The sequence below is a fragment of the Rosa chinensis genome, chromosome 4, assembly GCF_002994745.2.
Source record: "Rosa chinensis cultivar Old Blush chromosome 4, RchiOBHm-V2, whole genome shotgun sequence".
In the NCBI taxonomy this organism is placed as follows: Eukaryota; Viridiplantae; Streptophyta; class Magnoliopsida; order Rosales; family Rosaceae; genus Rosa; species Rosa chinensis.
Window position 1 is genome coordinate 3,267,144 of NC_037091.1, and position 288,358 is coordinate 3,555,501.

At 38.2% G+C, this 288,358-nt stretch overlaps 16 protein-coding genes, 4 long non-coding RNA genes and 2 pseudogenes across 37 annotated transcripts in view; 12 read left to right on the forward strand and 10 right to left on the reverse strand.

The window, feature by feature from the left end:
* Positions 1-13,708: 13,708 nt before the first annotated feature.
* LOC112198630 (F-box protein At5g07610-like) lies at positions 13,709-14,380 on the reverse strand. The gene has a single exon (XM_024339773.1). The coding sequence runs from the start codon at positions 14,378-14,380 to the stop codon at positions 13,709-13,711; it is 672 nt and encodes a 223-aa protein (XP_024195541.1).
* A 244-nt stretch (positions 14,381-14,624) lies between these two features.
* LOC112198167 (transmembrane emp24 domain-containing protein p24beta3) lies at positions 14,625-17,244 on the forward strand. The gene is made up of 4 exons (XM_024339239.2): positions 14,625-14,903; positions 16,122-16,308; positions 16,563-16,670; positions 16,965-17,244. Exons 1-4 carry the CDS (start codon positions 14,688-14,690, stop codon positions 17,096-17,098), a joined length of 645 nt encoding a protein of 214 aa, XP_024195007.1. The 5' UTR covers positions 14,625-14,687; the 3' UTR covers positions 17,099-17,244.
* Positions 17,245-19,224: 1,980 nt separating this feature from the next.
* LOC112198165 (perakine reductase) lies at positions 19,225-21,609 on the forward strand. Its single transcript, XM_024339238.2, has 7 exons — positions 19,225-19,384; positions 19,829-20,002; positions 20,101-20,304; positions 20,504-20,676; positions 20,787-20,883; positions 20,987-21,140; positions 21,244-21,609. The coding sequence occupies exons 1-7, from the start codon at positions 19,325-19,327 to the stop codon at positions 21,417-21,419; spliced, it is 1,038 nt and encodes a 345-aa protein (XP_024195006.1). The 5' UTR covers positions 19,225-19,324; the 3' UTR covers positions 21,420-21,609.
* Positions 21,610-23,901: 2,292 nt separating this feature from the next.
* On the reverse strand, positions 23,902-24,489 carry LOC112198631 (E3 ubiquitin-protein ligase MPSR1). The gene has a single exon (XM_024339774.1). The coding sequence runs from the start codon at positions 24,487-24,489 to the stop codon at positions 23,902-23,904; it is 588 nt and encodes a 195-aa protein (XP_024195542.1).
* A 2,474-nt stretch (positions 24,490-26,963) lies between these two features.
* LOC112196418 lies at positions 26,964-32,241 on the forward strand. 15 transcript variants are annotated; one of them, XR_002935183.2, is made up of 16 exons: positions 26,967-27,294; positions 27,400-27,471; positions 27,696-27,816; positions 27,914-28,021; positions 28,096-28,150; positions 28,258-28,320; positions 28,546-28,621; positions 28,702-28,768; positions 28,873-29,005; positions 29,111-29,190; positions 29,577-29,652; positions 29,746-29,829; positions 29,917-30,021; positions 30,958-31,069; positions 31,685-31,734; positions 31,868-32,241. It is a non-coding gene; the product is annotated as an uncharacterized LOC112196418 (long non-coding RNA). The 15 variants fall into 15 exon arrangements; XR_002935184.2 differs by having other exon boundaries at positions 26,970-27,294; positions 28,546-28,589; XR_002935180.2 differs by having other exon boundaries at positions 26,968-27,294; positions 28,258-28,621.
* A 3,079-nt stretch (positions 32,242-35,320) lies between these two features.
* LOC112198632 (uncharacterized mitochondrial protein AtMg00810-like) lies at positions 35,321-37,454 on the reverse strand. Its single transcript, XM_024339775.1, has 5 exons — positions 37,197-37,454; positions 36,993-37,112; positions 36,594-36,728; positions 35,810-36,512; positions 35,321-35,373 (listed from the first exon to the last, which is right to left on the reverse strand). Exons 1-5 carry the CDS (start codon positions 37,452-37,454, stop codon positions 35,321-35,323), a joined length of 1,269 nt encoding a protein of 422 aa, XP_024195543.1.
* A 7,562-nt stretch (positions 37,455-45,016) lies between these two features.
* Positions 45,017-47,223, forward strand: LOC112199964 (stem-specific protein TSJT1). The gene is made up of 4 exons (XM_024340960.2): positions 45,017-45,296; positions 45,917-46,157; positions 46,301-46,421; positions 46,812-47,223. Exons 1-4 carry the CDS (start codon positions 45,097-45,099, stop codon positions 47,000-47,002), a joined length of 753 nt encoding a protein of 250 aa, XP_024196728.1. The 5' UTR covers positions 45,017-45,096; the 3' UTR covers positions 47,003-47,223.
* Positions 47,224-47,384: 161 nt separating this feature from the next.
* On the forward strand, positions 47,385-48,413 carry LOC121052951 (F-box/kelch-repeat protein At1g57790-like). Of its 2 annotated transcripts, none has more exons than XM_040519134.1 (2): positions 47,385-47,523; positions 47,646-48,413. In XM_040519134.1, exon 2 carries the CDS (start codon positions 47,742-47,744, stop codon positions 48,396-48,398), a length of 657 nt encoding a protein of 218 aa, XP_040375068.1. In that variant the 5' UTR covers positions 47,385-47,523; positions 47,646-47,741; the 3' UTR covers positions 48,399-48,413. The 2 variants fall into 2 exon arrangements, with proteins under 2 accessions (XP_040375068.1, XP_040375067.1); XM_040519133.1 differs by having other exon boundaries at positions 47,390-47,529.
* A 9,476-nt stretch (positions 48,414-57,889) lies between these two features.
* LOC112200733 lies at positions 57,890-60,839 on the forward strand. Of its 2 annotated transcripts, XR_002936440.2 has the most exons (5): positions 57,890-58,358; positions 58,449-58,684; positions 59,726-59,891; positions 60,311-60,406; positions 60,520-60,839. It is a non-coding gene; the product is annotated as an uncharacterized LOC112200733 (long non-coding RNA). The 2 variants fall into 2 exon arrangements; XR_005810194.1 differs by having other exon boundaries at positions 60,311-60,839.
* A 13,576-nt stretch (positions 60,840-74,415) lies between these two features.
* Positions 74,416-77,759, reverse strand: LOC112200807. The gene is made up of 8 exons (XM_040518609.1): positions 77,645-77,759; positions 76,558-76,610; positions 76,211-76,328; positions 75,803-75,875; positions 75,424-75,504; positions 74,936-74,989; positions 74,747-74,782; positions 74,416-74,534 (listed from the first exon to the last, which is right to left on the reverse strand). The coding sequence occupies exons 1-6, from the start codon at positions 77,757-77,759 to the stop codon at positions 74,965-74,967; spliced, it is 465 nt and encodes a 154-aa protein (XP_040374543.1). The 3' UTR covers positions 74,416-74,534; positions 74,747-74,782; positions 74,936-74,964.
* Positions 77,760-88,253: 10,494 nt separating this feature from the next.
* LOC112196842 lies at positions 88,254-96,749 on the forward strand. 2 transcript variants are annotated; one of them, XM_024337310.2, is made up of 11 exons: positions 88,404-89,148; positions 90,041-90,305; positions 91,072-91,234; positions 91,317-92,085; positions 92,210-92,633; positions 92,728-92,963; positions 93,687-93,843; positions 94,164-94,391; positions 94,493-94,843; positions 95,715-95,816; positions 96,164-96,749. In XM_024337310.2, the coding sequence occupies exons 1-11, from the start codon at positions 88,631-88,633 to the stop codon at positions 96,386-96,388; spliced, it is 3,438 nt and encodes a 1,145-aa protein (XP_024193078.1). In that variant the 5' UTR covers positions 88,404-88,630; the 3' UTR covers positions 96,389-96,749. The 2 variants fall into 2 exon arrangements, with proteins under 2 accessions (XP_040373903.1, XP_024193078.1); XM_040517969.1 differs by lacking the exons at positions 95,715-95,816; positions 96,164-96,749 and having other exon boundaries at positions 88,254-89,148; positions 94,493-94,520; positions 94,685-94,826.
* Positions 96,750-110,761: 14,012 nt separating this feature from the next.
* Positions 110,762-114,691, forward strand: LOC121053036. The gene is made up of 4 exons (XR_005810547.1): positions 110,762-111,352; positions 111,505-111,580; positions 111,731-111,797; positions 113,583-114,691. It is a non-coding gene; the product is annotated as an uncharacterized LOC121053036 (long non-coding RNA).
* Positions 114,692-116,469: 1,778 nt separating this feature from the next.
* On the reverse strand, positions 116,470-125,034 carry LOC112198346 (protein argonaute 10-like). The gene is given in 23 exon segments (XM_024339450.2): positions 116,470-116,975; positions 117,093-117,219; positions 117,296-117,369; positions 117,511-117,646; positions 117,747-117,810; positions 117,960-118,022; positions 118,254-118,396; positions 118,513-118,650; positions 119,011-119,132; positions 119,250-119,409; positions 119,490-119,612; positions 119,888-119,959; positions 120,044-120,051; positions 120,054-120,150; positions 120,563-120,679; positions 120,794-120,935; positions 121,093-121,199; positions 121,285-121,394; positions 121,493-121,626; positions 121,719-121,868; positions 122,106-122,314; positions 122,634-123,273; positions 124,785-125,034. Coding segments are annotated over 22 exon segments (2,979 nt in total). The 5' UTR covers positions 123,135-123,273; positions 124,785-125,034; the 3' UTR covers positions 116,470-116,793.
* A 15,601-nt stretch (positions 125,035-140,635) lies between these two features.
* On the forward strand, positions 140,636-144,265 carry LOC112196044 (annotated as a pseudogene).
* Positions 144,266-164,580: 20,315 nt separating this feature from the next.
* On the forward strand, positions 164,581-168,291 carry LOC112198469 (annotated as a pseudogene).
* Positions 168,292-179,608: 11,317 nt separating this feature from the next.
* On the forward strand, positions 179,609-183,267 carry LOC112200387 (ATP sulfurylase 1, chloroplastic). The gene is made up of 5 exons (XM_024341417.1): positions 179,609-180,358; positions 181,713-182,118; positions 182,260-182,520; positions 182,602-182,688; positions 182,821-183,267. The coding sequence occupies exons 1-5, from the start codon at positions 179,853-179,855 to the stop codon at positions 182,956-182,958; spliced, it is 1,398 nt and encodes a 465-aa protein (XP_024197185.1). The 5' UTR covers positions 179,609-179,852; the 3' UTR covers positions 182,959-183,267.
* A 28-nt stretch (positions 183,268-183,295) lies between these two features.
* LOC112200386 (putative calcium-transporting ATPase 13, plasma membrane-type) lies at positions 183,296-186,414 on the reverse strand. Its single transcript, XM_024341416.2, has one exon. It carries the CDS (start codon positions 186,323-186,325, stop codon positions 183,425-183,427), a length of 2,901 nt encoding a protein of 966 aa, XP_024197184.1. The 5' UTR covers positions 186,326-186,414; the 3' UTR covers positions 183,296-183,424.
* A 2,671-nt stretch (positions 186,415-189,085) lies between these two features.
* On the forward strand, positions 189,086-190,552 carry LOC121052885. The gene is made up of 3 exons (XR_005810151.1): positions 189,086-189,378; positions 189,493-189,589; positions 190,363-190,552. It is a non-coding gene; the product is annotated as an uncharacterized LOC121052885 (long non-coding RNA).
* Positions 190,553-190,989: 437 nt separating this feature from the next.
* LOC112197701 (putative calcium-transporting ATPase 13, plasma membrane-type) lies at positions 190,990-195,416 on the reverse strand. The gene has a single exon (XM_024338488.2). The coding sequence runs from the start codon at positions 194,230-194,232 to the stop codon at positions 191,128-191,130; it is 3,105 nt and encodes a 1,034-aa protein (XP_024194256.1). The 5' UTR covers positions 194,233-195,416; the 3' UTR covers positions 190,990-191,127.
* Positions 195,417-209,151: 13,735 nt separating this feature from the next.
* On the reverse strand, positions 209,152-214,869 carry LOC112196031 (putative calcium-transporting ATPase 13, plasma membrane-type). The gene is made up of 2 exons (XM_024336296.2): positions 211,371-214,869; positions 209,152-210,889 (listed from the first exon to the last, which is right to left on the reverse strand). The coding sequence occupies exon 1, from the start codon at positions 214,534-214,536 to the stop codon at positions 211,414-211,416; it is 3,123 nt and encodes a 1,040-aa protein (XP_024192064.1). The 5' UTR covers positions 214,537-214,869; the 3' UTR covers positions 209,152-210,889; positions 211,371-211,413.
* Positions 214,870-217,113: 2,244 nt separating this feature from the next.
* Positions 217,114-227,411, reverse strand: LOC112198634 (putative calcium-transporting ATPase 13, plasma membrane-type). Its single transcript, XM_040518610.1, is given in 2 exon segments — positions 217,114-217,780; positions 224,989-227,411. Coding segments are annotated over 2 exon segments (3,090 nt in total).
* Positions 227,412-286,657: 59,246 nt separating this feature from the next.
* Positions 286,658-288,358, reverse strand: part of LOC112196161 (putative calcium-transporting ATPase 13, plasma membrane-type) — a 3,108-nt gene continuing 1,407 nt past the window's right edge. The window contains exon 1 of the mRNA XM_024336465.2: positions 286,658-288,358. This exon is cut by the window's right edge and continues 1,407 nt beyond it. Within this exon, the coding sequence (XP_024192233.1) occupies positions 286,658-288,358 (1,701 nt within the window).

Consider the following 288,358-nt stretch of genomic DNA (forward strand, 5'->3'; position numbering starts at 1 on the left):
ATGAGGACTTCATGAGGGCTTTAAAATCAACGGTTTGGAATACCCACATTTAGATTGTATTACTGCAAATCAACCGTTAGATGTTTATGTATGCATGAGTGGATCAATTCTGAAAATTTTCTTCAAAGTTTTTATTCGTTAAGGTACCGAACTAGATCAAATCAATGGATGAACCAAATTTGTTAAACCTGAACCGTTCATTTTCATAAATGATAAATCACGATTGTAAATGCCTAAATTAATGATTTCAATTTGAATGAAAAATTGCATAAATGATCTACACATGAATATTCAAACATGTAATGATTGACTTGCGGAAAAGTGATTGAAAAATGGCTCTCACAAGAAAGTTCTCACGAAGTCTTGATTTTAGTGGTTCTTATTATAAACTCTTCCACAAATTTAATATACGTTTCATAACCAAAAGTGAAAAAAAAAAACTTATGTTGCTTTGATGCACCATGAGGAACCAAAGGTAGCCAAATGACTATCCCACACTTTGCCATGAACAAATCTAGAATCCCGCATCAGCCTAAGGAATTTGGAACTCACCCATCTTCTTCTCCCTTTTACTTATCTTCCTAAACAACCAACCCTTTTGCCAAACCACGCCTGCAGTGAGAACAAAAGCCAAGGCCAAGCAGAGCTGAAGGGAGAGATGTATGAGCTCCTCGTCTGCAACCGTTGGCAGTGAACGAGAATGATAACTGTTTCGGTTTCTTGAAATTTCTTCATGTTCTTCAAACCGTTTCTGGAAGTAGACCATTATTGAATCGTGCTTATCATTAGAGGATGAGTGAGAAAGCGAAGTCTTGCTGTGCTAGACAGCCGTCTCCACCGTCATCGCCACCACCCTCTCTCGACGACATGCCTCAAGCTGCTCTCGTTGGAAATCGTCAAGTGGCTCCGGTTAACAATGCTGAAGCAGCTCCCCCGGCCCTCCCAGTCCAACCGAAGCTGCCACAGACGAGGATGAGCCTCCTGATGACGACGTCTCAGCTTTTCTGTAAATGTTTGAGATTGATTTCAATTTCTGTATGGATAGACTAGGTTAAGATTTGAGAATTGTGTTGAAATTCATATCTGAGTGCATTTAGAGTTGCATTGCTCTGATCCTGTGAGATGATTTACATTTACTGTTTAAATTGTTGCAATCATTCAATGAGATGTAATTATTGAGAAAAATGATGGCTGTGTATAGGATGAGTTTGAGTCCAGGTGCACAGTGACACGCTCAAAATGAGTGTTTAAAATTAACCATGTAGACAATTGTTAATATAAAGCAAGTAGGGATCGTTTAGGCTGGAGATTGAGGGTACATCTGTTAAATTAATGTCACAAGTATTAGTGCCATTCACAAAATTTATGAGAATTATGAAATATAAAACAATACTTACAAAATTACAAGGTAAAAGTGGTTTTTGAAAAAGTTTGTATCTAAATCTAAGTAAACTAATCTAAGTGATCGATCAAACCATGAATCAAGATAGGATAAGATGAATGAGATAGTAGAGATGAAGTTAACAACCATTAACACGAGAATAAGCAGATATCAAAACATAAATCACGAATCAAAATATAATGAAAAGAGAAATCAATCAAGAACAGAGATGAACGCATACAAAGTTTTTATCACTTTGAATTAAACATGCTTGCTATTAACTAGATGAACTCACCATAGTTCATCCTATTAAACATGCTTGCTAGTGATTGAACGCTACACACATAACAAAACATAGATAACGCAAGAAGCTTTGAAAAAGTTTGATTGATTTAAGAAGAACACACAAGTTGAAACGCCATACAAGCATGCAATAATCTCATTGTTGATTTACCTAAGTTCATAAGTTTCTATTTAGTAATTAAGACCTAAAACGCTAGCATCTTAATATATAAACAATTATATGCAAATCCTATATGTTTCGAACCAAATAAGATAAACACATAAAAAGGTGTGGTTGAAGCACAAAATCAACAAACAATCATCATCACATGGTGAAGTCACAAATTACATCATGAAAATCCTAAAATGTTTATCATGCTTCATGGTATATAGACATAATTTCGGCCAACTTGCAATATTTATGCAATCAGGAAAAGTATTTGATAATTATTCTCTTTTTTTTTTCTTTTTTTTTGATTGCATACGAAGTAGATTCTCCTCAAAACTTTCCCTTTTTGATGTCAAAGGCTTCTAGAATAGTTCAAGGACGGCAACAATCTTTCAATGTTGAATTAGGATTCTTCATATGACGTTTCAATGTCCTACGTGAATCAGGACTCTCAATTGTAACGTCATCTTTAGTCTTCTAGAACATTTCTGAACATTCTTGAGTCATCTTGAATCCATGTGATCTCCTAGCCTTCCCAGGTATCCTAATGTCAACAAGTTTTCTAGTCAATAATCACTCTTCACTTAAAACAATGCACAACTCGAACTTCAGTTTAGATTTACCTAAAAAAATAACAGCAGATGTCATCCACAGACCTTTAGATGCAAGGATGCTTCCGAAATTGGTCATGAAAATGAAAAGATAGAAGTCAAGATTTCCAACAAATACTGAAGTATGGATAATTAATTGCAGAGAAAATTCTAAATCTCTAATGCATCAAAGGATGAGACAGAAAATCCATAACTAAAGCTCAGAATACGGGACGGACAACATAGAGTTAGAGAGAGAGAGACCTCAGGAATGTTGACTACTAGGAAACCCATTGGAAATCATCAAGCGGCTCCGGTTAACAATGCACAAGCTGCTCCCCCTCCCGTTCCATCTGAAGCTGCCATAGACGAGGACGAGCCTCTTGACTGCATCGTCTCAGCTTTTCTGTAAGTGTCCGCGATTGATTTCAATTTTTGTATGGTTAGACTAGGTTAGGATTTGGGAATTGTGTTGAAATTCATATCTGAGTGCATTTAGAGTTGCATTGCTATGATCCTGTGAGAAGATTTACATTTATCGTTTAAATTGTTGCAATCATTCAATGAGATGTAATTATTGAGAAAAATGATGGTTGTGTATAGGATGAGTTTGAATCCAGGTGCACAGTGACACGCTCAAAATGAGTGTTTAAAATTAACCATGTAGACAATTGTTAATATAAAGCAAGTAGGGATCGTTTAGGCCGGGGATTGAGGGTACTCCTGTCAAATTAACATCACAAGCATAGTATCATTCACAAAATTTACGAGAATTATAAAATATAAAACAATACTTACAAAATTACAAGGTAAAAGGGGTTTTTGAAAAAGTTTGTATCTAAATCTAATTAAACTAATCTAAATGATCGATCAGACCATGAATCAAGATAGGATAAGATGAATGAGATAGTAGAGATGAAGCTAGCAACCATTAACACAAGAATAAGATATCAAAACATAAATCACGAATCAAAATATATAATGAAAAGAGAAATCAATCAAGAACAGAGATGAACGCATACAAAATTTTTATGACTTTCCTTAGTTAATTAACTAGATGAACGCACCATAGTTTATTCTATTAAATATGCTTGCTAGTCATTGAACGCTACACACATAACAAAACATAAATAACGCAAGAAGCTTTGAAAAAGTTTGATTGATTTAAGAAGAACACACAAGTTGGAACGCCATACAAGCATGCAAATCTCATTGTTGATTTACCTAAGTTCATAAGTTTCTACTTAGTAATTAAGACCTAAAATGCCAGCATCTTAATCTAGAAATAATTATAAGCAAATCCTATATGTTTCGAACCAAATAAGATAAACACATAAAAAGGTGGGGTTGAAGCACAAAATCAACAAACAACCATCATCACATGGTGAAGTCGCAAATTACATCGAAAGGACTTTGTCTCGTCATCTTTTGTCATTTTTCATTATCCATCCAAGACTGATCTTTGTCTCTTTCGAGATCGATCTTTGTCTCTTCACAGATCAATTTAGACCAAACCCACTGCGTCAAATCTCAATTCCTCCGCATGTAATTGTTCCTCAGCCAAGACCGACAGCCTTCTCAACCCAGAGTCCTTCGTCTTATTTCAGATTGCATGTGTGCTTCATTCCAGACTCAAGTTGGCGTCGTCTGGCCAAACCGCTCTAGTTCCAGCATCGCTGCCATCATTCCTCGGTCCTCCCTGCAATTGTTCGGCCTTTCCCGGCCAGACCAGACCAATCTGGCAAGATAAGTTCTCGGCCCGCGTCAACTCCTCCTTCGTCCCAGACTAGTTTTGGTTGCCGGCAACATCACCACCGTCGGTCCTTCTTCCATCTCTTGTCCATATCAATTTGGTGCATCAACCATTTGGGCACAAGTTGACCCAAGATCCATATCGATATTTAATTACCCAACATAATACCCAGACTTGGTATTTCTCTTATTTAATTACTTTATCCTTAATTCCAATGAGTGTTATCAATGGTTGATGAAAGAGAAAGTCAGGGTTCCAAGACCAATGAAGTCCTGAAGTTTGAAGTCTCTGTCAAGAGCTCAGAAGGTGGTCCTTTCGGCGGTACCAAACTCAATGGTACCAATTTCCGAACATGGAAGAGGGTTATGTCTGTTTATCTCTGTGGGATCGATGCACAAGATGGGGAGTGTGACCGGAACAATCAAGGCTCCTAGTGAAGATGACGTGGAGGCTTATGCTAAGTGGGAAGATGATGATGGATTTGTAATGTCAATTTTATTCAGAGCCATGATTGATGATGTGCTACAGATGGTGGAGGAGTGTGAAACTGTTGAGGCAATATGGAAGACGTTGGGAGATCTCTATACAAATGAGTCTGATTTTGTACAGGTTCATGAATTGATGTGCAAAGCTGCAGGAATGCAACAGAATGGGCAACCAGTGTCAGTATTTTTTTTACCAAACTGAAGAATGTATGGGCTGAAATTGATCAAAAGCATCCTTGCAAGATCAAGAATCAGGAAGATATTGCATGGTACCAAACAGAGAAGGAGCTTAAGCGAGTTCATGCATTCTTGAGAGGACTTGATGCGAAACATAACAATGCCAAAGGAGAATTGCTCAGAATGCCAGACCATCCTAGCTTAACCATAGCTTTTACATACATTCGTAAGGATGAGTCTCAGCTGGAAAGTCTTAAACAAGCACAAGTTGAAGTATCTAGCCTAGCCATTCAAGCAAAGTCACCAGCACCGTTCCTCTAGCAGCAAAGTTTAGTTCCACTTCATCAGCAAGGACCACCACCAGGCTTTGCCAATTGCCCTCGTCCTCAATGTTCTTATTGCAATGATATTGGACATATTCGAGAGACTTGTTTGAAACTGAACCCGCACGTTAAACCTAAAAAGCAAGGTTATCGTCCTAAGGCAAAAGCAGCTGCTGTTCAATTGGTCCAAGAACCAGATTTCTATGGAGTGGCTGGACAGGATCATCATACAACAAGTGGCGCTACTCCTACAGCCTCTATAGCTGCTCGTGGTAAGATTGGTATGGCTTTAAAGGTTTCTAGCTTTGTTGGTTCTGATACTTGGATTATTGATTTTGGTGCATATATATGATCATTTAACTTATGATAAATCTTATTTTACTGAATTGTCTTCCCCACCAATGTCTTATGTTACAAATGCCAATGGTGAGGCTTTTCCTGTGTTAGGGACAGGGTCAGTCCGTATTACCCCAACCTTACAACTCCATAATGTATTATATGTGCCTGACTTATCTCATCACTTGATATCTGTCCCACAGTTGAATACTGAATCTCAATGCTCTGTAACTTTTTATCCCATGTATGTGATTTTTCAGGATCTTCTCACCAGGAAGATAATTGGACGGTAGTATGACTGAGCGGAAGATTGTTCCATCTGGATCAGACATACGTTGGGGAGAAACTTGGAGCACAGTCCCGCACTGCTTTGACTTCAAATTCCGACAAGCTAAGTGAGATTTGTTTGTGGCTCACCGGTTAGGACATCCATCTTTTAGTCTTATGAAACAATCCATGCCTACTTTATTTATTGGTGTAAATGAGCCTGTTTTGCATTGTGAAACATGTGTCTTGGCCAAAAGTCATCGTGCTACTTATTCTCCTAGTCTTTTCAATAAAAGTGTTATTCCTCTTGAGTTAATTCAATCGGATGTTTGGGGACCTTCTAGAGAGCCTACTGTATTGGGTATAAGGTATTTTGTGTTGTTTATTGATGATTGTACGAGATTGTCATGGGTTGCTCTTCTTAGAACCAAAGATGAAGTCTTTCCAGCTTTTCAAACTTTTTGTACTCTTGTTCAAACACAATGCAATAGCACCATTAGAGTCTTACGTTCTGACAATGGGGCAGAATATATTAATCATGTTTTCCAAGATTTTTTTCCAAAGACATGAGATTGTTCACCAAACTACATGCCAAACTCTGAGTATCTCAACTCTGCGACTCCAGCATTGTCTTGATTACGTACATTGAGAATTATCTCAGTTGCATGAAGAAAATTTCTGATCCATATATGTCTGCTACTAATTGAATTGCAACCATTGTTTTACCCTGCGTAATGCCTAGTCTGCTTTTAGAGCAAACGCCAAATCTATCTTGTTTGTTACTGCATTAATTAGAATTTGATAATTTTTTACCATGTACATCATGTACAATTAACTGTGGCTATTTTCAGATGCATTAAGGGCAAGTTTCCCTTTTTCAGCCTAGCAACTGTTACAGAAACAATGAACGAATTTTTGTGAATACTAAGAATGCAGTGATACTAGCAAATGGTATGAGAAAATGCAAATGCATATGCATATGATCATGAATATTCTTTCAAGCTAAATATGGCTGTTACTAACTAACCTTACCTGTGTACTGTCTACAAACTTCTCTGATAAAAACATTTCGATATATGACATAATAGTTAGCAAAACCTAAAGGCCTTCCATCAGTTGCTTTGTATTTATTGCGGACAGATGGAATCAATGAAGGCATGGTGCTTTGGATCTGGTAGGTGCTTGATATTGGCTACCTGATGATGGGGAATTAATAATGGTATCAAAACTGTTTGTAATTGTCCTCATTGTTGATCCTCAATTGATTCCATTGTTGTAGGAGAACATCGGTGGAATCAGCTAGCTAGGAAATACAAATTAAGGTAGTCCATACAAATTGGTTGATATGATCCATTATTAATATTTGGTTTCTGGTTCATTTTCTTTGCTTTCACTTTCTTACTATGTTGCTAGTTGATTGATATCATGCATTTTGGTTGCTTTCCCATTTTCTCTGGGGACTACAGACTTCCCACTCCGAAAGCTAGGTTACATATACTGACAAAGTGGGGCACATGCTGATCTAGCCGAATTCGAAATGACTGCAAATAAGCTAGAAGCAAACGTGCATGCTATGTCCCTTTAGTTGTGCTCATGCTATGAAAGAACTTGGTTCTTAATATTTCATTAATTGATGGCAATTTTGATTTCTAATGCGTTGTTCTTGAAAAGCTATGATTGCCTGTATTGCATTGAAGTGATCATATGTGGTGGTTGATTAGAGTTCTAATTCATTAGAAACTGGCATGAGTCTCTTTAGAGGTTGCTGCAGGATCAAGCTCTTTCCAAAAAGCATTTCTATTCATCAAAACTGATCAATGAGTTTAAAGTGTATATATGTAATCCTCTTAGAATAAATAGTTAAATAGGCACTGCAATTAAGGTAGTGCAAACAAATGATCCAGTATTAATATTTGGTTTCTAGTTCATTTCGTTGGTTTCACTTTGTTACTTACTACTATGTTTATGGTGATTAATGTTATAGTTTGATTGATGCTTCCATTTGAGTGGGAACTATAAACTTTCACTTGGAATGGTCGCAGATTCAGGCAAAATGGGTCCATGCTGATCTAACTGAATAAGTAGAGGTATGTGCTATTGTTTGCCTTGGTTATACCTGTGCCCTATACTTTTCCTAATACTTCTATGCTCAAGTGCCTATATCTCATTATTTGCAATTTATTGAAACATATCACGTTTGAGAGACACGATGTTGCATTGTCCACATGTTCATTTTGTAAAGCAAATGGAATGTGAAACTATCACTTTAAGTAAAATCTTCCTGGCACATTTACATGCCAGAGGCAGTTTAAGTTGTCATCTATAGATTACAACTTCCAAATTCATAAACAAGTTTGGCGAATGAGCTGATTGGATCAAATAAATCAATTTTTGGTATCAGCTAAGAGTTCTAGTCTGGCGTTGGCTAAATTCCGCCACAAGGGGATGTGGCAGGCATGTGCTGATCTTCTTGAGGAAGTACAAGTTGGTTTTCTTTGTTTCTAAAGATGGAATTGATGCTGTGAGTACTGCTTCTTGGAGTTTGCCATTGTAATTAACCCCTTGGGCTTAAAATCTTCTTGCATACAAACTCCAATAACAAAAGCACTTCAAGTTGAGATAACATAGATTGTGTTTTCAGTCTATTTCACTTGAAAAAATGGGGGATTAAAGAGCAACTATGACTCTACTTTGCATATCATTAGAAACCTTATACCAAACTGCTTACAATGAAAAGGAAATTAAGACATTACAGTACTGTTTTCCTTTAGTAGCATAAGATGGCCTAGCACTAACTTTGCTTTGTATCTGCTATCACACACTATCTGAAAATGTACATTTCTGTCATGACGAACAACATATGTAGGCGCACCCTAACCCAAAAAAAAACTATATTGCCACAATCTCACAAATGTGCTGGACTGCAGGAGCCAATGGAAAAATGAGAAAGATGGAGATGTAGGGCATAAAATCTGTTTTCTTCTGATTTGTTAAGTATGTTCTAGGACGGAGGAGAAAACTTATGTAAACGATAAATTTCACAATTTATATAAAAGATAAATTTCACCGTTCGAGTACTGCAGCTGATCTCAAATAAAAGGAAATGGATTAGCCAAAAAGGCTTCTAGTGGATTATTCAATGAAAGGTAACATGATTAACTTCCTTTATTTAAAAAAAAAAAAATTATTCACACATTGCTAAATACTAGATACACATCTTCTACTTAATACACCACATATTAACTTTTTTAATTTAACATTGTACTAGAAACACAATCTCATACTTCCTAAATTATCCCCATTCACAATACACCATACCTATTCACTAAATACACATCCCTTTTTTTATATATATGCCATCTTAACTTGATAGAAAAAATAAAAAAATAATTAAAAAAACTCGATAAGAACAAACAGACTATATATATGACTTATGAACAGAGGATTAATTGAAGTAATTGATAGGAAGGCTCAATCCCATGCATACTGAATTAATTGAGAATCATTCCACATTGCATGACATTGGAAGATAATACTGCTCTCTTCTACGATGAAGAGCGCAACAAGATCTATACTGGTAACATTTGGAATTAGCAAAATGGTAGTTGCATAAACTAATCAGCATATATGGATAGCATAGATTGTGCAGGTATATTGTTTCTGTAAGGCTATGGTTGAGATTTGTTGGTTTTTCGAAGCTTTTAGTTCATGGTTAGTTACATTTGGAATTAGCACAATAATAGATTAGTTTATGCAACAGCATATATGTAGGCCTGTAAATGGACCGGGTTCGGATCGGATCAACCTAAATCCAAATCCGTTTACTAAAAAAAAATTCGATCCAAACCCGCTCCGTTAACCCGGCGGATCATTGATACCTCGATCCAAATCCGTATCCGTCGGATTAACGGATACCCGATCCGCTAATCCGATCCGTTTATAATTTCAAATATTTTTAAATTTTAAATAGTAATATTAAATTTATATCATAATATCTCATAAGATATTAATAAAATATTAAAATAACATGATTTACATGAAGAATATCACCAAAAATAAAATTACGAAGACTGCCTCTTAGATTTTTGCAAAAAAGTAATATTAGAAATCTTTAATATTTTTAAAAAATAATAATATATTAATAAAAAATAATATTTTTTTATTACTAAAACGGGTCGGATCATTAACGGATCGGATCGACCTAAATCCAAATCCGATCCGTTTATTAAACGGGTTAACGGATTCGGATCATTAACGGATCAACGGATCAAAATGTTCGATCCAAACCCGTTTAATGGCTACGGATCTGGAGCGGGTCCGGATCAAAATCCGGTCCATTTACAGGTCTACATATATGGATGGCATCTGGGGTTACCATATATACACCTTAAGAAAAAGGAGCAGGTACCTCTAGTTATGATAGGAAAGAACGGGAGGTTGATGGACTGATGGAGTTAAAAATATATGTAATTTCTATGGTGTATCAATGCAGGTCCAGCTAATGAAGACTAGACAATGTGTCGGTCAATCTTACCGGCCAGCGAGGAGTGGTTATTCCTTTTGAACCCCTCTCAGTTACATTTGATAAAATCAGATATGCAGTTGACATGCCACAGGTACCTTCAATTCAATTTTTGGCCATTTCTTTTGAAAGAAACTTGAACTTTTTATCTGAAGATCACATTAAACTATAGATGGTTTATTTTACTATACACTAACGAATTAACACACAGTACATGTACATGTAATCTTTTATAAATCAAGTCCTGGTGCTGAATGCATTTTACACCCAACCCATGTCTGCTTCAATTGAATCCCCAATGTTCTTTCCCCCATGTCTGCATTCGGAGCAGAGAACGGCATGATCTATCTTGATTTTTACTGCATTAGAACTGCTATTTTGTTACTCCCATTACCATGTATATCACCTACAACTAACTCTGGTCTATTTTGATGAGTTGAATGAAGAAAAATTCAAAACTTAGCCTAGCAAGTGTAACTTCATAATATTGAACATATGGCTGCCTTTACATGATAAGAACTACATAGGTTAATTGAAATTGATGTAAACAGTAGCAGTCCTAAATATGTCTAGTTTGCTAGTTAGTATATGCACTATTTTGAGACAGGTTAGCCGGTGGCTACACATAAGGTATTGACATTGATATTAATCCCCTAACACTAGTAAGGAAAATGAGAAGAACATGACATTAATCCCTAAATTTTTAAAGGAACAAAATGGCTCTCTCTATCTTTATCTCTCTTTTTTATTTCTTTCTAGAATAAGTTCCCAAACCTCTATATACAGTCCTCTCCAAACCACAATTCAGTTATGTGATTAAACCTTGCTGTCTCCTAGCTAGAATCCAAACAATGAAACAATGAACAAGAGTTGGACGATGCTAATTCCAGTTGAGAGGTAGAAATCAGCAATGAAATTTGGCCTCCTTGAGCAACTTCGTTGTCTGGGTTTTTGTTTCCATTCAATGTGCATTTGGCCATTTGCTTTTGGTTTTTGACTTACTTCGTAACTGTAGACACCAGGATTCAACAAATGCAGAGGATCTAATAGTCAGAGGTTGGCTACATGATGATGAGATCAGGTATGAGTCCTCACTGAATTGGTCCCACCATTTTCAGAGAATATTGATGACCATGGGTGGTCCAATTGCATTTCTTGTCCATTAAAGTGATTAATAGGGGTGGTTGCTGAATAGTTTTCAGCAGCAGCGATCAAGTGACATGATACCGGGGCTTCCCTTAAGACGCTGTTGCAGGATTTAACTGAGTTCCAAACCGATCGGTATGCAAGTATTTGTAATCATCTTAGAATAAACTATATGTATTATTCTCTTTGCCTTGTTTTTGTAACTTAAGGAAGTAGTAAAACTATTACCATGATGCTGGTGTTGTTGTATCCTGAACTTTCAGAATAGCGGTGCTTATTAAGGTTCATTACTTTATTCAATCCAAAACCCGTTTAGTGAAGAATAGAAATTGAAAAGAATAGCAGTGCTCACTTAGTTCTGATTCTGATCCTGTGAAAATTTAAAATTAGCCGGAAGGATTAAATACCCGGTCTAAACTTAAATACAAATTAACTAATGTCTAGTATCCCAATTATGCATGTATAATTCCTGGTTCATGTCTGCTTCACTCAAATCCCGACTGGTTTTTCACTGTAATGCTTGTCTGACAGTGATACCATGGATATTATGTACAGTAAGACTCTACGTAAAAAATTATCAACCAAAGCAACTGATTAAACAAAACAAATGGCAATGGAGATGTACGACACAATTGAGAACTGCATTGTTTTCTTCTGATTTGCTGAGCATGTTCTAGAATGGAAGAGAAAATTTATGTAAACCATAAATTTTCACAATCTATGTAAAAGATAAATTTCATAGTTCTAGTACTGCAGCTAATCTCAAATAAATGGAAATGGATTAGCCAGAAAGGCTTCTAGTGGATTATTCAATAAAGTGTAACATGGTTAATTTCCTTTATTTTTAACCTTTTACAGTGTTGAACCTTTATTTTTTTATTTTTTTTTATTTTTTGGGACATTGTATCTGTTGATCAATATTATATTCGAGTTTGAATGCTAATTTTGATGTTTAAGACAACAAGGGAATTAAAAATGCTTATTTGTGAAGTTTACAAGATGAGTAATTAAATTGATCGAAGATCACAAGTGTGCCAAAAGTTCTTGTCAAAATCGGCCACTGATAACCATTGGGGAATACTAATGACTATTACGGGCAGAACCAACTTTCCGGTAAGTCAGAAATAGGTAGCATTAAGGACATGTACATTCCCTATGGTTAGTTTTACTAATTTACATTTTTCATATGCTGTTTTCAATTACAGTAAAGATTGTCTAAATTTTGCTAGATTCTCAGTAGTAATGAACACCTGGGAAAACAAGTTCCACGGATCAAGTCTAGGGAATGTACACAATCCCAAATGCCAAGTTTATCTAGCTAAATCTTTTGTAAATTTCTTGTGCTAATTTGATTATGACAAACCACAAGTAGCTGATAATTTAGGAAAAAACCACTGCAATCAGTAAATAGAAGTACTTTATAATACAACGCATTGATTTGATTACAACAAACTATGAATGACTGATAATCCAGAAAGAACCATTGTACGTAATAAATAGATAGGTATTTCTAATAGAAAGCATAAATTACATGGCAATAGCAGCATAATATGTATGGGATACGTATAGATTCCATCCTCACAAACAAGCTAGAGTCTCCGTGTAAGGAAAAATAACATCCTCTCGAATACGACGATTATCACGTAAAACTAGAAAAAGTTCATTATTGGCCAACTCAACAGATGTCTTGAAGCTCTTATTCCAAATATTATAAGATATGACCTTACCAGGCATGTGCAATAAAAGATCAGCGGAAGAATCCTCAACCCCATTATCTGTTTCCTCCTCTTGAGAAAGGCACAAGACAACAAAAGCATTCCAATCCTGTCCAGGAACAGCTGCGACTACCGGATTAAGATCAACATCAAGTATCCAGCCAGAGTAGCCCCTCTCCATCTGCATGACGTCAAATTGAGTGTTGCAATGCTTATAAGTCTCAATCAAGTACAAACAGCCACCGCACTCCCCAAAATATCTCTTAGTCAATGACGGCCACTCAGTGGGAGTCTTGCAGCCATTACCACTAACCTTCAGTGGAATGTTCTTGAGTCTTGACAACCAAGGGGACAGGAGGGGTAGCTGGAGCGACCAGCAAACGCTCTTGGCCTATGTCGAAGTAGTGCAGCACATCAGTTTCCTCTCTTGTGAATTCAACCCTATAATCTGGGAACCAGCAGAATGTCAAGCTTGCTACCCCTCTGTCTCTTATCCAATGAACTGCGCCGTTGCAGTATACGGCGCCTTCCCTACTCCTGGAGTCAAAGTGCATGGCCTGCTTTATGAAATCATGGTGTCTGACCACGTCAGAAGGGCTTGGGAAGAAAGGAACCGCTTCCACTCTCCGGTCTCAGATGAATATATGTCTATTTTGTGCTGCCTCCTTTTATAATAATGGGGAAAGTCATTCACGCAGACCACCTTGTAATGAGGCGATGTGGAAGGATCAAATGCCAAAGCATAGCGTACAAAAGTATATCTGTCCCTGTCTTCTTTGACAATTGGAAAAGAGAGGGCCCGGAATTGGTTGGTTGTGGGATTGACAACATATACGGGATGATGTTTTGTTTGTTCTCCATATATAGTAATAGGAATATGGCAGAGAAAGAGGCCATTGCAGGACTGAAGAATCCTCAACTTTGACGCATCAGCGACGGAATTGTTTAGGGTTTTGAAGGGATTGCACCTAGGTGGGATTTCATGGTTACCAAGACGGATGGACTTGAAGGTTTCTTCATTGGTTTGGGGAGAGAAGAAAGCTGAGATTTTGGAGTTAGGGTTTCGGAGGGTGTGGCGGCGACGGAACTCGGGGTCGGAGATGAGAGCGAGCCAGTGCTTGGAGACGCACTTGAAACGGATCAGAGATAGAGCAGGAACCCATACAAGAATCTGACTAAGAAGCTCTTCAATATTCGCTACGCTCTCTGCTGATGAAACGCTCAGCTGTGTCATCTTCAAAAGGGTTTAGGGTTTTTGCTAGTCGAAATGTATAGGCTGATCTTATAACTTAAACCTGTATGGAATAATGGAAGACAGTGACAGCCCAAAACAACAAGCCCACACGTACAGGCCCAGAAATTTCAAAGTTGACCCGGATGCTTACGTGGCCGGAGCAACGTGTCAGGGACCAATAGTAACACACCACGTCTCGATCCTCACTTTACTTTAAACTCAAAAAACCCAACTGCTGCTGCTTCTTCTTCAAAGGCTCCATTTTTCTCTGAAACTCTCAAAAACCCAGAAAACCCCAAAAAAAAAAATGGAGTCTTGGCAGAGCAGAAAAGGCGTGATCTTGATGGGGATTCTATTATTGATGAGCTTTGTGGGGCGAATCGCGTCGCTATCGGTGACGGTGAACGACATGGAATGCGTGTACGAGTATGTGCTCTACGAAGACGACGTCGTTTCGGGGAACTTCGTGGTGGTCGACCATGATATCTTCTGGGCCAGCGATCATCCGGGTATCGATTTAATTGTGAGTCCCCCTCTTGTTGTTTTTGATACTGCAATTGCGTCTGGATTGGGTCTCAAATTTGAATTTTAGGGTTTTTATGGATGGCCCAATTTGGGGGGTTTTGTGTAATGTGGAGTATGGAGTAGATCTATTTTATTGGTTGCTTTGGGTTTTGGATTTTTGAATTGTTTGATCTCAATTTTGAGGGTTCTGCTAGTTGGAGTATTGATGCTATTAGGTAATCAAAGTCAAATTTGGGACATTTTGTATGAAGATTTGGTATTTCGAGCTTATTGAAATACTACTCGTACTCATTAATAGGACTAAAAAGAGCTTAAGGAACTACGAATGTTCAAGCATGTAGGGAATGTTAGAAAAGCCTTGATAAGGGCTAGATGCAATTCAGTTCAAATAGGCTATATCTGCTGTCGGTCTTGTCTCGCCATTCTTCTATCTTGGAATGGTATTCTTTAGAGATACGTCTGTGACTTTAGTAAAAATTACCACTCAAGATATCCCTTCTCCTAGATAAGAAGTAGTGATATAGATTCGACCTTTATGTGCATAGTATGAGGAGCCATTATGATCGTAAAAGTCATATCCCTTTCAAAGACAGTACTTATCAACGCTCACAGTCCTTGGCCGTCATTTTACTATGTTTGGTTCCTATCAGCCCATTTTTCCTTGGAAGCAAATCTGATGTGTTTTCCCCTAAAAACTGATCCGTAAAAGATTTTTTCGGTGGATGGGGTCAGTTTCTTGTTTGTAAGGACTCAGAATAATTGGTTGTACGCTTGCTGATTGATACTGAAGTTACTAATACAGACTTTGCTTGTTTCTCAGAAGAATTGTTTTGATGTTTAGTCGTCGTTTCCTAAGAGCATAAAAAATGTTTTATTAGTAGAAATATGTCTGACATTTGAACGGCAGTTCCACTGTCCTCTCAGAGTTTTGTGATTTGAGTGGATTCGCAAAACTATTAAAGGAACGGAACTATGATTTTAAGTGGGTCAAGATTGAGAAGCTATCTTTTATATCTCTTATAGGGACGTGTGTGTGTGTGTGTGTGTGTGTGTGTGTGTGTGTGTGTATGTACATTTATTCTTCGGTCCATGAGTTTCCTTACAATACTTCTTTACGTTTCTTTGGCTGGTTTCTTCTGGTCTACACGGTTGTCCGTTAGGTGCATTTTCATACTCTTTTGACAAATGATATGTATAATGCTGGTATTTTGTGCAGGTGACATCTCCTGGGGGTAATACAGTGCACACTTCAAAGGGAACATCTGGAGATAAGTTTGAGTTTAAGGCTCCAAGGAGTGGAATGTACAAGTTCTGTTTTCACAATCCCTACTCAACTCCAGAAACGGTTTCATTCAATATACATGTCGGCCATATTCCTACTGAGCACAACATTGCCAAGGATGGTTTGTAAAATCTGTTCTGATAATTCTATATGTTCACATTTATCTTTCCAATTTGGATGTGCTATTTGATGGATGAGATTTTGGCCTTAACTGTCAGAAAAATAGTTTTCAGCTTTGGCTGTTACCCAATTAAGTGATTAACTGTCTTGGTCCAATTGACATGTTTGAGGCCTTTTTTTTTTTTTTTTTTTTGAATAATTAATCTCTATACTGTTTTGTTTACATCTAACCTTTGAATGTTGGTTTTATTGCAGAACATCTAGACCCTATTAATGTGAAGATAGCTGAGCTTAGAGAGGCATTGGAGTCAGTTACATTGGAACAAAAGTACTTGAAAGCACGTGATGCTCGCCATCGTCATAGTACGTTTTTCTTTCCCTTTTTCAATGAAAACTGATAATGATGAAGCAATGCATATCCTTGCAGTTAGACTATGCCATATATTTTGATAATACCTTGGGGTCCCTGTTTTTGGAATTATAAGTCTGAATAAATAAGTAGCCGGAAGTATTGCTCAATGTGATAAAAACCCATCTGTTAACACAAAAGATTTGGAAGTCTTAAATACATTACTGTGACAGGAATTTTTTAGGTGAAAAGTTATAGAATTATATTAATTATCTTCACATTCTTTTGTTTTTTTGTTTCTACTACAGCAAATGAGAGCACAAGAAAGCGTGTTGTGCTCTACACAGTGGGAGAGTACTTCATGCTAGTTGCTGCAAGTGCTTTACAAGTTGTATACATCCGCCGCCTCTTTAGCAAATCAATTGGATATAATCGGGTTTGAGTTGCTAGGTTCATGTTTCTGTATTCTAACAGGAATCCCCTTATACATCATTATCTCAGATCCGTCTTTTGTGTAACCTTTGTATAACATTATGATAGTTTTATATTATTTTTCTTCTCAACTTTCTTGTACATTGAGATTTTTCACTTTTGAGTGTGTTGTTTAGTTTTTACTGCGGGGTGAGACAAGCTTATACACCTCCATGGCACAATCCAGTAGCGGCCTTCTGGCATTTCGTTGTACTAATAGACAATATGAAGATAAACAAAATGGCGCATCTTATAAAAATGATTGTGTTATGGATAGATCAAAACAAATATGTAAATGATGGAGATGTAATGCATCTCATTTGATCAAATTAGCAGCTGGATGGTATTATGATTGATCATTTTCGGACTTTGTTGAAGGATTCTTATGCTTCTGATGCTCCTCGTGCAGATTTGGAGGAAGATACTTCCATCTTAAAAGGGATACCTTCATTTTTCACATATGTACAAACAGCACCTTATAGCTTTGAACTATTAGTTTTCCGTTGGAGTGCAAAGAGAGAGCTTCTCGATATCTTTAATATCTCAAATTCGCATGTAGGTCGAAATTTCGACCACTTTCCACCTCAAATCTCACAGTAAATAGTAGGTTTCAGACTTGTTCCTCTCATTTCTAAACATGAAAGCCTGCAGATCGAGGAAGAATGTGAAATAGGATCTCTGTTTTGGTTCATCAGTCTAGATTTATAGTATTTCTGATGAGACAGCTGGTTATGTTTTCTTACTTTCTTAGAAAGCCCCATATTTAATAGTTAATTAGACAATTACGTTCACCTGAACCTCGAAACCCTCTGGTCAAACTGTCTCTGCCACTTCAAAATCTGCTGTTTTTTTTCTTCTCCAACTGTAACATTAGTGCTGAGGTATAAACTGTCTAATTGACGATTGTTTACAAGCTGTCTAATGTATTATCCTACTAGCTGCTTCTATGTTTTCGTTCATTGTGTTTTCGGGGCATTTTCATTTCTATCCTATTATATATAAGTCAGAAGTTGGTCAGAAGAATAAGGTAAATTTTGTCCTCCAAAGTTGGAATAATGTTCTTGCAATTATCATCTTCCCCTAAAACTTGTGACAGGGAATTCAGATCAGAAACTGTTCACTGATGCTCATGCAATTAGCAGCTCCTATCAGCATCACTGATCAGACATTCAAAGCATGCCATTTTAGTGGCTTATTGGTGAATCTCAGTGTTGTGCAGTTATACCTGACCCCGGTAGTGCAGCGCTCATATCGGATCCCAAGAAACCAGCCAGAGGACATGAGCTTTCCCACGCAGCAACAAAAAGGTTCATGTTCAGGAAAGGCCAAGGCAAACAGCATGTCTGTAAGGTGTTTGAACTTTGATGCCCCAAACGTGCTTGAGGCCGAAGCAATATCAATTTATTACTTTCTAATCATTGTTCAAACTTCTCCATGTTTGATTTTTTGAGTGCATGCATCTTTCAAAATTATTTCACTGTATTTCAGTGTTGTATTCTTGACAGAAACGTTTAGGAGTTGAACACACAGCAGTCAGAAAACTGCAGGTGGCATTGCAGATGCAAAGGAAAGTTAGCGCAACTCCTTTAATGATACTAGCTAGAAGCAACAAAATACTGTAATGTTTTATTTCCTGCTTCAGTAATTGATTTATTCTATAAAATTGTAACGCAATGCAGAGTAGAGGCATAATTACTATGTAATCTAGATCCCCTATAGTGTTAATTAGAAATTGCTTGACCTTAATGTTGTATATCAACTTGAAGTTCTTTGGTCATTGATGCTGTATGCAGTTTATGGGCTCTTTGTTGAAAGTGATACAATATGTCATTAATATATAATGTCTACTTTCAGAGATAAGACACAATTTGGTGTTAGGAAACTAGGAACAATCAAGGAAATTAACAGGGTCATCAAAACTGAAGGAAAATGCAGATCACAACTGAATCAATGCCTACTTTGTTCGGTGCCACTGTGGGGTCTTGGAAATCCTAGGAAGCACATTCCATTGCATTTTCACACGTTCAAATGTTTCTAGATTAAAAAAATGGATCTCTCTAGACAATGTCACATGTTTCTTCTTGACTCCGGCCAATAATAAAATTGGTGAGAAATAGACATGTATATATCTACCTAAATATGTAAGCTAGACTTTCACAATAGAAAGAACCCAAGCTACAATCTGGTTTTGCTGAGAATGGAGGACAACTACCAGATTCAAATCCCAAAGGTTCAACTGGGTAGTCAGGGATTAGAGGTAAGTTATATCAATTTTCTCATACTGTTCTGTATATGTACGTTTGAAAGTCAACTACACTATGCTGATCAATCTTGAACAGTCTGAATGCTGATCATTCCCATCAAGCTGAGATTTCCATGTGTAAAATACCGTACAGTTATGATGTGATCAGTTCTCTGTAGTAATTTGAGTTTTATATGATGTTTGCGTCTTCAATCAGAAAGCTTTGCAAGTCAACGGATGCATATACAAAATTTTGTTTTTGGTTTCCTTAATGCCTATTACACTACTAATTTACCAGAGAGAGACCTTTATGATCACGATCTTCAACTTTGAAAGTTTTCTTGGTGTTTTTGAACAATTTGAGTCTTATAGTTATAGGTAATGATAGACATAATACTTCTGTTTATCTGGTCTGATGTATACTTAAATGGAAGTTGGCTTTTACTTTTCTATCTGCAGGTTTCTAGATTGGGTTTTGGATGTGGTGGACTATCTGGAATATACAAAGCTCCTCCTCTCTCTCATGAAGCTGGGTGTTCTGTGATAAAGGAAGCATTTGATAGGGGCATCACCTTCTTTGACACTTCAGATCTTTATGGTCATAATCATGATAATGAAATCATGGTTGGGAAGGTAAATGTTGAAACCTTCTTTTTTAGAGACATTCTGTTTATAAATAGTGGGAAGAATTTGGTAGAAAATTGAAAATCTCACTTGTCTTGTATTTTCAGGCTTTGAAACAGCTTCCTCGAGAAAAGGTTCAATTGGCTACAAAATTCGGCATTTTCAAGTTGGGTGACTTTCAACTCGGGATAAATGGGAGCCCGGAATATGTAAGAGCTTGCTGTGAAGCTAGTCTAAAGCGGCTAGATGTCGACTACATTGATCTGTACTACCAGCACCGTGTCGATGTTTCAGTGCCAATTGAGGATACTGTATGATTAATTTAAGACACTTTTCACTTTCCCTTTTTCTATCATCCTTGAAATCCATGGTTTCAATGTCATATTTGGACTATCTTTAGATTAAAGACACTTTTCGCTTTCCGCTTATCCTTGAAATCCATGATTTCAATGTCATATTAGGACTATCTTTAGATCTAAATGTTTGTTCTGTTTTGGTGGTATGAGGAAGATGGGGGAGCTTAAGAAGTTGGTAAATGAAGGAAAGATAATGTACATTGGTCTATCAGAAGCTAGTATAGACACAATAATGAGGGCTCATGCTGTTCATCCCATCACTGCTGTGCAAATGGAATATTCTCTTTGGACTCGTGATATTGAAGATGAGATTATTCCACTTTGCCGGTTTGTTATTTTCACCTCTGAATTTTACAATGTCCAGTTATTCAAGTTTGGTGAAGTTGTTACTTTTGAAAACTTGGATATATGCATTTACTCTTCCCCGTACTTAACAGAAAGCTTGGAATTGGGATAGTGTCATATAGTCCCCTCGGTCGTGGGTTCTTCGGTGGGAAGGCAGTTCTAGAGAGCTTGCCTGCAGAAAGTTGGTTGGTATAAAGCGACAGAAGTATATAAATGCCTTGTTCAATATTTAGTTAGAGCTACCAATCACCTTTGTAAAATGTAAACTTATATCATTGTTTGTTTATCCTAGACAACTCATCCAAGGTTCAATGGCGAGAATTTGGAAAAGAACAAACTTTTCTATAACAAACTTGTCAACCTTGCTGCCAAGCATTCGTGCACTGCTCCACAATTAGCTCTGGCATGGCTTCTCCACCAGGGCAATGACATAATCCCAATCCCCGGTACATTTGATTCTTTCTCTTGCACATAAAGCTCTTGTTACATTTTGTGTTGTGGTGTTTATATACTGATTGGTGAACGTGGTTTAATTTGTAAATCAAACAGGGACTACTAAAGTCAAGAACCTTGATATCAATGTTGGATCAGTAAATGTGAAGCTTACCGAAGAGGATTTGAGAGAAATTTCTGATGCTGTGCCCATTGACGAAGTCGGGGGCAACAGAGAATTTGAACTCTTCTCAAAATTTATGTGGAACAATGCAAATACTCCATCAAAGTAATTGGAAGTCAGCTGATATCGGTTCTTTCGTGTACTGAATAAGTTTGTGTACTAGTATCAATACTATAATAAATCTGGTTACTCTAGTTTCAGTTCATCAGCCATTAAAGAAAGTTTTGTATATATGTACGTACACATGCATGTATGTCGATTCAAGTTCCCATTAATAAGGCTTTGCAAGTTGATAGACATGAAGATGATGTAGGCACTTAATGTGTGGAGTATAATATCCTAACAGTTTCGAATGTTCTGGACAAGCTCCATGTTTTGAATAGATGACATGATCGATCGTACTTCCCTACAAGTCATCTTTAACAGGATACTGGACATGCAGCATGATTTCAAGACGAGGCCCGTGCACCATTTGAATCATATAAACTCCACGAAATAAAGCAAGCCAGGAATCCAAATTCCACAAGTGAAAAGTAGAATAACTCCCGATACACGAGAGTACAACAAATCCCCTTAACTCTTAATACACGAATTTCAACAAACCCCCTTAATTAACTCCTACCAGGTAGAAAGGCCATTTTACAATCATATCTATACTATTGTAAACCCTAAATTACCTAAAGCTTATAGTTTTATTGGTCATTACCCTATAGGGATTTTTTTTTTTGATTAAATTCAGTTTAGTCCCTTGAACTTTAGGGCTAAAATCACTTTGATCCCTGACTTTTTTTTTTTAATCACGATGGTCCCTGCACTTCTAAATTACATCAACCTAGTCCAAAATTTGACTTTAACTCGACGTCATGTGCTGAGTTGGAGCCAACATAGGGGGCCCACTTTTCTGATTTTAAACACCCAACGAAGGGTAAAATGGTCATTTCTAATTTAATCTAATTTCTATTTTTTTCTCTCTTTTCTTCTCTCTCTCTCTTGCGCTCTGTTTCACTCTCCCAATTCGCATAACCCAAAACCCGATCTGAGCCGTGATCTCCGCCCTCCTCCTCCTCCTCCTTTCCTCTACAGCCCCGCCTCTCCCACTCCCATTCCCACCACTTCAACTATCGCCACCAAACCCCCATCTCCCAAAACGACGACGTTTCCCTCTCCAACCCCCTCATCTCTGAGGTAATCACCACCGCCGTCACCACCATCCCCGCCGACGACATACCGATGGCCATAGCTTCCTCTCGACACCGCTGTCATCGCACTTTGGTTTTCACAGAAGAGCTTCAGTGAAAGAGAATCGAAGCCCTAAAGCTTCTCAAGTTCGCAGGCAAATTTTCTGATTCCGGCCAGTTCGTGAAGTCTCACCGATGGCCGAAGCTTCTTCTCGATATCGTGGATGTCCCTATGGTGTCGGATTGTCCCAAAAATGAAGCATGAGTGAGAATCGAAGGAGATGGTGTAGGGGTTTCACGGTGGGTTTTTATCCTTTTTCGGCTGCCTTTGGTTTCAACTCAGGTATGAAAGTTGGTCAATTCTTCGAGCTTTACCCCTATGTATACTTGAATTTGAGTTTGGATGAGATTTGAAGAAAGTTGGGTTTTGAGCAGTGGCTGACCACCGTGTAGTTACTGTGCATAGCGACGATGGTGGTTGTCGGAGTTGATTTCTGGCCTTAGTTACTGGCTTCGTCCCCAACCTGCTCAAGAACCTCCTTGGTGGAAATTTAATTGACCAGAACTGGGTCACTTGGTGGTCTTTGTGTCTGGAGGAGCAGCAGTAGAAGCAAAATGCATCTCCACCGCAGTCCAAGCAGGACATTTTCTTCTCAAAGCTCAAAATGCTACAGAAGTGGTTATCTGGAGAAATGTGATAGTGGTAATATTGGTGTACAACTATTGTTGGCACCCAATGGGAGTTCAAAATTCACATAAGGGAGTTGCTTTTGTTTCAGATGAAATTGCAGAGAGGAAGAGACAGTCAGAGAGAGAGAGAGAGAAGAAAAGAGAGAAAATGAAGAGAAAAATTTTTTTAAAAAAAAATTTAGATTAAATTAGAAATGATCATTTTGCCATTCTTTGGGTGTTTAAAATCAGAAAAGTGGGCCCTTATATATGTCGGCTCCAACTCAGCATATGACGTCATCTTTCTAGTCAAAGTCAAATTTTAGACTAGGTTGATGTAATTTGGAACTACAGGGACCATCTTGATTAAAAAAAAAGTCAGGGACCAAAGTGATTTTAGCCCTAAAGTTCAAGGGACTAAACTGACTTTAGTCCTTTTTTTTTTAGCCAATAAGATCATCTACCGGTCACTTTTATTATGTTTGTTCTTAACCTTGTATAGCTGAGTAAATTTTTTATAGTGAGATTTCTAACCAAAGATTTTTTTTGTTGATCAAATCTAACCAAAGATTTTAGAAAGAAATCGACCGACAAAAAAACATTAAAGAATCGATGCATTATGCATGTTAATATGTTATTATCTGGCTTAATACTTAATACAGTACTATTCCGTACGTCGATCAGTACATGTCACCCCGTTTGGCCGTCTCTTTATCAGTGTCTCCCAAGGGTATACGTATATCATTATTCAATACTAAAATTAAACCTGAAGGTGACATTATCTCCGACTGAAGCATCATCATCATCGACAGTGCTTGATTCCCATTCACCTCCGATATCTTCCTCACTTTCAGAGTCATCTTCAGTATCACTGCCATTGTTAACAACATCAAGAATAGACCTAAAAAGGCTAAAATGATCGTCACCATCATCACTATTTTCTTCCTCTTCTGACTCTGCCGGCAAAGAGAACCTGCAAAGCGGGCAGAGAGTGCTCATCCCCATCCACTTTTTGATACAGGCCCTGTGGAACCTGTGCTTGCAAGGCATTTCCTTGGCTTCGTCGCCGACCTTCAAGCCATCCAAGCAGATACTGCATTCATTACCTTCCTCAGATGCCACTGTCACAGTTGGCATGGCCTCTATGGAGACCTCGGATGCCCTCGGCCGCGACACAGAGGATGTCCGATCGATGACACCAGGTAGCCCTCCAGTAAATATTGGCCCACTGATAGTAAAACTGTGCAATATTGGCACGCGTTGGTCCGAGAAAGAGACTAATGATTCCGATAGGGACAATTGACCATCGTCGTTTGCTTCGGAATTAGACATATCCTTTGCTTGCTCTTCTTGATTACTAGATATGTTAAGAGAGAGTTATCTAATTGATGATTCATATCATTGACTGCATATAAATAGTGCAGCCCTAAATCCTAACTCGAGAAGGAGAAGGCAATCATTTCCCTGTAGTAATAGGATTATGCATCCTTGTAGACTGTAGTTTGAATTGAAATGAATATTTCTGTAGTTTGAGTTGAAAGAACGCTTGAAACTAAACTAAAACAAAAGCAAACCCAAGATTTCGCCAAAGAGAGAAGTATGTCATCGGCATGCAGCAGCAGAAGCCATAGCCAATATCGAAGAGCTCCTTACTCAGATCCTTGTGTCGGTGCCATTACGATCACTTGCTCGTTTCAAGTGCGTCTCCACGCATTGGCTATCTCTCTCTCTTATCTCCGACCCCCACACCCTTAAGCGAAATCCAAGACGAGTCCTTCAAGTCCATCCCTCTTAATTGGTAACAGTCAAATGCCATCTGGTTGGAATCCCTTCAAAACCCTTAACAATTCAATCCCTGATGGATCCCAAGTTGAGGATTCTTCAGTCCTGCAATGGCCAGCTCCTTCTCTGCCTTTGCGAGACAATGAAAGAAAGAAGACATGATTCGGTATACATTTTTAATCCCACAACCAACCAATTCCGGGCTGTTTCTGTTTGGCTCCAAAATAAGTATGGGTGCAAACTGTCTCTTTTGCTGATGTGATTGCGCAGGCGTGCCAGTACCGTGGGGTGCAGTCATCGGGAAGTCCCTTGACCTGACTTCTTGATCAAACGATGTGGACGAAAAGAGCACCAACCTCGTCACAGGGTTCTTTTCTTGCCTTTCGGAAAAGGACTTTTCGCCTTACTGGTAAGGACTTTGGTTGTGATCTCTTGCGTTCACCGAATCGATACTTAGTGTTGTAGACTGAGCAGAGCAATCAATGGGAAGTTGGAGAAAACACGGGTTTTGCTAAAGCGTGACTTTAGCTTCGCTGGGTTGCGAGGGCGTTACCCTTGCTTCGCTGGTCGAGATAGTCTCGGTGGCAGTGGTACTGGCAGTTGGCTCTTAGGGAGACTGAGGCTGGAAGTACGGTCGCCGGGTTGGTTTGGTGGCACTGACAGTCGGCTCTTGAAGAGACTGGGACTAGAGTGTGGTCACCAGTAAGAGAGGTTGCTCTGGGGAGACAATCGTAGAGATTAATTGGAGAGTTGGTTGTCTTTTGTTGTGTCGTCTTTAGCCTCTATATATAGGCTACTCGTAGATTCACCTTTCTAATAGGAATGAAATACTATATTTTATGCCACAGTTATTGGCCTTGAATCAAATCAAAACTCTTAATAGTTTTGATAACTATCGTAGGCAATTAATAATTATCCTCCTCTGTCGCCGCTAGAATATAGGCAAAGATTAATTGCCTCTTAGAGTCTTGTACATAATCTTCCTCTTTGATGCAGTAGGATATGCACGTATATATGTTCATATATATCTTCACGAGGTACCTTCGCGAGGACTCTCAGTTCAACAATCATGCATATATATAGCCCACTGAGCCATGCAGCTTGCATAATTAACTTGTATATATATCTTCCATGATATTCGCGAGCAAGCACGATTACTTGTTCAGCACCATAATTCCTTGCATATATATATTGGCAGCAAATAGTTGATGGTCCACCATGCTATGCCTTCCTTAATTGCAATATGTGAGTAGCCTTTATTCTTGCATGGCCCCTGTACGTCCATGATCCTTTCCTTGATTGAACCACCATGCATGGGCCATTATACATATATCTATATACATACACAATTAAGGTTGATAGCTTCCTTAATTGACCCATCTGCCATGCATATGTGTTGAAAATACTAGATGGAACAATAATTGTACAGAACTTTTCACATAAGAATTTATCTAACGAAAATATAATTCATAACACGGAGAATTGCTGACGCAGTGTAAACCTCTCCATTGAGGAAACTTCACTGCATGGCTTTTAACGTAGCCAACACGAAAAGATAATCCACTACTACACAAAAGGCTTCACACGACACCTCTCAGACGACGTAACACTGTTTTCCGTGGTGTGAATAATTTCTCATTATTGAGACGACGGTTGTAAAATTTCCGTCTTCTAATATGAATTCAACCAACGGGTGTTTTTCATGCTGAAATTATGTATTGCTTCAGAAGACGTTTATAAATGGAAGCGTGGTGTGAGGTTAAATTGTAATAGAGGCAGCAAGTTTCGCACCAATTGGCACCAGTTAAATTTACTCAACATGTAGTGTTTATACGACGGTTACTTTAAAACTGTGGTGTGAATCTATAGATTTGCAAATTAAAATATGTTCACCGACATTCCCTCCCATATTTCCCTCCATTTGTCTCCTCCCAAATTTAGTTCCCTCTCAGCAGGCAATATGAGGTGGCTGGGAAAATTGAAAATTTTGAAGTGGCATTCAGACAACAATGTGAAAAACCAGTCTAATGTCTTGTATATGCATGCATCGATCAACTAATTAATGGCTCATCTGCCCGGCCATGTGTCCTACCTAGAACACTTAATGAAAAAAAAAAGTCCTTCCCACAGCTAATGCTTAACCTAGCAGCCGCTCGACACAGCATTGCCCCAAACAGCCAAACTATACCTCGACATAGCCCCTCCAAACCCCGACTCTCTCCGAATCACTCTAACTCACTCCATAGCTACCCCGACTCACTCCACGGCCCTAAACCTTAAATCCACCGCCTCTGAAGGCCCGACTCTGGTGCGAAGCTTTCGAAGCCCTAAGTCGGAGATTTGTCTTCGAATCTGGTAAGCCCGGCCCTAAAATTTGGGGGTTTCTGGTTTCTCAAAATCTCATTCTTTTGATTTCATAAATCATGCTTTTGATTTCGGGTTCTTCACTTTTGATTTCAGGTGTTGAGTTCGGGTTCTTCACAAATCACTCTTTTGATTTGGGGTTTTGACTAACTGGAGATTCTGATAAAGGTATAATACCATCACTCTCATCTTTTGATTTGGGGTTTTGATTAACTGGACATTTTCCGGCCCTGACTTTGAACAAATTGAGAATGTTGTTTTGATTTTCTTCACTAGTTTAAGACGGATTTTTAATGGAAGATTTTATATCAATGTGTTGTTGTTTTTCTGGTTTTGATAACTTTAAATGTGAACCCACTAGTGATTTGCTTTGATTTCCTTCTCCCGATTAGGCTGACGGAAGATTTCAGTGGATTGTTGTTGGACGAGAACCTGGTGGCACAAGCTATCAAGCTACTGATAGAAACGAAACATGTTCTAATATCAAATTTATCAGCTATCGGAAATGGAACGGTATGTTTTATCAGTTCTTGAATGTGTGTAACATTGTTGATTCATGATGAAAATTTGTGTCATTCAATGTGCAACTTAACTACATTTCTGTGTGCAGCCTGAAGAATTAGCAGAACAGTTCTGGTTTTCGTTTGTTTTGTTCTCGGTGAAAACATTGAGTGAGAAGAGTTCTGATAATTCACAAATTGAGAGCTGCTAAGCTGAAGTATGTTGTTTGTCAATCTACTTTTTTTTCCCCTTGTAGCTTATGTTGGTTGCTCATGAGGATGTTGCTTATAGGATCACTGCTAAGGCTTCGGAAGTTGCGCATACTATGTATGCTGTTCTTAATTATGTGAGTTGAGTCTTTCAATTTTCGAATGGCTGGGTGTGTTATTTGTTATGTGGTTTTTTTTATTGTTTTTGTGAAAATGACAGACTGTTGTACCCAATGCTCTGCAGATATCAGTTATGGTGGTGAAGATAGTGGTCATCAGCAGTATTTTATCTGGGATATCAGCTGTGGTGAGCAAGTTTTGTTCGTGTAAAGTCCCTGGTTGTGTGCTTGGTTTAGGGCGTTTGTGATTGTGGTTTGGATTTTGGTTGATTGGTAGATTGTATCTTAATCTCTAATGAGCCAACGACCACAATCTGGTGCTCCTGCTCCCAGAAAGGCATGGTGCACTGCCCTTTGTTAAATGTGAACCTGTAGTTTATACAATATTACTGATTTGCTTTGTTTTGACTCAGAGGAGGTTCATACCAAAAGCTTGCCCAAAGGCTGAAGTTAAACCGTATAAACTCCTCACTTTTTGTTCAAACCAATGTACTTTATTATTGATTATCCTTTTCTTTTCTGGTTAATTTGAACATGACTCACTTGTGTTGTTCTTGATGTCTCTATAGCGACCTGGAGGAGGAAGAGCAAGCTAGTCATGCTGAAAAGGAGAGGGAGTTGCTCAGACATTTCCATGTATGTATTACGACACTGATTGATTAGTTTGCATTGATATGATCTCGAGTTTTGATCCCAATATCTGATCGTTTGTATGTTTTGTCTTGCTTTGTGTCTTAAAGGAACAATCTTTGAGGGCAAAGCTGAAAAACGAAAAGAAAGGTAGAGGCTTTTCTCAAGTGGGTTTTTGAGTGGGATGTTGAAGAAGGCTTATACCAGATCCTTCAATTCCTTGCAGAACAGCCTTGGTCTAAAGTGGGTTTTTGATTTTTTTTATTGTTTGTTTCAATTTTGATGTCATTTCTAAATATAGTGGATACTAATTATTGGAGTGGATTGGATTGTGTTGTGGTGGTGCAGGAACAAACTAGATGTTAGAGAACTTGCAATTCATTTTGGGTGTGTTCGAATCATTCCTGTTGTGCAAAAGGTTTATACCTGTAAGTTTTAATTTCCTTTCTGCAATGCAGTTTTCACGTTGACTGAAGTTTTAAATCTTGAGATTGCAATTTGGATTTTCAGTAGCGAGGGGGTTTATTGATTGGCATTGAGTATAGTTTTCCTCTCTTTTGTTACTCACAAAGAAGTAGAATTTGAAATTTTTATGATTTTGTTTTGCATCTGATTTTTCTGTTGATATGATCATAATGTTTTAGCTAGTTAGTTGATAAGAGTGACTTGATCTTCTATTTATCTATTTTCGGATAAGTTATTTAATTATTTCCATTCTTTTTTTGTTTCTAAGATTTTAGTATGAACCAGGGGAGTAATGAAATCGCTTCTCTATGTATCTGAATTTTCTAGTTTACTGATTATTTATAACCAGGTTTCCTCCAACTGCTGCTACTGTGAGCTCCGCCCTACTCTTGGGTATATGCAGTCTCCCTGATACCATATTTAGAGTAAGCATTTCTCTTCGAAAAATGAATTTTAGATTACAAAAACTGTGTTTGCTTTCTAATACGTAGTCATTGATGGTCTTTTCTTTGGTGTAGAATGCTGTGGATATGGCGCTGGCAGATTCGGAGTGTAACAAGCATGAGAATTCCGAATTGAGATTGTCATGTTTCTGTAACAAGGTTGGTTGTCTTGTATCATAATCATTCGTAATGTGAATTCCTTGTTAGCTAGATCATATGGTTCAGTATTATGTTCCGGTTGTGTAGGCTTTAGTCAATGTTGGTACTGATTTGGCAAAACTAGTTCCTGGCAGAGTGTCCACTGAGGTAGATGCACGTCTTGCTTATGACACGCATGGAATTATAAGGAAGGTACTGGCTTTTCTTTGTAACTCAACTTTTTTCCTTTTTCTTTTCAAAGATGATGCTAAAGCATTGGAATTCTATGAGCTTATAACTGATGTTCAAGAATGATATGTTGGTTGCTAGTCTATTTCAAACTATGAATGCATCCTGATTATACTCATTTAATTGTTCTTTCTTCTTTGTTGCAGTTACTTTCACAAATGATAATTTGAAAAGTTTTGTCATTTTGTTATTTTTATTGAGCCCTGTTTTTTATTGAGCCCTGTCATGGTTGATGCAGTAGTTCTGCGTTGAACTTTCTTATCCCCCATAATATCTGTAGATTCAATAGTTTCTAACTTAGGTGGCTTTGTCATTGCAGAACACTCTTTTCCTCTGCAACCCTTTTTTTTCTTTGGTCCAACATTTGCATGTTAGATTCAGACTTCTACGTCTACGTACTGTAATTAAGTCTTTTGTCATAGACAAGTGAAATAAGGGCGATTGATAAAAATGATTCTTTACTAGCTTGCTTTTTCTTTTTCAGTATTGGCATTGGTCTGGGTGTTATCTATTGGTCTGCTTTTGGTCTATGTATTATTGGTCTACAAGATACGAGGATTCCATTCTCACTAGTTCCACTTTACTTTTGTCAATAATAATCAGCTTACGCGACCAAGTGTATTTTCATGTGCTCTATGGGTGCCACTAAATATAGCGTCTAACAAAGATTCCTGAAAGAGTTTAGGGTATATATATGCATCCTCATATGCCATCATACGCCTTTGCATTTGTACAATAAAATATTAGACCTTTCTTTATTTACATGAGTTAATCATGGTTATGAAAGTTACTCTTTTTCCTTATTTTTCTTGTCCTTTGGTTATAAGAATATATTCTTGCAACTGTGGTACTGAGGTTTGTTATTTAACTTTCTCTGTAACCTTCTGTTGGACTTTACAGCATGGCTCTGTGTATAAGCTTGCGTTTGGACCGAAAGGATTTGTTGTGGTATATATCAGATCCTATTGTTGCAGGGCATATTTTTCAAGAAAATGCATTTGGTTATAATAAGGTACTATCTAATAATATGCTTCTGGAATCCCCTTTTATAGCAAGAATATATGTCCAGGTCGGTCATGTAACTTTCCATTAGCCTTGAGAGTAAACCAATTGTCACTCTAGTATATTTTCTTAGTCAGCTTGAAGCATGGGAGAACTTTTAGTCTTGATTTGTTCTCTTTACTCATCAGCTACTTTATCTCACGTCATTTATTTGGACCAAGAGGTTACATAGATAAAGTCTGCAAAACAAGCAGTGTTCTGCTCTTTTTTTTTTTTTCTTTTCTTTCTTTGGTCAACTCTGCTCCTTCCTAACTACAATTAACATAGATAGCTGTGTGTGTATGTGTGTGATTTCATAGCTTCTTTAATCAAGGCATTATAACTTATATTTTTGTTTTTTTTCAAACTGCCTCTGGTTTCACACTCAGGGAGTTTTGGCTATTTGAACAAATCAAGTGTTGCACTGTGTTGCTAGTACTTTTTCTGTTTGCAGTGTTTGAATGAAGAATTAGAGTAAAATGGCCTTTACTTCTATCCTAGTGATATCTGTTTGGAATTAGTTGCCGAGAATTGGTGTATTTGGCTTAAATATATCAATTTTAGTCGTGCTTTGTGTGCATGATAGGTTATTGTGAAGGAAGGGAGACCTTTAAGTTCTGCTTCTTGGTTGCTTCTGTAAGTCATTGATGCACTGAAAAATGTTGGTAAAGCTAATAGTTTTTTTAATTGTATACAAGACGTGCATATATACAGACTAAAACTTTATTCTTTGGATAGCTGCTAAGCTTATTTCTTGTCTGGTTAGCAGCAGTGAGGCAGCGGTGGATTCTAAGAATGTTGTAGCTGCCGTAAATGCAAGTACTTGGAGCACCAAATGAGAGTATTTGGCTGCTGCATAATTAGCACAACAACTTCCTGTATTTGGAGCACTGCAACATCCTAGAACTCTTTCAATGAGGAAGCCCCATTACTATTCTTTAGGCCATGGAGAGTGCCAATGTTATGAAGTGAAGCCTAATTTTGAAGACAAAAGCTAAGAAGAGCAGGAGATCAGTGAATACTTGACTTGGATTTTTTCTGTTCTCCTATTTTGTAGATACAATTAGCATTATCAGACCCATTTAGATTGTTATGGGATTATAACAACTAACTATTATGATTAATTTTCTGTTCTTTTGGTCATTTTTCATTCCAGAATCTAAATCTTGCCATTACAACAATATGTAGAAAAATATGTCGTATGATGAGGATTATAGGGTGGAATCAAACAAAATTTCTACAATTCACACGACGGTTCTTACTGATATCATTGTTGGATACACACACAGACAACAAGTAAGCAAAAACCATCGTCTCAAATGTCACAATACCACGGTTAGAGTTATATCTGTTGTGTGAAAGCGCGTGCACTGAATTTTTAAGTCATCACACCACATTTTATGCTGGAAGAACTGTCGTGTGTATACAATTTACACAACGTCTTAAAAATAAAAACTGACTTCTGAACAACAAAGAGACAAGGCTTGAATCCTAAAAACCGTGGTATGAGTAGAAGTCACACCACGCTGGAATCCTAAAAACCGTGGTATGAGTAGAAGTCACACCACGGCATATTTCTGTCGACAGCTTGTTGACAGCATGTCGGCAGATCTGCCGGTCCATCAGACGACGGAGTCAGCTGCAAACCGTCGACTCAATGATCGGTATACGACGGTTGAAAACCGTCGTCTGACAGCGTTTCATCAGACGACGCCTCGATAGACCACGGAAATGCAAAACGTGAGACGACAGTTTTAAACCGTCGTGTGAAGCCTTTTGTGTAGTAGTGATCCAATATGAAACACTCGAGTTTACAGAATACAAGTAGTGTTGTTCTCAACAAACACTTTCACTTAGCAACACATGCTAACTTGTTTTACAACCGTTCTAACTTCTAATCCACAATTCTAGATAATCTATCTTCAACTTTTCTTGCTCTCCAATTGAGTCACTGATCTTGAGAGTAAGAATGCATGAAACAAACACTGAGAGTTTTCAAAGACCGATTTGAACAACCTAGCTATAAGTTCAAGTAAAAACCAATTTTATGCAAAAACAAAAACTCTACAAATGAATTAGTTTGAAAACCCTTTTATAGGAGCAGGACTCCCCCTCAAACAAATCATATCTTAATCACAGAATAAGATAAACATGGAAGGGTTTTAAAATTGTTTTTAGCATGTAATCAGATATGCATATATAAACAGATTTTGAGATCAATTAAAATCAATGCATATCAATTTAGAATCATATAAATATGATATGTATTAAAGAGACCTTTATCTCAAGATCAGTGAGACAGTTTCCTTGAAATTCTCTTCATGCGATCTTCCTTTATTTCCTTTGTTTCTGCGAGCAATTTGGAGAGTATCTCTCCTAGTTCTTTGCATGTCTGTTGTCCTTGAGATCTTGGGAAGGTCATGTGTTGAAGGGAGTAGGCCAAGTACTTACAATCTCCCCCTTTGGGCAATCCCATTCAACACATGACAATCTTTCAACTTAGTATTCCTGCATGTTAGATTTCAACAGACATATACATATTGTGACAAAGAGTTGCTTGGATAACGGAATCAGTTTCCATCCTTTTCCTCATCCAAGTTACCAAAATAAGGTCAAATAATAATAAAAAGCATCCCAAAGGTACTTGTGCTTATGCACTTACAAAAAAAACTTTTGTCCATCAAAAATTAAAAAACATGCAGAAACAGAAAGAATAATAAAAACAAATTTACTCCTTCTCCCCCTTTGAATGGGAATGCCCTTCGACTTCCTCCATAAGCTTGACAACATGATCCTTAAACTCCTCGCTGTCCATTGAAGTGGAGCTCTCCTTAGGGGCGACGGCGACTGGAACAGCAGTGGAGGGACCAGGAGCGTCAAACCCTGGAGGGTGACGCTGCATGTTCCGGATCTCCTGTGTGAGAGTGGTCAGAGCATGACGAGTACGAACTAGGAGGGAATGCATGTCGTCCATGTCCGTAGTGAGGCAGGCAATCCTCCAGTCAGCCACCATGATCTGGTCACGAAGACTATCCAGAGAGACAGGAGGAGGAGCAGCAGAGGTAGCAGAGGAAGAGAAGCGAAGAGGAGGGCTCCGACTGCGCTGACGCTGCATGCCGGGATGGAGAATCCCAGCTCTTGCAGCGGCCTGACGACCTTCCTCTGGAGGAGGCAGGCGACGATGTCCACCAAGTCGAGTGGTTTGCTGTGTGCGAACCATGGTGAGAGAGACCAGTTAATGAACGAACCTGCACACAGGGACAACCAAGAGTAAAATCTGAGGGAGACAAGAGAGGCTATATAGGAAACAGTTAGGTTTAGGGAAAACCAAAGAACACACCGATTGGGATAGCGTCTCAATTGAGGAGAAGTTATGACAATTTATTTTCCTAGAAGTACGCATGCAGAGAACGTCTCCCCCTCAACTTAGGCATAATTATTATGGAAATTAAGTACAGTCAGATGGCCATTAAGGGATGAAACGAAAAGACAACAGACAATTGTAGAATCGGCAATTATAGCAGATGATCATTTCCTTTGCAAAGAATTAAGACACTGAATGCATAGGTCATATCGAAGAGAGAAAAAATAGCATAGTTGAATCACAAAGAGCACAAATCATGTAGTGAGGTGAACATAGTTCAAAGTATGAAGCATGATGTATTCTATCAACGAAAGAATTGGTACTCATATTCAGATCGTAGAGAAAAACTCGGTGATAAAAGTGAGTATAACCAGTGAGTGGGGCTTAGAACCACGTTTAGTGACAAAGAGAAAGAGTGAAATAAGAGAGCTAGACAGCTGAACTAGGCTCATGAGATCTCCTTAGAGGGGTAGGAAACATTGTTCCTAAGCACGTACATTATCGAAGTCAGAGACCGCTTTGATTTAGTGATAAGTAGTACTCATGTAACAAGACTCTTCTCAGCAACTCCCAGAATAGATATTCTTAGGGTACTAAACATAACAAGGATGCTCCATGGAGAGAGTCTCGAGTAGTTGTCCGTATATTTTGTTGTACGTGCAAATATCACTCACCGACTCGTTTCTTGCAAACCTTAGAAAGTTCACCACAACTAAGGCCTGATTACTTAGAGAGATGACTAGATGAGATGTAGTTATCCATTCTCGTTTCTTACAAATCCTAGAAAGTTCACCACAACTAGGACCTGATTACTTTGAGAAGAGGGAAGAGATCATTTGAGCAATTCAAGTAGGTCACCTATTTCACCGAATCTCTCTGGACATTAAACAATGAGGAGGCCACCACATAAGCTATAAGTGTAGGTGCATATGAGGATATTCCGAATAAGATATGAAACATGAGTACACAATGTCTTGTCCAGAATAAGGCATATCAACTAAGAATACATAGTGAACAGTATGTACATTTCACTAGTGACTGTGGTCAAGGGATACTAAGATCACAAATTTCTCACTCAACAGTGGACAGTCATTCGTGTGTCTTAGTGCTTAGAACATATCCCAAGTGCGTTTCTTAACATCTCAAACCTAGCAGTGTCAAGGGGCTTAGTGAACAAATCAGCAAGTTGATTTTCAGTGGGCACAAAGTTTAATTCAAGTATGTTTTGTTCAACTAAATCCCTAATAAAATGATATCGAAGATCAATGTGCTTTGTTCGAGAATGTTGAACAGGATTCTTAGTGATGTTGATGGCACTGGTGTTGTCACAAAAAATAGACAACTTACCTTGAGAGATGCCATAGTCATGGAGCATTTGCTTCATCCAAAGCATTTGCGTGCAACAACTCCCAGCTGCAACATACTCAGCTTCTGCAGTAGAAAGAGAGATGCAATTTTGTTTCTTGCTATGCCAAGCAACCAAATTGTTGCCTATGAAGAAACATCCCCCTGAAGTACTTTTTCTATTCTTTAAGTTTCCTCCCCAGTCAGCGTCAGAATATCCTGCAATTTCTACGTTAGTGTCAAAGGTATAGAAAATGCCACAGTCAATTGTACCTGAGATATATCTGATGATTCTTTTGACAGCCTCCAAGTGTGATTCTTTGGGATTTGCTTGAAATCGAGCACACACTCCCACACTGTAAGAAATATCAGGTCTACTGGCTGTTAGATACAGTAAGCTTCCAATCATGCTTCTATAGAGAGTGGAGTCAATTGATTTTCCATTTAGATCCTCGCTCAGCTTTGTAGTGGTGCTCATAGGATTTGTAACCACCTTCTTGGATTCAAGCCCAAATTTCTTGATAAGATTCTCCGCATATTTGGTTTGAGAGAGAAAGATACCTGTATCAAGTTGCTTTACTTGTATCCCAAGGAAAAAGGTTAGTTCCCCACACATGCTCATTTCAAATTCACTTTCCATGACTGATTGAAATTCATTTACAAGATATTTAGACGTAGAGCCAAAGACAATGTCATCAACATACACCTGAGCTATGATAAGATCATTTTTCACATGTTTAACAAAGAATGTTTTATCAATTGATCCTCTTGAGTACCCTTTTTCCACCAGATGGGTGGAGAGCCTTTCATACCAGGCTCGTGGAGCCTGCTTTAACCCATACAAGGCTTTCTTGAGTCTATAAACATGATTCAAATTATGTGGATCTTTGAAACCTTGAGGTTGTTCCACATAGACTTCTTCCTGCAAAACACCATTTAGAAAGGCAGTTTTGACATCCATTTGAAACAACTTAAATCTTAGGTGACAGGCAACGGACAAAAGCAACCTCACTTATTCTAACCTTGCAACAGGGGCAAAGGTTTCATCAAAGTCGAGACCTTCAATCTGTGAATAACCTTGGGCTACTAGTCTAGCTTTGTTTCTTATTATGTTCCCTTTTTCATCACATTTATTTCTGAAAATCCACTTAGTGCCTATTATATTGCAGTTTCTAGGTCTTGGTACCAGGTACCACACATCATTCCTAGTGAACTGATTTAATTCTTCCTGCATAGCACTAATCCATTCATCATCCAGTAGAGCTTCCTTGACATTCTTTGGTTCAATTAGGGAAACAAAACCACACTGAGATATAACATTCATCGTTATTTGATTTTCTGTGATAAAACAAAGTAAGGCATTACCTCGACTTACGTCATCCACACTTACCTGTGGAGTTGTTTGGCTTCTAGTTTTGAGACCATCAGAGATTTGTCCAAGAATGTCTTGATGAGAATGATCTTTTTGGACTTGCTTGAATCCTCTTTTCATTTGAAGAGCTGGCTCGAGGATATTGTCAGCATTCTCTTCCTGTTCATCAGTAGTTGGTGAGTCTTCTGATTCTGATCTGAAGGTAGGTGATGTTTCTGCAAAGATTTCCTCCTGTCTAGTGTAGTAATCATCAATAGATACGTTAATAGATTCCATAACAATCCTAGTTCGTTTGTTATAGACTCTATAAGCACGACTATTAATAGAATATCCAAGGAAGATACCATCATCACTTCGAGCATCAAATTTTCCTAGTTGCTCTCGATCTCTCAATATGTAACAAGGACTTCCGAACACACGAAGGTGGTGTATATTTGGTTTCTTACCTTTCCACAGTTCATACGCTGTTTGGTCAGTTCCAGGTCTCAAAAATACTCTATTTATGGTGTAACATGCAGTACTGATTGCCTCAGCCCAGAAGTTCGAGCTTAGGCCAGCTGAGTGCAATATTCCCTTGCCATGTCTAACAGCACTCTATTTTTACGCTCAACTATTCCATTTTGCTGTGGAGTGATCGGGGCTGAAAACTCATGGGAAACACCTAACTCATGAAAGTAGTTAGCAAAAGCAGCATTTTTAAACTCAGTTCCATTATCTGACCTTACTCTTACTAAGCCCATGTTGGTGGACTGTTTTTCAATTATCATTCTTTGGTTTAGACCCTTGAATGATTCAAATGTTTCAGCCTTGTCTTTTAGGAAGTTAACCCAAGTATACCTTGAAAAGTCATCAACTATCACAAGTATGTATTTCTTACCTCCAATGCTTTCTGTTTGAGCTGGTCCCATGAGGTCCATATGTAGCAGTTCCAATACTCTTGTGGTAGTGGCAGAGTTTATTGATTTATGAGGAGATCTGGTTTGCTTTCCGGTTTTGCATTCTCCACACATCTTGTCAGTCTTACCGTTTAGTGCTGGTAGTCCTCTAACACATTGCTTAGTGGATAATTTGAGTAGATCCTGATAGTTTACATGTCCCAGTCTTCTGTGCCATATTTCGAAGGTTTCTTCGGCAGATCTCACAGACAAGCAATCCTGTACATTTAGAAGTTCATTAGATTGAATGTGATAACAGTTATCTGAAGATCTCTTACCTCTCATAATATTTTCTCCCTTTTTATCAAGAATCACATATCTTTGCTTATTGAACCAAACATCCTCATAATCATCTGTCAAGTGACTGACACTTATTAGATTTGCAGTTAAACCCTCAACATACAAAACATTTTTTAGATTAGGAATTCCAAGAGTATTGACTGTTCCTCATGCAAGAATTTTGGCTTTTCTTCCATCACCAAAGGTAACTGATCTAGTAGTGCTTTCATCTTCGAACGAGGTGAACCAAGCTTTGTCTCCAGTCATGTGTCTAGAACACCCACTGTCCACATACCAGAAATCCTTTCGCTTGTCTGCCAATGCAGTGAGTGCTACCAGGCAGGTTGCTTCAATATATGTTGAAGGGTTATCTGTACTTACACTTGTCATGAGACAAACATCACTAATAGAGTTAGTTGAATCAGAGTGATTAGAATGAGTAGTATTCAAATCCTTTCTAATCCAGACAGATTTATTTCTATTTTTCATGTTTGCTTTAGTAATTAGGTTAGCCAATTTGTTGATAAGCTCCTTCTGCTCTTTAAGCTCACAATGTAAAGATTTTATAGATAGCTTTTCTTCACTAAAAGGATTTGACTTATGTCTCTCAATGCATCTTGGTCTGATATGTCCTAATTTACCACAGTAATGACATGTAGGAATAAAGGATTTAGAGGTTGAGTACCTGTTATGATCAGTCGAAAGCATTTGGTTCATTCTTACCTGAGAGATATTCTGAGAAGGTTTTGGTTCCTTGTCAGCCCGTGTGATATTGTCCATGATGACTTGGGTGACTGGATCACTTTTCTCCACTTTTGAACTTGAATCTCTCACAAAGTGTGTGCCTTTAGAGCTTTCTCTAGAATATCCAAGTCCGAATGTATCATGGTGAGCTTTTCCGGAGCTGAACAGTCTGGAAGCTGTTGCAGAGCTAATTTCAAATTTTGTGAACTTCTCTTGAGTGGACTTCAGCTCTTCCTGCAATGATTCATTTTCAGTTAGCAGTTTTAAGTTTAGAGAATGTTGTCCCTTTACCTCAAGTTCAAGAATCTTGATTTTGTTTTTCAATTCATCACATTTTGTGTTCCAGGTCTGGGAATTTTTGTCACTTTGTGAGTTCTGCAACTCATCCATGAATTTGTTCCTTTCTTTTTCCCAAGTGTTTTGAGAAGTCCTCCATTTAAGCTCCAACTTCTCATTCTTAGCCTTCAACATTACAATTTCATCTTCCAAACCTGCATTTTTGATTAGTGTGGCTTTTGACGCTTTATAGAGTTGTTTGCAGCGGACATTAGTCTCATCATCTGAGAATTCTTCATCACTTTCAGAATCCAGTGAAAGGGACGACACAAAGGCAACATTTTCAATCTCCTGATGTTCATCATCACTCCATGTCGAGAGGAGAGATTTATTATTGCTATTTCCATGCTTCCTGTTACCACAATCAGTAGAAATATGGCCATAGCCACCACATTCATAGCATTTTATTTTCCCAGATTTATTTGATCTAAAACTTCCTTTAATGTTGTTATCATTGTTAATAACATTTTTCTTGGCAGCATTGAAATTCTGAGAGGAGGATTTATTTCTAAGGAATTTTTTGAACTCTTTGGTCAGAAGAGCAAGATCAAATGATTCATCTTCCTCTTCTTTCCCTTTCACATCCTTGAAAGCCACACCTTTTGATTTCTTTTCAGGTTTTATTCTTAGTTCATAAGTTTTCAGATTTCCAATGAGTTCATCCAAAGGGCATTCACCAATGTCAAAAGAATCCTCTATACTAGTGACTTTGGAGTGAAATTTTTTTGGCAAGGCTCTAAGTATTTTCTTGACTACCTTATCTTCATCAAAGGGGGCACCTAGACTACGACATTGACCAGTAATCTTTAGTATTCTACCATGGAAGTCATCCACAGTTTCATCATCTCCCATGGTCATAGTTTCAAATTCATATATCAGACCTTGCAGTTTTTGTGCACGTACCTTTTTGTTTCCTTCATATGTAGTCTGCAGCAGATCCCAAGCTTGTTTTGCAGTGTCGCAGTGACTAATCCTCAGCTTTTCACGTTCAGAGAGAGCAGTGAAAATGCTATTTTTGGCTTTGAAGTCGGCTTGAAGATCACGTATTTCTACGTCAGTCCAGTCCTTTCGTGGCTTAGGAATAGAGACTGATGAGCCCTCACCTTTAGCTGGGATTATTGGTGTCTTCCAGCCATTTTCCACTATGTTCCATACATGTTCATCTTGCGCATACAAGTATGATTTCATATATATCTTCCATTGAGTATACTTTTCACATCCTCCATCAAATCATGGAGGACTGTTAACAGATCCACCAGCAGCCCTATCTCGATGTTGTTCCATCGTCCCTGCAATCTACTAGAATTGTCTAGAACCTGCTTTGATGCCAAATGAAAATACTAGATGGAACAATAATTGTACAGAACTTTTCACATAAGAATTTATCTAACGAAAATATAATTCATAACACGGAGAATTGCTGACGCAGTGTAAACCTCTCCACTGAGGAAACTTCACTGCGTGGCTTTTAACGTAGCCAACACGAAAAGATAATCCAATATGAAACACTCGAGTTTACAGAATACAAGTAGTGTTGTTCTCAACAAACACTTTCACTTAGCAACACATGCTAACTTGTTTTACAACCGTTCTAACTTCTAATCCACAATTCTAGATAATCTATCTTCAACTTTTCTTGCTCTCCAATTGAGTCACTGATCTTGAGAGTAAGAATGCATGAAACAAACATTGAGAGTTTTCAAAGACCGATTTGAACAACCTAGCTATAAGTTCAAGTAAAAACCAATTTTATGCAAAAACAAAAACTCTACAAATGAATTAGTTTGAAAACCCTTTTATAGGAGCAGGACTCCCCCTCAAACAAATCATATCTTAATCACAGAATAAGATAAACATGGAAGGGTTTTAAAACTGTTTTTAGCATGTAATCAGATATGCATATATAAACAGATTTTGAGATCAATTAAAATCAATGCATATCAATTTAGAATCATATTAATATGATATGTATTAAAGAGACCTTTATCTCAAGATCAGTGAGATAGTTTCCTTGAAATTCTCTTCATGCGATCTTCCTTTATGTCCTTTGTTTCTGCGAGCAATTTGGAGAGTATCTCTCCTAGTTCTTTGCATGTCTGTTGTCCTTGAGATCTTGGGAAGGTCATGTGTTGAAGGGAGTAGGCCAAGTACTTACATGTGTGTATGTGTTTGTATATATATATATATGTGTGTGTGTGTGTGTGTGTGAATATATATGTGAATATGTTAGCCACGTATTAGCCTTTTTCATGCAACAAAGGAGATTTACCTTCCTTAATTGTTCAACCTCTACCATAATAGCTTGATTACAATATATATGGGAAACCTTAATTCCTTGCATGGCTGGGCCATGTAACCTATTCCATACATGTAGCTGCCATCTTCCCTCTTGCACAATACTTGGTAATCAAACAAATAGACCACCATTAATTATCAAATATTTGATAATTAATAGTAAATAAAGGAATATCACGATTCGCTCCGAGATTGCTTGGTCTCCAAGTAGGCTTTATTTAGCCTCTAAACGATATATTCCGAACTTGTAGGAAATATATAGCTTGGGCCACCGATATTGGCCCGGTTTTCTTCGAATCCCCCTTGTGAGGAAAAAATGTTATTTTGGTCAAACAGTTTCTTAGATAGCTTTCTTTACTCCGCTATCCAGCAACGAACCTTTTCTTGCTTTAGATGATGAATTCTTATTGTTTAGGGATGAGGTTGTTATGTATCCTTACATGGAGAGTTTAGCTTGTATGGGACGATGGAATCTATGTATATTCCATATAAATTTTAGCTGTTTGGCATCTACTCTTCTTTGTACTAGAACTATCTATATAGTGTAACATTTCATTAAATTTTTGCGGTTATACGACAGTACAAGAAATTTAACAGTTGATTTAGATAAGTCAATTAGCCAATCTATTTACACCTCTTTAGTACCCCAGAAAATTTATTCTTGCTACTAATGCATTATACATTTCCCAAAGAGTTTTCAGAGGGCAATTCTTTAGAAGTCCCGATGTCGGAAATAGATAGCTAGCTTTCCCATCATTATGCAACTCAAGAAAAAGAAAAATGTGAAATGCTATACAACAATTAAGAAGGCAAAATGACATTAAGGAGCAATTTTGTCACTTGTACAACACAGTTCTAATAAAGTTATGTTATAGAGTTCCATATCGGCAGCAAAGTGCCTAGACTTTCACAGTTTCACTGGTCAAACTGTAATCATGAAAAAGGATGAGAATGCATGCTAACGATCCTTTCCCATTTTCTACCTCCCGTTTCAGATAGGTTTGCCCTTTGGAACAATTTGATCTTTGATCCACAAGTAAATGGGAACAAGCACATAGTAAGCTCCTTACATGCATGGAGAGTTTTTCTAACAATTTTCTAACTTTTTCTGGCTTTTGATAATGATGGATATTCTTACATGCATGGAGGTTGATAACCATCCTTAGTTACATGGAGAGTTTAATTAGCTTATTAGCTTGCTTGTGAGGATGGCATGGGATCGTAAATCTACCATATATATGTTATTGCTGATACAATTATATTCAAATTACTAACAGTGGTTTTGTTTAGGATATTGGTGCAATTAATTATTTGGTTAACTATCATCGATGCTAAGGTCATATATGACTCATGACCATGGTTTTAGAAACTGATAAAAGTTTCAGAAGCATTTCATATATAATGAAAACAATACAACGTCTAATATGCAAGATGCTTCCCAGCTTTGCAGGTTAATATACAGAGAACAATTTATACATGAAGAAGAAACTGTATAGGCGCTTAATGTGTACTAGTCTACTAGACAAGACATCTTTGACAAATGACAAGATACTGGACAGCTCGTTTAACCATCTTAATCCCGAGGGATCGATTCATCAAAGATATTTACTTTGAGTGCAAATGACTGTACGTGGGTGCATATACATTTGTATAGGCATGCGATCGAATCATTTGACATTCTAAATTTTAGAATAATATGTCATATTGTCATGTGTGACCTTGTTGTTGCGGATGTCATATACATTAATCAAAGACATCATGATTGAAATGTTCTTGATGAGACCGATGTTTTTTTTTTTTTTTTCTTTTTCCCCTCTCATGAAGTTTTTTCATTGCCTCACAAGTGAGCTTACCTAGACTAAATTCAAGTTACATATTTATAGCGGAGCGACTTTCATAAAATTTATAATTTAAAGTGATTGTTAAATTTTACTACTTCTTCGATGATTGCCGTAAAAATTAAAATAATAAAGGAAAAGATCTTTATAACAGCGTACATATTGGTACATCAATAATATTTCTAGTAGTAAAGCTAAATTACGATAGTCGTCGACTAGCTCAAATTGATCTATTTAATCAATACATCAAGCGAGTCTAATACCAGATCGACCCAATCTACTTCTTTTATGGAGTATATAATAACTTTTATATTCAAGACTTCAAGAGTTCAAGACTTAGCTGATTGAATATGGTTTAGTGTAGTGATTAAATTTTTAATTTTTCATAAAAGCCTATATTCCATCAAGATATCTGTTATTCTTTCCCGGACAACCACCAACTGCCACGTCAATATTAAGTGGATAATCTGATTAATCTATATCCTTTCTATCCTAATTATTTTTCCATATTGCTCTGTTAAATGAACTTACCAAAATAGCCCCTCGTGTTGACCATAAGGGGTCAAGAAAATGTTGCCAATTTTTAAATTCACGTGAAAATGCAAGTGGATTACTGTTGGCTCTCTCTCTCTCGTTTTTGGGGTTTAGGCCGGGATAAATTAAGATTACGTATATATACATATATACAATTTTCAAGTGAGATGTAATTATTTGTGCTCATACGTATGAAGTTTTTGCGAAGGCAAGATGTAAACCCCAAGCTTAGTTTAAGTGGAAATTGATTCAATGTGATTGCTAAAGATGTTTTAACCTTGTTTGTAACACAATATTCAGATATTATCTTAAGTAGAGAAGTAGATGCTGATTTATTTATTTATTTACTTATCTTTAAATGTGATTTCTTTACTTAGAATATATTTGTTTAACGCAACGTCGCAAGTGATATTTATTAAGATAGGGAGAATCTGCATGAGAAACTAAATAATTGATCTTTTTATCAAGTGTATTTTCAATTCATAACAATATTAACTTTTTTGTCAGAACATATGCTATTTTTATTCCAACCTTTAAAATATCTCCATCAAAAAAATGAGGACTAAATATGCAAAACTAATCGCAATGTCGGTATTCTTCTTGATGTTATAAGAAAGTTTGTACCACGATTCCTAGCGTTGGGCGTGAGTTGTGACTATAGGCTTACTTCTAATTCTATTTACCAATTACATACTTGATTGCTTAAATAGATTTTGGACATCCTCCCCTACCCTTCAATAAAATCAACAATAGTAGAGCTTATTACCCTCAACCACACGTAGAGATCAGTGTAATTATATGCAAAGTGGTAAGGGTATGATTGGAAAATAAAAACTCCCATCCCTCGAAGCCTCTAATAAAAAGTAGAGTAACTACCACAAAGAAATATCACTCTGTTTTCTCTCTGCTTTTTCATTTTCTCTTGGTGTGTGTTTGACTCTCATTTGATCTACGAAAATGCTGGCCGTGTTCGACAAATCGGTGGCGAAGAGCCCGGAGGCTCTGCAAAGCCCTGAATCGGGATCAGTCTCTGCTCTCAAAGATGGGTTCTTGGCCCAACACTTCGGCTCCGTCCACCCTTCTTCAGTCACCGTCAATCTTGGCTCTTCCGGCCTCTTTGCCTATTCCAACGACAAGCAAAACCCTCTGCTCCCCAGGTAAAAACGACGCGTGCCCGTTAAAGAATAGAAGGAAAAAAATGATTTACCCATTTCTTTGTTTTTGATCGTTTGTGTGGGTTTTGGTCGATCTGAGCTTTGTAGTTTGTGGGTTGTTTTTGTTGGCATCGTGTTTGGTTTTGGTGTTTGATTGTTTTATGATGGTAGAAAGTGATTTGGATTGTATCTTGTGTGGAGTATGTGTTTTGTCTTTTTGGGTAAGAAAGTTTAGAGCTTGGCGTTTTTTGACTGAGTTTTTGGTAGATGATGAGTTTGTGTTGTTTTTGTAAGAAAATTATGGCTTGATTTTGAAGGCTGTAGAGGGCAGTAGTGGCTGATCTGTGTTTATATTTGATAATGTAGTCTTTTACCGTGGCGTTTATTTGTTTTTTTTTGTTGATGGTGTTGATACAAGACAAATGGGACATATGCTTGATGGTTTTACATACGAGACAAGGAACAGATTTGGGTCTCTAGTTATTAAAATAATGGGATGCCGGCTTGTTAATTTATAAGGAGAAGTTTTGAAATCGCAATTTATGTATGCAGCTTTTTGTTTCTGCTTTTCCTGTTGGCACTTAAGTTCAGATGTTTGATATATTTTTATCTGATGTTGTTAGGCTGTTTGCGGTTGTGGATGACATTTTCTGCCTGTTCCAAGGCCATATTGAGAATGTCGCTCTTCTCAAGCAACAATATGGATTGAACAAGACAGCCAATGAGGTGATCATTGTTATTGAAGCGTACCGAACTTTGAGAGATCGTGGTCCTTATCCTGCTGATCAGGTTGTGAGAGATATCCAAGGGAAGTTTGCTTTTATTCTCTACGACACTACTTCAAAGGTCTCGTTTGTAGCTGCTGTAAGTAAATTCTTTCTTACAAGGATGTATCATTAATGTTCACCTGTTCATTCGTATTTGTTTTCAAATTCCAAGAATCTCTTTCTGAGTATTATACTGATCATTATCTTCTGTTGCTGAGCTTACTCTTTTGTCTTGTATAGGATGTTGATGGCAATGTTCCTTTCTTCTGGGGAACTGATTCTGAAGGCAATCTTGTTATTGCTGATGATGCAGAAGTTGTGAAGAAGGGCTGTGAGAAGTCATTTGCACCATTTCCTAAAGGTATAAGTTTTCAGTATAACACAATATATTAATACGTGATAGAAGAATTTGTGCATTATTTCCATAGTCATTTCTACCCTTTTAGTAATGGACAACTACAATGACATAAATGTATATGAGCTAACAGAGAGTAAGAAAGGTGGATATGTGGGTGCATTCAATTTTCCATGGTGTTGTGGAATTAAAAGAAATGTGCATTCAATTACCTCACATTATCTTGCTGATATCTCTCTCACACACTAGGATGATTTGGGTCTTGCATCCTGCTTCTGTTTCTTATATCATGAAATAGCTTCAGAATTTGGTTGCTGCAGTCACTGTGATTTTAAATTGATTCATTAGTATTTGAACTAGACTGCTAACATCTTTTTCTGGTGCCCGTCCTTACAGGATGTTTCTTCACATCCTCTGGAGGCCTGAGGAGTTTTGAGCACCCCCATAATGAGTTGAAGGCAGTGCCAAGGGTGGATAGTTCCGGTCAGGTGTGCGGTGCAACTTTCAAGGTTGATGCTGAGGCTAGGAAGGAGTCTAGTGGAATGCCCAGAGTTGGGAGTGCTGCTAATTGGTCTTCAGATTATTGAGTTCAAAACAAATTCCTCTGGCAAGGCTCTTGCTATTTAGTAGGCCTTGAAGTAGTTCTGATCGGACTTTTTCTGATGTATACTATGGCAGCTACCAAAGTTTATATTGTTCATGCAAGTGAGACGTGATTATTACATGTTTCTTTAAGTCTGAGCCAAAAGGCCATAATCATATGGCAAATAACTACAAATAATATTGCATACAGGAGGACTTGCTGATATTGAGTAAAGCTTTAATTGTGTTCGCCATGGAGTATAGCTTTTTGATGTGTTTTGAGTGATGACCTCTACTTTGAGACTGGAGCCATTTTATCAGTTGATTGGTAATATATTATAGTTCTTACTTCAAAACAAAACTAACAAAATTTCGTTGCGAAGGAGAATTCTTGCTTAGCACTTGGCACTTACAAATCCTTGGTTCCCCCCTCTTATACTGAAGGAGAAATTCCAATCAAACACGGGGTTGAAACTATACAGAATGGACCAACCTAGCGTAACAAGGATAGGAAGGAGCAATAAAGGTGCAGGTTCGTGTTGGAATTGGTTTCCTGATTGCAAAGTGTTATTCCTTTCTAGTAGTATTGGCCAAATGAAAACGCAAACTAATTGTATATGAATTGCTATTATTCTTATAAATACAAAGCCACAACGCCGAGGATCCATCACACACAGCTAGCTAGAAGAGGAGAACAGCAAAATATTTTCTTTGATTTCCTCATTGATTAGCAACTTTAGCCAGATGGAGGTGATTAATGCGACTTTAGTAGTTTGCGGTTGCTTAGTGTTTGGTGCTGTGGAGATCAAAAGACTACTCCGCAGTAAACCCGGGGAGAAACTACCTGATGATATCATGGACATTGTGCCCTGGAAGAAACTACCTGACGATGTCATAGAGATGATTGTGCCACACCTGAGTGTACGTGATCGTATACGATTAAGCAGTGTTTGCAAGCCTTGGAGCTCAGCTCCTATGCGCACCGACATCCCTAGTGCTCAACATCAGCTTCCCTGGTTAATATTCCCTCAATCTTGCCATAGCTACTTGAGCTTTTTCGACCTCTGTGAAGGTAAAGTTGGCAAGTTGGACCTGCCTGAACCAGTTCAAGGAGGGTGGTTTCAAGGATCGTCAAAAGGTTGGATGATTATGATCACGGAAAAGGATCTGGATTCTACAATGTTTCTTGTGAATCCAATTTCAGGAGCCCAGCACCAACTTCCACATTTGAGCACGACTCCATCTTTCCAGAGCTTTGTAGACACAACCACATGGAAACGCTATGGTGCTTCTGCTTTCTGCTATAGCGTTGTGTTATCTACCTCAGATATTAATTCAGATCAATTTATGGTTGCAGCGTATCAAGATGGGTCCACAATGATGAATGGGCATCTATGTTGACTGTGAATCTCCAACTATCGTCCGCTACTTTGAACCCTTGACAGGCTATCTCTTTACCGCTAGATTTGCAGATTGTCACTTTGATGAGACAGTCTTCCCGTCATTAGGGGGAGATAAGAACACAAATATTCAACAGGAACGACAGGAATTGTCGTGGTATGTCCCAACTACGTCTCATCTCGATCCCCGTACCTCACAGTCCGAACTTGAAGTGTGACAAATAATCGAGCTCCAGAACGTAGCAGATACTCTGCCTGATGCATTTTCCGATGTTGCCAAAGTGACGATATCACATATACCTGCTTCAAACGTGCCTGCAAGGATCGATGTCCCGAATACTGGATATCACGCTACTCCTGTGACATCGGAAGATGGCGCTATTTCCCAGTATGGCAATGATGTGGCGTCTATGGCCGCAGGTCCCGTAAGGAAGCGCGGTAGACCAATTGGTTCGAAGAATACTTGCCCTAGAAAGAGAGCGAATGAGGCACAAGCAAATCCTTTGATCATCGATACTCAAAATCCGTCCCATGAGAATGTTCCTATTATGGTTATGTCCAAGAGACATCATTGGGAGACGCCTCAATGTCAGAACCTATCCCTGAGAACGTAGAGATCTTTGTGAATTACACTAGTGTACATGGGACGTGGGAAAGAAGCTCCGTCGTCATTGATGATGTATTCGCGTGTTCAGTGGCGCGTGAGATTATTGAGACCAATGATATCGAACCACGCTCGGTTGATGAATGCCAACGTAGAGCTGATTAGCCAAAATGGAAAGATGCGATCCAGGAAGAACTTGATTCTCTAGTGAAAAGAAAGGTATTTGTACCAGTTGTGCCAATACCGCCCAACACCAAACCAGTTGTTCACAAATAGGTATTCGTTAGAAAGCGTAATGAGAAAAACGAGATTGTAAGGTACAAAGCTCGCCTTGTGGCGCAAGGCTTCTCACAATGCCCTGAAATTGACTACGAGGAGACCTATTCTCTCGTAATGGACGTAATAACGTTCCGCTACCTTGTCAGTTTGGTAATTTCCGAAAAACTGAACATGCAACTTATGGATGTGGTTATTGCGTATCTATATGAGGATCTAGATACATAAATATACATGAAGGTCCCAGATGGACTTCAGTTACCCAAATCAAGTGGCTCTAAACCACGGAGCGCATTTGCAATTAGAATGAAACGCTCACTATATGGATTGAAACAATCCGGACAGATCTGGTATAATCGTCTAAGTGACTACTTGATTGGTAAGGGATATGTCAACAATGAACTATGCCCATGTGTGTTCATAAAAATGATAAGTTCCGGATTTGCAATAGTAGCGGTTTATATCGATGACATGAATATAATTGGCACCCTTAAAGAGCTAAGGGAAACCGCTGAACACTTGAAATCCGAGTTTGAGATTAAAGATCTTGGGAAAACACGGTTTTGCCTCGGTTTGGCACCGTAGAGATGGTATCCTGATTCATCAATCAGTTTATACCCAAAAGATGCTTAGGCGTTTCAACATTGACAAGATTAAGCCTTCAAGCACCCCAATGGTCATCTGTAGTCTTGATCCAAAGAAGGATCCATTCCGTCCAAAAGATGACGATGAAGAAGTACTAGAGGCAGAAGTGTCATACCTAAGTGCAATAGGTGCATTATTGTACTTAGCGCAATGCACAAGACCGGACATCTCATTCGCTATGAACTTGCTAGCTAGATATAGCTCTGCGCCAACACGACGCCATTGTACTGGTGTTAAAGATATCTTTTGATACCTAAGTGGTACGATTAATATAGACTTGTTCTATCCCTATAGAGAGAAGATGGATTCGGACCCATCAAGTGCCAGGGACGCCATAATGGTGGACTACGTCCCCTCTTCCCATCCCAAAACGATATAAGTGTTTTGGAAGGTTTTACTGATGTTGGGTACCTCTCTGACCCATACAAAGGTCGCTCCCAAACTGGTTATGTTTTCAACATGGGAAAGACCGCGATATCTTGGAGGTTTACAAAGCAGACCTTAGTCGCTACCTCTTCAAATCATGCAGAGATTATTTCTCTTCACGAAGCAGTTTGTGAATGTATATGGCTTCGATCCATAGTTACGCATGTTCGAAACAATTGTGGTCTGAAGTCTACCACAGATGAGCCAACCAGCATCTATGAGGATAATGCTGCTTGCATTTTACAAATGAAGCAAGGCTACATCAAAGGTGACAATACCAAGCATATATCGCTCAAATTCTTCTACAATCAACAACAACAGAAGCTCATCAAGATCAAAGTGAACCAGGTTCGATCTGAGGACAATGTGGCAGACTTGTTTACTGAGTCATTGCCCAAATCCACGTTCGAGAAACATGTGGCAAGAATTAGCTTGCAGAAATTATCTGAACTCCCATGATCGTAGTTATCAGGAGGAGACGCAGACATCAGGGGGAGATGTCTACATGTTCACTTCGAAACGTGAAGGGTGTGTTGTGCTCTTTTTCCCCTTCGACCGAGGTTATTTTTGTCCCACTGGGATTTTGTTACTCGGCAAGGTTTTTAACAAGGCAACGAGAGAAGCACCGCGTTTGAGCAACACAAGGGGGAGTGTTCTAGTAAAACCCTAATTTGTGTTTGGCCCAAATTCTAGGTTACTTGACCTAGTGGTAATAGGGTTTAATTTAGAAGAATATAGAGATTATCTTTCCTTGTATGATTCAGACTCTATGCTTTGTAATCCTCTATATAAAGAGGCTCCAATTTCAATGAGAATACACAGCGATTTTCTCTCAATTCCTGTTTCTCTAAAACATGTCCAAATAATTAAATTTAATTTTTTTTACCCTTTTTAGATAGATGGTCTCGTTAGTTTTGATACCAAATCATTTTTTCCAATGATATCCGTAACTCGTGTTTATCTTAAATTTTCTTGTTTTATTTTATTTTTACTATTTATTATTTAGTGGCATTACGTTGGCAGTAAGTCTCTACCATTGTTTAGTAGGTTTACGTGGATTTTGTCTCTATCTGCGCACTCAGTTAGGGCTGTCAATGGGTCGTGTCGGGTCAAGGTATTTGTCGTGTCACAAGAGACAAATCCAAACTCAACCCATTTAATAATCGTGTCGAAAATTTAAACTCAAACCTAACCTATTTACTAAACGGGTTACCCGTTTCCAACCCGCTTAACCTATTTAATAAATAGGTTGTGTCATGTTGGATCAAATGACTCATTTAAGGATTAATATTGCGACCCATAAACTAAAAAAAAATGCATAAATTCATTAAATTCACTAAAAAATCCACAATATGAAGAATATAAATAATAATATATAATTCATAAATAATTAAATCAAATAATGATGAAGTAAAATGTTTCAAATTGTCCAATCGTAGGATCAAATACTCCCAACATCCAAAATACTTAGCATAATCGAGTCATATGGGTTCACTTTGTGTTGGCCGGTTGACATGTGGCCAACCCGTTTATTAAATGGGTCATGGCGGGTTGACCCGCAGCCGACCCGCTTTTTAATCGTGCGGGTTTCGAGTCGTGTCGAAATTGACAGCCCTACACTCAGTGTACTTTGTTTAGCCTAGTAAGACGATGAGCCATTGTTAAATGGGAGTGACATTCTAGTGCCAGGATAAAATAAAGTGGCGCTAGATTTAATCTGATCAACAACATAGTAGAAAGCTGTGTTTATCACTTTATTGTCCTATGTTTGGCTTTGTGATAACATTATCTAATACCTAGTTCGTGTTGAGACTACATATATTATTACGGGAAGTTCCCTCGACGCTTATGAAATATGGGGTTTAGGGCTTGTTAAGACCACATATATTACTACAGAAGTTATCTCGACGCTTATTGGAACCTAGGGTTCAGACTTAATGTTCCTCCTTGAATTCTACCGTTTCATTAATAATGCTGCACCGTCCCTTACTTTATTTATTTATTTTTTATTTTTTATTTTTTATTTTTTATTTTTTATTTTTTATTTTTTATTTTTTTTAAAGTTACCACTCATATAATTGCTCCTCCACACCCAAGTTTATCACTGCAAGCGCTGTGTTCAACTTGCCCAAGCGGCTTTGTATTAACAGCTTGGTTTGCCTTCTGGCAATTCCACGCATAGTTAACAATGTGGGTCATGAGGTTGTTTAAAAATGGCAAAGATTGGTTCAGAATTGTTTTTCCACTCCGATACGAACCAGCATATGTATCGCGACAAAGTAAGAAATTGTATTAATCACAAGTTTAACACTTTCTTTAAAAAAAAAATGCAATTCCTTACAGAATTGTAATTTTTATGTTTCGAGATTGAGTTAACCTTCTATTATACTTATGATTTATTAATCTGTACAAGAAAATTATTTTCATCAAAAGAGAGTAAAACGTGAAATTTGTCATTGACCCAAAAAACTATCTTTGTTTAATAACATGTTTTATTTTTCTTTTTGTTATAATTTATTGTTTATTTACTTCATGAAGTGTCAAACGATATGCACAGAGCATATGTCAAAAGGCTACCAGTCTACCACACTTATCATTTGACACAAAATTATTGGAAAGTATATCCATCCAACATAATTTATCTTTGTTTGTCTTAACTACAGTTGTGCTCATTGTCAAAACTAAATCACTTCTAGTAATTATAGACTCTACATACCAGCATGATTTATACAAACTATGATTATGAGGATCTAAGACTACGATGAATTTATTACAACCAATTAACTATAATACAATGATATGTCTATGATTAACAACATTTTCTATTACGACTTGTACGGGTGCTTTCTCAATAAAGACATAACAGTTATTTACCAAAAAAAAAAAAGAAAAAAAAAAAAAGACAAAACAGTTTTTTTTTTTCGACGAAAGACAAAACAGTTGAAATATGACTATTGACTAATAAGGAACCAAAACACTCCAAGCACATATTGAAGGTCTGTAAAGAAAGTAGGAAGAAATGTAGTATTCACACATTTAAAGTTTAAGGTCTGTAATCTGCCCTTCATCTATGCATATAAGGCATATCCGTCATTTAGGATTCACATACTGAAGGAACTTTACTGAAGTTAAAGTATCCAAATATCAAAATGTGCTCATTGGCAAGAGTGATGTAAATGGAATAGTCATATGCTAGAGTATCTCAGAGCTTCAACATCAATTCCCGGCAAGGCGGCAACAGACTTCTGCTCAAAGCTTCAACCTCAGTTACCAGCAAAATCCTTATTCTATAAGACAGAATGAAAGAGGAATAATTACAACCAGAAATAGCAAGCATGCAACTTTGCAAATGAAAAACAAAACCCAGCAACTATTTCAAAGCATTCAATCCAACAATCCATCAAACAATTAGAGCTCTTCCACATTCCACTAACATTAATCACTATGAAATATGCAAATGTGGAAGTGAGACTAAACCATTCAATCCAAAAATACTTCAAACAATGAGACCTCTTGCACAAACTCACCATCAAGCAATATCAAACATGCAGTTTTGGAAATGAAAAACGACATCCAGCAACTATTTCAAAAGAACTCGACAATGTAATCATTCAAGCATGAAGGCTATAAGAACTAACTTAATCATCTTCCCAACTCAACAATTTGTACCCATGACAATCCAATATTTCAAAAGAACTCAACAGTGTAATCATTCAAGCCATGAAAGCTCTATGAACGAACTTAATCATCTTCCCAATTAACTGTGCAATTTGTACCCATGACAATCCAATAAATGGCAAAGCATCACACTCAGGCAAATGAAAAGAAACTACTAAAGAAAAAGGGTTTCAAGAACGTGTACTCGTTTGCCAATGCTGTCATCTCAATGATTGATCAAAAGCGGCAGTATGTTATGTACCTCTGCAACAAAGACCTGGTTACAGAAAGACCCCTCCAGAAAAAGAAGGCTTCATCAAAAATTGAGTGAGAAAATGCATATACTGCAAGGCAAGTATGCATTCAAGTCAAACAAGCGTGAAATCAAAGGAAACCCAAATGTCTCCACAAACTCATAAAGAACCCAGAAACCCCCAACAATACCAGAATTGGCCTTAGCATATTGAAACCCAAATGCCTACACAAGTTCATAAAGAACCCAGAATTACCAACAATACCCAAATTAGCAGTGTTAGTATTAGCAAAGAAACCCAGGTCAGTCAAAATGTCAAATCAAGCTTTTACAGAATAGAAATGCTCAATGGTACAAATCGCTGCGTTAATTCATGTTATATTCAACCTAAGAAGAAGAAGAAACATCCCTAACCTCCGTATTGACGCACAGAGCAAGTGCGAACCGAATCGAAACCCAAAAGACATAGAGCTCTGTTTTTGGATCTCCAATCTAGTTTTTTAAAGAAAAATCCACCATGAGTATAGAAATTTAACGCAAAATGTGATATTACAACAAAAGACTTCAAGAATCTATATGAAAATTACCGGAAAGATAGAGGTCTCGCGGCGGTGATCCACCGTAACACTAGGTCTCTGTTTTTGAGTCTAAAGCAAAGTACAGCAAACAAATCCACATCAACAACGCATTTGACACTCAAAACGAAGATAAATAAACTGATAGCTAGAATTTCAACTACCTGAAGTCGTCGGGAGGCTCATCTTCTTCGGAAGAAGAAGAAGAGGAAGAGTCCGATGATGATGACTGGTTTGCTGGGTCTTGGTTCTCAACTGGGGGTGATGGTGGCGGTGGTGGTGGCGGTGGTGGAGGGTGAGTGTGGTTACGGCGGCGGTTGCGTCGTTTGGCTTTTTCGGACATTTCTTGCTGAAATTTGCGAGCATTCTGCTCTCTGCGAGCGTCGGCCTTCCGCCATTTCCAAGCCATGGCGCAACGAAATGGCAGGAGTTGCTTTTTTTCAGTGAGGTGGTCCCGGCTTTTATAGTTTTATAGCCAAAATAACAAACCGAGTTGTGTTATTAATTAAACTAGTTTTATTTCCAAGCAAAAAAACACAAAAAGAAGTTGTCTTTTTTTTTTTATCAAGTTTATTTGATTATCTACATTAATTTATAGAATTTCTTTTTGGTTGAGCTTAATCAATAAATTTTTTTTTATGCCTATTTGCTTTTTTAGCGTATAGGTTCACCTTTATCAAGTGAGCATGAGGTGTTTAATGAGTGGTCTATCTCTATGTATAATCGTAGTGTCACCAAAACTTCTTGTCTGTCTATTAAGGGCAGCTGAATGATATGTAATGGTCATTTTAAGTTAAGATAAATGTAGTGGTCCATGACCTTATTCAAAAAAAAAAAAAATCAATGTTCTCACCCTTTAATTTCTTTTTTCTTCCAAGTATATTTTATGTTTCCATTAAATGTACTTCAGTATTTTGTTTGAGAAAAATGTAACGGTCCATGACCTGATCCAAAAAAAAAAATCAATGTTCTCATCCTTTAATTTTTTTTCTTCCAAGTATATTTTATGTTTCCATTAATTTATAATGTTTCATTAGGAAAAAAGGAGGGTGTTTTGATTTTATCTGAGTTGAAATTGTACTTCATTATGCAATTCAACAAACAGTACAATAACAACATTAACAGAATTATAATCAAAACAACCACATGCAATAGTTTGATATAGGGTTTAAGGAGTTCTTCTCATCTAGCATCACTCCGATATTAGCGCTAGTGCTAGCCTCACTAATGTTGTGATGCTACCGCAGTGCCGGATCAGTGGTTGTTGGTCTATGTTCCTTTAGCTGTTGGGATTGCTCTGCTTGGGGTGATGACAGTGGGTGGTTGCGTTGTTCTGGTTCGAAAGGTATAGGCGATCGTAGGCATCAATTCAAGGGACTGATGCGGGTTGGGTTAAGATCTTGATCCAAATCTAATTCAAGAGGCGGCAGTGATGATGGCGACTTCAAGAGGATTAGCTAGTAGCTTGGGGCGCAAGGGGATCCAAATTCAGTTTGGATTCAGGTAATTTGACTGGTATGTACAGGTTCATTGGTGTCTTTTTGGGTAGTGGAGTCGGGGTAATGGTGGTGTTCCTTGAGGTGTGGCGGCGGTGGTGTGCTCGCGATGAGCCGTGGTGTGCGTACGAGGTTTTGCACAAGGAGATGGAGGCTGGAACTAGGCTGGGTCAGTCCTGTAGGGCCTAGGGTGCTGACTTTTCCTTTGAGCCTTTTGAGCTACTGCTTGTTTTTTTAGCTTTAGTTTGTTACAATAATTCTCTTTTTTGGGGTAGATAGTTGGTTTATGCATTTATATATGTTTTTTTTTTCTCTAGTAGTTAGTTTGTTCAATGTCTACGCTTAGCGCAGAAGATCTTCTATAAGTCTTTGTAGAAGTACATAATTCCAGTGTACCACAATTGTGTGCTCAATGTCCGGAATCAAGTAGAATAGATTGCCTTTACATGGCAAAATATCTTCAATTAGTATACACTACTTGGTGCTCAAAACAATGTTAAAAGGAGTAGACTTTTTTATACTATTCTATACCCAAGAACTAGGGTCATATATCAAAAGTCTGTTAAGCCTTTAATTTATAAAAAATAAAAAAATAAAAAAAACAAAAAAAAAAACAGTTAAGCATAGTATATACTTAGAATAGTCCTATCACATCCACTTCTAAGGAGTATAATCAAAACAAAGAAATTATAACTCCGAAGAGGAATAAAATGAAACAACAAAGTTTCTATATTCTTTGCGATCTCCTTACTCAAAAAAAAGGAAAACACAACCCCATCATTCTTTCATAAAAAAGAAATAAAATCTGAGATCCAAAACCACACCGATTTGCACCAACATCAGACATATCTGATCAAAAACCAAGCAGCGCGAATGAAACAACACAAATAGAAGAGACGAGCCGCCAACAAGACTAACTTGATCCAATATTGAAATTAACACCCTGCCATCATCATTATAAACGACATTAAAAGGGTAATTGAGGCCGCAACCTGTGAGTAAAGGGTATTAACGAAATCATCTACTGTCACCACCAAGGAGGGGTGTAGGAAGGGGTGCTCTGCCACCATTCGAGTCTAAAATACAAGACCAACACCAACCAGAGTAAGTCACAATCGAGAAACCTCTCTTATAAGAATCAAGAAGAGACATTAATGAATCACTTCCTCACCGTCATCTTTGAAGAAACTAGAGAAGACGAAAAGCCCATTGGTTAAGGTTGTAGTGCTGCCACCAATTCAAACTGGTAGCAACCCTGAGTAGAGAGAGAGAGTGTGTGTGTGTGTTAATGTGGCATATGCATATGAGGGAAGAAAAAAAAAAGGTACACTATTTTGCTTTTAAAGGAAGGAAATTTTTGATATATTTTTTTTAAGATAAAAATGATTTGCTCTTCATTTTTTTTTTTGAGAGATTTGCTCATCATTAATCAAGCTTAACCATGAGGACAATGAGGTTCATTCACCAACCAAACAATCTAGGAAAAACTTATATTGGACTAGTAAAAACCAATTAGACTCTTGTGTTAGAGATCCTAAACCTTCAATCCCAATTTGACACTTCATCGATTTTTTCTTAATAATATTCTTCGACAAGCGCCAAAATTTTTGGCCAAATATTGAACTTCCCTCTCGAATGAAAAAAGAAAGATTCTTGTTCTTTCAAAAAAAAAAAAATGAATGAAAAAGAAAGAGATAGAAGACCGCCTTCAACGGCGTCGTCGAGGAGCTCAAGAATTTCACGACTCGCGTCCCCCAAGTGCTTCCCCTTTCAGGCGACGGAGGAAGCACCGCCGATATTGTCCGCGTCCTCAGAGAGACTCATTATCTCAAATCTCCTCTTCAAATTGGATTTCGGGAGTCCGATGCCGGCGATGCAGGAAGATCCGCCGGACGGCTGAGGCGATATCCAGAAATCCGAAACCGTTACTGCGATGGTCCTCAGAACCAAATAGAAAAATGCCAGCTACAGCTCGTCGAACACGAAGACATCGATGATGAAGACGACCTCTTCGAAGCGATCGATGAGAGTAAGCTTCACAAGCCTTCGATTCCGTTCAATTTCCTTTACATACTTTGATTTTATATTTTGATCATTTTGCTCTGGTAATTGATTTCAGTTAATTTTCAAATTCCTGATGGATTTTCTTAGTGACTTCTCGCCGGAATTGAGTGCGTTTGCTCCCAATTTTATGATTAGAAGTAAATTTCAAGAGAAAATTGCTTCAGAAGTGACTAAATCGAAGTTTTAATGGAGCGATGAGAATTATGTGCAATGATTGCTCAGGGAATCAATGCCGGAGATGTTAAGAAGCTTCAGGACGCAGGGATCTACACCTGGCAATTCACCAAGAAGGTAAAGCCAACTTCACGTCTCACAAAATTAGTATTTATGTATTGATCACTATAGAGAGATAATTTGTCATTTTTATTCATGTAGTGCTTGTGTACTACATTCTAAGGAGACTTGATATGATTAATTATACAGTTTCTGACTTTCTGTTTACTTTTTGGCTGGAAACAGACATATGATTGTAAATCCTGTAGAAAAATAATGGTTCATTAGTTTTGCTAATATTAAACAGGGAAGAAATGTTGGAAGGTCAACAACATAATAACATATTTACCCGTGAAAGGATCAAAACTACATAATATTAGACACCTCATTTACACAAAACTTGTAGTTAGTTCATAGAAGTTTCACATTAATCAATAGTTAGTTAGTTATTCAATTCATTGTTAAGAAGAGGAAACTACATGTTCTTGTCTAAGATGGGCTTAGCTCTTCATCCTCGAACCCAGAGTTCGTACAAAATTAAGCGTCGTTAAGTCGTTTGCTTAAACTTCAATCAAATCCGGTAGTTAATTCAAGAGTTCGGTTGGAGTGTTTAAACTTTTTGGTGGTCATGGAGTGCTCGCCAACATGGTTAAGGATTTCACAAAGGATAATATGAGTCATTGTTTTGATCGCCTATTTCTTTTTGAAACTGTAAATGTTCAAGTTGGATTTCCTTACTGTTATTGTTGTTTGGCCAGAACTTGACTGGAATTAAATGTTTATCTGAGGCCAAAGTCGATAAGATTTGTCAAGTTGCTGAGAAGATAGTGATTAGTGCTCAAACTTGTCATAATCTGAAATGTTCATCTATATTTTCTGAAGTTTTTCGAGTGATAAGTTTCTTCTCAATTTTCATTTGTTTTTGGACTGCTGCAATGCCATATCCAGTAAAGTTAAATGCTAATATTGCTTTTACAACTGTGTATCCCATGTGTAGTCTTTCTCGCATAATAAACTAGTAGCTAGCCTAAGATTTTCATAATTAAACATGCAGTTTGATTCAAATACCACGTTCTATACATCAAGCCTTGCTGACTGAGCTTGTTTGCTACTTTTCAGCTTCCTACTAACATGCATGGTGGGAATGGAAAGGTTGCTTACATTGATACTGAGGGAACTTTGTATCCTTTTCCTTTGTCCATCCAAACTAATGTTTCATGTTGCTTTTTATCAACAAAGGATGACCAAGAATTATCAACATAGGATCATTCCTGCTGACATACAGGTATAATGTCTGGTTCAATTTCTTCTTAATATATAGATGTAATTGAAATCTGCAGAAGTATCTTCTAGGAAGATGTTATTTGTATCACTTTGAAATTCCATTTAAGTTTAATCTAATGAAATACAGTTAAGGAAATACCTTATTGTTTAACTGGAAGACTTGGAAGGTGTTTTGGAATTTGATTAGAACATAGAGTCATTAAAGCGTTCATGTCATTAGTACTATGAACCATATTAAGCTTTCAGTTATCAAGTTGTTAAACTGAGACCTTGTCAAGCTTTCGTTTTGTAAAGATTTCAATCGTACCATCAAACTATGGAATGTTTATTTATTTACAATTATCATGTATTCAGTGTGTTTGATAATAAATTGATAAATAAATTGAGTTGTTAACCTTCAAATTTTTGGGGTCCTGCAAGATATACTTTGAAGAAACACGCCGCTAACACACAAGTATATTGCTTCTCCCCATCTACTGAGTGTATTCCAGTTTGTATAGCCTCCTCAATGTCGAGGTAACTAGCTCTTATAATCAATGCACTCTGTTATGTGCCCCTATTTCTCTCTTTCTTTCTTTTTTCTCTACAGAACTTGATGCTTTGGCCAATAACCATGAAACTATTTCCAGGAAATATAATGTATTGCAATCATCTACTTGTTCATGTGCACCATTGAGTTCAGACTTCATAGACACCATGTGGAATGTAGTATATTGTGATAGAGATCATTCCCTAACTTATCGTTTTATTAGTCAAAAGGATTAAATGATGTAATGAGATTTAGTATATCATTGTTACGCTTCTAGTTGTAGTTGATTGAGATAATTTTGAGGTAAGAGTTTCTTTTACATTGGATATATTGTACCTCTACTTTGTTTCAATAAGTGTCTAAACATGATATGGCTAATGGCTACATTGTTGGGGTGACTCTTGGGGTGACTCTGGAACAACAGGAAATTAATTAATTATTTTATTTTTGTAATTTTGCAAAAGACATTTACTGTGTGTAGTGCGCGTCGTAAATAAAAATTTATGGTGTGCTTTTGAGCACATTTACTACGTGCAAAAAATATTAACGGTGTAAGATGCGCGTTGTCACTAAAAATTTACGGCGTGCTTATGAGTACATTTACAGGGTGCATTGAAAATTCACGGTGTGCTTTTGAGCACATTTAGGGCATGCAAAAAATTGAAAATTTAAGTTTAATTTTACTGCGCTGTCTATAAGGGCATCTATTCACATGCCGTAAAAAGTTATTTATGGTGTTTGTCACACACCTTAAATGACATTTTTCTGTAGTGTTTGGTTGTTAACACAGAAACTATTGAGATGTGTAGCTAGCTGGTTAAGTAGATAAAAGTGTATATATTAGTATTTATTGTAGTTGGTTAAGTACGGTACATTGAAAATTTGAAACTCTTGCTTCTGTCAAAGAATAAGGATCCTTATTCTAAGAATAGAAAACAAAAATCAAGAAAAGGACCAAGAGTATTCGAGCAATAATTTTCTGTCACTATAAACTTGGAGAGAACCAACTTACTTGAGATCGTAGTGACATCTCAACACTTGGAAATGATCGCTTAATTCTTCCTTTGTTGAAGTAGAACTCACCCATCTCCCGACATATATATGTTTTTGAATGAAAACTCATGATCCTATTTGTTGCAAAGTAAATGCTATTCCCTAGTAACCCTTTGATATCCCTTGCTGGAAGGGACAAGGAACCAGTGTTCGACAAAAACAGAAGTTGGTCCTTCAAACATTCTACAGGAACAATCCTGTCATTCGCTGGATCAAGCTTGTATACTTCAAAACCACTTGTTCTCAGGTATGGAAAAAGGTCACTATACTCTTCATCGGCACCATGGATTTGAAAATTACCTTCCAAGTTGTTGTCTTCCTCATTGCCATCGTCATTATTATCATCCTCCTCCTCATCAGGTGCATCCTGGTTGTCCTCCTCATTGCCATTGTCATTATTATCATCCAGCACCTCCTCATCAGGTCCATCCTCATGGTTGTCGTGGGCGTCATCCTTCTTTAAAAATACATCTGTGATTTCGTGGATGACAAAGACTTCATTGTTGGTTGATGACTCTAACAAATGTGACTTGAAGCTATCGCTTAAATCAATCTGATAGTCAACATATTCTTCAAAGCCAACCGTATAGTTTGCTACTGTGTCATAAACCAACTTCAGTTCCACTGCACGATCTCTAAAACTTAAGGTGCGAGGAGATGCAGCGATGCCATTCTTATTATCACTCAAAACCAACGCGTATAGCACGCCAGAAGAAAACAATAAATCAGTAAAGGCGTCATTTGTATCTAGTACCTCAAAAATACTCCACGCATCGTCTCCAGGTCTGCAAAAGCACAATGTTTTATCATCACCATCGAAAGATGCAGCTACCGTACATGAGGTAACATCGGAGGTAGATAAAGCAATGCCATTGCAGAAAGCCAAGCCACCAGCGCATTTCCATTCGGTTGTTTCTATATACTTTTTGAAAGATGGAATTGTGCTCAAGGGTGGGAGTTGGTGTTGGGCTCCTGAAATTGGGTTTACAAGAAACATCATAGAGTTTAGGTCTTCTTCCTTGACAATGACAAACCAACCTTTACAAGATCCTAGAAACCACCCTCCTCGTACTGATTCAGGCAGCTCCACCTTGCCAACTTTGCCATCGGATAGGTCGAAAAAGCTTAAGTAGTGGTTGGAAGATTGAGGGATTACTAACCAGGGGAGTTGATGTGGAGCACTAGGGATATCTCTGCGCATAGCAACGGACCTCCAAGTCTTGGAAACGTTGCTTACGCGTATACGATCACCTATTGTGAGGCGTTGTACAATCATCTCCAAGATATCGGCAGGTAGTGTCTGCCAAGTAGGTTTGCGACGGAATATTCTTCGAATCGTCACACAACCAAACAATAAGCAGCCGCAAACGACCAGTGTCTCAATTTTCTGGCTAAAGTAACTAACTAACGAAGAGATTAAAGAAAACATTTTGCTCTTGGTTTGGCTCTCTCTATCGCCTTCTAGATAGCTCTGTGATCGATCCTCAGCTAGAACTACTTATAGAGAGGTCTCACTTTCTTAACCATTAAAACACTAACCCTTTACAATCGGGAAACGAATTCCAACGCTGACCAGCTTTGTTTTCCTTGTTAGATTAGGCGAATTAACTCAAAGGATTGGGAATTCTCCTTCTGTGTCACTGTAATTACTAATATTTGATGCCTTTTAAATTTTATACTACATGCAATTTATGTCAAATTTAGAGTAGGTACCATGATAAAAGTATTGACTTTTTAAAAGGCCATGCATGGGAGCCTTTGGATTATTGACGATGTATGTTTTATGGCTTTTTGATTTGAGACCCTCCTCTGCCATGTCCACTGTATATCTAGCTATAAATAAAGCTGCAGCTTCCCACTTCATCTCCATCATCGTCAACGTTCAATATTCAACCCTCCTTTTCCCTCTTTAACTTGCCCTCTGTAAGTATATTGGGCTATTACCATTCAACACATACTTTCCCAAGGTCACTAGGAGAGCAGAAGGTGCAGAGGATTGGGAGAATATTTCTCCTGCCTTTCTAGTGGCTCAAGGCTATAAAGGAAGATTGAAGAATCGGATCACCAAGAGGAAATCACGCTCACTGATCTTGAGATAAAGGTGTCTTTTAATTCATATCACTTTGCATGATTCTAAATTGATATGCATATCGATTAAGTTGATTTAAGATACTTATCTCCATTAAAAGGTTTTTGATATGCATATCATATTTAGATTGGATTTGCAAATAGTTAGAAAGTATTGAGTGTTTATCGAAATCAGTTTTAAAAGTTTTCCTTGTCTATCTGATTTGATATGAAAAAGAGATTTGATTGAGGAGGAGTCTTGCTCTTCTATAAAAGGTTTCGAAACTGATTTTATTGGGTAGAGTTTTTATGCTTCAAAACTTGTCATATCAGTGTTGCACTGCTGCATATGTTTACTCAAATCATTTGCTGAAAAACTCTCTTTGCATGTTATATGTTTCTTTTCTTTGCATACTCTATCATTTTCATAATTCATTCTCAAGATCAGTGAGATGATTGATTGGAAGGAAGATTGAAGATTGACTTGTTTACATGTTGTGTTGTTTGAGTCAGAAGTTAGAACAGTTGTAAAACAAGTTAGCAATTGGCTAATTGAAAGTGATTGTTTTGAACAACACTACTTGTATACTGTAAACTTGATTGTTTCATATTGGATTGATTTTTCGTGTTAGCTACGTCAAAAGCCACGCAGTGAAGTTTCCTCAGTGGAGAGGTTTACACTTCATTAGCAATTTCTGTGTACTTCTTGATAAAGCCATTTCTTATCAAGCAGTTCTATCGATCGTATTGCAATATTGTTTTGTTTGGTATTTTCACCCTCTTCTCAACTCTCATCTCTCACCAACAAAAGAAACTAGTCAAAGCCACCTGCAAATGGCTTCTACTTCTTCCTTAGCTTTCCCTTCTCTGCAACTACAATTCCAAACACCACGCAAGTCATTTACATCCACTAGCCATCTTTCCCTCCGTCCGATCTGAGCCTCCGTCTTGGGGAAATCATCATCTTCATCCTCCATCTCAGCACAACCCGCAGAGCCAACCAAGCTTCCCTTGAGGAAAATCCTTGGAAACTATGGCCTTCTGTTCGTGGGTCCCCTCAAGGATCAGCACGACTACTTCTACAACCAAGGCAGGGAGGAGTTCTTCAAGTCTCGCATCCAGAAGCACCAGTCCACCGTCTTCAGAGTCAACATGCCACCTGGCCTCTTCATCACCACCAAATCCCAGGTCGTGGTCTTGCTCGACGACAAGAGCTTCCCGGTCCTCTTTGACGTTTCCAAGGTTGAAAAGAAAGACCTCTACCACCGGCAGAGGAACTATACGCGCGCGATACTCGATCAGCTATGATCGATAATTCTGGATGTCATCGTTGATTGGTAAGTCAATTTGCAATTGGATCTAGTTCTTTTTGCCTTTGCATGTTCGTTCTCTCTCTACTTGCCTTGGGTAAGTTTGTTGTGGTGGCTCTCTATTCTATTGTTGTTGCAGTCAGCTTGTTTCATGCTCATCTATCAATCTCCTTAGATTTAAATTGGAATTGTTCTAGGTTGGATTTTATTTATTTATTTTTTGGGTTATTATCACAAATGGTACCTGAACTTATCTTCTATTTTATCAATGGTACCTGAACTTCAATTTTGATCACAACCAGTACCCGAACTTTTCGATTTCATTTTAAATGGTACCTAAGGCCACCTTTGGTCACTATTCCGGCCAAAAAAGCCAAATCTAAAAAAAAAAAAAACAAGTTCAAGGCAAGTCTATTACCAAAAAATCATCACTATATATGATTGCAACCCTTGAAATCATCAAAAATAATCACTATAATTGCCTCCCATGCCGTTTTTAGTCTGAATAGTGACCGGAGGTGGCTATAGGTACCATTTAAAATGAAATCGAAAAGTTCGGGTATTGGTTGTGATCAAAATTGAAGTTCAGGTACCATCGATAAGATTGAGGTATAGTTCAGGTACCATTTGTGATAATAACCCTTATTTTTTTTTTTTCAAACTTATTGGTGTCTAATTACATTTCAGATCTTAAACTCCTTTGCTTTCTGCAATAGATTATTTATCAGGATCAAAGAATAGGTTCATCATTATTCTTCACTCTCTCTTAAAAAGTAGGTGTTCGTGTTGGGTTTTCCAAGAACATGAGAATTGCTACTGGGTCGTGAATAGGCAATTTGAGTTACAACAAGTTCAATTGTGATGACTTGTGTTGTATGAGTATTGAAATTTGTGTTCTGATTGATATATACTATATACGTTATTTATACAAAAGTTTAGCAGAGTCTTTTGTCATGTACTCATGTTGTTTCCTTGGTAGCATTAGTTTTGCAGTTAGATACATGTTGAGCCTAATCGAATGTAACACGTTTTTGAGGCTTAAAAATGAATGGGGAATTATATGCATGGTCATCTACCTGTTATGTTGTATGTCAATAGGACAACAGAAATTCCATTACTGTTGTACAGCTTGCTGAAGGAACTGGTTTTCCCATAGCACTCATGTGATTTCTTGGTGCTCTATTTGTTTTTTGTTTTTTTTTTTTTTTCTCTCAACATATTTCACCTCTATTCTATGTTGCAGGACTTGAATAAGTGATGGGTTTTCTTGAACAGTCGTTTCCTGATGATGAAATAGCTATTGAACTTATTAAGGTACACTCTTCCTTTTCTTTAGCAATTGGTATCTCCTAAGGGAGCTACTATGAGATCAAAGCATAGACCCCTGATGAGAAACTGTCATTTTTAGATAGTCTGGTGCCATGAGTTATAATTTACTTTGTAAAATTGTCATGAAATCGAGGGAGCATCGAGAGCTGAAAAGGACAGCTATATGTAATTTGTTATGCATCATTAACTAGAGCTTAGGGTGGGATCCATCAGATGGGGTTTCTTTCTCTACAGTCTGTATTCATAGATGTGTCTTTTTGCAGCAATATTCAAAGCAGCTAGAGGAAACCATGGAGAAATTTTCACAAGGTGAAATCAAGATTCTCACATGCACTAATATAGTAGAAAGTGGGCTTGACATTCAGAATGCAAACACCATTATAATTGAGGATGTTCAACAATTTGGCCTAGCACAGTTGTATCAGGTCCTATTCTTTCTTCTTCCTTTTTTATAATTCTCAGAGGGTGCAACATATGTGAAGAACTAATATTCAAAATTGTTACCTTGGTTATTTTATGTGCTTTCATTAACTAAACAAAGTGAATAAGCTCTTTTATATCTTTAATATCTTTATATCTTTAATCTCTTTTACATATTAAGCCGAGTAATTTAAGCTTTCCTCTATTTTTGACAGTGCTAGATTTGTATAAACTTCTTTGCCTGCAATGACGTTTTTATTTTCAATTATCTAAATAATATATTTCGAACTTGTCTGAAATATATGGCTTGGGCCACGGATATTGGCCCAGATTCTCCGAGACACCCCATATCAGGAAAAAATGTTAATTTTTGGTTCAAACAAAAAGAATGGTGCGTGATGAATTCAAAAGAAAAGACTCATCCACCTATAGTTTCTTGTAATAATTACGTCGTGATTGATACATGCACCGTAAATATAGTATCAATCACAGCATGCAACAAAAGATTGCCGTAAATATATATCAATTACAATGTGCTTTAATATGTGTTGTAAATTTTAGATGGTAAAAGCCCAATTTTCTTGTAGTGAATGGGTGAGAGTACGTAGTTGATCAGATTTTGGTTGGGATTTGTTGCATCCCAAATTAGTGTAGAACTGTGATTGGAAAAGATGTAATTTACTTTGTGTTGATGAAATTACAATAAAAATTTTAATTTTAATTTGAAAAACTCATTGAAAATTAGGTTGAGATGCATGAAGTCCTCTGTAGAGTAATATCGGTGTAACAGAAATACTATTGATCTATCCCCCTTCATATTACAACAGCTGGACAACAAGTTGTATGGTTTTTATCAATCTATATAAATTGGAAGAACTCAAAACTTTCTTTGAAAACAAAAAGGAACAAGACACTTTTTGAATTTTTGAGAGAAAATTTATGGATCGATGAATGGTATTGATTGTTGTTATAATACATGCTACGTAAATCGTTACATACTCATGCTTATAACAAATTGTACGTGGTATATAATTGGAGTCTCCATAAAATTAATAGAGTAGTAAACCAAAGTCATAGGTTATAAGATAAAACCAATTAATTAAGGAAAAAACTCTTTTCTCGCTATTACTTTTTGACTTTGTCAAGGGGAATCCAAAGGCTTCCTAGGCCCAAGATAAACCCCTTCGGCGCATGTGAAATACTCCAACTATGCATTGCAGCACAGTGCCTGGCCAATTTGACAACTTCGGGGTTCGAACCTAGGTTGAGGAGCACGCCCAACTAGGCAAGAACCACTAGGCCACTTGCAGTGGTTTTCTCTCTATTACTTAAAAACGATTTAAATAGCTAGGATCATGAAATTAATTGATTTTTCTTTTTATTTCAGGGAGTGGGAGGAAAAGGAATTGAAAAAAAAGCATCACTTCACCATCACATTTTCAGGTGGATATACGTATAGTTCCTATTTTTATATCAACCGGAGCTATTAGGATCCCCATGCCATCTCATATGGAGGGTTACTTACTTAGTGGTGTGATGATGAGGATGAGGATGGTCATTATGATGAGGGATTACAATGGTGGGCTGGCTTGGGTCTTGATACCCTCATATATTTTACTCAATACACGTACAATTTCTTACCTCTAGATCATCCATATCGGGACCAAAAAAAAAAAAAAAATACCATCCATGCATATCTTCACCCTGATTTGATTGGTCAGCACTAATTAATAACTTCATGGTGAAGTTGCCACAAACTTGGTTGGTTGATGAGAGGATCTTGAGAACTCCGACGGTAGAGGCCATATATAAGTGACGGGCCCTTTCATTTGGATTTGCAGATAGCTAGGGCATGTGATGAGAGTACGAAGAACGGAAAAATGCAGAAAAGAACAAGAAGAGTTCCCATGTTCAGTTTGTATTTGAAAAAATGAAATTGTTTGGAGCATTTGGGACTTTGGAGAGCTAAAAAAAAGATGTATACAAATCCATATTCAATACATCCGGTCCCGTTCCCCTGGTCAGCAGCTGACCAGGGATTTTGTGCTCAACTACCGTCCGATTTGCTGACCAGGGATTTTGTGCTCAACTACCGTCTGATTTCAATCGGACGGTTGACATGTATCATCTCTGAAAAATTTAAATACATGTCAACCGTCCGATTTCAATCGGACGGTAGTTGAGCACAAAATCCCTGGTCAGCAGCTGACCAGGGGAACATCTCTGTCAATACATCCCCCTAAGTGGACAATTTGAACGAATGATGAGAACGAGAGAGAAGAATTTCTTATCCAAAAACAGCGCACAGGATGAACAGTCCTTTTTTTTTTTTTTCCTCCGTCTCTTTTTTTCTCCTTCTTCCATTTTGTGAGATGTTTCTAATACGCATCTATCCACTACTTAACTATTTTGCTATTTGTTTATGCATAATGCAGTTATCTATTTATGACTTTGAGTTAGTTTATGCTAATATTCAATACAGTAAAATGAAAAAGAATTCGTCACTGATTCTGCTAATTTTAGCAGGCTAAAGAAATATGATGAAACTAGTCAAAATTCGGAGAAGAATAGGGGACAGGAGGGGGATTGGGTACGTGACAAACTAATCTCGTCCTCCAAAATTTTGATATTTGCCACCACAGTTATTAAAATATGGAATATGTACGTGAAAAATACATACATGTTGTAGGAGAATAGAATTGTGTGTTATCATTGATAATAGGAGCCCTTTAAATAGGGAGTTACAAGGTACCCAAAAGGTAATAGAATCCGATTACAATTGAATACCTAAAACACATTCCTATTACAACTCTAAACCCTAGTTTGTAGAGGCACACATTATGTCGATATCCTTCAACACTCCCCCTTGTGCCGCTCAAACTTGGTGATGACGCTTTGATTGTTGCCTCGTTAAAAACCTTGCCAGGTAACAAAAACCCTGTGGGACAAAAATAACCCTGGTCGAAGGACAAAAAGAGCACAACACGTCCTTCACTCTTCGAGATCGAACATGTAGACATCATGCCTCCCCCTGATGTCAATATCTCCCCCTGATTGCTACAATCATGGGAGTTCGGATAAATTTCTCAATCAAATGCTCTTCACATGTTTCTCAAAGGTGGATTTTGGTAACGACTTAGTAAATAAGTCCGCTACATTATCCTCTTATCGGATTTGGTTCACTTCAGTATTTAGAAGTGCTTGTTGTCATTTTGATGGAGGGGAGGAGGAGCACGGAAGGTGGCATTTTGCCTTGTGGGGTCTGATCCTACACTTCCGTCATTTCTTTTCTCTCTGTAGGGATAGAACAAGCCCATATCAATCGTACCTCTCAAATATCGAAAGATTGTCTTTATACCAATCTAATGGCGTTGCGTTGGCGCGGGGCTATGTCTAGCCAACAAGTTCATAATAATTGAGGTGTCCAGTCTTGTATTGTGCTAAGTACAATAATGCGCCTATTGTACATAAGTAAGCACTTCTGCTTTTAACACGTCTTCGTCATCATCCCTGGGACGAAACGGATCCCTTTTAGGGCCAAGACTACGGACGACCATGGTGCATCTTTGACTTTATCAAAAATGCCTCTTGACACGGTATACAAGTTCTGAATTTAGACAAAACCGTGTTCTCCCAAGGTCATTCCTCTCAAACTCGGATTTCAAGTGTTCAGCGGTTTCCCTTAACTCTCAAGGGTTCCAATTATGTTTATCAACATAAACCGCGACAATTGCAAATCCGAAACTTGTCATGGAAACGCGTGGGCATAGTTCATCATATCCCTTCCCAATCAAGTAGTCATTTTAATGAGCATTTCAACCTTGTTGCAAATACGCTCCGTGGTCTAGAGCCACTTGACTTGGGTAAATAAAGTCCACAGGAACCTTCATTATATTCCGTATCTAGATCCCCATAGAGATACGTAGTGACCACATTCGTAAGCTGCATGTTCAGTTATTTGGAAACTACCAAACTGACAAGGTAGTGGAATGCAATGACATCCATTACAAGAAAATATGTCTTCTCGTAGTCGATTCCAGGGCATTGTGAGAAACCTTGCGCCATAAGGCGAGATTGCCATCTCTTTTTCTCATCACGCTATCTAACGAAGACCTATTAATGTCAATAGGTTTTATGTTAGGAGGTGTTGGCATCTCGGGCCCGAAATCCTTCCTCTTCGTTAATGAATCCAATTCAACCTGGATCGCATCTTTCCATTTAGGCCAAGTTTCTCTACGTTGGCATTCTTCAACGGAGTAAGGTTCGATGTCATTGGTCTCAATAATTCCACGTCCTCATGTACACTAGTGCAGTTCGTAGAGATCTCTATATTCTTAGGAATTGGTTCTAACATTGAGGTGTCCCCCAACGATGTCTCTTGGACATAACCACAATCCAAAATATTCTCATGAGACGGATTATGAGTATCAATGATCAATTGATCAAGTTGTGCCAAACTCGCTCTCTTCTTAGGGCGAGAATCCATCGAACCAATGGGTCTCCTACTCTCTCTAGCGGAACCCATGGCCTATGACGCCATTATGTCACCTTTGTGGCGTCACCATATTACCATCCATGGTAGTGGTGCAGTACCCATCTTCTCTGGGTGGCACCATGTCCTCTTGTGGGGACATCAATCCTTGCAGGCATGTTTGCAGCAGGTATATATGATCTCATCACTTTTAGGGGATCAAGATGAGACATAGTGGGGATAGACCACGACAATTCCTGTCGTTCTTGTTGAACATTGACGTTCTAATCTCCCCCTAACGACGGGAAGATTGTCTCATCAAAGTGACAATTCGCAAATCCAGCGAAATAGAGATCGCCTGTCAAGGGTTCTACATAGCGGACTTATAGTTGGAGACTCATGTCCAACAAAAATATATATATATATATATATATATATATATATATATATGCATTCGTTGTAATGACTCATGTTGATGCGCTATAGCGGCGCAATTGGCACATGAACCGCACACTCAAATATGCATAAATACGAGATATTAGACTCGAACCCAGTCACTAGCTGTAACGCAAATAAAAGTTGAGTGGCTGCTATAAGTCATAGACGAATTAGCATAGCTGCATGCGATATTGCATAACCCAAGCGGAAATATTGGTGCGCATTACCAATGTCCGGGCTACCATCGTAGTCGTTTAATGGTGGCTTTTCCTCGAGACCAATTGGGTGTGTACATAGGAATATGATACTTGATATCAATACCCAATGATATACAATAGTCATCGAAAATTGTCGATGTAAACTCTCTAGCATTATCAAGTCAAATTGACTGAATGGGATGATCTGGGTAGTGAGCCCGTAGCCATATGTTATGTGCTAGGAGTGTAGTATGAGCAGCATTACGAGTGGATAATGGCACAACACGTGACCAGCGTGTTTGCGTATCAACCAACACCATAAAACATCTATATGGTCCGCAAGTTGGTTGAGCAAATCCATAGAATTCCCTTTGATTCTTTGTAAGAATGGAATTATTTCCTCAATCTCCTTTGCATAGGATGGTCTCAATCCTAAATAATAGGCTTTACAGAACGAAACATGGGCTTTATAATCAACCAATGAAGATTTTGGTTAAGCCATAATGTCACAATAGACTTGAGAAGTAGAGAGAGGAGTTTATGGCGTCAATGCCATGTATTTGCCGCAGGGGGTAGGCGGCGCCAGCCATGTATGGCCTGTCTTTGCACAATCATGGCGCCATGAGGCGCATGTGCAGCTCCTCGAACCAATTCTTGGTTCTTACTTTTCTTCGTTCTGAAAATGGATGTCCGTGTAAAGTCTTTAATACACGGATCATCATGTCAAAGCCTATATGTGTCAAAATCCCATAAGTCGTCTCTCATGATATGGTTGGATTCAATAACTCAAATAGTGGTTGCATACAACCCACTAGAGCGACACATAAGTTTCTCTAATACTCGTTTATGTCCGTAGTCATTAGAGGTGATGCAAAGGAACTCTGTCCATTCTCATAATATGTTTCCACATGAAAACCATTGGCTCTTATATAATAAAGTTCGAATTAAGGTATGTCCAAGACATTAAAAAGAATTGACACTTTATTAATAGCCAATCATTACATCAAAGTTTCCAAAATCTAATCCAAAATAAAATCAAAGTAAGACACATTGTAGTCACTCTATCCGTTTGGTAACTCCAATCAAATATGACCAGGAAAGTAGATAGAGATGTTGGTGGAGCAAGGCTCTCTTAAGTACCAATAATCTCAATGACTTTCCTAGACATCACATTTTATTGGGTCCGTCACATAAGAAAGAGTTAATACAATTGTCATTTATTGACTAAGGCAAATTGCCATTGCAAAAGTTCTTGGAAAAACAAAAGGACTAATCAAATCAAAGTCTGCTGCATCCCTGTGCAATTCATCTTCAGCTTTGAAGTCCTCTATGGTGAGATTGACATCTCCACCATCTTCTTCTTCTTCTGCAAGGTACACTTCTTGCTCTCTCAGGTCCCTATATGCCCTGTATCTTGCAGCTAGTTCCTCACTTGCCTTGCATTGCTTGAACCAATGCTCAATTGATCCACATCGATGACACTCATCATTGTGGTTGCCTCCCTTTAATTGAGGTGCATGTTGTGCACGTTGAGGGAGTTCCCTAGGAGGATTTGCACCTCCACCACGACCTATGGCGCCACCACCACGAGCTATGGCTCCATAACCACGGATAGGGTTGCCACGACCTCCTCTCCCACGTGTGGCATTGCCACCACGTGTATCCGCTCCAAACTTGCGGTTTCCTTCCTGATTAGGGCGGTTATATAGACCCATACGTCCCTCATGTCCCTTATTCCTAGGGTTCCGCTCCTTGCGCCCTCTTTTGGGTGCATTATAATTCGCCTCATGAACGCTCTTAGTTCCAATGAGCCTTGAATTATAATTCCTCACGAGGATATTATCATGTTTCTCAGCTACAGATATGATATTGATAAGTTGATGAAACCTCGTGATCCGTCCAACATTGACCTCAGTACGGTATTGCTTTGATACCACAATGGCTGAAACGGGGAAGGTGGAGAGAGTCTTCTCAATTCACTATGCCAATAACCTTATCAGACGACAGACAATGACCGTCGTCTGATATGTAAAAAATCTGTCGTCTAGTAAGCTGATATCTGATTGACGTTCAGACGACGGTTAAAGCCCGACGTCAGAAATTCACTCAGACGACAGACACCTAAAAAAAATCTGTCGTCTGAATGTGCTTAAATATGTACAAATTGTAAGTATATGTGGTTAGATATGAAATAGAACGACAGTCAAATGTTGTTATTGTCAAACTCTAGCAACAGACTTTACAAATAATCTATTGTCTGTTTTAATGCGAGATGACAATAAAATGTCGTCTGAATGTGTAGAATTTCCATGTTTCTTTACCAAATCTGTTGTGTGAACTTTATTGAAACAACATCCACTATTAGTTATCTATTGTCTCTATTGTTGTAAAAAGACATTTAAATGTCCTTTGAATGTGTAGATGCTTGAAGTATCTTTGATCTTTCTGTTGTGTGTACTTGTTTCAAACCATAGTTGTTGGTAACTTTCTATTGTTTGATATTATTTAAAAAGACATATAACTTCCAATGTATTATCATATATCCCAATGATGAAAGTCATACTCAAACCATGAAATACAGTTTGTTAACAGCAGCATAAACTAATCTACCCCCATTGATAAAAGTTTCAACACGTTGCTCCGACCTCCTCAAAAGGTCCTTCATGAAGAGTGTACTTGTCCCATGAGAAATCAGCAGTGTATCTATTGCGCAATGGTCAAAGACTTCACTACTTGTTTTCTGCTTCCCTTCTGCAGACTACGTATCGTCTCTACTTCCTAACCATTTCTGCCCTGATAGATCTCTGCTTCCTAAGTGAGGACTACTTTTCTGTGACAACATCAACCAACATTAGTTTAGTTACCATTGGGCTAAACACATGAAATATAAGTCAAACTTTTATAGTCAAATTGCTTGATTAACAGTATCAAGCAGAAAACTCATTTGCAAAACTCAATCGAGATGCAAATGTATAGTTGACTATACTTCATGAATAGAGGTAACAAAAAAATGAACAGGGAAAGGTAGTAGTGAGTATATACCTCAGTCCCTACTTTTCTCTTCTCTTCCAACTCGGCCTTGTTTCCAGCCAAGAACATTATTAAAGTTGGATTTGCTAATATCAAATGAGAAGTAAAATAAACTTGAGTGAGTTAGTAGTCTTTAAGAATATTAGTTACTCAAGTTATATCAATCCAAAAAGTGGTCACTCCAAAACTTTTCAAATGTACCTTGTCTTTGCAATTCAAAAACCCACTTCTTAGCTCGCTAAAAACAAATGACTCCTGCAGCCAAAAACAATATGCATCAAACTGATTACACTTAAACAGTGCATAACTCATATTACAAATCACCAAAGAGTCTCATATCATTTGACAGATAAAGTCTAAGCAACTCATATTGCAGATCATTAATGACATAGTCTTCGATCATTTGATAGATAAAATTTTAAGGCTTACAATGAGCACACAAGTGGCTCATTCTGCTTTCAAAAGTTATATATCAAAGATGCTATAGTCTTTGCTTCAAGAGTATCAAAAACAGAAAAACTTCAAGTCGATTACATATAATCTGCAGATACTTATAATGGAACCATTGCAAGGACTGTATAATGTTGAAACTTGAAAGTCTAATGTTCCGTGAAATTACAAACACGAACTTGCAAAAACCAGCAACACATAAGGACATCTGAACCTAAATTGGAGAGTTGAATGATTACCATGCTTGTGATATCATAGACCAACAGCTGCAGTTGCACCGCTGTAATACATGGGAGCCAGGCGATGGTAACGTTCCTGACCTGCAGTGTCCCATATAATAGAGTGAATCAACCAACATATATTCCTCTTGCTATAAAACAAGTAGACTACTATGGACTACAGGAATTTATTACTACTACATCAATTTATCATTACAACATGTAAATGCTCCTACATGCTTCAAATGAAAATGTTCAAGACCTTTTTTTGTTAGTCATATTTGAATTAATGATCATGTCACTACAACAAATAAACCACGTAGCGAGCATGAATCTAGTAAGCACCAGTGCAGCAAAATCTGTACTAAACCAAAATAAACTAATAACATTAATAATTTACCACAACAGAGCATCCGAGGAAGAGTCATCATGGGGGCAATTGTCCACTAAGTACACAGAATCATTTGATTGTACTGCTGAGAAGATAAAAATAAATTGTTTCATATCCAGATAAGCATACATATACACTATGCTCGAAAGTAATCTTGAGAACCAAGACTTACAATTACCAACCCCAGCCTTTGTTGATAATGCCTCTTTGTCCAGTAATTTTCAGAGCTTGAAGAATAATATTGGTCATCTTCTCTAGTTCTTGAAGAGGCTGATACAAGGCACAATAAAAGAAAGAAAAATGGCTGGGGTTGAAAGTAGTGTGAGGACTAGATACTAGTTTATAAAGAAACTAATCTGTTAATCCTAGCACATGCTTTCTTTCATCTATACAAAAGTGTGAGGACTAGATACGTACTAGTTTCAAACAAAAAGCTGATGGAGTTGAAAGTAGATAACATAAAACCATCCTTATCCCGTAAGCCACCAAGCCTCATTGCAAAGTTATATTGAATAGATATACAGCAAGCTGAGTTCTACGATACACAATACACAACAGACACCCTTAGTTAAAAATCACAACAAAGACCTGAGCTAGTAAGGAATTGAAAGCAAATGGTAATGCACAATTAAAATTCAAACTACATTAAATAATAATGCATCTGAATGTCTGCAGACTATAGGACACCTTTATGGATAAAACAATGTACATAAAGTCATTAAAGGAAAAAACTGACAAGTATAAAATGGAGAAATTAATCAAACCTGGAAGTGGGGAAGAATTCTATGCTCCTTATAGTAGGAACCCATCCTTCCACCTGTAGCAGAAACCAGACAGTATTATGGAGAATATATAACAGTAACGTCAAAAAGTAACTGATAATATGAATAATAAAAAGGAGTATTATCATACATATATTTCATGTAGAAAGGGACAACCTATCCTTCCAATCCAAGTTAAATATCATCAATAATCTAGAAGATCTGAGCAACATTGATTTTGAAAGTACAACACAAAAGATTAGTGATAATGTATGTAGAGCCCTAGAAGCTTGAGTAGTAAATTTATAAGGAAGAAATAATAGATATTATGGGGCTTCTGGCCTTGGGAAATACCATATCGTGATTAAACTGATTCTTATTTTTCTCACTTTCACTCATTCAATTACAGCCACAGCAGACCCTAGTAATACTCCAACTTACACTGCCTCTTGAGAAAAGAATTATTAATTCCAAGACTCCACGGGTTACTTTAGATTAAGCCTATAGCCAAAATGCTTTCAAACTAATGAGAAGACCAAGATCTCAGCTTTCAACCAAGCTTTCAACCAAATAAAAATATTAACTACATCAAATAACAACAGAATTATTTCAAAGTTAAAGTGGTTCCACTTGATTATTGGATATTCAGAAGATTAACAACATAAAGAAGTGGTTCAAAAGGATCTGCTTTTGAGAATAAGAAAAGGAGGCATCTACCAAGCTAGTAGGGTTGTAGTTGTAGAGTCACAGTGGCAATCAGAATATCAGTATGCTGACCATATGTAACCTTGACAAAAGAATTACAGATCGAAAAGAACAATAACCAATAAAAAGAAATACTAGATGCACTTGAATTGCAAATGCCCAATAAAAAGAGTTTATATCAGCACACAAGACTATCCAAAATAAAGGGAATCATGCCAATCAATACCAAATAGTGATTGCAGCAGGATACAAATATACACGTATCAGACCTTGCAAACAACAAGCATGAAACTGAAACTTAACAAAGATAGTTAAGCAAAACAAAGTTTAGATAGGTAATGACCCAAAAAGTGCAAATGCAAATGGAAATAAAATGCTAACTAACCTATCATCTCCTTCTTCGATTCACGAACACCCCGCAATTCGAATCCAAGGGATTGGTTAAGCTCCTTCACCGATTTCAGAGACGAATCGTACCTTCGAAAAGAAAATTTGAACATAACCCAGACAAAAGATAACCTTGTATCCCCAATTCGAATATAACCCAGCAAACACAAATCAAATTTGAATAGATATTTTCAATTAAAACCCTAAAACCCAATCCAAAAGAAACTCTAAATAAATTGATTAACAGTGAATCGAAAGGCTTACCCAACAATAGTGAAACAATACGGATTGAAAGCGTTGAAATCTTCTCAACACCAACAAGAAGAACTCGTGAGAGGGATTGAGATGGTTTGGCTGTATGGTTTGAAAAAGTGATTGAGATGGGTTCTATGTTTGTCGAAGAGAGATGGGGGAGATTGAGTTTTCAGTTTTGATTAGAGGAGAGTTTAATGGGGGAGATCTGCCAAGAAATTTGTGTTGAGCTGGGTTCTTTTGTGCCTAAGGGAGAGCAAGATAGATAGGGTTTCTCAGATGTGGAAGAGAAAATTTTTCAAAGGGTTAAATTTGTCGGGGAGAGAGAAATAGCTTTAAAATTTGGCATATATCCCTTCATGTTGTGCCAAAAAAACAAACAGCTATGACAAAAAAAAATTATCTCCTTTGACGAGACGACAGATAAATGTCGTCTGAACAAAAAAAAAAAAAACAGATACAACACGAACCGAAATCAAATTTATCTCCTTTGATTAGACAACAGATAACTGTTGTGTGAAGACAAACCTAATTCTCAAAGCTAACTTACCATGGTATGTTGCTATATTCAGACGACAGTTTTTACACTGTCTGTCGTTAAAATATATCAGACGACAGAAACCAACCTGTCTGTGGTCTGATCTCTGTCGTCTGATGAGGTTATTGGCATAGTGATTAGCTCTTGCTCTGTGACAAGTTGTCCACAGAATCTCAACATGGATTGTAAGCGAAGAGCCTCTGAATTATATTCAGCAACAGACTTGAAGTCAGCAAAGTGCAGATTGTTCCATTGAACCTTCAAGTCAGGGAGGAGGGAATCTTGGACATTGCCAAAGCGCTCTTCTAGCGCTACCCATAGCTCTCTTGCATCCTTGATCGACATATACTCCAATCTGAGTGCCTTATCCATATGGCGTCGCATCAAGATAACTGCTTGAGCATGCTTTGTAGATGTTCGGTTGAACACAAGATCCGGGTTAGGTGCCTGGATTATGGGTAATATTCCCTTGGAAGTGAGATGATTCTCAACATCGGTTACCCAACTGTGGTAATCCGAGCCTGTTGAGTCAAGCATGGGAAAGTCGAGTCTAGGTTCATTCGACATCTTGACAATAAGAAGAGAAGATATATTAGTTTCGGAGTTAAACTTCCACGAAAACTAAAACAATAAGATTTCCGAGCTATGCTACAAAGAAATCAATTTCCAAGAATCTCTTTTGGATTAGACCAAACAATAATGTTTTAATATGGTCACAATTTGATACTTACGGACGCTCTTAGTCCAAGCATTGTGAACACTCTTGGTTCACACGAACACTCTTAGTTCGTTTAATTATGAACACTCTTAGTTCATACGAACACTCTTAGTTCGTTAAGTGTGAATCCCCACAATTCCGCTTTGTTAAATATCAAAATCATTTGGCAACATATATTCCAATATTATGCAGAAAATAAAAGGAATTTAAAGTACAAAAAGCAGCAACTTTAATTACAAAAACTTACTTGAGAATTCGGGGCTTGAGAACACGCGCATGTTGATGCAGGCGTGCGTAAAGATTTTTTTTCGGGTTTCTGCTGATTTGTTAGGCTGATTTGCGGCTCACCCTTTTTTTTCTCTTTTTTTTTTCTCTCTCCCCCCTTTTTTTTTTTTCTTCTGGGCCGGCTGGGTCCCTTTTCTTTTCTTCTCTTTTTTTCTTTTTTTCTTGGGCCGGGTCCCTTCTTTTTTCTGTTTTTTTTTTCGGTCTTCTTCTTCTTCGTTTCTTCCCTCTGTTCTTCTTCGTTCGGTGCTGCGCGGGCTGTGCAGCAGGAAGTTGCAGAGCGGAGGGCTGCTGGGCAGTGTTGGCTGGCAGGGGTGTGTCGCTGGTGGGATGGCAGGAGCGCAGGGGCTTTGCGGCAGGTTGTGCAGGCAGGAGGGATGGAAGATGCGCGGGTGTGTGGGCTGCTGCGGGGAGCTGGGTGCGTGGGCTGTTGCGGAGCTGATGCGTGGGTTGCTGCAGGCTGGTGTGCAGCAGGAAGATGCAGGGGAACGTGCGGCTGTGCAGTAGGAAGTAGCGGGGGCTGCTGTGCAGGTTGGCAGGGACTTGTGGTTTGCGGCAGAAGGATGGGGTAGAGCGTAGGGCTGCTGTGGGAGGCTGGCAGGAGCGGGTGTGGCAGGGGATGTGCAGTGTGCAGCAAGGGTTGAAGGCTGCGGCAGGGTTTTTTGTGTTTATGGTTTTTTTTTTTCGGCTAGAGTTAGAACTCGTGCTGATAACGTGTTGTAGGAGAATAGAATTGTGTGTTATCATTGATAATAGGAGCCCTTTAAATAGGGAGTTACAAGGTACCCAAAAGGTAATAGAATCCGATTACAATTAAATACCTAAAACACATTCTTATTACAACTCTAAACCCTAGTTTGTAGAGGCACACATTATGTCGATATCCTTCAACTATACGTGTATTATTCATACATTTTATCAATAGTTCGTTGAAAAGTTCGACAAAATATTTTAATTAATTAATTATTATTTTTAAATTTAATTATTAATTTATATTCATTTTTGTTCAATAATATGTGTAAAATATGAAAAAAAAAAATGTAAAAGTCATGTATAATACTTTTGGCTTTAAAAAGATGGAAAATTTAACTAGCTAGTCCATTTCAAAAGTACGAAGGATGGAAATATTTTTAATAAAAATATAACTACGTGTTTTATTCGCATATAGTACGAAAAATTACTAAGTATGTTTGCCACCATTATGCAGTATAGGTGATGAAGCAAGAGACTATGTCCCCTCTCGAAGCTTAACCATGGAAGAATATCTCTTTGCCAGTTCTTTTGTAATAAAGAGAAACGCACTTTTATAGCTCAAGATGAAGTAAATCTACGACGTTTGAGACATTCAGTATTTTGAACAATTATATATATATATATATAGCTAGTGGGTCATGTTTCTGACCGGTTAAAACTATCATATGGGTTTTCTCGGCCGGTGACTTCTGGTCCGGGAGAGGATGATAACAGGGGCTAGCGGTGTGGCTCTATGGCGGAGGCTTGGTCAGGGATGGAAGTCGATGGCTTTAGCATGGATCGTGGTGGAGATAACCGATCTGGTTCCTTTCTTCGTCGATCGTGGGTGAGAGCTGGCAAGGACTTCCGATGTGGTGCGATTTGCCAGCGTGGCTCTATTTGCAGGTTGTTGTAGGTGTCTCGGCTAAGGATGGATGCTGGGCGGTGGCTGGGTTCTTGATTTCATGGAAGAGATGAGCCCAATGGGGTTCCGATTCTTCTCGGGGTTCGATCTTGGACGCCAGCTAGGTTCTGGTGTGGTTGGCTTTGTGGTGTGATGGTGCTGTGGCGTTGGGATGATTTGCGGGGGCGGGGCAGTGCAAGTGGAGGGACGGCGGAGCGTGCAGGCACTGGCGGCAGCCTTAGTGGATCGCGTTGATGCCTTGGTGGATTGCAGCGCTGGAGTCTTATGGGGAGTGGTGGTTGGGCCGGACCTTTGTGTTAGGGCCTAGCTATTTGGGCCTCTATTTGTTTTTAGTTTTGTTTGGTTTGTGTTTTTCAGTTTTTTGCAGTGTTAATAAGTCCCTACTTGTTAGGGTTAGTGTCATGGATTCTGACGAATGGTTTGAGTTGGATGGTTGGTTTAGGGTTAATAGGATACAGTCTTTTGCAGGCTTTTGGCCGTGCATTTTATTATCAGCCTGTGCTGAGGTTTCTGGGATATCCTGGGATGGCCCACCCAATAGTTATCTATTGTGGCTTGACCCTATCCCAGTCAATGTGACTTATTTTGGCCTAGCTAATTCGATTAGCCATGCAATTTAGTATTCGTCGTTGGATTCATTGACATACCAGTTTAGTGTCATTAGAGTAAGTATGCGTAGTACTAGTCAGTTGCTGCTTCACTCGATTGTAAGCCCGTGTTTGGGAGCTGTAATTGTGGCAACGTTGTAATTGCAGTTTTAATGAATGATATTTCACCTGATAAAAAAAAATAAAAAATTGAAGAGCTAGTTTGAGAGAGCCACAAAATCATGATCCAACTATGCTCAAATTTAGGAGTTGGTAGCCATTTCACTATTTTAGCAACGTACTTAGGGGCATGGTTGGAGAATTATACACACACACACACACACACATATCCTATCCAGAGTGAGACCTCGCTCTGAAATTAACGTGTGAGGTTGGAGTTTAGAGTCACTTTTCGGTTTCATATCCACATCTCGACCGTTCAGTTTTTAGGTACTAATGTATAGATCATCTCTACAAAATTTCAGCCAAATTGATGATCTTTAAGGTATCAAACTCACTTAAACCAATGGACGAACTGAATCTGTCCACCTTGAACCATAGTAGCTTTAAGGCAGTTATCAACGCCTTAACGGCCATCAATTTGGCTGAAATTTTGCAGAGATGATCTATACATTAATTAGTATCTCAAAACTGAACGGTCGAGATGTGGATATGAGACAGAAAAGTGACCCTAAACTCCAACCTCACACTTTAATTTCAGAGTGAGGCCTCACTCTGGATAGGATCTGATACCTCACACGTTAATTTCAGAGTGAGGCACCACTCTGGATAGGATCTATATACATATATATATATATATATATATATATATATATTAGTTTCTCTCTAAATTTCAATTACAAGATAGAAGTAAAACAAATAAGCCGAATCTCCTTAAGTTGATGACTACGACGGTATGACCAATACAAACACAAATTAACAATTTGATCTCACAACGAACTTGAAAGATTACGACCTAACTCGAAGTACTCAACTAAATCTCTTCACAAAGATGCAGAGAATGAGCACTTTAAATATATATATATGTGTGTGTGTGTGTGTGTGTGTGTGTGTGAGAGAGAGAGAGAGAGAAGCAATTATTCGCACTCAACACTGCAATAACACAATGAGAATCCAAGACAGCTGCATAATATTTTAAAAGACCCATTTAAAAAGAGTAATACTAGGTGAACACCTTGTCGCCTTGTTGGGTACAACTTGCATTGATCACTAGGGTTGTCAATGGGTCGTGTCGGGTTGGATTCATGTCGGGTTAAGATATTTATCATGTCGCAAGATACAAATCCAAACCCAACCCATTTAATAATCGTGTCAAAAATTTAAATCCAAACCCAACCTATTTATTAAACAGGTCACCCATTTAATAAATAAATAGGTCGTGTCGTGTCGTGTTAGATAAAATAACCCATTTAAGGGTTAACAGTGTGACCCATTTAACTAAAAAAATGCATAAATTTATTAAATTCACTAAAAACTCCACAAGACAAAGAATATAAATAATTATATGGAATTCATAACTAACTAAATCCAATAATTATAAAGCAAAATATTTTAAATTGTTTAATCCTATGATCAAATACTTCTAACGTCCAATATTTCAAAAAGAAATATAGCATAATCGGGTCATACAGGTTCACTTCGTGTTGGCTGGTTGACCTGTGGCCGACCCATTTATTAAATGGGTCATGACGGGTTGACCCACGACTGACCCGCTTTTTAATCGTGCGGGTTCAACCCGCTTTATTTCGTGCCGGTTTCGAGTCGTGTCGGAATTGACAGCCCTATTGATCCCACCTTATGTGGCAGATGATAGCAGAAAGTCCAACATATCATAGAATTTCATGAACTAACATTACTGTGTCATATCAGCTGCACATAAGGTGAGATACAGGTGGTACCCAAAAAAGTGGTTTACTTAGCATTATTCATTTAAACAAGCATCCTCCCACACAAAAGTTTCCAAAATAATAGAGATGCGAGGAAGAATATATTTAGACTAGATAAGCTTACATGGGGAAGAAGAAATTCAAAAGCTTCGTTAGCTACTGGAACCAGAAGAATCAACTCAAACAAAGAAGAATAATGAAGCCGTCAAACAAAAAAGGACAATTTTTTTTTCTTTTGACCAAAAAAAAAATATATCTATAATTTTCTAATTTGATTAGTAATTTACTTTTACACTAATGCATGATAATCTAATCTATAATCGCTATCAAGTATATAGCAAATGTGCCCAGTACCATTTGGTCTAGTGGCATAAGTCTCCCCTTTGAAAGTGGGAGGTCGTGAGTTCGATTCATAAAAAACTAGTTGTTGATATGATAAAAAAAAAGAAAAGTATATAGCATATGCAGGTTCATTTAATTCATTTCATTTTGTAGGTACGTTCCTTCAATTTGGTTCAAATGAGTCAATAATAGGATATGTGAAATTGTGGAAAGTTTTGGGAAATTAAAATACAAGGAATTGATGTGTGATTCTATTCTGGCATCATTCTTCAAACGAAGCGTCTTATTTTAGTTCTAACTGAACAACAAGTGTGGTTTGGGCTAGACCTGTTAAGGGTCGAATTTTATTTCAACTTTAATTTAGAAAAGTTTTTATTGGATGAGTTTAGATTTGATAATTCAATCCACTAGATAAGCTTTGGTTGGGGAATAGAAATTCAAAAGCCTCCTTAGCCATGAAATCCATATTAATTTGTAGTCAATCATATTCGAAAAATTAGCGGTTAGAATTAGAAGAATCAGCTCAAACAAAGGAGAATAATGAAGCTAAAGCAAGACAAGAAAAATTCCAAGCCCCAGTTTGAAAATATGCAGGAACCAACATCCCGTATATGCTTGGATAACAGGAAAAAAAAAAAAAAAAAAACGCTTGCTAAGATAAACATTTGGTTTATTCAAAAAAAAGAAGAAAACATTTGATTGGGTTTCGTTAGTATTTGTCATGAGTTAAGGCCATACTCCTAAGGTAAAAAATGTAGCAACTTTGCCGCAAAGACTATCTGAAAAGGAATCTCGGAGATGTGAGGAAATGAAGGAGAGAATAAGGAACCGAAACTGAGATCGAGCCAAATTCAATTCATTTTGGCTATGACAAGGTACTTTTTCGTGTTTTGATTTGGCAAGCCCACGCACTGCGTTTTTTTATTTTCTTTCTCTTCGGTTTGGTGTTTGAATTTTTTTTTTTTTTAAATTTGATAAAAAAAAAATTTAAAGAAAAAAAAAAGTGCGGTAAAAACTTATATTCAAAAAGTTTAAATAGGTTTTTAACTTTCTATGGGTCCCACGCAATTTTGCATGGAGAAACGAATCAATACAGACAATGTGCTTTAGGAACGATAGGTTATATATATACAGGTGCGAGTAACAAATTTTCTCATTTGCTAAACCAAGAAAATGGGGAGTTCGAGGAAAAACTGGGATCAAAACATGAAGTTTCAACAAAAGTAGTCTGAGAAGGCCAAGGCGGCCAAGACGCGGCAGGCACCACCATCGCCCCCACCTGCCGTTGAGCCACCAACTGCAACTCTCCGCCGCACACGTGCAACCTGCCACAGCCGTCCTCAAGGTCGTGGCAACACTAATGCCCGACATCCAGTGATTTTGACCGTTGCCGCAGACTCGGAGACTGAAAGCGGCTCATCGTCCTCCAACACATCTCTCTCTGACGCGACCGACAAGGAAGACAAACCTCTGGACGACACTGTCGACGGGTAAGTTCATTTCCGGTCAATTTCATGTGCACCGAGTGAGCTAGGGTTTGAATATTATCTGAATCAGTTCTTGTTTGGATTTGCAGGGAATGGAGGACCGGGTTGGATGATTTCCTTGAGGCTTTTATAGAGGGCCAAGAAGGCGAAGGAGGAGGTCGGTACCGTGGGTTATTTCTATCTCCCGTTTCATTATGATTATGATATGGTTTATTCATTCTTGGTGGTTTGTGGCAGCCTCTATTGTGTTTCATGCTACTGATAAGTTGCTTGGCATACCGCTTCAATCTTCTTGCCCAAAGATTCAACCCGTAGCTGTGCAAAATGTAGGTGTAGCTTGCTTGATAGTGATAGAATTAATACTTTCATGCTCCATCCGTGAATGTTCGCTAAAGTGCGTTCGCGAGATGAGGTCACTGCGGAGAAAAGTTCGCGAAGTAAGTTGGTCGGGAATGTTCGCTAAACGTGTGTTCGCGTGATGATGTCACTGAGGGGAAAAGTAATAAGCGAGTTTGCTGAGAAGTACGTAGTGTTCGCGAATAACAGTTCGCTGAATAACTAAGTCTATTCGCTAAAGGTTGAGTTCGTTCGCTATCGCGAAATATGCTGCGGTGAAAGATATTTTACAGCAACTTGCATTACTATTTGCTCCACTCAAATTAAGCTAGATATTTTGTATCTAAAGTACTTTTAATCTAGTTTAATATACTTTTATCTTAGATATTTTGTAGGTTAATCTTGTACCCTATATAAGGGAAGAGATGGTTGATGTAAAAGTGTGAACAAGTTCAGAAACTCAAGTACACAAGTTTGCTGGGTTAAGTTGATTTGTTCTTGCTTCATTTGCTACTGCAAATTAATCAAATTAACAAGTTGTGGTTTCGATTATATTTTGTTCAAATACAAAGTAGAAGCAATCAAAATTATATTTACAAATCAATATCAACATGGTATCAGAGCTCTGTTGATCAATATCAACTGGGTAGTATCAACTGTTGAATAAAAAAAAACCAAACACAAGTTACTGATGGGATAGTGGCATATCTCTCTCTCTCTCTCTCTCATAGCACACAATTAAACCCTGCAAGCTCAATTGGTTAGCCGATTCTTCTAAAAAAAATTTGGTTAGCCGATATAGTATAAGTGAATAGGGCAATCTCGCATAAGATTGTATCTAAAAGCTAACCTAATGACTCGATTTTATACAAAACAACTAATTTGTCCACCTCTATAGATGCAATTGGCAGACGACTCTATATTACTCAAAATGCTATGGGTGGACTTGGTGCGCGCCATCGATTTGGTTTAAGGGCATTAGCCTCTAAAGGAACCGATGGTTTTGGTTTCCTATTTTCTACAATCAAAACCAATCACAAAATTTAAAAACCGACACTATCGGTTCTGTTTCAGTTCAAATTTGGTTAATATCATACTATCCGTATTAACTTTTCGCAAATTACCAAAGAACAAAAAAAAGAACAAACAAAATTGTAGTTCAATAGTAAAAGTAGAATAGAAAGATTACAAGAATAGCTTAGCAAAGTAATTAGTTCGATGCAACGAAACTTGATCAATCTGCAGCAAAAATTAAACGACAAAACACTTCGCTAGAAATGTTGAGTACAATGGTGAATGATATGAAACATTTTTTTATCAATTTGTATTCCTTGTTAACGTGTAGTAAAGAACTATAGAGTAGATACTATGACATCAGCTAAAGTTTTCATAAGAACAACAGATTTATGCAATATATATGCATATTCCAGTTTTGGATTTTTGGGTTGGGGGGACCAAATCCAGTAAATAAACAACTATTACCACGTTGTTAAGTAATATTCATTCACATGAGGAACACTAGATTCTATATTAGCAAATAAATCAGACTTTAAATCATCTTACCATAAAATTATTGAAGCGTACTTGAATTTGGCCAACTCCTGCAAGTTCATTATTGGCTTTGTTGATCTATCAAGTGAAGTTTCTCCACTTCTAAAATGCATAAAACAGTAAACAAGATTCACCTTAATAATTTAACATACTAAACCACTGACAAAAAAACTATTAAAAGAACTATGAAGCTTAATTAAAATTTCTTACTGGCCTCGACTTCCTCCAACTCCTTATAAAACCCAAGAGTCCCTTCACTTGGCTCTTTGAAAATACCTAGTACTGAATGCCCTGCAATCTTATAACTTGAGCTATATATATATATAGAGGGCTTCCACTAAGGGATCCCTTTTTTTGGTCTTTTATAGGGATAGGCATTATACCAACTTTTAGATCATATTTTCACATCTTAACCGTTCAATTTTTAGGTCCTAATGTATAGATCACTTCTGCAAATTTTCAGCCAAATTGGTGATTGTTAAGGTATCCAAAACTGCAATTTACACGAACGGACCGAATCTGTCGAACCGGAACCGTTCGTGTTTATAATGGTAAATTGCAGTTTTGGATGCCTTAACAATCATCAAATTGGCTGAAAATTTGCAGAAGTGATCTATACATTAGGACCTAAAAACTGAACGGTTAAGATGTGAAAATATGATCTAAAAATTGGTCTAATGTCTATCCCTATAAAAGACTAAAAATAGGGATCCCTCACTAGAAGGGCCCTATATATATATATATATATATCTTTTGTAAGTCAAGAACAAAAAATTGAATTTTCCCTGACAAGTAATGAGTACATTCCCACATATATTTTGATTACGAAAGGACTAGCCAGCAAGCTAACAAGTTTTTTTTTTTTTTTTTTTTATGGTCGAAGAGAAAGTTTTTTATTTTATTTTTTATCAAAGAAGAACTTCAAAGAAGCTATACATATACAGTACGTGGGAGAAATACAGAAATATACATAATAGTAGACGAGGAGGAGTTTCTAATACATATATAATCTAATACATAACAGTAATTCTACTAATACATACATACGTGGGAGAAATACAGAACTATACATATACAGTAGAAAATTTCCCAAAAAAAAAGAAAAAAGTATAAATACAGTAGAAAGGGCTAAATTCTAGGGTTTCTCTTAACCAGGACATTATTATTCACAAAGGAGCGGTCGGTCCTCCACCTCGGCGCTCCTCTTTCGATTCCATTCTTCCCTCCAATGCTAATTTATCCCATCTCTTCTCTCCTCCCAAAACCCTAGACAGATCTCCGATCCAAAGTCCGCTCCTTTTTCCCAAATTCCGGCCCCTAATCTCCAATGCAAGTCCCCAATTCTGAAGAAACCGCCCCGGTAAACCCCCAAACCCCTAAAGACCCCGAAACCTCCGATTCCAGTTCGGCAGTTGATGATGACGACAGTTCCGCTGCCGACGACGAGTCGTCCGTTCTCGATGTCTCCGGCAAAAGCTTGGATTTTTCAATTGGGGAGAATTCCGGCGACGGCGTCGGCGTCGGGGCTTTGTATTTGTACAAAAATGTGTATAATTTATTGCCCAAGTCCGTCGGGAGGCTGAAGCGGCTGAGGACGTTGAAGTTTTTCGGGAATGAGATTAATTTGTTCTCTTCGTCGGAGTTTGGGAACTTGGTGGGATTGGAATGCTTGCAGCTCCGGCTATCGTCGCCGGCGTTTGATGGTCTGCCATTGCATAAATTTAAAGGCTTGAAGGAGCTGGAGCTTTCGAAAGTGCCTTCTCGGTCCTCGGCTATACCGATACTGAGTGAGATTGCTAGGCTCAACTGTCTCACCAAGCTCTCTGTTTGTTACTTTTCTATAAGGTAAGTTCATTTTCTGCTACATTTGCTGCTGGAGATATTTGGATTGCAATTTTATTAGTTAGTGTACAAGTGGGTTCTAAATTGGTAGAGCTTATGGTCCTAGGAACACTTATAAAGTTGTGGTGTTTAAAAAACTAAGCGCCGTAGAGGGAGGCTTAGGTAGGCTTAGCGAAGAGCAGGATGACTTCAAAGTGTGCTTGCTTTAGGTGGGTTTAGTTCTTGGAAGGATATCAATTTAGGATTTTCTTAATGATCTTTGCCATTGATGCCGGTGCTATACGTGGATACTATACATCAATTTAGGAAGATGCCATCTTTGCATGCCATTAATTATATATTCCTGGATGGTATGATGCTCAGCTGCTAACAAACAGTAGTTACAGAAAGGAGAATCGGAAGTAATGGGATCAGGCATTGGGACCTTAATATGGAGGAGTTAAAACAGTGATGCACATCCTGGGCTATAATGTAGGTGCTGCTTGGCCAATTTAATATACTACAAAGACAGTATATCTTAGAATAGTTATTGCATTGATGATTAATTGATTTGAAACGTGTCAACGGTGATTTGGGATCATTTGAGAGGTTCAATCCCATAAAGTGTTGTGTTATTCGCACATCAGAGTTGTGTTGGTGGTCTGGATTTTTGGGATCTGAAAGTAGTGTTTCATGATTATTACGTGGTTAGCTGTTTGTGGATTTTTTGTTTCAAATAATACAAAACAATCATTTTTTTTTTTGATAGAACAAAACAATCAATTTAGATTAACAATGTTTGAATGTCAGGCAATTAGGTCTCTATTACATGGTGACCATTGTTTTTCTCAGTTTATTATGTTGGGAAAAAGTTACCTTTCTTAACTTGGTTTATTTTGTGGTGTACTTCCTGCAGATACCTTCCTCCTGAAATTGGCTGCTTAAGCAAGTTGGAATACCTAGATCTTTCATTCAATAAGATGAAGAGTTTGCCAGCTGAAATTAGTAATTTAAATGCCTTGGTATCGTTAAAAGTTGCCAATAATAAATTATCAGAACTACCTTTGGCTTTGTCCTCGTTGAAAATGTTGGAGAACTTGGACCTGTCGCACAACAGGTTGACATCATTGGGGTCCCTTGATCTTAGCTTGATGCGAAGCCTCCAGAATTTAAATCTTCAGGTGCTTGCTAAGAACCATGAACTAGGAGCATTATAATCAAGTATTCCTTTCAGGTTTTATACTCTTTTTAAAGTACATTAATTCCATTCCAGATTTTAATTCCTTGGATTGAGATTGCTCAACTACTTGAAAATCATATCTGTTGCTCTCTTCCGGGTGTTATTACTTTATCTCTGTTGTGCCCAGCCACCTAAACTCTTTATAAAGGAGTAAAGAAGCAATGTCTGGTACTCTGGTCAACATATAGGCTATTATGTTACTTACTTGTGAGCACACACTTGATCAACTCCTGTTAATATCTCTGCATTACATTCTACATACATCTGTCAAATCATGTTGCAGTTCTCTCTCTCTCTCTCTCTCTCTCTCTAACACACAGACAGCTTAGTTTGTTTCATTTTACCTAATTTCCTTTCATGGAGAAAAAAAAGATGGTGAATTGGCTGGGCTTTCAGGTGAAGTCAAGTGGTAGGTTGCTAGGTTGTGCGGGAAATTAGCTGGTTGTGGGTTACTGGTTGTTAGGTGTAGTAGGGTGGTGGAGGGTTGCTGTACGTTTTTTAAAACTGTTTTTTAATTTTTAGCAAGGGAAAAAATGAGAAAATTTAGGGAAAAAATGTGGGATGTCAGGTAAGGAAACTTGGATGTCTTATATTCTATGCATTTTATTGACTTCCTTATAGAATTATTATTACTTAGCTGATATTTTAAGTTGGTATTTGATATGTGAACTTAGCATGGTTTTGATGGTTCTTTTTTTATGGTTCAGCACAACATGCTTCCCATCTACTGTCAAATACCTTCATGGATATGTTGCAATTTGGAAGGTAATGGAAAAGATATGTCCAACGACGATTTTAGCAGTACCTCAGTTGAAATGGATGTATATGAAACCACCATTCAGAAGAATGATGAAAATCGTTTTCACACAGGTAAGGCTCTCTCTGTCTCTCTCTCTCTCTAATGTGTCTTGTATATTTAGAACCATTCTCATATTGCTTTTATTTGTGACAGGCTTTCATCATAGCTCATCGAGTATAGTTGGGCCTTCATCTAACAGTAGGTGTTTCACAACTCGGAGATCAGCTGGCCGGTGGAAGCGACAGTTCTTGCAGAGGAGAGCTCGTCAAGAACGCTTAAATAACAGCAGGAAGTCAAAAGGTCTGGATCTTCCTAAGCTGCACATGAAGGAGGATGAAGACTGCAAACCAGGCAATATAGATGCTACTTTTGAATCATATCGTGAAAGTGCACTGGACGTTATAAATTTGGATGATGATAATGATAAAAGTTTACTTTCTGGAGAAGATGAAGGTGTAAACGTCTCCCATGCTGCACATCATGACATGTGTTCGAAGGAGGAGCTTTCTGTAAGAAGTTGCTCATCTCTCAGGGTTAACTCTACTCTAGTAGATAATGGTGATAAAAAGGATTGTTACGAGAGTGATGCATCGTCAACTTGCAATCAAGAGGTTACTGGTGAGCATGATGACGTGCCATATTCAGGAAAATCCAAATGCAGTTCAAAGTCCAAGAGGCCACGAGATGGGGATCTTGATAATAGGAATCTTCAGGATCCCAAACGTTGGAAGTGTGGAGATTGTAGTTCAAGCCTATCTTGCAGAAACATGTCTTGCAAATATAGTAATATGTCATTTTGCAGTGCTGAGGACCATCTTCCAGATGGCTTTTATGATGCAGGACGTGACAGGCCCTTCATGCCACTAGAGAGTTATGAGCAAATTTTCCATCTCGACTCACGTGAAGTTATTCTTGTGGACAGGTTATTTTATGCAAGTTTTTATGTTGATGCAGATACATGTTACCCCTTTTGGTTCCTGGGTGGAATGCTAGCTTAACATAATGGCTCTTAACTCTAAATGCTGTAATTTTTATTTTGCCTTCAGGCTAAGGGATAAAGAGTTGGATGGAATTTTGTGCTCTGCCCGAGATATGGTGTCTCAATTGAAGCAGTTAAATGGTTTAAATACAGATAGAGATCGGGATGATGAGCTACAGATTGCATTATATCTTGCTCTATTTGTATCAGATCATTTTGGAGGGACTGATAGGGCGGCTCTTGTTGAAAGGAGACGAAGAGCTGGTGGTGGTTCAATATCCAGGAAGCCTTTTGTATGCACCTGCTCAATTAGGAACTCTGAATCTATTAGTTTGAACCCCAAACAGTCTCCGGAGACTGTTGAAGATATTGCCTTTTCTGATATCTGTGAGAAATCTCTCCGTTCTATCAAAGCCAGACGAAAATCCGTTGTAGTACCTATAGGAACATTGCAGTTTGGTGTTTGTAGGCATAGAGCATTACTACTGAAGGTGATTCTTGTACTGACTTATTCTTTAATATCTATTTATTAGTATGTCTGTTGTATGCCTAAACATCTAGTTTGGTATTACTTTGTTGGCATAGTACCTATGTGATCGGATGGAACCTCCAGTCCCTTGTGAGCTTGTCAGAGGATACCTGGATTTCATGCCACATGCTTGGAATATTATATCAGTCAAGAAAAATGACTCAGCCAAGAGAGGTGACTCAATTAAGGGAGGTGACTTGGTTGAGAGAGATGACTCACGGATTCGCATGGTTGTTGATGCATGTCGTCCGCATGATGTAAGAGAGGAGACAGATCCTGAATATTATTGCAGGTCAGCATCTTACTTATGTATGATTTCTTGGTAATTTCTTCAGTGCTGAATATGAAATGTTGGTTTTGTGTCACTATATTTTACTTCCTTACTGACTTTGATTTGTCTTTGTAATGCTGAGTCTCTCTCATCTCTTTTTCTATTTCTGTTAAATTGACTAGGTCACTTCTAGTCTGATTATCAACTTGGCTTTATTCAGAATCTTATCTCCTTTTGAGCACAAAACTTTGTATTACTCCGTTTGTTGTGGTTCGGTTATAATAAGTAGAAACGCCCAGGTTTTTGCTCTGTTTACTGTATTCTGAACTTGTACATGTCTAGGTGTGTTTTTTGACTTTTTTTTCTTCGTCTTCTTCTTCCTTTTTTTTTTTTTTTTTTTTGAAGTTTTTATTACACATTAACCCTCGCCTCTCTTGGCTGTCTTCAGAATCTTAAGTTTTTTCTATTCCGAATTTCAAGTTTCTATTACCTACCTTCCCTGCTTCCGCTTTTTCTCTATTCAATTGATAATGGGCGCTGGTTTGAGCATCAACTTAGCTGTCCTCAGAATCTTATCTTCTTTTGTTCATTCTTCTTTCTTCTAAACTGTGGTGTGGTGTGGTGTTGTTTTCTTTTTCAATTCAAGTTCCTATTACTGATCAAAAGTAGCAGTGTGTGTCTTTAGTTATATTTATTTCTAGATATTCACTTGTATGAGTTGTATAATATATTTTATGATGGTAGGTATATTCCTCTCAGTCGGGCCAAGGTTTCTTTCTCTGGAAGCAGCCCTGCTGATGTTTGTTTGTTTCCTTCATTGTCCTCTTCGGATGAAACTCAAACTGAATCCGGTAGTTCTCTTATTCGGTGTAAATATGGGTCGGCTGATGCAGCAGCAAAGGTATGCCTTTTGAAATCTAACCAGGCTTATGCAGTTGTATAATTATTTTCTGGCCTTAATGACCCCTAGGCTTCTTAGAAGGTTTCATGATAGATCACATATTCTCAATTTAGTCTCTTGCTTGCATAGTTTTTTATCCAAGTGATTCTTGAAAGTCTATGTTTACGATTCTTACCAGGCTTGAACAAAATTTCATTGTTTAGGTTGTAGCTTATGAAGTTTTCGTTTTATCTTGGTTAGGATTCTGTATGATGTTTCGTTGTCCTTTATTTCATTGTTGCTCTAAATTATAACCGTCATTTTGCTGGGGGATGCTGCAGATGCGTACTCTGGAGGTATATGGGACCTCAATGGATGATATTAGGAACTTTGAATACAGCTGCTTGGGTGAAGTTAGAATTTTAGGTGCTTTGCAACACCCCTGCATAGTAGAGATGTATGGACACAGTATATCATCCAAGTGGGCTCCTTCTATGGATGATAATTCTGGGCACCGTATATTGCAATCTGTAATTTTCATGGAGTATATAAACGGGGGTTCCTTAAAGGTGAAAATTACTTGAGCTGGTTAAAAATTCCATTTTCTTGGTATTTATTTTCATCTTGTTTTAGTTATGTTTTAAAGATTTTCGTTTCCATCATATGACAGGGTTACATAGAAAAGCTATCTAAAGCAGGTGAGAAGCATGTCCCTGTGGAGTTAGCTTTAAGCATTGCTAAGAATGTTGCATGTGCACTGGTGGAGTTGCACTCAAAACACATTATTCATCGTGACATAAAAAGTGCAAACATTTTGATTGATATCGATAGGAAGACAGCTGATGGAACACCTGTTGTGAAGCTCTGTGATTTTGATAGGGCAGTGCCTCTTAGCTCGTACTTGCATACATGCTGTATTGCCCATGTTGGGATACCTCCTCCTGATGTTTGTGTTGGAACACCTCGCTGGATGGCTCCAGAGGTTCTGCGGGCAATGCATAAACAAAATATTTATGGATTGGTAAGTTCTCTGTGCGGTCAGTTTACTGGGAATCTCCTAGATAATTGTGCCTGCTGTATCTTTTTGCACTCAGTATAGTGATGCACTATCCGTGTACATCATGGACACATGTGCCTATAACTGTCCATTTACTACTGTAATTCTACGAGATTTAGTTTGGTTAATTACAAAGCAATAGATGTTTGTTGAAGAAGCATTTATTTGAGTTAGGAGGCTGACGTTATCAGAAATAGGTTATTCTATTTTACTGACAGCTTTTATGACTAAAAGTGAGACAAGTATTTGGTAACTTGGAGGAAGTCTTATAGTTTATTACGCAAAGCTAGAACATGGAACTAGTTTCTGTTACAACTTTCAAGAATCCAGTTAGAGTCTAGTGCTACTTAGCTTTCTGATTGATGCATTATTATCGGAATGAGGTTCTCTGTCTGGTGAGATTGATGAGTTGTCAAACATGTAGCAAGTTCAGCAATTCTCCTGTCACTGCTAATTGGTACAATAAAACTTGATGTTTAAATAACAATCTTCTGCAACAGCATTGATTTGAAATTTTAAGATTGTCTTTGACTTGTTGATATGTTGATGGCCTAGTATATGCCAAGATTGTTTGTGCCTAAATTTTGTGGCAAATACTTGGTTTCCCCTCCAGGTGTTAGTAAACTATTTGTATCAATCAAAAGTACATTACGCTGTTCTTGTGAATTTGGCATGTGAAGCATTTCAGTCTTCTTTTATAAAATATCCTTAAACAGCCGATGAAGTTCCACATGGTCCCTAAGGGTTCCAACCTTGTGTTATAGCTTTCTTCTTTCCCAAGTTGGTGAAGCTTTGCTTCTTCAAAGTGCTAAGTTTCTTTTCTTTCTGTTTACAGGAAGTTGATATCTGGTCGTTTGGATGCCTTCTTTTGGAGATGTTGACTTTGCAGATTCCTTACTTGGGATTATCTGAATTAGAGATTCATGACTGCCTATCGGTATTTCTCTCCCTCTCTCTCTGGCTGGCGAGTAGAATGTTTGAGGGGTCCATCTTGGACCAGTTTGACTTTATAAACTTTGTATACCTGACTAGTTGGTGAAAATAAGTTTTGAGTTATCCAGTCAGTGATTGGAGAAAGTGTGAATATGTTACTTTGAAAAGATATTGCGGCCTTATTCTAGTGCTCCCTTAGTTTGTTGGCTCAGTCGAGCCCTTGTGTGGACATACATTTGTGTTTCTAGGGTTAGCTAATTGGTTTATGTCAAATGCATAATTATTTGTGCTGTCAATATTTGCTTATTTTGTTAACTTCTAACTAGTCTGCTTATTGCTTGTCATATGTAGATGGGAAAACGACCCAAGTTAACAGATAACTTGGAGGCACTCCGGCCATTGGAGAAGCCTGCAATGGCTCAATCTGCTGAAGAGCTTGAGCAAACAGAAGCTGACTTAGATGTACTAAGATTTCTGGTTGACTTGTTCTGCCAATGTACTGAGGAGAATCCGCAAAGTCGTCCAACGGCTGACAGCCTGTACAAATTGTTGCTCGAACGCAGCACCCAGTTATAAGTTCAAGAAGTTAGAAATGCTAGGTTGAGCATCAGGTGTTAATCTATGAACTGCAGATTATGTAGTCTGAGTAATGTACTTTTGCATTAAATTTATTGATTTGGCCAGAGGTTCTGGCATTGTAGTTGCTCTGTTAGGTTAGGCAGCTATGTTGTATCATGTCTTCTGTATGGGAGATTAGGTTTAGGGGGATTGCAGGCTCATTTTCTGTAATCCAATTGAGATTTGTGATTTTTGTAGGTAGGTTCTGGGACATATGCGAGGCTTGGTCATCCTTGTACTATTCCAGACTGTAAGCAGACCAGAATAAACTATAAATGGTCTACAAATTTTAATAAAGCAGATTTTGTGTTGGATATCATTTGGTTTTACATAATTGGATATCAGGCTACAGATTTATAGTTTATACTGATGTTGTCTTGATAACTATGCCAGTTGTGGTAATGCAAAACTGCAATGAATCAACGCAAAGCATACCCTAAACCCGAGGTTAATTGTTTCCTAGAGCCCCCTTCTGCAATGATTATCAACGCGAAGACATCAATAGATGCTGTGGCAGCAAGGTTTCCCTAGTTGATGGACAACGCCCTGTTGATCTTGGACCTTCAATTCTGAAGGACAAGGTTTTGCGGCAATTCATGCTTTTTAACTGGCTAAACTACTGACAACAAAGAATGAAAGTTCATGAAGCACTTCCGACGGGCACGGCCATTGGATGGTACCCATCTTGCGAAGATGCATGAGCGTGCACGCTTCCTGATTACTTTGACAGTGCCATCTAATCGGAACCGGATTAATAACAGTACCTTGGTAAAGCACTGCCGATGATGGCCTCAGTTTGACGGTGTGCAAGAGGCGAGCATGATGCCATTGCAAACCTTATGCTTCTAGGTTCAGTTAGGGATTTCGCCTGTGTTTTAGATCACATTGCTTGATCCAGCTGGGAGGTATTTTGTGTCGATACGTTGAAACTGATCAGGCTGCGGGTTATTGTTGATCTTGGTTAGCATTTCCTTTTCAAACGTAGCTTCACAGTGGAGGATGGGTGGGTGCTTCATTTGTCTTTCAAGTTCAAGAATCTTATGGGAGGTGTTCAAGTTGTGGCTTTATCACATGTGAGCTTGCCAGTAGAAGAGCCTTATGGTCCGGTGTTTAAGGCAATTCAGGCGATACACAATCAAGGGTTCCCAGACCTTATATTGGCCGATGGAACCATGACGTCGTCTATGGTGTTCCACCACTTATGACTACAAGTCTACAATACTAGCCTCTATTAGCCTTGATGACTTTCTCCTTTTGGGGCTGCGCTGTCATGTTCCAATTAGACAACTGGACGAGGTCTCTTCTAGAGTGGAGGCTGCTGCTATATCAGGATAGCGACGAAAGCGAGATGATGGGTAGTTTGGTGGTGAGGAAGCCGGTTATTGATGCCACTAACCTGGGCTTGGTCCTAGTGGCTAAGCAAGGATTTGATGGTCTTGTTGTTGTCAAGCATAAACCAGGTGCAAATTATCAGGTTCGTTCTGCTAGGGAGCTTGCAGCTACTGTAGCACCAAAACAATCTCCTAACAAACAGTCTCTGAGGAAGACTAAGCCAAGAAAGAATTCCAAGGTGAAAGGTGGTAAAGCTACTATCTCTGACCCTAGGGAAGGAGTTGGTAGATGTTTGATTTTTTTATGGTTGGTGTCAGCAAGGCTAAGCTCTGTGTAGGTACGTAAAAAATGATTTTGCCTTGGGGGGAGAGCTGTTACATTGATATTAGGCTCACTTAAAAGCGAGTTTCAATAAGTTTCTAATGAGACTCGTCTTAGAATAGGATTTGCCTGAGTTTGATTACAAGTTCTGTTTTCTAATATATTACAAAAAAATGTCACTTTGAGACTTATATGACTCAAAGAGAAAAAACTACTGAAATGGTTATTAAAAAATATATATATATGATTATTTTTCTTGTGCTGTATCAAATATAAAATAAAAGAAACATATGGTTATTTTTATTTTTATCAAATATAAAAATATGGTTATTTTTTTTTATTAAAATAACCATATTTAAGGTCATTTCTAACCTAATGGCCTTATGAGAACAAGAAATATTTGGTGGCCTTAAAGCTAAAGAAACATTGAAATATGCACTTATCTGTAATTTTCTCTATTATATTGTATTATTCTGGAATTTATGCTTGGATTAATATATAATTTTGCATTTTAAAAAAGAAAATATAAAATCAAATTCATAAGAAAAATACAGTACAGCAATATAATTACCTATAAAGAAACTTCAAACTTCAATATCACCTAAGAAAATCGGACCCAAAAAAAAAAAAAAAAACTACTAAAAGAAGCGAAGAGGATTGAAGAAGTTAGAGTAGTTATATGGCTTCTAATCCTTGTCTTCTATTTATGAATTTATGCTACTTAGTGGGCGAGCGAAATAAAAGTAGCCTAAATCGTGAATATAGGATTATAGGAGAGCAATACAAGCGTTGTGCTCACGCGAAGTGGTGGAATGCTACAAGCTTGATGGTGAGAGTTTGTTCCGTTCCTTTTATTTTATTAGAGATTTTCCAAAGATTATTCAAGGGGAAATGTGCATTCTTTTTATTTTATTTTGTTTACTGGAGTTTTATCAACGAAAAGATTTCCGACTATTATAGTAATACTAGCCTTTTTTTTTTGGGAAAATTTTGCAAACTGTACACCAAGTAAAGGCCACTAACAATTTTTATACATCAAGTTTCAAACCGAGCATTTCGGTACACGAAATCTAAAGTCCTACCCACTATCCGCACACGCTGTTAATGACGTCGTTAATTTGAGGGGTAATATGGTCTCTTCATATTTTCACTTTGAGCACCGGTTCTCTCTCTCTCTCTCTCTCTCTCTCTCTCTCTCTCACTCACTATGGGCACCCATCTCTCTTCCCCCCCTCTCAATCCCGATCACCTCTGCAATTCCAAGCATTACCATCAATCCACAGTTTTTCACTTCTGCTGAATCAACAACCATTATCATAATTCTCCCAATCTCAATCCAATTGAAGCTCAGATCCAACAAAAAGGTCCAAAATCAGAGCCACCCTTCCTAAATCTCCAGCTGAACCCTCTAATCCCAATCCCGGTGTTCAACAATAACTCCAGGTTCTCAAGTCAAGCTAATTATCCCATTCATCACAAACACCTCCCTCCTCTTCCACACATTCACACTCCCAATCTCTCCTTTCTCCTTCACCTTACTCCTCACAAAGTCCAAGAGCACGTACTGCCAGTCCAACCCATCCTATCGCCGGCCCAATTTGATGGGCATTAACTCATAAAGTCACCGCAGCGAGAACTGCACCATAGACGCGACCCGGTTCGGGTACACATTTGGATACCCCTCGTAACGGTGCCGAGAGCTGTTGAGGTCTTCTAGGGAATTGATCTCGGACGGGGCTTCGGTGAAACAACGCAGTTTGGTCAAGGCGAGGACGTTGTAGGTGAAGTAGATGAGGTGGTCGTGGGGCTTGTTGAGGAGGGACTGGGCTCGCGCGACGGCGACCTTGTCAGAGCTGCGAGGTGGAGGATATGTGGGCGAGTTTGGTGGGTGTGGATTTGGAAGGTGGAGGAGATGCGGTGGTCGTCGGGGTCATAGAGAGTTTTCTGGGTTTGGGTATATGGAGAGAGAGAGAGAGAGAGAGAGAGAGAGAGAGAGAGAGAGAGAGAGAGGATCCGGTTTTTTGGACCAAAAAAAGGCAGAGTGAGAGAGTACTAAATTACCCTTTGATAAATGAATTATTACATAAGAGTTAACGGCGTCATTAACGGTGTGTATGGATAGTGGGTAGGACTTTAGATTTCGTGTACTGAAATGCTTGGTTTGGAACTTTATGTATAAGAATTATTAGCGGCCTTTACTTGGTGTACTGTTTGCAAATTTTTTTTTTTTTTTTGTTCCCTTCTATGAGTTCCATCCCATATGTGCAGTAACATCGGTGGAAGTTATACGTTATGACACGGAAAATAAAAAGTGGTTGTCATGATATCAAACCATATATGTCGTGACATATCAATACATGTCAAATCTTGTCAACATCATTTTCTATTATAAAAACTATTGTGTCATAATCTTACCACTAAAATATCGAACATTTTAGGACATCTTTCAAGTGAGAGCTCGCTAAAATATCAAACTTTCTATTTTTTATGATTTTTCAAAGTCGTACACTAGGAAAATCAGTAACAAAAATTTGATATTTTTGAGTGTCTACACTTGCAACAAGTCCTAGAAATCATGCTTTATCAATATTGAAATTATGGCAAAAGACAATTTATATAAAAAGTTGTCTTGACATGATTTGACACTCATAGCATTCTAGAGCGTCAAAATATGTCAAACCTTAATTATTAACACTATTCTTTTAATTAAAATTATCTTATGTCATAACCTCACAATTGGTAGAATATGATTTGTTTAACATGTTCCCACTTATAGCAATCAAAATTATCGAATATTTATTATTTTCTTGGTTTTTTGACTTCATAAAATCAAAAAAAAAAATAATAATAAGATCTAAATTTTTGAGTTCTATTAGTTTGTGAATTGCTTAAAAATCATCATTTTTGGGTGAGAAGATTTTAGTGAGAAAATTAGAAGATGCAATTTTGACAAAACAAAAATAGCGTGCATACGTAGTCCACTTTTTTTTTTGTAGAAATCATGATTTTGGAGAAGAAAAAAAAATTCGCAAAATTTATGGAATCCAGTTTTCACGGAGTTTGAGAATGAACATTTAAATTTTTGTTTCGTTTTCAATTTGAAGTTTTGTATTTAATATTATAAATTAAATTATAGGGTTTTTGTCCATTTACCCTAATTCTAGGGATTTTTTTCCCACTTACCCAATTAAGTTTTTTTAATTACCTCTTACACATGAAGACTCTAATAAGGTATTCCCAAATACCCAATTATTTATTTTATTTTATTTTTTTAGACTATTTTACCCTCACCCCTTTGTTACATAGAGAGAGCGAGAGAGAGAGAGAGAGAGAGAGAGAGAGAGAGAATGGAAGAGAGAGAAACCATAAGAGACTTCGCCGGAGTTCGGTCATCGGTCGTCAGAGTCCAGTCATCGATTGCCGGATTCTGAATTCCAGTCACCAGATTCCAGTCACTGGTTGTCGGATTTCGGCAACGATCTCCGGAATCCATTCACCGGCCGCCACCACCGGACTTCTCTAAAAATCTCGCCGGATGTCCTCAAAGAAGTCATCGGAGATCTCATAGATTGCTAGAAAGGTTTATTACCCCCCAATAGACCTCTATTGCTCCCCAATAGAACTCTCAGTCGCCAGAATAGGAACTAATCTCTCCAAATTTAGACAAATAAAACTTTGATTAAAAAAAAGAAGAGGAGATTACATCAATTCAAAACGTCTATGGGGGGGGCGCAATAGACGTCTATTACCCTCGAATAGAACTTTTAGTCGCCGGAATGGGAACTAATCTCCCTAAATTTAGACATATAAAACTTTGATTAAAGAAAAAAAAAAGATTACATCAATTCAAAACGTCTATTGCCCCCCAATAGAACTTGAATAGACTTCTATTGCCCGAATAGAACTTTTTTTCTTTCCTTCTCGGCCTTCTGCCCCCATTTTACCAATAATAATAATAATAATAATAATAATAATAATAATTCTGCACTTATTTTACCAGAAAAATGATCTGGGCACCCAGAAAAATGATCTGGGCACCCACTTCCTCTTCTCCTTCTGGTTGCAGACCCGAGACCGGAGTCGTCTTCAGTAGCGTCTTCAAGCTGACTTACCGGAGTTGCACGAAGTCGCCACCAGCTGCACGGTGAAATCTCCGGCTGCACGGACTGGGTCAATTTGCCGTCAACTTCAACTCGGTCGACTGCCAGCGCTGATGACTTGTAGGCCATGGCAGATCGAGGCCTGGTCCTGGACATGCCGGCATCATTGGAGAGAGAGAGAGAGAGAGAGAGAGAGAGAGAGAGAGAGAGAGAGAGAGAGAGAGAGAGAGAGAGAGAGAGAGAGAGAGAGAGAGAGAGAGAGAGAGAGTGGTTGTGGCTGTGGCTGTGGCTGTAGTTTAGTAATTAGGTTGAGGGTAGAATAGTCACTTTACTTCACATTGGGTTAGTGGGAATAAAAATCTGTTGTTGAGGTGAGTGAGATAATTTTTGCTCATTTTGGTGCTTTGGATCAATGACCCATTTAGATTAAAGCTTAGTAACAAGTTAGAAAATTAGGATTTTTTTTTTTGGGGCAACGAAAGACAGATCCATGGATACTCTAATGGTTAAAATGATGTCATTAGTGTTAGGATGAAAGGTTAAAGCCTAGTAACATGTTAGAAAATTAGTCTTTAGGAGATTCTTTATCTTGGCTCATTAGCTATATTGGAGAACATATTTAGTTTTCTTTTTTTAAATTAATTTTACCAGCTGCACCAGACTCCTAAATGGCTCTTCATTTTAACTTTTAGCAATCTCTCTCTTTAATATAGAAAGCAAGATGAGGCTCTATTATTTTTGTTAATTTAAAACATTCCTTCTAAGTTATTCTATGTAATCTACAAATTCATTCAAATTATTTTTTCTTCATTCAATAAACAATATAAATTCAAATTGAGCTAAAATATAGAGAACTGATCATGCATACGTATTTTAAAAATTGCTAGCCAAAATGACTTTTTTGGCTATTTTAGCTAAAATTTGATTAAAAAATGCTAGCATTGCTAAAGATGCGGATGACACTAATGGCTAAAATGATGTCATGTAACATGAATCACTAATACATGAGCAACTCCAACAGCTTCTCTATAATTTTTGTATTATAGGGAAGCAAAAGTCAAAACTTTAAGCAATTTTTCTTCTTCAACTCCAACAGATTCCCTAGTTTACAGCAATCTCTAAAATCTCCAAATTCTTCCTTAAAATTTTAGAGATTGCTGTAAATTTAGGAAATTTTGTTGGAGTTGCTCAGGTAGGTGTACTATAGAATTTTCGGTTCATTCAGCCGTGTAATAAATAAAAAAAATAAAGTTTTTTTTTCCTTTTTAAGTTCGGATTTTCAACATTCATGAATAACGATTAGCCGATCGTATCAATTCCAGTTGAATTTAATTTATTTCCTAATACTGACCGCAAATCTGGATCAGAATGATTCAATTCATTAATAGGCCTTTGGCTTTAATTTGCAATAAGCAATTAATATATAGACCGACTAACTAGCTAGCTGCAGGTTAATTTGTGTTGCTGTCCGATGTTTAAATGGGCTGCACTTCGGCTTAGTTAACCTTTTGTGTAATTAGCCGTCTAAATAGGTGACAGACAAGAGAGTAAATGAAGGTTTGCCTCGGTCCTCTGCAACACATAGCTCAGCTCAGCTCAGCTCAGTCTCACTGGGTTTATATATATTGCTGACCTAAACCTAAAGGACCACTCTACACGGTATATATATTGTCCACTGGTCCTGATCATCATCTTCCATCTCTGCCATCCTACAACACCATCACACAGGCATGCAGCATGGACCATATATTCTTAATAACCTAGGCTTTACTAGCCTTCTGATATATACTGCCTCTTTCGCTAGGTAGCTAGGAAACACACAACCCAAAGCCAAAGCCATCTCTTTCTCTCTTCTCAATTAGTTCAAGTTTGGCAGTTCATGACACGCATCAGTGGTGGTAAGAGAAGCAGCGGTTAGCAAGTCAGTAACCCTAACACGCGTGTTTTGACATATAATCTTTGTATCCTAATGTTAACTAGAATCCTCTCTTATTTCATATGATTTCAACCCCATATGCAGATCGATATGGAAACTTATTTTTAAATGAGGCTTTGCATAATATATAGTAATGAGTAACCTTTTCTTTTGAAAAACTTTCATATATCTGCTAAGTGTACAAACCGATGGTCACCCACCTATTGCATGCGTTTTAAGGTAAAGCGAAATTGAAAGGTTGACAGAGACCCCCAGATAGAGGATTTTACTTGAATATATATATATATAAGAGGTAGGTGACTGGGTGGATTTCTAGCTAGTACACATAGTTTTACTGTTCTGGTGAACCCTAGCTTTTACCTACTCTTTCCTGTTTTTGGGGTCAAGTTCATTTACAGTACTAGTACTAGTAGCCAGTGGAAGTGACAAAATTGAGCTCACTTCTTTTGTAGCAATACTGGACCACTTACTGCTAGAACTAGCTAGAGCTCATATTGGCAATGTATTTTTACCGTAAGGGGGGTCCTGCATAAGTTTCTTATTAAGGACATAGTTTCATATATTTAGGGTTTGGTAAATTTTTCTGACCAAACCTCAGCAAATCGGTAGCTAGGGGTTGCCTCATCTACATTTTGAAAATTGAACTCCGGTTTTGGTCCTAAAACATATATATGCATTTATAACAATTAATCATAATCATTTTGTTGGATCCAATAACGCAAGAGGTGGATGGTGTAGGCTTAATAAATCGTAATTATCCAATGATTAAGGGCCTAGCTAAATAATATACTGACAATTCATAATTAAAGAAGCATATTATTAATTGTTGTCACTTAAATTAGTTGCAAATTAACTACATTCGCATGGACCAAATAATGACTTGTTCATCTAGTCATGCTCTAACCAGAAACATCCTCAACATGACGCGATGAGTGGAAATTGGCGGTGACTTTTAACAGTGGTATTATAGCTATTATCCGCATCCACAAGTATAATGGATGAGTTAACTTTTTTGTATATATAGTTATATATATAAACAACATAAAGCTAACTAGTCTAGCTTAGCTGCTCCATAGTAAATGGGTATATTAACTAGCTACACCATCTAAAAGGTTATGTTGGCCTTGTCCATAGTAAATGGGTATGTTGGCCTTGTCCTTCTTTGCACATAAGTTGAGCTTTATCCCGTTAAAATCGTCCACACAAAAATAAACAAAAAAGACAAAAACAAAAATTTCTTCCCGACGAAGTTATTTAACATGTAGTAAAGTTGTTTTAATGCATAACAATACATTTTTACTCAAATAAGAAACCTATTTACTTTATGTGCATGCAGTTTCAAGATTTTGAGGCTTGTGGTATGAACTAAGCAAACTAATAGTACAACAAATTCACTCGGGCGAGACATGAGGTACAACAAAAGAGATGTTATTAGTGAGAAGAAAAAAATGATTACTATGGATCAGTAACTTTATAGCAGACTTAGTTCAAATGTTATTGATCTGCAGTTGGTTTGACCACATTATCGATACAAGGATAGAGCTAGAAAGTTACAACTTGTAAGATTTTGGATGTTTGAGAAGATGCTTAAATGACTTGATATATAGGATCCTTCAAGTTGAACTCTAATCAAGAGCATTTAGTCAATATATATATATATATAATCTGACTTTGATTATAATTGTGATGCAATATGCTTTGTTCTACCTATGCCCTCTTTTACAAGTAGACGTTCTCTTGTAGCATTAGGTAAAGACACTTTCTAAGGAGTGCGTAAAAAATGGAAGGGAATATATTCCCTGATGAAAAATCTCAAAACCAAATTGTGTATGCTATCTTGTTTGTTTGTTTAGAAAAGAAATTTATCCCACATGAGTTTCTAAATCAAAAAAGAAGAAAGATATGTATATGAAATCTCCGAAAGCATCATACATTTTTTATATTACCAGTTGACATCCGATTCCAAAGGTTGGTTGCACTTGATGGTATATATTGCTATCATCATCACCCCAAGCTAGTGTGTCTTGAAAACAAAAGCCAAAAAGGGTTTCGAAGGAAACCATTACAATTACACTTGCTTTCTCAACAAATACAAGTCATTTTCCTGTATGCTATATGTCAGTATCATATTTCTTTTCTCTCGTATCTTCGTTTTTCACCTTCCTTAACTTGAAGAGCATCAAAATTTTCCAATAAATGGTATATTATGCAGCAGCTGGCATCAATCAAGTTGCATCACTACCAAGAATTCACCAAATGGAAAACTTTGCAAAGGAAAAGCTATTATCAATGTGTTGATAAAAGAAGCTTAAATAGAAATGAATTGAATGCATACTGCAGCTATAAACATTTGGAATTAGATAGAGAGAGATGCTCTTTTTTTTTCCCTTTTTTTTTTTTTTCCTGCTTCATGTTTATGTGTGAAGCATTATATATGCAAACACATAGGTGTATGTAAACATGCAAAATGGTCCCAAAGTTTAAAGGGTCCCCTACTAGTTAATTAGTCCCCAACCTAGAAGTGAATTTTGATTCATATAAATTGAAACACAAACTCATTGTTCACTAATGTGTCTGCAAAAACTGCATGGGGTAGTAGTCTTGGCGTGATAATATTCAATTTAATTTCATCATTTAATTGGGACCACGTAGACCCTCAGCTCTTACATCATTTTGCTTAGCTTTTCAGCCCACCAACAAAAAAAGAAAAAAGAAAAAAAAAATGATAATTCCCAGTTTCCCACAAGCCTCGGCCTTAGCCTCTCTATTTATACCCTCCTCATCTCCTCTATCTTTTGCATCCATCTAACCCTAAAAGCCTCTACCCCATTCCAGAGTCTAAAGCTTCCTCTCCAAATTCGTAGAGGAGAGTCAATTGGGGCAATGCTTTCTTATATAATCATGCACAGGTAATAGTTGAAGCTGCCAGCATGATCTCAACCTCTCTCAGCTTTCTGAGGGAAGATCAGATCATGCGGTAGTTTCACCTGTTCTTTGGAGCATGAGACCAATCAAAACCCTAATTCAAAACCCATATATCCCTATCTAGATTTTAATTCCCTACTCAAAACCCTAGAAAAAGGTATGTCATGAATCACGATCTCTTGTGTCAATAATCGTGGGAATATGTATGTGGGTTTTATGTTTTGTGGCCTGTGTTAATTACTCGGCGTCTTGGTTTTATGTTTTCTTCTTGGTGAAAATTTCTAACTAGACGGAAATGTCAACTGGTTTGGGATTTGTTAGGGTTTCGAAGGATAAAATTTGTGTGTCTCCTTCACGCAGTTCGAGGATTTCAGGATCCCCTGAAGTGTACTGGTGCTTTGGTGATTGAGCCAGCTGCTAGCTATGGCTATCACTGATCAAAACTCAGTAGTGACTAACTACTCTTTTTGATAATTAACCTGGTGCAATCAGTGGTATGTCTCAATTTGACATATATGTTCTGTTATAATCATAGATTTCCAGCAAGCTGCAGTTTATCTATGGTTGAGATTTATAATACCTGTGGTACATATGGTCTGCAGGCCTAAAATCTTTACCTCTTAGTTTGGAAATTATTGTCCTAACTTACACATCTTAGTTTGATATGGTGAGATGAAGACCTTACTAGGGGTGTGTGCAGATAGAGTCAATTTTATTGGATGATTCTGTTGGGTTTTTACATGTGTTGGTTACTCAACTCTTTTGGTTCTCCTGAGAAAGAGATCCAATTAGAAGAGCTTAGTGGCACAATATGGTAATTGAGACCATAGAATGCTTCAGTTGAAATATGATCCAAAATTATAGCTCTCTGCCTCTTTTTTCTAATCTCAATTTATGAAATTGTTGGTGCAACATTCAAGGCAGTGAATCTGATTTAGCCTAGAGACTGCATGATTTTAGAAGAGAGTACAGTGGATGAGCGGATCCTTTGGGTCATTAAAGACGGAGCCAACAAAAGAAAAAATTGCCAAATTTATTAGCACTCTTTGGCCTTTCTGATCATATTTGCAGGTAGGATATGCTCCCTTTCGGCTGATAGAAAGTTGGATGGGAGAATGTAGCATTACATGTAGATTGTATTTCTGTTGATATATATCTCAAGTAACTCATCTTGTTCTTCCTCCAAATCTTATGCATGCATATGGAAAGCAAGATGAAAGATCTTGAATAAATGTTTTGGAGTGATTAAACCATAATTTTAATTCGCTGTAATATGAGACGAGTTGCTCTTGCCCTACTTTCTGAATGCAAGTAGACCACATTTCAACAAAATCTGAAAAGTTTGAGTTAGAAAGATTTCTGTGCAGTTGATGTAATTTCTGGACTGTGAACCCATGTGAAACACTTCAAATTTTACAAGGAAAAATTTACAACCTCTCTTTCCAATTTCCATTAAGAGTTGTTGGACCTTTGGAACTCTCACCATCTTTTGGCACATTGTAATGTATAAATGAAAAAGATTCTATATATGGAGTTTTCTGATTTTGTTTCTAACATCTAGTGTTTGATTCTCCCAATTCTTTCCCAGCGCTTTCATCTGTCAATATCTTTCAGGAAGGACCTTCAAATTTATTAGATAGTACGTCATGAATAAAACAAACAAGATTGATCTTCTTGTAACCAGGTCATAAGTTTTCTCTTTTTCCGAAGTATGTGTAATTTGGATGGATTACTTTATAAAGAACTAATCCAAAGGTCATTATTGTACTCGTTAATAGAAGGTGGCGAAAGAACTGAGATTGGATATATACATAGGAAGAGAGATGTTTAATTGGTTACCTACTTACCGTGATTATACACATTAATGTGTATTTTTTGTGCAAATTAGTCAAATTATCCCTAACTTTTCAATTTCAATCAATTGCATCTTCATTTTTCCAATTTCTACCAATTTACCCTCCATCGTCAATTTGAGGCCAAGTTTTTGTAATTTCGTCCAAATTTTTCATCCAAATTTATAATGCATTTTGATGTGTTTTTTACTTCTAACAAGTTACTTGGAATATTTTATCAATAATGTAAAAGTGTAAAATAACAAAATTTATCATCTTGCGGTGTAAATTATGAAAAGATTAATGATAAATTGATGGTAGGGGGTAAACTAGCAAGAATTAAAAGGTGCAATTATCCAAATCAAAAGTCATGGGGTAAATTGACGTGTGTAGGAAATGTTAGGGGTAATATGACTACTCTGCCTAATAATTTTGTTTAACATCTATTTCATAGAGGTATATTGAATTCACTCGATCCAATCAAATTATAATTAGATTGTTTTGGATTAAATTTGAACACTTAGCATGAAAATTGTGGTCTATTTTTTTTTTCTTGAAAAGGGATTTGGGTTCCAAAACTGAAAGGCTCAGCCCCGTGCCCTATAATATCTATACTATTATTAAGTGAAGAGGTTTTGTTAGCCAAAATCTAGAATTTTGACAAAAATGACCCTAAAAGATTAATAAACTTTGAGAATTAATTAAATCAAAAGAATAATTAAGACATTTACAAAATATATTTTTATTAAAAAAATGAACAAAAAAAGTATCCACTATCCACTTTTCTCTCCCCATTATATTTTCTCTACAATAACTAACTCTTTTCTCTTTCATTTTCTGAAAAAATACTAATAACTTGCACATGAAGAGCATATATGAGGAAATGCTAGTTATTAATAATTAAAGGATAAATGTACAACGAGGGGGGCATATATTACCTACACCTCAAGTACTAGTACAAGCATCCTCATATATATAGTGCATCCTGGATAATCACAAGAGCCTCATCTAACTAAGAATCGTCTAAGAAATCAATGCTAGCAAGGTGTGTCAATCTATGGGCTACACATCTGCTTCACGATAGATAGAGCATAAATTAAAAGACGGAATTGCACGCAAATATGCTACACAATCCTCCACAATACATCCAACCTCAGAGAAGTCTACTATACCTCCTTTAAGTGCAGTAATCACCATAGCAGAATCATTTAGAGAAATGAAAGGGTCATTTATTTTGAAGAATAAGTAAGATTGTTAGTAGTTGATTCCGAAACTTTGAGTTACATCATTATTGTTTTTCAACCTTTAAAGAATTATGTTTCTTTCTTCTTTCATTTCAAATGTAAGTATTTTGCTCTGAGAGAAGAAAGAAACATAATCCTTTAAAGGTTGATAAACAATGATGATGTAACTTTAGGTTTTGAAGTCAACCACCAACAATTTTACTTACTTTTTGAAATCAATGGATTCTTTCATTTCTCTAGATATGATTCCATATCTAAGTCCATTAAAAATAACAACATATTGATTCTCTTCATTCTAATTATATATATATATTTTTTGTTTATTAGAATAAAAAAACAATATATTGATTCTCTTGTTTGTTTCTTGTTTATTTGTGTGTTTTTTTTTATGTGTAATTAAGGTTAGAATTCAAAGTTGGTTATGAATCCCCAATTAAACTACATCGTACTTGTACACCATATTAACGACAATTCCTATACTTACGAGTTCAATTGGAATTTCACAACATGGTGTGCAACCAACCAAGTCCTTACAAGATCATATTGGAGGTTCTCAACTCAAATCCAGCATCCAGCCACACGGCACCAACCGATTGCTCAAACTTCGAAACCACCTGTGCCGCCAACTCAGTTTGGCATTGATTCCTGACCTGCTTTTAGAACTGCTTCTGCTTTTGGGTCTACCCTAGAGTGTTTGGTAAAATTTTCAAAAGCAGCTTTAGGTCCAAATAGCTTCTCCCCACAGCTGATTTTGAGAAGCTACCAATTGGTTGCTTTTGGAGCTGCTTTGGGGAAAAACACGGAGCAACAGTAGAAACTTAATGAAATTTGTTAAACTACCAATTTTGTCCTCCTCCTTTCCGGACAATTACATTGAAACAAATAGGGTTCAGCTTTGATCTTCATCCCCTCTTTGCCGTCAAAACTACATTGCAACATCTGTTGCTCATCGAACTTCTCCTCCTTCTCTCTTTGCAAATTGGTGTGCTTGAAATTCCGGGGCAAGACAAGCCTCGCCAACTCCACAGGGTCCCAAACCACGAAGCTTCTTCTAGTAGAACCCCACGATATGATCAAATCCAGCGACGGGTCGTCCACCAAATCAAATGTCTTTGCACAAAAACGGCGGCACTGGAGTCTCCTGCAGACACTGAAGCGGCTGCGGCACTCCCACATAATCGCTACTCCCACCACTGAAAGGTTCAATCTTGCTCTCCTCACCATACTCTCAGGTTCGATCTTTTTTTTTCCGATTTCATATTCGTGCTCATGTAATTGGTATTGTTTTGTGAGTTGGGTTTGTGCTTTTAAGCATTATTGAAGTTTCTTCCTTTCTTAATTTAGGATATGAAGTATAAAGGTTTAAACCTCTTTAGTTATGCAGTCACTCCAATTATATGTAGAGTTTGGCAGAGAGTGAACACTGCAAACTCTTGAAAGGTCACCCATTTCAGGTTCAGGTAAGCTCCTTCCTTTTCATCACTTCGACTTCCAAACTGGTTTTCTCTCTCCAATTCTATTTCATTTATTTTTTATGCATTTTGGGTTACGAAGAGCTTTCCTCTGTATAAAGATTGTTTTATTGAAACTGTTTGTATGTGCTGTTGTAGGTTGAACTCGCTTAGCACATTTATAATGGATTTGGAAGTTTTGGGGCATGAGTTGCAGTTCATTCAGGTTTTGATCGTTTGCTTGTTTTTGGGTTATAAGTATTTACGTTAGGAAGAATTTTAGAATCAGAAGTGATGAAGAGCACTTAATGTAGATTCTTCTAATATTTGCAAAGTAGAGAGATATGTATGATTCAGTATATGGTGGTGGTATAATGGACCTAAAATTCTTATTAATTTGATATGTTTACCAATCTACCTGTACATGTTTATTGCATTACCATGGCTAATAATAAGGGGCCGTGACCACTTACCCAATTTTAACCTAAAAAATGTCCACTTGCTCCACTAAGAGTTTTTTGACCTCATTTACCCAATTTAATTGCAAATGACATTTTCACCCCCAAACAAATTATTAAAGTACAAAATTCTCTCTCTCCTCCTACCGGACTCTATCTCAGACTCTCTCTCTCTCTCTCTCTCTCTCTCTCTCTCTCTCTCTCTCTCTCTCTCTCTCTCACACACACACACCTGCTCCTCCTCGTTGGAACGTCGGAGCCCAAGAATCCGATCCAGGGCGGTGAAGACTTCACTGCAGAAGTCGTCGCCCGGCAAGCCGATGACGGTGACGAAACCTTTCCGGCGGATTTTGGGACATCTCAGATCTGTTTCTTGATCTGAATCTTGGCCGGGTCTTCCTTGGGTAACCCGACGGCGACGAAGACTCAAGGTGGTTGAGGTTGAGGTCGGCGGAGGTGCGGTGGAGGAAGAAGCCGCAAGAGACGAGCGAGTTGGCCCAAAGCTTGAAGACCTGCCTGTCCGATATCGAGTTCAAGATTTGCCGGTCCGATTCGTCCCCAGTCATTCTGATCTGGTGCCCAGAGCAATTCTGGGTGCCCAGATCAATTTTTTTTTTTTTTTTGTACATTGTGAACCCCGGGAATGAGGAAGGAATTGCAATGTAACTGTGGGATTTGTTTGATGGTCTACTGGGGGGCAGTAGACACATTATTGGCCCCCAATAGACTTTGATATGAGGGACAGGGATCACTATAGTGTGGTGTTTTGATAAGTTACCTGTTGTTTTCTGTGTATTAAAGTCAAATTATTTGTGAATCCTACAAAAAGGTGCATTTTTGGTGATCTATTGGGAGGCAGTAGAAACATTGGACTTTGTATTGGGGGGCAATAATATGATTACTGGGGGGCAGTAATATGATTATAAATTGATCAATTGTTCCTGTAGTGTATTCATTTTGGTTTTGGGAGTTCATACAATTCACTGGATGGCAATAATATGATTTTTGGGAGGCAATAATATGATTACTGGGGGGCAATAATAGCCGGATTCCGGATTCTAGTCATCGGTCGCCGGATTTCGGTTACCGGTTCCCGGAATCCGGTCACCGTTCGCCGGAGTCCGGTCACCGTTCGCAGGATTCCGGTCACCGTTCGCCGGATTCCGGTCGCCGGAGACCGCGCCAGCCACTGGTCACCGGAGCACAGCAAGGTGGAAGGTGACTTCTCTCTCTAAGTGAGAAAGAAGGAGAGGGCAAAAAAGTCTCAAAAAAAAAGAAAAAAGAATTAATTGGGTAAAGGGGAAATAATCCCTTAGAGTGTTTTGGGTAAATGGGGTTAAAAAACAGTTGGTGGAGCAAGTGGGAAATTTTTAGCCTAAAATCGGGTAAATGATCATTTTCCCTAATAATAAACTACAGCATACCTACTAGGCTAAGTAGGCATCCTGTATCGGTTGCATGAGTTAGCCATTATCAACTTTAGTTTTTCTTTAATCCTATATATTCTAATAGTTTCTTCCCTGACTGTAGCAAGTTTGTACCATCTTCTGCAGGATCCTAATTCAAAGCATCTAGGAACTACGGTTTGGGATGCATCACTGGTATTCGCCAAGTTTCTGGTAATGACTGTAACCCTCTAGAGACTCTTGTAAAGTTCCCATGATTTTAGCTTTCACATGTTGCTACGTTCTTCTGGTGTATGATTTGTGTAGGTTTACGGTTTGAGTTGAAACTTTATGGGTCCATTTGAGTCCAAGATTTGGATGACGAACGAAGAGCAAGATGTACTCATCCTTGAAATAGATCTATTATGCATTGATGACTTTGAATGTGATTACCAGAACATAAAAGCTATAAAGTCTTTACAAGTTCGGTCATAAAAGTCTCAGAATTATTGTTCTCATTAGACAATCTACAATTCTTTCTACAAGGTTGATGTACTTAATAACAAACATATAGTAACATAAAACAATGACAAACATATTTTGTAAGTAAATAATCAGAAATATTTTGCTTCCTAGGAATTATTAAGGTTATTCAGGTCACTAGTTTGGGGGCAAAAGGTAACAGTCATACTTCTTTGAAATTCAGATTGGGGATCCTGTTTGGATTGACAGAGCTATGTGTGCGCTGAAGAAGTTGGATGGGATTATGGAGGAGGTGACCGAGGAGGAGTTGATGGATGCCAATGGCGCAAGTGGATTCTATTAGCATGTTTATATGTCCTCACACTGGTGTGGTGCTAGCGGCGTTGATTAAGCTCCAGATTTGGCCTGCCAGTTTGCCAACCCACCGGTTCAAGTGGGGCTGATTTTGGGTTGATATGGATGTTTTGAAGAAATACTTGAGTAATTTAGAGGCTCCAAAGCATTAGTTTTGTAGAGGGCATTGTGAGTGTGTTCTGCTCTACTGCTTCATGTACTCTAAATTTTATGAAACTCCATTGGTGAAAGCGTTTAGCCGTTTAGGCATTGGTATTGTTCTCTATGTGCTTTTTACTTTGGTGATTCAATGTAGGATGAGGAACTGTTTTAGCTTGTAGTGCTCAGAATATGGTGGAGAAGGGAGTCATTTATAAGGCAGCATTGCCAAATTTTGTGTATGAGTTCATTATCATATGAATTTCACCACATTTTTCCTTATAACAAGTTTTCTTTAGCTTCCAAGTCTCTACTTGCATTCTGTATACCACAGATTTGTCCCTTTCACATATTTTGCTGTGAATTGCTTGTTCCTTGCTTTGTTCCGTATCTGATAGTAAGGAGGAGAAAACTTCCGATTGCTTCCTTGCTTGCTGGAAGAGCAGTGCAATTGTTAGCCCCTTTGCCAATGGCAGCTAAGGCCTTGGCAATCAAGGAGGCAATTTACCTAGCAGGATCCTTTTCCAATGTAGACATTGTTCAGGGAGGATAATAAACATGAAGGAGATGGTTCGGGAAGACAAGAAAGAGAGATGTTAAGAAATACAATTGCACTACTTAATTAGCATTTAGTTGCAAATTTCAAGTGAATTTAATGGTTCCCGTTGAACTATGATCGGGAAATTAATCTAAATATTCTGACTTATTTTGTGTAATAGTAAAACATAATATGCATATTGAAGGGTTTAAAGTAAATCTTTTATTTAGTCCAAGCAAAGATACAAGGATAATACATGAGAAATTTTTTATTTGGTATGGTTATATAATCAAAAAATAAAATTATGTATTTTAGTAGCATACCGTAGCACGTATGACCATTTTGGTAATTATACCCAGCTAAAGCACTTTTGTCTTCAACTTACCAAACACCTAGAAATTGTTTTTCGCTATCACAGCAATTTTAAAAACAGTTTACCAAACACCTCAGCTGCTTCCTCTCACAGCAAGTTCGGAAGTGCTTCCTCTCACAGCAACTTCGGAAGTGCTTCTTCTCACAGCACAGCAATCCCAAACTAAGCCTAAAACAAAAATGAGACCTTGTGCGGCATAACAGACCGTTGAAACCCAACCAAATCTAACAAAAAAGAAGCCCGTCTGGCCAAACCCACTGCACACAAATGAGGCAAGTCACTTATTCAAAAAAATGAGGTAAGTCACCGTCGTATACGCCGAGGCGGCGCCTAACAAGCAAAAACCAGATCTCCAAAAACCCCATCCCTACTTAGCATGCGTACAACACACTCAATGTATAAACATAAGAGTTTCTTATTAGTGATTTCCTGAATTAAGTTGCATCATCGAAAGGTTCTCACAGTGTTTTAAAGTACATATTACAATGACAATCCATAGAGATCTTTATCAAATTACGGTTGGAGCTGTTGAAGCTAAACTCTTTCAGGATATACCTTGTCTTAAAAGAATTTCAGATCATGATTACATGTGACAATTTAATATTAAAGTAATCTAAACTCCTTAGGAACTGAAAAAAAAGATAATGTTCAATCATCATTAAATCTAAATTAGTAGAAAAATTTTATTTTAAATTTGAGTTGTTTTATTTACTACAGTTAAATTCAGATTATAAGAGTAATTTGGTATAATTTTTTTTGCTCAATTTCTCAGGCAGTGATTATCATGTAGTTCTGTGAACGTTACTATTGTTCTCAGTGAAAAACTAATTGTTGACTACCAAATAAAAACAAATAATGCATCCCTAAAACCAATTTACTAGTAATCCGAGACTAAATAAATCTGAAGCCAATTTGCACAACCATGGTACTACTTGAGCATGGATTAGCCTACCTTGGCTATGTTCTGAGCTCATCTTTGGTGCATGCTTGTCCCCATTGAGTTTGTTAACCACTGTCCTTGTAATTTTTTCTTCTTTTCTTGAACAGTCAGCTTTTGAAAATTTACAACAGTAGTTTACTACTGTATATTTTTAATTCTTTATCGATGCTTTTCAAGAAAGCTGGCAGACTGATGGTTTGACAAGAACCTTTCAAGGGTGACCCAAATATTTTCTACATAGCTATAAACTTAATTCATTAATTAACATTACTTTACAGAGCCTAGAACTGACAAACATCCCATAATGGTTGGTCTACACTGCAGAGACTAAGGACCTATTGTTACACCTATGATCAAGGAACTCTAGCACTATAATCACTGATCTAAACTGGGAATACCTTTTCCTTTCTTCCCTCCTGCTAGGTTAAACTGAGAGACCTTGAGCCATGCATACATGGTTTGTCTTACAAAGAAGGAATTTTGACGATGCTGACGAACCTTATTTTCCTGATTGCAGCATCTTTCTCAGCAACCTAACCAACCTCTCCCACTTCTAACAATAAAACATTACTCTCTTCACATTCTCCTTTAAAGCTGGCAATGGCCGGACTCCAGACTCTCCTGCAGCCCGTGTGCCCTTAGCAGCATGACCAATAGAGCTATTATCCTGCAGATCTGGCTCCATATAGAATCGGGCACGAAAAGCAGCCAAATGGGCATAATATGCCGGAGGTACTGCATAAGATTCCACAGAATAGGTCCATTGCAATTAAAACTTTAAGGCAGATAATTTTGAATATAGAAATGATTGTGCGCAAAAATTACTCAACAGAACATGGAACAATGGCTTACCAACAGACACAGAGCGCGTGCACCTTGCATATGTGTAGCAAAGATTGTTTGTCAACGACTGGATTCCATCAGGGGTAAAATTATTCTCATCCCAGAGAACATGGTAGTGAGCTGGCCGACTTGTCCCCTGCAATATAACACTCTTAAATCCCATACAGAGAAATAAAGGAACAGAGAGAGCAACAGATAAATAAACTCTTTACCTGAATACCAGCATGGCTGCAGAGATAGAAATCAAATTCTGTAGGATGGCATATCTTGGTATCAACTACAGTGCCTGAAAACAATACAACAATAATATAAAGATGGAGAACACCTCGTATTGTAATTCTCTAAAACATGTGAGATAAAACAAGTTTCCAAAGATAGTTTAACCTTCAACCAAAAAAAGAAGAAGAAAAGACAAGTGTAACCTTACCAGGCAATATGTTGCCACTCTTGTCTACACTGCTTCTGTCCCTATGGTTATTAGCAAATAATCGTGTATGGTGCCGCTTCTGTACTACAATGAAAGTCACCGGCGGTTGATAGTTGGGTTCCAGAGAAGCACACGCCTGTATGCAGATTACTACTTATCAATGCGGCAAAAAATCCCACCTTTATCTCTAGTAACTCAATAATGGTGATAAAGAAACAAAATATATGAAGTCTGACCTTCCTAATCGCATCAAGCTCATAGAGTAAGACCTGATAAAATTGCCCTTCACTTACGCCATCCCTGCTTGGAATTATTTTATATTAGAAAAGGACAAAACCGCAAAAGAAACAAAAGACTACTTGAAGCATAACCCAAGTGTCTGTTACATACTTGCAGTTCCAATTTGGAATTTGGTCACTTAAAGTGCCCACTAGGAATACAAATTTTACCTGTAAAATATAATCCTGAGAGGCTTCTGCCCTGTTGCTTTCCTAAAGGAAACCAGAAGATCCCTGCACAAAAGAGAACATGACATTAAGATGCATGAATTATAATATTTTGGGCAAAATTTTCAGACATAATGTTAACACCTCACAAAAAGAGTAAAAGGCAATATGTTTATAGTACATAGTATATGCAAGCAGAAAGGAGTTTGGGGGAATATAATATGCTTGTATAGAAGAAAATAAGAGGAGTATAGATTCGGAAAGTTCCAAGGAAGTGAATGTTAAGAGTTCCCATACCGGATCATACCGCCACTGACTGTGCCACGAACAGGGTCCTGCCATGTCTTGTACAAATCTTGTATCAGTTCCTGTCTGTGAGCTTGAGCACAAACTAACCCAGCATATTTGGTCACTTCCGGCCAATCCTGGGAAGCCACCACCTACAGAAGTAAAATCATCAATTATCCATTAGCATCAAAGGTCTCAACTCTCAACATTGAAGTTTCATGTGGTAAAGGTAAAGATAATTGAAGTTTCATGTGGTAAAGATATGTACCGCAGCAATCGAGGGACTGGTATCTTCTCCATTCTCCGGGTGAGTCACGTCTGCTCCGAAAATTATGGTTGGTATATCACTGACTAAAGGTATCCTGCAGCTAATAGCATCCAAAAGAACAGTGTTTCTGCCACCCATCTGCAGCATGGATGAGTCCAAGAACCATCAGGATTCAATAATTTATAGAGCCATAACACAGACAAGGTCAAGACTGATTAAATAAACCTTGAGAAATGAATGAAATAGTCTTCCATGACCACACAACAGCCATTACTTTTTCCATAAAATTGTTAAAGACAAATAATTAAGAATGTATTTTCATCTCAAACTCGTGACTTTATCTTAAGTAGAATGTCTTAAAATCAGCTCATCCACCTGGCACTCTTTTAGTCTTAAATTGATTATAGACAAATGCAGTAATGAGCTACACAATGCACTGAAACTAATTTAGAAACTTGTAAGATTCATGCATGCATAAGATTTGGGGATTGAACAAACCTTAACATTAATCTTAAGAGACACATTAGCCAAATACTGTTTGCTAATCTTGAAAACATGCTTTGTAAGACAGCATTGCGAGATTAATCCAAGATCTGTTTCACATATTCGCTTGATATCACCTAAAATAGCAGAATCAGGTTAGAACCAAGTATATGATTCAAGTCATTTTTAAGCAAATCAAGCTCAGAGCTCAATGAAAAAAAAAATTAAATGGAATTATGACAAGTACGACCTACCATACAGGGACCCGTTGTTGTCAGGCAAAATAGCCAATAAGAGCTCTAATTCTTTTCCTTTTGTTTTGTTCATGGATGCATGATATACATGTTTCAAAGCTTTCTCTACTTGCTCAGGCCTGGCATTGTAGATTGGAATTACAGGTTCTGGATTAAATTCCTACAAGACAGCATAACAAAGTTATAACCCCATACAATTATAATAAACGAGAAGGCATCACATATAAAACAAATAAATACCATGCCAGAGACTTGACACATCTGACCAAGTTCACTACAAAACCCACGAGCAACACTCTCCTGCACACTCCGTGAGAAGTTAATACAAGCCCACCGGCTAACTGTCATTCCATTGATCATTTTCTGCAATACATTAAAAGCAGGAAACACAAATATCAGAGGTAGACACTAAGACTGATAATCCCCTTCTAATGCCTGAATAACATTAGATGAAATTATGAAATGCAAAAGTTCTATAAAACAACATGTTCAATTGAACTAAAAGGGTCTTAAGTGGTGATTAGGATTTGTTTGCTGATTACGCATAAACTGTTACAAGCATTACAAATATGACAAACAATTTTGCCACGAATCAAATACATTAAATATAGAGTGCTTAAATTCAGCAAGTATAGTACCTTGTTCATCATATTCCACTGACCTACTTGAGGCAAACAATTCTTTTCTTTTCCTGTCTCATGATATTTCAGCTGCAGGTGAATTTGACGTTAGATGCTTAACCATGATAATATATTCTTAATCAAACATTAATATGTTATCAGGGAAAACATTACCCAAGGGCCGGAAGAATTCGAGCCTCAACTGAAGCGAGCTTTTCACTGATTTTGATCCCAAACTCATTAGCATAAGGGTCTTGGTCATAAGCATTCTGTTGAACGGTCTGCTTGTGTTTGAAAACAATAGAATATATCATTACTTGTATGAGAACAACAACAAAAAGGTCGCATACTATCAACAACATACATCAATAACATTATATCATATATACGTAGCTATTCTTTTACTCCCTAGGTAGCATAGATGCTCCAGAGTTTGCATGAAGAAATCTTGAAATGACTCCATTTTCTTTGCATTAACTTCACAACTATAGCGAACCAGTTTATTGAAACACTACAATTCATTTTCTCTCTACTCTCAGTCGGTAGTAAACCAACCTAAGAGCCAATTTCTAACCCTTTTTCCCTCATATCCCACCACTGATTATGGAAATAGAATATTTCCTTGTGAGGAATGCAACTAAGCAAGGAAAGCAAAATAAAATTTGGCTATATGACTAAACTATCAAAAATTACCTGGAGGATGTCATTTTCACGATCCCTAGGCCTTTGACATGTAACTTTTAAGAGAGCAGTAATTTGTTTTTCATTCAACCTTTTTGTATATCGTTGCCCCTCAACAATTTTGCAGGCCTGCAAAAATTGAAGTATGTGAATTCACGACAAGACTCGTGAAAAGAAAATTGTGAGTAAATTTTCATTAGGAATGTGACATGTTGGGTGGCTAGTTGGGTGACTATGACCGACCTCCATGGGTAAATAATTAGCCTTCTTCTGATTTCCGCCAACTTGAAGGCAAGGAAGATGTCCATGTTGAATTGTGAATCCATACATCTCCTGGAAGTATTCAATTACTGACTTCATCGTCGAGTTCTCATCAACAGGAAACCTGACCAAAGATAACATCAGCATACAGCATCTAGAACACTAGCACAAGTCGATCAAGAATCAAGAAAAAGAAAAGAACTACAGCTTCTATTCCTTTAAAAAAAAATGCAAGTATCTAAAAGCCTGAATGAGCATATTTATGCTATTGTCAAACTTACACAAGCTCTCTTGTAGGTTGAGATGTCAGTCCCGATACTCGATACTTTCTTCGAACACTCCCTCTGTGGGTAACTTCAACTTTCACCCCTCTAAGAGCCTTCTTAATCTGGCACACATATAAAAGTACATACTACATTAAATTAGATACTAAGGATAACACACACACACACACACAGAGTTAGGAAGATCACCTTTACACGGTCAGCATCAGACAATGTCCTAGATAGTACATCTTTTCCCAGAAGCTGGGCTACAAACTCTATTACAGGAAGAGGCTCAATAAATGCAGCTGAAGCCATATCTGCAAAATGTGAAGATAGAGGAACGAAATATGAGACAGGTCATCTGAGAATAACCATTAGCAACTTTTGAAATACCAATTAACAGCCAATTACTCACCAATATTGAGGGAAAGACCCATTTGGGTAGGCCTTATACTTTGGTAAAACCCACACCATGACTCCAACCCCTCACCAAGCCGTTGTGGTGTTCGGATATTAGGTGAAAAGAAGGATCTCCCGATGGGACAGTACCTTCACCAGTGAAGTATTCATTAGGTGATTAATAAACTTCTATCTCCACACCAGAACAGTGTACCAGTCACAAGTTTTATGAAAAAATTTACCTTTTTGATGAGAGCTCTCTTAAAACAATGTCAAGAATTTGGAGGGCCTCCTGGGGAGCATCAGCACATTTACCGGCTAGAAACTGGCTCAAATGATACATGTTCGCTCGAGCAACAAATTTAATCACCACTTTATATTCCCTTTCTCTTCTGAAATATTATACAGAGGTATTGAAAGTTAATCCTACTGGATATACGTTGATAAATCAAATTGCTCATCATACATTCAATCTAATACAGAATCACGATATATTCTTGGAAGTGCCTTTCACTTTTTATGTTATTTCTCGTTATGTTATAGGGTTCTATGATTTTTCTTACCCATCTTATTTTAATCCAACTGATTCTAAGATAAATCCTAAAGGAACAAGGAGGCAATGTCCTTACTTTCGGCCATCGATTCGTTCTTCTTCATCAGTAAGTTTGATGTTAAACTCCTTCCAAACAAAGGGTAGCTCACCAGCAGTATACAGACTCTTTCTACCATCATAAGCGGGCAGTCTCATTCCTAGGTCAGATTCTCTGTACAATCTCACCAGTTCGGCCATGATAGCTCTGTTCACAACTCTCGATGTAACTTCGGGGGTAATGCAAACCTGCAAAAGTCAGTCCACTGATGGTGAAAAGGCAAACAAAACATTTAGAACAAAATTTAAGGCCAAAACTTAATCTCATAAATGCTAGTTGAAGTAAAGGACACGGTGAAAACAGTAAACTTTTCAAATTTCTTCTGCAATGCAACAGCAACTGTGAAAATATTAATAGTCAGATTAAGGTAAGGGGGCCCAATTTCTATTACACAACAGAAACACCAAATTAATTTTTGGCTACAGCACATCAGTAAGCATGTCTGGTAACTCCTTATCCATCAAAATAATTATAAGAAAAAGACCCATCAAAGAAAAAACAACTCACATCATAATGGTTCAAGTCCTTGTCTGGTAACTCTGCGAAGAAATGGTTGGCCTTTACAACACACTTTATCCCAGCTTGTCCATAGCCAGGCCTAGGTGCAAAGCTCAATGACTTACTGGAAGTGGGAAAACCCATCTCCATGGCACACGAATTTCCACCATTTTCCAAGGACTCATTTGTAGTACTACTAACTAAAGCACCTCCTCCAGCCAAGTTTGGTGAGGCTGGAATATGAGCCACCGTGCAGTGCCTTGAACTTGGCCGCATAAAAACATCACCTTGATCAGACTTCCGACCACCTCTCCCCCTTCTCCTTCCTCTGTTCTTAGTTGGAGGTGAAGTTTGGTTCTGAGTTTTGGGGTTTTGAGGTTCTGGGGTTGGTGGGCCTTTGCCATTTTGGCCAGTCTTGGGTGCCTTCTGAACTGGGTTTGCTGTGTTCTGTAAATGGGTTTTGATCACAAGGTGTTGCTCTGAGCTCTCCTTCATTTTCCTGATAGGCATGTTTGGTAACCAGAACTGATATACTAGAAAGCACAAGCCTTTGTTCAAAAAGAGACCCAACTTCACCAGATTTCACACTAACAAAGTAGTCTTCCCTTTCAGTCTTACTCAATTCTCCAAAGATTCAATACTTCTTACTCTGAAATACCCAAAAACAAACACAGAAAAACTGCACGTCAGCCGAAAGTGACCGATTCTCCAAAGATTCAATACTTCTTACTCTGAAATACCCAAAAACAAACACAGAAAAACTGCACGTCAGCCGAAAGTGACCGGAAAAAAAATTACCAAAACAGTGAATAACTAGACACAATAATGAGATTTCATCACTCTTATAAGTAAAAAAGTACGGGTAAATAAATGACCAGACTTTGTTTTCATTGAAGATGAAAAGCATTACTATTCCTTTGCTAAACTGAAAAAACCAACTATTCACCTCTATTTCAGCAGATTTACCCTTTTACAAAATACATACAAAACTGAAATCCAAATCTACAGAGAAGCAACAGCTACACTTTCTTCTTTGACTTGATATTACATAGCCATCCAATAAAAAAAAAATAAAACAAATCAATAATCAATCTCAAAGATTTGCTAAAAAGAAACACAGAACAAGAAAGCCAAAACAGAACTTGCAGCTCAGTATCAGCTTTGCAACTTGAATAAAAAAAAAATTAAAAATGCAAAGAAAATCCAAGTCATTACCCAAAACCCAAAGTGCTCCTTCAGATGCTTCTATAAGCAGCCCAATGAGCGTGAATCTTCCAGACAATAACAATAAAAATAAGAGTGAAGAGGAAAAAAAAACGAATAGAAACTAGGAAAATGGAGAAACCCAGGAGACAAAACCATTGTTTTGAGCCTGTCTGCACCCCAAAACTGAAAATTTGTGATCACCCACAACAAAATGAATAAGCCCAAGCAGATAAAAACAGAGACAAAAACATAGATGATAAATATCCCAGAGGAAATATAATAATAATATTAACAGTGTAGAAGACAGATTTGAAGCAAAGCTTGTGAGTTGTGAGTCTGCTATTAGTAAAACAGAGTAAAAACACCCAGAAAAAGCCAAAATTCAAGAACAAAACCAAGGAGAAGGAATAAACTTTGAAAAGGGTAGTAAAATCACTATCTGAAGGATACCCAAAATTAATGCCAAAGAGAAAAAGCCACCATCATTAAACACCACAGAGTCCCAACACCAACAAAGAAGCTCAAAACTCACCAACCAACAGTTAATTTAAGCTTAAGTTGACTCCTTGAGACAAACAATTCAAAGCAACAACAATGTTCTTGAAGACGATCACGAAAAAGAAACCCGGATAGGATTGAAAGTCTTTGAGCTGACAAAAACAAAGGTGAAGTGATTAAAAGGGTGGCAAAAGGGGGAGGGATTTAAAAGATGGGGGGTTGTGTTGGGGGGGGGATTCAGATTCAGCTAGAGAGAGAGAGATGGAGTTGGTAGAGAGAGAAAGGGGAAGAGGATGGGGATGATGATGAATCTTTATACACGCATGCAACTGCTTTTGGTGGTTTCTTTATCACGTGTTAAAGGGCTTGGGGGGAGCCCCTCTTTCTTTGGCTTTTTAAAAATGGCTTCCCCTAGCTCACCTCCTCTTTCTACAAATTTCCTAAATAAAAACCCACCTCTGAAAGCTTGTTTTGTGTTTCCTGGACTCACTCAACAGCCTCGGGGACGACGCTGGCCAAAGCAAACAAAGACCATTTCTTTCTTTTCTGTAAAAACCAGAGAGAGAGAGAGAGAGAGAGGGGAAATGGGTGTGCGTCCAAAAGAGGCACTGAGTATTTATAAAAGCAATCATACACAGAAGAAGAATAATTCGAACTTGCAGTCCTCTATTCTGCAGAGACGACCCCTCTTCCTTCTCACTCCTCAGTCCCCACTTCACTCTGTCTAGTCCCTTTTCTTTTCTTTTTCCATTTTTCTAAAATTTCAATTTCACTCCAAAAATCGAAAATGTAGTGTACGCGGTACCCGATGTACTCGACCCGGTTTATTTCTTGGGATGGCGAGACGGGTGGGTCTCGGGTCCCCACCCACCCACCTAAGTTCCTCCTCCTCTTCCTTATTGCTGTCTTGAGCTCATGATTATGTGTACTCAGCTCTATCATATCCCATCTGTTGGGTTATTGGGACCAAGGTTTTAGAAACTCGTTGTCACGGATAGTACATTTGTTAGGCAAAGTCGAAAAGATGGTTATCTACTCTTTAAAAAATATATATATATCGGTGTATCTACAAATATTTAGAATTTTGACTTAGAATCACAAGAGAGTGAACTTTGATTGAGATTGCGAGAAAGGGAAGAAAATGACATGATTTGATAGTTATCCTCGAGTTAAAGACTCTACCACTCTCTACCATGTCCAAATGTGAAACTCCAGGTTCATGGATCAAGTTGTTGATGCTCTAAGCATTCGGAGGATGACATACTATATACGACTCTTTTCAACGTTAGTATTGGTGTTGGTTTTTCTTTGGTTTCATTTATATCCAGTTATATAGAGTTTACTTAAATAATGATCATTTATAGTTCTATAAAGATTGATATTTTGTTTTGTACAAGTGTTTTTGTTACTTGAAAACAATTTCATTAGAAAAATAGAGTTTTTATAAAAAGACTTAAATATGTTACGTAAAGATGCACAAGCACTTCTTTAGAATGCACTAAAACTACATTTGTCAAATGCTCATGAAATATGAAACCTATTTTATCGATTGTGAAATCGATCTCAAATAAGTTATATATTTTTGATAAAACATCCATATATCTATTTTTTTATTACACAACAATTATGAGGTAAAACTTTTTATGACTTAAACCCAAAAAATAAAATAAAAAATAAAATAAAAATAAAAAGTTCTCTATGGGCAATGCAATGGTTTCAACGTTAAAATGATGGGGTGATGTGATGAGTGAAGATGGAGGAAAGTACGGTTTATGGATGCGGCAGTGTTGGATTTGTGGGGCAAATTACTGAATAAGGACAAAACACGACTCTGTGGAGTAACTGGGAGGAGTAGTGATTGTCTATGATGACTTCCTGGACTTGGAGGAGAAAATCGGGTCCGCAATATTCATTTTATTTTGGATGGTTGTGATTTCTCCCATGACCTTCATCATTGATTATCATTACTTGTTGACACCAAAGGTAACAACTCAGATTTGCTTGATCTCAATTCTTACCTCAACCAGAAAAAATAAATAATGTTTATATCTTGTAACAAAGTAGAACAGCCGGTCATCATCGGTCATGTTGTCATACTTAGTAACTAACAGTAGTGTTCACCTTGTTTTTTTTTTTTTTTTTTGAGAATAAGAATCCTTTATTGAAAACAACCAATATTACATAATATGGGAATGACCGGTGGTGGACAAGAACTCCCCACTCTCCTCCCTAAAAACCGAACTAGTTACTGGTCCGTCATCCAGGATGACATCCATGAGCCAAAAGAGCCCAACCCCTAACCACCTATTTCGCCCAACCTCACAGGCTACAGATAACCCCGAGAAACTTGATAACACCCCATAGACAACCGCCAGAGAAACCAGCGCCCTCTTCCACACCGCGCCCCAATGAAACCAGACCACGTGCAAGGATCGCTTGTTAGCACATTGACCATAAGATAAAACCGAAATTACACCATCTCGTCCCCAGGAAAGACACCACATCCATGGCACATCAATTTGACCCAACCCTAGCTCAAACGAGTAGGGACCAACTATTGACCAAAGTAAACTAACCAATAACCAAAGTAAACTAAAAAGCAACCTAACTAAAACCAAGACTTTAACCAAAGGAAAGAAGTCGCCGCCACAGTGCTCCTCACCCTTGTCGTCAGATGACCCGCCGGCAAGCCACCACCGCAGCCTCATGTCTTCAATCTCCCCAAGTCGAAGGTGCCTGCTAAACCATACAGCAAACCACAGCAAATCTATCAACAAGAAATCGATGAAAGACTCACTGTGCCTTGCCTCTGCCATGCCCACCACCTTGAAAACCCAGATCCACCACAGCTGCCATCTCCGTCTAGCGACCCACCGTAGATTAGGGGTCAGCGCCATACGATCCATGGTATACCGCCGCCATGATATGGCCTCTGACCACTTACTCCACGCCGACCACCACCCATCCGACCTCCACACCGACGATGCCATCTCAGAGAAAAGAAGAGAAGTACCAGACCTTGACCAGTAAAGCAAAGAGCAGAGGAGGACCCCTGAGATCCCAAGATCCCGTCCGGCAACACCCGCCACTCGTCGATGGAGCAGGGAGCCACAGCCGACGCGGGGGCGCCGCCGGACAGGCTGATAACTTTTGTTAACTCTCTCCAACCCTAGTTCTCTACTCTCTCCAACCCTTAATCCACTCTCTCCAACCCTTGAAGGTGTATGTGAGTCATTGTTGGCCACACATTATAGTGTTCACCTTGTTACTAACTAGTAACTGAAAGAATAATATTACAATAGAAAACAAACAATTCAACTTAAAAATAATTTTTTCCATCTTTTAATTTTCATTTAATGAAAATTGTGCATAATTTTTTTTATCACTTACTAATCAAAGGAACATTATTGCGGTGACTAAATATAAACATACCGAATCGAGGCGTTTTTAATTACATATTCGAGTTAAGAGCATAGACAACTACAATAAATACCTCTGAGACAAATATTTATGTTAGAATCTATTATTATGTTCATGGATATATTTTCCATAAGAATATTCAAGGTAAATACACTATTTCAAACAAAAGCACACATGGTTCCTTACTTTAGCTCATTACATCATTTTTTTCTTTAAAAGAAGAAAAGTGTCGTAGCTTTTTGATTCATAATGCTCAACCTTTTATCACAAGTGCAAGATAAAATTACTGTAATTACGATACAAAGTTTGATAACTTACCAACAATACAATGAGAACTGCTATGTTTTCATACAATTTTTTTTTTATAAATAAAATTAAAATCAGGTGCGATATTAACTCCTGTGAGTCACAGTAAATTATACTACAAGACAGCTCTCCATTTTAAATCATAATGTGGATTGTCCCTCCCTACACACTCTTGTAAGTTTACACGGACGCCATCTAAACTTGCAGTCATGTACCAGGAAAAACCCAGCGGATTAGATCAAACAACATTAAAGTCGTATGACTACATGCCTTGGATTTTTGTAATAAAAACTTACTGAATCTGAATTCGAATCTTGACTCATGAGTCGTGAGAAGATCTTGTGATTTGAGTACTACTAGTAGTAGCAATTCTCTCACTCTATAATTGGATGGTTTTGGTGGCATGCTCACAAAAGTCCACAATACTATAAATACACAGAATCATTGCTCCCACTGAGGCATACTAAAAAAGAGATGAGATGGGTATGGAGGAGGAGGAGGATGGGCTAGTTTTGTTTTGGTACACAGGGAGGTATTGGAATTTTCCGCCATTTTCATGGTAAAAAATGGGACATGGGCAAGCTTTGTTTTTGTTTTTGTTTTGGGGTCATAAAGAATAGGAAATAGGAGAAGGGTATGTGACTCAATCTTATAAATAGGTATATTCATCACTAATCACAATGTGGTGTGTTTTGTGTTGTGGTTGAGGACAAGAAAGAGGGATATTTGATATTGGAGAATAGAAGAGAAGTGGTGGTGGAGGAGGAGGTAAGTTAGTTTCCCAAGTAAGTGTTTTTTTGGGTTTGCTTTGGCCAATTGAGGAGGAAGAGAGTGCGTGTGGTGGGTCACAAACTCCACATATATAACATAATAGGGATCACATTCCTCAAGGTTGCATATTTTTGCAACACTGCTCCATTTCCACAGCCTCTCCATCTCAATTCTCTCAATGTTGTTGGGTGCTTGGGTTGGGGACATTGTGTTTCAAAAGTGTGAAAGATTAGATATATAAAGGCCAAAGGGAGGGGAATTGGTATGTATAAAGTTTATGAGACCCACTGCAACCCCTACCACCACCTTTTACTTTAGTGTGCATCTGCGCAGCTAGCAGCATATCCACCGTGCACAGATTTGTGTGCTTCTTCATAGCTATCATCATTTGAGTGTGACCCTGTGGCCTCTATGATCAATGATGGTAATTTTCTAGCTTATTTCAAGTCTATAGAGAAGTGTTCTGAAATTATACAGTGGGCATAAGTTAGGGAAGAAGATTTTTTATTTGCAATGTTAATACAAAAGGATTTTGAATGAAAAATATAAGCAAAATTACATGACTCATTTCACTGAAGCATAACAAAAAAATTCATTATTTAAGCAATTAATTACATTCAATCAAGCTGTTCTAAGTGCAAGAAGCATAGAATATTGACTCTACAACTAAACTTCTCTAAATGCAAGATTTTGAGCCCTACTTGGCCTAAGTCTCGTAGGCCCCGTTGCCCAGAGGTTGCTTTTAGAAGCTGTTGTAGATCAAAACACACTCTGCCGTTGTTTTATGTATTGACAGCACTTTTAAAAATATTATTTACCAAACACGAAACTGTTTTAATTCACAGTTGATTGTTCTCACAACTCAGCAGCAGCAATTTTTTTTTTTAAAAGTCACAGTAATCCCAAACAAACCCGTATTCTTGTATAAAATTCATTTGGGTTCCAAATCCAAACCTTAATAACTGCACGGCCAAGAGTCAAATATAACCGGAATCTGATTGGGCCTAGAGCTCAACATAATAGAATCAATTCAAGTCTCATTTCTCATGGAAAACCTTAGCAGAATTGGTCGCACGCAGCCACGAACAACCACGTAAAAAAATTCAGTAATAAATGTATAACACATCGCATATAAGAAATCCAACTTGGGACCTTTAAACATTTTCAACAAACTGCGATCGATACTCATGTTATCATGCGAGTCAAACAAATGTGAATCACTCATATAGGTTGTCCCATGCCGTGACAAGAGAGAAACCACGCCACCAATCCTAATCCATAGAATAGAGCCAACACCTTACAAAATAGAGCCATGACATTCAGATCGCCACCATCAAACTAACTTGAGATTATTTAGTCTCGGTCTCAAAATGTTGTGAGCTACTTAGAACCCTCGAAAAAAACCAATACAAACTATCTTTAAGAATGTTGCGAGCAAAAGAGAATAGAGGCTGGAAACAGTATTTCGTGAAGCTATAAATCGAACAAAACATGCTCGAAATGCTAACACCGCGTTTGAACTTTGAAGAGAGTCCAATGCTAACCACAACTCCACAAGTGCTATGTATGAGACTCTAAGACTACGGTTTGCTGCCTTAGTGTGAAGTGTCATAACAGAAGCCCTAAGGTTAGGGCTTGCTGTCGAGGGGAGAGATACATAGGTCTTGACATGTTAATTACATACCAAGATTAAATTCATTTGTTGTTTCCTCGATGATTTTACTTTTTAAATTTATATGTTAATGTTTGCATAGAAAAATGATCAAACTCAAAAGTCCCCGCAATCACTTAGAATTAAACTTATATAGAATAAATTCTCAATAAGTGATCCTAGATGCATAAAACCTGAGCACAATTTTGAGATACCCGTCAAGAAAAAGTTGGGGTTTCTTTTCTTCTCTTCTCTTTTTTTTCTAGGTATCCATCCCTCATGTACCAGATGATAAGTAGAACATTTATGGAGGAACTTGGGATCCTCCCTTTTTCAAATTTAATTTCAGACCCAAAAAGACTTTAAAAAGGAAATCTCTCATATTCTTTCTTCATGTGGATAATACATGCATATATATACAAGCCACTTCTTTTTGTTAGAGGATTGTTTATTGGGAAAGTGGGGAGGGAGATGGTTCAGACTTTACTGAATAAGTATGGTTCCAGGAATAAAATACAAGTGTTCTGACATCAACATAAACTATGAAACAAGGAAGCTACCATAACAATGACATAATGCCGAGCACCAAGCATTTATGTTTCTCGATCCTGTTAAGATTTTCTTATCCTGTTAAAAAATTTATGCTCCAGTGCTTTATATTATTCAAGAATTTTCTTGCAACACAGGTATTTTATAGTAGTCACTTTAAAAAAGTTACCAGTCACTTGACATATAATTATACGAAAATGGATTATAATCAAACAATAATTAAAAAGTGCATTTTCATAGTTTATGAGCAGTCTGTCTTTCCAAATCAAGCTAGGGTTTCTTGGCTCAATTCCTTCTTTAGCTCATTTGCCACGTCTTCCATTGAGGCCGAGATGGCGAGCTTGCATTCTCTTTGGTTTTTGCCATGTCTTTGTTGTTGGTTGACTTCTAACTCAATCACCAATATATATGTCGGATTATCACATGGGGCCGAAGTGTGGTGTGATCGTGCAACAATGACAATTCAAATTGTATCACTTTGAACCTCTTTGATCATATGCAACATTACAACAATTATGGGAACAATTAATTACGATTGTTAATAAGGACATTCAAGACAAAAGCAAGAGCGGGAACAACCGAACAAACAGCCAATGTGATCAAACTTAAACTGCTATGGAAAGGTTGTCACGCCCCTGATTTTATACACAAGAATATATATATATAATCTCATAATTATACATGCGTGAACGTTCAGTCATCAATACAAAATACCTGGAATCATTTTCCCTTTAAACCAAGTACATATTGATGCTCTGAACCTTCAAAGTTAATATACACTCGCTCCATAGAGTTATATATTACACAAACTTACGAATTAAATTGTCAACAACAAAATAAAACGTAAAGGCTGCTCAGAGTAACTATACAACGGAAGTCCTTATCAAAGGTAAAGTCACAAAGATAGCTTCCTACCGAAAGCTGCAAAGGCGCCACCTCAGCTTCAGCCACGATTTCCCTGACCTGCAGGATTAACCCATACACCATTCCATTGAATAGTGCACCGGGTTGCCACACAACAAACCCGGTAAGCTTATGAAGCTCGTATGAGTAACTCAAAACCACAAAGCAAAACACATTTCTTAAGTCACCTCAACCTAAATACGATATACACACAGCTCACACCTACGGCCATCATTTTCATCATCTTTCGTATCATGTCTACATAAGTCAACTGGTGACTACAGCCTCATGTTTAGATTCTCAACTAGCGTCCCATTACACAAATTAAATCAAACAAGACTTCCTCAAGAAATGTTTGATGTCATTCTAACGCTCTACGGCGAATCCCAAACCATGCTCATTTCCTCCCCACTAGGAGCCTTTTTGTCATCAACATGACATCAAGGTGAAAAACAATGAATCACCTTCCCATCTTCACACAGAGCACAATCATCACCACTAAGGTCTTCAAAATAAATCAAACCATCAATCAATCAATCAAGAAGAAAACAAGGCAATCACAATTCAAAACAAACAAAACAATTCATGGTAACCCTGCATATAATTTAGTTCAGGAGGTCACACTAAGTCAAGAAATTCAAATCATAGTACTCATCGCAATCTCACACTCTGACGTCTGTAGGTAGCCCCGACCATCACAGCAGTCCTCTCGATCTTTGTTAACTTAATAACAATTCAACTCCACTACCGAGCTATCATTACACTGATCATCACATATATTTCATCGATCATCACACAGATAGCCATCATCCTACTGATCATCACACAGATATCGTCGATCATCACATAGATAGCGATCATCCAACTAATCGTCACACAGATATCGCCAGTCATCCTGCTGATCATCACACAGATAGAGATTATCTAACTAATCATCACACAGATATCGCCAGTCATCATACAGATAGCGATCATCTAACTAATCATCATGCAGATAGCGATCCTCCCATATATTCATCACACAAATATCGCCGGTCATCACATAGATAGCGATCATCCAACTAATCATCACATAGATATCACTAGTCATCACATAAATAGCGATCATCACATAGATTCACGCAAATATCGCCAATCATCACACAGATAGCGATCATCACATAGATTCATGGCTAGTCATCACACCGATATCAATCATCCTACAAATATTCCTACACAAGCTTTGCATGACAATCATCACAAAGATTCATCATACTGATGTCATCAATTCATTACACAAATATTCCTACACAAGCTTTACATGACAATCATCACAAAGATTCACCACGAAGCCACTAATACATGAATATATATGTACATATATATATATATATATATCCCATAATATATATATACACACACATAGTCATCCACTCAGAATGCCACAATAGCAACTATAGTCGTAGTTAACCTAATAACTCCAAGACAATAGGGAAATCATGCTCATAACAAATATCGACCATCTTCATAACAAATATTGATCCTACTCATAACAAATATCGATCCTGCTCATAACACATATTGATCATACTCATAACAAATATCGATCCTGCTCATAACACATATCGATCATACTCATAACAAATATCGATCCTGCTCATAACAAATGTCGATCCTGCTCATAACACATATCGATCATACTCATAACAAATATCGATCCTGCTCATAACACATATCGATCATACTCATAACAAATATCGTGAGATTTACTCAACAACGATAAAGGTAATTCGTTCACTAATGAACCTTGTGAGATTACTCACCTCGAAACTCCCACTGCGTCTTCAATACAGAACAAAGCAGCCAAACCACCAAAAATAGCTGTCCAAAGAATACCTCGTCACGTACCTAAGGAATTACAGCCCTCATTCAGTCAACGAATCACATGGATTAACCTTCGAAACCCTAAATCGAACCAAAATTCCCAAGGTGACGCCAAATGAGGCGAAACCACATCCGAGACCTCCCAAAGTCCCTGGAATTCGTCCACGATCGATGTGGCCAAACCACAAGTCGATTGGATGCTCGAATCCTCACAGATCGAATAAATCGATCGGTATGAAACTGCAAAAATCATAATAATTCCATACGAACTCCAAAATTTGCATATTATATATCGAAACGCTCGTATCAACGAGTAGAACATATATAATACCAAAAACAGTTCCTTAAGTGGCCGGAACACCGCCGGAACGCCATCACAGACGGTGGTGCACCGCCGCAGGCCAAAAACTCATTATTTCACAAAACCCCAACATCAAAAAGCTTCATCTAAGCATGCTTGTGAATTCTCATAACTAGCTCGAAGTCAGAAAACAAGCATAAGGGGTCGAAAACTACCTCACAAGCCGTGAACAGTAATCCAAACTGAGTTGAACAAGGTTTCACGTGAATCGATCCAAACAACCACCAATGATCGATCAAGGAGGTTGCTCTGAGCTCAACTAAGAAGACTTGAAGCCTTGCCGACGTCGGAACAAGGATTTCCTACTGGCTCCGAAATCCTCAAACTGCACCGCCTTGCAGCGCCGCCGTGGAGGAGAATCGGCGCTAGAGGACACCAGAGGGACGACCAGACAGAGGAGACGATCCTATCTGGAAAGTTTCGTCGCCGGAGACCGCTGCAGTTCGCAGGAAAAGTCAGGTCGGGTCAGGCGGATTACTTCGATTCTGAAGGTGTCGACTGAGAGAGAAGAGAGAGAAATGTGAGCTTCCGGAAATGGAAGAAATGAAAATAGTAAGTTTCCAACTTGGGAAACTTCTATTTATACCAAAATGGAAATTCCTTCCAATGGCCATAATTTTCTCATACGAACTCCGATTCTTGCGTTCCACATATCCACGAACTCGTATCGGCACGCTCTACAATTTTCGTGAAGGAAGTTTTCAGAGAATCCCAACGAATAAAAAGTCAACCTTTGGCAACCCCCCTAAAACCATATTCTTCGAATAATTATTCGCCCGAAATACTTCCGCTCCATCCACGAGCCACGAAACCGTCCAATAATCAAAATTTAGATTCCGGAAAATCCTCGGAAAATAAATACGAATTTCCGGGGCATCACAAAGGTAAAGAACTTAAACTTTGCAGAGTAAAAACCTTGAAGACTTGCGCACAAAACAAAAGAGCTAGAAGACGTTTTTGAGCAGATTACATTACATATTCGAGTTAGTAGGCGCACAAGGGCAAGAGCCAGAGAGCTGTCAAAAGAAACCAGATGGAGGCCTTTGCTTAAAGATTTCATCTTTCAAAAATCAAGGTTCTGAACTTTCATATTTGCTGATAAAAATTTTCCTTTTGCATATTTTAAGAGAAAGCTAGCTTTGGCTAGAGATGATATATGGAAATGGCAATTGGGTAGTGTCAGATTTTCTTTAAAAACAGCAACATAAACTGCAGGAGCTGTCACAAAACCTGGCTTTGTTGCTCATCTCCTTGGGTGAAATGAAAGTGCAATTTCATCCAAAACAAAAATCAACCTTTGAGATGTGCCATTTCAACTGCACATTCCTCAAAGGTCCCAATCAAATTTGTCTAATATTGAGTTCATGATATAATAATTCTTCAAAGCTTGAAAGATCAGGAAAAGAAAATCAAATTTGTTTCTGTTGGTGGTGGGGTAAATTACGCAACACTTTGCGTTATGAAGTTCATAATCTACGGATTAATTCATAAGGGAGTAACCCTTAGCTTGTGGAGGATTTGATTGAGCTCCAACCTAAAAGCTCTTCATTGGGTTTGTCCACATTACATAGCAAAGCACTCAAAGATTCTATTCTACTAATAATTATTTCAAAGAATCAAAATGGAGCTGGTCAGCTGGATTAGGTACTTGGACCAACAAGAATGTAGGGAAATAATTCCTAAGAATCCTAATGATTTGTTGGACTATTGTAATTATGACATGATATTTTTGCCATTCAGGACGTTCAAATTGAGGAATCAAAGCGCAGGAGAAAAAGAGAGAATCCGAGTTTACTGCAAAAGTTAAAAGTTTGAGAGTTAAAAAGATAAGTCTAATTACTATTTTTGAAAATACTAGATAAGTAAAGTAAATTCTTATAAGCATGTCCATTCGGGGTAAAGATATAATAGCAAGACCTACGAAGACCTTACGCCAATAAGGCTGGTGGATATTAAGATAAAGCTAGATTGGGAAGCTACATTGAAACCCAAAAATCGGTGAAAGAAAAAAATGAAAATAGTGTCGGTTCAATACTTTTTATCTTTCTTCTTCATTTTTGATTTTTCTGTTTCATCTTTCATTGTCTTTTGTCCATTTTGTGCTAAACATGAGGCCTAGTGAATTGCTGTCATGTTTCATTTCAATGACACCCTCTCTCGTCTTCTCAGTTGAGTCTTCAGCATTCCAACTTAGAACAAAAACACATATATGTCGGCATCAATAGGCACCACAAAACTTTCTATCATCATCCCCCAACCAAAAGCAAAGCCTGTCAAACACAAACTATTTTCATATCTCCCTCCTTTAATCATCACCCACCCAGACCCTAAATACCACTTTTCTGTATAAATATACAACTAAAAGCACCAGGGTAATTTCGTGACAGAAAAACCGACAAGTTTATTTAAAAATATAGAACAAAAAAAAAAAAAAAACTTTGTCTTTTAGTTGTCTTCTTGGACGCCACAATAGCATCTTCAAGGTCCATGGACAGTGGATTTTCCGTACAGTGTGATGGGCCAGAGTCGTATATTTTTGACCGTTTTGATGATTATGACTTGCCCAAAACGAATTACAAATAGCATGCAAAATTGAAGGCGAGATTACGATTATGACTAAACACAAAAAATTAAGATATGAAAGAAACTATCATTGTGAATGAATGCTCTTTGATGTTGGATGTTTGTTTGTGAAATTCCTTATGCGTTAATCGTAGAAGAGTTTTATTCCATATTTAATACATCATTGATTACGACATTGTCTTATTTAGTTTGTATATGGTATAAATCACGTGATAATGTGCTGCATATATATGACATATTGTTGTTTAGTATGTGACTATTTTGTAAACTTTATTTCACTCATCACTTAAAATTTCAAGTTTAGTTTTCATATTTCGCGATCTGCATATATTCGGTAATTTGATACATAAATACTAATTCTATATTGTAACAATTTTTATACAATGAAAATTATCCATGAAAAATCACATAGGTATTTAGAATAAAAATGTGATCAACTCAATATTCCTACTATTTCTTTTTAGTAGTAAATTTTTACTATCCGTCTGAATAATGAACTATACTAAATGAACACACATATCACCGACGGCGTGTTGAGCCACATAAATGGCTAAGTACACCTCGGCTACCCCAAGCCTCCATGTTTTCTCTTCAATTCTTCAAAAAGTGGTCAAAAGAACTTGTAGTAAATTTTGTAAAAACAATAAACATACACATAAGAAAATATTCATTGGCTAGACCAATTGGACGTTGACAGATAGTGTATATGGTAACATAAAAAATAAAAAAAATTCGTACCATATGATGGGCCAAAGGTTTGATTGCACTTGCATAAACAAATCGAAAGAGAGAGCTTGTGATCATGACTTGCCAAAAGAAAGAAATTACCCACAATGACTGAATATTCTTCTAAGATTGAACTTTCAAGTTGTAAATGTAAGTATCAATTTAGGGGTTGCCTAGCCCTCAATCATGGAGGTAGCAAAAAGATTAGGAGATTGTAACATCATTTTCCTAAAAGTGCATGAGACTTGAAAAGGGTTATTGGCTTTCACTTTATATCTATGATTTTCTTTTATCTTGAAGATGACAAAAGGGTTTTGTTGTTGGGACCAAGAGAGCATAATAAACATGCACGAGTCGGGTGGTGAAGTGAGATCCTTGTTAGACTGTGACCAGACGTTTTCTTTTGGGTTTCTTTGACTGGTATCTAGTATCTAAGCATATATGCCTGCTACAGTCGATTTAGCTTACAATTTATTGTAGTTTCTTAAGGAAAAAAAAAAATCGAAAAAATGGTTTTCGGAGTAAAGGAGCGATCCCCAGAAGTTGGTAGAAGCTTAAGGAATGATTCTGGAGCTTGAAATCGATCCCAAAGTTGGCGAGATCCTTACAGGTTGAGAGAAATAGTTTTCTTGTAGATTGTAACCAACGTCGATCTTATAGACCTATAGTGGCTTGAGGGTTAAGAAGAATAAGAAATCACAAGGGAAATTAAGATAAAAGATGAGGGAGAGAGAACAATTTTGGGGTTTACAGTTTAGTTTTCCCGACTCATTTTAAGATCATCTCTTAGAAAAAAAGGGTCAATTTGAAAACCACTTTAGCCTGCCAAGCACACCATTGAACAGTGCAAAACCTGCCATGCAAAAATTTAAGTTGTAACCCGTAACTACAAGTCTCCGAACACACACCGGAGCAAACCCTATTCCTCCATATCCCCATCGCATAAGAAAACTCTCCGGATCCTCAGAGAAAGATTCCGTGGTTGCCAGCCATTCCTTACTTCTTTCCTTCACAACTTTTCTTAAGAGGTAGTCACAATATTTTGTGATGTTGGATTCCCAGCTCCGAGAGTTACAAGCGGTATTCCAATTGCAGGTCGGCAAAATTGAACTTGTTCTGGTAATCTCATTGTTTATGTTTTATTTATAATTTTGTTATATAAAGTTGCTTAATAGGGAATACGGGTCCAAGTAGAAATAGGATACTTGAAAGAGATTACTTTCTTGGCAGAAGGATTGTCCAAGTCGCTGTCCTAGTTGTTTCAATATATAACAGAGCGTCCCTGCATTCATTTCATCAATCTTCAGTTATGTCATCGCTCTGCATCAATGCTTACGATCAATGCAATGTGAGTTGGAATAGTGTACCGTGCAGCTGTGTTGATACCTCGGCCCAGATTCCACCAAGTGATGATGCGCTTAAGATCCAATTTATGTTCTACAAGGAAACCAAACACACTTTTGCACCAGATGATACTCAAAAAATTAATTTGGATGATCCCCAACACAACAGAGGTCATTACATGCAGTCCGTCCTTCCCAGTTATACAACCACGATTCTACTAGTATCATGGAATCTTCTTCAGGGCGTATGATCGTGGACTATATTAACACCCATTTTCCTCCTCAAGACAAAATACATCTCCCCAAAATTGTGGCAGCAATAATTGATTGCTCAAAACTCCATTCCCTTGGTTACTAATGGTTTCATTGATTTGCGACGAATTGAAGGGATTGAAATTGAGCGTCATCCTCGTGATGAAGCGAGTAAAGCCTACATACATAATCGTTTTGAAGGTACGAAACGTGGGACATGTGCTATTTGTATGGATGACTATGAGGTCGGACGTAACACACTAGTCGATTGCCTTGCTTGCATGTTTTTCATGGACCTTGCATTGTTAAGTGACTGGAGATCGATCTTCATTGTCCCCTTTGCCAATATTCTTTGGAACTACCTGAACTAGCACCACGGTTTAATGCATTACTAATTTTCGTAGGAAGCGAAAAAACAGACTGGAGAAGTTGATCTTCAGGAATCTCTAGCCCGTTGAGACCATGGAAAAACCTTCAGAAGAAGCCATTTAACAAGGGCTCTTTAAAGCCATTTGACAAGGGATCCAAAAAGCCATTCGACAAGGGCTAAAAAGCCATTTAACAAGGGATCTTAGAACAAATGTAGAAAATGAAATTCTTAGCCATGACAGTGATAAGCTGCGGAAGTTTTGAACGAGATTCGACAAGCTTACTTTGTGTTGTGTATCAAAGATTATTATATAAGACTTTTGTTTTTCAGGAGAAAGCATTTCTACTCTACTAAGAAAAGAACTACAAGTCTCCGACAACTACTAAATAGGTTCGATTCGAAAGTCTGGTGAGAGCAATTCAAAAACATTAATTCTAGCTAGCTCATCCGGCTGGACATGATATGTTTAGCAGGTAGGAACTCTACGACTTGAGGAAGTTCTGATGATGGGAAATTAGAACGTGGTTATAAACTCATATATAATTACACAGAACAACTGATGAATTGTTCTATCATCTTTAGTCGACACCTACAAAGTCATACAAACAGTTTATTCTCGTAAAAGGGTCATCTCGTTTGGTTTTAGACTAAAGTTTAAGTAATTAATCATTTCGGAGGAAGTCCTAGGCCGGAACGGCACAAACACCAAATCATGCGCACGCATGGCTTGGGAGGCTAGGGTATCACAGCAAATGGAGGTTTTGCTTATTATGTGGTAAGTGATCTTCTTGGCTCAAGGATTTAATCCTTACTGAAGCCACAAGGAATTATCTTTAGAAAGACCGTTTGGTTGGCAGGAATGTCAAAATAGGAAAAAGATTTATTTTTCTTTCCATACCGATATGTAATGAAATATGTTTTGGTATTTTCATGTGAATGTTTAGAACATTACTAAAAATTAAATTTTGAAATTAATTTTTCATTCCTATTGTAGAGTTTGGTAAGTCATAAGAATGAAATATAAAATTATAATTTTCAATAACACTCTTTTACTAATTAAAGTACAAATATGACAACAACTTATAAAGAATATATTCCATTGGTGGAATATGAAATGGAATAACATGTTAGATTGTCAACCCTGTTACTAATTAAAGATTTATTTTCCTTTCCATATCGATATGGAATGGAATAACATGTTAGATTGCTCTGGAGGTTGGTTATTGGAAAGTACTGAGAAAAAGCTAATGATAATGACATGGGAATCACGTATAACTATAATCACCACACGGCTGTCTAGTTTTTCCACAAAGCGTGTGATAATCTGAAGAAAAAGAGTATAATTATCACTAGTTTCAAGGTCAGTTAGCAAAGAAGTTGTTCAGCATTGTGATAGATACCATCTATTCCAAAGCTTCTGATACCATCAATTCCTTTCTGTTGTCTCAATATTCTGATTCTGAAAGCATGCCTGAAACGACCGTTACCACTGTGTCCTCAGATTTGGGGTGTCTTGATGTTCCTCTAACCATACACAAAAAGAGATGGCGTTCGGCGTTTGTCACCATTTACTGCTCTAGAGCCTTCCAGTCATTCTTCCCGTCAGTATCAGACAACGGTTTCAAACTAGACCAAAAAACCCTCACTCAGCTTGTGAAGGATAAAAGTCTTGATCAGCTCCAGGAGTTCGGAGGGGTTGAAGGAGTAGCATCAGCTCTCAAAACTGATACAGCGCTTGGAGTTTGCGGTGATGCTGATGTTGCACACCGACTCGAAGCATTTGGTTCGAATACATACAAGACAGAGGCAACCAAAAGGTTCTTCCATTTTGTGTGGGAAGCATGCCAAGACCTCACAATTTTCATTCTTATAGGCTGTGCTGTACTTTCTCTTGCTTTTGGCATCGTGGAGCATGGATTAAGAGAAGGTTGGAGTGATGGTGGAAGCATATTTCTCGCAGTTATTCTGGTGATTTCAGTGTCTGCCATAAGCAATTACAGGCAGCACAGAGAGTTTGACAAATTGTCAAAAGTCGGTAGCAATCTCCAAATTGAAGCTGTGAGAAATGGCGAGAGACAACAGATTTCAATATTCGAAATTGTGGTTGGAGATGTCATTTGCTTAAAGAATGGAGATCAAGTTCCAGCTGATGGGTTGCTCTTGGAGGGATATTCATTGGAAGTAGACGAATCAAGCATGACAGGGGAGAGTGACCATGTCGAAATCAACCAAAGCCAGAACCCCTTCTTGTTTTCCGGCACCAAAGTGGTTGAGGGGTATGCACAGATGCTTGTCACTTCCGTCGGCATGAACACAACATGGGGCGAAATGATGAGCCAAATCAGCAGTTATGCAAGTGAACAGACACATTTACAAGCTCGCATCCATGGGCTAGCCTCATCAATAGGTATAGTTGGTTTGCTAGTAGCTTTGTCAAATCTCATAGTCTCAAAGATATACTACTTCACCGGAAATACCAAGGATAGACATGGCAAGAAGGAGTTCAATGGGAGCAGAACCAAAGTTAATCGCATAATAATGGCCGTGGTTGGGATGGTAGGAACTGCAGTTACAATTGTTGTGGCTGCAATTCCAGAAGGTTTACCAGTCGCCATGACGATAACTTTTTGTTATGCTATGAAGAGAATGATGGCTGAAAAAGCAATGGTTAGGAAACTCTCTGCTTGTGAGATTATGGGCTCTGCTACCACCATTTGCACTGACAAAACAGGAACTCTCACGATGAACCAGATGAAGGTGGCCAAGTTCTGGATAGGTGAAAAGCCCGTGGAAGAAGCCTACTCATCAATTTCATCCCGTCATCTTAGCTTGATTCAAGAAGGGGTTGCTATGAACACAACCGGCTGTGCTTCTAGGCACATTTCAGGATCTGGATTTGAATTTTCAGGCAGTCCTACTGAAAAAGCCATTCTTTCATGGGCATCTCTGGAGCTGCATATGGACATGGAGAGATTGAAAAACAATTCCGTCATTCAAGATGTTGAAGCCTTCAATTCACACAGGAAACGAAGTGGTATTTTGATCAAGAGGAAGATAGACAACACAATGCAAGTACATTGGAAAGGAGCTGCAGAGGTGATACTAGCAATGTGCACCAGTTACCACAATGCCTCTGGAGATATAAAAGATATGGATGATGATGCAAAGAAAATACTTGAGCATATTATTCAAGGTATGGCAGCTAGTAGCCTCCGATGCATTGCACTTGCACACAAAGAAGTATATGCGGAGGAGCAAGTGGATCCAGAACACAAGACTTTGCTAAAAGACAATGGCTTGACCCTATTAGGACTTGTGGGTCTTAAAGATCCATGTCGGCCAGGAGTGAAGAAAGCTGTTGAGGACTGTCAACATGCAGGGGTCAACATCAAAATGATCACAGGGGACAACATTTTTACTGCAAAATCGATAGCCACAGAATGTGGGATACTCAAGCCTGAGGAGGACAAGACCAGTGATGCTGTGATAGAGGGTGTGCAATTTCGGAGCTACACACCAGAAGAGAGTGCAGAAAGTAGACAATATCCGTGTCATGGCAAGGTCATCCCCTTCTGATAAGCTTCTTATGGTGCAATGCTTGAAGCAGAAAGGTCATGTAGTTGCAGTGACTGGTGATGGCACAAATGATGCTCCTGCATTGAAAGAAGCGGACGTAGGTCTCTCTATGGGGATGCAAGGCACTGAAGTTGCGAAAGATAGCTCAGACATTGTGATCATGGATGACGATTTTGCTTCAGTGGCCACAGTTTTGATGTGGGGAAGATGTGTGTACAATAACATCCAAAAGTTCATTCAATTCCAACTCACTGTCAATGTTGCAGCTCTTGTGATCAACTTTGTGGCAGCAGTTTCAGCAAGTAAGGTGCCCTTAACAGCAGTTCAATTATTGTGGGTGAACTTGATTATGGACACACTCGGTGCTCTGGCCCTTGCGACAGACAAACCCACAAAAGAACTCATGGAGAATCCACCTGTGAGAAGAACGGAGCCTCTCATCACCAACATCATGTGGAGGAACCTTTTACCTCAAGCTATGTACCAGATAGCAGTAGTATTGACCTTACGATTCAGGGGCAACACAATCTTTGGTGTAGATGATCAAGTACAAGATACCTTGATCTTTAACACGTTTGTGCTCTGCCAGGTCTTCAATGAATTCAACGCAAGGAAGCTTGAGAAGAAGAATGTTTTCAAGGGACTGCTCACCAACAAAATCTTTTTGGGGATCATTGCATTAATAATCGTTCTGCAGCTGGTGATGGTGGAACTTTTGAACAAATATGCAGATACGGAGAGGTTGAATTGGGGGCAATGGGGTGTATGTCTTGGAATTGCGGCCATCTCTTGGCCACTCGGTTGGGTTGTCAAGTGTCTACCTGTTCCAAAGAAACCTATCGTCAGCTATCTGGAGGTGAAGAAATATAAGAACGCCAGTTAAAACTTTGATGTGAAAGAAACACTGGGCTGGAAGCATCATGCATTGTTGGAGATAAGCTGTGGATATGTAGATTAGATATGTGGGATGTATCAAAATTTAAGCATTTGATTTGGCTATATTAGATATCGGTAGTGCAAGTGTTGAAATTCATTATAGAATATAAATCTGAGAATGCTTAGTAATCTGACAATGCAAACTTAATCAAGTGAATGTGGAAGAAACATAAATGCATAAGTTAACATTAACAGGTCCCATGAATCACTAACTAAGCTCATCCTCCATAATTCCATGGCCCCCCAAAAAAAAGTCAACATTGAATTTCATCTTCCATGGCAGATCATCACTCTGAAAAACACCCTACAAGAGCTGTGAGGACACTTCCTCGATCATTACATCAACTTCCCAGCAAGAGATACAACAAGGTTTGGCTGATTACATCCAAGCTTGCTCAATCACTAATGATCAACTTCCTCAGAAAACCAGGCTTTACATTTCACAGGGAATACATTATAGAACCCCTCCTGTGTTATTTTAAATACATTTCACGCTTCAAACTAAAGAAAGTGACTTCAAACTAAAGAAAGTGACTCAATAAACATAACACACATGTATGCAAAATTTCACATCATAAACTCACTATGTAATAGTTATAGGTGGAAAAGCTTACATATTTAGCAAAACAAACAAAAGGCAATACTCCAACTCTCAAGCAAAGTACCTGAATGCATAAACTGAAAACTGAGTCGGACATTCAATTGAAACAGAGAGACCAAAGATCTCCAGGCGTGGTGACCAAAAAAGATGATGAGAGTGAACTCAGTGAAGATGCCCAGTTGAAATTAGTGAAAGAAAAGATGGTAAATTCTTGAACTTTAATTTCTCTTTTTTCTTTTTCAAAGTTTGGTGATGGGAACAAATGAAGGTCGTTGGTCAGAGACTAGAACAGTGAAGGAGAGTTGCTACAGGTAGTCATCAGGTACTGACGCTGACGGCGCGAAAGAAATGACAACCAACAGAAAAGTCTCGCTGATTTGGCTTATACTCTCACCATTGGATTGTTGGAACGCTTCAGATTTGCCCAATTCGGATGACTTTCCCTTTTTATTTATTTTTGTTTTGTTAGTGCTTAATTTGTTTTACAAATCATCATTATCTTAAACCTGTCTCCTGAGTGAGTAAGACTAACAAAAATGGATCAGCTTCAAACTTTACATTGTTATGGAAGCGTATTCTGAGTGAGGATTATTATCATGTTGCTTCTGTAGCTCGAGATTCAGATTTTATGTTTTCTAGATGCAAATTTCTACTATTAATATAATAAATAAAACCAAGTGTGGGAGTGAGTCTCCCAGCTTTTAGCTAAGCTGGGTTTCAAATCTCTTTCAAAAAAAAAAAAAAAGAGTATTCGGGACTAATCAGTCAGTCTGTGGAAATAGATTCAAATTGTATTGACGCTATGAATAAATGTTGTTCAAGAAGGTATACACATAGTGCACCACCCATAAACGGTTTCTCGTACGTAATTAGTGGAACTAAATCTCACAAATTCAAATTAGATAAAGAAGTGTCAAATTGAGTAACGCATCGGCAATTCGTTACCCTCTTGATATATATGTGAAGATTGGAATTGCATTTGAGAAATTCAGTGAAGGATTACCCACTCCACCCTAAGCTGCGAAGGCACCATATGACTGATATGAGAAAAATGAAGAAATATCAAAATAAGTGAAGAATCTGTTGGAAATTTTATGATTTAAAATTAAAATGTATTTTATTTATTTCATTATTTATGTCGGGGGTTATTTTCATTTGTGTTTATTTCTCTATTTATAGTTTAACGGTTTTATGTTTTAAATATATGATTATTATTTAACCGTTATCTTGTTAATGAGGCTATTGATGGTATGGTAAGTGTGCCCTATATAAGGGTACGTGGCTAGAGTTGGAAGGCATATGGTGAGGCATGAAACATGTACATCTGTGGGAGTTTAGATTGTCAGATAATGAGAGTATACATGACGATATAATCCACCATAATGCAACCACTCTAACCAAATACCTCTACCAAAGATACTCTTACAAACTATACATATACATATTTTACTTATACACAGTTTTAAGTGCATGAGTGATTAAGGTTCAATGGGGCTTCTTAGTTGCATGTAGATACCTCTACTAGCAAGCTAGTTTTGCTACTTCACTAAGCATAAGTAACTCTCTCTTAGTAGGCCCACAAGCCATGGTGGGGCCCAATCGAGACATACACCTTGTAGCCCGATGTCCAAGCTACGCCTCGGTAGTCGGAAGCGGCCAATACCTCGCCGGAAAGCCACCTTTCCGGCCTTGCCAAGTTGCCTCCATAGTAGGCCTTTATGCACTAGAATAGTGCTGATTGCATTATTAAATATGTTGAGAGCATTTCTACTCTACTAAGAAAAAAACTAAGAGTCTCTGAAAATATGTTGAGAGCATTTCTAGGAGAAAGCATTTCTACTCTACTAAGAAAAAAACTAAAAGTCTCTGACATCTACTAAATAGGTTCAATTTGAAAATATGTTGAGAGCAATTCAAAAACATTCTAGCTAGCTCATCCGGGTGGACATGATATGTTAGCAGGTAGGAACTCTTGGACTTGTGGAAGTCCGGATGATGGAAAATTAATTACACAGAACAACTGATCAATTATACCATCATCTTTAGTTGACACCCAGCTACAAGGTCATATAAATGGTTTATTCTCGTAAAAGGGTTATCTCGTTTGGTTTTAAACTTCGGTTAAGTAATTAAACATTTCGGAGGAAGTCCTAGGCCGGAACGGCACAACCATCAAACCTTGCGCGCGTATGGGTTGGGAGGCTGCAAATGGAGGTTTTGCTTATTTGATAAGTAGTCTTCTTGGCTTAAGGATTTAATCCCTATTGAAGCCACAAGATAGCCTATTTGAAATAAGGAATCTGTAGAAAGACTTGTAAGGTATATTGTTCTCAAAAATGAACTCTAGGAGTGAGCCTCTTTGCCTCATCCTAAGAATTACCACACCGTTATATTGGAACACGAGTGAGTTTGAGAAGTTTCTAGTAAGGGTTAATGTTTCTCCTCGTCGTTGACTTCAAAGATTGTTCATGTGGCCATTTATGGACTAACATGTGAGAAACTCTAGAACAAAACAATAGACACCAACTCTGAAAGTGTTTAAGCAAAAATATGATTCGAGAATTGTAGAGAGAATTGTGTGTATTCTATTATTGATAATAGGAGCCCTTTATATAGGGATTTATAAAGTACATAATCTTGTCATACAAGGAAATAAAATCTGAATAATTAGGAAATCTAGAACCTTCTCCCCTATTACAACTCTAGAACTAAACCCTAGTTTGAAGAGGCACACTCAATGTCGATATTCTTCAACACTCCCCCTTGTGCCGCTCAAACTTGGTAGGGACGCTTTGATCGTTGCCTTGTTAAAAACGTTGCCAGGTAACAAAAACCCTGTGGGACAAAAATAACCCTGGTCGAAGGACAAAAAGAGCACAACACGTCATTTACTCTTCGAGATCTATCATGTAGACATCATTCCACCCCCTAATGTCGACATCTCCCCCTGATTGCTACAATCATTGGAGTTCGGATAATTTTCTCAATCCAAGGCTCTTCACATGTTTCTCGAAGGTGGATTTAGGTATCGACTTAGTGAATAAGTTCGCTACATTATCCTCTGATCGGATTTGATTCACTTCAATCTCTAGAAGTGATTAATGTTGTTGCTGATTGTAAAAAAAACTTAGGCGATATATGCTTGGTGTTGTTGCCCTTGATGAAACCTAATTTCATTTGCTCAATTCATAAATGCATGTACGTTCATTTATGGTAGACTTCAAACCACAAGCTCCTCGAATATGTCTAATTACAGACCTTAGCCATATGCATTCACGCACGGCTTTATGTAGAGCAATAATCTCTGCATGATTTGAGGAAGTAGCAACAAGGGTCTACTTTGTAGACCTCCAAGATATCGCGGTGCTTCCCATGGTAAAGACATAACCGGTCTGGGAATGAAATTTGCGAGGGTCCGAGAGATACCCTACATCAGCAAAATCCATCAAAACATCATCATCGTTTTGATGTAAGGGAGGAGGATGGGTGGCCGGCGGTTTTTGCCGATCACAACGTCTTGGACGGTGCCACTTGAGCTAATGAGATATGTTCTCATTCTTCCGTCATTCTTTTCTCTCTGCAGGGATAGAACAAGCCCATATCTATCGTACATTTTAAGTAACAAAAAATTGTCTTTATACCAGTCCAATGGTGTTACGTTGGCACAGGGCTATATCTAGCCAACAAGTTCGTAACAAATGAGGCGTCCGGTTGTATTGTGTTAAGTACAATAATGCGCCTATTGCACTTAGGTAAGACATTTATGCCAATTAACACGTCTTCGTCATCATCCCTGGGACGAAACTTATCCCTCTTAGAGCCAAGACTACGGACGACCATGGGAGTGCATCTTTGACTTTATCAAAATGCAAAGCATTTATTGACATGGTATACAAGTTCTAAATTTAGACAAAATCGTGTTCTCCCTAGGTCCTTCATCTCAAACTCGGATTTCAGGTATTCAGCGGTGTCCCTCAAGGGTTCCAATTATATTTATCAACATAAATCGTGACAATTGCAAATCCAGAACTTGTCATGAAAACGCAGGGGCATAGTTCATCATATTCCTTCCCAATCAAGTAGTCACTTTAGTGAGTGTTTCAACCTCATTGCAAACACGTTCTGTGGTCTAGAACCACTTGACTTGGGTAAATGAAGTTCTCAAGGACTTTCATTATATTCCGTATCTAGATCCCCATAGAGATATGTAGTGACCACATTCGTAAGCTACATGTTCAGTTATTCGGAAACTACCAAACTGACAAGGTAGTGGAGTGCAATGACATCCATTATGAGAGAATATGTCTTCTTGCAGTCGATTCCAGGGCGTTTTGTGAGAAGCCTTGCCCCATAAGGCGAGATTACCATCTCTTTTTCTCATCATGCTATCTAACGAAGACTTATTAATGTCAACAGGTTTTATGTTAAGAGGTGTTGGCATCTTAGGCCCGAAATCCTTCCTCTTCGTTAGTGAATCAAATTCAACCTGGATCGCATCTTTCCATTTAGGCCAATTTTCTCTACATTGGCATTCTTCAACGGAGTAAGGTTCGATGTCATTGGTCTCAATAAGTCCACGTCCTCATGTACACTAGTGTAGTTCATAGAGATCTCTATATTCTTAGGAATTGGTTCTAATATTGAGGCGTCCCCCAACAATGTCTTTTGGACATAACCACAATCCATTATATTCTCATGAGACGGATTTTGAGTATCAATGATCAATGGATCAAGTTGTGCAAACTCCTTCTCTTCCTATGACGAGAATCCATTGAACCTATGGGTCTCCTACGCTCTCTAGCGGAACCCATGGCCTATGACGCCATTATGCCACCTTTGTGGCGTCACCACACCACCATCCATGGTAGTGGTGCCGTATCCATCTCCTCTGGGTGGCACTATGTCCTCTTGTGGGGACATCAATCTATGCAGACATGTTTGCAACAGGTATATGTGATCTCGTGACTTTTAGGGGATCAAGATGAGACATAGTGGGGACAGACCACGACAATTCCTGTCGTTCCTGTTGAACAATCATAGGGTGGTGCTATTTACACACTCATTTATATATATATATATATATATATATATATATATATATATATAGGGTGGTGCTATTTACACACTCATTTTCTCTATTCACACACTTCTTTATTTTTCTATTACTTTAATTTAATTCTTTTTTGTAAATGACCCTAACTACCCTCACTTGTAATTCTGTTTTTTTCTTTTTCTTTTATCTATTTGGCAAGTCAATCATGAATCAAACATCATGCAATAAATCAATTTTCTTTTACCTATAAATAAAGGAAAAATAATACGTTCATTAAGCGGAATAACCTGTATTATTAGACGAGGAATATGCTTCCTAGGTAATTAGGTTCGTGCAACTGAATCAAAATTGCAAAGATTATCCTCATACAAGTAGGTGGGGTAAGACGCATTGTCTCGGGTTCCAGTCTTGCACCTAGCTTACTAGAGTTTCGCATCTCTTATAGATTGGCCATAAACCATTTTCAAACACAGTCTGCGAATTTGAGAAGTTTTTAGGTACAAAATAAAAATAAAAATTGGAGTATAGTTCAAAATGAATTGTTTGATAAGACTAACCTGAGGGGCTAGACAAATGTAGACACACGCATAATCAATGGTATGAACTCTTAATATAATGAATTTTAGATAACTGTATTGAAAGAACACTCACCCATAAATAATAAGAATGTATTATGCAAGGTTGAGGAAAAACTTTGCAATTTAGATTCAGTTGGTTGAACGTAATTACCTAGAAGCATATTCCTTGTCTAATAATACATGTCATTCCACTTAATGAACGTATTATTTTTCCTTCATTTATAGGTAAATTTTTTTTTTGATTTATTGTTTTGATTTATTATATAATGATGTATTGATATTTGATTCATGATTGACTTGACAAATAGAAAAAAGAAAAAAGCAGAAAAAATCATAATTGCAAGGGAGGGTAGTTAGTGTAATTTGTAAAAAAGAATTGAATTAAAGTAATAGAAAAATAGAAGAGGTGTGCGAATAGAGAAAATTGGTGTATGAATAGAGAAAATGGGTGTGTGAATAGCACCACTATATATATATATATATATATATATATATATATATGCATTCGTTGCAATGACTCATGTTGATGCGTTGTGGCAGCGCAATTGGCACATAAACCGCACACTCAAATATGCATAAATACGAGATATTAGACTTGAACCCAGTCACTAGCTGTAACGCAAATAAAAGTTCAATGGCTGCTATGAGTCGTAGACGAATTAGCATAGCTGCATGCGATAATGGTGCGCATTACCAAAGTCCAAGCTACCATCGTAGTCTTTTGATGGTGGCTTTTTCGCGAGACCAATTGGGTGTGTACATGAGAATATGATACTTGATATCAATACCTAATGATATGCAATAGTCATCGAAAATTTTTGATGTAAACTCTCTAGCATTATCAAGTCAAATTGATTGAATGAGATGATCTGGGTAGTGAGCCCGTAACCATATGTTCTGGGTTAGGAGTTCATCATAAGCAACATTACGAGTGGATGATAACGCGACACGTGACTAGCGTGTTTGCACATTAACCAACACCATAAAACATCTAAGCAGTCCGCAAGTTGGTTGAATCGATCCACAAAATCCCCTTGGATTCTATATAAGAATGGAATTATTTCTTTAGTGTCCTTTGCATAGGATGGTCTTGATCCTAAAAAAAACAGGCTTTATAGAATGAAAGGTTGGCCTTATAATCAACCAATGAAGGCTTTGGTTGAGCCACAATGTCACAATTTACTTTGAGAAGTATAGAGAGGAGCTAAGTCTCCATACATAGCGTCAAAACCATGATTTTTCCGCAGGGGGATCACGGCGCCGGCGTTGGCGGGCCGGTGGTGCATGGCGGCTGCACCCCAAGGCGCGGCGGCAGTGCAATGCTCTCTTTGAATCAACTTTTGATTCTCACTTCTCTTCGTTCTGAAGAAGAGATGTCCGTGTGAAGTCTTTAGTATCACGGATCATCATATCATGAACTGAGTGTCCCAAACGGTCATGCCAAAGCCTATATGTATCAGAATCCCATAAGTCATCTCTCATGACATGGTTGGATTCAATGACTCGAATAGTGGTTGCACACAACCCACTAGAGCGACACATAAGTTTCTCTAATACTCGTTTATGTCTGTAGTCATTAGAGGTGATGCAAAAGAACTCTTGTCCATTCTCACAATGTGTTTCCACATGAAAACTATTGGCTTTTATATCTTTCAAATAAAGTTCGAATTAAGGTATATCCAAGACATTAAGTAAAAGAATCGACACTTTATAAATAGCCAATGATTACATCAAAGTTTCTTAACCAAAGTCTAATCCAAAATAAAAATCAAACTTAGACAAATCGTAGTTACTCAATCCGTTTCATAACTCCAATCAAATATTACCAGGGAAGTAGAGAGAAATGTTGGTGGAGCGAGGCTCTCTTAAGTACCACTAATCTCAATCACTTTCCTAGACATCATACTTCATTGGATGCGCCACTTGAGAAAGAGTTAATACAAAATTGCCATTACATAATTCTTGGAAAAATAAAAAACTATTCGAAATAAAAATCTGCTGCATTTTGTCTTCATCTCCATATTTAAAGTCTTTTTGAACTCAATGTCTTGATCACCATTGATCAAGTATTCCATAAAACATAATGTAGAGGATGCTCTCTTGATTGAGGCGTATTGACGCAATATAAATGGTCCCTAGGACCATTGGCATTGGAATAGTGTTAGCATGGCCAAAAGTGGTGCCATGGTGTCCAACCCCCAACCTTCAACGTCATGACTCCTTTGGTCATGTATTTACCAACTTTGGCGATTACCTTCATGAGCATGTTGATCATATCATCCATGGCGACTTCTTCTAGCCATTGAACGATGCTCATGGTAGCCATCTTGAGGCCTACCATATTTTCCATTCACAAAGTTCATGGCTGTGCCTTTCAACACATGCCATAGCTCCAATTAGCTTATGAAAATTTGTGATCCGTCTTGCATTTACATGATTCCGGAATAAATCAGAGGACCTCATAGCATAGACAGGGAAGGTATTGATTTCTCAATCAATTGTTCTTCTGTAATAGTTTTTCACAGGCATGCATCAATATCTGATGCAGAGAGCTTCCGAACAATATTCCATAACTTTGTCAAAGTTAGAGAAGCAGAGATAATTCTATCATGCTTCTAAGTTCGGAAAATTGTGAATGTTGTTAAAACATTCACGAAGCACTACCCAAAGGTTTCTAGTGCTATCCTCATTCATGTACTCAAACTGGAGTGCCATCTCTATGTGGCGCTTCATCAGGGTAAGTACCCTGAAATTATCTATCTCAGTTTGTGAGTCTTGAGCGGTTCCTTTAGAACAATGCTCTTGGATTGTAGGCAATAAATATCTCGTGCCCATAGAATCCAATGGAGTAAAATTGAGCTCGTTCAAGTTTGACATCCTGAAAAAAGGTGAAACAAGAACAAATTAGTTTTGGAGTCAATGCTTCCACGAAAACTAATATAAATAAGATTTCTGAGCCATGCTACCAAGATATTGATTTCCAAGAATATTTGGATTAGACAGAAACAATGATGTTTAATATGGTCACAATTTGACGCTTGCGGATGCTCTTAGTTCATTGATTATGAACGCTCTTAGTTAGAATATTATGAACACTCTTAGTTCATTGATTACGAACGCTCTTAGTTCGTTTAGTGTGAATCCTCAAATTCCGCTTAAATAATCGAACCCATGTTCGTATATTGCAAATCTTGCAGCAAATAAAGAAATTTAAAAGACAAGAAAGCAGAAACTTTAATCATAAAAACTTACTTGATGATTAGGGTCTTAAGAACATGCGCGTGTTGATGCAGGTGTGTTGGAACAGCAACAGCAACGATTGGCAGCAGTAAGAGGCAGCGGCAGCAGCAAGAGGGGCAGTAACAGTAGTAGTGGGTGACAGCAGCAGCAGGGACAATGTGCAGCAGCAGCAGGCAACAGCTGCGGGGCAAGCAGCAGCGTGCGCGTGAAGCAGGCAGGACGGTTGAGGAAGGCAAGCGTTCGGGTTGCTGTGGGGAAAACTGTGCGCGCGGAGGGCAGGCTGCAGGACTGCGGGTTCCAGGAGAGCAGACACTAGCGTGGGTCAGCAGGTGGTGCGCAGGGGCTGCGGGGGCAGCAGGCACGCGGGTGTGCAGTCGGGGAGCAACGAGCACAGGGGCCGTTAGGAGCTGCGGGGGCAGCGAGCACAGGGCTGGGTAGTTAGCTCGTCTAGGGCTTGCGGCAGTTTTGGTGAGGAGGGTTTTGTTTTTCTTTTCTTTTTCTTTTAGGCTAGGGTTAGGGCTCGTGTTGATAACGTGTTTAAGGAAAAATATGATTCAAGAATGGTGTGTATTCTATTATTGATAATAGGAGCCCTTTATATAGATATTTACAAAGTACATAATCTTGTCATACAAGGAAATAGAATCCGAATAATTAGGAAATCTAGAACCTTCTCTCCTATTACAACTCTAGAACTAAACCCTAGTTTGAAGAGGCACACTCAATGTCGATATCCTTCAACAGAAAGATTATTATTTTCAATACAAGTATTGCACCTATTTCATGTAGGACGAGAATGGGCCTGGTTTAGCCAGAAAACCATGAAAGCAAAGAAGCGGCGTAGAATCAAGAAGAGTGATTGGAAAATAGATAACTCGCGCTTAATGAGATTATTAGCCGCTAGAATATTCAAGAAGATTTGGTTTTGGACCTTTCGAGTTAATCGTACAAAAAGTCAGGTTTTGATTGAGAATCAGATTTGATCAACTTTTGGCCAAAATGTCCATTTGAGACGCATAATACCTTTCCAGAATGGGAACGACGAGATCTTCAAGACTCACTTTAGTGAGGCCTAACCGATTTTGGCCAAAATCTGTCGTTTTAATTATCTGATTCGGGATTTAATATTTTTAGGCTAGTTTTACATTTGTTTTAGAATTCTTTTATTTTAGCTTTTTAGTTTCCTTTTTATTTGGATTCTTTAGAATTTCTTGTTAGAATATGATTTAGGGTTTTGGATGCCTATATAAGCACCATTATATATGCTTTGTACTAGAATCAGTTTATCATATCAAATTTAATAAAATTTAGAGATTTTTCTCTATTTCTCTGGTGGACTCCAGAACTATGTCTTTTAGGGTTTATCGCTTATAAACCCCGTTACTTCCTACTGCGTCAGGTGGTATTAGAGCAGGTCTTTCCTGTCTCTCTTATTTACCTCGATTATCCATGGGTGACGAACGTACTACCCTAGTTACAAGAGCAGATTTGGATGCCCTTACCGCTCAAATGGTTGCTCAGATGACCGCTGCCGTGAACGCTCAAATGGCAGCCATGAACGCTCAAATGGCAAAATTTTGTGGGCTGTTGGAAGGAAGGAACAACAACATCAATTGTAACGGAGGCGGGGAAGGACAACATGTTAGGGCTCCACATGGTGGTGGAGGTGATGTTGATCATGATTCCCAAGATTGATATTCCTTACTTTTCTGGTCACATGAGCGTGGAGGATTTTTTGGATTGGCAGGTTGAAGTGGATACATTCTTTGAGATCATGGAGGTTCCAAAACACAAGCAAGCTAAGATGGTTTCTCGGAAGCTAAAAAAAGATGCTGCTTATTGGTGGGATCAATTGCAGAGTTCTCGTCAGAGGCAAGGAAAAGAACGTGTTCAAACATGGAGGAAGATGAAAGGTCTTCTTAACAAAAAATTTTTGCCTAGAGATTTTTCGATCAAGAATTACCCTCCTAAGGTTTTTAAGAAGAAGTTAAAGTCCAAAGAGTTTTGTTTACCTGTTGAGATTAATAGTTTATCTGAAGAAAAGTCAAAAGAATTTCTAATGGAAGATGCTCCACAATAAATCATCCGTCATGACCAAGAAGAGGTTAAAGATGAAATTGTTCATGTAGACATGGTTATTAATAATGAAGAATTCTTGGAGCCTAAAATAAATCACTCAGAACCAGATATCATTCAAGAATGCAACCTTGAGAGTCGAGACGAGTCTACTAAGGTTGCATATGAGAGCCAAAATGCATATGACAAACTCATCTTTGGCATTGGGTTCATGATTGTGCCATCAAAATTTTTAGAGGATCAGGGCAATAATCTACAGGTTCAATTGTCTAATTTTTTTCTCAAGTCTTTTATCTACCTATTCTTGTTCTTTATTCAAGAGGAACTCGAGGGCAAGTTCTTTCATAGTGGAAGAGAATGATGTAGGACGAGAATGGGCCTGGTTTAGCCAGAAAACCATAAAAGTAAAGAAGCGGAGTAGAATCAAGAAGAGTGATTGGAAAATAGGTAACTCACGCGTAATGAGATTATTAGCCGTTGGAATATTCAAGAAGATTTGGTTTTGGACCTTTTGAGTTACTCGTACAAAAAGTTAGGTTTTGATTAATTGAGAACCAGATTTGATCAACTTTTGGCCAGAATGTCCATTTGAGACGCATGATACCTTTCCAGAATAGGAACGACGAGATCTTCAAAGTCCACTTTAGTGAGGCAGCCAAACGGATTTAGGCCAAAATATGTCGTTTTAATTATCCGATTCTGGATTTAATATTTTTAGGCTAGTTTTACATTTTTTTTAGAATTCTTTTATTTTAGGTTTTTATTTTCGTTTTTAATTTGGATTCTTTAGAATTTCTTGTTAGAATATGATTTAGGGTTTTGGATGCCTATATAAGCACCATTATATATGCTTTGTACTAGAATCAGTTTATCATATCAAAGACATAGTTCTGGAGTCCACCAGAGAAATAGAGAAAAATCTATTTTATTAAATTTGATATGATAAACTGATTCTAGTACAAAGCATATATAATGGTGCTTATATAGGCATCCAAAACCCTAAATCATATTCTAACAAGAAATTCTAAGAATCCAAATTAAAAAGGAAACTAAAAACCTAAAATAAAAGAATTCTAAAACAAATGTAAAACTAGCCTAAAGATATTAAATCCCGAATCGGATAATTAAAACGATGTTTTAGAGAAATGGGAATTGAGAGAAAATCGCTGTGTATTCTCATTGATAATAGGTTTATATAGAGGATTACAAGGCATAGAGTCCGAATCACACAAGAAAATATAATCTCTAGATTCTTCTAAACTAAATCATATTACCACTAGGTCAAGTAACCTAGAGTTTGGGCCAAACACAAATTAGGGTTTTACTAGAACACTCCCCCTTGTGTTGCCCAAATGCGGTGCTTCTCTCGTTGCCTCGTTAAAAACCTTGTCGAGTAACAAAAAGCCAGTGGGACAAAAATAACCTTGGTCGAAGGGGAAAAAGAGCACAACACACCCTTCACGTTTCGAGGTGAACATCTAGACATCTCCCCCTGATGTATGTGTCTCCCTTTGATGACTATAATCATGGGAGTTCAGATAATTTCCGCAATCCAATTCTTGCCACATGTTTCTCGAACGTGGATTTGGGCAATGACTTAGTAAACAAGTCTGCCACGTTGCCCTCAGATCGAACCTGGTTCACTTTGATCTTGAGGAGCTTCTGTTGTTGCTGATTGTAGAAGAATTTGGGCAATATATGCTTGGTATTGTCACTTTTGATATAGCCTTGCTTTATTTGTTCAATGCAAGCAGCATTATCCTTATAGATGCTTGTTAGCTCATCTGTTGTAGACTTCAGACCATAATTGATTCGAACATGCATAACTATGGATCGAAGCCATATACATTCACGAACTGCTTCGTGAAGAGCAATAATCTCTCCATAATTCGAAGAGGTAGCGACTAAGGTCTGCTTTGCAGACCTCCAAGATATCACTGTTGTTCCCATGTTGAAAACATAACCAGTTTGGGAGCGACCTTTGTGTGGGTCAGAGAGGTACCCAACATCAGCAAAACCTTTCAAAACACTTATATCGTTTTGGGATGGGGAGACGGGACGTAGTCCACCATTTATGGCGTCCCTGGCACTTGATGGGTCCGAATCCATCTTCTCTCTATAGGGATAGAACAAGCCCATATCAATCGTACCACTTACGTATCGAAAGAATATCTTTAACACCAGTCCAATGGCTTTGTGTTGGCGTAGAGCTATATCTAGCTAGCAAGTTCACAACGAATGAGATGTCCGATCTTATGCATTGCGCTAAATACAATAATGTGCCTATTGCACTTAGGTATGGCACCTCTGCCTCTAGCACTTCTTCATAGTCATCTTTTGGACGGAATGGATCCTTCTTTGGATCAAGACTACGGACGACCATTGGGGTGCTTGAAGGCTTAATCTTGTCAATGTTGAAACACCTAAGCATCTTTTGGGTATAAGCTGATTGATGAATCAGGATACCATCTCTACGGTGCTCAAGTTCCAAACCGAGTCAAAGCCGTGTTTTTCCAAGATCTTTCATCTCAAACTCGGATTTCAAGTGTTCAGCGGTTTCCCTTAGCTCTGTAAGGGTGACAATTATATTCATGTCATCGACATAAACCACTACTATTGCAAATCCAGAACTTGTCCTTTTTATGAACACACATGGGCATAGTTTATTGTTGACATATCCCTTACCAGTCAATTAGTCACCTAGACGGTTATACCACATCCTTCCGGATTGTTTCAATCCATATAGTAAGCGTTTCAATCTAATTGCAAACGCGCTCCATGGCTTAGAGCCTCTTGATTTGGGTAACTGAAGTCCATATGGGACCTTCATGTATATTTCTGTATCTAGATCCCCATATAGATACACAGTAACCACATCCATAAGCAGCATGTTCAGTTTTTTAGAAACTACCAAACTGACAAGGTAGCGGAACGTTATTACGTCCAATATGGGAGAATAGGTCTCCTCGTAGTCGATTCCAGGGCGTTGTGAGAAGCCTTGTGCCACAAGGCAAGCTTTATACTTTACAATCTTGTTTCTCTCATTACGCTTTCTAACGAATAACCATTTGTGACCAACTGGTTTGGTGTTGGGCGGTATTGGCACAACTGGTCCAAATACCTTTCTTTTCGCTAGCGAATCAAGTTCTGCCTGGATAACGTCTTTCTATTTTGGCCAATCAGCTCTACGTTGGCATTCATCAATGGACCGTGGTTTGATATCATGGGTCTCAATAATCTCACGCGCGACTGAATACGCAAATACATCATCAATGATAATGAAGCTTCTTTCCCACGGCTCATGTACACTAGTGTAATTCACAGAGATCTCTACGTTCTCAGGGATAGGTTCTGACATTGAGGCTTCCCCCAATGATGTCTCTTGAATATAACCATAATCCTGAACATTCTCATGGCTCGGATTTTGAGTATCGATGATCAAAGGATTTCTTTGTGCCTTATTCGCTCTCTTTCTAGGGCGAGTATCCTTCTAACCAATCGGTCTACCGGGCTTCCTTGTGGGACCCATGGCTGTAGACGCTACATCATTTCCATACTGGGCAATACCGCCATCTCCTGGTGTCACAGAAGTAGCGCGATGTCCAGTATTCGAGACATTGATCCTTGCAGGCACGTTTGCAGCAGGTATGTGTGATCTCGTCACTTTGGCAACATCAGAAAACTCATCAGGTAGAGTATCTGCTATGTTCTGGAGCTCGATTATTCGTTGTACTTCAAGTTCGGACTATACGATACGGGGATCGAGATGAGACATAGTGGGGACAGACCACGACAATTCCTGTCTTTCCTGTTGAACATCTGTGTTCTTATCTCCCCCTAACGATGGGAAGACTGTCTCATTAAAGTGACAATCCGTAAATCTAGAGGTAAAGAGATCGCATGTCAAGGGTTCAAGGTAGCGAACGATAGTTGGAGATTCATAGCCAACATAGATGCCCATTCGTTGTTGTGGACCCATCTTGGTACGATGTGGTGGCGTAATAGGCACATAAATAGCACACCCAAAAATGCGTAAGTGCGAGATATCAGGCTCGTACCCAGTCATTAGCTGTAACGCAGAGTAAGATCGGGTTACAGTGGGTCGTAGACGAATTAGCGTCGCTGCATGCAATATTGCATATCCCCCAGCAGAAACAGGGAGATTGGTACGCATAACAAATGTCCTTGCTATCATTTGTAGTTGTTTTATAGCAGCTTCTGCGAGACCATTTTGGGTATGAATATGGGGAACTGGATGCTCTACATCAATCCCCAGTGACATGCAATAGTCATCGAACATTTTTGATGTAAACTCCCCAGCATTATCAAGTCGAATTGACTTAATAGGATGGTCAGGGTAGTGAGCCCGTAGACGGATAATCTGGGCGAGGAGTTTAGCATAAGTAGCATTTCTAGTGGACAACAGCGTGACATGTGACCAGCATGTCGACGTATCAATCAATACCATAAAGTATTTTAAAGGTCAGCATGATGGTTGAATCGATCCACAGATATCCCTTGGATTCTCTATAAGAACGGAATGAGTGTTTTAGGATCCTTTGTGTAGGACGGTCTCGGTCCTAATTTCCCTAAGGAACAAGCTTTCCAAAATGAGCGAGAGGCCTTAGAGGTAACCAATGAGGATTTTGGTTGGGCCTGAGCGTCTGTAGCGCTATTAGAAGCAAAGTGTGTGACTACATCTCCCATCATGGTGTTGGAGCCATAGGAATTAGGATGTATGGTGACATGGCCATTGGGATGAACAACCATGGCGTCATGCTCATGGTTGGCGCCATTTATGGCGTCATCACAAAGGACTTGGGCGACCCTATGGCGTCCCAAGACAGCTGCAGCGCCAGATGCTGCGGGGGCTGTTGTCTTACTAAGTCCTGGAATCAATTTTCGATTCTTGCTTCTTCTCACTTTGAAGAATGGATATCTGTGTGAAGTCTTTAGTATATGAAGCATCATATCACGACCAAGATGTCCTAGTCGGACATACCAAAGCTAGTATGTGTCAGAATCCAAGAGATCTTTTCTTATTACATCATTGAATTCAATTGGTCGAATTGTAGTGACATAAAGTCCACTAGATTGACACATAAGCTTCTCTAAGATGCGCTTTCGTCCGTAATCATTAGAGGTAGTGCAAAGGAACTCTTTTTCGTTTTCATTATGCATTTCGGCATGGAATCCGTTGGCTCTTATATCTTTAAAGCTTAATAAGGTTCGATTTGGCTTAGGAGCATAGAGAGCTTATGCGACTTTGATCAAGGTGCCATTTGGCAATAGGAATTGGGCCATTCCATGTCCTTGAACTAAACCTGATGGCCCAGCCATCGTAGTCACAGAGGAATATGTAGGCAACATCTCCAAGAATAATTGCCTATGTCGTAGAATGGTGTGCGTAGTCGCACTATTCGCAAGACATTGTAGTTCATCCATTCCTAAAAGAAAAGCTCGTAATTAAAAGGAGTCATAAAGAAAAGAACTCGACTTTTATTAATAAGCCAAACAGAATTACATCATTGTTTCTTTTGACCAAAGAAAATCTAATCCAATAAACGAGCTAATGCAAAACAATGGTTGTCGTCTAACTCCTTTCAATAATTCCAATGCAAATGTGACCAGGTGAGTAGAGAGATGTCGGTGGAGCAAGGCTCGCTTAAGTACCACTTATCTTAAAACCTTCCTAGACATCACACTTACATTGAGTACGCCTACTTTGAAGAAAGACTAATACCATTGGCATCTACTACAAAAATAATATGGCAATTGCCTACATCTCTTGGAAAATAAAAAGTCTTAATCAAAATCGCCAGTTTCTGGGTCTTGATTCTTGAAGTCTTCCACCCTTAGATTGAGATCGCCATCTTGATCTTCTTGTTCCATGTAGTTTGCCTCCCTTGCTTCGCGATACCTCCTGTATGCGTCTGCAACATTTTGGGATGCTTTACATGCTTTGGCCCAATGTCCAATTGATCCACATCTGAGACAAGCATCTTTATGGTCAGGTTCAGTTGATCGAGGTGCTTTGGGAGCACTTTGAGGACGATTATTGCCTCATACCGGAGGCTTGGCCGCTCTCTCTCTTCATACGTTTTCCTCCACGTTTCCGTTTATGCCTATCTTGTCGGTTTCCTTCCTCTTTGGGGCCAGAAAATGGACCAGAACGTCCAGAATTATACCTATATGTTTAGGGTTTCACTCCTTGCGTCCTCCTTTGGAGGTGCAACTATAATTAGACTCCGGAATTGACTTGGCTCCCACGGGTCTAGAGTTATAGTTCTTCACAAGTATGTTGTCGTGCTTTTCAGCTACGTTCATGGCACCAATTAGCTCATGAAATCTTGTGATGCATCTAGCATTGACATCAATCCGATAGTTTTTTGCTACCATCAATGCAGAGATGGGGAAGGTGGAGAGAGTTTTCTCGATCAACATTGTATCAGTGATTTTCTGTCCACAGAATTCCATCAAAGACTTGATACGAAGTGCTTCTGAATTGTAGTCAAGTACAGACTTGAAATCACAGAAGCAGAGGCTATGCCATCTCACTTCTAAGTCTGGAAGCAGGGAATCACGGATGTTGCCAAAACGCTGCTCAAGTTCTACCCATAGTTTTCTTGGGTTCATTAAGGTACTCATTTTGGAGCATATCATTCATGTGCCTTGTCATAAGAATGATGGCTTTTGCTTCATTAGCCTCTCTCGTAGCTCTATTTGCTTCAAACGCAGCAGCTTGTTGAGGAGTAAGCACGTCCTGACTTGGCTCTTGGATCGTACTCAGGATCCCATCAGCCTTAAGATGTTGGCGCACATCATGGACCCACTTGTGGTATCCTGCGCCTGTTGTCTCTAGTGGAGCGAAGCTCAACTTGTTCAGGTTACTCATCCTGAAAAACAACAAGAAAATAGGGTTAGTTTCGGAGCGAAAAAAGGCTACCACGAAAAACTATTAAATTTCTGAGCGTAGTCGCTTCTAAGAAATTAGGGATTTTCTGAGCGTAGTCGCTTCCGAGAAAATCCGATTCCAAGAGGGGTTTTGGATTAGATCGAAACAATGAAGTATGTGGTCGATCATTTTTCTTCTCAACAAACTCTAAGTTTGGAGGACTCTACAAGCTCTAAGCTTGGAGCGACCATGAACCCCCACAGTTCGGCTATTTGGTCTCCCCTATGAAGAAGAAAGGGGGGTAGAAGAAAGGAGGTTGCAAGTCCCCGAGAAGAAGAAGAGAAAAGAATAAAAACTTCCAAAAACGTGAACTTTTAGAAAAGTTTACCTCTTAGGATTGCATAATGTATTTGGTCCTTGTCATAGGATTTGGAGACGAGATTCAGTCCTAGTGCAAGCGAGCAAACTTGTAGGATTGCGGTGTGGTCGCTGAGTCGCGGGGTCGCAGGTTCGCAGAGTGGCGAGGCAGCAGGTCCGCAGAGTCGCGAGGGCACGGGTTTGCGGAGTCGCAAATTCGCGAGGTCTCAATGATGCTGCGGAGATGCCGCGGGACCGCGAGGATGCTGTGGAGATGCCGCGAGCGTGCGCACACTCGCGGGGAAAGTAGAGTGTTCGCAGAGGCAGAAGGCAAGGAAGGCTTGTGGATGCTACAGGGGCAGCGAGCCTAACCTGGTACGGTTAGCGTTGAGTTGCAATGCAGGGGCTGCAGGGGCAGTGGTAGCACCAGCGAGGCTAATCCAGTGAAATTTTTTTTTTTTTCTTTTTCCGGCTTTTAGGGTTTTGGTTTTTAAAGTTAGGGTTAGGGCTTGTGCTGATAATGTGTTTTAGAGAAACGGAAATTGAGAGAAAATCGTTGTGTATTCTCATTGATAATAGGGGCCTCTTTATATAGAGGATTACAAGACATAGAGTCTAAATCATACAAGGAAAGATAATCTCTAGATTCTTCTAAATTAAACCCTATTACCACTAGGTCAAGTAACCTAGAGTTTGGGCCAAACACAAATTAGGTTTTTACTAGAACAAACGACATATTTTGGCCTAAATCCGTTAGGCCTCACTAAAGTGAGTCTTGAAGATCTCGTCGTTCCCATTATGGAAAAGTATCATGCATCTCAAATGGACATTCTGGCCAAAAGTTGATCAAATCTAATTCTCAATCAAAACCTGACTTTTTGTATGAGTAATTCGAAAGGTCCAAAACCAAATCTTCTTGAATATTCCAGCGGCTAATAATCTCATTACGCGTGAGTTATCTATTTTCCAAAATCACTCTTCTTGATTCTACGCCGCTTCTTTGCTTTTATAATTTTCTAGCTAAACCAGGTTCATTCTCGTCCTACATCATTATTGGTGTGATAACATTCCGTGCATATAATTGAAACAAAGATAAGTGAATGAAGTAATATATGAATTGTATCCAAGTTTCAGATGCAATAATTTTGAATTGTCCAACCATGCTTTCGCCGGGTGATATTAATCACAATCAAACAAGGCTCCGGGAGGCAGTTGCTGTAGGGCAACCGCACCATTCTGGTCGGGGCTCAGCCAACCAAAGTCCTTGTTCAGTTCACACACACGAATTGAAGATTCTACAATTCTTCTTCATACTGAAACTCCTACGTTGTTTCAAACTTTCAATGAGTCTCTTGGGTAGTAGCTTCCTACCACAATTGAGCGTCTAGAAGATCAAAGATGTCACTTCCAAGAAATAAATATATAAGACTATATTTTCAACTTATATATCAAAGGGGACAAAGCAACTAACTAGCTTTTTGGACCAACTGTTTGATCTAAGAAGATGATTGTGTACGTGCATTTGGCCGGCCTCTTTAATACACGAGGGCAATCAATGTCTTTGTCAGCTAGAGATTCACACATCTAAATTCCCTAAAGTCGCTGTTGCTTCTACGACGTCTCTGCATGATCCTGTCGACCACTGGGAAGTTTCAGACAAAATTTCTGCTGCGCCGGTTGAAAGGGTTTTGGCTGTTATGGAAAGTGCTCAGAATATTACTAATGAGGAAATGATAGTGACAGACATAACCATCACACGTCTGTCTAATTTTCCACAAACCGTGTCATTTCCTACATATAAATATCACTAGTTTCCAAGGTCAGTTAGAGCATACAAATTCAGCATTGTGATAACTGCCATCAATTCCTTTACTTCTGATACCATCAATTCCTTTCTGCCATCTTAATCTTATGCTTCTGAAAGCATGACTGAAACGACCAGTGCCATTGTGCCCGCATATTTGGGGTATCTAGTTGTCCCTCTTACCATACACAGAAGGAGATGGCGTTCGGCGTTTGTCACCATTTACTGCTCTAGAGCCTTCCAGTCATTCTTCCAGTCAGTGTCAGTGTCAGACAACAAGGGTTTCAAACTAGACCAAAAAACCCTCACTCGGCTTGTTAAGGTTAAAAGTCTTGATCAGCTCCAAGAGTTGGGGGGGGGGGGGTTAAAGGAGTAGCATCAGCCCTCAAAACTGATGCAGCGCATGGAGTTTGCGGTGACCCTGACGATGTTGCACAGCGACTTGAAGCATTTGGTTCGAATACATACGAGATAGCAGCAGCCAAGAGGTTCCTCCATTTTGTGTGGGAAGCATGCCAAGACCTCACAATTTTTATTCTTATAGGCTGTGCTGCACTTTCACTTGCTTTGGGCATCCTAGAGCATGGATTAAGAGAAGGTTGGAGTGATGGTGGAAGCATATTTCTCGCAGTCATTCTGGTGATTTCAGTGTCTGCCATAAGCAATTACAGGCAGCAAAGAGAGTTTGACAAATTGTCAAAAGTCGGTAGCAATCACCAAATTGAAGCTGTGAGAAATGGCGAGAGAGTGCAGATTTCAATATTCAAAATTGTGGTTGGAGATGTCATTTGCTTAAAGATTGGAGATCAAGTTCCTGCCGATGGGTTGCTCTTGAAGGGATATTCATTGGAAGTAGATGAATCAAGCATGACAGGGGAGAGTGACCATGTCGAAATCAACCAAAGCCAGAACCCCTTCTTGTTTTCTGGCACCAAAGTGGTTAACGGGCATGCTCAGATGCTTGTCACTTCCGTCGGCATGAACACAACATGGGGCGAAATGATGAGCCAAATCAGCAGTGATACAAGTGAACAGACACCTTTACAAGCTCGCATCCGGGGACTAGCCTCATCAATAGGTATAGTTGGTTTGCTAGTAGCTTTGTCAAATCTCATAGTCTCAAAGATACACTACTTCACCGGAAAAACCAAGGACAAACGTGGCAAAAAGGAGTTCAATGGGAGCAGAACCAAAGTTAATCACATAATAATGGCCGTCATTGGGATGGTAGGAACTGCAGTTACAATTGTTGTGGCTGCAATTCCAGAAGGTTTACCAGTTGCCATGACGATTACTCTCTGTTATGCTATGAAGAGAATGATGGCTGATAAAGCAATGGTTAGGAAACTCTCTTCTTGTGAGATTATGGGCTCTGCTACCACCATTTGCACTGATAAAACAGGAACTCTCACGATGAACCAGATGAAGGTGGCCAAGTTCTGGATAGGTGAAAAGCCCGTGGAAGAAGTCTACTCATCAATTTCGTCCCGTCTTCTAATTAGCTTGATTCAAGAAGGGGTTGCTATGAACACAACCGGTTCTAGGCACATTTCAGGATCTGGATTTGTATTTTCAGGCAGTCCTACTGAAAAAGCCATTCTTTCATGGGCATCTTTGGACCTGCATATGGACATGGAGGAATTGAAAAACAATTCTATCATTCAAGATGTTGAAGCCTTCAATTCACACAAGAAAAGAAGTGGTATTTTGATCAAGAGGAAGACAGACAACACAATGCAAGTACATTGGAAAGGAGCTGCGGAGGTGATACTAGCAATGTGCAACAGTTACCACAATGCCTCTGGACATATAAAAGATATGGATGACGATGCAAAGGAAAAACTTGAGCATATTATTCAAGGTATGGCAGCTAGTAGCCTCCGATGCATTGCATTTGCACACAAAGAAGTATCTGCAGAGGAGCAAGTGGATCCAGAACATCATAAGACTTTGCTAAAAGACAATGGCTTGACCCTATTAGGACTTGTGGGTCTTAAAGATCCATGTCGGCCAGGAGTGAAGAAAGCTGTCGAGGACTGTCAACATGCCGGGGTAAACATCAAAATGATCACAGGGGACAACATTTTTACTGCAAAATCGATAGCCACAGAATGTGGGATACTCAAGCCTGAGGAGGACAAGACCAATGATGCTGTGATAGAGGGTGTGCAATTTCGGAACTACACACCAGAAGAGAGAATGCAGAAAGTAGACAATATCCGTGTCATGGCAAGGTCATCCCCTTCTGATAAGCTTCTTATGGTGCAATGCTTGAAGCAGAAAGGTCATGTAGTTGCAGTGACTGGTGATGGCACAAATGATGCTCCTGCATTGAAAGAAGCTGACATAGGTCTCTCTATGGGGATGCAAGGCACTGAAGTTGCGAAAGATAGCTCAGACATTGTGATCATGGATGACGATTTTGCTTCAGTGGCCACAGTTTTGATGTGGGGAAGATGTGTGTACAATAACATCCAAAAGTTCATTCAATTCCAACTCACTGTCAATGTTGCAGCTCTTGTGATCAACTTTGTGGCAGCAGTTTCAGCAAGTAAGGTGCCCTTAACAGCAGTTCAATTATTGTGGGTGAACTTGATTATGGACACACTCGGTGCTCTGGCCCTTGCGACAGACAAACCTACAAAAGAACTCATGGAGAATCCACCTGTGAGAAGAACGGAGCCTCTCATCACCAACATCATGTGGAGGAACCTTTTACCTCAAGCTCTGTACCAGATAGCAGTAGTATTGACCTTACGATTCAGGGGCAACACAATCTTTGGTGTAGATGATAAGGTACAAGATACCTTGATCTTTAACACGTTTGCTCTCTGCCAGGTCTTCAATGAATTCAACGCAAGAAAGCTTGAGAAGAAGAATGTTTTCAAGGGACTGCTCACCAACAAAATCTTTTTGGGGATCATTGCATTAATAATTATTCTGCAGCTTGTGATGGTGGAACTTCTGAACAAATACGCAGATACAGAGAGGTTGAATTGGGAGCAATGGGGTGCATGTCTTGGAATTGCGGCCATCTCTTGGCCACTCGGTTGGGTTGTTAAGTGTCTACCTGTTCCACAGAAACCTATTGTCAGCTATCTGGAAGTGAAGATATATAAGAACTCCAGTTAAACTTTGATTGATAACACTATACTCTCACATCAAGATGATCACCACAGCAGCCTCAGCAATGAGGATGCACATAGGCAATCCTTACCCAAAGGAACTATCTGGAATTCTTCCCCACAAGAGGAGACAACTCGTGCACTGTCTCAATAGTACAAGAAACCAGTTCTTTGTTGTTATATGTCAGCTCCAGACTTCACCCAAACCACACACTTCAATTGTACAACAGACAACTCCTTCAGAAAGCACATGTGACCCATTGTCCAGTAGTAGCTAGGTCTTTATCAGTTGTTGACTTGTTGTATAAATTGCATCCTACTGTAAACAATCTTCAATCAAGCAATTCCATTTCTCTTCATTGATGTGAAAGAAACTCTGGGCTGGAAGCATCATGCATTATTGGAGATAAGCTGTGGATATGTAGATTAGAGATGTGGGCTGTATCAGAATTTAAGCATTTGATTTGGCTATGTTAGATATCGGTTGTGCTAGTATTGAAAATCATTATATAAATATATAATGTAGAATGGAGAATGCTTAGATCTATATTTGTAATCTGAAAATGCAAACTTAACCAAATGAATGTGGAAGAAACATAACCGCACAAGTCAACATTAACAGGTCCCAGGAATCAATAATGAAGCTCGTCCTCCATAGTTCCATGGCCCCAAAAAAAATAAAATAAAAAAGTCAACATTGAAGTTCATTTTCCTTGGCAGCTAATCACTGACTCTGGAAAACACCTTAGAAGAGCTGTGAGGACACTTCCTCAATCATTACTTCAACTTCCCAGCAAGAGATACAACAAGGTTTGGCTGATTACGTCCAAGCTTTCTCAATCAATAATGATCAACTTCCTCAGAAAAGCAGGCCTTTTTTTTCCCCTCCTTGCAATCAAACTAGGAAAATTAAGTCATTAGAAAATCTTTTTTAAACCTTGGCTCTGAAGATTGCATTTAAGAGTGTATATAGAAACCCTCCTGTGTTATCTTGAATACACTTCATGCTTCAAATCAAAGAAAATGACTCGAGAACAAAAAAATACATCAGAAATTCACCATGTAACAGTTACAGAAAGAAAAGCTTACATATTTAGCTAAAAAAACATAAGAAGATGAGAGTGAAAACTAAATGCATAAACTGAATGTAAATTCTCAAGCAAAGTACCTGAATGCATAAACTGAAAACTGAACTACTGAAGTCAGACAATCAACTGAAATAGAGAGACCAGTGATCTTCATGCGTGGTGACCAACGAAGATGAGAGTGAAGATGCCCAGCTGAAACTTGTGATAGAGAATATGGTAAATTCTTGAACTTTAATATCTCTTTTTTCTTTTTCCGAAAATTCCTGAAAGTTTGGCGATAGGAACAGTAGAAGGTCGTTGGTCAGAGACTAAGAACAATGAAGAAGAGTTGCTCCAGGTCGTCAGGTACTGACGCTGACGGCGCGAAAGAAATGATAACCAACAGAAAAGTCTCGCTGGTTTGGCTTGTAGTCTGACCATTGGATTGTTGGAACGGTTCAGATTAGACCAATGCGGGATGACTTTCCCTTTTTATTTATTTTTGTTTTATTAGTGCTTGTTTTAGGGAATCAGAAATTAAGAGGAAATTACTGTATATTCTCATTGATAATAGGAGTTTCTTTATATAGAGGACTACAAGGCATAGAGTCTGAATCATACAAAGAAAGATAATAGCTAGATTCTTCTAAATTAAACTCTATTACCACTAGGTCAAGTAACCTAGAGTTTGGGTCAGACACACAAATATGGATTTACTTGAACACTCTCCCTTGTGTCGCCCAAACGTGGTGCTCTTCTCGTTGCCTCATTAAAAACCTTGCCGAGTAACAAAAACCCAGTGGGACAAAAATAACCTCGGTCGAAGGGGAAAAAGAGCACAACACACCCTTCACGTTTCGAGACCATACGTGTAGACATCTCCCCCTTATGTCTGCATCTCCCTCTGATGACTATAGTCATGAGAGTTCGGATAACCTCTGCAAACGATGCTACCAACATGTTTCTCGAAAGTGAAATTTAGGCAATGACTTAGTGAGCAAGTCTGCCAGGCTGTCCTCATATTGAACCTAGTTCACTTTGATCTTGAGGAGAGTCTATTGTTACTGATTATGCTTGGTGTTGTCGCTTTTGATGTAGCCTTGCTTCATTTGTTCAACACAAGCAGCATTACCTTGAATGCTCGTAGACTCATCTGTGGTAGACTTCAAACCACAATTGTTCGAACATGCATAATCATAGATCCAATCCATAAACATTCACGAACCATTTCGTGAAGAGCAATAATCTCTACATTGTTCGAAGATATAGCGACTAGCGTCTATTTTGTAGACCTCCAAGATATTATGTCTTTACCCATGGTGAACACTTAACCAGTTTGGGAATGACCTTTGTATGGGTCAGAGAGATACCCAATATCAGCAAAACCTTCCAAAACACATGTCGTTTTGGGATGGGGATAGTGGACGCAGGCCAGTGTTGGCGGCGTTTCTGGTGTGTGATGGGTCTGAATCCGTCATCTCTCTGTAGGGATAGAACGAGCCCATATCAATCATACATCTCAAGTACCGAAAGATATCTTTTACACCAATCAAATGGTGTCGCGTTGGCGCAGAGCTATACCGCCTATACCTTAGCTAACAAGTTCACTGCAAATGAGATGTCCGGTCTTATGCATTGAGCTAAGTACAATAATGCGCCTATTGTACTCAAGTAAGGCACTTCTGCCTCTAGCACATCTTCGTCATCATCCTTCAGATGAAAATGATCTTTTTCAGGATCAAGACTAAGGACGATCATGGGGGTGCTTGAAGGTTTGACCTTGTCAAAATGCCTAAGCATCTATCAATACGATGCTCAAGTTCCAAACCGAGGCATAATCGTGTTCTCCCAAAATCCTTCATCTCAAACTCGGATTTGAAGTGTTCAGCGGTTTCCCATAACTCTTTAAGGGCTTCTAATGAAGATCATGTCCAACATGAACCGCGATGGAATCCGAAACTTGTTATGGAAACGCGTGGGCATATCCCTTCCCAATCAAGTAGTCATTTTAGCGAGCGTTTCAACCTCTTTGTAAAAACACTCTATGGTCTAGAGCCACTTGACTTGGGTAAATGAAGTTCACCATGAAGTTTCATGTCTATTCCGTATCTAGATCCCTATAGAGATACGTAGTGACCACATTTGTAAGCTGCATGTTCAGTTATTCGAAACTACCAAACTGACAGGGTAGTGGAGTACAATGACATCCATTATGAGAGAATATGTCTCATTGTAGTCGATTCCAGGGCGTTTTGTGAGAAGCCTTGCGCTATAAGGCAAGATTTCCATCTCTTCTTCTCATCACGCTTTCTAACGAAGACCCATTAGTCAATAGGTTTTATGTTAGGAGGTGATGGCATCTCTGGCTCAAAAACTTTCCTCTTCGTTAGAGAATCCATCTTAACCTGGATCGCATCTTTCCATTTAGGCCAAATCTCTCTACGTTGGCATTCATTCATCAACGAAGCGTGGTTCAATATCATCTGACTCAACAAACTCATGCGCAATGAAATGCACAACTACATCATCAGTTATGATGGAGTTTCTATCCCACGTCTCATGTACACTAGTGTAATTTTCATAGAGCTCTATATTCTCATGAATAGGTTCTGACGTTGAGGCATCCCCCAACGATAACCATAATCCGGAAGATACTCATGAGACGGATTTTGAGTGTCGATGATCAAAGGATTGGAATGTGTCAAAAGATCCTCCGAACCCACGGGCCTCCCACGCATCATAGCTGGGGCCATTACCTATAATGCCAAAGTGCCACTCGCTTTGGCGTTGGTGCCATGCCTACCTCCGTGTAGGGTGGCGCTACGTCCTCTCGTAGGGACGTCCTTCCTTGCAGGCATGTTTGCAGCATATTTGTGTGATCTCGTCACTTTAATGGGGATCGAGATGAGACATAGTGGGGACAGGCCAAGACAATTCCTGTCGTTCCTGCGGAACATCAGTGTTCTTATCTTCCCCTAACGACGGGAAGATTGTCTCATCAAAGTGACAACCCGCAAATCTAGCGGTAAGGAGATCGCCTTGCAAGGGCATTAAGTGGTGGACAATCGTTGGAGTCTCAAAACCAACGTAGTTGCCTATTCGTCTGTATCATAGAGCGTTGTGGCGGTGCAATTGGCACATAATTGGCTCACTCAAATGTGCGTAAGTACAAAATACTTGTACCCAGTTACTAGCTGTAACGCATAGATACATTGAGTGACAGTAGGTCGTAGACAAATTAGCATAGTTGCATGTGATATTGCATCACCCCAAGCAGATGTAAGGAGATTGGTGCGCATTACCAATGTCCGGACTACCATCGTAGTTGTTTTCGCGAGACCAATTGGGTCTGTTCACGGGAATATAATGTCTAATATCAATCCCAATGCAATAACCATAGAAAGTTTTTCGATGTAAACTTTCTAGTACAGTCAAATCCAATTGACTGAATAGGATGAGCCGGGGAGTGAGCCCGTTGTCATATGATATGTCCTAGGAGTTAGCATAAGCAGCATTTATAGATGGACAATGACACAACACGTGACTAGTATGTTTGCGACCAACATCATGAGATATTTAAACGTCCGTAGGTCAGTTGAATTAGTCCACAGAATCCCTATGGATTCTATGTAAGAACAGAATGAGTATTTTCACATCCTTTGCATAGGACTGTCTCAGTCTTAACTTCCCTAAGGAACAAGCTTTGCAAATGAGCGAGATGCCTTAGAGGTAACCAATGAGGATTTTGGTTGGGCTTGAGCGTTTGTAGCGCTATTAGAAGCAAAGTGTGTGACTACATCTCCCATCATGACGTTGGAGCCATGGGAATTAGGATGTATGGCGTCATGGCCATTGGGAGGAACAACCATGGCGTCATGCTCATGGTTGGCTCCATTTATGGCGCATCACAAAGGACTTGGGTGGCCCTATGGCATCCCAAGACAGCTGTAGCGCCAGATAATGCGGTGGCTGCTGTCTTACTAAGTCCTGGAATCAATTTTCGATTCTTGCTTCTTCTCACTCTGAAGAATGAATGTCCGTGTGAAGTCTTTAGTATATGGAGCATCGTATCACGACCAGGATGACCTATCCTGTCGTGACAAAGTCAATATGTGTCTGAATCCAAGAGATCTTCTCTCATAACTTTATTGGATTTAATAGGTTGAATAGTGACATAAAGTCCACTAGAAAGACACATAAACTTTTCTAAGATGCGTCTTTGTTCGCAATCATTAGAGGTATTGCAAAGGAACTCATTTCCGTTCTCTACATGAGTTTGTGCATGGAATCCGTTGACAATTCATAGGTGCGATTTGCTCTAGGAGAGTAGAGAGTTTTTGTGACAATAATCAAGGTGTCATTTGACAGGGGGAACTTGGGCTATTCCATGTCCTTGAATTAATATTGATGACCCAGCCATCGTAGTCACAAAAGTAATATGCTCAGAATCAAAATTGAGTCATTATGAGAAGAACTCAAAATTTTATTCATAAGCCAACGGAGTTACATCATTGTCTCTTTGACTTACGAAAATCTAATCCAAAGTGCTAGCTAATGAAAAACAATGGTAGTTGTCTAACTTATTTCGGTAATTCCAAAATAAATGTGACCAGGTGAGTGGAGAGATGTCGGTGGAGCAAGGTTCGCTTAAGTATCACTAATCTCAGAACCTTCCTAGACATCACACTTACTTTGGGTGAGCCTACTTTGAAGAAAAACTAAACCATTGATATTTACTACAAAAATATATGGCAATTGCCTATTACTCTTGGAAAAATAAAGACTGAAACAGAATTGGCGATCTATTGATCCCAACCAGATTTGTAGTCTTCAACCCTTCACTCTAGATCATCTTCTTGATCTTCTTGTTCCACATAGTGAGCTTCACTTGCTTCACAATATGCTTTGTAGGTGGTGACAATTTCTTCACGAGCTCTACAAATGTGTGCCCAATGATCAGACAGTCCACATTGAGAACATACATCTCTTTGCTCAAACTCCATTGATTGAGGCGCTTTGAAAAGGTTATTTAGATGGCTCTTAGTGTTGGTGGTGCCACCAACATGACCAGAGGCGTTGCCTCCCTCTCTTTTTCCACGTTGACCTCTTCGGTTCCGTGTTCGCCTATTTTGGCGGTTACCTTCCCAAGTAGAGCGATTATATGGACCAAAACGTCCAAATGTATCCCTAAGATTAGGGTTTCGCTCTTGGCATCCTCTCTTTGGGGCGCGACTATAATTGGATTCCGGAATATGCTCTGTTCCCACGGATCTCAAATTATAATTCTTCACAAGGATGTTGTTATGCTTTTCAGCGATATTCATAGCTCCAATGAGCTCATGAAACCTTGTGATCTTTCTTGCAGTAACATCGATTCGATAGTTCTTAGCAACTATCAATGCAAAGACAGGGAAGGTAGAGAGAGTCTTCTCAATCAATATCGCATTTGTGATCTCATTACCACAGAATTTCATTAAGAATTCAATGCGAAGTGCTTCATAGTTGTAGTCAAGGACTGACTTGAAATCATAGAAGCGGAGGCTATGTCATCTCACTTCTAGGTCAGGAAGCATGGAGTCACGGACGTTGCCAAATCTTTCTTCGAGTGAGACCCATAGCCTTCTGGGGTCTTCTTCATTCATACACTCGTACTTGAGCGAATCATCCATATGACGAGTCATTAGGATGATAGCTTTGGCCTTATTTGCCTCTAAGGCTGCTATATTTGCTTCCAAAGTTTGAGCTTACTCAACAGTAAGCACGTCCTGGCTAGGCTCAAGAATCGTATCCAGGATTCCATCAGCCTTGAGATGCTGGCGGACATCACGAACCCACCTGTAATATCCAGAGCCAGTTGTTCCCAATGGAGCAAAGTCCAATTTGTTCAGGTTACTCATCCTGAAAGAGAACAAAAAAAAGGGTCAGTTTCTAAGCAAAAAAAGCTACCACGAAAACAATGAAATTTCTAAGTGTAGTCACTTCCAAGAAAATCCGATTCCAAGAGGGGTTGGATTAGATTGAAATAATGATGTAAGTGGTCGATGATAAATTCTCTACAAACTTTAAGTTTGGAGATCTCAACAAGCTCCAAGCTTGGAGTGAACTCGAACCCCCACAGTTCGGCTTTTAGTCTCCCCTATGAAGAAGAAAGGGCGGTAGAAGATGGGAGGTTGCAAGTCCCCGAGAAAAGAAGAAAAAGAATGAAAAACTTCAAAAACGGGAACTTTTAGAAAAGTTTACCTTGAAAAGTTGCCGGAATCTGGTGGCCAAAGGTGGTGGCTGGGCTATGCAGGGATGCTACTAGGTCGCTGCAGGGATGTCACGGGGATGCTGTGAAGATTCCGTGAGGCCGCGAGGATGTTACGGAGATGCCGAGTGGCCGCGAGGATGCTGCGGGGATGTCACGGGGACACGAGGATGCTGCGGGGCAGCGAGGATGTTGTGAAGATGCCGCGTTGCCGCAAGGATCCTGCGGAGGCATCGAGCGAGCGTTGGGCTATGAGGACAGCAGATGCAGAGCAAGCTCGTGGGCAGCAGCGAGCGAGCGTGGGGCAGCAGATGCAATTCGTGCTGGGGGGTCTATGTGTCACGGGGTCGGGTGGTCAAAGTATCGCTGTGTCGCAGGGTCGCAAGGTAGCGAGCATGAGAACAGGCAAGTGTTCGGGGGCGCTGCAGGGGCAGCGAGGCTAACCAGGTAGGGTTAGTGATGAGTTGTGACGTGGGGGCTGCTGCGGGGTTTTGAAGGCTAAGGTTTTTAGGGTTCCAGGGTTAGGGCTTCGTGCTGATAACGTGTTTTAGGGAATCAAAAATTGAGACAAAATTGTTGTGTATTCTCATTGATAATAGGGGCCTCTTTATATAAAGGATTATAAGGCATAGAGTCTGAATCATACAATGAAAGATAATCTCTAGATTCTTCTAAATTAAACCCTATTACCACTAGGTCAAGTAACCTAGAGTTTGAGTCAGACACACAAATAGGGATTTACTTGAACAATGCTTAATTTGTTTCAAACTTTACATTGTTATGAAAGAGTATCCTGAGTGAGGATTATTGTCATGTTGCTTCTGTAGCTCCAGATTCAGATTTTATGTTTCTCCGATGTAAATTTCTATTGTTAATATAATAAATGAAATCAGACATATGATTGAGCCTCTTGGCTTCTAGCTAAGCTGGGTTTCAAATGTCTTTAAAAAAAAATGTATTCAGGACTAATCAGTCAGTGAAAATAGATTCAAATTGCATTGACGCTATGAATAAATGTTGTTCAAGAAGGTATACACATAATGCACTGCCTAAAAATAGAGAGGTTGAGGCCATGATCGTTGTAAGTTGTAGTGATGAGGATCGGCCTTGAATGAATCGATTCGGATCTCATTCACTGTTAAGTTTTTTTTTCTTCTTTTTTTGATGAGCTTTGATGGTTATTTATTAAAACTCATGTTTTAATAGTGCATCAAGTTATGGGAAGAATAAAAAATCGTACCCTGCAACCAAAAATCCAAACATATAAGGTACATATTCCTAGAATAGTGAAACCAAAATTAGTGAAATCTAAAATTAGGAAAATTTAAATGGTTTCTCGTACGTAATCTTGCAAAGAGTGGAACCAAATCTCTCAAATTCAAATTAGACAAAGAAGTGTCAAATTGAATAACGCATCGTTTGATTACCCTCTTGATATATATAAGAAGATGCATTTGAGAAATTCAATGAAGGATTACCCACTCCACCCTAAGCTGCCAAGGCACCATATGAGTGATATAAGAAAAACGAAGAAATATCAAAATAAGTGAATAATGAACTTCTAACCGCACATGCTTGAATGTTTTTAAATTAAGTCTTGAATAAAGTAATTTTTTTTCAATTTTCATATATCACATTATCAATCACACCTACGTATTTCATGAATAAGATTAGATCTATATATGCCTGTCAGATCCCAGGACCCTTGACACAAGTAGACATTGTTGGAAATTTGGTTGATGGATGCTACTTGAGTCACCATATTTTGATTCTCCTACAAAATCACACGAATACAACATATAATAATAATAAATAATTATAATAATATTATTGTCATACTAGATTAAATAACAAGGATTATAGAACTTATCTCTTGGATTTATAGGCTTCTAAAATACACATTACTCGAAAAGAGTTTAAGGTTGAGGCGTGTAAACACTGCCCTTAAGAGTAGATTTTGCCCCTTGGAGACAATGTCTTGGTGTAGCAGGTTTGTGACGCCCTACCCTCTAGGGTACAACAAACTCGATCCTTGTAGGTGTACACTCACAGTACTCGGATCGTATCGAATAACTCGAAACTCTCTTTTAGTAGAATAGATAAATTAAAGGAAATACATGAATACTTTGAGCTCGGAATGGTAATAAAGGAGATTGAATTTTTGTTGTATATATTGATTTAGAAAGCTAGAGATTATATAGGGTAAGAATGATTAACGCAATAACAATTTGCCAATAACAATTAAGCTTTGTAACTTATGTAACATAAATGAATATAATGACATTGATTAGGAAGAATCAAAACGGAAGGTATCAAATAAGGAAGGAACCAATATAATTGCAGAGTTAACCAAAGAATGGTATATGAATAATCCAAACTGATGAAATCTTCGTAATAATCACAATCAAAGAAAGTTAATGACTATTACTATCTGCAAATAACGGTTCAAAGGAGATTTCAAAATTAGCAGGTATTTTGAAAATATTCTAATTAAATTCCAACCGTAGACGCATTACGAGTTCCATACAGATTACTTTTCAATACAATTTCTTTTAAAGCTATAAGCAGCTCTATACCAATCAAAGGAATTAACTGTTGTTAATTTCTGGTAAGTGTCCAAACTGCAAACAATTATTCCATTAACTCCGATGGCTATCCAATCGCACAAATCTAGCAAAACAAAAAGTTGACAATATTCAAACACCTTTGTCGGACAATTGGACCGTGACACTATGACAACACCTTCTTTGAATTAGCTTTTTAATCCTTTTTGTAAATAATTTATGCTTGGGGGCATGCCATTTGTTGCGTGACGTTTGGCATGACGCGCCATAGTCTTAACAATAATAATATAAATTATGTGTTGGATATTATGTATCGTTTCATTTAATTGTACTAATGTGTTAAACCAAAAATATAAAACATAGTATAACATGACGTCTAACTCATAAACTGTATCGTATGAGGATTCGTCAATATATCACTGATTATGATCACTCAGTTATAAATAGTTAAAATACATTATATAATGTATGTAATTAAAGAAGTCAATGATGTAAGAAGTAAATTAGCTTGATATGCTTATTCAGAGTAAGAGACCAATTTTTAGGACACACACCTTTCACATAGCTCAATATGCTTATAATGTGTTCGGTCATAAGATGCTTGTATTTTTGCTCGAAATTTTGGTTAGTGTATGTTCTTAATTCTATTGTTGTAATAAATACGTGCGTTTTATTTAATTTAGGCTGGGTACGTTTCTTTTGAAAGAAAAATAATAAAAAACTGGAACTAGATTCTTATTAAAAAAAGGTTTTGTGTTGCTTAACAGATAGGGTAACACTTCAATCTGTCATAGGAAATAGAAAACTAATGCAAGATTTCAATCCGTGATTAAGAAAGAAAAGGAAAGAAAATAGAAAGAAAAGTCAGTCTTTAACACTCGACAATGAGGTATGAATGAATGTGGTCTTGAAATGGGGGATGTGCAACATTTGGTGGAGGAGCTTTCACACATGCTCTAAATGATGAAGCAGACTGGGTCAGATCGCTTTTCTAAATTGGTGTGTGTTTTGTGCAAATCTTTGAATTCAAAATTATACAAGTTCATGGAAAGATGCATCTGCTGTGACAATAGCCCATATGTCAGCCGTTACACTTGCAAACTAGACAAATGACAAAAACACAGCCAGCATTGAGACTGCCATCCGTTGTCGATTTGCATATCAACATGTGCAGTAACTCCAACAATAATTACCACAAAGATGAGAAATATTTACTAGCTAGATTCTCAATTATAATTTACAGTCGTATCTTAATAAAATAATATACAATCGTATCTTAATAAAATAATATACAATTGTTTAATCATTATTTAAAAAGTGTGTTCTTTTCTCTCTGACGCTATTAGAGTTTAACGTCAGAAATACAAATGACGGCGTTGTTTAGAGTTTCGACTACAACTCTGATTTCTTCCTCGGAGCTTTACTATTGTGGGGTCAACCTAATCTTTCTCTCCTATCTTTTGGGGATCTCTCTGGTTTGGTAATGCGATGGTTGACATTTCAAGACCTGTTTGGGGACTTATTTTTAATCCTTTAGGATTTTCCTTTTGTGTTTTCATCGATTCCTCCTCTTTCTATAATTCTATTAGGGTCTACTGTTCTGATACCCAAAAAAAAAAAACTCAAAAGTTCCATTATCCATTTGTCACTCATTTCAACGAAAATGTTCACCTGGTCAGTTATTGACCAAGAAAATAATGCTCAACCACCCTTGGATCTAAATCCAAGGGCTGAGAGAATTATTATTAAGTTAAGGTGTTTTGTTTTCCATCCTTGGATGTAAATCTGAGGGTTGTTGAGCATAAATTCTTTGATCAGCAACTGACCAGGTGAACACCACTGCTCATTTCAATCATCCTGCCACCTACCTCGTCCCTGTAGTACATTACAAGAGAATTTTCATTAATATGGTGCTTTTATTAGAGCCAACAATAACAACAAAGAGAAAAAAAAAAAAAAGAGGGGGGAACCACAACTTCCAAGAAACTTACCCCAAAGCCTCAAAAGTGTCCAGGTTCATCCCTCCAAGCACAACTTTGTACATAATTCCACCCCTATAAATTAAGAACCCAAACCATGAAAACCAGTCATGCTCTCCAACTCACATTGCACCATTCCTGAATTTGATAAGATTTCCCTTTGCCCCTACCCAAGCATTTCAAATTCAGCAAATACCCTCTGTTACTCAGACTCCATTATTATAGTCCCTACCTAAGGATTTCCAAATTCACCAAATACCAGACTCCATTATTATAAAACCTGCCCACTTGAACCACAACAAGCCCAGAGCTTTTTTTGAAGCCTTCAATGGCGTCCATGGCTACCTTCATCGCCCAAACCCCCTACCCACATCACTCTTTCCCCAAAAAGCTCCACACCCATTTCGCCCCGACCCTCAAGCTCTCGCTCCGACCCGTTTCCACCCCCAAGACCCGCCAAAGGCTCCGAATTTCTAGCGGGCTAATCGAACCCGACGGCGGGAAACTCGTCGAGCTTTTCGTGCCGGAGTCGGAAAAGACCGAGAAGAAGAGAGAGGCGGCGACGCTGCCGAGAATCAAGTTGTCAAGAATCGATCTTGAATGGGTTCATGTGATCAGCGAAGGCTGGTCGAGTCCTCTAACTGGGTTCATGAGAGAATCCGAGTTCCTCCAAACTCTTCATTTCAATTCGCTCCGACTCGACGACGGGTCGTTTGTGAATATGTCGGTGCCGATCGTTTTGGCCATCGACGACGCTCAGAAACGCCAAATCGGCGAGTCGACCAGAGTCGCCCTCGTTGATTCTGACAATAATCTGATCGCCATTCTCAATGAGTAAGATTTTTATTTTTATTTATTTGTTTTTTTACTGCAAATTATTTCATTAACACTAATCAACCGGTTAATTTCTCTAATTGTATTTCTTTTTTAGTCTCTTTCCTAGTACATAGTCCGTTCGTACTCTATAATGGTCGAAGGTGGGCCATGGAACACACTTGTCGCTGTTTAACAATGTGGTCCCACAGTCGCAATCTCTTTGCATGTGATTGCCTAAGAACAAATATTTTTGCGAGTATTAGATTTGTTAGTTCATGGTAAATATTCGACTTATCATAGTTATAAGCTGTGCATTAGATTTGTACTCATTGCGAGTACTAGTTTTAACTGGAACACTAGGGAAAAGGACTGCCGGTAAAATTTGTAGTTGTGAGTCATCTTTCGTGTGTTGCCTTGTGTAGCCTGGCTTCAAACGTTTTGATGCTGCTATAGTATTTGGGGTGGTCTAGTGGCTGAGAATTTTGTGTTTGCTAATTGGAAATTGTTTTTACTTTGCGTGTGTCAGTCTACTTCGTTTTGTAAAAAATATTGTATAGGTGACATACCTTGAACCTCATTGTGTCTTGTTATATGAAAACGATTTTTCTTGGGCATTATGAACAGATTTCTTAGATCTTTTCTGGTCAACATTGCACATTATATTTAAATATTGATGCTACAGATATCTTCACAAATGGTGTATGAACTTTAGGCCATTCTACATTTTGGTGTACCAACTTTCAAAACTATCAGAATGGTGTATCAAGTTTGCTCCAATCTTTCATTTTGGTGTACGCCGTTAAATAAAAAAATTTCCGTTATCTTTCCTTTAGCTTTGTCAGTTTTTTTTTTGTAAAGATAACGGAAAGATAACGGAAAATTTAACGGCGTATACCAAAATGAAAGATTGGAGTAAACTTGATACACCATTCTGATAGTTTTGAAAGTTGGTACACCAAAATGTAGAATGGCCTAAAATTCATACACCATTTGTGATATTTTCCCTTTGATGACACATGAATGGCCTCAAGATTAAGTATTGTCATTCAATGTCGTAATCCATTTGATGTGCCTGCTGTCTAGTAATGGATGGACGCAGTGAAACTTTGACCTCATGGGATGGATGTAAAGCATTTGCTGGTTTATCTGTGTTGGGCATTACTTGCATTTTTATCATACTTTGTATTATAATTATTTCAATCAAGTATGGGAATGTGTTGTACTGGTAGGGATGCAGCAAAAGTTGAACTTAAGAGTAGGATTTTTTCTTGTCTACAAAGGATATGCACCGGTTGATGTATTGTTTCTTTGTATATTTGTGTCATGAGTTGCCATGTTTTCTAATACCTTATTTATTTTTGGTTTGTATCAGCATTGAGATCTATAAGCACCATAAAGAAGAACGCATTGCCAGGACTTGGGGGACAACTGCCCCTGGTTTGCCATATGTTGATGAAGCCATAACCAACGCTGGAAACTGGCTGATTGGAGGTGACCTAGAGGTCATGGAACCCATCAGGTACAATGATGGCCTTGATCGCTTCCGATTATCTCCTGCAGAACTCCGCGATGAATTCACAAAGCGCAATGCTGATGCAGTATTTGCATTCCAACTGCGGAACCCTGTGCACAATGGGCATGCTTTGCTAATGACTGATACACGTCGCCGGCTTCTTGAGATGGGCTACAAGAACCCCATTCTCTTGCTTCATCCACTAGGAGGCTATACAAAGGCAGATGATGTTCCACTTACTTGGCGCATGAAGCAACATGAGAAGGTATGCACATTAGAATTTTTATTTCCTCCACCTTCTGACTTGTAAACCTGTTTACCTTGCCCAATTTGATTAAATCCATCTCATATAGAACTGCTTGCCCTCATCTAAATACTGATATTGCTTGAGTTAATGCTTCCTCAGGTTCTTGAGGATGGGGTTCTTGATCCCGAGACGACTGTGGTTTCCATATTTCCCTCTCCTATGCACTATGCTGGCCCTACTGAGGTGCAGTGGCATGCAAAGGCTAGGATTAATGCGGGGGCGAACTTTTACATCGTTGGTCGGGACCCAGCTGGAATGGGCCATCCAATTGAGAAAAGGGATCTATATGATGCCGACCATGGGAAGAAAGTACTGAGCATGGCACCTGGACTAGAGCGTCTCAATATACTTCCTTTCAAGGTATGTACATTTTCTGCCTGTGCTACAATTCATGCCTTATTATTGACATTTCCTTCATCATTATTAACTTTTCCTTTGCAGGTTGCTGCATATGATAAAACTCAGGGGAAAATGGCATTTTTTGAACCCTCAAGGGCTCAGGACTTCATTTTCATATCGGGCACCAAGGTATGTATTCTTTTATTGTTGTGGCCAACCTTGTTTTTTTATTCTCATAGTCAACTGTGCAAATTTGTAGAAGTCACTAGGTTGATTGTATTTGTACACGTTCATTATAACTAAAAGAAGCTATAATTACAGATGCGAACACTAGCAAGGAACAAAGAGAACCCTCCTGAAGGATTCATGTGCCCTGGTGGCTGGAAAGTCCTGGTGGACTACTACGACAGTTTGGTTCCTGCAGACAGCGGGAAAGTCCCAGAAGCAGTTCCTGCTTAGATGGAAGCTGATGTAACATATTGTACTCTGCTTCTTTTTGGGAGAAACCTTGATAGCTAATTAGTCTCCACTGTGTGATACAAGGATTCACCTTGATAGCTAATTAGTCTCCTCTGAGTGTGATCAAGATTTCGTAAGATCTCTGCCCAGATTTCCAATAAAACCATGTGAGGCACTGGTGCAGAGAAACGTTGGCCGCTTGCCTCAATCTGTAATTAGCGCCCCTAATTGCATCTTGCATCACTGCATTTGTGCATTGGCGCATTGTATCATAGTGTGATTGCCTTCAATAGAAGTGAGTTTGTGCAATGCTTTTAGTTTAGTTCGGAAAGGTTCATCTTTGAAGATGTTGGTTTCATCGGCCTACTTGATTCAGCAAAATACAAAAGCTCGATTGACATAGATTGAACACTAGTTTGTTGGGTTGAAAACCAATGAGATAGCACAAAGATCCGTAGTTCACTACCTATGATATGATTGTATTACCCTTCTTTAGATGACCGAGTATCGGCTTCGCAGGAACTGGTATACACTTGACAACCCAACTGATTGGGCAAGATATGGCTGAAATTCCAATGCAAGCAACCCATTGACCCCAACTCAACCTCTCTGTATCTGCAAACTTCTTCAGAAACTCCACCATAACCACCTGAACTATAATGGTTATACCAACGATCGCCCAAAACAATTTGTTCTTGTGACTCCCTTTGAGGACATTCTTCTTCTCAACACTCCTTGCATTGAATTCATTGAACACTTGGCACAAGACAAAGACGTTGAAGATCATAGTGTTGTTTACCTTCTCACTAACACCAAAGATTGATCTGCCTTTAAACTGCAAGATCAAGAGCACAGCTACCTGGAACAGAGCTTGAGCGAAAACGTTCCTCCACATGAGGTATGTGATCACAGGCTCAGATCGAAGCACTGGTGGCCTTTCCATGAGTTCTTTGGTTGGCTTATCTGTGGCAAGAGCAAGAGCAGCCATCGTGTCCATTATCAGATTCACCCACAGCAACTGGACTGCTGTTAAAGGCACTTCACCAGCTGAAGCTGCTGCCACAAAGTTGACTACAAGAGTGGCAACATTTATTGTGAGCTGGAATTGCACAAACTTCTGAATGTTGGCATACACACCTCTTCCCCACCTTAAAACAGTGACCACAGTAGCAAAGTTGTCATCTAGGATCACAATGTCTGAACTCTCCTTGGCCACTTCAGTACCTTGAATCCCCATCGAGAGTCCTATATCGGCTTCCTTCAGCGCTGGTGCATCATTTGTGCCATCACCGGTCACAGCAACCACATGCCCTTTCTGTTTTAAGCACTGCACCATCAAAAGCTTATCAAATGGAGAAGACCTTGCCATCACACGAATTCCATCAACTCTCTGCATTCTCTGCTCTGGTGTGTAGTTACGAAATTCTTCACCTTCTACCACTGCTTCCCTTACCATTTCATAGTCATTAGGCCTAAGTATCCCACACTCAGCAGCTATGGCTTTAGCGGTAAACACATTGTCACCGGTGATCAGTTTTACTTGAACCCCGGCAAACTGGCAAGCTTGTACTGCCTCTCTCACTCCTGGCCTACATGGGTCCTTCAAACCCACCAGGCCTAATAGGATCAAGTTGTGCTCTTCCAGCATCTTGCTATCATTTTCATCATTGTTTTCTCGAACTTGTTTGTGTGCAAAAGCAATGCATCTGAGACTGCTTGCTGCCATACCTTGAACAATTTTCTTGAACTGCTTCCTTTCATCTTCACCAAGATCATTGGTAACACCAGAGGCATCGTAGGAACTTGAGCACATGTCTACTATCATCTCTGCAGCTCCTTTCCAATGCACATGGATTGTATTGTCTTTCTTCCTTCTCACCAAAACCCCGCTTCGCTTCTTCTGTGAATTGAAGGCCTCTACATGTTGAATGGTACAGTTCTGTTTCAACTCATCGATGTCCATGTTCAGCTCAAGTGCAGCCCATGAAAGAATAGCCTTTTCAGTAGGACTGCCGGAAAACTCAAACCCTGATCCTGAGTTAGGCCTGTAAACACTTCCTGTTGTATTGAACGCTACCCCTTCTCGGATCAAATCAAGAACTCTAACAGGAATTGATGAATGGGCAGCATCATCTTCCACACTTTCCTTTCCAATCCAAAACTTCACAACCTTCATCTCGTTGAGTGTGAGAGTACCTGTTTTGTCTGTACAGATTATGGTGGCACATCCCATAGTCTCGCAAGCTGAGAGCCTCCGAACCAATGCATGATCCGCCATCATTTTCTTCATCGAGTAAGCAAGAGTTAGAGTCACAGCCAGTGGAAACCCTTCTGGAATTGCAATCACAACAATAATGACAGCAACTGCTACCATATCCAACAAGGCATTGGCCACATCATCAATCCTCGTCTTGCCTCCCTTGAACTTACCAAAACTTCCATTCTCACTCTTTGTGTTTCCTGTGAAGTAACGAACTAACAGCACCACAAAGACCATGAATGCAACTGCCAAGCCAATCTTAGCAAGTAATGGAGTGAACTTACTAAGCTTTTCTTGTAAAGGTGTCTGCTCATTGTTTTCGTGGCTGATCAAGCTCATCATTTGGCCCCAACTTGAGTTCATCCCTACTGAAGTCACAAGCATTCGGCCGTATCCATCAACCACTTTGGTTCCAGAATACAAGAATGGATTGTTGCTGCAATCAACCTCCACATGGTCACTTTCCCCTGTCATGCTTGATTCGTCTACTCGCAACGAATGTCCATATAAGAACAATCCATCAGCAGGAACTTGGTCTCCAATCTTCAGAAACACAACATCTCCAACTACAATTTCAAAGATGGAAACCTTCTGTCTTCTTCCACCTCTTACAACATCTATTGGGATATCATCACTCGCTTTGGACAGCTTTTCGAACTGCTTGTTCTGTCTGTAGTCACTAATGGCAGATATAGCAACGATGAGAACAACAGCAATGAAGATGCTTCCACCATCATACCAACCTTCTTTGAGTCCATCTTGCTTGATGCCAAAGCCAAGCGAAAGCGCAGCGCAGCCTAGGAGAATGACAATGGTGAGGTCCTTAGAGGCTTGCCACATAAAATGGAAAAGGCTTTTCGAAGGTGGTTTGCTATACGTGTTTGAGCCAAATGCTTCACGGTGGAGAGCAATGTTGTCCTTTTCATCATGGACTCCACGCTCACTGTCGGCTTCAAGAGCTGACGCAATACCATTAGTGCCTCCGAGCTCTTGAAGCAGGTTTAGATTCTTCTCCTTCATGAGTTGAGTGAGGCATTTGTTATCGATTTTGAACCCCTTGTTGAGCTCAACGAGATTCAAATTTGCACTTACAGTGCTGCTACTCATGGTTAGTATTTCTAGAAGCTCAAAGAGAAAGTACTAGGAGAAAGAAAAGGAATCTGGAAAGTGGTGTCGAGATAAGGTGGTGTTAGAGGTTAACTATATATAGGGTCCTCCTGCATCATTGGATTCTGCTATATATAATAACCAATGCCAAAGGGAAGCTGCTGAGAAGCTACTTCAAAACAAGTTGCTTTCCATAAAGAGATGATGCATATGTGGACTATGGAAGATGATATAGACTATGGTAGCTTCCTTATTGTACTAGGTCACTGTGCGGTAGGGTACCAGAGAATGACAGCGTTGGGTTAATTAGCATGTGGTTCGGTATAAGCCAATGGGCTGTTTCATTACCTTTTGTATGATTGTGTACTTGTCTAGTACTTCATTTTGCTGTTTTCTCAATCTCATATATATTCTAGTTGTCTTTGTGGATTCGGTTTGTACCTAAGATCAAGAGTTAAAGTCTCACGAAATTTCTACCATTGCTACCATATATGGAATGCACGAAATTTCTACCATTGCAACATATATGAAATGCAGGAGTTTTAGACATGGATTTGAATTGAATTTGAGATTTTGGTGTTGTTTGAGCCCAAAAGTATTTTTGGTAAGATCGTTTAGTGGATTTAGCCCAGCGGGCCAATACCTGCGGCCCAAAAAATAAACCTACTTGAGTTTGGGGTATAGCTTCGCCAATTCCGTGATCCTTAAGGAAAACGAAACCTTATTGGAATCAAGTAGCAGAAATTGAATAGGAAACTTCAATTAATAATCCTTCTATAGCAAGGAACAGTCGAAACCCTAGGTGTATAAATACCAGGTTTAAAGGACAAAAAAAGGACCTCTCTCGAATCAATCAATCCCAGCGATTACAAAGCCTCCCCGGAGCAAATCTTCAACCTTGTTGAAACCCGATGACCGCGCGCCAGTCCTAGTCTCTCCAAGAGCCGACTGTCAGCGTCACTAGATCAACCCAGCGACCGTACTTCCAGTCCTAGTCTCTCCAAGAGCCGACTGCCAGTGCTACTGCCACTGATACTACCAGCGAAGCAAGGGTAACGCCCTCGCAAGCCAGCGAATCTAAAGTCACACTTTAGCACAACCCGTGCTTTCTCCAAACTTCTCAGTGATTGCTCTGCTCAGCCTACAACGTTGAGTATCGATTCGGTGACGCGAAGAGATCACATCCAAAGTCCTTATCTGTAAGGCAAGAAGTCCTTTCTCGGAAGGCTAGAGAAGAACCTTGTGGCGAGGTTGGTGCTCTCCTCGTCCACAATGCTTGAAGAAGAAGTCAGGTCAAGGGACTCCCCTAACAACTGCACCCCACGGTGCTGTCACGCCTGCGCACACGCTCAAAAGAGACAGTTTGCACGCCAACTGGTTTTGGAGCCAAACAGATGTCTTTATAGTTTCTTCATAGTTGATGGGGTTGTGTTGCTAGATGAAAATTAAGTAAAGAGTTATCTCGTGGTTTGCAGTTTATAGGGGAGAAATAACACAAACCGATTCTAAGACACTTTAAGATAAACCTCATAACGTTCACGTTCAACATTTTTTATTAAGAACGATAGTGCATGTACGTATGAGCGTATGAAACATCGAAACTTATTGTAGTTCTTTAAAAATAAAAAAAAATAAGCGAAGTTGTTGTAGTGTGGAAAGCACTAAAGTGCTTATTGAATGAGTAAACTACTACAAAGTTTTATATTTTTATGTGTAAATTGTAACCACTTTGTTTTTTGTTCAAAAAAAAAAAGAAAAAAAGAAGAAGAAGATATCATGGATAATGGTTTCCACCTAGCTTTGGTGTAGTGTGACACAAATACTAATCCCTTCATGATTAAATCTTTAGATCATGTACACAAAAAGTTACAACCTTTAGAGTATAGATTTATTTCATATACACCATGAAATAGGGTTTATATAGCCGTTGAATTTGTCACAGAAACCAAGCATGTAAAGCTGTACAAGGTTTCTCCCTTGCGTGTATGATCTACTGCTTCTGTTTATAGGAACCCTTCAATTGAATTGTCGTTTGGGTGCTTCTGCTTCTGCTTTTACGTTACTAAAAATCGAAGCTTTACTAGTTTTAATCCATTTAAGGACAATACTCATTACTCAATAGCATAATGTGTATCCGTTTGGCATTATACTACTAATCCGAGGCTCGGAGCATCCCAAACTAGTGAAGAAGGGAAACAAAGAAGAGGAAAACATGAAAAGCATTCAGCTTGGACACAAGTCCCATATTTTCAAGAAGTTGGGAGAAGATGAAGTAGCGAGCATCAGCACTCAAAATAGCAATTCATGGTGACGCCCACCAACTGTTTGATGAAATGTGTCCAAACAAATACAAGAAATAACCCACAGAAGGGTTTTTTTTCGATATTAATGTCCACAATGAAGCTGTGGGAGGTAGGCACAACAGCTTTCGACATACGGAATTGTAGTTGGAGATGTCATTTGCTTAAAGATTGGAGATCACATTCGAGCTGATCATGATAGAGGAGAATAACCATAGCCAGAATCAGAATCTGTTCTTGCTTTTTGGTGTCTGAAATCGCCCATTTATATACTAGGATGCTTTCCACATTTGCTATCGAAAAGTAACTGTCATATAAGTGAAGGTCATTTCATGTCCTTAACAAACTAGTCTCATCTATAGCTAGTTCCAGAGGAGCTTCCTGGTTCTTAAGGTATGGCAATTAGCAGCCTCAGAGTTTTGCATATAAAAAGTTCCAGCAAAGGGGGAAGTGGATATAGAACACCATTTTTCTAAGACAAGATGATTCTCAATAGGTCTTAAAAATCCATGTCTCAAGATGGTTCAACAGTGTTTAAGCTCAAAAGCCCTGGGGCACCGCATGTGACATACTCCAGGCTGGTCAGGGAATACTTGGCGCAGGAGTGATTTCGAACTCACTTTAATGGACATGGAGAAGGTTGACAAAATCTGTGTAATGGCACTGTCCTCTATTTGACAAGCTGTGCAATAGTTCAACCGGAGGGTCATCTACGTAGTGGAAAATGATGTGCCTGCACCGGAACGTGGTGAGGTACTTGAAGGATGACACTCTTTGTCTAAGCTTCATTTTATCAGGGAAATCTGAAACACAACACACCAGATAAAATACGATATGCTGCTAACATGTTCTCTTCTTTGTTTCTAGCTTGAGTTAGTGGGGAAGAGGTTGCAAATTCCTGGTGGTCGTTAGTGATGGTTTCATTTTTGCATCTGATTGCCTGATAGGAAAATTCCCTTGAGGGGTAAGTCACGATGGATATGTCTGTATGCTCAGCCTTCTCTAAGGGGAAACTATTATCTATTTTTGAGACATTTGTGGGCCTGACTCAAAGAATCAACCTAATATTTGCATATCATTGGACTCTAAGTAATTCTACTATGTTTGCCAGGAAGATTTTTTTTTTATACTTGTTGTGCTATGTTAGTGTCGAGAGTCTTACATCAATATGAATGTGATTAGATTGGAAAAGTGCTCTGTGCGGATCATACTTGTCAAACATTTGAAAAAATGCTATTTTTATTGTGCATTTCTCATAACAGGTTATAAGATTGGACTTGGAAAACCAAAGTGAAATTTATGTTTTGTCATAACTTGTGTGAAAATAAGATTATTGTATGCTGCAGTATAAAATCCCAGACTAACCTCATATTGCTACTATTCATATACCAACCTCGGTAATAGAGTGAGGTATTGGTTTTGCTCTGGAAATTGGTTTTAGATAAGAAAAAGAAAGTCATTCCATCTATTGTAGTAGGTGGGATGAATTCAGAGCAAAAAACAAAACTGAAGTTAGGTTGAAGTTGCTTATTAGATTGAATAGAAAAAGATATGTCAGTTTTTCTGGGGTTTAGAGGTAGTGAAGCTATGTTTTTCTATCCTCATTGTTTTTTTTTTCCTCGTGGGACTTTTGCTTATTTTCATTGCCTCATCATCCTTGAATTAATATTTCTTGCTTATAAAAAAATGGAAGAATAAGTTATGTAAACCTCTTTGTCCTCAAAATAATTGTCCCAGGTTGAGGTGTGGAGGAGTTGATGATTAGTGTCCTGTAGAGTTGATGCAAGGGGCTTTCTTCAGTAGAGTCAGTCAAGTGAAAGTCCTATATCAGAAGTTCCCAGAGAGAACTCAGCTTGATGATGCTTTGTTTAGTGGCCACAGATTAGAGGCGGGGAAGAAGTGTGTATAATAACTTCCTGAAGTTCATCCAAATATTCCTGCCAACAATAATTGCTGCTGCTATTGCTATCAACTAGGTTGCAGCCGTTTCAGCAGGTATACTGCTCAAACTATAAGTTGTCTTATTGGTTAACTGATCCAATTTCATTTGCCTATATAGTTTTTATTTTCAGTACAATCATATGTCCTTATGATTTATAGTCATATTATTGTATTTGAGTTCAAAATAACATCTCTTTCAATCAGCTACCAAGGTGTCATTTGTTTATCTAATAAAAGGTTGTTAAAGCCAGTCAAGGTCATTAATAAACTATACTTTACCAGGTTTTGGTCTCTGTTCAATTTTCTTTGGTACATCTAATAAAATTCCCATCCCTTATAGATATTTCAATATATTATTATGAACAAACTGCTGACATACTTACATGATACATATATAATATATTAGTTTACATTACACCGTTCTAGAATACTAATGAATGTTTATTGATAATAAAAAATTAATTAGGAATTATTTAATAAAAGAATGCGATATTATTTTCCTGGTATGGAGCTATACAAAAACTATCCAACCCTGCATGATGGTTATCCGGCCAGTTTATTTCAAACAGAGTGCTTATTTTTCTTCATCTTCAGATAGCTGAATATGGGTTTCTCTGGAACGGGGATACACTTGACTAGCCAACCAATTGGCCAAGAGATGACTGCAATCCCAATGCATACACCCCATTGTCCCCAATTCAGCCTCTCTGTATCTGCAAATTTCTTGAGAACCTCAACCATCACAACCTGAAGAACAATTGTCACCGCGATGATCCCCATAAACAACTTGTTGGTGTGTATTCCCTTGAAGACATTCTTCTTCTCTAGCTTTCTTGCATTGAACTCATTAAATATCTGGCAAAGCACAAAAGTGTTGAAGATCAATGTGTCCTTTACCTTATCACTGACACCGAAGATTGCTTTGCCCCTGAATTGTAAGATCAAGAGGACGGTTATCTGGTATAGAGCTTGAGGCAAGAGGTTCCTCCACATGATGTTTGTGATGAGAGGCGCTGTCCTTCCCACTGGTGGCTTCTCCATAAGTTCTTTTGTGGGTTTTTCTGTGGCAAGAGCAAGAGCTCCAAGTGTGTCCATGATCAAGTTTACCCACAATAATTGAACTGCTGTTAATGGGACTTGACCTGCTGAAACTGCTGCCACAAAGTTGATCACAAGAGCTGCAACATTGACGGTGAGTTGGAATTGTATGAACTTCTGGATATTATTGTAGACACATCTTCCCCACATCAAAACTGTAGCAACTGAAGCAAAGTTATCATCCATGATCACAATATCTGAGCTTTCCTTGGCAACTTCGGTGCCTTGAATCCCCATGGAAAGTCCTATATCAGCTTCTTTCAATGCCGGTGCATCATTAGTGCCATCACCCGTCACAGCAACTACATGACCTTTCTGTTTCAAGCATTGCACCATTAGAAGCTTATCAAAAGGAGAAGACCTTGCCATCACACAAATTTTCTCAACTTTCTCCATTCTCTGTTCTGGTGTGTAGTTGCGAAATTCCACACCTTCGATCACTGCTCCAAGCATGTCTTGACCAGGCCTGAGTATCCCACATTCAGTGGCTATGGCTTTTGCAGTGAAAACATTGTCGCCGGTAATCATTTTGACGTTCACCCCTGCATATTGGCATTCTTCAACTGCTTTCTTCACACCGGGACGACATGGATCTTTAAGACCGACAACTCCCAGTAGGGTCAAACCATCTTCCTTTAGCTCAACTTTCTGGTCTCCTTCAACTTGCCCCTCTGCTGCAACTTCTTTATGTGCGAATGCTATGCATCTGAGGCTGCTAGCTGCCATACCTTGAATAATCTGCTCAAAGTTCCTTTTTTCAATTGTATCAATATCCTTGACAACTCCAGAGGCATTGTAGTAACTTGTGCACATTGCTAGTATCATCTCTGCTGCCCCTTTCCAGTGTACATGGACTGAGCTGTCAGCCTTTCTCTTCACCAGAACTCCACTCTGTTTCTTCTTCGAATTAAAGGCTTCAACGTGGAGAATGCTAGAACTCTTCCCGACTTTCTCCATATCCATGTTCAACCCATGTACCGCCCATGAAAGAATAGCCTTTTCAGTTGGACTGCCTGAGATCTCCATTTCAGAATCCAAGCTAGGCCTGTACACACCACCAGTTGTATTAAGAGCAACCCCTTCTTGGATCAAGTCGAGAACACAAGGAGAGATAGATGAATAAGCTTCTTCTTCCACACTTTCTTTCCCCAACCAAAACTTAGTCACCTTCATCTGGTTCATGGTCAGAGTACCTGTTTTGTCAGTACAAATTGTTGTAGCAGATCCCATGGTCTCACAAGCAGAGAGCTTCCGCACCATTGCGTTATCAACCATCATTCTCTTCATGGAATAAGCAAGAGTGAGAGTCACAGCTAATGGTAGACCTTCTGGAATTGCCACCACAACAATTGTAACGGCAGCTGCTACAATCCCAATAACGGCATTTATTATGTCATTAGATTTTGTCTTGCTGCCATTGTACTCTTTGTTTCCATTGTCATCCTCTGTATTCCCTGTGAAGTACCGGACCAACATGACTACAAGAACAAAGAAAGCAACTGCCAAACCAACTTTACCGATGGACGAAGTTAGCTTGTCTAAACGTGCTTGCAGAGGTGTCTTTTCACTGGTGTCTTGGCTAATTTGGCTCATCATTTCACCCCAGTTTGTGTTCATCCCGACTGACGTGACAAGCATGCGACCATAACCATCAGCTATTTTAGTCCCAGAGAACAAGAAAGGATTCTCAGTGACACTCACCTCAACATGGTCGCTCTCCCCTGTCATGCTTGATTCATCTACTGATAAAGAATGGCCATCTAAAAGCAATCCATCAGCTGGAACTTGGTCTCCAATCTTCAAACAAATGACATCACCTACCACAATTTCAAATATGGAAATCTGCTGGCGCCTTCCATTTCTCACAGCCTCAATTTGGAGATTGTTACTGATTTTGGACAATTTGTCAAACTGTCTGCTCTGTCTGTAGTTGCTAATGGCTGAAACAGAAATGACCAGAATGACTGCGAGACAAATGCTTCCACCGTCAATCCAACCGTCTTTCAATCCATGTTCTTTGATGCCGAAACCAAGAGAAAGCGCAGCACATCCCAAGAGGATTAGGATTGTGAGGTCTTTGAAGGCTTCCCATACAAAATGGAGGAATCCTTGCGTTGGCGGTTTCTTATATGTGTTGGAACCAAATGCTTCGTGTCTGCGCGCAATGTCTTCTGCATCATCACCATTGATTCCATGCTCTGCATCAGTTTTGAGAGCTGATGCTACTTCTTCAATCCCTCCAAGCTCCAAGAGCTCCTTGAAATTTTTCTCCTTCACAAGCTCAGTGAGGCTTTTTTGGTCTGCTTTGAATCCATTAATGGCTGGGACCGAGACTGGCTCGACCCTAACAATGGAGTAAGAGAGTGTGGGAGATATGAATATGGAGTTGGTATGTTTGGGAAGAGTAGAAGGTCGTAAAGAGAGGAAGGCTCTAGAGCAATAGATGGTAATGAAAGCAGAATGCCATTTTCTTTTGCTTATGCCAAGACTACTGCTCGGAACATCAAGAATCAACCCAACATCGCTTCGCAATTTTTCATGCAGGGCACTGAAGGTTGACCTACTCATGCTCTTTCGAAACAGCAAGGCGTATCACAGAAACTATTCTGATTGATCGGTTGGCAGTAAAAGAACTTTTGACAAGACAATGGGATCGTGTCACAATTGATCTAGGAATGCTAAAGTGCAAAAGGATATCTTGTAGCTAATGTTGTATACCACCTTGCATGCAAAGCCCTTACTTTATAGTAATGCAGGTTACTTGGATTGAAAGTTTCAAACCCTTACATGAAACTTACCCCGCGTGCATGTCGATATTTTCCTGGAAAGAGCTCTATGATGATGGCAGGAAGACAAAGAGCCAAGTGATTGCGTGCCCTGAGTGGTTTCGCACCAATTTATTTGCATTGTGGTTGTAAAGTCGTGGAGATTATGATATCAAACTATGACAATTCTCTGCCAGAAGTGGATTCATCGGGAAATAATATATATGAACAAAGTAGGAATGGAAGAAACAAAAAATACGCGGCAAACCGCGACGGCCACCGACATTAGAAGATTGCTTCCATTTGACTTCATCTTTTATTTTACGGATAATACTTGGCTGGTCAGCCAGTCTTAGCCAACCACGACGCGGCTCTTTTGCAGATCGACATGTGTGTGTTTTTTTTGTTTTTTGTCTTTTCTCTTTTCTCCCCAAACTGCTGAATTCCCTCTTCTTCCTCGGCCATCAGAGTATCAGATCCATTCTCCCTCTCTGTCCCTCATCAAATCCCAAATCCAAAATCAATGGTCCTGAACATAATGACAAGAAGGGTCTGTGGGCAAAGAAACAAGCAAAGGGGAAGAGATCGATCAAACAAGAAAAGAAGAAGCATAAAGGGTTTTGCCATCAGTGTCAGGTCCAAATCGAAGGCCTTCTTCAACAGCTCAATTCTACTCGCCAATTGAGTCGTCCGCTCCTCGACTCCGGCCACCGCGCACAGTTTATTCTCTGTCGGTGCCTGTTCCGCGCTGGATCTTGGCCTTCTTTCTTCATTTTTGGTTTGGATTCAAGGGCTGGCCTTGGAGTAGAGTGTTCGGGTTTGGATAGCAATTGTGGATTTTCCTTGGGATTTGAGAAGGAAGAAGGAAGAAGAGGGCTGGAGGAGGAGAAGGAATTCGCTCCAATCAGATGGTGCGCGGGGGGCAAAAAAAACCACACGTTTTGGGCTTTGAGAGAGCCACGATAGCCATGGTTAGGACTAGCTGACCAGCCCTGGTCAATGAAGTATTTTCCTTATTTTATCTAATATATATATATATATATATATATTTGTTTTTTTTGTTTTGTAAAAGCCCCAAGCGAAGTGACCCAATAGAGAAGTGAGTCTATATTTTTGAGTTTTTCTAAAATTACATTTTTCATTATTAAACAGAATTAAACGGATATTGACTAAGATCATTTCCTAATTAAGTTCCCATATATATATATATATATATATATATATATATATATATATACACACAAACATATGTCATAGTACTAAAAATTAAAGACCTGAATCTGAGTTTGGTCAAAAGTCCCAAATTCTTTTTCCACCAAAAAATATTCCCAATCCCTTAATATCAAACGCAGAAGATAAGATGAACAATTAATTCAGATCCTATTTTTTTAATAGATTAATTCAGATTCCTAGTTGAACGTGGTATTAAACAATCTGCCAAAACATACATGGATTAATCTTACACGTACCAGACGAGTTGAAAAAAAAAAAAAAAAAAACTCCAGTGAATTTCTAATTGGTTTGCTATGACGTGGTCAATAAGTTTTGACGGAAATAGTACGTTGACTTCTACCGAAACTCATGCACTACTTAATTCACTAGCAATATATCTCAGAGTTAATAGCATGGTAATTTCATGTCGGAACTTTGCCGTAAGAACGTCGAAAAACCCACGCAAGCTAGGGCTACCTACTGTTTTGACTTTCAAGGAAGACCGAGTCCACGGAATCGGAACCCGGTCAGTAAATTGCATTCAGCTGTTCTATGCGATGATATCATGATCTCAAACATATAACGTACTTGTTTTGTTTAAGATCTTCACTACAACAAATAGAAAGCTTTATATATTTTCTTGAACAAAAAGAAAGAACATGATGAATTATTATTATTTTAGCATTCAATTCAAAACAAGAACATATTACGGAATGAGAGTACTAGTCAGCTATTTATACTACAAGAGTGTCAAATAGTTGGCAAAATACACTTTTACCCTTAACACAAATGTGCATGGTCGGAGCTCACCATTTGTTTTCTCTATCAATATTTAAGCAACAATGTGAGTAGTGCTATGTTCGTTCAGGTAGCTCACCTAGTTTTTTGAATTTGCGATTATGCTTTTGTTTCTTGCCTTCATGTTTGGGTTGTGGATGAGCCGACTGGCTGTCCTATTCCTTATTGTACGTCCTATCCTTCTGGAAAAGAAGGAAAAAAGAAAGAAAGAAAGAAAGAAAGATGCATGCATGATAGAAAATTCATAACTCAACCTTATTCGATTTATCATAATTAACTTGTAAGACTGGGCAAGGACAGATGAAATAATTGGTGTCCAATTCTTTAATAAGTCTTCACTATGCCAGAAAAGCAATCAGTCGACAAGGAGATCTGTCATCTGATTAAAAAAATTTCTGTTGTCTAGTACGGTGCCGTCTTTTGGGGCATCAGACGACAGATTTCCTCTGTCGTCTTATTTATCAGACGACAGAAATTTGTTAGGTCTTATGTTGTCTGATGAAATCGAGACATGAGGCTAGTGAATTCAAACGACAGATAAATGTGATGTGATCTGAAAACAAATAACAGTTCATTGTAATTTCTATGATCTAATGCTTATTTCAAAGACAGAAAAATGTGGTTTGAATGCTCCAAAGTAGAAGATATGAAATCGTATCTGTTGTCTGAATGGACTTATAATAACATTCTAGTGTTGTTTTATTCACATTCCAATAACAGTTAACTGTCATTAGCATTCAGTTTAGATTACATTTATCTATCGTCTTTAGTAGCCTACAATAACATTTATATGTTGTTTGAGTGCACAAGTAACAACATATTTTTTCTTGTTTCTGTTGTTCTTAGATATGTCCAACAACATATTTGGATTTCACTTTGTTGTTGTTTTTTATTTTAGATGACAATTTTCTGTTGTTTGAGTACACAAGTAACAACATATTTTTCCTTGTTTATGTTGTTCTTAGATATGTCCAACAACATATTTAGATTTTATTTTGTTGTTGGTTTTTATTTCAGATGACAATTTTCTGTTGTTTGAATGCACAAGTAACAACATATTTTTCCTTGTTTATGTTGTTCTTAGATATGTCCAACAACATATTTGGATTTCATTTTGTTGTTGCTTTCTAATTCAGATGACATATTTGTATTCTCATTGTGCCACAATTATGTAAATCTGGAAACTACCCAATGCATTCATCAAATATGGAATCCATTCATAAAAACAATATTTGATTAATCTGTTACTGCAGCTATACATACATCCATAATGGAGCTAAACTTAGTAAACATCAGTTCAATAACCTATAGCAGTTTGCATGATCAACAAATGGAACCCAAAAAACATTGATATCTCATATTATTGATCATGTTTGGTGAAGGCGGATTTATGTGGTGCATCAGTCTCTTCAACAGCTGGTTTCGACACTGTTTTTTCGCATCTTTTCATTTGCAGTGCCTTCATCCTTAGTGTTATTGCTTTAACTTTGGCTGTGTTGTTAGACTGGGGAATCATGCCTTGAAAGAAACAGATCTGATCAATAGTCAGCAATATGTATATCACACAATTAAGTAAAGGAACCAAATGTCAAAAACTTAATAGCCACATCAAGTAAACAAATATTAGAACAATTCTAGCATTAACACAATGTTCAGTTCTAGCAAAAATTTCACAGAAAAAAAACTAAAAAACCACATGTTCAGTTTGTCACCTAGGGTCATGTCAAGGCAGAATAAAGAGGGGTTTTTTTCCAATGCATTGACGTCAATTAGGGTTCATATCCATGGCAGAACTGGTACGCTCTTTGGCTTATAATCTTCTTATATCACCCTAACCAACAAAACCATCGATACCATTCAGATTGAAAGATATATCTGAGGGGGGGGGGGGGGGGGGGGGGGAGTTTCAAACTCTAAGCTAAAACACTAGTGAGCTCTATATATGAAGGAAAGTTAAAAGAATTTGATTACAAAAATTCAATGGATTCAAAATGTTTAAACTTTTCCATACCAAGAATCGAAATCATATCAGGTACAATCTCAAGTACTAAATATGGACTTGCTCCAAATCATAAACTCTAAGCTAAAACACTAGTGAGTTTCAAACTCTAAGCTAAAGCACTAGTGAGCTCTATATATGAAGGAAAGTTAAAAGAATTTGATTACAAAAATTCAATGGATTCAAAATGTTTAAACTTTTCCATACCAAGAATCGAAATCATATCAGGTACAATCTCAAGTACTAAATATGGACTTGCTCCAAATCATAAACTCATGCAGGGTATATCCAACATCATATATAGCAGACATAATTAATGATGAAAGGAATGCCAGAGAGACCTACTTAAGGCACTCCAACTTTGATGCTTCAAATATGGCTAATTGGGTGTTCTGTATAACTAGAATGTATATCTCATGCATGCATATTACTGGCACCTTTCATCATATTATGATCGACATCCTGACTTTATGAATTGGTGCGCTGTAGCTTTGCATTTTGAAAACTAAATGACAAAAGCATGTCTAGAAGCTTGAAAGCAAAACGAAGACAAGCAATATATTTAAGCCTTATCATGAATTGGTGGCATGATTAAACAAAATTAAATTAATTCAACTGGCGGTGGTATATATGATCAAATAGAATAAATTGGTAGAGAAGAGTATGAAAGGATGGGTTCGTACCAATTTCAGACTCAAACACCAATTGCTCGCTTGAGAGTTTGAAGAAACTGAATATATTGAAAACAATTATATGAATACATATATGAATCATGAGTGAAAGAAAACAAAAGCACCCTAGAGGACTGACCTTCCTTAATTCAAAGCTAGGTGGGAATACATATATGTAGTTTCCTCTTACTTGAGACAACTTGCAGTCTCAGTTGACCCAGCTTGCCTTGCCATCTCAATCAAGCAAATACAGTTGTAGAAAACATGTAGCGGTCCCATGTATCACAACTCATGTTCTGCAAAAGATAGGTATTGGAATTCAGGAGAAAAGGAAGACACATAAAGACTTAATAATGTTTATTGAGCAATAGTCATACCAAGAAAAATCAAACGAAAATTAAGGTTTCAGGATTTTGTTCATTACTAATTCCATGTTTCGGGTGAATTAGATTTGACCACAAATTTTCAGTACAAAAAACTGCTTCAGTAGTAGAAAAAAAGCCAAAGGAAATTGATCAGCTCTAGAAAGGCAAATGCATGGTCACAGTTTGTATTCCTTTTGTTGCTTTAGTGTCATCTTCAAATGAGGTTTGGTCTAGACTGGATATTAATAACAGGAAATGGCAGTGTACTGCAGAAAATTGTATCCACCTTAACCTCTTGTTAATCAAAACCAAACTGATTCAGTACGTTGAAACTACATTGAGATAAAAAGAACACTTTTATATGAATTGAATGAAACTAAATCGTCTTTATTCTAAAGATAATCAAAGCAAACACATCTATACTAAAATTAATTTTATGCAAAATAACAGTGATGAAGCAAATAGAATCGGACTTTGATCCAAGGTGACAAATATTTGTAAACTTTTGTTTAATTGCAGGGTCACTATAGCATGAAACCATTAATCTCATTGCTCAGATTATCCCAAACTATTACATACTAAATTCCCAAACCATAACATCCCCAACATACTAAACAAACTAATGCCCGAGCTATTTAGTTTGTTGCTTCTCCTCAGACCCGACCTCTCAAATCTAAAAATGTTTAAGTGGCAAACTTTCAAATTGAATGTTGACCTGGGTGATCCTCCTATGCCCAACTTAGCAATGACTTTAACCTACAGATCCCTACTACCATATTAGATCTGCTTAGCAAACACATTTCATTACTCTGGAACACATTTAATGGCTTCCAAATTAAAGCAACCTAGCTTCTAATTGGAGGAAGTCGATTTGAATAAAGTACTGAGAATGTTTTTGATTTGATTTCAGAAAGAGAGATAACAACATAACAGAGGTTAAAATAATTCCCCTTCATGTTGGGGGTATCATAGAATAAAAACAGAAGTACCCAATTGAAATCAAGACTGAAACTTTAGTGTAGAATCCAATCCAAATCACCAAACCCATAAACTAAATGAGGATAATCAACAAAATCTACTTACAGGAGACTTGTCCTTTCGACTTGAACAACGGTCACAAACCTGAAAACTCCTCTCTGCAAATGGCGTAACCTTGATCAGTGTCCTTTGCAAGAATAGAGATTTCTATAATGAAAAGTTTGCAAAACCTTAGCCAAAACAAGCAACTTGGTGTGCTTATAATGAAAAGAATCAAGTAATGCATGTCCCTTATTTAACCCTTATACTATGCAGTCTTATCTACTTCGGTCTAATAACCTATCACTAAATTTCTCTTGCATGTAAATAATGCAGAATAGGAACTAGCATATACTACAAGAAAAACTTACCATTTGCCCTTGCTCAGCACTTTTCTTAACCTCAAAGCCTTTTCTTCTCTTGCCCTTAGAAGGCTTGTCCTCTATTTCTTTAGTAGATCTATCCATCATCCTCTTGTTCTCCAGCTAGAGTTTTGATATGCAAAAATCCTACACATAATAAATTTCAGTTAATAAATGATATGTAGTTTTAACAAGAAATTGATACAGCTAAGTTATGTGCTCGAACCAAGATATAAGTTAAGGCCATTACCAGATGGACACCATCAAATAACAAACTAAACAAATTAGTAAACCAAAAAACTCAATTATCAGCTGGAGCAATTAATACAATAGCATATTACAAGTGCATGCCAAAAACTGTAATTGAACAAAAGGGCAGCACGCAACAGGTACTCTCAACAAAGGAAATACAAAAACCAATCACAAAACAGAAACCAACACTCGTGGAAACTTATGAATAAAGGGAAAAAAGAAAGAACCAATGAATAAATATATGTGGAGCAAGGTAGGGGAACTTAGGCAAACACAATCACTTGTAATGCATGACATGCAAAAATAATAATGGTATCTACTATAGGAATAAATACAAATTATAAACCTGGATACTTAGACACAGCAGCTCTGCAAGTCTCTTCAAGGTAACCCTTGAGTAATTCTTTGAAACAACTAGAATATTATGCAAAAGCATCACATGTATAAGAAATTGATTGCAAACCAAACAGTGAATTAAAAGACAGAAAAGTATATGTGTCTAGGGAAAACCTACATGTTTATTTATCCTCTGCCTTATCTTCATCTGCTTTGTCATTTATAAAGATCCTCCAAGCATATTCTTCTCATTGGAAGCCTGAAAACAAAGCTTTTAGGAGGTTCAAGTCATTGGAAGGCGGAAGAGACTAAGAAAATTAGAAAGAGAGTGTGTAAATAAGTGATGTAGTTTACCCATGAGAATACTTGAGAGTCAGAAAGCCATAGGAGCTCATGGGTTTAGAATCTCTTTGAAGCGAAATCAAAACTGAACACCATGAACAATATTGCATCATACTAAATATGCATCATAAAATAGAAAAATGAAAAGTAAAAGAAGAGTTAGAGAGTGAGTTATATAAGTTCCTGATCAAGCCAAAACCCAAAAAAGATAATTGTAACATACAACTTAATAGACATCACAAAAGAAGATTGACAAAAATCAAAGCTACTACTTACTCTGAAATTGAACCCATATATGTGGGAAATAAATAAAGTTTCCTTCTGAAGGTAGACAGAGTGGAGCACCCAACCTCCGTACTTAGTTACATCTAACCTCCTATAAAATCCAGATCTGAAATCAAATATTTGTTCATAAAAAGAATCGAATGAATCAAAATCGAATCAATTGATAAGGAAATGCCTCAAAGACTTTAGCCAAAGTTAAATGCCTCAAAGACTAATCAGTTTAAAACTTGTGGCGATACAACCTATGAAAGTAATGCCAAGGAGCCAAGCCCCCACTTCCATAAACCTGCCACCAACAAAACACATATATCAACTCAAATTCAAATAACCCAATTGCTCACAGCCCCACAAACTTTGAAAAGCAAATGCACATGTTACATGATGTTTGAACATGCAATTCTCTAATGCTCAATACATAATATGATGATTTGTTTCAATTAATGTCATCGTAACTAGGTTCATCAACAAATGTAGCAGTTGCTTTAATCAACAAGAAAAACCAACCAACAAACAAACTAATGGCATTTGTATTCTTCTATTATACAAATGTCTAGACCTACAGCTATCTCTGAATCAAATAGCATAAACACACACCAAGCTTATCATTTTCAATGTATATTTCTAGTTTTACCCAGAACATACTTAAAGCAGACTTTTGTTAACTTGTACCAATCTAAAGAAAAAAATTGAAGATCCCATTTTCTAATTATAATTAAATTGAGAGAAAAGAATCAAATTAGTATTGCAAATTGCTTTCATATTACCTTATGAATCACGAAGTCATCCAAAATAGGAGGTCATTGTTAAAGAAGGAAGCCTTGTCATGTTCTGAAAGCGGGTCAAAGAGGAACCAAACTAGCACTACCTCTCTAACCAATTCTGCAAAAATAAAAATCAAGAGCAAAATAAAACCAGAAAAACCCCAAAACCAGAAGAACCCTAAAAGTCCAAATTAAAAAAACATTGTCTTTGAGAGAAAAGCCTTCCGGGGACTGGATCTGAACGGAGGGTTAAGTAGGAAGAGGCGGAGGCGATGTAGAGGTAAGGCCGTCCATTGCCTGGACGGTGTTCTCTTTCATGGCGTCACCGTGGTACTTGACTACACTGGTCTTGGCACTGAACTTCTGGATGAAGGGTAGGGATTCAGAGAGAATCTAGGGAGGCTTCAGGGTTTTGAGAAAGAAATTTATGGGAGAGATGGAGACAAAGAGAAAGGGGATTTTGTTGGTAAAGGAGAGAAAGAGAATGGGAGAGCGAACGAGCAGAGATGGGAAAAGAGAAAGAGAAGAGCCGTGGAAAAAACGCGAAGTCTTTCGCAACTAAGCCAAAAAGAAAAGGAAAAAAAATATAACTTACCTTATTCAGACAACACAATTTCTTAACTGTGTTGTTTGAATATCACTCTATTGACTATTCAGCTATAGGGTTTGGGCATTTGAGAGGGAAAAGCCTAAAACTTGTTGGAGGGAAGTCTGAAATTTCTGTTAGGGTTCAATATAGAAAATTTTCATCTTTTCAGACGACATTTAAGTGTCGTCTGAGTCTGACCATATCTTCAAAATGAAACAAGCATAGTTTCTCATTGTATTCAGACAACACATTTAATTTATGTGTCGTCTGAATTTAGTCTGAAACACTCAGACGACAGAAAATGACCATTCTGTCGTCTGAACTCTGTTGTCTGATAGTTTTTTTGGCATAGTGCTTTAACAACTTCCATATGCAAGGGTTGATGCATTCATGTAAAATTTAGAGACCGCAAAACAATGGGTTACCGTCCAAGTTGAGACATGGCATAGTACAGACCAAGCACACCAGGACCAAACCATGCCATGGCAGTGACATGCAACTAAGATTAATCCAAAGCACTAATGTACAACTTCATTTTCTGAAAAAGTAAATCAAAATACAGAAGTATCTTTCTGATGTAGGACGAGATTTTAGCCAATTTCAACAAAAAATCTCGAAAACAAAGAAGCATCTTCACATTAAAAAGAATAATTTGAATATTGGAAAGGTATTCAAATAAGCTTCTTAATGATAAAATTAATCATAAATTACTCTTTTGGATATATCGGGATTCTCGAGCAAAATCTTGGTTGGGATTCCAAGCATAATATTCTTTAGTATATAGGATTCAATTTTCGATTTTTATTTAATCAGGTTTAATTAAGTTTCCTAGTTTTAGTCTACAATAAATTGTTCTTAATTTATATTTTCTAGTTGTATTAGGTTTTTAGATTGTAATTTTCATTCAAGTTATCAATAAAACAACCAAATATTAGAGAAGTTTCTCTATGTTTCTTACGGCTGTGCCCGTAATTGCTATGCTAGTGGATTCTAGCTCATCTTATATGACTTTCGATGCTTGACGAAGTCTCTTACTATAGTGTTCACACTTCCCGCATCATTTGGTATCAGAGCGGGTATTGCCCGGTCCTTAGCAAATGACGGTCTAAGGGAGAAGTTCACTACCGCCAACCTCAAGGATTTTTTTATCCTTCTTCTTTTACTTCTTCTAATTTCTATATGTTCATCAGACTCACTATAAAATCTAGATATATTAGCTGAATTTGATTTGCTATCATTATTTCTTGGCAAAACCTCCACCTCTTCATTGTTATTTTTAGATAAAGAAGTGAACTTATTTTCATAAAATTCGGCATATCTTGACTCTATTACAGTGTTAACTGATATAGAATCATTGGGTTCTATAACAAGAAATCTATATCGCTTGCTATGTTCTGCATATCCTAAGAAAATACATTCTATTGCCTTTGGTCCCAACTTCTTTATCTTTGGTTTAGGTAATCTAACTATGGCTCTACAACCCCAAACTTTAAGGTAGTTTAAGTTGGGCTTTCTTTTAAACCATAGTTCATAAGGTGTGATTTTTAATGCCTTAGAAGGTACCCTATTTAGGATGTAACAAGCACTGAGCAAGGCTTCTCCCCAATATCCCTTACTCAAGTAAGAGTTTTGAAGCATTGCATTAACCATCTCTACAAGGGTCCTATTTTTCCTTTTAGCAACTCTGTTTTGCTGTGGAGTATAGGGTAGTGAAGTTTCATGTACAACACCTATTGATTCACAGTACGAAGGAAAATGATACTCTCCTCCTCTATCCGATCGTAGATATTTTATTCTGGTTTCACAAAGATTCTCCACTTCATTTTTATATATCTTAAATTTTTCTAGAACTTCATCCTTAGAATGCATAAGATAAACATAACAGAATCTACTAAGTCATCTATGAAAGTCACAAAATATTTCTTTCCTCCTTTAGTAGGTGTACTATGTAAATCACAAACATCGCTATGAATAATCGATCTGTAGCAAAGTAGAGGTTCTTTCAATCTTAGGAAAAGGCTTTCTAGTCAGTTTTGTTTGCAAGTAAGTAAAACATTTATTAGGCATATCATTCACAGGTTTTGGAATTAAATCTAGATTTGCCATGTTATTTAATTTTCTAGTATTAACATGTCCTAGCCTATTATGCCATAAAGATAAAGAATCAAGCATGTAAACAGAAATACTAGATACTTTATTAATATTAAGTTTGAACATTCCATCACACATATACCCTTTCCCAACAAAAGTACGACCCTTGGTCAGAATAAACTTGTCTGATTCAATGACAAGCCTAAAACCAAACCTATTCAAGAGACTTGCAGAGACTAAATTCTTTCTAACTTCTAGAACATGGTAGACATAAGTAAGAGTAAGAATTTTTCCTGATGTGAACTCTAATTCAGTTGTCCCTTTGCTTTGATAGTTGAAGTAGAAGAGTTTCCCATGTAGAGTACGTCAGTGACGGAACTGTGTGAGGGTCTTGGGGGGGGGGGGTCCAGACCCCTGCTAATTTGATCAGTTCCTTAATTAGTTGACTCTTGCCCGATTTGAATACCTTAATTATTAAGAGCTATACTATATTTCAACCCCACACCACCACTATATAATCTATCCTTTCTCTATTAATACCATAACTCAATGAATGAATTCCTTTAATCTTAGTTTTTGTATTTGATTGATATTTAACTTTAGAAGATATATATCAAACATTGAATTTTGATCTCGCAAAACTTCAATATAGTTGTAAAAGGACATTAACTACTGTTAATTATTTGTTCTTTTTATACTTCAATTTTATATTTAGGATGACAAAAAAAATGCTTTTATATTTGGACCCCCCCCCCCCCCCCCCCAAAAAAAACTCTTAATCCTGGTTCCGCCCCTGGAGTACGTTGTCATCTCCACTTGGTTCATATGTTTTAAACATATATATTTTTGTTCTTGCAAACATGCTTTGTAGCACCAAAGTCTATCCACCAAGCTTCAACATCCTCCATTATATTAATTTCAGAAATCATTGCCACAAATTTTTCATTGTTGGTTCCTTGTTTGTTCTTGAGATGACGACAATTTTTCTTGAAGTGACCAAATTTTCCACAAAAGAAACATCCTCCTTTTTTCTTCTTGTTTACCCTCTGACCTTGGGAGTTTTTCTTGGAAAGGTTTCCCTTCCTCTTATTATTTTCATGGCTGATTTTTGGGTTTTTAGGCCCTTCATCAACCATATGAATTTTGGAGGAGGGATTGGCTTCATCAGTTTTCTCACAGGCTTACATTCTTCTTCAATGCGAAGATGAGTCCCCAATTGCTCTATGGACATGTCCTCTTTCTTATGTTTGAGGCTCTTTTTGCATTCCTTCCAAGATGGTGGAAGTTTATCCATAATTGCAGATACAATGACAGAATCATCCATATGCATTTTAAATTGATTGAACTGATTGTATATATGCATAATCTCATGGAATTGTTCAACAATTGATCTATCATCAGTCATCTTATAATTGAAAAACTTTGAGACAAGAAATTTCTTACTGGTAGCATCAAGTGAGATATACTTCGCCTCAAGAGCGTCCCATATTTCCTTTGCAGTAGTCATCTCATGGTAGATATCAAATAATGCATCAGACATAGAGTTGCAAATATGGCCCTTGCAAATATAATCATCTTGTTCCCACTTAACTCGATCACGCTGTGCAGCAAGAGTTTCATCTTCTGTTTCTTGAGGTTTTGGAGTAGTAAGCAGATAGACCGCCTTTAGGCTTGAAAGGAGGAAGTGCAATATCTTTTGCCATCGTCTGAAATTTGCTCCATCAAGACGATCAAGTTTAACAAAGTTTGCAGTAAACTCCTTCAAAGATGCCATAGAAGAAGATAAAGTCTAAAGATTGTTCAGGTTCTTTGTCTGTGGGTTATGGCTAGTGAAGGAAAATGCTTCAAAGGCATGTATGAATTTATGCTTTCCTTTAGACTTTATTTGCCCCACAACAAGTGTGCAAAGGGGTTTGATCAAATAAGCCTTTAGGATACAATGAGGCCTAGTAATCCTGCTATTGTTGATCGGCGTCTTGCACTTACGAAGATCAACCAAACACTCAATTGAAAGTTACAAGAGGCTCAAGGTTTCTAGAAACTAAAATTGCAGCTTATAGTTTCCAGATTTGTTTTGTAAAGCAGGGAAGTAATGGATTGGAGGAACTGAAAGAATAAAGCAGAGAGTGTCTCAAGATATATGAAAATCAATTTTTTTTTTTTTTTGCTAATCTGCAGGCATCGCCCCTTTATATAGGGATATGTATGTTATTCCACGTGGGGTATGAGTACCCTCCTGATCAATGATCAATCTTTTGTCGCAAATACACGATATATTTAAGAACTAAATAAAGAATCGCAACTATAATATATATCCAAAGATCACAATACTAAAGCAAATTGAATTTACAAAAATGCACTCACTGACTTGGTTGGTTGAGAGAGGCTTGCGTATGCAACTCAATGTCCTAAGACAGAATTTCGTCCCCACACAGGTGCTGTGGTTGATCGTAGACGACTGCCCTGCAGGATACAATTCTCGTTCCAAGGCGTGACACTGTTGCCTTGAAACCTAGCGAACTTTACTTGTGTTTCTCTCGAGTGTTTATGAGAAGAGATGTCAGAAACGATTTTTTTCTTATTCTACAATGAACCTTCATGCCTCTTTTATAAAGAGTGGACAAGAAGAAGAAGACGTAACTGTTCAATCAATTTGAATTTGATTTGAACAGTTACAACCGTTTTGGGATCAGATCGATTTTCCAAAAATATTATCTGTATCCGAATTTATAAAAAGAAATGGTTTTATTGGAATTTTAATTTCGGCCCAAGGCCCAAGGCCCAAGGCCCTCTATGATATATTAAATATATATATATATATATATATATCAAATATTTTCATTGCAAAGGTCTTGTTGCCCATTCAATGGGCCTCCACCTTCACTTTGTCTATTTAATATGTTTCTTATGGAAACATATATAAAGAGATCAAAGTATGGCCTTATCTCCTATGTGGGATAAGGGAGCACTAGCTATTCCAATAGCTATACCAATCGGTTCTAATAGTGTATGCCTCTTCAATTAATTGGCATAACCCTTCCTAAGTGTGGCAACCTTTCATTTATGAAAGATAATGATTAAAGCATGTAATTAATATCCCAAGTAGTCACCAGTAGAAGTTAACAAGTTAACAACGTTTGCTTAATTTAAACAATAGATTGGTGCTTGTGAAGCAGTACAATGCTTTCACCAATATAACTATCCAACTGCTTCCTATATCTGGGATCCTTTTTAAAATTTGAATTGTGGTGATCAGTCACAATTCAATTTATCTTCTTTATAAGGGAAAAACTCACAAACAGTACCTGAACTATAGGTCACTAATAACTTTCGTACCTAAACTTCAAAAACTATCATTTTGGTACCTGGATATTTCACCCCGACCCAAGATTCATACCTGGCATCCACTTTGCCTTTAACGGTGTTAACTTTGTAAGGGTAAATCTGTCTTTTCACTTGCAGGAAGAGAGAAAAAAAATTAAAAATATATATATATATATATATATATATATATATATATATATATATATGAACAGTGCCCATGGTGAGAGAGATGAACAGTGAAATGACAGATTTACCCTTGTAAATTTAACACCGTTAACGGCAAAGTGGATCGCAGGTATGAATCTTGGGTCGGAGTGAAAAGTCCAGGTACCAAAATGATAGTTTTTGAAGTTAAGGTACGAAAATTATTAATGGCCCATAATTTGGGTACTGTTTGTATTTTTTTCCCTCTTTATAATTTGAAAACTATTCTAACAACATAACATCAATGGCAGCTCGTCACGACGGAGCGTAAGGACTCGTGGTGGATTCCCTTGCAGAATAAGGCGTTGAAATATAGAATATAGGTTTGAGAAACCAAGAGAGCGAGCCCAATGCCGCAAAAGTCCACATCAGTTCCAGGAGTTGGGAGGAGGGCTGAAGAAGTGAGCATTAGCTCTGAAGATTGGTGTAGAGCTAGCAATTAATGGTGAAGCCCACTAGGTGTTTGATGAAATGTGTCAACCGGACCCAAATACAAGAAATAACCACCCACACAAGGGTTCTTCCATTTTGTGTGGAAAAACCTTCAAAAACCTTGCAGTATTATCCTCTCAGTATTCAAACAAGGTAACCATGTTAATGTCCACATTAAAGCTGTGAGAGATTTCGATACTCCAAATTCTAGTTGGTGATGTCATTTCCTTGGAGACTGCAGAAAGAAATTCCAGCTGATACGGAATAAACCATGTTATTTGAAATTGTAGTTGGTGATGATGCCATGCTTCATTTCGTTACTAGTTCATGCATGCAGCATGATAGAGGTGACTGACAATAGCCGGAATTTGTTCTTGCTTTTCTGTGTCTAAAATTGCTGATGCATATTTTAGGATGCATGCTACATTGGCCGGTGGAAACCAATTGTGATACCAGTACGTGAACCTCATTTCATGTCGTCAACAAACTAGTCTCATGGATAGGTTGATGCAGGTTTCAGAGATGCTTTCTAGTTCTCAAGGTCTTGTCAGTTTGTTGGATACTAAACATAATTGCTGGAAATACAAAAGATGGGAAAGGAAATAACGAGCATAATTTCAGCAAGACAATGGTGATGACATGGTACACCTCCTGGTTAATTGGGTTGTAGCAGTTAATTTGCTGTGGTAGTAAAGCCCGAAGTTCCGGAAGAGAGATATCGGTTGTGACTCTTACTCTTGTTTTTTCCATGAGAGAAATGGGGGCTGATAGGAACAATCTGCTGTCAGACTATGGGCTCAACCACAACAACTATACCAATGAAATAGGCGCAAGTGGTAGTCTATACAAGGTCTAGCTTGGATTCATCAGAAATTGAAATCTCAGCAGTCCCGCTGAGAAAATGGTGAAGAATTGCAGCATTCTCCATGTAAGGCCTATTTGAAGAAGAGATGATGTGGAATTATGATGAAGAGGAAGGCAGACAAGTTCATTTAAAAGTAACTGCACAGATGATACTCATAATGTTCACGAGTTACAGTAATGCTGCTAGGCTTGGTAAAGATCTGGATGACAATGAATATTGAAACTTGAGCAGATTATTCAAGGTATAGCAGTCATGTAAAGATGAAACAGTAGGGAAGAAAGCAGTTTGAAGACATGATCACTGGCAACAATGTTTAAACTCAAACCCGTTTGGCTCCAAATGTGGGACATTCCAGGCTCTTAGGGAACACTTGGTACAAGAGTGAAAGAATGCCTGGAATTTCGGCAACACCACAAAAGAAAATGGAGAAGGTTGGAACAAGCTTCTAATGCTGCAATGCTTGATCGGGAAGGGTTGACTACATAGTTGAATGTTGCCAAATAGAGGTGCGGAAGAAGTGTGTATAATGACATCCTTAACTTCATCCAAATGTTCCTGCCAAAATAAATGTTGCTGCTATTGCCATCAACATAGTTGCAGCCGTTTCAGCAGGTATACTGCTCAAACTATAAGTTGTCTTATTGGTTAATTGATCCAATTTCGTTTGCCTATATAGTTTTTATTTTCAGTACAATCACATGTTGCTATGATTTACAGTCATATTATTGCATTTGAGTTCAAAATAACATTCTTTCAATCAGCTACCAAAGTGTAATTTGTTTATCTAATAAAAGGTTGTTAAAGCAGTCATGGTCATTAATAAACTATAGTTTACCATGTTTTGGTCTCTGTTTTCTTTTAGTACATCTAATCAAATTCCCATTGCTTAGAGATATTCAATACATTAACAAACTACTGAACAACTTACATGTACCATATAAGTTTACATTACATCGTTCTACAATACAAATGGTTGTCTATTAATACTAAAAAATTAATTAGGAATTATTTAATAAAAGAATGAAAATAATATCACCTGGTATAGAGCTAGACAAAAACTATCCAATCCTGCATGATGGTTATCGGGCCAGTTTATTTGAAACAGAATGCTTATTTTTCTTCATTTTCAGATAACTGAATATGGGTTTCTCTGGAACGGGGATACATTTGACTAGCCAACCAATTGGCCAAGAGATGACTGCAATCCCAATGCATACACCCCATTGTCCCCAATTCAGCCTCTCTGTATCTGCAAATTTCTTGAGAACCTCCACCATCACAACCTGAAGAACAATTGTCACCGCGATGATCCCCATAAACAGCTTGTTGGTGTGTATTCCCTTGAAGACATTCTTCTTCTCTAGCTTTCTTGCATTGAACTCATTAAAGATCTGGCAAAGCACAAAAGTGTTGAAGATCAATGTGTCCTTTACCTTATCACTGACACCAAAGATTGCTTTCCCCCAGAATTGTAAGATCAAGAGGACAGTTATCTGGTACAGTGCTTGAGGCAAGAGGTTCCTCCACATGATGTTTGTGATGAGAGGTGCTGTCCTTCCCACTGGTGGCTTCTCCATAAGTTCTCTTGTTGGTTTTTCTGTGGCTAGAGCAAGAGCTCCAAGTGTGTCCATGATCAAGTTCACCCACAATAACTGAACTGCTGTTAATGGGACTTGACCTGCTGAAACTGCTGCTACAAAGTTGATCACAAGAGCTGCAACATTGACAGTGAGCTGGAATTGGATGAACTTCTGGATATTATTGTACACGCATCTTCCCCACATCAAAACTGTAGCAACTGAAGCAAAGTTATCATCCATGATCACAATATCCGAGCTTTCCTTGGCAACTTCTGTTCCTTGAATCCCCATAGAAAGTCCTATATCAGCTTCTTTCAGTGCCGGTGCATCATTGGTGCCGTCACCGGTAACTGCAACTACATGACCTTTCTGTTTCAAGCATTGCACCATTAGAAGCTTATCAAAAGGAGAAGACCTTGCCATCACACAAATTTTGTCAACTTTCTCCAGTCTCTCTTCTGGCATGTAGTTGCGGAATTCCACACCTTCAATCACTGCTCCGAACATGTCCTGACTAGCCCCGAGTATCCCACATTCAGTAGCTATGGCTTTCGCGGTGAAAACATTGTCACCAGTAATCATTTTGACATTCACCCCTGCATATTTACATTCGTCAACTGCTTTCTTCACACCCGGACGGCATGGATCCTTAAGACCCACAAGTCCCAATAGGGTTAATCCATCTTCCTTTAATACAAATTTCTGGTCTGCATTTAGTCGCTCTTCTGCTGGAACTTGTTTATATGCAAACGCCATGCATCTGAGGCTGCTAGCTGCCATACCTTGAATAATATGCTCAAACTTCCTTTTTTCATTCTCATCCATATCCTTAACAAGTCCAGACGCATTGTAGTAACTTGTGCACATTGCTAGTATCATCTCTGCTGCTCCTTTCCAGTGTACATGGCTGGAGTTATCTGCCTTTCTCTTCACTAGAACTCCACTTTGTTTCTTCTTCGAATTAAAGGCTTCGACATGGAGAATGCTACAAGTCTTCACCACTTTCTCCATATCCATCTTTGACCCATGTACCGCCCATGAAAGAATGGCTTTTTCAGTTGGACTGCCAGAGATCTCAACTTCGGAATCCAAGCTAGGCCTGTACACACTACCAGTTGTATTGAGAGCAACCCCTTCTTGGATCAAGTCGAGAACATAAGGAGAAATAGATGAATAAGCTTCTCCTTCCACAGATTCTTTCCCCAACCAAAACTTAGTCACCTTCATCTGGTTCATGGTCAGAGTACCTGTTTTGTCGGTACAAATTGTTGTAGCAGATCCCATGGTCTCACAAGCAGAGAGCTTCCGCACCATTGCATTATCGACCATCATTCTCTTCATGGAATAAGCAAGAGTGAGAGTGACAGCTAATGGTAGACCTTCTGGAATTGCCACCACAACAATTGTAACGGCAGCCGCTACAATCCCAATGATGGCATTTATTATGTCATCAGATTTTGTCTTGCTGCCATTGTACTCTTTGTTTCCATTCTCATCCTCTGTATTCCCTGTGAAGTATCTGACCAACATGACTACAAGAACAAAGAAAGCAACTGCCAGACCAACTTTACCTATGGACGAAGTTAGCTTGTCTAAACGTTCTTGCAGAGGTGTCTTTTCATTGTTGTCTTGGCTGATTTGGCTCATCATTTCACCCCAGTTCGTGTTCATCCCTACTGATGTGACAAGCATCCGGCCATAACCATCAGCGATTTTAGTCCCAGAGAACAAGAAAGGATTCTCAGTGGCATTTACCTCAACATGGTCGCTCTCCCCTGTCATGCTTGATTCATCTACTGATAAAGAATGGCCATCTAGAAGCAATCCATCTGCTGGTACTTGATCTCCAGTCTTCAAGCAGATGACATCACCAGCCACAATTTCAAATATTGAAATCTGTTGGCGCCTTCCATTTCTCACGGCCTCAATTTGGAGATTGCTACTGACCTTGGACAATTTGTCAAATTGTCTGCTCTGTCTGTAGTTGCTAATGGCTGAAACAGAAATCACCAGAATGACCGCAAGACTAATGCTTCCACCATCAATCCAACCTTCTTTTAATCCATGCTCTTTGATACCAAAACCAAGAGAGAGTGCAGCACAGCCTAAAAGAATGAGAATTGTGATGTCTTTGAAGGCTTCCCACACAAAATGAAGGAATCCTTGCGTTGGCGGTTTCTTGTATGTGTTGGAACCAAATGCTTGATGTCTGCGCGCAGCGTCTTCAGTATCATCACCATTGATTCCATGCTCTGCATCAGTTTTGAGAGCTGATGCTACTTCTTCAACCCCTCCAAGCTCCAAGAGCTCTTTGAGATTTTTCTCCTTCACAAGCTCAGTGAGGCTTTTTGGGTCTGCTTTGAATCCATTAATGGCTGGGACCAAGGCTGGCTCGACTCTAACAATGGAGTAAGTGAGTGTGCGAGATATGAATGTGGAGTTGGTATGTTTGGGAAGAGTAGAAGGTCGTAAAGAGAGGAAGGCTCTAAAGCAATAGATGGTGATGAAAGCAGAATGCCATTTTCTTTTGCTCATGCCGAGACTACTTCTCGGAACATCAAGAATCAACCCAATATTGCTTCCCCCTTTTTCATGCAGGGCACTGAAGGTTGACCTACTCATGCTCTATAACTGCAAGGTGTATTACAGAAACTAATCGGATCGATCGATTGCCAGCAAAGAACGTACTATTGACAGGTCGAAGAGGGGTTGTGTAACAATTGAGTTGAGAATGCTCAAGTTTGCAAAAGGATATCTCGTACGTAGTATTGGAAGAATGCAATAAAATGCAAAGCTAATGTTTGTACATCACCTTGCATGCTAATGCCCTCTTATAATCTAATTACTTGGAATGAAAGTTTCTCTGCGCGTCTGCAGCATTTTCCAAGAAAGATGGAGGAAGAGAAGTAATCACAAATGATTTGTAATTGTGTGTTCTGTGCTGGTTCTCGCTGTAGTACGTCGGTCCTTAGAAAACCAACAGGACAAACTTTAATCTTTGAATATTAAGAGACTTGGGTTAGAGTTTTGGTATGTATATGCTACAAAAGATAAAGATGTTAACAAATTGATTTTAATTTGGTCTAATCCAAATCCCTTTGGAGAATATTACTATTTAATTTCTTCAAAAGATTAACATTACTTAATTAATTCAGATTCTTGGCAAACAAGAATCATATAATGAAGTGGTCAACAAGTTTTGACAGAAACAGTTCGTTATTGACTTCCGCGTACCGAAACTCAAGTTGTGACTCATGAACATTCTAGCATGCAACGCAAGGCAACGAAATAGATTAGCATGGTAATTTCATACCGGAGCTTTACCTTAACAATGTCGGAAAAACCCAAGCAAGCTAGGGCTACCCACTGATTGGTACGTACGTTCAGGAAGCTCACCTAGTTTTTCAAAGTTTGGATTATGTCATTGTTTCCTCCTTCACGTTTCACAACCTGGCCGCGCGTTGGTTGTCCGAGTATAAGACTCGAGGTTGTACCATCCACTATCCATTCATGATAATGAAATCATCTCTCTGGACCAGAAGGAAAAAATAAAGAAAGGAAGATACATGAAAGAAACTTCATGACTTAACGTACGTGCTTTATCGATCATAACTTACAGGACTGGACATGGATGGATGAATTAGTTGTCCAATTCTTCTTTAACAGTCTTCAACAACTTCCACCTGAAAGGTATAGCGCGCTGGCAATAGAATAGTTGGTCGATAAAGTACGGTGTAAACTACTCTTATTTACAAGTGGCCATTCGTCTGTAACACTCTAATCCCCTGCCACCTGTAGGTTTGCTGAGCCTTCACCTACGCTCTATCGACACAGACACAGAGAGCGACCTACGCTCTATCGACAGAGACAGAAAGAGAGAGCGAGGAGGGCCTCAGCTTTTGGGTTTTGGTTATTTGCTCGATACGGAGAGAGATAGAGCGAAGTAAACAGGGAAGAAAGGAGAGAAGAACAGGCCTTCCCTTCAAAAGTAAGCGAAACCCTCACTCCCCAAAGCTTAATTTCACTGCAAATCACCCATCTATTTTTTTTTTCTTTTCTGGATTGATTGATTGATTGATGGGGAATTGGGTTTTCAGTGTCCATCGCTAGGGTGGAGTTTGCCATTGGAGGCTTCATCGTGGACACCAAGGTGTTCTATTGGCCAAGAAAGGTCTTTTGCTATGGATTTCTGGTATTTGTGTAGATTTGGATCCTTCTCAGCTTTGCTGATTAAAATTTTTCGGTGTAGGATTGGATTTGGGTTTATGTTTTGGTGAATGGATATTTGGTTCTTTGGCTTTTTCTTTCTCTAAATTTTCCTAAACGATGTGTATTGATATTTTTGCAGTGTGCTTAGCTTTGCTGATTGAAGAAGATGAATGGGAAAATGAGCTCTTCCTCAGCTTCAGAAGGTATTCTAACTGGGAACTTTGTTGCTTCCTTCTGTTTCAAGCGTTTAGTGATATCTATCTCTCTCTATATGAACAGTAACATGCCATATTGATTTACTTTTTTTTTTTACCCCTTTTTGTTTCTTAATTACGACACTGCCATTCAACATTCTGAGGGTGATAAGAGAGACCGGGAGAGATGTCTTCTGGGTCTTTACGAGAGGAGGAGGTCAACTGCGAGATTACAGAAAGCAGAAAAGGGATGTGAGAGGTCTTCTGCGAGAGACATGCACAGAAAGAAGAAGAGGGAAATTCATATCGCGAGACTGATCGGAGAGAGAAGGAGAAGAGGGGGACGAGAAGAAGAAGAAGAAGAAGAAGAAGTGGAGTCTGGATAATTGGGAGTTGATCTTAAGTACCTGGCTTTTATGTGTTTTAATTCGTGTTTTTCTTCTGGGTTTTTGTGTTTTCATGCTTGGTTGCATGGTTTTTGTGGTCTTGGGTTTTCGAATTGCTTTCCTTTCAAATCTTTCGGAATTGCTTTGGATTTTTGTAATCGGATTTTACTTTCAGATTGCCCGGCGTATAGAGAAAGAGAAGTGCGCCGATCAGGTCTGCCACAAGCGGAAGGAGTTTCTGGGTCTGGGTCTTTTACTACACTGCGATGCTTTGGCAAGGTTTTACAGAGACTCTAATTAATGAACGTGTTATAGATTTGTGTTGAATTGTCCATGCGTTGGTCAATAAGAATTAACTTCTCAATACTTCAAAAAATTAATAAAAATCTGAAAATTGAATGAAAAATTGATTAATGTAGTATGAAATTCAGATAGCTGAATATGGGTTTCTCTGGAACAGGTATAAACTTGACAAGCCAACTAATTGGCCAAGAGATGACTGCAATCCCAATGCATACGCCCCATTGCCCCCAATTCAACCTCTCTGTATGTGCAAATTTCTTGAGAACCTCCACCATCACAACCTGAAGAACAATTATCACCGCAATGATCCCCATAAACAACTTCTTGGTGTGTATTCCCTCGAAGACATTCTTCTTCTCTAGCTTCCTTGCATTGAACACATTGAAAACCTGGCAAAGCACAAAAGTGTTGAAGATCATTGTGTCCTTTTCCTTATCACTGACACCAAAGATTGCTTTGCCCCTGAATTGTAAGATCAAGAGGACTGTTATTTGGTGCAGTGCTTGAGGCAAGAGATTCCTCCACATGATGTTTGTGATGAGAGCTGCCGTCCTTCCCACTGGTGGCTTCTCCATAAGTTCTGTTGTGGGTTTTTCTGTGGCAAGAGCAAGAGGTCCAAGTGTGTCGATGATCAAGGTGACCCACAATAACTGAACTTCTGTTAATGGGACTTGACCTGCTGAAACTGCCGCAACAAAGTTGATCACAAGAGCTGCAACATTGATGGTGAGTTGGAATTGTATGAACTTCTGGATATTATTGTACACACATCTTTGTTGGGAAAATTAATAGAATAGAAATAATAACTCCAACCACAATAGGATAATATGTAAAGAAAATAAAAGAGTAATGGAAAGAGAACATCGGATATAACGTGGTTCGGTAAGGTGCCTACGTCCACGGGGCAGCAACAACAAGAACTTCCACTATGATAAGATGGGTACAAGAGAGACACAACTTCAAGAACACTACTTGAAGGAAACTCTCTCTCACACTTGTTTTGCTACTTAACAACTACAACACTCTCAACTTAGAGCGGACACTCTTCACTCTCTATTTGGATGAAGATGAGATTGGATTGGATGATTAGAATGAGCAAATGACCTCTCCTTATATAGGCTAAGGAGGAACCCTCTACATGTCTTCATTAATGCTCCATTCAACTCTTCCAATGAATACTCCTTCATAAATCTTCCATATTCATGAATCCTTCAAGAAACTTGCATAGGAATGTGTAGAGACAATAACTATCTCTATGGGAGAACCCAAAAGTCACATGGTCTAGAATATTCAACAATCTCCCCCTCTAGACCATGGGTACCATGACTTCTCAATGGAAGTCCATCCCAGCAGCCTTAATGCAAAACTCCAGCTTCTGCTTGGGAACAACTTTAGTCAGCATATCTGAAATATTCTTGTTGGTGTGAATTTTTCTCAACTGGAAAAACTTCTTTGACACTGCATCTCGAATCCAATGATAACGATGATCAATGTGCTTAGTGCGGGGGTGATACACTGAATTTTTGCTCAAGTGAATAGCACTCTGACTATCACAATGCACCACATAATTTTCTTGCTTCACACCCAACTCTTGAACGAACCTTTGCAGCCATAACATTTCCTTGCCTGCTTCATTTGCTGCTATGTATTCAGATTCTGTGGTGGATAAGGCAACACACTTTTGTAACTTGGACTGCCATGACACAGCTCCCCCAGAAAATGTAAATAAGTATCCAGAAGTGGACTTTATATTATCAAGGTCTCCTGCCAAATCTGCATCTGTGAAACCTTCCAAGATCTGTTCTGATCCACCAAAACACAAACACAACTTTGAGGTGCCCCTCAAATATTTAAGTATCCACTTAACAGCTTCCCAATGCTCTCTGCCAGGGTTAGAAAGATATCTACTAACAACACCAACTGCATGTGCAATATCTGGGCGAGTGCATACCATGGCATACATAAGACTACCAACAGCTGATGAATAAGGGATACCTGTCATCTTGTCCTTCTCCACTTGTGTAGTTGGGCATAGTAATCTGCTTAACTTGAAATGATTGCCTAGAGGTGAGCTTACTGCCTTAACTTCTTTCATGTTGAACCTTTCAAGCACCCGTTCAACATACCTATCCTGTGATAGCCATAATTTCTTCGTTTGCCTGTCACGAGTAATCTCCATGCCCAAAATCTGCTTAGCTGGCCCTAAGTCTTTCATATCAAATGACGTTGATAAATCTGCTTTCAACTTGCGAATCATAGAAACGTCTTGGCCCACTATCAACATATCATCAACATAGAGCAACAAAATTATGAAATTACCTCCAGTAAACCGCTGGATATACACACATGGATCTGCATCAGTTCTCTTGTACCCATGACCCATCATGAATGAGTCAAATTTCTTGTACCATTGCCTCGGTGCTTGCTTAAGCCCGTATAAACTTTTCTTCAACTTGCAAACCATGTGCTCCTTTCCCTCGACTTCAAAACCTTTCGGTTGCTCCATGTATATTTCTTCTTCCAAATCACCATGAAGAAATGCCATTTTCACATCTAACTGTTCCATCTCAAGATCCATGCTAGCTGCCATGCCCAAAATAACTCTGATAGAAGTCATCTTGACAACTGGTGAGAAGATCTCATCAAAATCTACTCCTTCCTTCTGCCCAAAACCTTTCACAACCAAGCGAGCCTTGAACTTTGTCAACTGTTCATTCTCGTCTCTCTTCAACTTAAACACCCATTTATTTTTGAGTGCTTTTCTGCCTTTAGGAAGCTCCACCAACTCATAGGTGCCATTCTTCAATAAGGACTTCATCTCAGACTTCATTGCCAACATCCACTTATCACTGTCTTCATGAGTCTTTGCCTCCTTAAAGCATTCAAGCTCTCCATCATTTGTCAACAGAATGTATCTGGAATATGGATCATCTCCATCACTAGTGACCAAAATATACTATGAAGAAGGATACTTGGTACTTAGCTTTGGCACTCTGTTGGATCTTCGAACCGGTACTTGGGCATTTTCTAGCTGCTCCCCCTAATCATGATCCACCTGATCATTGTCTTCAGGTTCTGCTGCTTCTGCTTCTACTTCTGTCATATCAGGAACATCTTCATTTACCATATCTTGAGTTCTGTCACTAAGTTCTTGTAGAAGCGGTGATGAATCGTAAATGAGGCGGTCTGCATTTTCTAATTCCTTTTTGTCAAAATCCGCAATGGTTTGACCTTCATGGAACACCACATCTCTGCTTCTGAATAATTTCTTGGTCTTTGGATTCCACAACTGGTAGCCCATCTCTTCATTGCCATACCCAAGAAAGATGCATGGCATGGCCTTGTCATCTAGCTTTGACCTTTGTTCCTTTGGCACATGTGCAAATACTTTGCACCCAAACACCCTCAAGTGGGAATATGAAGCGCTTTTACCGGTCCACACGTCTTCGGGAGTGTCCAAGCCCAACGGTACACATGGTGTTCGGTTGATAAGGTAACATGCGGTTGTCACTGCTTCACCCCAAAAATCCTTTGCTAGGCTGGTCGTCTTCAGCATGCTTCTCACTTTTTCTAGAATGGTGAGGTTCATCCTCTCTGCTACACCATTATGTTGTGGGGTGCCAGGAATTGTCTTCTTGTGTTTGATGCCATGCTTCGAACAATAATCTCTGAACTCGTTCGAAGTATACTCTCCGCCATTGTCACTACGGATACTTTTGAGGGTTCTTCCTGTCTCCCTCTCCACCATGGCATGGAACTCCTTAAAAGTTTGGAACACCTGGTCTTTTGATTTCAACAAATAAATCCAAACCTTTCGTGAAGCATCATCAATATAAGTGACAAAATATTTATTGTGACCTAGTGATTCAACTTCCATGGGGCCACATACATCTGAGTGTACTAGGTCTAATATATTTTCTTTCCTTGTAAATGTTCTTGTGAAACTAACTTTATGTTGCTTACCAAATAAACAATAATCACAAGGGTCAAGTGAGGTACCTTTGGCAAAGGGAATTAGAGACTTCTTTGCCAAAACTTGCAATCCCTTCTCACTTATGTGGCCTCGCCGCTTGTGCCATAAACTTGGAGAAGAATTGTCTACAACATTCAACTCTCCTTTGCATATCTTACCATATGTCTTGTAGAGGGTATAACACATCTTCCCTCTAGCAACTACTAGTGATCCCTTGGTAAGCCTCCATTTTTGATCACCTCCATGATGATGAAACCCTTCTCGATCAAGCACACCGGTTGACATCAAATTGAGACGTAGACCCGGAATATGTCTAACATCTTTTAAAATAAGCTTGTTGCCCAAATCGGTCTCAAAATAAACATCTCCAATTCCTGAAATCTTGGAGTAGCCATCGTTGCCCATCTTCACAATCCCAAAGTCACCACCTTTGTATGTCGTGAAGTACTCCAAGTGTGGAGTGGCATGGAAAGAGGCTCCGGAATCAATGACCCATGCAACACCGGGATAATCATCAACATGTAGACATTCACCTTCAAGACAAAGGAACTCACACCCATCATGAGACACGGAAGCTGCAGTGTTTTTTGTGTCATCCTTCGGTTGATAAGTATTGCCATCTCGACCCTCCTTTGGATCTTTTTTTCAACCTGTTGCAATTTTTCTTCATGTGGCCAAAAATACCACAATGATGGCACTTTCCATTGAATCTTGTCCTCGATCTGCTTACACTCCTTCCATGGCCTTTGGGACCTCTGCTTTTGCTTCTTCCTCTATTCTCCGTCACAAAGACTTGGCTATTGTCTGAGCTTGAAGATTTTCTTCTGGTTTCTTCATTCAACATGTTACTTTTAACATTATCCATAGACAATACACCATTTGGAGCAGAATTACTTACAGTTACAACAAAGGTCTCCCAATTGTCCGGCAACGATCCCAATAGCAACAAGGCTTGCAACTCATCATCAATCTTCATGTCCATCGTGGTCAATTGATTGATTGTACTTTGGAAGTTGCTGAGGTGCTCAGTCACTCTAACACCATCTTTGTACTTCATGTTTACAAGCTCCTTGATTAGAAATGCTTTCTTGGCAGCGGTCTTCTTCTCAAACAAGGACTCCAGCTTCAACCACAATTCATGTGCGTTGGTTTCATTTGAGACATGTTTGAATACACTATCATCAACCCATTCGCGGATATGACCGATGGCTTTGCGATTCATCTTCGTCCAATTTGCATCCGATGTCCCTTCTGGCTTGGCTCCACTCCTTCAATTGGCTCATGAAATCTTTGCAATAGAGAATATCCTCCATTCTCGGCTTCCATGTAATCCAATTTGAGTGGTTGAGTCGGATCATGGTGATAGGAGCATTTTAATGCGACGTTTTAACTGTTATTTCCCTATATTTTCTGCGTTATTTCCTTAATAAAACTTTGTTTAGGAAAGTTTCCATTCTTTGATTGGGAAAGTTCCTAATTGTAGAAAGTTTCCGTTTTGTAGTTTCTATTTTCATTTTTAGAAAGTTTCCCATTTTAGTTTAGGAAAGTTTCCATTTCTTATTTTAGAAAGCTTCTATTTTCAGGTCTTTGGAATAAATAAGCTGAATTGAGTTCATAAATGGGAAGAGAAGCTTCATGAAGATGACATGGCTTGAAGATGACGTTGGAGATATTTTGGGAGAATAAATATTTAATTGCCGTGAATTATCAAGAGAAGATTATGGAGACAACATGAAAATCAAGGAAGAGTCATAAGAAGATTACGTGGGAGATATTATGGGGAATTAAAGCTGATTTTGCCATGGGAAATTATGGAGTTAATGTCAAAAATCAAGAGATGATGAAGGATAATGATGCCATGGAGAGATTTAAGGGAGGAAAAGTCCAAAACAAGTCCAGATTCATTCCTATTTTCACTCAAGAGTATTTTGGCCGAAAATTAAGAGAAAAACCAGATTAAATCTTGGGAAATCAGCAACAATATATTTGGAAAGATTATGGATTTATTTTGGAGCTTTTTGATTGGTTGAGTGACATGACAGAGCTGACATGGCGTTCTGTGATTGGTTGAAGCTGTGTGGCATGATTGGATAGTTATTTGAGGAGATAAATAAGAAAATAATCATGCAATTAATTCAAAAATAATCTCCCTAAATCAAGGTGTTAAATTGGAGGTTTCTTATTGGTTGGATGACATAGCAGAGCTGACGTGGCGTTATCTGATTGGCTAATGCTGTGTGGATCAATCTTGAAGACTTGGAGACTAAGTTGTCATCCTCCTATAAATAGGAGCATTCTCTACACAATCCTACACACCATCACACAACAACACCACCACAACAAACACCTCTTCATTCAGAAAACTCTCTCCATCCTCTAAAGCAAGCCACGGGATTCAAGTAAGGCCGAAGCAAGAGAAGAAGGAGCCGTGACATATTCCTCCACCATCCACCATTGAAGACTTGCTTTCAAGCTTCAAGGATCGCAATGTCAATCACCCATCCTCATCTTCCATCCACAGTGTAATTCGACCTCTACTTTGTAACCTTTGCTTTGAATTTCGTTGGTTTTGTTTTAGTTGACATTCATGATTGAACAAAATTATTATTTCTGGAATTTTTATGATTAAATGAGATTTTCAGATTCTATTATTGTAATTCGAGAGTTGCTTATGTGAGTTTGTTTAATTAAATTTGCTTTATAGATATCTTTTGTATTTTAATCTTATGTGGTTCGAAACACTTAGGGTTTTGATATGAATGGTGCTAGATTTAAGAACATGAAATCAACTTTTTGTTTTGTGTAACTTGAATCGAAGTAGTAAAGGTTTTGGACAAAAACCGAATTTAATTAAAGATGATTGGAATTAGGTGGACTTTTTCATACTAAGTTGCACACTTGAGTTGATAGCCTTTCTATGTGTTTCATGCGTTAAACATGTCATCATTGACTAGCTTTCTAGGGCTTGATTACATGTTTGATAGGATTAATCTTTGTGCTTTCACTTAGGTTAATTAGCATTGAAAAGTAAAAAATGGGAAATTATTTGCTTTCGAATATTTCACATGATCAACTCCTTTCTCATGATTTAGATGAACAATATTAGGGTTTAATCGAATTTGATCATAGTTTCGGTTTTGATCTTTGTTCTCTCATTCCACCCGTGTATATATGTTTTTACATTTTCTTTATTTTATTTATTTTAGTTTTTAATTTAATAATCCTAAAACCCCCCTTTTGTGTTCATTTGTATATATTTTTATTCTTTGTTTTATTTTTGTAAATAATACTTTTTACTTTTATTAATTTGATTTTGCAATTACAGGTGTACTCTCAATCCCCGGTATAGAACGATCCCTATTTACTATATACTAACGATGACATTTCAGGATTAAATTATGCGCTTGCTTTGGGGCGCATCAGATGGTACTCCTTGAACCTTCCATTCTAACGCCCCCCACGAACCAAGGGCTCTGATACCAATGTTGGGAAAATTAATAGAATAGAAATAATAACTCCAACCACAATAGGATAATATGCAAAGAAAATAAAAGAGTAATGGAAAGAGAACACCGGATATAACGTGGTTCGGCAAGGTGCCTACGTCCACGGGGCAGCAACAACAAGAACTTCCACTATGATAAGATGGGTACAAGAGATACACAACTTCAAGAACACTACTTGAAGGAAACTCTCTCTCACACTTGTTTTGCTACTTAACAACTACAACACTCTCAACTTAGAGCGGACACTCTTCACTCTCTATTTGGATGAAGATGAGATTGGATTGGATGATTAGAATGAGCAAATGACCTCTCCTTATATAGGCTAAGGAGGAACCCTCTAGATGTCTTCATTAATGCTCCATTCAACTCTTCCAATGAATACTCCTTCATGAATCTTCCATATTCATGAATCCTTCAAGAAACTTGCATAGGAATGTGTAGAGACAATAACTATCTCTATGGGAGAACCCAAAAGTCACATGGTCTAGAATATTCAACAATCTCCCCACATCAAAACTGTCGCAACTGAAGCAAAGTTATCATCCAGAATCACAATATCTGAGCTCTCTTTAGCCACTTCTGTTCCTTAAATCCCCATAGAGAGTCCTATATCAGCTTCTTTCAATGCGGGTGCATCATTGGTACCATCACCGGTCACTGCAACTACAAGACCTTTCTGTTTCAAGCAGTGCACCATTAGAAGCTTATCAAAAGGAGAAGACCTTGCCATCACACAAATTTTGTCAACTTTCTCCAGTCTCTCTTCTGGCTTGTAGTTGCGGAATTCGATAGTTTCTATGACTGCTCCATGCATGTCCTGACCTGGCCTGAGTATCCCACATTCAGTGGCTATGGCTTTTGCGATGAAAACATTGTCTCCGGTTATCATTTTGACATTCACCCCTGCATATTGGCATTCTTCAATTGCTTTTCTCACACCTGGACGACATGGATCTTCAAGGCCCACAAGTCCCAATAGGGTCAATCCATCTTCTGTAAGCAAAACTTTCTGGTCTACATTTAGTTGGTCCTCTGCTGGAACTTGGTTATGTGCAAATGCTATGCATCTGAGGCTGCTAGCTGCCAAACCTTGAATAATATGCTCAAACTTCGTTTTGTTATTCTCATCCATATCCTTAACAAGTCCAGACGCAGTGTAGTAACTTGTGCACATTGCTAGTATCATCTCTGCTGCTCCTTTCCAATGTACATGGATTGAGTTATCTGCCTTTCTCTTCACCATAACTCCACTTTGTTTCTTCTTCGAATTAAACGCTTCAACGTGGAGAACGCTACAACTCTTCACCACTTTCTCCAAATCCATTTTCAACCCATGTACAGCCCATGAAAGAATAGCTTTTTCGGTTGGACTGCCAGAGATCTCAATTTCAGAATCCAAGCTAGGCCTGTACACACTACCAGTTGTGTTGAGAGAAACTCCTTCTTGGATTAAGTTGAGAACGTAAGGAGAAATAGCTGAATAAGCTTCTTCTTCCACAAATTCTTTCCCCAACCAAAACTTGGTTACCTTCATCTGGTTCATGGTCAGAGTGCCTGTTTTGTCGGTACAAATTGTTGTAGCAGATTCCATGGTCTCACAAGCAGAGAGCTTCCGGACCATTGCATTATCAACCATCATTCTCCTCATGGAGAAAGCAAGACTGAGAATCACAGCTAATGGTAGACCTTCGGGAATTGCCACCTCAACGATTGTAACAGCAGCTGCTACAATCCCAATAACGGCATTTATTATGTCATTAGATTTTGTCTTGCTGCCATTGTACTCTTTGTTTCCATTCTCATTCTCTGTATTCCCTGTGAAGTACCGGACCAACATGACTACAAGAACAAAGAAAGCAACTGCCAAACCAACTTTACCCATCGACGATGTTAGCTTGTCCAGACGTGCTTGCAGAGGTGTCTTTTCAATGGTGTCTTGGCTGATTCGGCTCATCTTTTCACCCCAGTTCGTGTTCATCCCGACTGACATGACAAGTACCCGACCATAACCATCAGCGATTTTAGTCCCAGAAAACAAGAAAGGATTCTCAATGATAGTAATCTCAACATGGTCGTTCTCCCCTGTTATACTTGATTCATCTACTGATAAAGAGTGGCCTTCGAGAAGTAATCCATCAGCTGGAACTTGGTCTCTAATTTTCAAGCAGATGACATCACCCACCACAATTTCGAATAATGAAATCAGTTGGCGCCTTCCATTTCTTACAGCCTCAATTTGGAGATTGTTGCTGACTTTATACAGCTTGTCAAACTGTCTGCTCTGTCTCTAGTTGCTTATGGCTGAAACAGAAATGACCACAATGACTGCAAGACAAATGCTTCCACCGTCAATCCAACCTTCTTTCAATCCTTGTTCTTTGATGCTGATACCAAGAGAAAGCGCAGCACATCCCAAGAGGATTAGGATTGTGAGTTCTTTGAAGGCTTCACACACAAAATGGAGGAATCCTTGCGTTGGAGGTTTCTTGTATGTGTTGGATCCAAATGCTTCGTGTCTGCGCGCAATGTCTTCAGCATCATCACCATTGATTCCATTCTCTGCATCAGTTTTGAGAGCTGATGCTACTTCTTCAACCCTTCCAATCTCCAAGAGCTTGTTGAGATTTTTCTCCTTCACAAGCTCAGTGAGGCTTTTTTGGTCTGCTTTGAATCCATTAATGGCTGGGACCGAGACTGGCTCGACCCTAACAATGGAGTAAGAGAGTGTGGGAGATATGAGTGTGGAGTTGGTATGTTCGGGAAGAGTGGAAGGTCGTAAAGAGAGGAAGGCTCTAGAGCAATAGATGGTATTGAAAGCAGAATGCCATTTTCTTTTTCTTATGCCAAGATTACTGCTCGGAACATCAAGAATCAACCCGACGTTGCTTCCCACTTTTGCTTGCAGGGAACCGAAGGATCTACTCATGCTCTAACTGCAGGTGTATTACGCAAACTGTTCGGATCAAATCGATTGCCAGCAAATAACTATTGACAAGGCGAAGATGGGGTTGTGTAACAATTGAGTTTTGAAGAATTTTCGAAAATCGCCAAGCTAATGTTTGTACGTACATCACCTTGCATGCTAAAGCCCTACTTATAGTCAAGTAGGGAAGACGCCAGAACGTAGTACAGGTAGTTGTTAGTTACGACCGCTCCGTCTCACTGTATTGACGTACTCATCTTACGGCTACGAAAGCATTCTCACTGCAGGTCTGAACCTGTTGTGCACTTTTATTTTTTTTATTTTTGTATTTTTTATTTTTATTTGTAGTAGAACAAAAATTATAAACAAAATTGACTGTGGTAAATCTATCAAGCCAGGTTTGTGTTTCCCATCTTAATCTATTTGACTTATCGACTTCAGGAGATTGTTACAAATTTAGTTCATCTTTTATTTTATTTGTTATTTGTTATTTTTACTTGAAGTGGAACAAAAATTATGAACAAAATTGACCCAAAATGGTCCAAGGCACAATAATTTGACATTTGCACAAATAAATCTAATTGATGAAGATGTTAACAAATTGATTTTAATTTGGTCTAATCCAAATCCCTTTGAAGAATATTACTATTTAAATTCTTTAAAAGATTAACATTACTTAATTAATTCAGATTCTTAGCAGAAAAGAATCATAATGAAGTGGTCAATAAATTTTGACAGAAATAGTTCGTTAACATTACTTAATTAATTTAGATTCTACGTACCGAAACTCAAGTTGTGATTCACCAACATTCTAGCATGCAATAGAAGAAGACCACGAAAGTACGAAATAAATAGCATGGTAATTTCATACCTGAAATTTACCTTAATAATGTCGGTAAAGGTTAAGCAAGCTCTAGAGCCGACTGAACACATAATCCAATTCCTAGTACGTACGAGGAAGCTCATTGGATTATGTTTTGTTGCGGCAATGAACACATAATCCACGTGCCACAACCCAGCCACGCGCCCACGCGCATTGGGTGTACGAGTCAGGGGCACAAGTCCGGAAAAACACCCCCTAAAACACTTTTTCTCACACGTCTAATTAATATAAAATATTACAGAATTAATTGAATAATTTATTATATAGTGAAGTGGGCTCCCCGGTCTCCACCCCATGTGATAATACATATGTATATAAAGAAAAAAAATCAATAGTAATCACTATTATTTATTTATATCTGAATAGTAAATTTTTTTTTTTTTTTTGAGAAGGAAAATAAATTATGACTTAAAACCCCTACTACAACAAGAATTAAACTGATCAAAATTAAAAGCAGACAAAACTGAGAACGGAAACTTTTTCGACCAAGTGATAGGAGTAGATGATCTATAACCCATATTTGTAACAGCATCAACAACGAATAAGTTGGCTTCCCTGGGAACATAAGAGAAGTAAACAGGTTCGAAATTGCTAGCCAGACTCAGGATGTCTTTCACAAGAGTACGAGGACGCCAAGAAGGAGCACATGTTTTGTTGATAGAGTCTATAATTAACTTGGAGTCACCTTCGACATAAAGTTTTCGACAATTAAGGAGGAGGGCATGATAAAGACTATCACGAACAACTCTTCCCTCAGTAATAGGGACAGAAGCATGACCAATAGCTCTCACACTACCAAAAAGTGGAGAACCATCATGATCCTTGATAACAAAACCAGCAGCTGCTTTCTTATTGTTGACAACAGAACCATCAAAATTGAGCTTGGCAAAGCCAGTAGGAGGAGGAAGCCAGTGAATAACTTGAGAGGTAGAAACAGGACCCAGAACACTTTTTCCCACATGTCAAATTATATAAAATATTATATAATTAATTGAATAATCTATTATATAGTGAGCCCCACGTCATAATACATATAAAGAAAAAAAAAATCAATAGTAATCATTATTATTTTTTTTATATCGAATACTAAGATGTATTAATTAAATATTGATTGATTAAAATAAATTACAAAAGAAAACATTACAAAACACTTTTTTTGACCTAACCACACGCTCTGCTAGGGTTTTCGTATGAACTTTTCTTTGACCGAACTTCAAAACTCGTCTCTGATCTCAATGGCGCAGATTAGGGCTATGGCTGCTCGTAACCCCTCCGACTCTGCAAGGGTCACACTGGGAGAGGCCCAGGGGCGGCGGCGCTGCAGGATACTCACTAGTATATGGTTGGGCGCCTACTTGGGAATAAGACTCGATTCCCTGGTTTCAAAGGGACTATACCCTCGATTTGGCCTATGAAATTGGGTCTCTCCGTCTAAGATGCTAGAGATCAATTTCTTTTTCAGTTTGATCACGAAGCGGATCGCAACAGGGCTCTGCATGGCGAGCCATGGTTTTACAGGAATACATTGTTGTTGCTTGGAGACTATGATGGGATTGGTTCAGTGGAAACAGTCCCGCTGTGGAAGTTCGAGACTTGGGTAGTGGTGAAGGGACTGCCCATAGCCCTTCGTAACAAAGTAGCCCTAAATCTGATAGGGTCTGCGACTGGCTAGGTCATTAGATTTGATCAATCAACACTATGACAGAAGGAGGAGGAACAGAGGATCAGGCTAGTGATGGATATTTAGCGTCGGATCCAGAGTTGGATGCTTTTCGAGTTCTCTCCTACGGTGCATGTTAGGGTCCTAACCCTAACAGAAATGGAAAACAAAGGAAATAGAAAAAAACAAAAGCAAAATTCAATTCAATTCTTAGATTGTTTCTACAATGCAGTTGGACTCCAGCTATATAGTCAACATCGACGACATCGTTTTACATAATTGGACCTACTATGGGCTTTCACAGCCAAAAGAGCTATTATGGGCCTCGATACACACTTGGGCTTGGAGATATAAAATTGGGTCCTAACAACACCACCCCTCTTCAATTGAAACTTGACCTTAAGTTTAAGAAATAATCTGCTGCTCTAGCAAAGGGCCACAATCTCAAAAAATTTTGAAATTGCATAACCATCTTGCATTGTTTCCTTGTAGGTCAGCTCTCTAAGCCATGAATGCAGTTTATACAAATCAAAGCATCTCACCAGTAAATAATGAAAACATGTCCTCTTGTCTAAGTTCATGGAATCTGCAGCAAGTGAATCAACTTGAGGCTTATTCCTCATCTCCCATTCCAGTTCAATCTTAGCAAGCACTGAAATGCCATACAGAAAGTAACCCAAGTAATAATGGTGATCAATGTAAAGTCCAAACCCAAAGTCGCGGTAGTACAAAAATCCAAAAGAAACTTGGCCAACTAGCACCAATATTGTTACGTTCAAAATGACCACTATAACAAGGATGTGCACTCTTCCCTTTCCAGTATTATTTTCGAAGAATAGAACAAGGCAAAAATAGTCACCAAGGCAGGCTTCTTTGCAGGAACTCAAATTGGAATGCATAGAGTGTTTAATGAAACCAAGTGCAAAATAATCAAGCTTCTGATCTACATAAAGAAGGCCCACCGAACTATTGGAGGGATTACAGGTTGGGTGTGCTAAATGCTTGCAATGAAAATGAGAACTGAGAAGTGAAGGGTATTGGCACCAACCATCAAAATAGCACATAAAGTAAGGTGCACAATGCTCAAGAAGGCTGCAAGCTACATTAGCAATTCCTTTCAATGCATCAACATCATGTGGCAGTTTCAGAACCGAATCCAAAATTGCAATTATGTCTCCTGCCTTGATCAGAGGCACTGCCCATTCAACGATACTTCTAGATTCTTCATATTGAGTATCATTGACTTTTCTGCCATCGAGAATTTCAAGTAGTAAAACACCAAAACCATAAACATCAAATTTGGTTGTCAGGTAATGAAGTCTGTAGTACTCAGGAAGTTGAGAACAAGAAGCCCCTCTCCATTGGAAGTCCTTGCCAAAATAAACAACAAGTCCAGTAGCAATATCAAACTTGAGCTCTCTATTCAAGAATATGTCACCAATCAACCGTTGAACTTTGATCACAATCAAACCAAGCAAGTTAAGTATCCACAATGCTAAACTTAACAGTGGTGTAGGGATCCAAATCCAAAAGGTGAACAATCCTTTCTTTGTCATGTAATGTCGAGGAAAGTCCACTATTTGAGGTGGCATTAATTTCTCTACAAGGTGCATATGTAAAGGCAACACATAAGCAACATAGAAGATAGCCGCATGGAAAATAACATCAAGCGCTGCTTTCTTGTGGTTCGACGTATTGACAAAGATCATACTCAAAGATTCAAAGACATGTGAGACATTTCCACATAGAACAGCTAGCAATAGATCCAAGATATGCTTCTTTCCAACAGATTGAATAGCAACTAGACTAGAAGAGTACCTCGAAGATTAGGACTCTAAGTTGATTTGGAGAAAATCAATAACTTCCTCAATAACCAAGTCTACATACCCTTTATTCTTCTTGTTCTTCCAATTGTTGCTCCCCATCAATACCAGAAGCTCTTCTCTCCTTTTCACCTTTTTAAGGTCAATACACAACTCTGCCCCATTCGCTCGCCAGTGAAGAACCTCAATTTGCTCTCTAATATCTGCCATAATTTTAAGCAAACTCACAAGCAAAATAGCAAGTGTTTTCTCCAACTCCTTTGCAAGCATATAGAACTGATTTGAAACCAGTACATCATTCTTAAGAAGCTTCACATGTAGAGGAGAAACCAGCATAAGCAAATCCCTAGACCCTTTTAACTCCCACTTATACTCCAAATTAAACCCATCTCTGAATATGTTGGGGCATAGAACAACCACGTATCCATCATTTCTATTCACCAAGAAACTATTGAATTCAATGCCACAAGAAATAAGCCCCTGGTCATGGTATAGATCCAAGCACCCACTATTAATACTAGTCACTGAGATTTTGGTAAACCATCTTGTATTTTTCTCAACATATCCACAACTCAATAATCTAATCAAGGCAATTATCAGTGACAAAGTAAATTTCAAGCTATTCCCAGATGCCATTGTCTCTAAGGCCCCAATTGTAAATATAAAGTTGGAAACATTTACTCGTACCAGCCTCATATTCCATGCAAACTCTTGATTCATGATAAAAAAATTCATCTGTTGATAGAGTGTGACCACCACCTTTATCACGAACCTTCTTATCAAAGATAGAGAAGCATAGTTGCAGTACATAGTAGCTAGTCTTCTTTGAGCCCTCAATGTAATGCTTAAGCCTTATACACAATTCATTAAAAACATTCACTAGAGAACATATACGAATATCCTTTACATAGAACTGACTTGAAACCAGCTCCATCTACTTGAGTCCCCACAAAAAACTTCTAAGGGTGGGATGATTATCAACAGGTTTGGTTGCTTGCTTTGAATCAAAGTCTTTACAGACTAGAGAAAGCTTGCTACTACTGACATCCGGTTCAAGGCTAGCTTCCAATTCATGCATATCCAAAGAGACAACAGTGCCTCCACTTAAATGAGTTGACTGGTAGATGCTTAAATTCTCATCGAAAACAGATTGTTTGACATCATTTTCCTTATCATCAAACCCATCACTATGCTCCTTCTCTAATGGATCAACTTCATCATCTTGCACATATTCTGAATTCTTTGCATTTGATCCTTCTAACTTAGAGCCATTCTCAACTGTTTCACTAGCAAATTTGGGTAAGTTGATGTTCAAGCAGCTCTTAATCACGCTGTCAGTGGCAACAATTGTTTCAATAGCCTCTGATGCATCTGTCACCATTTCATATCCAATGGGGTGTAAACCACTGCTATCATCAAGAAGCACATTTGATTCTTCAGTTTCACCATTTTTGAGCCAAATGCTCATAACAGCAGCAATGTTTTTTCTTGTATTACACAACCCTTCTGACTTCTGCATTTTATCGAACAGTTGGAGGGCATGAAATTCTGACATTCCATTGCTAAGCTGCTCCTTATTTTCAACTAGACCACCATCGTCCTGCTCCGGCAACCGAACACAATCCTCCACACCAAGAGATTGAGTGGAAGGATTAATATATGCTTGATCCAACGACGACAATCCATTGCCACTACATTGAGTTTGGTCTATGACTATGGAAGATCCGATTCCAAGTTCACCCTGAATTGACAATGCACAAGGCGTCTTGTCTCTATCAGGATACTGTAATGGTAGCTGCATTGGAGATGGCATTGATTGCTGACGTAAATGAGGAAGGCCATTTGAAGGGCCATAATATCCTTGCCAATACATTGGCATAGTAAGCCCACTACCATTTGCATTTGAAGGAGATGGAACAATAGCTGGGTGATTGTTTATAAGTGGTGTACGCTGCTGAGAATGATGGAACTGAGGATGTCCTGAGGAATAAATTGATGATGAAAATGGTGAGCGGAATAAGGAGGCGATGGTGGAGAATAAGAGCTCGGCGGGAAAAGTAAATGGTCAGCGTGAGGTGGCGGGCGTACAGTGGCGCTCAACTGAGTGCGATTTGCAGAAAGATGTGGAAGCTGGTGAGGGAAAACGTACCAATTGATGATTGTTTGGGACGGTAATGGTGGTGGGTCGCTTGGTTGGGATAGAAATGGAGTAAACTCTCTATGAAATTGGTGGGTACTGTGAAGACGATAACAGTCTAAGCGACTGTAACCCCGGCCTTAGAGGCCAAAATTACTAAGGTCAGGTGGACACGGTGGTGTAGATGAGTATTGTGGTAGAGCGCTCCCCGACCCCATGATTTGGAGCTCTGATACCAGTTGTTAGGGTCCTAACCCTAAGAGAAATGGAAAACAAAGGAAATAGAAAAAAAACGAAAGCAAAATTCAATTCAATTCTCAGATTGTTTCTACAATGCAGCTGGACTCCAGCTATATAGTCAACATCAACGACATCGTTTTACATAATTGGACCTACTACGGGCTTTCACAGCCAAAAGAGCTATTATGGGCCTCGATACACACTTGGGCTTGGAGATCATAAAATTGGGTCCTAACAGTGCAACCTGAGATCTTTCTGGTTTACGAGAAAGTGAAGGGTTTTTGTCATGAGTGTGGACTATTTGAGCATGGTGAGCTAGGCTACGATGGATTCCTAGTGGAAGAGAAAGCTGAGTTTTAGCAAGAGCCACCGGCAGCAGCTATGGCAAGGTTGTCTTTGGCTATGGATAACCTGACTCTTGGAAATGCTATTGATCTATCGAAAGAGAAGCAGCTGCCTTCTAATGGTGTTGGAGATGGAATGGAAATGGTGATGCAACACATGGAAACTAGTGTTGATATGCAGGGCTCCAGGATTCCTGGAGAGGTGGTATCTCCATGCATCATTGGGATAGGATAGGCTGTTTGGACCCAGACCTGGTGGAGATGTCATTGGTACATCACAAGGTGTGATAGATCATGGTGATGTAGGATGGATCAAGAATTGGAAGTCTTTGGTTCCGGACTGCTCTTTGACCAAAGTAGCGCCAATGTCAGGTTTCACTAAGGTGAAGAAGGCAATTCTGAACCCAGACCCAGGTTTGGGATCTTCTTGCTTGGCTCTTATGGGGACAAAAAGAAGAGCGAGTGTTGATCTGATCAAGGCAAGTAAGCGTCTGTTGTCACAGTCCCATCCTTCTCTTACGGTGGATGAGAACATGACTAATGTTACAACATAAAAATGGCAAGATTATCATTTCTCCAAGAAAGAAGAAAGTGGGAAACCCCAGTGGGAGTAAAAATAAACCTAAGACTGCTAGGGTTTTGGAGCCGGAGGTGCAAGAGAGGAAACAACGCAAATGGAACAGTCATATTGACTCCCAAGGTGAGACTGGTTCAGATTATTTGCTTAAGGAGACTAATTCTCTTGAAGTTGAAGGAGGGGATAAGATAGGAGAAATGGAAGAGGAGGCTACGGACCCTCTTCCGAGGAACATTTAGTTTTTGTTAGGTCACAAAGATCTTAGCTTCTGAGGGTTTTTTATTCTTCTTCGGAAGTTGCTGGTCTTTGTTTAGAATAAAAGTGCTAGAACTGTCTAAAAGGTGGGTATACTGGGGGTATATTGGGTTCTTGTTCTTGTTTAGAATAAGAGTCTCAAGGTACTTTGAGAAACGATTCTTTCTGTCGACCACTTAGGGGTGTTTTATTTTTGTACTGCTTGCTGAATTTATATAATGGGCTAACTTCTTTTGATCAAAAAATAAAATAAAAAAATAAAATTACAAAAGAAACAAAACTCAATATAATTAATTTTTATCATGCCAAATAGGCAATTAGGATTTAGCTGTATATATAGGCTAGTAGTTTTTGTCTTTTTGATGTACTCCATTGGTATGGTATAGTGGTTCTCATTGGCTCTTATTTTTAGTCTCAATATCAAAAGCAAACAAAAAGTTTGATTTCAAATATATAATTTCATTGTAATTTATTTTTATAGATATAACTATTACAATTTTTCTTGTTTATATTTTAGTCCTATTGATCAATGATTGATTAAAGGGGAAATTACTAGTCACACCCTATACTTTGGGTGCGTCGACAGTTTAGTCCCTAACGTTCTAATTTTAACAAGTAACTCCCTATACATTCAAATTTCACACAGTTTGGTCCAAAATGACCACTTTACCCCTCACTTCCTTTTTTTTTAATTCTTTTTTTTTTTTTTTTTTTGGGTTCTTTTTTCTGCTTCTCTCTCACTCTGTCCCTTCTCCCGCCAGCCCTCCCTCTTCTTCCCTTCTTCTTACCCTCCCTAGATAAGAGCCAGCCAGCCCTCCCTCCCTATCCAAAAATTCCACTTCGCCCCTCTCGCTCTCCCCCTCCAAACCCTAAAATCCCTCCCCACCGGCACCAAGATCCAGACGCTCCCCTCCAGCAGCTCCCTCGTCGTCACCTCGCTGCCTTCTGGCTGCAGACTCTCGCTCAAAGGCGTCAGGGTCACAACCGCCGCCTCGCCTATCTACGCCGACTAGTTCCTGATCATTCTCGGAGTCGAGGACTTCTTCGACCCGAATTTCCATGCTCCCGCCCCGACCCGAATTCCGGTAGTCGATCTGATGTGCGGGTCGCCTCGTCGAACGGTACAAGTACGATCGGGTTTCGGACCCGGAGAATCGTACCCGGAAGAACCCGAGGAGGCCGATTGCAATTACTATCTCAAGACTAGGATTTATGGGTGCGGCTCGAGGTGTCGGTACAATCACCCCCGTGATCGTATTGTGGTAAATTCAATACGCCCTTTTTTTCACTGCTTCAATATCTTCTGTTTAGGCCTGATTAGATTGTTTTCGCCTGATTCTGAATGTGCTTGTTTGGTTTTCTGTTCTGTTTTGGTTTGATCTTGTCTGTTAGTATGCAGTAATGCAGATTTGATGACGTTTGCTTATGATATTGATGTAATTTGATCACTGGTTCATTGGATTTTTAACTCATTGTGGGAGAAATGTTTTGAGTTTTTGGGTTTTTTTTAGGGTGGTTAATAAGATCTGTGTAGTTGATGGCTTCGTTTCTTGATTTGCAGCTCATAGGGTTCAAGAACCCTCCGAGTTCGTTGACCGCCTTTGCTCCAGTTGACCAGGCGGTGGAGAATCCTCTACTAGACCCGTCGATCTTTCTACAACACTCGTTGATGGGTATCATGAGCATGTCAGAATGCATCTTGGTAAGAATGTAAGATGGTTGCCGAGAGAGATAGAGAGAGTGAGTGAAAGAGAAGCAGAAAAAAGAAAAAAAAGAAAAAAAAAAGAGAAGAATTTAAAAAAAAAAAAGGAAGTGAGGGGTAAAATGGTCATTTTAGACCAAACTGTGTGAAATTTGAATGTATAGGGAGTTACTTGTTAAAATTAGAACGTTAGGGACTAAACTGTCGACGCACCCAAAGTATAAGGTGTGACCAGTAATTTCCCCTTGATTAAATTTGTTGGTTAATTTTCGATTTAAGAGTGTAGAGTGCGGAGTACAAGCGTTTTTTTTTAATTTATTTTTAAAGCCCTTTAGGTCTCGGACCCCCAAGACTTAAATTCTGGTTCTGCCCCTGGTCTGAGTATAAGACTCAATGTGGTATTATCCACTATCCAGTCATGATAATGAAATCAGCTCTCTTGAACAGAAGGAAAAAAATACAGGAAGATAAGATCATGAAAGAAACTTCATAACTTAACGTGCATACTTTATCATAACTTGTAAGACTGGGCATGGACAGATGAATTAGTTGTCCAATTCTTTAACAAGTCTTCAACAACTTCCACCTGATCGAAAGATATAGCGCGCTAGCAATAGAATAGTTGGTTGATAAATTATGGTGTAAACTACTCTTATCTATACTAAGGATTGATTCATTCATGTAAAATTTAGATACCCCAAAACTATGGATTACCGTCCAAGTTGAGATCCATGACAACATAGTACAGACCAAGCATACCAGCACAAAACCAAATGCCATGGCAGTGAAATACAACCAAGATTAATCCAAAGCACCAATGTACAATTATATTGTTTGCTTTAAACAACCATTGTTCCAGCCTAGATTTTCAAAGTTCAAATGTTGCTCTTATGTTTCTTCATCTTTAGATGACTGAAAAAGGGTTTCTTTGGAACAGGCTAGACATGAAAACCCAGCCAATTGGCCAAGATATGGCTGCAATCCCAATCCATATACCCCATTTTCCCAAGTTCAATCTCGCTGTAATTGTATCTACATCTAGTCGTTCTGCGATTTGCTGGAGCTTTTTATGTGCAAATGCTATGCATCTGAGTCTTCTAGCTGCCATACCTTGAATAACCGATCTGTTCAAACTTCCTTTTTTCACTGTTATAGTGTTATCCATATCCTTAACAAGTCCAGAGGCAGTGTACTAATTTGTGCACATTGCTAGCATCATCTTTGCAGCTTCATTGAAATGTACTTAGATTGTATTGTCCGCCTTCCTCTTAATCAGAACCACGTACACTACTTTTCTTCTTTGAATTGAATGCCTCAACATTGAGAATGCTACCACCTTACCACTTTCTCCATATCCATCTTCAAATTATGTACAGCCCACGAAAGTATAGCCATTTCAGTGGACTGCCTGAGATTTCAATCTCTGAATCTGAATTAGGCCTGTATGTATACACTACTAGAACCCATACTAAAAAGAATGATATAAGGACATTGGAAGAAAGTCACCAACCACTTACAAGGGCTCTCTATAAAAGAGTCTTTCATCTAGGAGTCATTGTATAACCCTGTTGATATCCGTTGTGCGTTGAGTAGAAACACTACAAGTACTCGCCATTAGACCAGGTCGGCCTCACATTGCTAACTGATGCGGCTGAAATAGCCTCACAATTTAACCCGACAAAATGTAGTTGTCAGTATAGGATAAGCAGGGATCGTTCAATCCGGGGATTGTAGGGTACACCTACACAAAAAGGTCAACTAACAAATAAAAGAATAAAATGGGGGGTTTTTGAATTTCGTTTCTAATCTACTTAAAATATAAAAAAACAAATAAAACTATATACAATGATTGACTTCCCTAACCTAGACCAATACCACTCGGAAATTACTAAGTGTAAAAACAGAAAATCCATTTCAACATGCTACAAAAATGTGCCCATCTTTAATGCCTAGATAAGAACTCAAATGAAAAGCCTCAGCGGATCAATCCACTTATCTGATTCATTCTAATGTAAGCTTGGATCGGAAAAGTCCTTACCAAGCCTAATACTACTAATTTTTGAAAACACTCAGTGTAATTCTCTTAACTAGTAGTATTATCTAACCGTTGAATCAACTCATACGTGCAAATTAACCATTACACATAAAATTTAACACGTAATTTCACGAACCATTTAATTATTAAAGCATGATTTTTACCACCCGTTAGAACTAATTACTACTTGTTTTAACTCAGCGTCTTAAGAAATAACAATTACTCTTGTCAAATTAAGCAAACACACAAGAACACTCAGCGTGATTCTAGCATGCAAACTTATGAACCTAATTCTGAAAATTACCTAAACACGTAAAAGGGCACAAGATTGTAACATGCATCATAAAAGAATTCTCGAAATTAACTCAATAATAAACTGAAAATCTCAAGAATATTAATAAAAATATTCTGAAAATTCCGTGTCTCCAATTACACAACCCGCAAATTGAAACACACAAAACCGAAATAAAAATTGTAAGTAGAGTCATAGTTACACTTTGAAGCTTTCCTCAGCGGCTTAGCAACACGATGATGAACTCGTCTCTGCTATGGTGGTGGAGCGTCCTTGACTCAGCGCCTAAGAGCTTTGTAGATTGATTGATGGATGGTGTCATGGTCTCGTAGGTGATGGAAATTTAAGGAGTGAATTGGGCAGAGTCTCGGAAAAGTTTTTGGCCAGGAAGTGATAGGCCAGGAAATGATCTTGGCTGGGAAGTGATGCTAATTCAGTTCTGGACGTTGCCTATTTATAGGGGAGCATTGGTTGGCTTTTGTCGATCATACCCTTCATCATTGGACGGATGGGATTGCATCGTAATTCCTTTAATTTTCCAACTGAAACATCTCCTTTAAAGCCTTAACTCCTCTCATAATGGCGCAATTCTTTTAATTTCCAAGCTGAAACATCTTTCTCCTTTATTCTCCAACTGAAAACGTCTTTCACTTTATTTACCTTCTTCATTGCTTGGTCCACCTGATTTAATAAAGGGCACAAAATTAAATTCTTTTAGAGAAAATAAAAGAAATTAAAACAATTTAATTTCAAAAAAATACACCCATAAATTCTCTCTTAAGGCCCACAGATTAGCATGACGGTGAGGAATCCTGATCCAGCTAGGATTCTTCATGAATTTTGCGTTTTCTGCCTATTTATTTCACGCCAAACACTCTACAAGACTCTTAAAATGACTCGATGACTCAAAACACGAAACTTAAGGGAGAAACAAGGCTAAAATGGAGCACATACTCATTAATATCGTCGCACATTGTGCTCCTATCAACTACCCTACACTTAGCTTTTGCTAGTCCCTTAGCAAAACAAAAATACAAAACAAACAAAGACTCAACGAAAAGCAAGTAAATGACTCTATTGCTCCTAACTGTTGTCTCAGAGACTCTATCTAAACTCATGTCTTTCACGTTAAACGCTTAATCAAAATCGCATAGATAATTCCATGGTTAATAAACATGTGACACTCATATGACTAAGTAAGATGTGGAGAACTTAAGTTATACATTGAATGATAGCACGTTTCGAACAATTCCAATCCAAACTCACAGGGCATACTCTCGATTTTTCTCTCAGAAATGGCTATGTTTAAAAGCTTCACACTCAAGTATATGCAAGAGAACAAATTGTAAGGCAACAAACAGCTTGCATATTTCATCAATAAAAGCATTTTGTGAAGAATTATTAAAGACCTCAAGAAATGACTAAGTGCACAAATGGACTAAAACCATAAGCTCGACTGCATAACTGACTCCACTAACCAAAGGCTGCCGATCTCAAGGATCAAGTATGCACTTAAAACAGGTTATAATGGGGCTAAGGTAGGGTTTTCGAAATGAAGATTTAGGATACAAAAATCCTAAGGACACAAAAATCCTAAGGACCTAGCAGAGCATATAAGGACCACCTTATGTCACCATTTTTATGGGCCAATTATCATTGTTTTGGGCCCAACCTTCACTCTAACGAACATGGAAACAGACAAAGGCCTAATTTTCAACTTTGAGCCTTCTACAAATTTGAAAGTCCAAAACCACACTTCAACATTTTCCCAAGAGTTTTCTTTTCAATTTTTCTTCTCTTTTGTCGTTTATCTTTCTTTCTTTTTCATTTTTTTTACTGCAAATTTTTTTTTTCTCTTCTTTTTTCTTGGATTTTCCCCACCCCACACTTGTCTTTCATTGTCACCCCTACACACTATGTCATGCTCTACTAAGTCCTTAAGACAAGAGTAGAGATATCTTGTACTAAGCTCGTGATAGGGTAGTGAGGGTGATGAAACAAAGGTTTTAAACGTAGGCTCAATGGGGTTCATTCTAAGGAGTCTCACGACGTGCACAATTGGGGACACATGCTTGTTTGGCTATGGTGGTTACCCTAATGCCTTCTATCCTATCCAAGATCAGGGCATATTATGGCATACAAGTTTTGACAGTCACAACAGCTGAGTTCTAGTACTCTCTAGTCCATTAAAATCTATGGCACATGATCATTGGATTTTCAAAGAATGATGAGGTTTTGCAAATACAGCCATGAAATTATGAATTTATCAATAAGCACTCGAAAAGAAGGTATTTTAGCTCAACAGCTCACTTAGGGTCAAATGAATCAGACTTAATCCTAGCATGCTTAATGAACCAAGTTACAATCCTATCTCAAATCTTCATACAAGCATCACAATGTCGATTAACCACAGAATTCAATTAAGTCCTATTTCGATTGTGAAAACCTTCAGCCATGAATTCAGAGACATATTCATCATTGACGGGGAGCATCCTAAGACTCAAACAAACAAAAAGACTCTAAAACCAATGAAAATATTTTATTTTTAATTTTTTTTATAAAAAAAAAACTAAAATAAAGGTGTAAACTCACCCCACACTTAAAATCTACATTTTCCTCAATGTAGGTTAGAAATATGGTATATAGACCCTAAATATGGGGGGCTACGAAAATAAGAGAAGGGTAAAATAAACATACAAATAAAGACACAAGTAAAATTCAACCTAAGCAAGTGAAGGGATAGAAATGTCAAACTCTCATTGATGGCTCCTCCACAACTTCAGTTGAAATGGGTTGCCTCCCATGCAGCGCTTAATATTTATAGTCCTTCAGCCTGGATGCTTCTTCTTGTTCACACGTGCTAGGTCAAGTGTTAGTAACATATACAAGGTTCAAAATACAAACATTATGTCTTTCCTACTTTCTAAGTTACTTTTACATTTACATACTTAGGTACTGGAACAGAGGACCTCGGTGTGCAATAGGACTATAGAACAGCTGCCCTCGACAAGGTCATGTTTAATCCAATATACCTTAAGCATGTCACACAACATTTTGTTAGTTTGTTATAAACATAGTTAATAACTCAATTGATTCCAAGTTGTAAGTCGAGCCCGATAGAAACCACTACTATTGGTGAGATACGATATAGGGATAGTCGCTCAGACATAAGTCTCTTTCCTTTGTTTCAGAAGGCCGAATGGCTAGATTAAGAGGTAAGTGAGAGGAAGGACTCATTTTAGTGATACTACGGAGGCTACTCCCTCATTGAGGTTTAGGCCCCTATCGGCTACTCCCACATAGTGGTTTAGGCTCATTCTATAGTATCTCTGAGATCTAATTGAACCCATCACCCAGGGTCCCAATCTAAGACACCATCCGTATGCCCCTTACTCAGTTGGGAAATTAACTTATGTGTTAGACCGCTCTCCAAGTGCTAATAAAGGCCGCCCTCAACCTCAAGAGACCTGAGCAAGGTACTAATGAAGAGTTTAGGCCAATATTAACAAAAGGGTCCTTGTCTACTCATACGATTTTACACACTTACAACAATTAAGTATTTAGCTAAATTCATAACCTATGTATATTAATCTAAGAGAAACACATACAATTTACAACATGCTAAAAAAAAAAAAAAAACTCATTCTACAATTTACAATATACAATTTACAACATGCTGAAAAAAAATCTAAGTGAAACACATTCAATTTACAATATGGTTAAAAAAAAAAACAACTTCTACAAATTGTACAACAATGATAAAAGACATGCTTAATTTTGTAACACTCATAAAACTTAAACTAAATCACAATTAAAGCTTGGCCTAACCGAAATCGCAATTTCTCACCATTCCACAAGTGTAGTACAAAAATTAGCATGCATTCCATATACAACAAAATCGATGACACTTTAAGTGCAAGGGATTTTAACAATCCCTGGCAACGGCACCAAAAATTGATGTGGCTGAAATAGCCTCACAATTTAACCCTGCAAAATGTAGTTGTCAGTATAGGATAAGCAGGGATCGTTCAACCCGGGGATTGTAGGATACACCTACACAAAAAGGTCAATTAACAAATAAAAGAATAAAATGGGGGTTTTTGAATTTGGTTTCTAATCTACTTAAAATAAAAACAAAACAAATAAAACTATATACAATGATCGACTTCCCTAACCTAGACCAATACCACTAGGAAATTACTAAGTGTAAAAATAGAAAATCCATTTCAACATGCTACAAAAATGTGCCCATCTTTAATGCCTAGATAAGAACTCAAATGAAAAGCCTCAGCGGATCAATCCAATTATCTGATTCATTCTAATGTAGGCTTGGATCGGAAAAATCCTTACCAAGCCTAATACTACTAATTTTCGAAAACACTCAGCGTAATTCTCTTAACTAGTAGTATTATCTAACCCTCGAATCAACTCACACGTGCAAATTAACCATTACACATAAAATTTAACACGTAATTTCCAGAATCATTTAATCATTAAAGCATGATTTTTACCACCCGTTAGAACTAATTACTACTTGTTTTAACTCAGCGTCTTAAGAAATAACAATTACTCTTGTCAAATTAAGCAAACACACAAGAACACTCAGCGTGATTCTAGCATGCAAACTTATGAACCTAATTCTGAAAATTACCTAAACACGTAAAAGGGCACAAGATTGTAACATGCATCATAAAAGAATTCTCGAAATTAACTCAATAATAAACTGAAAATCTCAAGAATATTAATAAAAATATTCTGAAAATTCTGTGTCTCCAATTACACAACCCGCAAATTGAAACACACAAAACCGAAATAAAAATTGTAAGTAGAGTCATAGTTACACTTTGAAGCTTTTCTCAGTGGCTTAGCAACATGGTGATGAACTCGTCTCTGATATGGTGGTGGAGCGTCCTTGACTCAGCGCCTAAGAGCTTTGTAGATTGATGGATGGATGGTGTCACGGTCTCGTAGGTGATGGAAGTTTAAGGAGTGAATTGGGCAGAGTCTCGGAAAAGTTTTTGGTCAGGAAGTGATAGGCCAGGAAATGATCTTGGTTGGGAAGTGATTCTAATTCAGTTCTGGACGTTGCCTATTTATAGGGGAGCATTGGTTAGCTTTTGTCGATCATACCCTTCATCATTGGACGGATGGGATTGCATCGTAATTCCTTTAATTTTCCAACTGAAACATCTCCTTTAAAGCCTTAACTCCTCTCATAATGGGGCAATTCCTTTAATTTCCAAGCTGAAACACCTTTCTCCTTTATTCTCCAACTGAAAACGTCTTTCACTTTATCTCCCTTCTTCATTGCTTGGTCAACTTGATTTAATAAAGGGCACAAAATTAAATTCTTTTAGAGAAAATAAAAGAAATTAAAACAATTTAATTTCAGAAAAATACACTCATAAATTCTCTCTTAAGGCCCATAGATTAGCATGACTGTGATAAATCCTGATGCAGCGAGGATTCTTCATGAATTTTGCGTTTTCTGCCTATTTATTTCACGCCAAACACTCTACAAGACTCTTAAAATGACTCGATGACTCAAAACACGAAACTTAAGGGAGAAACAAGGCTAAAATGGAGCACATACTCATTAATATCGTCGCACATTATTCTCCTATCACTAACCTTGGTTTGGTAGCCCCACATGGAGAAGGGAAGGTTAACAAGCCCTACCTTACGCTATAAATACAAGTTTCCCCTCTCATTTATGGTAAGCCACCATTCTCTCTACTCCTACCTTATCAACATTCATATAAAGTGTCTGACTTAGGCATCGGAGAGTTGTAGGTCAGCTACCCTCTGACCTTTATTTGTGGTTGACAGGTGACGGAACTCGGAGATGGTGTGCCACTGTCCATTCCCTATGATTCTCGATACCTACTCGGGAACCACACAGAAAATGTCCCAAACAAAGGACAATAGAAATGTGCCATTTTTCTATACAAGGACCCAATTAATTTGTGTATCCTAAAAGCTCTAGAAATAGTTTCCTTGAGGCCCAGTTTGGCATAGCTTATGTTGTGAAAAAAATTGCTTAACATATAAGTCAAGTACCAAAAGGTGTTTGGTAAAATTAAATAAAGTAATTTATTTCAAAAGTTACACCATTAAGCTGTTGCTTATAAAAGTTATGAAAAAAATAACTTTTGTAAGCTAAAGACTACAACTGCTTATGATATAAGCTAAACTAACCCAAACTGGGCCTAATCCATAAGAAGACACATAGAATACATCCTCATAATATTTAATCTGTGTCATCTTTTCTATTAGGACACATAAAAAGACTATTAAAAACTATTAAAATGGTGTCCTTAAATGGATAGATGACACATAAAATACATGCTCTATATTATAATCAGTGTCCTCTTCTCTCTTTGAGGACACAAAAAGAATGTCCTAACAGATAAAAATGTGATAAGGCATAAAACAAGCATTTATATCATTCAGTGTCCTTGTTTCCATACAAGGAGGAAGGAAGGAAATCAGTTGTCCTCAAACTCCTAATCCCAATCCTATCCCGCGAATAATAATTTGATACGTAACCACTATTCTAACTCTGCACTAACACTGTTAACTCTCAATTAAAGTAAATAATAAAAATCTTTTTTCTCTTTCTTTCTAGTTGATTGAGCCAAGAAGAAATTACCATTATTTTTCTCTTTTTTTCTTCATCATCTTCTTCTGGTTTTAGTCTTCTTGCTTTTTTGTTCCAATCAGCTCTGAAACTCTCTTCAAACTAAAAATTATTTGACTTTCTCTCCTAGCCCACCACCCATTCAAGAGTGTTATGTTTTCTAATCAGTTTAACTATCAACTTTCTCTGCTTCTTTGATTCGTCAGCTTTTGTATAAATTCGAGTTGGGTTTTGTAAAGAATCGAAATTTGAAACTGAGTTTGTTTTCAGCTGATCAGTGAAGGTTTTGGGTTTTCTTAGTTCCTAAATGAAGAGAAATTTGAATTGGAAATTGGGAGAAATTGTTGCTGGTGACCTTGGATTGCAAAAGAATGTTCTCTTAGTGATTCAATTGATAATTCACATGTTGGTTTTTTAAATTAGGCTTGATTTGATTCAGATTGATGCTGGTATCTTTGTTTTTGTTTGATGATAATGATCGATCGAGTTGCTGACCTCCTCCTTCTTCTTCTTCTTCTTCTTCTTTCCTCTCGCCGGATATGGCAGGCTTCAACAAAAGAAAGAGAAAGAGAAACAGAATAAGAAGTAGAAGAAACTTCTTACCATTTTCTTGTAGATGTCATTGAAAATGAGAATCTGGTGCAGGGGTGCCGAATTAGGGATTTCAATGGGTTATAGCTTCTTCAATTCTTCTTTTAGATATCTAATTCACTGATTGCTATGAAATTGAATTTTGCAAGTTGATGATAATGAATTACTGGGAAGACCCATTTTGATGATGAGATCGATCAAGATGGAGAGGATAAGACCCATTTCCATCTTTTATTGTAGAAAGAGAGAGAAAAATCTTCTAGTTTAATCGAAATAGAAAAATCACTTTTTAAAGATTTTAATATTTATTTTTTATTCAAAGTTAACCATGTTAGTTGGGTGTTAAGTTAGTGATTACGTGTCAAATTATAATTTGCGGGACTGGGTTGGAATAGGGAATTTGGAGACAGCTGATTTCCTTTCCAAGGAGGACAGTAAAATGATCCCTCTTATCTCGGTAGACGAGTTCCTTTTCTGTAAGAGAGCATTTGGTACATACATCATCAAAATAATCATTTGTTCTCAACGACATCCAATAAACATGCAAGTCCATTTGATTAAAGGGGAGAGGATAATCTCCTGAGCAAGTTAATCACCTGAGCTTCCTAAGTTCTATAGCAGATGACGACATGTGTCAATTGTTAGATCTAATGGTCTACAATTCCTCATTTTATCTCTTCTCTTTTCCTTCTCTCTCTCTCTCTTATGTTATTCTTTTCCTTCTGTTCTTGACTCTCACGACTCAAAATCCCACTCAGACAATCTTCAACTGCAACAAGTTCTTTCTGTTTGGCTCCAAAACCAGTCTGGCGTGCAAACAGTCTCTTTTGAGTGGCCGAACTTGCCAGCACCGTGTAGTGCAGTCGTCGAGGCGTCCCTTGACCTGACTTCTTCTCAAATGATATGGACGAGAAGAGCACCAACCTCGTCACCAGGTTCTTTTCTATGCCTTTCAGAAAATGATTTTTTTGCCTTACAGGTAAGGACTTGTGGTGTGATCTCTTGCGTCACCGAGTCAATACTTAACGTTGTAAGTTAAGTAGAGCAATCATCGGGAAGTAGGAGAAAGCACATGTTTGCTAAAGCGTGACTTTAGCTCCGCTGGGTTGTGAGGGCGTTACCTTTGCTTCGCTGGTTTTCAACTAGGTTGAAGGTAGGTTTGCTCCAGAGAGACTTTGATAATCTGTGCGATTAGTTGCAGAATTGTTGGTGTGTTGTTTGTCCATGAAACCTGATATTTATACCTTAGGGTTCCGACTGTTCCTTGACACAGAAGGATTATTGATTGAAGTTTCCTATTCAATCTCAGCTACTTGACTCCCATAGAGGCTTGTTTTCCTTATGAATCTCAGAATGGGCAAAGATGTAACCCAAACCCAAGTAGACTTAATTTTGGGTCTCAGGTATCGGCCCACCACGCTGAACCCTCCCAAGGGATCTTGCCAAAAATACTTTGGGCTCAAACACTTTCATTTGATTAATTTGATAGTGTACAATAGATTCGATTTTCATTTTGCTTTCCAACAAGCGTACCTGTTATCCATGTTGTCCTTTTCCTTTCTGTCTTTCTTCCTTTATCAGCAACGTTGACGAAGACAGTAGCAGAGGTCGAGGATTCCGGTAATGAGAGCAATGGAGAATCAGAGATGGTGAGAGATTGATAGTGGTGGTAAAGGGATAAATTATGGCGGTGAGTGGGCTTCTTGAGATTAGAAATCAAAGAACTTGCTAACCAAAAAAAATAAAAATAAAAACACAAAATTCAAAGTTCGTGATGGAATGAATACAACAGGCACATCATTTGAATGGAATTGTATGCCATTAGAAGCAAGATTTTCTTGTTGTCATTTAGACTTTGAAGAATTTTTGGGATAGATCCAGATGCAAGAGTTTCTTTTTCTTGTTTAATTTGAACTTTGAAGAATTTTGGGATAGACCCAGGTGGAAGGATTTTCTCTTCATCATTGAATTAAAGTAGAGATGAACAATGATTTCCACTTCCATTGAAGTTTCAGCCGAATGGGTCAATGGGTATTGACCCCTACCGTTTAATTTTGCATTTTGGTGTTTCTCAGAAACACAAAAATAGAGGGAAGGGAGAGAGCATGACAGAGAGCAAGAGAGAGAGAGAGAAGAGAGGGACACTGTCACTGAAAATTATTCCATGCACCGATGGTGCAAATGACCCAACACTTATAAGACAATCTCAACCCTTGATATTTATAATTAATATTTTTATTAATAACATAAGAGTGTATTTAATATAATTTAACCATTCATTTATGTCGGTGCAAGTGCACGTCGGTGCACTGAATCCTCCCACCACTATCACGGAGGAAAATGATAAGAAAGAATAGACGAGATAGTAGAGACAAAAGCTTGAATGGGTATTATTGTACAATCATAATTCAAAAGAGATGCAGACCATTGTATGTGATATTAGCCATGTTTCTTAAATCAAAATGTACTAGAACTACTCCAATGACCAATTTAAATCAAGGGTTAATTCTCATACACCCTGATTCTATTAAAATACTTCCCAAAAACCCCAACAAATTATTTCCTTTCCTCTTCACCCAGGCATCTGTCCCTTTCTTCCTTACTTACACAACTCTCACTTTTTCTTTCCATCAGTACCCCTCTGATGTTTTCTATATATTAGTTTAATTTTTCTGTTACGGTTGATGAAACGTGGTGGGCCCATTCTTAAAATTATTTAAACAAAAGTCTGATAGATATTTCATCCTTTATTCAAAGGTAAACAGTACGATTTACTATTCATAATCTCGATCGTTGACAGACTCGAATTAGTAGCCATCTGCAGAAATACTAGCAAAGAATTGCAAAAGGAAAGAGAAAAATTGAGAAAACTGAGAGCCTATAGAGATAGTCTTAATAGGGAATCACCCAACTATTGGGATATCATTTATAGACTTCAGACTAGAATCTATAAAATAGAACAAGAGATTGATAACCTCTTATATGTTCTTAAAGAGGAACAAAAACCTCTTGATTATTTGAGCATTGGTTAGATCCGCAACTCACTGGTATCAGAGCTTATAAAATAGCTCAAAGGAGAACCCCTCCTTAATGGGGACAATGTCAGAATTGTTATTAGAGAAAATAAATTCTCTACTGAAGTCTTCTGATGAGAAATATCAGAAGCTGTTACTAGAAGTATCTGGATGTCAAAATCATCTAGAAAAACTACCTGCTATAATCCACCAATTGGAAAGATTGGAAAACAAACTGGATTATATCAAAGAACTTCCAAAAACGGAAGAAGAAAAACTAACGAGTGTTAGTAGAAAAATCAAAGAACAGCAAAAAACGCTGGATTCTATACTGAAGGACAAGAAATTGCCTACAGTAAAAAAAAGAAGACTAATGGATTCAAACCATTAGAAAAACCAGAGACAAATCGTGTTCCAAACATGATTTTTCTGGAACCATCTACTAGTCAGACTAGTATCCGGTATGAAAACCCGGAGAAAAGAGAAATGAAGATGTTAAGCATCTTTGGAACAAAGAAAGGAGTTCAACTCCTAAATGCTGAAGAATTTGAGTTCAATGAGATTGAACAAGAAGTAAAAAATTCCTCAATCCCAAAGTTAGATTTCAAGCAGATCTACAAAAGAGGAAAGTTTGATTTAATGGACAGCCATTATTTTAAACTACTGGAGATTACAACCCCAGCAACAGCAGGTGGAGAGACTGATCTTCTACTGATCACTCCAGCAGAAGTTGCCAGAGCTCAAGCAAAAAAATACCAATTTATGCATATTGGAGCAGTCCAAGTAGGCATAAATCTGCTTGCTCGTGAAGGTATAAACTGTTTAGTCCTATGTGTTCTACAGGACAACAGGTTAACAGACTTCCAAGCTAGTCTGTTGGGAACACTCGAAGCATCCCTATGCGATCAAGTGGCTTATTTCAACTGCTTCCCCAACTTCACCACCAGCTTGAAAGATGCAGCTCACTGTCTCAGACTGAGAGTCAAGACAGATGGCATATCCATGAAAGAAGATATGCAAGAACTCGCAATAGTATACAGGATATACTATAAATTGATGAGCACCACAGTAGCCCCAAGACAAGGATAACAAATATCCCAGGTCTTACTACTGGATTCCTCACCAATCAGAAGAACCATTCACAGCAGATCCACAAAGTTACTTGGAATGAAGTAACATTTCCTCTTGAATGGAAATTATCCGGTCCAAAAAAGCAACCGGAAATAGCAAAAGCGAAGATCTACGAGAGTAGAAAAACTGGAGAAATCAGCCTCAACTTCGACACTCACAGGAGAAGTGATGTCTGTCCTGAGAACCTCAGGATAAATAGCGGTCTTCTAAGAAGAAGCTACATCACTAGGGAAGCTAGTGTCAGTGGTACAAAATCCACTATTGAAGAGCCTATAACAGAAGAAGATCTGGAAGCTGATCTGAACAGACCAGTTCATATGATCAGGGCTGAGAAGCTCTATGATCTTTATAAAGAAGCTGAGAATTGTGAAAATCCCGAACGATTAGAAAAACTAATCGAAGAAATGAAGAAATTCAAATTCAGAGAGACAAGAAAAGTCTTTCCTTATCAAGACATTGAAATGGAAGATGGAGAAAGCTCCAAAACTTTCATAAAAAAAGAAACAAGGGAAACAAAACTCCCATTTCAGAAAGCCCCCACGGGTAAAAAAGGAGAAAGAAATTCGCAAAGATTTGTCCCAGAGGACAATCTGCCAAGAGTTCCGATCACAAACTATGGCATATGGTTGAATCTAGACAAAAGTCTAGACAAAAGAAAAACTATTGACCAATGGGTAGATAGCCTGATGATGGCCTCTGCACTTACCCTTGTCAAATTTGAAGCACCAGATTTGCAGGTGTACTATGAAACTACTCTTACTGGAGTGGCAAAAAAGTACTACCTATCTTTCAAAGAAACTGCCAGAGGAAGAGACTGGCTTGAAGAAATCAAAAATTCAAAGTCTCCGTATGATTTTGTAGTACCCCTGTACGATCAATTCTGTGGAGATCTCTCAAATCTGAGTGAGAAAGCCAAAGAAACGGCAAAGTCAAATATCTATGCACTCAAAATCTGTGACATGAGATATTTTGAAGAATACCTGAATGAGTTTCAGGAATATTACTGTACAATTGGTGAACTAGAGAATACTGATCTAGTTAATCTGTTGCACAGAAAACTCCCTGAACCATGGAGAACAGCTGTGAGAGAAAGCATAGCTAAGAAACCAATTGAAAGATTTTCAGTTGGAGGAATTGCCGACAGAATCCGGCAATTACTGAAGGAGCAATGCAAAGCCAATCTGAGAGCTAAGATGGCCAAGAAGCAACTCAAAGGAGTTGAAAATTTCTGTTACGGAATACTAGATATGCCCACCAACTGGGGATGTCATGAATCCAAATTCCACAGAAAGAAGAAAAAAGAAAAATATTACTCTAGAAAATTCAAAAAGAGTAATCAGAAGAAGAATTGGAAATTCAAGAGAAGTTCCAATTACAAGAAGCAACAGGAAGAAGATCCAAAAAAGAAATTCTTCAAGAAAAAGAAGAATACTTCTAAGCATAAACAACCTAGCAAGAAAGCTTGCAGATGTTGGTTGTGTAAAGCTGAAGGACACTATGCAAATGAATGCCCAGAAAAGGGTAAAAGATCTACTAAAGCTCTCTTTGAAGAATATGAGCAAATAGTAGAGGTAGCAAACATGAAAGGCTATGAAATAGCCTATTCTGATTATGAAGATGACAACAGGTCAGTCTATTCTGCCTGGTCTGAAGAAGAAATTTCATCAGATGAGTTTGAGTCTGAGATTGATTCTGAAGTAGAGTACTTCGAATCCAGACAAATGAATGTTTTAAAAATCCAAAACTGGGAAGAAAGCAAGACAGAATCTTTCATGTCTTCTTATCAGGTCAACCCTGGTACATTCGTCTGTGACAACTGCTTATGTCACGAAAAGAATGGTCTCCCTATGTTTTGTGAAGAGTCTAAGAAGTCTTATCACAAAGAATGCTTCATAGCTGAAGCAAGAAGAAAAACCAAGAATGGCCTTGTCAGCCAGTTGGTTGAACAAGAATATGAAGAATATTTCGCTGAGAAAAAGGCAAAAGAAGTGGAAACTCTGTTCCAAGAAACCATGGAACCATCTTCCTCAGAAATAAAGGAAGAAATCATCAGTAAAGAAAACATCGATGAAGATATTGAACTGGTTGAAACACCAGAAATTGTAGAATTGGTAAAACCACCACCAGAAACTGTTCATCTCTTAGAAAGACAAGAAGTTACTGAAACATGGGATCTACTTGGCCAACCTTCTGGCAAGTTTGATTATAAAGTCAGATATAATCCTCCGTCCTGGTTCAGTGATCCAAACATCAAAGAGATAATTCCTACAGACTGGGATGAGACAAAACCCACTCAGGAAAATATTCCAGAAGAATGTAAACCATTCATTCCTCAGGAACAAGTTCAAGAAAATGAGCTTCAACAATCGAAAGTCGTCTCTACTAGTAGATACAGCAACTACATAGAGATTGGACTAAAGTTCCTTGATCACAGGAAATATCATCTACATGCCTTTGTAGATAATGGATCAGGATTTACTGTTGCAAAGAGATTTGCAATTCCAGATGAACTCTGGAAAGAAGATAAGAAAAAATTAGCTACTGGTGTTACCTTCGATGGAAGCCATCTTACCATGAAGAAATTAGCAAAAAATGTTCATATCACCATTGGTGGAGGAACATTTACCATCCAGAATGTTTGGCAATCTGAAGGCCAAGGATCTGATTTCTTGTTGGGAAATGATTTTATTCTCCAACAACGATTCATTCAGGATGAAGAAGCGATAGGCTTCAGGAAAGGAGAACGGGTGTTCTGGGTAGACTGACTCACACAAGCAAAAAGTGTTTTAGGTCCCGGTTTTACTACTCAGTATCAGAGATCGTAACAGAATAGTGGTGATCTTACCCCCTACAAACCCAAATTTGAACCCATACTCCAAATCAAGCAACAAGAAGAACTGCTTGTTGAAGAATCTTCAGAAGAAGAAGAAGAAGATGAAGAAGCTAGTTTCATCCATGAACACAACCTCAAGCATCTTCAGAACAAGCTTGAGTCTCAGCAAATTCCCACTCTTGAAAAAATCAAGAAACTACTAGAGCAGAACGTGGATACAAATCCTCAGAAGTTTTGGGAAAAAGACCCAGTGGTCTGTGAATTAAGATTACATGACATGAGCGCTATCTGTCATGTTAAAGCCATCCCTCAATACAAAGAGGAAGATCAAAAAGAATTCAGAAGTGATATTGAAGATCTCCTGAAAAAGAGATTAATCCAACCTTCCACTAGCCCTCATCATGCTCCAGCATTCTATGTAAGAAATCATGCAGAGAATCTACGAGGCAAAGCTAGAATGATGATTGACTATAGAGATGTCAACAAGAAGACTGTCAAAGACGGTTATCAAATCGCTCAAGTAAGAGTACTGATCAACCAGCTCAGAGGAGCCAAAGTCTTTTTGAAATTCGATGCAAAGTCGGGTTTCTGGCAGGTCAAGATGCATCCTGAGAGCGTACCTCTTACTACATTTGGAACACCACAAGGTCATTACGAGTGGCTGGTAATGCCTTTTGGTCTAAAGCAAGCTCCCTCAATCTTCCAAAGAAAGATGGACAACATCTTCAAGCATGTAGCGGAGTTCTGTGTCGTCTACATAGATGACATCCTGGTCTTCTCCAAAAACAGAGAAGAACACATGAAACACCTCCATGAGGTAGTAAAGCTGATAGTTCAGCATGGAATTATCCTAGGTGAGAAGAAAATCTTCTTTATCCTTGATGAAGTTGATTTCCTAGGAATAAATATCAAGAACGGAGTCATAAAGCTTCAGCCCCATATTCTTGAAAAGATCTGGAAGTTCCCAGACAGAATTCCTGATGCTAAGAGTCTAGAGAGATTCCTTGGTGTCATAAATTATGGGAGAGATTTCATCCCTAAAATATCAGGGTTAACAGCAATGTTATCTCCCAAGACAAGTTCCAAAAGAAAATGGAACTTCACAGAAGATGATGAAAAGATCGTGAAACAGATAAAAAATCTCTGCAAAAACCTCCCTCCTCTTCAACAACCAGAAGAGAATGATGAAATTATCCTCCAGACAGATGCGAGTGATAATTACTGGTCCGGTGTTGTTCCGGCGAAAGTGCCTGGAACCAACATTGAAAAGATCTGCAAATTTTGTAGTGGCAAGTTCAGCCCTGCAGAACTGAATTATCCCACAGGGGAAAAAGAAATTTTAGCTGTCAAAAAAATGATTTTAAATTCTCCAGCTTTTCTTGGAAAACCCTTTACTGTCCGCACTGATTGTGCTAGAGTAAAGAATTTCAAAAATTTCAAACTTGATAAAGCTGCTGATAGAGGAAGATTAGCCAACTGGCAATTATTTCTTAACCAATATGATTATAATGTTGAATTAATTGCAGGAAACAAGAACTATCTTCCAGACGCATTGACCAGAGAATTGGCAATGTTTAGCCAAAAAGAAGACGATGAAGGTCGTAATCCTAGAAGCAGAAGATCTGGTAAAGAACATGAACCTGAAGAAGAGCCTATAGAAACCAAAGAAAAAATCCTTAAAAGGTTTCTGCTAAGTCCAAAAGGCTTAGCCACAACTGATCAATCCCAGGGTAAAGGATTGACTAGCCCGTCTCAAACGGCAGACGGTAAAGGCTCATCAAGACCGTTGATGGCTGCTGCTTTGCCAAAAAGCAGACCAACTCCAACTGGAGTTATAAATGTTTTTAATTATGAATTAAGAACTTTTGATACTCCTGTGTTCAGAACTGGCAGGAGACTAGCTTATCATCATAAGGCAATCCTGGATAATCTTTTATTTGCCTTTCAAGAAAGAAGCAGTGGTCTAATATTCCCAGCTCTCTTTGCTTTAGCTGAAGAACTCTACGAAAAAGGAAGACCACAGTTTGAAGAAAATCATACACAGCAGAGTGCTGTAAGAAAAGAGAAAATCCACTTCCTGGAAAGTCCTGAAAGTGCTAGGGTTCCGATCATGACACTCAATGAGTCAGATTGGCATGAATTCCACAATTTGATAGGAAGGCACAATTCAGAAGACCTAGTTCCTCCAACTCTCTTCATTGTCTCAGGACCATATGTTGGAAGATACCTGGTAAATGTTCAGAGTGAACATCCCCAAGAACACAAGCTCTGGCTTGTTGAAAATGGTTTTGTCCATAATCTGTGGACCAAAACAAATGATGATCTGAAAGGTTTGCCACCTATTATTGTCAACACAGTCAAAAACATTAGAAAAAATGACTGTATACTTCGTCTGAAGTTCAGATCCACTCCTCCAGAATGGAGTCAGAAGGCAAACGGAGAAGTTGAATATATTCCTCCATATCATTATGTGAGAATTATTCAAAGGAAATATCTTCAACCAGTCTGTGTAGGGTACAATGGCCAACCAAACTCAAGCATCCCGTGGATGAAGGCCATGGCTCTAGAGTATATCAAGAAGATCATCTTTGAAGATATCAGCAATACCTTCCTGGCAGCAGGAGAGAAAATCATTATCACTGCATACGATCATCCTGATGTAGTCAGTAGTGACCTATTTCTATCTCTCACCAGAAAAGAGATAGATTCAACTATGGCATGCATGCGCTGGGTGGAAAAGCTTGAAACTGACAACCACTATAAAATGTATGTCGATACTGATGTTGAAGATAATGCTACTACTGTTAAAATGGCCCAGGCAGACAACAGCTCCTCTGTCTTTGGCTACCATTCTGAAACAGACGAGAATATGTAGCACCACGGGTGAAGATACAGGTGAATTGTCCAACCAAATAACTGTAGCACTTTTGACTTTTTAAAAGTTAAAGGCTACTTTTTTTTAAAAAGAAGAAACTGTGGAAACATTTCACCTACCAGAAGAGACGTTGCACCTATGCTTTTGTTTTTCTCTATCCGACCTCCACCAGCAGGAGCACTCAGAAAAGCAAAAAGTTCACGGAGCTGTCCTGTATATTTTATGTTTTGAATTCTAGTTTGAGGTCCGCTCTCTATATAAAGAGCTTGAAGTTTCATTTGTAAGGCATCAGAAAATTGAAGAGAAGAGTCTTCTCTCAAGAAGTAAGAGAGCCATAGTAGCAGTGTGTTTTCTGTTCGGTGTGCAGTAGTGTGCTTTCATTACAAGTAAGTACCTGTTTGTCATTCTTATGGATAACTAAAACAACCTTGTGCTGTTTACCTAAGAATGGGGCTCTGGATTTCTAGAATGTATTTTTGTTGAATAAAAGAATACCCACCCATGTTTGTCAAAAGTAGCAAAATTAATTAGCTTTATCTATCACTATCCAGTCTGCATTATATCTATCATTATCTCATAACCTTGTCTTCCATCCATCACCATCCACTTCCTATATGTATCTGAAGTTTGAAAAGTTTTGTTCACCAGAAAAAATCAGTTTTAAAACCAAGATTAAGACAAGCTAGCAGCAGTGATTCCACCTGTTAAAGTATCCGCTAGGCAGGAAGCCGTTAGGAGAAAAACTTGGGTATGTTGAAGGCTAGTCTTGTTTTCAAACTTGCTTTAAAATAAAGTTTCTATGGTAGACAAAAGCTCTAAAACTCAGGATAACACATAGGAACTACCCTTTTTAGTCTTTTCCTAAGCAAATAGTAAAATACGAAAACTTTGGTGCATTTGGGAACAATACATAGGATTTTTGGGCAAAAGGGAATTACCCCTTAAATCAAAGTTGAACGCTACACTTTCCTGAAGTAGGATTAATACTTCATATGTACAGAATGCCGAAAATTGGGGAGCCAAAATAAGAAAGTGCTAAACGCCAGAAATTTTCATTTTTATTTTTGGTTGAATAGGTCGACTGAAAGTGTGTTTGAGATTTTATCAAAGATATTGGCAAAGATTGATTTTTTTTATCCTTTGGAGAAGTTATCAAACACAACCCATCTTTGGAAGTGGCACTGAAAATCAATCTTTGGAAGGGCTTTGGCGTTTGAAAAATTTGCTTCACTACCTATCCGATCATGTCCAGATCTCAAAAAGTCGGGCTCGAAATGAATAACTGGGACTTTGAAAAAATGTATTGGTTTCAGTGAACAAATTAATGGCCGAGCTCTCGAAAAAATGTGTCAGCTCTAGTCTACGAAGTGCAAATTATGTATTGCGAATTAATCAAGTGTTTGATGGCATAGCTGAGTCCGGGCTTAACATAAAGAAAGCCAATTTAAAACTTGGTCTTTCATCCAAAAGAAGAACTCGTTCTGTTGTTGCTGATGTCAACGATGAGAGCTACAAAACCTCCTCTGCGAGAGTTGCATTCGCCATGTGGCTCCTTTCTGCGAGAAGAATCATATTATGTAGGCCCCACCTTTTCTGGTGTGACTGTTAGTCAGTTCTGGCAATTGAGCAGGAAAGCGAGAGGGTTAAAGAAATTATGTCCAAGAAAATTGTAGAGAGGGTGTTTGACCAAAAGCTTGAGATAAATGCCTTCCCAACTACGGCATTTGGGTCTTTTCCACTGTGCAAATAGGAGTAAATAATGACATTTATGTCTTCTTCACCATGCAATTGGGAGTGAAATGTGGAGAGAAAATATGAAAATTGGGGAGGGAAAACATGAAATTGTGGAAGGCCAGAACTTACATTTTTATTTTTTGGTTGAACAAGTATAGGCCTCGTCAACGGGTCGGGTCTTACTATATTTTTAAATAATGGCGGGCCGGGCTAAGCTGTGCTTTATTGTAAATCGAATGATCCAAGCATGTCCATATAAAACGGGTCTTGCGGGCTTTATTTATAATAAATATTTAAAGACACTAATTTTTTTATAAATCTATATTTATATATTATACATTCCAAAGAGAAACCTCTATCAATTCAAATAAAATGGGACAACCGACCATTGGATGTGATTATTACAATAAATTATGTGTGTGGTTAAAAATTTAGTCAATTCACCATAGTTTCGAACCCGATGGGATTGGTCAACTGTAGTCATTTGTATGTTTTCTTGGTTGACCGATGTCATGACGACAGCGAAACATGTTTATGTTTTTACATCACATTTGTAAATATTTCATCGATGGAGTGCGAGGACATAAGATAAAAATTTCAATTTTAATTACAAATACGTTGGTCTATACCAATTTGCCTCCCAAAGTTGTATAACTTATACGTTGCATTTAAATTGTTGAGGTTCATTCTAAAGCAAACATCAAGTGGAAAATAATTTGGAGAAACCAACCACTCGATGGAGAGATTGTAATGTTTTATGGTGGTTGTAAAAATTTCAGCCAATTTAGTTCTCATTTCGAAATAGATCAACTAGGTCAAACTTAGTTTGTGATGACCTGGATTTTCGTTATGTAATTTTGGTAATTAATAATGGACCAGTTGTACGAATAATTGTTAGTATGCTTTATTCGTAGATTGTATATGGAGTGGAATGGTTTTCATACGTATAAAGATTTGAATTTCACAGTTTAGGGGGTCGTGTGAAGTTTGAATTTTTATATGTTGGGATTCTCGGAAAACTTCCTTCATGAAAGTTGTAGAGCGCGTCGATACAAGTTCGTGGACATGCGGAACGCGTAAATTGGAGTTCGTATGAGGAAGTTATGGCTATCTAAAGAAGTTTCCATTTTAGTATATAAAGGGAAAATCAGAAATTATTTTCATTTTTCCTCATTTTCTTTTCCGGAAACCTTCCTCTCTCTCTTTTCTCTCTCAGTCGATACCCTCAGTATCAAAGATTTTCGACTGACCCGACCCGACCCGGATTTTCCGGCGAACTGCGGCGGTCTCTGGCCGTGAAACTTGGTCAGCTGGTTCGCCTCCTCTGTCCGGTCATCCCTGTGGTGTTCTCTAGCCACGAGATCCACCGTTTGAGGCGCTGCAAGGCGGTGCAGTTAGCGTTTTCGGACCCGGCCGGAAAACACAACTCCGGTCACTTCGTGGCTTCATGCTTCCTTGGTTGAGTTCAGAATAGGCTTCCTGATCAATCTATGGTGTTTGTTTCGATCGATTTACGTGGAAATCGGTTCAACTCAGTTTGGATAACTGTTCACGGCTTGTGAGGTAGTTTTCGATCCCTTAAGCTTGTTTTCTGACTTCGATCCAGTTATGAAAGTTCACAAGCATGCTTAGATGAAGCTTTTTGATGTTGGGAGTTTTGTGAAATATTGAGTTTTGGCCGACGGCGGTGCGCCACCGCCTGTGGCGGCATTCTGGCGGTGTCCCAGCCATGTATGGGACTGTTTCTGGTATTATATGTCTTCTACTCGTCGATACGAGCGTTTTGATATATAATATGCAAATTTTGGACTTCAAATGGATTTGTTATGATTTTTGCAGTTTCATACCGATCGATTTATTTGATCCGTGAGGATTCGAGTGTCCGATCGACTTGTGGTTTGGTCACATCGATCGTGGAAGTATTCCAAAGACTTTGGGAGGTCTTGGATGTGGTTTTGCTTCGATTGGCGCCACTTTGGGGATTTTAGTTCAAAACAGGGGTTTCAGACTTAAATTAAATATGAATCGTTACTAAGTGGAAACCGTTTGTGATTAGGTACTTGACGAAGTATTTGGACGGTTATTCTGTAGTTTGACTACTTATTCTGCATTGAAGATGCAGCAGGAGTTTCGAGGTGAGTAAATCTCACAAGGATCTTTATGAACAGAAGTACTATTATTGTTTTGGCGTTAATTAATTAACTGCAAACTATATTTGGTATTAGAAGGCATTCTTGAGCGAATGACTACATATATATATATATATATATTTAGATGAAATATGTATATCCTTGTGAATAATTGTGATGAATAATAATATGCATGATGGTGTTCATATTATTGTTGAATGCGACTTTTCAGGAAACAATATTGTAGAAAAAGATGTTTTCTATTGTTTGAAAAGTATTGAACTTGATGTTACATTGTTGAGTCAAGCGTGACTCATTTTAGATGTATTGGTCTTTGTACCAAGGGTCACAGATGGTGAGCAAGGATTAGGAAAGCCGAAACTAGATGTTTGTAACGTTTTTAGGTCGGATGCGACTTACTTAACGTTGACCTTAAGACCAGATAGGGTCTAAGAAGATCATATGTCACAGATGGTGATAGATCACAGATAGTGACAGGTTGCAGACAGTGACCTTGATGTTTGATTTCATGACCAGATGGGGTCTGAAGATCATGCGTCACAAATGGTGATGAGGCACAGACGGTGACCTAAATGTTGATTTTGAGACCAGACGGGGTCTGAGAGCACATGTCACAGATGGTGACCAAGTCAGGAAATAGGTAATCACGTCCTTGATAGGACGAGTGATTTCGATTTCAGGCGGGGTCTGAAATCATATGTCACAGATGGTGGGAGGTCGCAGATGGTGACCAAGGCAGGAAATAGGTAATCATGTCCTTAGTAGGACGAGTGATTACAATTTCAATAGAGTTCTAGTTTATCTGCCATGATAGCTTATGGGAGTAACGGTCGAGATTGCTTGAGACTCATAGGTATGCAGCTTAAAGGAGAGTTCCGATGGCATTCTTCTTTAATTATCTAGATGAGACTTAAATTGCTACTTGATGGTTAAGTTAGCAAATAGGGCATGGTCACAGCGGAGACTCATGTTGTCCTTTCTGTGGAAAGGATATGGAATGTTAGAAGGAATCATGCATGGCTGCATGTTTCCTTAAGTAGATTGATGTGAGTTGTTGATTGATGTTCATGAGTTACTCATACGAGCTTGCAAAAGCTTACCGGGTTTGTTGTTTGGCAACCCCGGTGCACCATTCAAATGGTGTAGAGGCTAATCCTGCAGGTCAGGAAAATCGTGTCTGAAGCTGAGGTAGCTTGTTGGCAGCAGGACGGGTAGGAAGCAAATTTTGTTGGCTTTTCCAGTATATGACTTTCGCTATGCAGTAATGCAATAAGCTCTGAGGAGCATTTACGTTTTATTTTGTGATGACAATTTAATTCGTAAATTTGTGTAATATATAACTCTGTGGAGCGAGTGTATATTAACTTGGATGGTTCAGTGTATCAGTAAGTACTTGTTTTAAGGGAAAGATGTTCCAGGTATTTGTATTGATGACTGAACATTCACGCATGTATAATTATGGGATTATATATATCGATTTTTATTGTTGCTAAAAATCAGGGGCGTGACATAGTTACTCTTATAAACCTATATTTATTATCATACACTCTAAAAAGCAACCTCTATCAATTCTAAGAAAATGGAAAAACCAACTGTTGGATATGATTATTACAATAAATTATGAGTGTGGTAAAAATTTAGCCAATTTCACCATATTTTCGAATCCGATCGAATTGGTCAACCGTCGTCACTTGTATGTCTTCTTAGTTGACCGATGACATGACGACCGCGAAACATGCTTATTTTTTCACATCACGTCTGTAAATATTCTATAGATGGATGTGTGTGAACATAAGATAAAAACTTCAATTTTAATTACAAAGACGTTGGCCTATACCAATTTGCCTCCTAAAGTTGTATCAACTTATACATTACTTTTAAATTGTTGAAGTTCATTCTAAAACAACCATGGAATGGAAAATGAATTCGGAGAAACCAACCGCTCGATGGAGAGATTGTAATGTTTTATGGTGGTTGTAGAAAATCCAGCCAATTTGGTTCTCCTTTCGAATTCGATCAGCTAGGTCAAACTTAGTTACTTTTATAAACCTATATTTATATATCATATACTCCAAAGGGCAACCTCTATCAATTCAAATAAAATGGAAAAATCTACCGTTGGATGAGATTATTATAATAAATTATCAGTGAGGTAAAAAATTTAGCTAATTTCACCATATTTTCGAATCCGATCAATCGGTCAACTGTAGTCATGACATGTAGAATATATATGCACATATTCTATATAGAAGTATAAGAACATCCAATTTCACCATAAGCCAAATTATAACAAATTCACATTCACACAAAGAGACACACACACACACAAATAATGATGATGTGGCACACTGTAGATTTCCAAATATATGTGCTGGGCCTTCTAGACATAAACTTGTAAAAGATGTAGCAGATTCCAGTTCAAGCTGAACTGCCTTCTCTTAAATTGCCATAAGTCCTTCTAGAAAAGTCAGAATAGCAAACCGTAAAATTCTTTAGAAACTAGACAGATGGGGCTTTCCATGCATATAGGGTACAACTCCTAATTCTATCAGAGTAGTTCCCAGTAATTCAGCGAAGTTCGGTTCTAGACATGAACTTGTAAAATATGTTGCAGATTCTCGTCCAAACAGAACTGCCTTCACTTAAATTGCCATAACTCCTTCTAGAAAAGTCAGAATTGCAAACCGTAAAATTCCTCAGAAACTAGACATATAGGGCTTTCCATGAATATAGGGTACAGCTCTTAATTCCATCTGAGAAGTTCCCAGTAATTCAGCGAAGTTAAATGTTCTGCACAACAGTTTTTGTGTTGCAGATTCTCGTTCAAGCTGAACTACCTTCACTTAAATTACCATAACTCCTTCTAGAAAAGTCAGAATCGCAAACTGTAAAATTCTTCAGAAACTAGACACATGGGGCTTTCCATGCATATAGGTGTTTCAGCAAAGTTAGGTGTTTTGCAAAATAGTTTCTGTGTTATTTATATAATATTTTTTGTTTGAGGGCTTTTGGCAGGTCGGGCTGGGTTTCAAACCCCTAAACCAAACCCGGCCCTCTACCCATCGGGCAGGGCCTATGGCTGGCTTTTTGACCTGCCGGGCCAGGCTTTTGGCCCTCTCGGCTGGCGGGTCTCCATCGGTCCACTTGATTCGCGGGCTTTTTGATGAGGCATAAACATGTAATTGAAAATCTGCGTTTGAGATTTTGTTTATGCATTGAAGATATTCTTAGGACATAGCATTGAAGTCCAACCAATTGTCCTTGAAACAAAGCATACTTTCACTTAAAGTTACACTTAATAACATGGTGTCCTAAACAACCTTCGAGGACACTTTATAAATTATGTGCCCTTAATTGATGTCCTTGTATTAGTTTTTTCTGGTAGTAGCGAACAAAGAAAGCATCCGCCAAATACCAATTTTACCAACTGACAATGTTAGCTTGTCTAGTGGTTTTTCGACCAGTGTCTTTTCACTTGTGTTGTGACTGATTTTTTTGTTTTATAATTTTTTTTTATCAAATAAACAACTCAAATGTCACAATTAGTCTTTCGTGAGTCGAACTCATAATCTGTCACTTGCGAAGGTGAGACTATGCCACTAGATAAATAACTGGGCGTGTCCTGGCTAATTTGGCTCATCAAATGGGGTGAATTTTTATGAATTTTGTCTTCATCCCACAGACTAGTACTCAATTTTGAAAATTTGTCAAATTATCATTTTCTTTTTCATAATAAAAATAAGGGATTCAGCGATATTAGTTTGTCGGAAACAGATAATTTATTGAACAAAATCGTCTGCTTTGGCTATAATATATTTTTTTCTTTTCCTCAAAGATAACATGTGACTTATTATATGTGACTTATAGTTTTAACAACATATATCCCGTAGTTGTCGATTTAATTCAAAGTTTTATATATGAGTAGGCAAACATACCGCATACATAGAGGACTGAGAATGATGAATTGCCACCCTTGCATGTGTTGGCGTGAGTCATACTTACCTTATTTATGTAGATATTCTGTAATATTCTGTGATCTGTAATATTCTGTAATATCTTTAGTATTATTTGATTTATTACTTACCTTAGGAATAGTACTTATCTTATTAGGCACAACTGTAATTTGTATATAATTCCTTCTTGTAAGTTGAATGAAAAAATAGAATTATTTAGCCAATATTGTCTCTTGCTTTTTGTTATATTTTGACTTGGTATTAGAGCAGAGATCTGATCCTGGACACTGACTCATTGTTCTTTGTGCTTGGATTTGTCCCTTGTCCTTTGATCCTTTAATCACCGTTGCCTTCTTATACTTCCAAAAACTTTGTTGTTTTTCCTTCCACTGCGTATTCACCATGACTAAAAATCAAGACGATTCGACCGTAATCAAGCAAGATGGAGATGATGAGACGTCTCATGGTTCCAACTGATACGCTTAAAGCAAGCGCATAATTTAACCCTATAAAATTTCATCGTTAGTATATAGTAAATAGGGATAGTTCTATTTCGGGGATTGAGGGTACACCTGTCATTGTAAAACAATTAAAGAACTAAAATAAATGCAAAGTATTATTTACAAAAATAAAACAAACATAAGGGGGTTTTAGGATTATTAAATTAAAAAGTTAATAAATAAAAAAAAAGAAAATGTGAAAACATATATAGACGGGTGGAACGCAAGGAATAAAGATCAAAACCATAATCATATGAATGAAATCCAATCACAATTCCTATAGTTGATTATCTATGTCATGAGAAAGAAGTTGACCATGTGAAACGTTAGAAAGCAAACGATTTCCCATTTTTTACTTTCCTTGAATAATTAATCTAAGTGAAAGCACCTAAATCAATCTTATTGAACATGCAATCATAGTCTACAAAGCTAGCTAATCAAGAACACATTCAACGCATTAAGAACAAAGAAAAGATGTCAACCAAAGTGCACAACCTAGTTATGAATAAGTTCACCTATTTGCAATCCTCCTTAATTGATTTTGACTTTTGTCCAAAGCCTTCACTACTTAAATCTAGCTCGAATTACATGCATATATCCTAAGTTGGCCACCAAAGAACACATAGATACAAAAGTTTTCTTAATCCAAAATCAATCAAGCAATCTCACATAAGCAACATATCAATCAACATAAAGAAATCGTAACTTTAATTCAAAACAAATAAACGAGATTTAAATTTTTCCATTAACCTCATGTTAACTAGAATTCATAACTCTACAAAATCAAACAAAGGAAACAAAAGCAAGTATGAAATACACCGTGAAAGATGGATGACATGGCCTTGAGACGAAGAACTCAAAGATCCTTGAAAGCAAGCAATTTTCTAGGGACGACACAAGGGTGGATGGCGGATAGGATCTTGATGTATTGCATGACTTCTTCTCCTCCTTGGTTGAGACGCAGAGCTTCTGAAGACTAGATAATGGAGAGAATTTTTCTGATGTTTATTTACTGAGGGAGAGAGGTGTGTTGTGTTGTGGTGGTGTGATGGTGTCTAAAACGTCTAGAGAGGAGGCTATATATAGGGGAAGGCAAGGCTTCATGAATTTAATTTCCAAAGAAGTTTATGGTTGCACCACACAGCTCCAACCAATCAATTAATGATATGTCAGCTCTGCCATGTCACTCAACCAATCAAAAAGCTCCAAAATAAGTCCATAATCTTTCCAAATATATTATTGCTGATTTTCCTAAGATTTTATCTGATTTTTCTCTTAATGTTCGGCCAAAATAATTTTGAGTGAAAATAGGAATGAATCTGGACTTGTTTTGGACATTTTCTCCCTTAAATCTCTCCATGGCATTATCCTTAATATCCTCCCCTTGATTTTCTCTTGATTTTCACATTACAGATTTTATTCTCTAATTTCAGCCGACATATCTTGAGGGAATTAAGGAACGAATCTGGACTTGTTTTGAGCATTTTCTTGTTGCACAATCCCATGAAACTCTTCCAAGATTTTCTCAACGTAATCTCCTTGATTTTCACATTATCTCCATCATTTCCCAAGCAAAAATCAGATTTAATCTCCCATAATATCTCCCACGTCATCTTCAAGCCATGTGGTCTCCTAATGCCTTCAGGTTTCCTAGCCTCATCAGGATTCCTGCGTTGACTGGGATTCCTCGTTGGATCAGGAAAACTCCATTTCTTCATTTCAGCTAATTTCCTTGTCATTTATTCCAATGTACCTAGAAAATATAAACTAAATTAAAATTTGTTTATTTAAGGAAATAACTAAGTAAAATATGAGGAAATAACTATTAAAACATCGCATTAAAATGCTCCTGTCAAATTCCCCCACACTTAGCTTTTGCTAGTCCCTTGGCAAAATCAAAACAAAGACACAAACTTAGACTCAACCAAAATTTAAAGAAAGAAAGACTCAAACATTACAACATACAATGACTCTATTGCCTTTCAACATTTTGTCTCATAAATCTCTTACTTTCACAACATCAAGAATAGCACTCAACCAAGAATCAATATTTAGGCATTCAAGAGTTAATTAAAACACATAATCCACACATACACAAGTAGGACTTTGTTGTAACAATGGTGATGGGGTGGAGCTCAGCATGTTTCAAACGAGTATGATTCAAATCCTCACAAGGTATATCCACTGTTTCTTCTCTCAGAATTCAAGGCAATGCTTAAAAGCTTATAATCACTCAATTATATGTGAGAGAACATATTTTAAGGCAATCAAAAAGCTCACATATATAAGAAAAGAAAAGCACTTTGTGAATATAATTTTTTCAAAAGATCTCATGAAGGATATCAACTACTTGCACGGATGGACCCAAGCCATAGGTTCAACTCTTATAACTCATCTCCACAGATCAAAGACTGTCCCATCTTAAGGATCAAAAAGGTCTTATTAAGGGTTGTAATGGGGCCAGGGCTCAAAGTTTTAAAAATTGAACGGATAAGGAATTTAACAAAGTGTCCTAAAAACCTAGCAGAGTTTATGTAGATGTAGAGAGATTTCCAGAAATCCACCAAGGCATACAAAACGTCACACCAATGGAGGCCAAATAAAAGGCCAAGTATCTTCATGTTGGTCCCAATCTTCACTCTAAACTTCCCTTGAATTCTTGTGAATTGGACAAAGGCCAAATTTTTCAATAGTGGGCCTTCAATTCAAAGCAAACTCCAAACTCACCAAGTATGGGGGACTAAAATCCATAAACACATTTTTTTTCTTTTTCTTTTCTAGCCGTACATTTTTTTCTTTTTTTCTTCATTTCACGGCTTTCACATAATTTTTTTTTTCATGAACAAGTCTACCCCCACACTTGAACTTTCACCTCTTCTCAATCTTCATCCTTGCCACCAAATCCATGTAGTAAGTCTCAAAAGATAGCTCCACTAAGTTTTTAGAACAAAGGGTAAGATTGTAACTATACTAAGGTTCAGGGGTTAAAGATTTTAAGGGTGATGAAAGAAAAGGCTCAATGTAGACTCAAAGGGGTTTTCTAGGGGAGTCCCATGACGGACACAAATGGGGACACAAGCTTATTTGGCAATGGTGGTAATTCCTAGGGTGCCTCTATCCTTTCCAGAATCAAGGACATGTATTGATAAAAATCTCAATAAGCACAAGAGTGAATTCTAGCATTCTCTAGTCCATCAAACTTAATCTATGGCAAGCAATCAATCAAATGAAAGAATAATGAGATCATCAAAACATCGTCAAGAAAATAAGAATATATTTTTCATTTCACTCCAAGAAAAAGGGACATAGCTCAAATATCTCACATGGGCTTTTATGAATCAAAACTCATCCTAACATGCTCATATTCTGTACCAAGGTTACGAAATCAGTATCCACTATACATGCATATACTTTTTATATATCTCAATTAACTAAAGAATACCATTTTAAAATCATCTCAATATTGTGATCCTCTTTTAGCCATAATTTCAGAGATATAAGCACTAGACAGTTGAAAGGGCCTATGACTCAAAAACCAAAAACAAAAACAATTTTTTTGTTGTTGACATTTTCCCATTTTTTTGTATTTTTTAATATATATGACTCAAGACAAAAGTATAAATCCCTTCCCCCACACTTAAATATTGCATTGTCCTCAATGTAATCAATCATAAACATGCAATGGAACAATTAAGCATATAGGAATGGAATTTACGAAAACAAATTCTAAAATAAAAACAAAAGAGAAAAATTAAAAAAAAAAAAAAAAAGGGAAAGAGAAAGCAAATCTGTGTTTGTAGACTCCTTCACAGCTACTTCTGAATTGGGTTGCCTCCCAAGCAGCGCTTGAGTTTAACGTCTTTCAGCCAGAAATACAAAATATACAAACAAGTAACTATGAATTACAAGTATATTGTACATAATTTTCACACAAACCAAAGGTACAAAACGTCACAAATATATACAAGTAAAAAGGGTGAGTCACGTAATTTACAAAAGCTCGAATTCTATTATAAGTTCTTAACCAAGGTTTAGACGTGCGGCCCAAGGGCTCTACCCTTAACACTAGTTGCATAACTAACGTTAAAGATAAAGTTCTTCACCTATTTTGTTTATGGTTAAAAACTCATAATAAAATTTTTACTATTACAAACAACAATTTTTACAAAAAAAATGTAAAAGTATTTCTTTTCTTTTCTTTTATTTACAATTATTTTCAACACTTAGGTATGGGAACAGGGAGCCTCGATGTTCAATGGGATTGAAACAGCTACCCTTTTCAAGACTATGTTTAATCCAATATACCTTAGTGCATCACAACATTTTCTTTTGTTATAAATATCATTGATATCGAATTAAATTCCAAGCGGTAAATCAAGTGGATGTGTGGCCCAAGTCTAGTCGCCTAGACACAAACCCCCTTTCAAATTGTTTGGGCAACCTTACTGAAATGGTCAGGTGGGGGAGGACGAACACGAGAGGAAAAATCCATTTTGGCATGAGCTACTCTCACGTAGTGGTTTAGGCCCATTTGCAAGCACTTTTGGATTCAAAAACCCGTCATGAACATTGTCCTCTACCTAGACACCATTCCACATAGGCTATACTTACTAAGATGAAAAAGGTCATAAGTGTGAAGACAGTTCAACAAGTGTTAATAAAGGCCTCCCTCAACCTTAAGGGACCTGAGCTAGGTACCAATAAGGGGTTTAGGACAATATTAACAAACACGACTTCACCTATTCCTCTCAATTTACAACTTACAATTAAAATTCGTGTTCAACAATATAAATAACAACCTAATTAATTTAAACTAAGTTCAAACAATTTGTATATAACAATTATAAACAAAACCAAGTGATTTTTCAATCCCCGGCAACTGCGCCAAAAATTGATACGCTTAAAGCAAGCGCATAATTTAACCCTATAAAATGTCATCGTTAGTATATAGTAAATAGGGATAGTTCTATTTCGGGGATTGAGGGTACACCTGTCATTGTAAAACAATTAAAGAATTAAAATAAATGCAAAGTATTATTTACAAAAATAAGACAAACACAAGGGGGTTTTAGGATTATTAAATTAAAAATTAAATAAATAAAAAAAAGAAAATGTAAAAACATATATACACGGGTGGAACGCAAGGAATAAAGATCAAAACCATAATCATATGAATGAAATCCAATCACAATTCCTATAGTTGATTATCTATGTCATGAGAAAGAAGTTGACCATGTGAAACGTTAGAAAGCAAACGATTTCCCATTTTTTACTTTCCTTGAATAATTAATCAAAGTGAAAGCACCTAAATCAATCCTATTGAACATGCAATCATAGTCTACAAAGCTAGCTAATCAAGAACACATTCAACGCATTAAGAACAAAGAAAGGATGTCAACCAAAGTGCACAACCTAGTTATGAATAAGTTCAACTATTTGCAATCCTCCTTAATTGATTTCGACTTTTGTCCAAAGCCTTCACTACTTAAATCTAGCTCCAATTACATGCATATATCCTAAGTTGGCCACCAAAGAACACATACATACAAAAGTTTTCTGTAATCCAAAATCAATCAAGCAATCTCACATAAGCAACATATCAATAACCATAAAGAAATCGTAACTTTAATTCAAAACAAATAAACGGGATTTAAATTTTGCCATTAACGTCATGTTAACTAGAATTCATAACTCTACGAAATCAAACAAAGGAAACAAAAGCAAATATGAAATACACCGTGAAAGATGGATGACATGCCTTGAGAAGAAGAACTCGAAGATCCTTGAAAGCAAGCAATCTTCTAAGGACGACATAAGGGTGGATGGCGGATAGGATCTTGATGTATTGCATGACTTCTTCTCCTCCTTAGTTGAGAAGTAGAGCTTCTGAAGACTAGAGAATGGAGAGAATTTTTCTAATGTTTATTTATTGAGGGAGAGAGGTGTGTTGTGTTGTGGTGGTGTGATGGTGTCTAAAACGTCTAGAGAGGAGGCTATATATAGGGGAAGGCAAGGCTTCATGAATTTAATTTCCAAAGAAGTTTATGGTTGCACCACACAGCTCCAACCAATCAATTAATGCCATGTCAGCTCTGCCATGTCACTCAACTAATCAAAAAGCTCCAAAATAAGTCCATAATCTTTCCAAATATATTATTGCTGATTTTCCTAAGATTTTATCTGATTTTTCTCTTAATTTTCAGCCAAAATAATCTTGAGTGAAAATAGGAATGAATCTGGACTTGTTTTGGACCTTTTGTCCCTAAAATCTCTCCATGGCATTATCCTTAATATCCTCCCCTTGATTTTCTCTTGGTTTTCACATTAAAATTGCAAATTTTATTCTCTAATTTCAGCCAACATATCTTGAGGGAATTAAGGAACGAATCTGGACTTGTTTTGAGCATTTTCTTGTTGCACAATCCCATGAAACTCTCCCAAGATTTTCTCAACGTAATCTCCTTGATTTTCACATTATCTCCATCATTTCCCAAACAAAAATCAGATTTAATCTCCCATAATATCTCCCACGTCATCTTCAAGCCATGTGGTCTCCTAATGCCTTCAGGTTTCCTAGCCTCATCAGGATTCATGCGTTGATTGGGATTCCTAGTTGGACTAGGAAAACTCAATTTCTTCATTTCAGCTCATTTCCTTGTCATTTATTCCAATGTACCTAGAAAATAAAAACTAAATTAAAATTTATTTATTTAAGGAAATAACTAAGTAAAATATGAGGAAATAACTATTAAAACATCTCATTAAAGTGCTCCTATCACCAACCAAATTTCTGTCTCCATTAAAGATGATTCAACTGGAAGTTATGGAGTTGTCAAGCTTAATGGCTCTAATTACCGAACCTGGAAGAAGATGATGGTGGCTCACCTCTGTGGAATCGATAAGGTGGGCTATGTTGATGGTTCAATTACTGAACCACCAATTGCAGCCAACAATTATTCAAAATGGAAGACTGCAAATGGCTCGGAAACCTCTATTCTTTACAAATCCATGACTGAAGATGTTTCACAGATGATTATGGGATGTAATACAGCTGAAGAAATTTGGGAAAGCCTTAAGGAGATCTATTTTAACGGAACATATTTTGCCGAGGTTTATGAGTTGAGCACTCAAGCCTCCCGTATGACACAAGATGGAAAACCAGTTGTCATGTATTTTGCAAAACTAAGGGGGATTTGGAAAGAAATTGATCAGATGTGTCCATGTAGCATGAAGTGCCCGGATAAAGTCAAGATTTATAAGGAGGAGCAGGATCTCATGAGAGTTCATGTTTTTTTGGCTGGCTTAGATCCAATATTTGAGAATGCTTGGAGTGAATTACTTCGCCAGACTACCACACCAACCTTGCAGCAAGCCTTTGCTTATATTCGCAAAGATGAGACCCAAAGGGCTGGAACTAGAGCAGTTACTTCAGAAGTTGCAAACCTTGCAATACAATCAAAGCCATCCAATCCCTCAAGTAATTGGTCACTCTCAGGCAATCGACCTCCTTCTTCTATGCGTCCCTCTCCTCAAGGTCCTTCTCTCGGGTTCTCTTCAAATCTGACTTGTAACTACTGCAAAAATCCAGGCCACATCAAAGCAAATTGTTACAGGTTGGTTAGTTTTCCAGCAGGCTACTTTGATTGGCCCGACCTCAGGACAACAAACCCAAGGGAAAGGCTGCTGTTCATCTTGTTCAAGACCAAGATTACTATACAGTGACAGAACCAGATCACACCAACTTGGCTGGTAAGGATACCGCATCAGTAAGTTGCAGTGGTAATGGAAAGATTGGAGTTGCTTTAAAAATTTCTAGCTTTACTGGTGGCAATACTTGGATAATTGATTCTGAAGCATCTGACCATATGACCTATGATCGTAGTTTCTTCCTTTTTCTCAATCCACCCTCTATTTCCTCAGTTGTCAATGCCAATGGTGATTCTTTTCCTGTTTTAAGCATAGGGCCTGTTCGTCTCACCCCTTCTTTGACACTGCATAATGTTCTTTATGTCCCTGATCTCTCTCACCATCTCATATCTGTGCCTCAGCTTAATACTCAATCTCGGTGTTCTGTAACATTTTTTCCTTTGTATGTGATTTTTCAGGACCTCCTCACCAGGGAAGTAATCGGCATGGGTTATCTAAGGGGTCGACTATTTCATCTAGATTTCATGTTCACCGAAATGAAGCCGGAGAAGGCAGTCCAAGCAGCTTTGATTTCGACTGGGGTTACTAATCAAGTTGAAGAATTATGGCTATGGCATCGGAGATTGGGACATCCCTCCTTTAGTGTCATGAAGAAATCTATGCCATCCTTGTTTCTGGGCATTGATGAGTGTAAGTTGCATTGTGAGTCATGTGTCTTAGCTGAAAGTCATCGTACTAGTTATCCTTTGAGTACTACTTGGAGTTCTTTTCCTTTTGAGCTTATTCATTCTGATGTATGGGGACCTTCCCGTGAGTCAACCTTGTCTGGCAAACGGTGGTTTGTTTTGTTTATTGATGATTATACTCGTTTTACTTAGGCATCTTTATTTCACAAATATGAAGTTTTCTCTACTTTCCAAGAATTTTTTGCTCTAGTTCAAAATCAATTTGGAGCCAATATTAAAGTCTTTCATTCTGATAATGGGGGAAAGTTTGTCAATTCTCAGCTTCACCAATTCTTTCGTTCTCATGGGATTGTTCATCAAACTACTTGCCCTCAAACCCCTGAACAAAATGGGGTGTCAGAAAGAAAGAATCGTCATGTTCTTGACATAGCTCGGTCTCTTCTATTTAGTGCTTATATGCCTAAGTATCTTTGGGGAGATGCAATTCTCACTGCTTGCCATCTCATCAATAGGCTACCTTCTTCTGTTCTCAATGGTCAAATCCCTTATGCTGCCCTTTCAAATTGTGTGTCTATCCCTTCGTTTTCTAATCTCCCTGCTCGTGTCTTTGGGTTTTTAGTGTTTGTCTATGTCCCTAAGAATCAATGGTCCAAACTCGATGTCAGGGCATTAAAGTGTGTATTTGTGGGCTATGGTGTTAATCAGAAGGGCTACAAGTGTTTTCATCCTCCTACACAGAAAGTTTATGTTACCATGGATGTCACCTTTTATGAGGATGCATCTTATTTTTTTTCCACCAATCCTTCACTTCAGGGGGAGAAACACACTTTTTTGGAATAGAAGTCTTGTGGAATTAATATTCATCCAATTGAAGATGATGGTCATGTAATTTCGGGTCCAATGATCGATCACCAGAATGCCAGCGATCGATCTCCAGAAAGGTTCGAAGAAGACAGTAGCTAAATTATCCAGAATACCAGCGATCGATAACCAGACAGGTTCAAAGAAGATAGTAGCCAAACGATCGATCATTTCATTCCTGGCGATCGATCATGCAGCGAGGCAGAAGCTCCCAGTAGCAAAATGATCGATCCTTCCATTTCTGACAATCGATCACCAGCAGAACTAGAACATGTCGACCGAAATTTAGCAGTCCAAGAAGGCCAAGCTCCTCCACCCCTCTTAGATACAGATAACCCTTGTCAACCAATCCCTGAGAAGCATCCCAATCCTGAGGTTAGTGGTGTTTCTTCTAACTCTAATAATAGTGATTGTGTATGTTTTGCCTCCTAGGTCCACCCGTGGTATACCACCTCGTCAATATGAACCAAGTTTAGATGTTAAGTCTAAGTGTGCCATAGCTAACTTTGTATCCACCCATCTGTTATCCAAATCCCATGCTTCATTTGTGAATCAAATATCCTCTGTATGTGTTCCCAGTAAAGTGCAAGGTGCTCTCAAGGATCCAAAATGGTGTCAAGCGATGAATGAAGAGATAGAGGCATTGGAGAAGAATAATACTTGGGAGTTGGTGCCACCTCCACAAGGAAAGAGAGTTGTTGGATGTAGATGGGTGTTCACAATCAAACACAATGCAGATGGTTTAGTGAACAGATATAAGGCAAGACTTGTTGCAAAGGGATATACTCAAACATATGGAGTGGATTATGAGGAGACCTTTGCTCCAGTAGCAAAGATTAATACTGTTCGAGTGTTAATGTGCAACAATTTGATGTGAAGAATGCCTTTTTACATGGAGAGCTATCTGAAGAAGTCTACATGGATCTACCACCAGGATATGAGCCAAGCACAAGAGAAAGATTTGTGTGTAAGTTGAATAAATCCGTGTATGGAATCAAACAATCACCACGAGCTTGGTTTGGTAAATTCTCTCAAGCTATGCGTCGTTTTGGGTACAAACAGTGTAACTCTGACCATACATTGTTTCTGAAACGCCGTGAAGGTAAATTAACTGCCTTGATTATTATGTCGATGATATGATAATTACTGGTGATGATTCAGAGGAGGTTAAAAGATTAAAAGATCTGCTTGCATCAGAGTTTGAGATGAAAGATTTTGGTGCTCTTAAATATTTTTTGGGGATTGAGGTCGCCAGGGGGAGTTCAGGAATTTTCTTGTGTCAGAGAAAATATGTGCTTGACTTGTTGACAGAGACATGAATGCTAGGTTGTAGACCTGCTGATACTCCTATTGAGCAGAATCATAAACTGGCTGAGTACCCTAATCAAACTCTTACAGAGAAGGCTCGCTATCAGAGGTTAGTTGGCAGATTAATCTATCTCTCACATACTCGGCCAGACATTGCATATGCAGTTAGTGTTGTGAGTCAATTCATGCATAATCCAAGTGAAACTCATATGGAAGCTGTGAACCGTATTATGAGGTATTTAAAGTCTGCATCTGGAAAAGGCTTGATGTTTTCCAAGTATAATCATCTGGATGTTAGTGGTTATACAGATGCAGACTGGGCAGGTTGTGTTACAGATAGAAAATCCACTTCTGTTTACTTCACTTTCGTAGGTGGTAATCTTGTTACTTGGAGAAGTAAGAAACAAAAGGTTGTGGCGAGGTCGAGTGTTGAAGCAGAGTATAGAGGTATGGCTCATGGAGTTTGTGAGTTACTTTGGTTGAGAAATTTACTTCGTGATTTGGGATTTAAACCCAAACAAGCCATGGATTTATATTGTGATAATAAGGCAGCGGTAGATATTGCTCACAACCCAGTACAACATGATAGAACTAAGCATGTTGAGGTTGATAGACATTTCATTAAAGAGAAGCTTGATGCTAAGCTTATCTCTTTTCCATTCGTCCACTCAGAAGAACAGTTGGCTGATGTTCTCACTAAGGCAGTATCGAGTAAAGCATTTCTTGACTCACTTGACAAGTTGGGCATTCGTGATCTGTATGCGCCAACTTGAGGAGGAGTGTTGGCGTGAGTCATACTTACCTTATTTATGTAGATATTCTGTAATATTCTGTGATCTGTAATATTCTGTAATATCTGTAGTATTATTTTGATTTATTAGACCATCTCCAACAGATGGGTCTTTTGCCATCTCTACAGCTAACGTATAGTTTTGACCAACCAAATTATGTTCCAACCCGTGAGTCTATTACACGTGTATTTGACATAAGACCATGCTCTGTCAAATTTGACAGCTTCTCCCCTCTCGGTCTTTTATTTTTTTATTGTTTCTTTCTCTCCCTCTCGTTCTCTCTCGTTCTCTTTCCCTTTCGCCTGTTTCTTCCTCTGGTCTCACCCAAAACCCAAAACTTCGAGCTTCCTCTCTTCAAGTTTCTTTTTTCTTCTTCAATATTAGGAACATGGATCCAAATGTTTCAGATTCTTACCACGGTTTTTCATCAAGTTCCCAGCTTTTGCTTATTTCAAATTTCACTTCCTAGATCTTGAGTACTCATGTTTATTTACTTCTGTTTAGTGGGTTGCTGAATTTCAAGGTTCGGGGTATAAGAGGTTTAAGATACAAGAAGACATGTGGTTAGGGCAGTAGAGAATTGGAATTGTATGTTGCAATGGTTTGTAGTTGCTTTGGTGTGCTCAATTGGTGCAAAGGAAATAAGAATTTGGAACCTTCCAGCCAAGCCCAAGGTAAGAGAATGACTATGACTTGGTCATATTAATTCTTCATTTTTACTAAGGTGAACTCTTCTACTGCAAATAATGATACAATTTGCATCTTGTGCTTCTCTGGTCAAGTTCTTTGCAGAAATAGGCGTAGTTTGTAGCGGTACTATATTGAACTTCAAAATCAAACTAATTTTGGTAAAGTGGATGCAAAAGGGTTTTGTTAAATTTCCAATTTGCACCTTTAGACCTTTTGCTTTTTTTTAGTAACTAAATAGACGGTTATAGAGCTTTTACAAGCTTCTCAGTGCCATATTTTGCATACCATTTTGCTCTTTGGCTGGGATTTGTAGTTTCATGTGGTAAAGTTTCGATCTTTTTGGTTAGTTTGAGGGGTTTTGGATCTGGGTCTTGTAGTTTTGTAGTCTGCTCTTTATTGGGTTGCTGGGAAAGTGAGGGAAAGGGAGAAAGATGAAAGCTTTCAAGTGTTTTTCTGTTCATGTTTTCGATTAGTATTTTATAGGTGTAGCATTATTATGCTGATAAATTTGAGCTGGGTTTTTTTTTATAGATACTGTTTATTGTAATGGAATTATTTTTCATTGCACATCTGTGCTCTTCATCATAGTTTGTCTTTTTGTTGGAGTCCAGAATTTTGATTCTAGAATCAATTTTGATTGTTTTGTCACGGCATTGCTGGCCTTTTTCTCAGAAGGTGTATATTTGTATTAATACTTGTAGATTTCTAGCTGGCATAAGTTATAGCTATTATGAAGTGTCTTGTATTCAGTTCTCTAGTTTGTGTCCTTGGTCAATGTTGTAAAGTGCTTATTAGTTTCTGGTTTGGTGCGGTTTGAAAGTCTTTTTCTTGTGAAATAAGGAATGGGGTTGGGAGAACTATAACTTGCAGAAAATCCTAGTCATTAGGATGATATTCAAATGATTTCTGGAGTCCTGAGTTGAGAAGTTCAGAGAGGTGTTAACATATCCTTATTGTTTAATATTAGAATTTGATCTTCCCCCATGGAGGGTATATTTTCTGAACTTTGCTAATTATGTTTGCTTGTTTGTTATTCACTTGTTCAAGAATCTTTAGTGCATGTATCATTTTCCAGTGGCAGCTAGTGAACTTCATTTTCCTCAACTGTTTCTGTTTCTGTTTTCAAGCAGTTTCTGTTTCCAGTTTCCAGATTTTATATATTAAAGTAATATTTAAATTTGACATCTCCATTGGAGCTAACAATTGTCAAAATGTTCTCTCTTCAAATTTGCCATGTCACATGTCAAATTTGAATTTGACACAAGCCAAAAGAAAAATCCATTGGAGATGCTCTTACTTACCTTAGGAATAGTACTTGTCTTATTAGGCACAATTGTAATTTGTATATAATTCATTCTTATAAGGTGAATAAAAAAATAGAATTATTCAGCCAATATTGTCTCTTGTTTTTTGTTATATTTTGACTTGTACCATTTCATTTCACGACGTCTACCCCGTAAAAATTATAACCGTTAGACCATGTGAAGAGGTCGGTTGTGTTTCACTTCAATTGGGCAGAGATGGTCTTTGGCTTTAGACAACATTAATCTAAAGGGCGGCGCTTACGCTAAAGATCGAAGCTTTACTAATTCTGATCCTTTCAAGGACAATATATATGTAGTGGGTACTATTAGGATAATCCCAATCCCAAACAAGTGAGGAAAGGAAGGAAAGAGACTTTGAGAGTGAGGAGAAGATGGAAACATCCGACTTGTGAATCGCAGAGGTCCTCATCAGTTCAAGGAGTTGGGAGGAGGGTTGAAGAAGTGAGCTTTAGCTCTCAAAAGTAGCAATTCATGGTGATGTTAGAATTAAGTGGACTTAACATTATCTAAAAGCATTAAGTAAATAGAACAATTGATATAGCTAAATAAATAACAAGAAATATGTGATTATAACTCTAATACCGATTACCTATCGAGATGTATATCTCTTGATAAGAGTAGGACTCTCATTGTTAATAACCTGATTAACATGAAGTGTTGTGATAAGTTTAAGTCTCTTAAACTGATAAACATGAAGTAAAACGAGGACTCCTTATGGGATGAGTCCAAGGTTAAGTTTTGGCCAATATATAAGGAGGAGAAAGTCCCTATGTTCAACACTGCATTTTGCATACATTCTTAGCCCCATTCTGAAGCATCTGGTGTTGAAACATAGAAGAATTTCTTCCATTGTGCAGCTGCTTATTCGTGATCTCAGAAGATGTCTGCCTCGATGAATGCTCTTGGACAAGCTGTGGCTGCAGGGATTGAAAGTGTCAATCCAGGTGATTACTCCTACCGGGACTAGGAAGCTACTGGTGTGCTGCATAATTGTTTTGTTCTTGTATAGGTTGTGTGTTATGTGATTTGTGATATGATCTTGTGTGCATTATATATACTGACAAATGGTATCAGAGCACAGGAATTTCATAAACACATATCAAGCGTTTTAGTTTTGTTTTAGAAAACCATATTGTGAAAATTATTTTCTGGAAAATAAAATATATTTTCTGTTATAGTAAAAGCAGGCCTTAAATGGTGTTTAACCCGTTTTTAATATTAATCCAATTCATTAAGTAAACAGGCCCAAACCCGAGTCCAAAATTAAAATAGTTTTAAAAAGGATATTACCGTTAGAACATAACAGTCACTTATGTTTTTGGGATATGATAGAGTAGGGCTTACTGAGATTGAATTCTCAGTTCTGAGGATTCAAGACCCTCGTTTAGAAATTTTTGGATTGACAGAAGGGTTAAAATTGTTGCTTGTTTTTGATTTTGCTTCCGCTAAAATAATTGTTGCAGCGCTGTAGCAGAGGCCAAGGTATGTTTTCTGAGAAATCAGAACTTGCGTTTTAATTTCTGCATTATGGAAAGGGTTGTCATATGGATTACTGTTTAGCATATGGAAAGGGTTGTCATATTGCATATAAATATCATATGTGGAATGTGGATTGAATCTGCGATTGTTGATAAATGTATGGATGTGATGTTTCTGATGCACAAATATGTCTATGCTTGATATCCTTGATAATCTTGTCTTCAGTTGAATATGATTTTGAACTAACAAGAATTCAGTACAAATCTCCCAATATGTAATTTTTGCAATCTTGTTATGTTCTCATATATGCAGAATATATATAGTTAATAAACTGTGAACAATTAGACAAAACACATTATTAACTTTTAATTTGTGAATTTCTGGTTACAGTTTGATCATGTTGCACAAAGCAATCCATCATTTTTCAGAGAAATTCTTAAAGATTAAACAAATTAACACTTGTGTTGCTATTTTTAAAATTACACTTATATTTTGTTCTTCCAAAGAAGATGTTCACTGTGTAATCTTGATTATGGTACAGCATCATGTATAAACACAAATACCTATATTGATTTTTTGAAACTTTTCTTATCTAAAGGTATGATTGTTTCAACTAATAACTGGTATATGTAGGATATAGCATGATGATATAGAACTTTAAGAATGTTAAGTTTTATGCCACAAAGGCATTACTTGATATTACTGCAGTTTATGGGGTTATTGTTTGTGATTGTGTTTCTGTGATGTTGCCTACTTTTGAACTTATGCATGAAACACATAAAATTTGAAATACAGTCTTAACACACAGAAAATGAAATACTGCAGTAACTTACACGTTTTTTATTTTCTTTTGTCTAGGACCTCTTGTTGTGACCTTAGGTCAGGTTGAGATGCTTAATGGGTGGAACTATAAGAAGTGGAGAAATCAGGTGGAATTTTATCTGTCCATGCATCAAAACATGGATCTTTGCCTCGTAGAGGATCAGCCTTCTGAACTAGATTCTGAAAGTACCAATGAGGATAGTAGGCATTATAAGGAGTGGTATAGCAGCAACAGAAAAGCCAAAAATGTGATTAGGTGCACTATGTCAGACACAGTGAAAGGGTCTATAGTGGAGCCCGAGTTAGCCATGGGCTTTCTGGAAGAAATTGCAGACAAATATAGAGAGAGTGACAAGGTTGAAGCAGCTAGGTTGTCTAGGAAGTTCAATGAACTGAGTTTCTCTGGGAAGGGCAGTGTGAGGGAGCACATTATGCAGCTAATTGACATTAACTCTAGGCTTAGAGACCTAGACATGGGAGTTAAAGATGAACAGGTGGTGCATGTGGCACTTCATTCTCTGCCAAACACCTACAGCAACCTGAGAACTTCATATAATGCCTTAGAGACCAAATGGAACCTGAACAAGCTAATCTTGATCTGTGTGGATGAGGAGGAAAGAATTAAGAGAGAGGGAGTACCAACCACTACAGTTAATCTGGTTGAGAAACCAAAGTGGAAAAAGCAGAATAAACTTAAGCCTAAGAAGACCACCATCACTAAAGTAACTGGGAAACCTGCAGAAGCTAGAGTTGGAAAAGTCTTTAAGTATAAGTGCTATTTCTGTAAAAAGATAGGGCACTTGAAGAGGGACTGCAGTGGCTTTAAAGCTTGGATGATCAAGAAGGGTGAGTCATTTCCTAATTCAGTCTTTTCTCTAGAAGTTAATTTCATAAATGTAGATTCACACACTTATTGGTTAGATTCAAGCTCACCTATTCATATTACCACCTCACTGCAGGGTATAACAAAGAGGAGGGCACCAAGGAAAAGTGAGCAGCAGGTCTGTGTGGGAAATGGAACAAGGGTAGCAGTTAAGGCTATTGGAACTCTGAAGATCGATTTAGGATTAGGAAAATTTATTTTTCTGGAAAATGTTTATTTTATTCCTTCCTTAAAAAGGAATCTTATTTCAGTAGGCCTTTTAGTTAGTATTGGATGCAAACTTATTATTGACTTTAGTGGAATAAAATTATTTCAGGGTTCAGAATACATTATTGGTTGTGGAGTGTTTTCAAATAATTATTTGAGATTGGATTGTTCTGTTATTAAACAGGAAATTCTTTTAATTGAGAACAATGAAAACATGAATGCAGATAACAACATTACAGGTACTAAAAGAACTCTATTCAATAATAAGTCTGCAAAGTTATGGCACAGGAGACTAGGCCATATATCTAAAGAAAGACTTAAAACACTTGAGAAAAATAAGATTTTGCCTGCATTGGATTATACAGACTTGAATGATTGCATTGAATGTTTTAAGGGAAAATTGACAAACTACAGAAAGAAAAAGGCTTTAAGAAGTCAAAATCTCTTAGAACTCATTCATACAGATATATGTGGTCCATTCAAATATAAGACACTCTGTGGAAATTTTTATTTCATCACATTTATAGACGACTTCTCTAGATACTGCTATATTTATTTGTTATCAGAAAAATCACAAGCTCTTGATGCATTCAAAATATACAAAACTGAAGTTGAATTGCAACTTGAAAAGAAAATTAAAGTAGTGAGATCTGATAGAGGAGGTGAGTTCTATGGTAGACATACTGAAACAGGCCAGCAAAAGGGACCTTTTGCACTTTATTTACAAGAAAATGGCATTAAGGCTCAGTATACAACTCCCTACAACCCTCAACAAAATGGAACAGCAGAAAGAAAAAATAGAACCTTGTTAAACATGGTGAGGAGTATGATGTGTACTTCAGGTCTGCCAAAATATTTATGGGGTGAGGCTCTTAAGACTGCAAATTATATTTGCAATAGATCACCTAGTAAATCTGTAGAAAAGACACCTTATGAGCTTTGGTGTGGAAAACAGCCAAGCTTGCATCACTGTCATGTTTGGGGATGCAAAGCTGAGGCTAAAACACCTAATGCTTTGACACAGAAGTTAGATCCAAAAACAGTGAGTTGCCATTTCATAGGATATTGTGAAAAATCGAAAGGTTATAAATTTTATTCAGCTCATAATACAACCAGGACTTTTGAAACAAATCAAGCAAAATTCTTGGATGAAGTAGTCTGTAATACAAGTTTTGAAGACTTGTCTTTAGAGTTTGAAGAAATTGCAGAAAATGAGACTCTAGAAAATTTTTTACCTTTAATATCTGAAAATGAAATGCAAACTGCTAATTCAGAAAATGAAGTTAACAATCGAGATTCAGTAGAGCCAGTAACCTTAAGTGGTGAAGCACCTGATATAGCCCAAAATATTCAATTAGAAAATGTTAACCCTCAGCTTAGGAGATCCCAGAGAGAAAGAAGACCAGTTTATGGGGAGGATAGTGATTATGCAGTTTACTTGCAAGAAATTGATGTTCTTGCAGAAGACAATGATCCATTGAGTTTTAAACATGCATTAGAAAGCAATGAAGTTGAAGAATGGCAGAAAGCTATGGAAGCTGAGATTTCATCCATGAGTCAAAACAAAGTATGGGAGCTAGTTAAACCTGATCCAAACCAGAAAGCCATAGGATGCAAATGGGTGTTCAAGACAAAAAGGGATGCTAATGGTAACATAGAGAGGCATAAAGCTAGATTAGTAGCCAAGGGTTTCACACAAAAGGAAGGCATAGACTATACTGAAACCTTTTCCCCTGTATCCACAAAAGATTCATTCAGAGTTATAATGGCTTTAGTGGCACATTATAATATGGAATTGCACCAAATGGATGTTAAAACAGCTTTTTTAAATGGGGAGTTAGATGAAGTCATTTATATGAAGCAGCCTGAGGGTTTTGTGAAATCTGGAAAAGAAAATCATGTATGCAGACTAAAGAAATCCATTTATGGACTTAAACAAGCTTCTAGGCAATGGTATAAGAAGTTTGACTCTGTGATTTCATCATTTGGTTTTACAGAAAATATAGTTGATGAATGTGTGTACATGAAAACAGTTGGAAATAATTTTATTTTTCTCATACTGTATGTGGATGATATTCTTTTGGCTAGCAGCAACATTAAGTTACTTAAAGATACCAAAATCTTTCTATCAAATAATTTTGACATGAAAGATTTAGGAGAAGCCTCTTATGTTCTAGGTATTGAAATCAAGAGAGACAGGGCACATGGTTTATTAGGCTTATCTCAACAAAACTACATTTTAAAAGTTTTAAAGAGATTTGGGATGGAAACTTGTGCATCAGGTGAAGCTCCTATGACAAAAGGAGACAAACTGTCAAAGAATAAAAATTCCAAAAATGGGGGGAAGATGTCTGATATGGATAGCAAGCCTTATGCTAGACTAATAGGCAGCCTCATGTATGCACAGGTCTGTACAAGACCTGATTTAGCTTTTGCAGTTGGAATTTTGTCTAGATTTCAATCAAACCCTACTCAAGAACATTGGACTGCAGGAAAAAAGGTACTTAGATACTTGCAGAGGACCAAATCCCACATGTTGGTATATAGGCAAGTCAAACAGTTGGAACTAGTTGGCTATACTGACTCAGACTTTGCAGGAAATTATCCAGATTCAAAGAAATCAACATCTGGTTATGTGTTCATGCTTGCAGGAGGGGCTGTGGCATGGAAAACCATGAAACAGTCATTAGTCTCTACCTCCACTATGCAGGCTGAATTCATAGCCATTTATGAAGGAATGTGTGAAGGGTTATGGATTAAAAACTTTTTAATGCAGACCAAAGTTTTAAGTTCGATTGTGTCAGATGCACTTAAGATTTACTGTGATAATGAAGCTGTAGTATTTTTTGGCAAGAACAATAAGAGGTCCAACAACTCCAAGCACATTGATTTGAAATACTATAGTGTAAGAGAGAGAGTGAAGCATGGTGAGGTTATTGTTTTGAATATTGACACAGAATCTCAACTTGCAGATCCATTTACCAAGGCTTTATCAGTTGTAAATTTTAAGAGACATACAGAGAATATGGGAGTATTACCTGATTTGAGAGCTTGAGTTCAGTGGGAGTATTGAGTCATTTTTTGAATTTTTATTTCTGTGTAATAATTCCATCACAGTTCTTGAATTTTTCAGATACTTGTATTTTGCATCTGCAGTTTATCAATAAAATTGAGGTATTCCAGAAAGAAATTATTTCATTAATAGTTAACTTGTGTGAGGTACTTATTTTTAGTTATTTCATTTTGATTATATGTGTGTTATCAAGTGAACTGCTATGCTTGCATAGATTTTCAGTTATAGAAAACAACTTCAAGTTCACTGGTGTTTACAGGTTGTTGCCGAGATTTTGATTAATCAAAATCATTTTGATGGACTATGAGTATTATGGCATTACAGGTATATATACTTGCCATATGGCTCTTTTGTTATCACTTAGGGCTTATGTGAATACAGTAGTTGATGTTAGTGATTTTTAACCAATGTGTTTGTTCCAAACTTAATTGGTTATGAATTCTACATTAGTTTCTGTACTTGACCAAGCTGGATGAGATATGAGTTTTTACATGTTTCAAGTGCACACTTCAGTTGTTGTTTAATTCAAGTTATTAGTTGAATTGTTCTGCAAATAGAAAATGTTAGTCCAAGTGGGAGAATGTTAGAATTAAGTGGACTTAACATTATCTAAAAGCATTAAGTAAATAGAACAATTGATCTAGCTAAATAAATAACAAGAAATATGTGATTATAACTCTAATACCAGTTACCTATCGAGATGTATATCTCTTGATAAGAGTAGGACTCTCATTGTTAAAACCTGATTAACATGAAGTGTTGTGATAAGTTTAAGTCTCCTAAACTGATAAACATGAAGTAAAACGAGGACTCCTTATGGGATGAGTCCAAGGTTAAGTTTTGGCCAATATATAAGGAGGAGAAAGTCCCTATGTTCAACACTGCATTTTGCATACATTCTCAGCCCCATTCTGAAGCATCTCGTGTTGAAACATAGAAGACTTTCTTCCATTGTGCAGCTGCTTATTCGTGATCTCAGAAGATGTCTGCCTCGATGAATACTCTTGGACAAGCTGTGGCTACAGGGATTGAAAGTGTCAATCCAGGTGATTACTCCTACCGGGACTAGGAAGCTACTGGTGTGCTGCATAATTGTTTTGTTCTTGTACAGGTTGTGTGTTATGTGATTTGTGATATGATCTTGTGTGCATTATATATACTGACAGGTGATGCCCACCAAATGTTCGATGAAATGCCTCGAAACAAATACAGGAGTATTAAGTATTCAAAGGAGGTTGGATTGGTGAAGTAAACAGAATTGCTGGAAATACAAAAGATGGAAAAAGAGAGGGTAGAAGGTCTGCAATTTCAAAAACACCACAAAAGACAATGGAGAAGGTTGGCAGAATGTGTAATGGAAGTGCCCTCTACATTTGACAAGTTTCTAATGCTGCAATGCTTGATTGGGAAGGGTCATCTACGTAGTTGCAGTAGTGACTGGCGACGGTATTAATGATGCACCTGCATTGAATTTTGCCAAATAGAGGTGCCGAAGAAGTGTGTATAATGATATCCTTAAGTTCATCCAAATATTCCTGCCAAAGTAAATGTTGCTGTTATTGCAATCAGCTTGGTTGCAGCTGTTTCAGAAGGTATACTGCTCAAACTATATATTGTCTTATTGGTAGCAGAATTTCATTTTAGTCTAGATACTCTTTGTTTTCACAATCCTATATGCCCTTATGATTTATTTTTGTACTATTGCATTTGAGTTGAAAATCACATCATTAGCTACAAAAATGTCAAATGTTCAGCACATAAAAGATTCTTATTGGCTAGTCACAGTCGTGAAAAACTTTATTGCAGTAGGTTTTGGTATGAATAAAATGCAATCAGATTATATTCAGATAAAAAACTATATTCAAATTATTATTTCTTCAGTACATGCAATCAGATTCTCATTGTTTATATATATTCAGTATGTTACATTTTGAACAAAATGCGGAGCAGGCTTCCATATAAGATATGAATTTACAGTACACTGTCCTAGAATAGTAATGACATGTTTACATAACAAAGGAATAGTTACCAATTATTTAATAAACGAAAAAAAATGAATATATTTTAATTCAGAACATACTACTATCCAACTATCCGGACAGTTCTTCTCATGTTGAAGTTCTTCTGGGGTGCGTATTTTTCTTCATCTTCAGATAGCTGAAAATGGGTTTCTCTGGAACAGGTATAGACTTGACTAGCCAACCAATTGGCCAAGAGATGATTGCAATCCCTGTGCATACACCCCATTGTCCCCAATTCAACCTCTCTGTATCTGCAAATTTCTTGAGAACCTCCACCATCACGACCTGAAGAACAATTGTAACTGCAATGATCACCATGAAGAACTTATTGGTCTGTATTCCCTTGAACACATTCTTCTTCTCTAGCTTCCTCGCATTGAACTCATTGAACACCTGGCAAAGCACAAAAGTGTTGAAGATCAATGTGTCCTTTACCTTATCATTGACACTAAAGATTGCTTTCCCCCTGAATTGTAAGATCAAGAGGACAGTTATCTGGTACAGTGCTTGAGGCAAGAGGTTCCTCCACATGATGTTTGTGATGAGAGGCGCTGTCCTTCCCACTGGTGGCTTCTCCATCAGTTCTCTTGTGGGTTTTTCTGTGGCAAGAGCAAGAGCTCCAAGTGTGTCCATGATCAAGTTCACCCACAATAACTGAACTGCTGTTAATGGGACGTGACCTGCTGAAACTGCTGCAACAAAGTTGATCACAAGAGCTGCAACATTGACAGTGAGTTGGAATTGTATGAACTTCTGGATATTATTGTACACACATCTTCCCCACATCAAAACTGTCGCAACTGAAGCAAAGTTATCATCCATGATCACAATATCTGAGCTCTCTTTAGCCACTTCTGTTCCTTGAATCCCCATAGAAAGTCCTATATCAGCTTCTTTTAATGCCGGTGCATCATTGGTGCCATCACCAGTCACTGCAACTACATGACCTTTCTGTTTCAAGCATTGCACCATTAGAAGCTTATCAAACGGAGAAGACCTTGCCATCACGGAAATTTTCTCAACTTTCTCCATTCTCTCTTCTGGCGTGTAGTTGCGAAATTCGACACCTTCTATCACTGCTTCGAGCATGTCCTGACCAGGCCTGAGTATCCCACACTCAGTGGCTATGGCTTTTGCGGTGAAAACATTGTCTCCAGTAATCATTTTGACGTTCACCCCTGCATATTGGCAATCTTCAACTGCTTTTCTCATACCTGGACGACATGGATCTTTAAGGCCCACAAGTCCCAATAGGGTCAATCCATCTTCCTTTAGCACAACTTTCTGGTCTCCTTCAACTTGCTCCTCTGCTGGAACTTCTTTATGTGCGAATGCAATGCATCTGAGGCTGCCGGCTGCCATACCTTGAATAATCTGCTCGAAGTTCATTTTTTCATTGTAATCCATATCCTTAACAATTCCGGAGGCATTATAGTAACTTGTACACATTGCTAGTATCATTTCTGCTGCTCCTTTCCTGTGCACATGGATTGAGTTGTCTGCCTTTCTCTTCACCAGAACTCCACTTTGTTTCTTCTTCGAATTAAAGGCTTCGACGTGGAGAATGCTACAGCTCTTCACCACTTCCTCCATATTTATCTTCGACCCATGTACTACCCATGAAAGAATAGCCTTTTCAGTGGGACTGCCAGAGATCTCAATTTCGGAATCCAAGCTAGGCCTGTACACACTACCAGTTGTGTTGAGAGAAACCCCTTCTTGGATCAAGTTGAGAACATATGGAGAAATAGATGAATAAGCTTCTTCTTCCACAGATTCTTTCCCCAA

Coding starts and splice junctions, on each gene's coding strand:
- LOC112198632 (XM_024339775.1), bottom strand. CDS start 37,454: ATGGAATCTATTAACGTATCTATTGATGATTACTACACTAGACAGGAG. Junction 36,513..36,593: donor AAAGGCTCTCCACCCATCTG/GTGGAAAAAGGG, acceptor ATCATAGCTCAG/GTGTATGTTGATGACATTGT. Junction 35,374..35,809: donor TGACTATGGCATCTCTCAAG/GTAAGTTGTCTA, acceptor CTACACTTATAG/CTTATGTGGTGGCCTCCTCA.
- LOC112198630 (XM_024339773.1), bottom strand. CDS start 14,380: ATGACACAGCTGAGCGTTTCATCAGCAGAGAGCGTAGCGAATATTGAA.
- LOC112197701 (XM_024338488.2), bottom strand. CDS start 194,232: ATGAGTAGGTCAACCTTCAGTGCCCTGCATGAAAAATTGCGAAGCGAT.
- LOC112196842 (XM_024337310.2), top strand. CDS start 88,631: ATGCAAGTCCCCAATTCTGAAGAAACCGCCCCGGTAAACCCCCAAACC. Junction 92,634..92,727: donor ATAGAGCATTACTACTGAAG/GTGATTCTTGTA, acceptor TTGTTGGCATAG/TACCTATGTGATCGGATGGA. Junction 94,844..95,714: donor AACAAAATATTTATGGATTG/GTAAGTTCTCTG, acceptor TTCTGTTTACAG/GAAGTTGATATCTGGTCGTT.
- LOC112198167 (XM_024339239.2), top strand. CDS start 14,688: ATGGAGTCTTGGCAGAGCAGAAAAGGCGTGATCTTGATGGGGATTCTA. Junction 14,904..16,121: donor ATCCGGGTATCGATTTAATT/GTGAGTCCCCCT, acceptor TATTTTGTGCAG/GTGACATCTCCTGGGGGTAA. Junction 16,671..16,964: donor TGATGCTCGCCATCGTCATA/GTACGTTTTTCT, acceptor TTTCTACTACAG/CAAATGAGAGCACAAGAAAG.
- LOC112200807 (XM_040518609.1), bottom strand. CDS start 77,759: ATGTTCAAATTTTCTTTTCGAAGGTACGATTCGTCTCTGAAATCGGTG. Junction 76,611..77,644: donor ATCGAAGAAGGAGATGATAG/GTTAGTTAGCAT, acceptor TTTCTGCTACAG/GTGGAAGGATGGGTTCCTAC. Junction 74,990..75,423: donor TCTATGATATCACAAGCATG/GTAATCATTCAA, acceptor TTTTGGCTGCAG/GAGTCATTTGTTTTTAGCGA.
- LOC112199964 (XM_024340960.2), top strand. CDS start 45,097: ATGCTGGCCGTGTTCGACAAATCGGTGGCGAAGAGCCCGGAGGCTCTG. Junction 46,158..46,300: donor AGGTCTCGTTTGTAGCTGCT/GTAAGTAAATTC, acceptor TGTCTTGTATAG/GATGTTGATGGCAATGTTCC. Junction 46,422..46,811: donor ATTTGCACCATTTCCTAAAG/GTATAAGTTTTC, acceptor CCGTCCTTACAG/GATGTTTCTTCACATCCTCT.
- LOC121052951 (XM_040519134.1), top strand. CDS start 47,742: ATGGAGGTGATTAATGCGACTTTAGTAGTTTGCGGTTGCTTAGTGTTT.
- LOC112196031 (XM_024336296.2), bottom strand. CDS start 214,536: ATGAGTAGGTCAACCTTCAGTGCCCTGCATGAAAAAGGGGGAAGCAAT.
- LOC112198631 (XM_024339774.1), bottom strand. CDS start 24,489: ATGTCTAATTCCGAAGCAAACGACGATGGTCAATTGTCCCTATCGGAA.
- LOC112200386 (XM_024341416.2), bottom strand. CDS start 186,325: ATGAGTAGCAGCACTGTAAGTGCAAATTTGAATCTCGTTGAGCTCAAC.
- LOC112200387 (XM_024341417.1), top strand. CDS start 179,853: ATGGCGTCCATGGCTACCTTCATCGCCCAAACCCCCTACCCACATCAC. Junction 180,359..181,712: donor CTGATCGCCATTCTCAATGA/GTAAGATTTTTA, acceptor GGTTTGTATCAG/CATTGAGATCTATAAGCACC. Junction 182,521..182,601: donor TCAATATACTTCCTTTCAAG/GTATGTACATTT, acceptor TTTCCTTTGCAG/GTTGCTGCATATGATAAAAC.
- LOC112198165 (XM_024339238.2), top strand. CDS start 19,325: ATGGAGGACAACTACCAGATTCAAATCCCAAAGGTTCAACTGGGTAGT. Junction 19,385..19,828: donor TGGGTAGTCAGGGATTAGAG/GTAAGTTATATC, acceptor TTCTATCTGCAG/GTTTCTAGATTGGGTTTTGG. Junction 20,677..20,786: donor GAGATTATTCCACTTTGCCG/GTTTGTTATTTT, acceptor CGTACTTAACAG/AAAGCTTGGAATTGGGATAG.